Here is a 236932-nt window from a genome sequence, read left to right as displayed (position 1 = left end):
CAAAATTAGTTGTATTCATTTTCCATAGGAATACAGATGCATATGTTTAAACACATTTCATTTGTTCCATTATAATTAAATCAGTAACATCAAAGTAACCATTGTGCTTAGTTATGTTTCAAAAATTTAGCTAAATTACAAACAGCAAAATATTTTCATGAGATGATATATGAGAAGCATTAATCAATAGGTTGAAAATCAGCATTTTAAGTGAATATTAAAATCATAGTTTTACCTATAAGTTTTTCAAGGCAATTTTATAAGGAAATTGTATTAATTATTGTAAGGCTTTCTAATACTTCTGCTTACAAAAATGAAAGCCATCATACAATATTAATTTTAAAATGTGTTTATAGATTATATTAATAAGAAGTTGGTTTGAAGTCTTGTATTCCGAATTGAACACTGCATTTTAGACAGTTGCAGAAAAAAAAACAGGCAAAATATTTTCTTTGTATGTAGTAAGAGTTGGCTTGGGTAATAAATGAAGTGTTTGGAAGGAAATCTTTTGTGGTTTCCTTTGTGTTGTCAGACCAACTGCAAAAATTGTGTGTCAATACTATTTCTTCAATCTGTGCCCCACATAAGGAGGAGCCTCAGCTCTGCCCACATTCATTACCATTTTAATCCAGTCATATTAAACTCATGATAAATTTCCCATATATGCCAGGTTATATGAAGTCTTTTGGCTGGTATTATTTCCTTTATTTAAAGCATCTTTGGGAGTGTTCATTCATTTTTTACAATGCTTTGATAAAGGAAAGTTTTTTGATCCTTAATTGTACCTGCATTTTGGCTAATGAATACCTTTTTAACTGAATATATTTTACTGTCAATGCTTTTGGGTTTCTCTCTTGCCTGGAAGACTCTGTATTCCTTGAAACCAGGAGGATTTGTTCTTCTGCCTCTAGCATCTGGAATATTGCTGTGCATTGTAGATGCTCACTCAATGGTGGTTTGCAAGATAAGGTACCAAATAAAGAGTTGGTTTGTGAACTTTTTTGGTGAAGTATCATAAGAAATCTTATGTGCAGCATGTAGGACTGCTGTGTTTTGTCCCCCAGAGTCATGTGCTAGAGACTTGGTCCCCAGTGTGGCAGTGTTGAGGTAGTGGAAGCCTTCGGAGATGGGGCCTCAAGGGAGGTGATTAGGTCTGAGAATGGATTGCTGCTTTTCTCATGGGAGTATGTTCTCATCTCAGAAGAAATCTCACGAGAACAAGTTGTTATAAGTGAGCCTTACCTTCCCTGAATCCTTCTTCCATATGCTACTTGACATTCTTGAATGCCATTCACCATGCAGCCCTTACCAGAGCTGGCACCTTGCTCTTTAATCTCCAGAACCATGAGCCAAATAGTAATATCTCTGTCTCTCTCTTTCTCTCCCTGTATCTCTCTCTTTTTTTCTTTTTTCTCTTCTTTTTTTTTTTCTTTTCTGTGTGTGTGGTACTGTAGTTGAACACACAGCCCTGTGCGGGCTAAGCAAGTGCTCTACTACTGAACTACATCCCCAGCCTTCCCAACCCTCAATTTTGTTTTGAGACAGGGTCTTATTAAGTTGCCCAGGCTAGCTTCTAATTTGAAATCCTCTTGCCTCAGCCTCCTGAGTCATTAGCCTGGCAAACTCCTTATACAGATTCCGGCTTCATATATTTTGTTAGAGCAACACAAAATGAACTGAGAGAAGGATATTTCTTATTTAGTCAAAATATCTAAGAAACCCTTGAAATTGTATTTTTAAATTATTTTTTAGTTGTAGTTGGATACAATACCTTTATTTTATTTATTTCTATGTGGTGCTGAAGATCGAACTCAGGGCCTTGCATGTGCTAGGTAAGCACACTACCACTGAGCCACAACCCCAGCCCCATGTTGTTTTGTTTATGAATATAATTGAGAGTTTTTGTTTTTTGTTTTGTTTTCAAGAGAAGGTCTGTGCATTTACTCATAGTCTCAAAGGATCTGTGATCCCAAAGGATTAACAATTACTTGGATGGGGATTACCTCATGTTTTTCAGCAATAAAATATCCTCCCACTGAATGTGAATTGGTACAATTGGAAAATTGCTCTCTATCTAAAATTGCACTCCTGGGAATACTTCATAAGAAAATAACCTAAAAAGCAGAGACTTCTGCTCAAAATTTTTGTTTTCCAGAATTATATACACAGTTCCAAAAACTGCAGGCAGATTCTAAATGTTTGACAATAGGGATTTAGTCTAATGCAAAATTATTAAGAAATATTAGGAAGCATCATTAAAAACAGAATGAAAGTTAAGAAAAATGGGATATTTGAATATGTGCATGAAGTTTCACTCCTGGTGTATAATTCAGAGAAACTCTTTTGTAAGTACACCAAAAGCAATATTTAAAAATCTTGGTTGCAGCATGATTTATCAGAGTAAAATAATTGGAAAAAGCACAGATGTCTGTCAGTAGAATAGTTAGACTGCGGTTTATTCATATACTTTGAAAAGAATTTTATGCAGTAGTGGAAAATGTGTGAATTACATTTATATATATATATATTATATATAAATGATATATATAATATCAATGTGGATGAATCCCCAAAACACAATGTTGAACAAGAAAATCAAGTCACAGTGAATATATACAGATAATTTCTTGTATAGAAGGACCAAAAATGGAATATAGAATACTATGTTGTTTAGAAATACGTAAGAAAACTATAAATAAAAACAAGTAATTGATTGATACAAAAGTAAATTTAATTTTGGAAGGGGTGGGAGATGCACAGATGGCTTTGAAGGTCTTGAAAATATTCTGTTTCTTAAGCTGTGTGTGGGTACATGGATTTTCACTGTACAGTCATCCATTGGTATCCATGGAATTGTTTCCAGAACTCCCTGAAAATATCAAAATCTGCAGATGTTCAAGTGTCTAATAAAAATGGGATAGTATTTGCATATAACATGTGTATGCACACATTAGAATATATATATAATGTTTCACAGTGAATTTTTTAATAAGGTACACATGGATGCAATATGTTGAAGAAATATACAAAGAAAATATTTAGAAGGAAACAGCATAACTTGGTGATATCTATGTTAAAGAACAAAGAAACAAAACAAACATTGCATTTCATAGTGGTAAAAAAATAAATTCACCAGGCCCGGTGGCACACGCCTGTAATCCTAGTAGCTCGGGAGGCTGAGGCAGGAGGATTGTGAATCCAAAGCCAGCCTCAGCGAAAAAGCAAGGCACTAAGCAACTCAGTGAAACACTGACTCTAAATAAAATACAAAAAAAGGGCTGGGGATGTGGCTCAGTGGTTGAGTGCCCCTGAATTCAATCCCTGGTACCAAAAAAAAAAAGAAAAAGAAAAAGAAATTCATCAAAAGGATACAATAATCCTATATGTGTATTCAGCTAATAACAGAGCTTCAAAATACATGAAACAAAGTCTGATAATACTAAAAGGAAAAATAGACAAAACTACATTTATAGTTAGAGATTACAATAACTCTCTTAATGTATAGAACAAATATACAGAAAGCCTGTAAAGATACAGGATATTTGAACAACACTATCACCAACTTGATCTAATATATATAGAATGCTCCAACCAATGATATCAGGCTGTACATTCTTTTTGACTGTACATGGAACATTTACCAAGATAGACCATATCTAGGTCATAAAATAAGATGCAACAAACTTAAAAATATTGACTGATCCAAAATATGTTCTCTGATCGTATCAAAATTAAATTAAAATCAGTAACAAATGTGTCAGGAAAATTCTGAAATATTTGAAAACTAAACTTCTAAATGACACATAGATCAAAGAAGAAATGAAGAAAATTTATAAAGTAGTTTGAACAGAATGAAAATAAAACCACAGCATTTCAAATTTGTGGAATGCAGCTAACAGGCACTTAGAGGAAAGTTCATAACATTAAATGGTCTATATTAGGAAAGAGGAAAGATCTCAAGATCCTAAAAAAGTAGAAGAGGAAGAACAAAATAAACTCAAAGGAAGCAGAAAGTATGGAATAAAAAATGAGGAAGAATAAATTAAAACAAAAACAAGAAAGTCAATAGAGCTAAAAGTTAGTTCTTTGAGAAATTCAACGAAATTGATAAACTTCTAGCCAAATGATCAGGCAAATCAAAAGAGGGAGAGAACACGAACACACACACACACACATACACAAATAAAACAACAAAACCCAATGTCATAAAAGAGAGGGGAAAGGGGAAATCACTGTGGATCCTACAGACATTAAAAAGTGATAAATTTGATGACTTAGGTGAAAGGTACAGCTTCTTTAAAAAATACAGTCTACCACCCTCACTCAAAAAGAAATAGATATCCTAAATTGTCCTATATCGACTACAGAAATACCTTGTAGTTTAAAACCTCCCATAAAGAAAATTCCAGGTCCAGAAAGCTTTACTGGTGAATCTAGAAACATTTAAAGAAAAATTCTTACCAATTCTACATAAACTTTCTCAAAAAACTAAAGAGGAAGCAATATTTCCCCACTTGTTCTGTAAGGCTAGCATAAGACTAACAAAGACCACCAGAAAACTAGAGACCAGGGCTGGGGCTGGGGCTCAGTGGTAGAGCGCTCGGCTGGCATGTGTGAGGCACTGGGTTCGATCCTCAGCACTGCATAAAGATGAATAAATAAAATAAAGGTATTGTGTCCACCTACAACCTATATATATATATAAGCATATATATATATAAACTATATATTTCATATATAAAACTAGAGACCAATATCCCTCATGAACATAGGCATAAATATGTGTAAGAAAACATAAGCAAATTCAATAAAACGATATATAAGTGAGTTTAACACTTGAAAATCAATAAATGCCATTTACACTGACTCAAAAACAAAAAGCACATGATGGTCACCTCAACAGATGCAGAGAAAGCATTGGACAGAATCCAACATTCATTCAGGATAAAGGTGATGGTGATGATGATGATGATAATGTCTTGTGATATTGTGATGCAAGAAAAATAACATTTTTGTCTTTATCTGGTTCCTAACCAGAGATCCTTAAAGCCCTTGAAATTTCCAATGTGATAACTTCTGTTTTAAATTTTAGTTTTTGTCTCTGATTCTTGAAATAGCTCCAGAGTGATAAAGGTGAAAGGAACATCTTTTGTTACTATGTCTGCCACACTTGAGTTAATAGATGACTTTTGGAAAACTCCTGAAGAAGGGGATATTGTTTGCCAAAGGAGCCAAATGCACAATTAGGAGGTTGGAATTTTTGACCCCACCTACCAACCTCTGGGGAGAGAAGGGCTGGATATTGTGTTTAATCACCAGTGGCCAGTGACTCAGTCACCCATGCCTATGTAATGGCCTTCATCAAAACTCTAAGTGAAGGGGTTGGAGAGTTTCCAGCCTGATGAACTCATGCAGGTTCTGGGAGGCTGGCAAATCAGAACTGAGTGTGGAAGCTCTGCGCCCCCATACCTTGCCCCATGCATCTCTTCCATTTGGCTCTTCCTGAGTCGTATTCTTTGCAATAAACAGGTAAACATAATTAAACTATTTTTCTGAGTTCTGTAATTCATTCTAGCAAACTATCAGACCACAAGATTGAGTCATGAGAACCCTGAATTTACAGCCAGTCGAGAGCATGGGAGGCTTGGACTTTAGATTGGCATCTGAAATGAGGCCATCCTGTGGGATTGTGTCCTGTACTCGTGGGATCTGACACCACCTTCAGGTGGACAGAATTGGATAAAATTGTAGGACACCCCATTGGGGTCCATAGAGAATTGGAGAATCGTTTAGCATTGGAAAACCCACACATTTGGTGTCAGAAGTGAACTGTGTGAGAGTAGACAGACACAGTTATTCCTCTCTTTCATCTGTGCTCTCAGATTTTCTGTTCAACTGGAGAACCAGTGCTGTCTTCATCTTTGTATTTCCATTGCCAAGCACAGACCCTGGTTCCCACAAAAAGCTCACTATTATGTCAGTAAATGAATAAGTGAATCACTGGTACATATTGCAAAATGTTCGTGTATAATGCAGTGCAAAGGCTGTCAATGAGAGCAAGATGAAGCCCCAAACCAAATAGAGTGTTAATTTTTAAAAACATTTTATATGTATGTATGTATGTATGTATTTATTTAATTTATTTATTTTATGTGGTGCTGAGGATCAAACCCAGGGCCTTGCATGTGTGAGGCAAGTGCTCTACCACTGAGCCACACCCCCAGCTCCCAGAGTGTTACTTTTAAGAAGCACCATGTCACTTGCAAGCAGGGATGTTTACTTCCCTTCTTGGAATGGTGCTAATGAAACTCATTCCCACCAAGTGATTGCAGCCCTTGGCCCGGGGCTGCATTGCACTACCACATGTCATGGCCTTGGCGTGGCCTGGTGGACAAACCTCCTCTGATATGTGGATGTTCTGGCCCCACCCCTTCTTGTCCTTATTTTCAGTAGCTTGCAGAACCAGCAGGCTATGTCTCAGCTTTCTAATTCTCCCATTTTCTAAATGAGCCATTGTTGTCTTTAATCACCATGGCTAAGGGATTATCCAGCCTCATTTTAAGAAGCTATTTTTGCCAAGACATGAAGTTCTTCCAGACAAGGATAAAGACATTAAAGATTGTCTATTAAGATTCTGTTTTAGTTTAAATAATAATTTGGGGGTAATTAAGCAAATTGTATAGACTCCAATGGGCCATTAATCCCCAGAGGAATTGTCTGAGACAGAGAGGTCTGCAAATTCTGGGAAAAAAAATCAGAGTTTGGCAACAGTTGCATTTTGAATTTCCTTGTGCTAAAATGAAAAGATGGCAATGTTGACAGGTACTGTCTTGGGTAGTAACTTCACAGTCGGGTACAGTGGTGCATGCCTGTAGTCCCAGTGACTTGGAAGGCTGAGGCAGGAGGATTGCAAGTTTGAGGCTAGCCTCTGTAACATAGCAAGACCCCTCTCAAAATAAAAAATAAAAAGGGCTGGGAATGTAACTCAGTGGTAAAGCACCAGTATCATTTTTTAAAAAAACTTCATTTATTTTTAACATGTATCTCACTTTTTTGTATTAAAAGACAAAGATCTCCAGGAGCAGTTGGGCATGCCAGGAATCCCAGCAGCTCAGAGGCTGAGGCAGGAGGATCAAAAGTTCAAACCCAGCCTCAGCAACTTAGTGAGGCTCTAAGTGACTTGGCAAGATGCTATCTCTAAATGAAATATTTTTTAAAAAGAAGGGCTGAGAATGTGGCTCAGTGGTTGAGAGCCCTTGGGGTTTAATCCCCAGTACCAAAATAAATAAATAGAGACAGAGACAGAGACAGAGACAGAGAGAGAGAGAGAGAGAGAGAGAGAGAGAGAGAGAGAGAGAGAGAGAGAGAGAGAGATCATTAAATCTTTAAGCATATCAAGGAGGAAATAGAAGTATTCCAGAAAATTCAAATTAAAGAGGCTATGTTAGCAATGGACAACTAACATAGCTATGAGCTTCCCAGCAACCTACAGTGAATATTGGAATGCCAACAGAAAATCTTTTTTTCTGGGTTGTAGAAAATAATAGGTTGTAGCACAAAGAGGATCTGCTTTTGAAGCAAAGAGGTGTGTCTTCCAGATGAAGCCTCACAGCTCTAGCATCTTGGGCAAGTCAATAGGTAGCTCTTAGTCCTGTAAAAGGAGTAATTCTGCTGACCTCCAGGGTCACCGTAAGGTTAGGTGAAGTCTCACATGTGAAGCACCCAGGCACACGCAAGGCCTACCACGAAGGATAGTTCTCTTCTTCTCTCCCTTTAAGAAATCTTCAGTCAAAACTTTACCCCCTGCCTTCCCAAAATCTGGTGCTGTTCTTTCTCTAGTGACTGGAGAATTGGATCAAGTGCCCTGTGGCTTATTTTCCAACTAGAAACCCAATCTATAACCAGTATTGGAATAAGCCCACTCCTAGGTTTTGGGTACATTTGAAATGAAATGAGATGGTTTTTTAGGTTGAATTGATGCTGTTTCTGTTTTGAGCATGTGATCTGGTGCCAGGATGCTGAATGAGGCAACGTGGCATCTCATGGACATTCTGCGGTGCCACCGAGATCCATTAGGAGTTGCTGTGCTTGCTGGGGGGGGGGGGTGGAGCGGCTGGAGAGTGGAGATTGTGAAGTGAGGGAGTCGCAGCCCTGGGAGTCTGCACATTTGGGGTTTAATTCATGCTCTATTATAAGTTTACAGTGAACTTGGGCAGCCCACTGAACCCAACTGGAGCTCAGTTTTTCCATTGGTACATCCAAGACATTTACTGAAATGTTCCCGGTGACGGCCTTTTCCATTCTTGTATTCCATTATGTGGGAAGGAAAGGGGACTAGGGCATAAGTTTGTTAATTCTGGTCAAGATTTTATGAATTCAGTCTTTCACCAACATTTATTGAACCCCTATTACCTGCCAGCACCATAATAGACCCTAGGAGACAGAATTAAAAGTCCCTGCTCTTCAGACACAAAAGGGGACAAACGGTACAATTCCAGTTACCTGAAACTGCAGGAAAAGAAAAACCTTCAATGACAGAAACTAGGTCAATAACTTGCCCAGGTGGAAGGGAGATGGATATAACTGGATCACCAGGAAACTTCTGAGGTGAGAGAAATGCTTTATTCCTATGCTAATGTGGTAGCCACTGTCCTCATGGGGCTATTTAAGCTAACTACATAAAATATTTAAAAATCCTGTTCCTTCATCAAGCAGCCACCTTCCCAGAGTTCAATAGCCATATGTAATTAGTGACTATAAGACACCAAAAATCTAGAATATTTCTGTTAACCAAGTTCCATTGGAGAGCACAGTTGATGGGTGGTGGCTACGTGGGTGTGTATTTTGCCAAAGCTCCTCAGCGGGTAACTTAAACGGAATCCAGTTTATTGTATATAAACTCCATTTCAATAAAATAGACTTGAAATAAGATCCTCATCTCAAGGAACTTACGGGATCATAGGAAAGATGGCCAACCTAATAGCCGATTATGGAGCTGGGATAAGTCTCACACAGAAGATCATCAGTTCAGGGTGTTGTGGGAGTCCAGAGTAAGGCATCTCTCCAACAGGCTTCTTCTTGAACTGTGGTTGGAAGGACCCTGGGAATTAGGCATAGAAGGGGAAGGAATCACAGATGATAAACCACTAGCACAGGGAGTTTCCCTGTGGGAGGGCGGAACAGGCAGCTCTTCTTTGGGAGGGACTCATGGCTTGTCAAGCAGGGCAGATGGGCCTGCACTCCTCATCCTTTGGCTCAAAGTACCCTTACAGTGTTCTGGTGTGCCAGAGAGGGAGGCTCCTGCAAGAGCAAAGCAGCCCTGCCCTCATCCTTCTGAGGAAGTTCCCAGCCTTTCTAGGCCCTGACCTGCCCTCTAATGTGAGTTCATTGCCGTTAAGAGAGAGGTGAACTTTACCATCCTCTCCCAAAAGTCTAAAGGCTGTGTGTGCATCTTTTAAACTGCAAAATGTCCAGAGAATTAATTTATTCGATTATCCTTCTTCGCCTGGAATGATTGCTCTTTTACATATTCAAATGTAGAGCTGGAGAGGGTGCTTGAAAGGCCTCCCTGGCATCTGAGGATAATTTTTTTCAATAGCATTTGGTTCTCTTACAGCTAGACCCAGGGCTTAGATGCCCAGAGATCTGGCCATGGTACTGAGGATCATCAATTTAGGCAGGGAGATCTTGGCTTGGGATGCATCTATGCCATCTGTAAGTTTCAAAAAGCTTAGGAGTACCAGCTTTCAGGAAACAAAACTGAAATCCAAGTTCTTTTCTCTGTAATTAGCTTTCTGTGTGACTTTGAGAAAATCAGTTCCTGTCTCTGACCTTCAATTTCCTTATCCATAAAAGAATGACACAGTTGTCTCAGAACTGTTCTGTGGGCCTCAAAAAGTGAGACTCAAAACAGTGTACTCTGTTGTTGATAGGGTTTCAATGCTGTTTTTGTGGGGCCTGGATCTTACTGGTAAAAGACCTTTCTCTAATCCCTCCATCAGAATGATTCCATCCCTTCTCTGGGTACCCCTAGAATCTTACGTTATTTTCCTTGTATCAACAAAGTACTTAAGGTGTTTTACTTTGCTGTATCATTTGTGTACTTGAGCCGGCTTCTTGAGGGCAGAGATTCCAGCAACTCATGAGAGGGCCTATGGCTAAGAGCATGGGTTCACACTACAGCTCCCCCACCTCGCTGCTTAGACGGTGTCAAGGAGGAAAATCTTCCTCTACCCTCTTAGGCTTAGTACTGAGAGGTATGAATTAAACTAACAAAAGACAGATTAACAGGAGGAAAGATGTACAGTTTTCACTAATAGTTCTGTGTACAGGAGTTCACAGAAGTCAAACAGGTAATTAGATGAGGGAGCTTATATGCTGCTTTTTTTTTTTTTTTTTTAATACTGGGGATTGAACCCAAGGGCTCAACCACTAAGCCACATGGCATATTCCCAGCCATTTTTTAATATTTTATTTGGAGACAGAGTCTTACTAAGTTGCTGAGGCTGGCTTTGAACACATGATCCTCTTGCCTTAATCTTCCAAGCCACTGGGATTACAGGTGTGTATCACTATGCCTGGCTTATGTGATGTTTTAACAAAGGAAATGGAGTTCCGGCTTCAAGGGATGACAAGTCATGGGGCAGTGACTGGGAGTCTACAGGGGAAATGAATGGAGGGGGTGAGAGATTCATAAAGGCAAACATATGCCTTGTTTTTAGACAGAAAAGGGAAGGCAGAGAATTCCTCCTGTATATTGCTGATTCTCAACTGCCTTTAGTTCAACATCATCCTTATGCCAAAGCAATGTATTTTAGGATGGCATGTTTGGATTTCCTCCCATGGCCAGAAGATCCTTCTTGCTGAACCTCAGCTTTGTCAACTATAACACTGGGCATAATCAGTCCTTGTTTCATAAGATGATTGTGAGGATTGAGTGTACTCAGTACCGTGCCTGGCACAGACAGCTCAATACATGGTGGCTGATGTCAGTTATTCATGGAACATCAGAGCTGAGGGGGCCTCAATATTGTAGTCTGAAGCACTCAATATAAAGATAAGAAAACAGGCCCAGAGAGTTGAATTCCAAGTCTAAGGTCTTCTCATGTTGATGTGTACTACCCTTTTTAATCTAATAATCCACATTCTACTCCTTTGATGTGGGGTATTGCTCTTTCCTCTTCCTATCTTTCAGTTATTTTAAATTAACACCTAATAATCTAACATATTTGTGCTATTTTAGTACATGTGTGCCTTATGTACTGATTGCATCAGGGTGATTAGCACTTCCAGCTCCTTAATGCTTTTTTGTTTGGAAACTTGAGCTCTTCTTTTCTACTTGTTCCCAAATATCTTGTAGTTTGCTGTGCACGATAGTCACTCTCCTCTTCCCATCTTTTTAAAAAAATATTTATTTACTTTTAGGTGGAAACAATATCTTCATTTTATTTTTATTTATTTATTTATTTATTTTAAAGAGAGAGAGAATTTATATATACATATATTTAGTTTTCGGTGGTCAAAACATCTTTATTTTTATGTGATGCTGAGGATCGAACCCAGTGCCTCACGCATGCTAGGCGACTGCTCTACCTCTGAGCCACAACCATAGCCTTCCTCTTTCCATCTTGATGCAAAGTCTGGCTTGGGGTTAATTTGACAAACTGGCATTGAGCACCTACTGTGTCCATAGCTTTGGGCTAGATGTTGGGCTCAGAGGCATCAGTGGCTTGGTACACCAACAAGCTTTGAGAAGACAGTGCATATTCATTGGAAATGGCCCCTAACAAGGACTGCTAATGCCAAGGGTTGGTTTAGACAAGTCCTTGAAAGCAAAGGGGCAGGTTGGTGTTCCAGGAAATACTGCTGACCTTGGGACCAGACAGATCTAGGCTTGAATTGTGGCACAGACATGTGCTAGAAGGGCATCGTGGCCAAATTGGGATCATGTAACAAAACACATAATGATAGTAAGGAATTATAACACATAAAATAACACTTATAGCCATGAGTCCATATTTGATGTAAATAAACAATCAAATAAATGAATAAATGGGGGAGAAGCAGCAGCTTTTCCATACAGTAGAATTCCAATTAATAGAGAAAGAATGACGGGGACAAAAATGATCAAATTGGCACATACCACTCCAAAAACTATTTTGAGTTAGAATTGCCCATAGATGTTAAACTCAGTGGATGAAGAATTTCAGAAGGGTTCCGCCCCAGACAAAGGACTTTTAGATGTAAGCTCTTTCCAGCCATTCAGTGACCTTGTTCAAGGAAATAATAATGCCAGCTTTGTGGCTGGATGGCCGCTGTCAAGGAGATGGCTTCAGACAGTCCAAACAGCTGGTAGCAGTAATATTGCCTCCAGGGTTGGCAGCAAGAAAAGCCATAGTGAGACAGACAGGGCAAAGGCCTCTGTCTCTGATCATGAAATACTACTGTGTGTTTCTACTGCAGAAGAAAAAACAACTTCCCACATAGACTTTCCTTTGTGCAATCAATTCTATTTTCAGTTTCCAGGATCACTGGCGGGGTTAGCACATAATCTAGAAGCATGGTATTGCTGAATAGGGCAACGGGTTAATACTTTAAGTATCTCATTAGAAAATGCAACCATGTGAGCTTGACATTATCTGCCTCACTTTATCCATGAGGAAACCTAGGTGCAGCAAGGGTAAGATATCTCCAGGTTACAGGATGAACTGGACTCAGAATCCAGGCACTCAGATGTCCAGTCCGGCAGTCACACCGTCCCCATTAAAACTCACCTCTTAGCCACCCTGAAGCCGTTATTTTAGGAAAAGAGGCCAACACACCACTTAAATATTGTGTTGTCTGGATGTAGACCGAATGTCTTAGTCCCAAATTCTAAGATGGAGTAAAAGAAACAAATGGGAAAGACAGGCTGTGCATTAAGAAAGACACCCAGAGCCATGGTCCAGTTGTCAGGAGCCGCACATCTGGCTCCAATTGACAGTAAATTTACTGTGTAATTAACTTGGGCGAGTTTACTGATTGGGCCTATTTACAGATTGTAGGTGCGAGTCTCAATGGTAACAAAAGATCACTAAATGCGAGCTTGGAGTGGGAGTATGGCTGGCCACTTGGCTTGGGGGATGAGTTGTTTCAAACTGTGTGCAAAGTACGCTTACTTTAGGACCCCGCAGGCAGAAATTTTCTAAAGCGAAGCAGTACCTGATATATCTGAGTTTCAACTCGAGAAGGAAGACTCTTTGGTGTATAGATTCCAAGGTTCTAGAAAAGCAAACATTGGTTAAGAAACTCTGAGCTGCGGTGAGCTATATTCTCAGCTCCCGCTTAAATTAACGGATCAGGACCAGCGTTCACCCTCAACAAAGATGGCGCCGGTCCTGGCCTCAGCCTGGGTGCCCTAAAAAAACATGGCATCCAGCTTCTCCTTCCTTAGTTTTGGACGGCCCAAGCGAAAAAGCTCTGCCCTTAGTTAAGATGGCGCCTGCCCACCTGTCCCTGCCCGGCCTCTGGCCTTGGCAGATTGGCTTCACTGCGCGCGCCTCGTTGACCCCGCCTCATTTCCGTAGGAAGAAGCGACCGGAAAGATGGCGGCGGCTGCGGTTTGAATTCCAGCGGCTCCGCCGGAGTCCCAACAAGAGCTGGGTTAGAGGGGGCGGGGACCTGGGAGCCAGGCGGATCGCGACAAGCCAGCGGAACCAGTGGCGCCTTCGCCACAGATATCAATGCCTCTGTGTCCATGATGGACTCCGTGTTGGAAGAGGACGTCACCCTCCCCGGGACGCTCAGCGGCTGCAGGTGCGGCCGCAACATTGGAGGCCGGGGTCCCCACTGATGGGGGTTCTCCCTAACCGGATTTGGAGTTTGCTATTGAGGGTGTTTGAGAGTGGCCAGGGGCAGTGCACTGGGTGGGCTCCTTCGGGAAGGGTCTCTGAAGAGCCCACCTGCTGATACTGTGGGCTCTGGGTCCCCACCTACACTGCACTAGGCTGATACTTGGGGACATACTTTTGAAGAGGTTGTGGAGGACAAACAGGTAAAGGGTTTTATAAAAGAGTCGGGTGAGAGAGAACCGTTTGGAGTCTGCCATCTGTGGGGGGCTGGATGGAGGACAGGGAGGGGCCTCGAGGGCACTGGTGATTCATTATGAGGCAAGTAGTCATTATGTCTGTCTAGACTTTGTTTATGGGGGACACACAGTGGCTATGCAGACAGAGGTAATGGAGTGTAATGGTTAAGAACCTTGGATGGAGATGGACAGAACTGGAATCCAATCCAGTCCTGTAAACTGACCAGCTGTATGATGGTGGTAAAGTGATTTGACCAGCTTTCCCATCAGTATAATGGGCTAGTGGTGATACCCTCACATTATCATTGGTGTGAGGACTAAAAGAAGTGATACTTGCCTGGAAATTTGCTTGACAAGTGTAGGGCCTGGTACCAGTGCTGAAAAAAGTATACTGTGTTGCCTTATTATTACTACAATAGGTTGAGTAGCCCTTATCTGAAATACTTGGGATCAGAAATGCTAGGAATTTTGTATTTTGTAGTTTTTTTTTTTGGATTTCTGGAATATTTGAAATACATAATTAGATAACTTGAAGATGGGACCCAAATCTAAACATGAAATTTATTGCCAGGCACAGTGGTGCACACCTGTAATCTCAGCAGCTCCGGAGCTAAGGAGAATGGAAAGTTCATAAGCCAGCCTCAGCAATTTAGGGAGGCCCTGAGCAACTTAGCAAGACCCTGTCTCTAAATAAAATACATAAAAAGGTCTGGGGATGTGGCTCAGTAATTAAGTGCCCCTGAGTTCAATCCATAGTGCAAAAAAAAAAAAAAAAAAAACCAAAAAAAAAAAACCCATGAAATTTATTTATGTTTTACATATACAAAGCCTAAAGGTAATTTTGTACAATATTTTATTTTTTTTCTTTTAGTTGAGATGGACACGATACCTTTGTTTGTTTTTATGTAGTGCTGAGGATTGAACCCATCGCCTCACATGTGCTAGGCAAGCGCTCTACCACTGAGCTACAACCACAGCCCTTGTACAGTATTTTTAATGTGCCTTCAGGTTGACTGGGACCCGTGACCTGAGGTCAGGTGTGGCATTTTCACTTTGTGGACTTTCATATGGGTGCTCAAAAAGTTTTGAATTTCGGAGTACTTTGGATTCTGGATTTTCAAATTGGGGATGTTGAACCTATATTATCAATAGTGGTAGAAATCAGGAATGTTGGCTGAGAGTGACCCCCAATGGTCCTGCTGGAGTCTCTTCTTTCTGTAGTAGACTTGATGGAGGCCTAGACTGCTCCAGGCTGGGTTCCTTTGATTGTTCTGGACTCCTGGTAGTAGAGTGGATAGGAAGAAATGGAGGAGAGCCCTGAGAACCTGTAGTGTTTATCCAGTTCTGTAGGACAGGCTGCTGTTTTTAGTCAACAGAGCCTAATTGAAAGGTGACCATGTTATTTGTTATGCAGACCAGGATGCTTTTAAGAGTCAAGTGGGCACAGTTAATACTTATGCCTGGATAGCAAGATAGACATAAACAATTTCCACCTTGGGCAAACCTGGAAAATGGTTACTATGTTTACTTATTTATTTTATTTATTCTTTTTAGTTATACATGACAGTAGAGTTTATTGGGATACTCTGTTGATTGAGAACCTGCTGGATATTAGGCAGAGAGCAAGTCCCTTTGAAGCTCCTGCTAATTGGATCCTGTGAAAGTCCATCCTGTCTCTGTCTTTCCATTTTACCACACTGGCTCTCACCAGATTGTCCTGACTTCCTTCACTCATCTAATAGTCTTTAATACACTCAAAAGCTTTGTTTTTTACTTGTTCACATAAATCTGATCTTTTCATCTCAGAGAGTTCTTTTCATCTCAGTGTTGGTGGGAAACCTTTGGGCTTTGGGACCCAGACTTAATTGGGTTCAATGCCATTTCTTTCACTGACAATCCTGTGACCCTGGGCAAGCCACTCATCTTGTGAGCTGAGTTTTTGCCATCTGTAAAATGTATTCATTTAAAGCTCAGGGTTGGCATAAGAATTAAAATGAGTCTGAAAGGGTTTAACCCATGTTTAACCTACAGTAGAAACTCCGCAGATCTGCAAACATTCCTTTCCTTCCCCTCCTTGCCTTTGCATGACCCAGGTGCTACCTACATACCTGGTAACTGCCATTACCCTCCATGACTCCCTGCCATTTTCAGGGTGAAGCTCTTTAATAGGGCTTCCGGGGTCCTTCATACTCTGGCGCCATCTGCTTCAGTAGCCTCCTCTCTGCCTAATTTCCCAACTCTGCCTCCTCCCTGAGCCCCTTCCCCATGCCTGGCTGCCATGTCGTTTCTTACTGCCAGACCTGGGCACTTGCTGTACCTGCTATCTGGATTACTCTCCCCACTGCCCTTTGCCCTTTGTCCTATTAACACATCATTTTTCAGGTCTCAATTTAGGTGTCATTGTTGGGAAACCCTTGCTGACATTCGCCATTCTCATCAGGGCCATCTGAAACTTTCCATCCACCCTTACCTGTTATTGACCTATCTTAGCCCTTGTTGATCTCACTGAATTTTGTTGACCAGGACTGAGTGTCAAATAGGAATACAACATAAGTTACATAAAATTTTCTAGTAGCTGCATTAAAAAAAAGTGATGAAAAGTTGTTTTTTTTTTTAAATTTCTTTGTGGTGCTGGGGATGGAAATCAGGGCCTTGTTCATGCTTGGCAAGCCCTCAGACATTGAGCAAATTCCCCAGTCAAAATGGGTGAATTTAATAATTTATTTATTTAGCCTAATATTTCCATATATTATCAACTAATTTGTAGTCAGTACTAATGAGATATTTTCCATTCTTTTTCAATCTTACTAAATCTTTGATATCTGGTATGAATTTTGCACTCACTTATAGCCCTTCTGAACTTAGATGAACCACATTTCAAGTGCTTAATGGATCCTTGTGGCTGGTGGCTCCTGTTTTGGACACTGAAGCCACTGGCTGTTAACTTATTTGTTGCCCAGATCAGATGGGGACCCATATGAGAGCAAGGACTGTATTTTGTTCATCTTTGTAACCCCAGTTCCCATCCTAGTACCTGGCATAATAGGGGCTCATGATTTTTGTAAAATCATTGAATAACAAATATCCTCTTGTTACAAGTGGTACCACTGAGGCTCTGAGAGGTGAATAGTCTGGGAACACACACACACACACACACACACACACACACACACACACACACGTACATGATCAAATTAGGACTACTGTCTAAGCTCGCTGACTCTAGAGCTGTCCTGCTTTCCAACTAGTTCTCTGAACTAATTCAAGGTTGAGAGGATTTGGGGAGGATCTATCTAACAGAGCTCCTGGCACTGAACTGGCCCTTGAAGAGTGGCAAAAATATCCTTAAAATATCCTGAGAGAGGCAGAGTTTCCATTTGGTGGTCACATGCAGGAGGATAATCCCTAGGATAAAGTCATACCTTTTTTACTCTAATATACTTTTTGAAGGGCCCTTATGCTTGGTAATTTCCAATTCCCAGTTTTAAAGTCTAAACTGGAGTCCAGTTTGTCCTTAGACTTTTGTTGAATTAGGTCAGTTTACGTCATTCCTTGTAAATCTGTGGGTACCCCAGACTGCTCTAGCTCTGTGAAACTTAGATCCAGATTCTGGCCACAGGGACCTTGCCCAAGCCAAGGCCCTTTATTAAGTCTTGCCTGTTGGTGTGGGAAGAACCTGGGCTTGCTAGTCAGAAGGACTTGTATAAACCCTCGTGTGACTAGATGCATGGCTTTGTGTAAGCCATTTAACTTTTGTGAGCTTCAGTTTCTCCTTGATGACAATACCTATTTTATCGATGGCTGTGTGGATGACGTGGAAGTGCCTGGCACCTACTGGAGAGAGTGAAATATTAGCTAGCTGGGTTGTGCGGATGCCATAGTGTGCTGTTTTCTGGACAGGATCTTGTGTGCCAGTGCCCTGAGCCCTTCCTCTGTGCAGGCTCCAGTCTGCCTTTGCTTAGCTGTGGGCTTCCTGAGGTCTGAGCCCAGGCCCAGAGACCCATTGGCTTCTCCAGCACATGGCCTCTAAGTGCCTGCTGCCTGGTTAGGAGCAGACCAGACTTCTTTAGCTGTAAGCACAGTTTGTGCTTTGGGCAGAGAAACTGGAAGCTAGAAGGGGGAGGTCAGGAAAGAGGATGGTGGATTGCAATTTCTGGTGAGGGCTTGAGGGTGACAGGAGTGCTACTGCATTCTAGGGTAACCCTGGCTGCGGGTTTGAGGACAGCATAGTTCATCTCACTGAATCTTTAGCTCCTAGACTGTGCCTACACTTGGTGGAGGCCCAACACTTATTTGCTGAACAAACCAAGTTTCTTTCCTTTTTTTTTAGAGATGAAGATCATGAATATAGGCCCCATATTTAGTGGTAAAATGATGCTTTGCAATCACTGTGAGAAAATCCACAATTTGGCATTATCTGTTACTGTAAAAAATATGCCTGTATGTTTCTTTTTTTAAAAAAAAAGATTTATCAAGATCTACTTCATGTACCATAAATTTCACCCATTTAAAGTATACTGTTTAGTGGTTTTTAGTGTATTTGCAGAGTTGTACAACCATTACTGCCATCTGATTTTTTATTTTTTGGTACTAGTGATTGAACCTAAGGATACTCTTCCATTGAGCCACATCCTCAGCCCTTTTTATTTTGAGACAGGGTCTCACTAAGTTCCTTAAGGCCTCTCTAAGTTGCTGAGGCTGGCTTTGAACTTATGATCTTCCTGCCGCAGCTTTCTGAGTCACAGGGATTAGAGGCAAGCACCATCGCTGCCCTCCAGTTGAACCTTTTCATCATTCACAAAAGATAGCAATCCCTCCCTCTTCCTCCGCTGCCCTGTTGCAACCACTGTTTGCTTTTTGTCACTTGATTTCCCTGTTCTGGACGTTTCATATAAATGGTAACTCACAATATATGATCTTTAGGACTTGGGGTGTAGCTCAGTAGTAGAGCACTTGCCTAGCATTCCAGGTCCCCTGGGTTCCATCCCCAGCAAAACACACACACACAAACACACACACAGAGCACACACACACACGGAGTCTTTTGTGAGATTCATCCATGTTGTAGCATGTATCAGTACTTCATTTCTTTTTATGGTCAAATAACTTTCCATTGTACCCAGGTACCACACACTGTTTAGTCATTCATGTTCATGAACATTTGGGTTGCTTATTTTTAAAATCTATTATGAATAGCATTGCTATTATGTACAATTTATTCTTCTCTTTCTCCTTCTCTTGCAGTGTTGGGGATTGAACCCAAGGCCTACTACATTCTAGGCAGGAGCTCTACCACTGAGCTACCCCAGCCCTCTTTATTTTAATTTGAGACAGGGTCTGACAAAGTTTTGGAGGCTGGCCTTGAACTTAGCAATCCTCCTGCCTCAGTGTCTGGAGTAGCTGGGATTATGGGGTTGTGCCCCCATGCCTGGCTTTGTCCACAAGTTTTTGTATGGACATATATTTTCATTTCTCTTGGGCATGTGCCCAGGGGGTTTGCTGAGCTTTCTGGGAACTCTGTATCATTTTCAGGCACTGCGTAACTATTCCAAAGTAGCCTCGCTATTTGTCTCTCCCACAAGCAGGGTTTGAAGGTTCTAGTTTTATTCACATCTTCACCAGCACTTGTTATTTTTTTGTCTTTTTATAACCTCCATTGGAGGTGTGACATGCTATCTCATTGTGAAATTGCTTTATATTTCTGTAATGACTAATCATATTAAGTATTTAAAAAAATTTTTAGTTGTAGATGGACACAATACCTTTATTTTATTTCTTTTTAAAATTTTTATGTGGTGTCAGCGATTGAACCCAGTGCCTCGTGCATGCTAGTCAGGTGCTCTACCACTGAGCCACAACCCTGGCCCCCATATTAAATATTTTTTTCATGTGTTTATTAGCCCTTTGTGTTTTCTTTGGTGAAATGTTTAATCAAATCCTTTGTCCGGTTTTAAAATTATGCCTATGTTTTGACCCAGCAGTTCCACTGCCTGCTATCAATCCTAGAGAAACCCTCATACATGTGCACAGTGAGACCTGTATACATACAGCTTGTTTGTAAAAGAAAAATGGAAACAAACTGAGTTACTATCAGTAGGAGATTGGGTAAATACCCATCTTTTCAAAAGTGCCTTTCAGACTGTTTGTGACCCATTGGTAGCTCATGCAATTCAGTTTAGTTGGTTGCAACCAGACCTTTAAAAAGTGAAACAGAATAGAAAGTAGTTCTGGAATTAAGGACTGATCGTGGTCAGTAAAGTTTGAAAAACAGTGCTGTGGAATGCTTTGTGGGAGTTACGAATATTGAAGCACACGCGTTAGTACTGTCATCAGAACATCTTCAGGACACCTTTTATAGAGGAAAAATGTTGCAGAATAGTATGTATAGTTGGTCCGCATTTGTTTTCTCTTTATGCTAGGAAATAAAACCCCATGTCTAGAGAAGGGCCTGGAGGATCTGATGTGCATCTTCTGACACCAGTGGTTACTGCTGAGGGGAAACTGAGGTGGGCGTGAGGAGTGGTCAGGGAGAACTTTAGGTGTAGCTGGAGTTTTGTATTTATGTTTTTCTCTAATTAAGAATGAATCTCATGGGATGAAAAAGGAATTGTTAAAAGGCAAACAAAGGCGCACTTGTTGGTGTGATGTTTCCGAACGTGATGTCCAGTTCCCTCCATGGCTCTCCTGCACTGTCAGTGAAACGCTGGGTCCTGGATTCTTGTGAAGTGAAAGGACGATTGTTGCTGGCAAATAGAAGCCCAGAGGGGAGGAGAGAGGAGGTGCAGCTGCATGGGGGTGGGGGGGCACTCGCTCACTCAGCAAAGTCCAGAATAGCAGTGTGTGCCCTATGCCAAGTACCACAAGCCCTCTGCCTCCATGCATTGGGTCCCCCACCACACCCCAGGAAGGTGTTGGGGACATCAGGTGATGTAGAGGAACAGAGCATGGGATTTGAAGTTGGGCCAGCTTGGGTTTTGTAGCTTTACTTTTCTGGGCCTTTGTTTTCTCATTTTAAACAAAATGGCAGCATTTTAGGAAAGCTCAGCAGGCTGTGATGAGGACTAGGTGGGAGGCTGCCTGCCCTGTCTTGCCCAGGATACCTGCATGGTGAGGGTGCCCGACAGGGTGGGTTTCTTCTGATTGCTTACCTTTGCACGTGAGGAAACTGGCACTCCACCATGTGTCATGTTACTTAGTGGCTTTGGGCAGCCCAGGCAGGGATGTGGCACCAGGAACTGGGTTTTGGCTCACTAATCCTTTGTGATTTTGAGTAGATAAGTTCCTCTACCTTCTGGACTTCATTTGTCCATCTATGAAAGGATGAACTCATGTCTGAGCCCTCTTTTGATGACCTTGTTTAATTTCCAGGGCTCTCCATGAGGCCCCAGCCTTATCCTAAGGCCAAGAGTGAGGGAGTGATCAGAATGGGAAGGTGTAGTTGGAACTGACTGGAGGGTGCAGATGACAGATAGATAGCGTTTTAAGAGCAGGCAGGTAAAATTTGGCAGCTTCAGTGTTTGCCTGTTGGAAGCTGAGACAACTTTGTCTTTGTCTGCCAGGTAGTTTTCAAGTGTGATTGACCTTGGCTTGAGTTACTCATGGGCTGTTCCAGCCAGTGGGAGTTAATGTAATGGTCCTGGCAGAATGAATCCCGGTCAAAGATCTAGGACCAGACTCCAGGGTAAGCCTGGCCAGTAACCTTGTATGTGACTTGTGCTTTTGCGCCACTCTCTATATAAGGTGGTAGTTGAATTTGATTTTAATTTTTGAAATTCAGTGTAGAAAATGGACTTTGACCTTTTGGTGATGCTTATTGGAAGAAATTAAAAAATTAGAAAAAATTAAAAAGGAAGAAAGTATCTCTCATTTCCCTACAAATGATGATTTTCAGTATTTCAGTGTATTTCTTTTGTCTGGGTATGTATTTATGGCCCACCCATTCTAAAAGAGGATTTGGGGTGACATTTGTGTACATTTATGTATTCAGGATTGAGGATTACTCCAAGTTTTTAATTAATCTTTATAGCAGACATATTTTATTTTCCTGATGTTGGATTTGGGTTTTTATGATAGTTTCAATTTTGGGCTCAGTCCTGAACTTAAAGATTGATTCCAACTCCATAGTCTGGTGATCAGGCAAAATTATCAGAGGGCAGAATGCATTTGGATTTATAAGCAGGAAAGAGCAATCTGCTGAGAAGCTGAGCTGAGCCTCTATCAGCTCTGAGTTTTTCAGATTGGGTCAGGGAAGCATTATTAGGCAATAGACATAAAAGGCCTGGATTCTGGACTTGGTTCTCCACAGCCATGTGACTCTGGCTAGGACACTGACATTGTCTGGGCTTCAGAGCCTTTCTTTGAAAAATGCATGAACCCTCAGGGAATTGGGCAGTTCTAATGATGGTAAATATTTCACGAATTATAAATTGTAAAACATTATGTGTTTCAAGATGACAGTGATGTTTTTCTCCTGCTTATGGAGGGTCCACAATATGCCAAGTACATTGCTGGGCACTTTGTATCTTGTTTTGATTGCCCATTACTTTATGAAGTACTGCTTTTCTCCTGTTACAGCTGAAGGGGGCCAGGCTTGGAGAGGTACCTGCAGAGGCTGTGCTACAACCCAGGGCAGTTTCTGTTGTGTCAAATCATACCTCCAGTTATGGTCTAGTTTTCTGTCAGTATCCTTAAATCCTCACTGAACCTATTCATATAACTCAACCAGTAAAACATCTTGGATGAGTGGATTCTGCTTTTTTGTTTGACATTCTTTTGCTTTGGAGCTGGGGGTCCAACCCAGGGCCTTGTATGATATGCAAACTCTACCACTGAGCTGTACTCCAGCCATCCGACATTCTTAAGGCATCTAAGTTGGTGCCTGATTCCCAGAGTTTTAAATTTTGGTTGAAATGGCATTGTTTCAGCCATCTTTTTCACCGCTGCAACCAAAAGACCTGACCAGAACAGTTTTAGAGGAGGAGAAGTTTATTTGGTCCTTGTGATTTGAGAGATCTCTATATATAGTCAGCTGTTTCCAGGAGAGGCAGAGCATCACGGTGGAAGAGAGTGGTGGAGGAAAGCAGCTCAGGACATGGCCACCCGGTGGGGAGAGAGAGGGGTGGGGGGAAGGAGGGAATGCACTCACCTCACCATGGACAAAATATAAACCCCAGAGGCCTGCCCTCAATGACCTACCTTCTCCAGCTACATCCTACCTGCTTACAGTTACCACCCAAATAACCCGTATCAGGGGGTTAATGCACTGATTAGGTTAAGGATCTCATCATTTCAACTTTGAACTTTCTTGAATTGTCTCATACATGAGCTTTTTGGGGACACCTAATATCTAGACCATTGCAGGCATATTTATGATAATAATAATGATAACAAAACAATAGATGTAATTTATTTAGGACCTACTATGTGCTGTGTTTATGTACCTAAATTGACTAATTTTCACAGGTAGACTGTAGCATTCTACTCATAAAATTTATGTAATTACTGTCTACTTGGCACAGTGCCTCTGCATCCAGCACACATTTGGCACATGGAACATTAGATGTGTGAAGGAATGCATGAATGACCCATCTAGCAGGGGTCGGTCACACAGCTCCTGATGTTAGAGCTGGAACTGCGTTCTGAGGCGGGACTCGGCCCCAGTGCCTGAGCTTCATGCCTCCCAGGTAGCTGGGCTGTGTGTCCCTCTCAGCTGTGGCCTGGTGATGTCGTTCATATCTCGGCAGTCTGAACAGTCTCTGTTGTGCGAACCTGGCTCCTCTTTTACCCTGTGTGTTCTTTCCTAGTGACCTTGCTCCTCCTTGCCCAGATGACCTGGATGGCATCAATACCTGTGTTGGATTGGAAAATGGAGGTAAGCACACAAAGCAGTCACTTTTTGACTGAGAACAAGGGAAGCAGACATGGACCAAGTGCCCTGAGGCCCGGGGCTGAACTTCCATCCCTCTGGGTCCTAGAGCCCACCAGGCTTGGTACACAGCCAGTGCTCAGCATTTTACAGTACAGATGTGTTGATCTGCCCTCCACCTCCCTTCATAGACGCTGGGCAAACTCAGGAGTGCATGTCCGAGGCAGTACTTCATGGGTGCAGTTGCCTGCTGTCACACCTGTAGGGATTCAGCTAGGGCTTGCCGAACTGAACAGCTGCATGGAAACTGGACATAGAGCTGGTGGCTAGACCTCACACGCGGTGTCTGTTGTTCTCTAGGCCGAGTGGCTGGAGGCCTGAAGAGTTGCCGTCTGGACTTGTGCGTGCCAAGGCCTTGCAGGCAGCTGCTGGGTTCTGTCGGCCGGCTTCGGCCAATGCTGCTCAGCCCGTCCTTCACATGGCTGCTAGAGCGCACGGGACGTGGCTAAGTCAAGTGGGGTCTTGTGCTGGAGTGGATTATGAGGTGCCTTTGCAATCAGATCTTGCTCAGCATTCTTCAAAATTTCCATTTTTGGCAAGAGTGAAGTCCCTCCTAAGTGGCTGTGTGGTTAGTGCTAGTAATTTGCCTTGTTGAACTATCTTAGAGATATCTTGACTTTGATTTTTTTCTTTCTCTCCTCCAGAGTAATGAGATAGATATGTGCAGCAGGAAGTTTTTAGAGCAGCCAGGATAACAGTCACTATGTCATTTCTGGAGAATTCTGAAACAGATAGGCCATCCTCGGGTTTTCCTTTGGAACCTATTAACTTAAAAATCCCATAAACCTGCTCTTCTTGTCTAGAGGTAGTTAAAAGCAAAAAATTATTATATCCATTCCTTAATTCAGCCAGTGGCCAGCCCCTGCTGTCAAGCCCCAAGCTGTACTTTGTCTGTACATTGGCTTCATGCCAGACTCCGGGGGTGAAGTGCTTGGGATTCAAGCTTGAATGTCATTACCCTCGAGCCCAGGACACTGACAAACAAAAAGTTATGGTAGACATTGAATGATTGGTGTGAAGAGAGATTTATGGGGTCAGAGTCAGGTGAGAGTTTCTGCAGAACCTGACCTAGGAGCTGAGACTTGGAGGGGGTTAGGGAAGGAGAAGGGGAGAAGGGTCAGCTGTCTTTGACACAGGAGATGGAGCATGGCCCATTTGAGGAACAGGAAAACAAACCTGTGTGCCACCAGTTGACCTGGCCCACCCCTCAGCCTCTGTGCCCACCCCTGGGCCTTTGTATGGGCATCTGTCCTTCTTATCTGCCTGCTGTCTCTCTAGGGCTCAGTTCAAAGCTAGTCCCCTTCTGTGGCTCTCCTGTGGCCTGTGTAGTTGTGCTTTCACTTCATTTCATTTATTCCTGTTGGCTACTTTTAAAATGTCCCAAATGAAACCAGTCCTCACCCACTTACATCACCTCCAGCCTGGATTCTCCCTGAGTTACCCTCACAGTCTCCTAAGCCCCTTGCAGTCTGTTCTCAGCCAGGCAGCCAGAGGGAGCTCGTAGAAACCTGAGTCTGCTCATTTCACTCTCTTGCTCACAATCCCCAGGGGTAGCTCCGTCTGTAGAAGAACCCACAGGGCCATGTGCAGCCTGTCCCTGGAACCTCTCCTGTCTCCTCTTCTACTGTACCCTTTGTGTATTGATCTTAGCGGTTGTCTCATGGCTGGTCCTCAGAACCCAGGGGCGCCCTCCATCTCAGGCATCTCCCTGTACCTGGAGTGTTCCTCTCCAGGCCACTGGCTGCTTCCCTTCAAGTCTGCCAGATGTGGCCTTTATCGGTGAGGCCTTCCTCAGATGCAGTGCCCACCCCGCCCCTGGCATTTCCCACCCTCACTCACTTTGTCTCCATGCTTTATTACCTTTTAACATATCAGGCAATTGCCTGATTATTTTGTTTGTTTCCTGTTTTCCTCTGAATAGCAGCTCCATTTGTTGCCTGATGTGGCCACATCCCAAACTGTCCAGCAGAAAGTCGGCTCTCAGCACACCTTTGCTGGGAGAGTGAATCAGTTCATTTTCTGCACACACACTTACTCAACACCTGCAAAGCTCCAGGAGCTGGCTCAGCATGCTCACAGTTTGTTGTCCTCTCTATTCTGCCCCCTTGTGGGAACCCTTGGGTGCAGGATTTTGTCTTCATCATTTCCCCCAGCACATAGGATGGTGCTTGGTGCAGAGCAGGTGTTTGCTAAGTGTTTGTTGAATTAAGTTGTGGAAAAACTTGGGTGCTGGAAAAGTCAGTACTCATCTAAAGCTGGGGTTGACTGTTGGCACCCATTAGCTGACTTAGGAAGAACTCTTATTGGAATGCACCACATTGTTATGAGTTGGTTGTGGCTGTTTTTGTGCTATTGCAGGAATCAAGTAGCTGTGACAGATTTTAGGCTTTGTTTGTAGCCTGCAAACTCTAGAATGGTCATTGTCTGGTGTTTTTAGGAGAAATTGGCCAGCCACTGCTATCAAGTTCGTTAGCCATACTTTGTTCCAGAGTCTGACTTGAGAGGTTGAGGAAGCACGTGTCAGTACAATCTGCTGTTCTCTGTGCCTGCTGTATTTTTTGCGTTCATCCTCCGAAATGCATGGTTACACTGGGGATAGTTTAAGTACCTTGTCAGTGTTGAAATAAAATGGTTTAGAGCTTTCCCTAGACTTGAATCAGTAAATCACAATAGGCAGGAAGCGCCAGCATGGCACATGTGGAAGCTATTCTTGTCTTCTCGGGGCTCTAGGCCTTAAAGGGAATGTTGGGCAGTTTGCATGCCATGACGTTTTCTGTCTATTTTGCCTTTTTCTAGAGCTCCCACAAGTGTCAGAAGAAAAGGTGTCTCCCACCAGAGTACGGAACATGAAGGACTTTGAGAATGTAAGTGGAGATGCCAAATCATTATTCCTGACAGATCAAGCCTGCTGCCGCTGTCCAACCAGACCCAGGAGAGAGCTCCTTTCTGGGGACTGTGTATTCTCTGTGCTACTGTTCCATATGCACACAGTCAGCCTTTCATATGAGGGCCACTTGCAGGTCCAGCTTTGGGTATTTAATGAGGGTGTTCCATATTGCGCAGTTGAGGGTAGCTAGCATTTGTTGAAGGCCTTGTAGTAACATAAGGCACGTTATTTATGGCTCCTAATTAGTCCTTGCTTCAACTCTTCAGGTATTTTGTATTATCTCCACTTTACAAACAAGGAATCTTAAGAGTGGGAAAGACTTGTTTCAGGTCATATGATATGTGAGGGGATACAGAGCTGGAATTGGATTCCATGTTTTTAGTGATTGAAGAACCATTATTCTTTCCAGTGCCTTGCACCCCCCTGGTATTTTGTAGACGTGGTCGCTGTTGAGCGGGCCACGAGCAGCCTGCACACAGCACCAAGGAGTCATTGTGTGCCAGTGTCTTCCAGTGCTGTGTCTTTCATTTGTTAGCCGAGGGATTTTGTTGTCAGGTATCAGGAAAATAAGGTTATTTTCCCAATTCCAATTCTCTTTAACAAGTTACCTGCTCTGTGCTCTCATTTATCATGGGAAGAATTAGACCCTTCTTCATTTGTAACCAAATGAAATCCATACTATGCAAGACACAGGAGATATTTATCAGAGAGAAGACGGAGGACACAGAGAGAAGGACGCGCCACAATTATGTTTCTCTCTCCCAGTTGTCTTTACAGAACAGAGTGGTGCTGTCTCTGAATTTAATTTAGAATACTCATTACTGCTAATAGTTATCTGCAAACCACCAGTGACCAATTGAAGAAATGACTTGTCAGATCTCTAATGGAAACAAGTAATTTCTGAGCTTTGAGTTGTTATAATTTCAGCTGTACAATGCGATCTATGCTGTGGGTCTAGGGCCTCAAATGCATGAGATTTGATTATTCCATATTGTGTATAATTAAAATCTACTCTACTTTTAAGTGATTGTTCCTGTTTTATCATAAGAGTAATAATAGCTACTGTTTATCGAGTTCTTGTTCTGAGCTGGGAACTTAAAGTGTTAAACTATATATATTACTTTACTATTAAAGCAGCTTTGCAAGGAGGTGATTATTTTTGAAGGGCACTGTTAAAGTTTAACAAAATGGTAGAATTTTGGTTGTGCATTTCGTTGCCTGCCTTTTGAATGGGAAGGAATCCTGAATCTAGCTTTCTTTATTACATGGAGGAGAGACTGAGGGCTGGGCATGAGTGTGGCAAAGCCATTCTAGAGGTGTCCATGCTGCCTGGGTCCTACCACAACTTCTGGGGTCAGATTATGTTTGTGCACTTCTGCTCAGTGACCTTGGGTCTGTCACTTAACCTTTAACATGGGCTTGATAGTAGCCCTTACTTCATAAGGCTGTTGGGAGCTTCATGAGGGCAGCATGCGTTCCAGCACCTCCTGCGTTCTTTGTGTGGCTGTTTGTCCTTCTTTTTCTTATTGTTATTATTATACTTGTCACTTTTCTCCACTTTGCCATGTGATGGAAGTTTCACTTGTTCAGACTGCTCTTGACAGTCTATATCCAGTTTTTTTTGAAGGTGAGAAAGAGCCTTCTATGCCAGTATGTTTTAGGATTTATGTTTTTTCTTTATGACTGTGGTCCTTTGGCTGCTGTTAGGTTTTTATGGTATTAATATTTTTTATTGTACATTTTCAAGAGCAAATTCTGCAGCTGAAATTGAAATGACCACACTGTTCTCAGTATCTCCCTTTCAGGTCTTTATTGGTCACTGAAATTTTTCCTTTGGCCTTTGCTTCATTTTCGTAGCTCAGGTCATAGATCTCTGTGTGGTGATAGTCTGAACTTTCTGTGGGGTGCCTATAAAAAGTACTTGTAATATCTAAAGCTAATTTTAGAGTCAGCACATATTAAAGAAGGGACTGAAATACTTTTGTTTTGAAGAGGAATTTCATGACTCCTATCTAGTCTCAGATGACTGATATCTAAACGTGAGCAGTTGCATTTAGCTAGAGTCTAATAAGACCTAGGCCCTCTCATGGTCTTGCTCAGGGTTTATCCATTCAGTAAGAGTTTTCACAAAATATCCCTGTGCCAGGCTGACAACCAGGGTGGGGGAACCTGCAGTGGATTAAGACCAGGTAAGTTTCCCTGCCAAGACACTCGGTGTTAGTTGGAAAGATGGGTAAGAAAATAGTCCATTGGTGAAATGTGGAAGTTCAGGCCCTGAGGGGCATGGGTTGGGTCTGGGCCTGCTGGGGGATTCAGGGACGCTTTCTTGGAGGAGCTGTTGCCTGAGGTGGAGCAGGAGGGACAAGTCAGGACTGGACAGGTGGAGAGGGCTGGGAGAGCATCCCTCTCAGGACGCATGTGTGGTATGAGACAGTGGGGCAGGCATGGTGAGCTTAGGGCACTGCTCATACCCTGGGCCTGTGAAGCAAGCTGGGGTCCCAACCCACAGGCTCTTGAACATTATGCTGCTTTGTTTGATATTAGTCCTGAAGGTGAAAGGGAACCAGTGAAGGATTTTAATTGTGGGGGGAAAGGACCAGAATTGTGCTGTCAAAAGATGACCCACACTGGCGATTGTGAGGAGCAAGTTTTGGAGAGGAGAAGGCTGGTGGCCAGATGATGAGGTGAAAGGCTGCTGTGGTGGTGTGGACCAGAGGGAGGAATGCCAGAGCTCAGGGCGTGGAGTCCAGAGGTGTGGGGTGGGGTCAGGACATCAGCTGGAGGAGCTCGGGCACCATGTCATCCAGCCAGCCCTCAATGGACACATGGAGGCTGGAAGCCCAGAGTGGATGAGACTTATTCAGTCTTTGACCCAGGTCTTCTGGCACAAAAAGTCCTTTCTGGTGTGTTCTCTGTGCTGCCTCAGTACTCACTGACACGTGGGAACCACACACTGCTTCCTGTGGGTCTTTGTTAGCCAAGGATGTGGTCGCTGGGGAAGGCCCTGAGGTGGGAAGTTAGTGAGCCATCTCAGTCTTCTGTGAGACCTGGTCTCATCAGTTCTTTCTAGATGATAATGTGGGGAGCTCCCTGGCTGGAGGAGACCTGGGAAGCGCATTTTGTGAAGGCCTGAGTTTATCTGCTGTGACCTATTCTGGATACTCTTTCTTTCTTTAAAAAAATTTTTTTTGAAGCTGGGCACATGCCTATAATCCCAGCAACTCAGGAGGCTGAGGTATGACGATGGCAAGTTTGAGGCAGCCTTAGCAACTTAATCGAGGGCCTAGGTAACTTAATGAGACCCTGTCTTGAAATAAAAACTAAACAAAATTTAAAAAGGGATTGAATGTAGCTCAATAGCAGAGTAACCCTGGGTTCAATCTGCAATACAAAGAAAGTTTTGTTTTTTTGTGTGTGAATGAGGAAGACCCAGAATTTGGTGTGACATGTCCACATGATTGTCCTTATCAATATATAGAATAGTTTGGTTTTGGCCTTTGACAGGGAGTGACATCATTAACTTTCCATCTCATTACTGATCAAATGCATTATTTAGTGACTGTGTAATATTTCATAAAGGCTTATATTAAAATGGTAGATTGAATCAGTTTACATAATTGCCTACTGTTCGACATTTCAGGTTGTTTCTTGTTTCTCAGAATTACAGGCAAAACTGTGAAGAAGCTTTTTGGTTTGATGCCATCCCATTTATTGATAATTGATTTTACTTCCTGTGCTTTTCTTATTAAGGAAGTCAGTTCTTGTGCTGATATGTTGGAGTGTGGGCCTATGTTTACTTCTAGTATGTGCAGGGTTTCTGGTCTAATACCTAGGTTCTTGTTCCACTCTGAGCTGGGTTTTGTGCAGGCTGAGAAACAGGTTAAATTTCATTCTACTATGTATGGATTTCCAGTTTTCCCAGCACCATTTGTTGAAGAGGCTGTCTTTTCTCTAATATGTTATTGGCACCTTTGTCTTGTGTGAGGTGAGCGTGAAGAGACAGCCAACAGGACGGGAGAAAATCTTCGCCACCTGAAACTCAGAGCATTAATTTCCAGGATGTATAAAGAACTCAAAAAACTTAACACCAAAATAAAACCAAATAACCCAATCAATAAATGGGCAAATGAACTGAACAGATGCTTCATAGAAGAAGAAATATAAATGGTCAGCAAATATATGAAGAAATGTTCAACATCTCTGGCAATTAGAGGAATGCAAATTAAAACTATACTGAGATTCCATCTCATTCCAGTCAGAATGACAATTTTCAAGAATGCAAGTAATAATAAGTGTTGGAGAGGATGTGGGGAAAAAGGTTCACTTATACATTTGGGTGAGACTGCAAGTTGGTGCAGCCACTCTAGAAAGCAGTATGGAGATTTCTCAAAAAGCTTGGAATGGAACAACTATTTGACCCATTATCCCACTCCTTGGTATGTATCCAAAGAAGTTCAAATCAACATACTACAGTGATGCAGCCACATCAATGTTTATAGCTGTTGTAATAGTAAAGCTATGGAATCAACCTAGGATCTGTTCAATAGATGAATGGATAAAGAAAATGTAGTATATATACACAGTGGAGTATTACTCAGCCATAAAGAAGAATGACTTTATGACATTTCCCAGCAAATGGATGGATCTGGAGACTGTCATGCTAAGTGAAGTAAGCCAGTCCCCCCAAACCAGAGGTTCAGTGTTTTCTCTGATAAGTGGAAGCTAATCCACAATAAGGGGGTCGGTGAGAGGGAGAATAGAAGTGCAGTAGACATGGAGAATGGAGGGATGGGGGTGATAAGCAAAGGAAAGACAGTGGAATGAATCTGACATAGTTTTCCCATGTACATATATGAAAACAATACAGTGAATCTTACCACCATGTCCATCCATAAGAATGGGACTCCAACTAGAATAAGGTATATTCCATGCTTGTATAATTATATCAGAATGGATTCTGCTGTCATATATAGCTAAAAAGAAGCAATTTAAAACAAAAACAAAAAAACTGTGATATAGTTTTGTTTATTTTATTTTTTTTTAGGGTAAATTCCTGGAAATGGGATTTGGGGATGTCAGAGGTTTCAAATATAAATCATATGCAACAAACAGTAGAATACTGTTTGTTGCATATGATTTATATTTCAGAGCAGGATTGATTTCAGTGGCCTCCTCTGTAAGGGACAGGGAGACCCTTAGCCAGATGGGGCTGAAACACTTGTCTGTTTCTGTTCCCCACCTTTGTCTCTTTGTCGTTGTCCTTTGCTTGACTTGTCTCATACCCAGCTACCCAGAGGTATCTATGTTCTTGTATTGAGGTTCTTACTTATTTGTTGAAGATTTTTGTTCTTAGTTGAGATAGTTGGTCAACTTGGAGTGTCTTACCTGCTTTGACAAGGAGATTGCATCTTTAAACTTGCTCTGTAATAACTGTATTGTGAGTTTCTTATTATCAGAGAGCACCCCCACCCTTCCCATTTGTGTAGCCCCGAAGCTTTCAGAAGCACCGTGATGGGTAGATGCAACGTAGACTTGACATGATGAGGATTGGTTGGAGGTCTAGTTGATTGGAGGTCTGGCTGGTTGTAGGTCTTCACTGACTTGTGGCCTTGCCTTGGTGGCTTCCAGAACCTCACATCAAGTAGGCCTAATAGAGTCTTTTGTTCAGAGTCACATGAGGATTTCATGAGCTGTGGTATGTACAGTGCCCACCTGGCGTGTCACCTGGCATGTAATGGGCACTCAGTGAGCACGAGCATGTGCTCCAGTCGGAAGGTCAGTCTGTTGTAGCCACTGCCTTCGGGGGCTGCCTCGTCAGTTTTAATTTTCTGTTGGTCTTTTTATGTTCAACTTTGGAATAAAATCCCTAATTTCTTGCCATGACCCCTGAGGTCCTGTCCTCAGTGGTCGGAGCTCCCTGTCTCTCTGAGCTCTGCATGTTCCTCTCTCCCCTGTTACTGCCTGGCCACACCAGCTTGTTCCTGTGTCAGGGCCTTCAGCATGTCCTACTTTCTTGACAGGACACCTCTCTCCCTTTCCTTGAATGTCAGCTCCCAGACCTGCACGTCTCAGCTTTAACGTAACCTGGTTAGAGAGGCTAACCACCACTCCCTGCACTCGGGCTCTCTGTTCTAGCTTGCACTTGGCACCTTTTCTTTTCTACCGTGGATTTTATGATAGTTTATTTTTCTGTCTTTATTCATGTGCTTGCTTAACATGTCTGTCTTTACTGTATGTCTAGTACTCAACCCTGAACCCAACAAGATAGTAGACACTTAACAAACATGGGTTGATTGGATGGGTGCACAAGATAATAAATCTTCAAGTTTTGATTGCTTTATCTGTTAAGTAAGAAAAATAATATTTATTTCACAGGCTTGTGGTGAGGTTTAAATACCCTGCCAGGACAAGGCTAGCCTCTCAGGTCTTCAGTCAATGGTTTCTGCTGTGATTAGCATTAATAAAGTGTCTGGAGACAGCGAAGCTGGAGGGAAACAGTTTGGTAATGAGGGTGAGGCATGCGGAGCCAAGGTCCTAGGAGAGGAAGCAGTAGGGAGGGCCAGGCGAGGTGAGGGTGGGAGACTGGGGTGGGGGGCTTTTTGGAATAAGCCAGGAGAGGAAGAATGGGGGTGAACAGAGCAGTGGAAGACGCTGAGGAACAGGTCTGTAGCTGGCAGTGAGGTCGCAGCCCCTCTGCACACAGAGGGCTTTGTGGATGGAGTCCAGCACTTGGAATAGGTTTGGCCCAGGGCTGGGGTGGCTGTTGGTGGTGACTAGAGGAGTTATAGGTCTGTGTGGGAGCCTGGCCTTTGCTCACTAGATTGAACTCCTGAGTCTCTGTACTTCTGCACGTCTGGCCATGCCCTCCAAAACCCTGGCCAGATGGTGGCCTGGGTAGAGTACATTTTTACAATCTTTTTGAAGGCCATTTGGAAACAGATTTTAATAGTCTTAAAAATAAAATTGCTCTTGAGCTCAGTAATCTATTTTGGGGAAAATTGTCTCCTAAAGAAACAACCTGGTGGAAGGAAAAGATCTGTTCGTGAAGGTGTTTGTTGCCACGCTGGGTATATAACTGTGAAACACTGGGAATGGGGAAACTGTGTTTTACATTTGTCATTGCTGACTTCCTGTAACAAGATTGGTTGAGGGTGTTTCACAGGTGAGGAAGCTGAGGTTGAAAAGATGAATGATTTGCCCATGAGCTTGATTTGACTGAGAAGCTAAAAGAAGTCAAGTTAAACCTTGTCTTTTTGATTGTAAAGCCTGTACAGTTCCTGCTGCAGCACTCAGAGTCCATTAGTTAGTGCTCAGTAGAGAAATGGTTCCGTAACTCTTAATCAATTCACTGGGCTTTTTAGTGCAGTCATTTTAAGTGATTCTTAAGTGTAATTCTGCAACAATATGAAAAATACTTAAGATGTAATCTTTAGTGAAAGCAATGGAATATATGAGTTCACTTATTTTTTATTATATTTTAAAATTTGTTCTAATTATACATGAAAATAGAATGCATTTTGACACTTCATACATAAGTGAGTATGACTTCTCAAACATGATATAGAGATACACAGGTCATATAGTCATGTATGCACATAGGGTAATAATGTCCAATTCATTCTACTATTGCTCCTACTCACAAATTCAGTGATAATTCTACAAAAAGGTATATTCCTGATCAGAGACTGAAAAGCTTATGAAAAGAGTGGATTTCATAAGGCAATTATATGCCAGGCATTGTTTGGGTTCCATTTAAAAAATTTGTTATTGCTGCAGTGTTGTTTGTTAGTAAATAGATATTTGCTTAGTAACAGTGTTCCTGATGATCACCAGGGACAATGTTGGCCTCACAAACTCATTCCAGATTGTCCTCATTTGACTGTGTTGGTAGAACTACCTTACGTGCAGTCTTGTTTACCACAGTTGGATTTGGGACAGCAAGAGTGCATGTTTTTTTTGTTTGTCTAGGTGAGGTCTCACAGTTTCTGTACTTGCAAAGAGAGTGAAAGATTATTGGCAACCCAAAGATCAGCTGAAGTGAGACATGGATTCCTTTTTAAAGCCACACCATGTTTATCGCTTGCTATGTGCTGGGCTGTGCCAGGTGCTTAGCTCATTAGTTGTCAGAACACCCCTGTGAGGTAATTGATTTTATCCTCATTTTATAGAAGAGTTAACAGTGGTTCTAAGATGTTAAATAGTCTTCCCAAGGTCACAGGACTCACAAGTAGCAACACTGGGAGTTGAGTCAGTTTCTGCTGCCCCCAGAACCCTTGCTGCTGGCCCTGCTGTCTAGGGAAAGGTGATCTGGTAGGGGGGGCTTCTGCTTTGGAGCCCAGGCTCTTGCAAGCTGGTGAAGATGATAGCCAGAGTGTTATGTTTTAGATGTGAGGTGTTCCCTAAAAGCTCATGTGTGAGAACATGCAAGGAAGTTTAGAGGTAAAACAATTGGGTTATGAGAGTTTTAACCTACTTAGTACATTAATCCCCTGATAGGGATTACCTGGATGGTAACTCTGGGCAGATGGGGTGTGCCTTTGGGATACATATTTTGTCCTGTTGAGCAGAGCTCTCTGCTCGCCATGTTCTGACCTGCTTTCCTTCACCATACCCTTCCGCCATGATGTTCTGCCTTACCCTGGGCTTTAAGAAATGGAGCCAGGCATCTATGGACTGAGACACCTGAAACCATAAGTCCCCAAATAAACTTTTCCTCCTTTAATTGTTCTTGTCAGACCTTTTGGTCACAGCACTGAAAAATCTGGCTAAAACCCAGAGGTAGGCAGCTTGCTTAGATTTCAGTCGAGGCAGGGCTGGTTGGAGTTGCCCTAATTCTTTTTTTTGGGGGGTACTGGGGATTGAACTCAGGGGCACTCAGCCACTGAGCCACATCCCCAGCCCTATTTGTATTTTATTTAGAGATTAGGGCCTCACTGAGTAGCTCAGTGCCTTGCTTTTTGCTGCTGCTGGCTTTGAACTTGTAATCCTCCTGTCTCAGCTTCCTGAACTGCTGGGATTATAGTTGTGTGCCACGGAACCCTGCCCGATTCTTTTTTATGTCGTGGGTTTGAATTTTTCTTCCCTTTTGGATGGAGCATGAGGCTAAGCTAGGTTTTTGACAGAGTGGGAGTAGGAGGAGTTGGGGACAGAAGTTCGAACGACTGACCAGGAGTCCTGTAAAATTTCTCCCTCTCTCCAGCTTCAGAAAGCAGCATCCTCAACCACGCTGGGATATTCCGTTTCAGATGGCTGCAGCCCACAGTAACCCCTGGGCTCCGAGGCTGGGATTGGCAGACACAGCCCTTGCTTGGGCTGACTTTTGAGCATTATGTTTCTAAGTCATACTTGGTGGGTTTTATATTTTTGGGTGTTTATTCCTACTGTGTGGTAAGTTGTTTTCAATTCTTCCACTTCAAGTTTCTTTTCCTCTCTTAAACTTGTTCTCGTAAAGGGAAAAGTACACATGAGAAAAATATTAATGTGGGTTAAATTCTTATGCTGTGCTAGGTATGCTATTAAACATTCTGGTTCATTTCTTCTAATTCTTATAGTAACTATGAAATAGGCATTTTTATAATTCCATTTTTATGGATGAAAGAACTGAGGTGCACAGTGAACTTGAGTAAGGTCATCTGCATTGTTCATTAATTTATTCACTCACTTATAAATGTTGGTCAAGTGTCTACTGTGTTCCCAATTCTCTGCTAAAAACCTCTGAGAAAACAGCCATGGAAGATTAAGTTCCTGCCCAAGAAGGGATTATATTCATGGAACAAACATGATAATAAATAAGAAACATGTAAGTAAGCTGGGCGTGGTGGTACACACCTGTAGTCCCAGTGGCTTGGGAGGCTGAGGCAGGAGGATTGTGAGTTCAAAGCCAACCTCAGCAAAAGCAAGACACTAAGCAACTCAATGAGACCCTGTCTCTAAAATACCAAATAGGGCTGGGATGTGGCTCAGTGGTCAAGTGCCCGAGTTCAATCCCCGGTACTATCCACTACTCCCAAATGAAACGTGTAAATAAATAAGGTGAATACAGATTGTGAACAGTTCTTGTTAGAAAATAAGAGCTGTGTGTTGCCGAGTGACATGGTGGGGAGAGATGAGCACTGCTTGAGACCAGGTGGTTTGGCAGTGATAGTTGAGCTGAGATGGGAGAGATGAGACCCAGCCACCTGGCTTTTGCTACAGGAAGAACATTGAAGGACAACAAGGGCTTGGCTTTTGAGGACCAGAAAGGAGGCCAGTGAGGCTGGAACACTGTGAACCTGCTGGAGAGGCAGCAGGAGCTAGATCTTGTAGCTCTTTGTGGCTGTGGCAGGGAGTTTGATTCTAACAGTGATGTGAGAAAACAATGGAAGGTTTAAGCAGGACAGTGATATAGACCGACCTGACTCTGAAGCCCATGTGGGTCTCGTGACATATACTTCCATGAGAAATTCTTAGGTGTCTGTCCATCCATCCATTGGCTGTTGTGTTTTTGACTGGAATGTGCAAGATGGCTGTGTCTCCCCATCTCTGAGAGGGGTAGCTAGAAAGGCAGTAACTAAGGTGTAGGCAGAGTGGCCATGTCTGTGATGGGAAAGTAGAGGGTGTGTGGAAGCATTTGGAAGGGTCCCCAGCCCAGCAGAGGAGACTGAGAAGTGATGGTGCGCCTAGCTGATGGCCGGCCACGTGGAAAATGTGCTGCTTGCGTTTCTTTTTATTCATTTGGGCCTTTCTGACATTTGTGTGACCTTCTGAAGGCATATTTGCTTTTCTCTTATGTTTTTTTAAACTTCTTTACCTATAAATAGGACACATATTCCTTCAAGTGTTAAGAAGAATTTTAGCATTATGTACAATGTGGGTATTCTAAGCAACTGCCATAAATATTTTATTGGTAGCTGAGTAATAGAATAAGGTTTCTTTATAGGAAGCATCTGGTGGGATAGGCTTTTTTGTTTGAATGAATGTTTTATGTGCTGTTTCCTTAAAACATTTAAGAGGAGGCTTTAATGAGCCTACCAATTGTTTCTTGTGCTGTTCTTGTTAGCCACAAAATTGAAATCTTAAGCAGTGCTAATGAGAGGGCCAAGGGCAGACTGTTTGAAAATACACCGAATGTAGAATACGCTTATCATTTTCTTTAATCCAGTCCTAAACCATGTTCATTCAAAAATATTATATGCCATTAAAGTTACTTTTTAAAATGCTGAAAAATGCCCAATGAGTGTATATATGTGGAGAGGTACTAGCATCCAGTGTGGCTATTCACATTTTTCTATATTTCATTTTAGTTATCTTTTTAAAGAACTTATATTGAGATATGATTCACATAAAATAAAATCACCAATTTTAAGTGTTCTATGAATTTTGGCAAATGTGTACTAATTACTATCATAATCAAGGTATTTTTTTGTGTGTGTATGTGGACAGTTCTAGGCTCATGTAACCGTCACCACAATCAGAATAAAGACCAGTTCCATACTGCCAAGATGGTCTCTTCTGGTGCTTCTTTGCGGTCAAACCCTCTCTTTGCCCCAAACCTCTTGGCAACTAGTATTCTGTTTTTCCATCCCTATAATTTTGCTTTTCCCAGAATGCCACTTAAATGGAATCACACAGTAGGCATTCTTTTGAGTCTGACTTCTTTGTCTCCACAAGTCTCTGAAACTCCTTCATGTCCTTGTGTGGGACCTGGTAGTTGAGAACTTTCCTATTATCAATGTGCACTATTTGTCCATTGACCCTGTGAAGGACATTTGGGTTCTTACCAGGCTTTCATGATTAATAATAAAGCTGCAGTAAACATCTGGGTGCAGGTTTTTGTGTGACCTCAGGTTTTCCTATTTTTTTTTTTTTTTTTTTTTTTAGGATAAACATCTAGTATTGCTGAGTCACATGGTAATTGTAGGTTTTTGGTAAGAAGCTGCCAAAGGATTTTCTGGCTTGAATGCATTCCTGTGGGCAGAGGAGGTTTCCATTTGTTCTCATTCTCATCAGCATTTGGTCAATTAAAAAAAAATTAGCCATTCTAATAGGTGTGTATTGGCATTTCATTGTTATTTTAATTTGTATTTCCCTAAAAGCTGAGGTGTTTAAAATCTTTTCTTACACCTATTTACCATCTGTATTTCTTCTATTGTCACATTGCTGTTCAGATCTTCAGATACAATGTAGAACAGGAATTTTGGGAGTGGATCTCCTTTCCTTATTATTGACTTTAGGGCAGATAAAAAATTCAGGTTTTTTTTTTATCTTTAGTTAAACATGTATTGTTTTTAGTAGATGTATGGCTTTTTTTTGTAGATGCCTTAGCAGATTAATGAAATTTCCTTTACTTAATAGTTTGATATAATTTCCCCCCCATGAATGGGTTTTATCCCATGCTTTTTCTCATCTATTAATAAGATCATATTATTTTTTATTCTTTATTCTGTTGGTATGGGGATGTTTCAGTCAGATTTTTCGCTGTTGTGACTAAAATATCTGACCAGAACAAGGAGGAAAAGTTTGAGGGCTCATGGTTTCAGAGGTCTTAGTCCATAGAAGGCCGGCTCCATTCCTCAGAGCTCGAGGTGAGATTGAACATCATGGCCAGAGAGAGTGGCAGAGGGAAGCAGAGACTCCCGCTTGCCAGATACAAGTATGTACCCCAAAGCCACAACCCATGCCCCACCTCCTCCAGCCACACCCTACCACTTCAGTTACCTCTCAGTTAATCCCGGTCAGGGGATTAATTCACTGGTTGGCACTCCTACAACCCCTAATCATTTCTCCTCTGAACCTTCTTGCATTATCCCACACATGAGCTTTTGGGGGACACCACGTCTAAACCATAGCAGTAGATTACATGGATTGACATTCAGGTAGCGAATTAGCTTTGCACTGCAGGGATGAAGTCCACTCATAATGCATAAATAAATTTACTCAGATTACCAAAATTTAGTTGAAGATTTTCTGCTTATGTTCATGAAGCCTTTGGTGGACAATTTTCCTGTAATATTTCTTTCTAGTTTTGGTGTTAGAGTAGTGCTGTTTTCATACAAACATGTGGGAAAGATTCCTCATCTTCTGTTTTTTTTTTTTTTTTATACTGGGGATTGAACCCAGAGGTGCTTACCACTGAGATATATCTTCAGCCCTTTTTATTTTTAATTTTTATTTTTAGATAGAGTCTCGCTAAGTTGCTTAGGGTTTCACCAAGTTGCTGAGGCTGGCTTTGAACTTTTTTTTTTTTAAATACTTTTTTCAGTAATAGTTGACACCATACCTTTATTTTATTTATTTATTTTTATGTGCTGAGGATCGAACCTAATGCTTTACACATGCTAGGCGAGCATTCTACCACTGAGCCACATTAGCCCTGGCTTTGAACTTGTGACTCTCCTGCCTCAGCCCCCCATTACAGGCATGCGCCACCATGCCTGGCCCTCATTTTCTGTTTTCTGGAGAAGATTGGGTAGACTTGGTATTGTTTTTTTTCTTTAAAAATTTGATAGAAATTACTACTAAAATCATCTACATCTGCAGTTTTCTTTTTAATAAGATTTTTAAGTACAAAATCAAATTTTAAAATAAATACATCAAAGGCTGGGATTGTGGTTCAGTGGTAGAGCATTTGCCTTGCATGCATGGGGCACTGGCTTTGATCCTCAGGACCACATAAATAAATAAAATAAAGGTATTGTGTTCTACAACTAAAAAAAATACATCAAGTTAGTTTTTATTTGAATTTTGAAAAATTGTGACTTTCAAGAAATTGTTATTTAAGTCGTCTAATTTATGTGCAGAGTTATGTGCAGTATTTCTTTCTTTATGAATTGTCATGGATCTGTGTTGATGGGTCCTCTTTCATCTTTTGTTTTTCCTTTTTGTGGTACTGGGGTTTGAACCCGGGGCCTCATGCATGCTAAGCAAGTGATCTACTACTGAGCAATACTGCAGCCCTCTTTCATTTTTTCAAAAACATTTTTTCTAGTTGTCGATGGACCTTTATTTTATTTATTTATATGTGGTGCTGAGAATCGAACCCAGTGCCTCACACATACTAGGCAAGCGCTCTGCCACTGAGCTACAGCCCCAGCCCTCTTTCATTCTTTATATTAGTAATTTGTATCTTCTTTGGTCTTTGCCAGTCTTGCCAGAGTTATATGAATTTCATTGATCATTTTGAAAGAACCTGCTTTTAAAATTGATTTTTCTCCATTGTTTTTCTGTTTTCCATTTCAGTGATTTCTGAAGTTTATTGTATCTTTCTTTCTGCTCAGTTTGCTTTCTGTTCAGTTTGCTCTTTTCCTGGCATCTCAAGGTAGAAGTTTTGATTGATTTGAGGCCTGCCTTCTTTTCTAAAGCATTTGATAGTATAAATTTCCCCGGAGCATTGATTTAGCTGCATTCTACAAATTTCAATATATTGTTATTTTCATTTTTGTTTAATTCAAAATTTCTCCTAATTTCCCTTGAGGCTTCCTCTTTGATCAATGAATTGTTTAGAAATGTGTCATTTAATGTCCAAGTGTTTGTAGATTGTTCAGTTTTTTTTCTGTTATTGATTTTTAGTTTTTAGTTTAGTCAGAGAACATAGTTTGGTTTCAGTTCTTCTAAATCTGTTGAAGTTTGTTTTGCGATCCAGGATATCTTACAAGTGTTTCGTGCTTGCTTGAGTTACTGGGTAGTATTTTATAAATGTAAGTCAGATCCTGTTGGTGGATTGATGAAAGAGGAGTATTGATACCACCAATTATACTTGAGTTATTGTCCATTTCCTCCTTCAGTTCTATTAGTTTTTACTTTATGAATTTGAAGGCATGGTATTAGGTTTGTGTACATTAGGACCTTAGAGTTTTCATTGTGTAATGTTCCTCTGGGTCCTTGAATAATTCTCTTTGCTTTGTACTCTACAGTTTCTGGTATTAATTGCCATTTGAGCTTTCTTTTATTTGGTGTTCACATGGAATATATTTTTTCCTATTCTTTCATTTATTTATTTATTTTGGGGGGATATTGGAGATTGAACCCGGGGACATGAACCACTGAGCCATATCCCCAGCCCATTTTGGCATTTTATGTAGAGACAGGGTCTCACTGAGTTGCTTGGTGCTTCACTTTTGCTTCTGCGTTGGCCTCCTGAGCCGTTGGGACTACAGGCATGTGCCACCGCACCCAGCTATTCTTTTACTTTAACCTATCTCTATCATTATATTTAAAGTGAGTTTCTTGTGGGTGGCATAAAACTATTTTTAAAATCTGTTCTTACAATCTCTGTATTTTAATTGGTGTGTTTATTCCATTTACATTTAATATGTATGAAAGTGTTTTGATTTAGACCTATTTTTCATTCTTCTGTTTCCCTTTTCAAACCTCTTTTAGATCATTTGAATTATTTTGTATTCCATTTAGACTTATGTAATTGTTTTTGGAACATATCTCTTTGTATAGTTTATTTAAAAAGATTACAAATTTTAAGTTGGTATTTTTGAGATTACTACACACATCTACACATACAAGGAGCTTTACTACTGCTCATCTCCAATATGTATAATATCAACATACACTGAAAACCCTACCTGATCCTTTTACAATGTTGTTTTCAACTGTCATATATAGATATTTTAAAGAGCTAGGTATCCAGATATTACCATTTGTTTTTCTCTTTCTTCCATTTCCAGAGTTCTGCATTCTCTTCTGGTATCATTTCCCTTCAATCTGAAACACTTCCTTTATCATTTCTTTCAGAACAGTCATTGCCAATGCACCTATTTGCTTTCCCTTAATTTGAGAATGTCTTCATTTTACCTTTCTTTCTCAGGATATTTTTGGTGGATATAAAATTCTGCATGGTGATTTCTTTGAGCAGTTTAATATTTCCCCGTGCCCCTGTATTTTTTTAAAAAGTAATTTTAATTTGTTCCTTTTAGTTATAATGACAGTAGAATGTATTTTGGCACATCATACATACATGGAGTACATAGCCCCTGTAGTTTTGATGGAAAGGTCAGCTGTCATTTGAATCATTGTTCCTTCCCCATGTGTAAGATGTCAGTTTCCTCAGGTGTTCGAGAGTTGTTTTTGGTCTTCAATGTTCATCAGTGTGTGAGGAGGGTATGTTTCTTTGAGCTTATCTTGTTTAGTGTTTAGTAAGCTCCTTGAATCTGCATATCTTATGCTTTTTTCAAAATCAGAAAGTTGAAAAGTATCATTTCTTCAAATATTTTTTCTGTACTGCACTCTTTCACCAATTTTTCATCTATTTTTTCAGGCATTGTGGTGAATGTTGGATCTTTGGTCGTTGTCATAGAGGCTGGGCTAATTTATTTCAAGTTTTCTTTTCCCTTTGTTTTCATATTGGAGGGTTCTTGTTGATCTCTTTTCAAGTTCATCTCCATTTTTTTTTAAGCCCATCTACTCAACTTGTTATTTGGTTCTTGTATTTTTTGGTCTAAAAATTTCTGTTTGGCTCTCTTTTATATTTCTTGACTGAGACTTTATATCTTTCTATTCATTTTGAGACTATTCATCCTGTGGCTTGGATCATGGTTTTACCTCTTGGAAATATCCTAGGCCTTTCAAAGATGTTCCCTTTTGATATAGTCAAATGCATTTATCTTCTTTTCACAAAAACCTGAACTCAACTTTATTATCCTTATGTTAGAATGAAGAAACCAAGGCTCAGAGGGGTAGCATGTCTAGGATTCAGTGTGTAACATGTACATTGAACTTAGTATTGTCACAAAGCCCCTGGTCTTTCTGGTTTGGCTGAGAACTGATCTTGAGTAGTGACTTTGTGAATGGGAAGGGGACAACAAACACATGACTTACAGTGTGGGCAGACACTAGGTTAGTAAAACATCAGCTCTCTTTACATAATACAAATAGTCTTTAAAAAGACTGTATTCATTTATTATTACTTCAAAAGTATTTTATTTTTTATTAAGGAATTTAAATTCAAGAGATAAAAAGGGTATAGAGCATACTACCAGATGAATGCCATTGTATCAAGCCAGTAAGCATGCATTCATAGCCCTGAATATAAGCGTGTTTTTAATTATAGTCTCATTCTGTGCAGTAGATCACTAGAGCTTATTCTGACTGAAACTTTGTCCCTTTGATTAACATCTTTCCTTTCCCCACTTATACCCTCCTTCCCCTGCCTTGTATAGTAACCTGCCATATAGAATCTATGCCATGGAATTATTTAACAGTGCATCTTGATAATAATGAATAAGCCAAGTGGTCTCTCACTCTTTTTTTGTGACTTTACAGTATTATGTTAAGTGGATATATTATAATTTACTTAATGATAAACTAGTTGACTTTTAATGATTTAAATTAAAATAAAAATTTTGTTGTTGTTGTCAATGAGACCTTTATTTTATTTATGTGTGGTGCTGAGAATTGAACCCAGTGCCTCACACATGCTAGGCAAGCACTCTACCACTGAGCTACAACCCCAGCCCCATTAATAATTTAAATTAACCATGGACTTTTTGACTTGAAAAACTTTTAAAAGTGAAGTATGACATACATATGGGAACATATACATGTGTGACTAGTTCAATGACTTATCAAAGAAAGACCATATACTGTAATCGTCACCAATGACAAGAAATGGACCATTCAGTACCCAGTGACAAGAAATGGACCATTCAGTACTCTGTGGCTCCTTCCAAATGCCATCCACTTTTTGTCTCTAAAGGTAACCACTACCCTGGACTGACTTTCAGTCCCTGCTTAGCCTGTGCCTCTGTCATTCTCTTTCTTGCAGTGCCACGGAAGGATATCTTTTTCATAAGGCTGAGACTCAAAGGTAAAAAATTAAGCAGAGAAGGAGAATGTGGGGGACGGTGGAAGGACTCGGAGAAGATTTAGCTATTTAAGCATGCAGATATAAACATTTGAGGGAGGTGCTTTTGTGTGTATTCTGTTCTTGGAGTTAGGTTAGCCCTCCCAGCAAATCTTGCAAACCAACCAATCCAAAGAAATCAAATATTTTCTTTTGGCAGTGAGGTTTAGTGACAGATTATAGTCACTGGAGACACCACAGCGTAGGAGTCCCAGTTCTTGGCTGGTGGTGTGGTCTTTGATCATGGGTACAGCAGGGTGTGCTTTCATGGTGTGTTTCAGGACTGAGAGACTCTGGACACCAGATGTGGGCCAGTGCTTTTAGACATGATAGGTTCTCAGGATCAGTCCTCTTCATACGCCCCCCCCCTTCCCCAAGCTTTTATTTTTGACAAATTTCAAAATTTTATGGTAAAGTTGTAAAATGGTACAGCACTCTAGATTCTTCATCCAGATTGAACAGTTAATAATTCTTAGATTTGTGTTCTCCCTTTTGGTCCTCTTTCCCCACTCAAGGGAGAGTTAGTTACGGATATCATGACACTCCCTTTAGTACTTCAGCACGGGTCTCTTAGAATGTTATCCTACAAGATCAGAATGCTGTAACCTGATATCAAGTTGTTATTATCATCTTGTAACATTTTTTGAGATTCAGTTGCATGTAGCACTCATGCTTCTCTAACCTCCATCTAACACCTTTCGCTTCAGATTGTCATCAAGATGTTTGAAGAGTTGAGGTCTGTTGTTTTGCAGAATGTCCTTCAACTTAAATTTGTCTGATTGACTCCTCTTCATTAGATTTGGGTTAATGGTTATAGAGAGGAGCACTTTAGATAGAATTAATTGCTCTCAGTGATTTATTTCAGGAGACACGTGATGTCAGTTTGTCCCATCAATGTGATATTAGATATATTTTCTTGATTAAGCTGATACATGCAAGATTCTAAGTTATAAAGGTACCTTTTCATTTGTAGGTTCTAAGCCATCTGTGGGAGGGTATCTTGGGACTGATATCCTGTTCTCCAGTAATTTTTCGCCTGATGCCTTATATTACCTGAATCAATCATTGCTTTAGAAGTTGCATCATAGTGATTTTCTTTTTCTGTTATTCTTCATTTATTTACTGGATTTCTTTTGTAAAGGAGACTCCCCTTTTCCTTTCTTCCTTCCCCATCTCATTCTATCTTATCATGTGGACTCATGAAATTTTTTTTTTATTTAGTTGTTCTTCATTTCTGTCATTATTCATTTTTATGCTCAAATTTGGCTGGTGGGACCTACTTAATCTTCTGGGTTGATATTACTGTAGCAAAGGTAAATTCTCTGTATTTAACATTTGAATTCATTTTGTAGCCTTAGAAGCTGTGGGGATTAATATAGGACTCATCAGTTAGATGCTCTGCCTTTTGTTTGCCTTAGATAACCTTTCTGTGCTCATTTTCCAGCAAATCACTGAGTTGAAGAAAGAAAACTTTAACCTGAAGCTCCGTATCTATTTCCTTGAGGAGAGGCTGCAACAGGAACTTGATGGCCCCACTGAACACGTCTACAAAACTGTGAGTGGCCCACTTCTGCTGTCTTCCCTGTGTCTGTTCTCACAGTCATTCCAAGCAGATATTTTATTGATTTTGTTCCTAGAGTTGGCATGAATAGATGGAGACGCTAGCATTCGATTTGGATTGATTACAGGGAGCATAAAGATACTAGGCTGACCCTCATGTTAAGCAAATAGGTACATGATTAATTTTAAGGAAGTCTTTTACTCTCTCTTAAAGGTCAGAATTCTGAGCCACTGTCTTTTTATCTCAGTTGCCTTTTTATAATTATTTACTTGGAAGCAGGCAGTGGAATGATAGAATGGCTTTGGATTTAAGTCCTACTGTTACCAATTAACTGGGGTAACTTCAGGCAAGTCACTTTAGCTCTCTGGGCTTGTTTCCAGAGTTGAGTGATAATCCCTGTGTCATAGAGTTGTTTGTGTGGATTAAAAAGGAATGACAGATGGAAAGCTCCGGCACAGGGTCAGTGCTGGATAATTATCAGCATAGTCTTATTGAGGCTTCCTTTGGCCACCCCAAGTTAGGATTGTCAGTTTTTCCTGTGATTTGACTCTTCTGTATTCTCAAACTCTTGCTTAGAACTGTCAGGAAAAAAAAAAAAGTTTATTCCTATTTGAAGTCTTGACCTGGATGTCTTTATCTGAAAATAAACCTTGGCTCTGAGAGTTGAAAAAAGAACTTGGCTTTCTTGAAAAGACAGGAGTATAAACAATATTTCGGTGCCCCCTGTTTTTAGCTTTTTCTAGTAGATTAGCCCTTGGCCTGGGAATTATTCCATCTTTTCTCCTCTGAAGTTTATACCAGTGGAAACTTTTGAAGGAGGAAAAACAACTCTCCTTGAATGTCAGTGGAGGAGCATAAATGGGCTTTTCTTGAAGAGAGCTTGTATTGTCCTTTGCAGGAATTGAAAATCTCCCTTGTCCCTGAAGGCACAGTTTTCTTTCTTCATAGGGGTAGGGGTGCAAAGATGACAAGGCTGTCCCGTTTTCTTGAAGGGGATGGTGATGCAATCAGAATTTGAAAGAAAAAGCAGTAGTTTGAAACCTTTTTTGTGTAAGTATTGTGGCCATGCATCTTGGAACTTCTGGGGTTATTGGAAGCCACACTGTCAGGCACCTGTCCGGCACCATCTTGGGTGTTTGTGCATCTCAGGACAGCCCTGTGCAGTGGAGGTTATCCTCATCTTATAGGGGAGGAAACAGATGCTCAGGGAAGATCAGTAGCTTGGTTGATGTCATTTAGCGAGGTATGAGGCAGATTTTGAGTGCAGGTATGGTTACCTCAGTGTACCATGCTGCTTCACCTGTTTTTTTCCCTGTTGTCTGTGTAGATGGACTGATACAGTTACCTCCCTCCCAGTTAACTGTGTGGATAGGTGCACATGATTCAGAACTCATAAAACAGAAAAGGGACACACTGAAAAGGGCTCCTATATCTACTCAATATGATTGATCAATTGATTGTGTGTGTGTGTGATAAGAACAAGCATGTTCTGCCCGGTTCCTTGTATTTTTCATTTAATTATGTCTTAGATATCTTTGTTTGTTTGTTTGTTTCTTTTTTTTTTTGTAGCAGGGATTAAACTCAGGGGTGCTTAACCACTGAGCCATATCCCCAGCCTTTTATTTATTAAAAAAGATTTTGAGACAGGGTCTCATTAAGTCCTAGGACCTTGATAAGTTGCTGAGGCTGACTTTGAACTTGCAATCCTCCTGCACCAGCCTCCAAAGCCTCTGGGATTATAGGCATGTGTCACTGTGCCCAACACTTAGATTTATCTTTTCTTGGTAGTTTAAGAACTTCTCATTTTTTATAGCCTTATAATAGTCCATTTTATACTTAGAAAATGTTCTGACTTTTGGTTTGGAAATCACTATCACTTATATAAGCTTATAACTTAAGATATTGGCCATGTCGGGTCCCATGTTTAAATCTGCCAGGTTGGGTTCCATTTGGCTCATCACAAAACAGAGCTCTTAGAACATATCAGTCCACTCGGTCTCTGCAGCTCTGTTTTGTGAGAGTTGGGAAGGGCATGCTGCATTTGGAGGGTGTTTCTGTAGTTTCCATAGAGCCACACTTGAGGCACTCAGTGTCCTGGCCTATTGCAAAGGTCACTTTCTTTTAGGAAAAGTTCTGCTTCATAGGTGACATCTTCAGTTCCTGTTGTGCACAGTGAAGAGGGTAATGTTGACTTCCTGTGCCAGCTGAGTCAGTCCTCAGAGCCCCCGGCACGTGGGCTTTGTGCTTTCCACTCGACACTCGAGGGGTCTGAATGGAAAGCACAAAGGAGCATGGCTTTCTCACCCTGACCATGTGCTGGAGAACAGGCACAGACCACATCTCCAGATTTGTGCCTTCTGTGAGCATGAAGGCAGGGCCTGGGGCGGTCTTGTTTGCTCCAGTGTCCTCATTGTTTGTTCTGTCACAGGCCCAGGGCAAGTGCCTGCAACAGGAAGGAGTGAACAAGCGAGTGTCCGCTGACTGTGGTCTCCTCCTGGGGAAGTGTACAGGTGGAATTCGAACCTGTGGGTCCTTCTGGTTCCATGTTCAAGACTTCCATTTTATTAGTACTTTCAACTTGGTGTGCTCATTCCCTCAGAACTGCTTGGCAGAAAGAAGGGATAATATAATATAATCCTCTGTGATTATAAATTTTACTGGAAATAATAATAATGATAGATTATAATTATTAATAACTCTTAATATTATTACTATTATTATTATTATTAGGTACTTGGGATTGAACCCAGGGATGTTTTACCACTGAGCTACATCCCAGTCCTTTTTAAAATTTCCAGACAGGGTCTGAGTTGATGAGGATCTTGCTAGATTTGTGATCCTCCTTCCTCAGCCTTCCCAGTCTTTGGGATTATAGGTGCATGCCACCACATCTGACTGGTTATTTTTAGTTGAAATAATACATGTGTCATGGAGTAGAATATAAAATTGTCACTAATTATTAAAATAAAACAGGAGAGTGAATTTAGAGGAATCTTGGAATGCGAACTCTGTACTCTGAACCCCTGTCTCTGCTGCATGCATTCTTCTCATCATTCTCTCTGGGATACATGAAGGGATAGGTTTGAGAAGCCCGCCATTGCTCCACTATGTCATGTTGTGTTCTGTCTAAGATCCTGTCTGAATCTCACGTGAGTTGTGGTGTGTGAGGATGGTGTGTGTCTCACTTTGTTCCCGTCAATTAAGAGAAAGCTGGTTGGAGAACACTGTCCCTTAGTGTCATCCTGCTCCATTCGGTGTGGCTTTTTTGTGAGTACCCTGAAACCTTATATCTAAGCCACGCAAACCATGATGTGGACTCCCACTTACCCGTTCCCAGGTTTTATTTATTTTGTTTAAGCTGTAGCATGTTCTCACTGCTACAACCACCACATGCATGATTGTAAACAACCAGAAGTAATTGCCTGGAATGGTAAAAGCAAACTGTAAATTTGCTTGGCGGAAGGCAAACAATTTTTAAATCAGCCTCACTTGTATGACATTTATGCCTCGATATTTGAATGCTCTGGCTGTTAGAAGCTTGCAGCATTTACATAATTGTTCCAAGTCTAGAGAAACCCAGGGCTCTCTTTTGAGACCACCAGTGTTTAATAATTCCCTTTTCCCTGTGCCTTGAGGCTAATGAGGGCTTCGAATCTAACATCTGCTGTTAAAGTGTTGCAGGGTCCGTCTGTGTGGGGGGCGGCTCGCCTACCGATGAGATCTCGAGTCTTAATGCTGCTTCTTTTCTTTCCTTATCTCATCTGGAAGAACATCGAGCTCAAGGTGGAAGTAGAAAGTCTGAAGCGGGAGCTGCAGGAGAGAGAGCAGCTGCTCATCAAAGCCTCGTGAGTATGGTCGTGCTGCCCAGCTGGGAGGTCACCTGGGCTTTTCACGGCGGGCGCTAGGCTGGTCAGTAACTGCTTTTCTAAGCCAGTTGTTCTCTGCTTGGCCTCCAAGGACTCCAAGGAAGTTTTGGTTTTATTTAATTACTAATTTTTCAACGAACTAGCCTAGAGAAATGAACAGGTCTTAAGTGCAGCATGGTGAATTTTCACCAAGCAAACACACCTGGGGAACCATCCAGACCAGGAAGGAGAACACTATGGGTTTGAAGCCTCCTTGTGCTTCTCCCCAAGGTAACCACTGTTTTGATCACTCTTGTCATGATTGCTTAGTTTTCCCTGGTTTTCAACTTCATATAATTGGAATTATACAATAATGTATTCTTTTGTGTCTAGCTTCTTTCCTTAGCAATATATTTGTGAGATTCATCTGTTGTTAATTGTGTCAGTGGTTCATTCATTGTAATTGCTGTCAAATTAAAGCGGACACCGTGGCGCACACCTGTAATCCCAGGGAGGCTAAGACAGGAGGATCAAGAGTTCAAAGCCAGCCTCGGGGAGGCTCTGAGCCTCAACTCAGTGAGACCTCTGTCTCTAACTAAAATACAAAAAAGGGCTGGGGATGTGGCTCAGTGGCTGAGTGCCCCTGGGGAAAAAAAAAGGTCAAGGGGTCCTGGTGGGTGAGGCAAGGAAGCAGAAGGTGAGGTAACTATTTAGAAAATCTGTTACAGGCCCTAGGATCCTTATAATGTTTTGTTTGAAAGGGGTTCTGTTACTTAAAAAAAAAAATTGAAATATTTTAGTATTTCCATTAATTAGTTCAATATTCAAATGTTAATGTATTTGTTGAACAACAGCACAGTTTAGAGAACACAGCCTGCAGTCAGCTGCTTCTCCATTCATCCATCAACATTTATTACATAATGACTTGTGTCACACACTGAGGCCCTGAAAAGAGACACTACCTCCTCCCAGAACTCACTGGAGCTGCCGAGTGGTTTATATTCTTGTGAATGAGTGGAGTGTGGAGGGGCAGTGATGGAGGGCATTTTGGGGGAAAGTGGGGCTCGATTTGCCTCCAAGAGTGGAATACGACTTCCCAGGGCTGCCTCGCTGAGGCTGGCTGGAAGCTCACGTGGGCATGCTCCCTTTATCATGGAAGCAGAGCTCCTGCTGGGCGTGGCGGGCTCTTTGGCTTGGGACACAGCTGCTCCATGCCAGGCCAGGGTAGCTCCTCTCACTGCCGTAGTCTGGCAGCTGGGCATTGGTCTGTGTTGGCTTTGAGCAGATGAGAGGTTCCCAGGCCTGGGCTTCTCCTCTGAGCTATGCTAAACTTGCACAGGCAGCATTTTTCTGAATGCGTAAATGAATAAATATAAGCAGATTAAAAGTCTTTGTTATTATTTATTTATTTGTTTATTTTTGGAAGCATGTCATTCTCAGCTGTGAGGCAAATCTACTTTCCTAGGCCTGGAGATCAATAATAGAATTTAGTGTGTTTCCTGTACATTGCAGGCCTGCAGGTCTTGACCAGGCCTTGTTATTAGCTGAGCATGTCCATAGGGAAACACCAGTTGACAAGGTCTCATGTGCACGCTTCAGGGACAGCATGCAGCATGGAGTGCTTGGGGCCTTGCACACAAGTTTGTGTGCATATATTTTCCAATCTTCCCAGGCTGGTGTTCAAGGCTCTTTGCCATCTGACCAGCAGATGCTGTCTCTGTTGGATGGGTCAGCTGTTGTGCTGCACTGGACAAGGTTCCTGAGGTTGCAAAGTGATGATGAAGCTTAGGTTCTAGTGGAGCTGATGGCAGTCAAGTATTTGCAACAGTAAATGCATGAATGCAAATTGGGAAAAGAGCTATACGGAGAAAATAAAGGGAGCAGTGGGGGCTTATAGTTGTGGGAGTAGATATGTATGTACGTAACTGGGAAGGTGAGCCTGTGAGGTGGCATTTGAAATGAAATCTGAGGCGTACGGAGGAATTGGCAGGTGAGTGGATGGAGAAGCGTTGAAGGAGAAGGGAATGCATATATGTCTTAGGAAATGAGAAGTCTAGGACCCTAGTGATTTTGGTTTTTCCCCTAAGATCAAATGAACAAGTGACACAATTAAGAGTTTTGCTCTTGAGAAGGTCACACTCCGTGCTGGAAGTGGGTGGTGGGGAGAGCGAAGGGGAAGCAAGGAGGCCAGCTAGGATGCTGTTCAGTGGGCGAGGTGAGAGCCGCGTGCTGAGTGGTGGTGGTGGGAAGGACACTCGGGCAAGCCCACAGGCCTTGGTGTGAATGAGGAGGAGAGGGCAAGGCTGGTGCCTCCTGGGGTTAAGAGCGTGAGCTCTGCTCGGAAACGTCGCTGGGACTTCACCACTTTAGCCTCCTCTCCACCAGCTCTGCCCTGCTGCGTTGAGGGCTCCACTGGTGCTCCTGTTCTGGCGTTCTCACCTCGCCCTGGTGGGCTCTTCCCCTTTTGCTCCCCCCAGCCCAGTGCCTTCCCACTGCCTTGCCCTTGGAAAGGCTCCAATGTGGATCACCGAGGCTCCTCCAGTCCATGTCAGTCTCTTCAGACTCTGACATGTAATGATAAGTCCATATGCACACCACTTTTGAGGTTAAGAACACTTTTACTCCCCTTGACATCCCATCATTATTCCGAGCAGAGCAAATCTAAAGGAGTACCCTCATTTTATAGAGGAGAGGTTTTGGGTCTGGCAACAGGAAGGGTTCTAAGCCCTAGTCAGAAAGGTCAGAACGAGGGTGAGTTCCCCGACATGGAGCACAGCTCCAGGCTTCAGATTTTGTTTTTTGATTTTCATGCATAGATGGAAGATACCTTTGCCAATATGCTTCCCTCAGCTCTCTTTTCTGCTGTATGATTTTTGGTGGGAGTGGAATATGGGACCTGCTATAGGAAAAGCCCTTGCTTTTCCCTGAAAACTATAATTAGAATGGAAAGAATCCAGAGAGAATGTTGAGGATACAGGTTAATGAGAAGAGAGCTGGGATGTAGCTTCATTGTAGAGTGCCTGCTTAGTGTGCTCACTGGGGAAAAAAAATAATGAGGGTAGTATTTCTAGAAGGTTCTTTCTTATGTTGGATAGAAAGCTGGATTAGAACCATTTCCCTATAGTCTCCTTATCTCCCTGTATCTCCCTATCTACCTGTTAGCCCAGATTCTATAAGAAAAGCAAGGGTAGAAGGGGGGAACTAACAAGAGCTAGATCCTACTTTGTCCTAAATCCTGTTCCTAGCACTTAATGTGCTTTTTTCTTTTGATCTTCATAACAGTTATGTGAGGCAGCCAGTGTTCCCATTTGAGTGAAGAGAAAATCGAGGCTCAGAGGAGAGGGGAAACTTGCCTGAGTTGGTCACTGAGCTGGGTCTGATCTGGCTCCAGAGCCCACTCTGCCTTGCTGTGAAGTAAACATATTTGTTTGCTCATTTTCCATTGTTATATTTATCAGTTACAATAAGGAGGCATTAAAAACAAAAGCAGTCATATTGTTGGGAGTAAATTTTATCTCCGTAGCTTTAAAACACAAACAAAAAATAATAATTCCATTAGCAGAGGAAAATTGTACCATACTGCTGAGTATAAATTTTATTGCTACAGTAACTGTAAAATACAAAGATGATAAATGAAAAGTTGGAACATTTATTATTGGGAATATATTTTATTGGTATAACTAAAACACAAACAAACTGAATAATACCAGTAGTTGTTAAAAATTGTAGTCAGCCTCTTGACAGTGTACATGATTCAGGCTGTAAAATGCCAAGGTTAGATGGGAGCTGGTGGAGGGAGGCTCTGCTCTGGTGGGTGGGGTGAGGGCAGGGGTTAAAGAGGGGAGTGATTTTATAGTGGAGGCTCCATAAAGCCCCAAGGGCTAAGACATTTGTGAGCCACCCGTGGCAGGAACTTGGGGCCAGAAAAACCCTCTGTCTGTGGCACAGGATGGAGGGCACGGGATGGAGCGAGTCTGGCATCCTTTTAGCCCTCTCTCATGCCCCTTGAGGGGCCATAGAAATGATTGTAAGTCACTGTGAGTTTTCCGAGTACTGAAACGAGTTAAGGGAGAGGTTGCCGAGGATACTTAATGGCATTAATCAGGAGGTGGAAATGATGGTCCTGGTTCTGGCTGGGCGGGGGGGCGGTGAGCTATTCCAGCTCAGAGCCCAGAAGAGGGATGGCAGGAGACCTCCTGCAGCAGCTCAGCAGAGGCCTGTGCTGCTCTGGCCTCACAGGCAGCAGCCTCAGTGTGGGGCAGAGCACTCAGATGGAGGAAGAGGCACGCACGTGTCAGCCATTAATTTTAAGAGGTAATCATGTCGTTTTTCACATGAGGAAACTAAGGGGTATCTGGTAATTTACTGAGGCTAGGTAATGTACCCAGAGTCACACTGGCACTAGAATAGAGCGAGACTGTGGAAGCGGATCTGTGTAGCTTCAGAGCCCATGCTCTTTACTTGCAGTTGTTCACACTGAATTCCATTAACATGATATCACAACCCTGGGACCTTCTCCAGCCTTATTGGGGAAAGGAAAAAACAGATATAAATAAGGTCTTTATTTGCAGGCAACTCCTTTTTGAGTCTTGGACAGCAAATTGGCCCTCTTGATTCTGCATTGTTCTTGGTAAAACGGTCACACAGCCTGGATGTGTGAGTGCCTGATCACAGGGTTCTCTGTTGGGGAAATTTTATATACCCCTAAAGTAGGACATGGGAGGCTAGTGGTGAAGACATTTTTTTTCTGTTGCAGTTTTTCTGAGAAACAGCTTTAGGTGGAGCCATTTCCTCTGTTATCCTGCTTTCTGGAAACCTGTAATCATTTAGAGATCCGACACAGTCTGAGTCTGCAGATCCGTGTCTGACGCGTTTTATTGTGAAGTCAGTGGTTGTGGCCCACATCTGCCCGGGCGCTATCCCCACGCTGCTCAATGTGCAGAAAGGATATTCCAGGGGCCACAGTGGTTGCCTTGTATGTTTTGTGTCATCTCCCTCTTTTTTCCCTGAGAGGTAGCCTGAGCTGCAACAGATGGACCTAGCTGTATGTAAGGTGCTGTCCCCTCTTGCTGGTACAGCATGACACTGTGCTTCTTAGCCCTCCAGATGCACTTTTGTTGCATTTGCTCCTTGGCATGTTGGTTGTTAGACCAGCTTTCCTATATCCCTGGTGGACATGACGTGTGCCTGGTCAAGAGCTTCCTGGTGGATATTCAGGCAGTAACTTCATGAGTCTTAAAAGTGTACTTGCCCTTTGACCCACCAGTTCCCTTTCTAGGAATCTACCCTAGGAAATCAATGGATGGTAGACATACAAGGATACTTTTATCATAACACTGCTTGGCATATTAAACAATGGCACTAATGCTTATTGAATGCTTATTTCATACCAGCCACTGATCTCAGATTTTTATGAGTATTATCAAACATGTTAAATCAGAAACAATTTAAATATTTAAAATATAAGCAATTGATTTAATAAATCATGTTATATTTTATACAGTAAGTTGATAGGTAGCTTTTAAAATAATGCTCTAGATTTCTATTTACTGACCCAGAAGAATGTTTATAGTGTATTAAGTAATAAGGTCAGTTCACTGATATGTATTAAATGGTTCTGTTTGTGTACAAAATGTCTGAAAGGCTACCTACTGAAATGTTGACTTAGTTATCCCGAGTGACAACATTATGCATGAGTCTTACTTTTTCTTATCTGTGTTTTGAAATTACATTAAAAAAAGAAAAAAGAATCTTGGCTTAGGGAGGTGAGAGAAATGACTAATAAATATTCCTTGTCTCTGGGGAGCTGCTGAAGTTACCCACAGATTCTCACCCTAATGTGTTTTGCCCTCTGCCTTTTTCTGCAGCAAAGCAGTTGAGAGCTTAGCTGAAGGTGGTGGCTCTGAAATTCAGCGGGTGAAAGAAGATGCTCAGAAGAAGGTGCAGCAGGTGGAAGATCTCCTAACCAAGAGGATACTCCTTCTGGAAGGGGCAAGTCTGCAGACCTGAGGGACTGTGCTTCCCACCGCGGGTTGATGAGTGACGGGCTGGGTACAGTGTTGTTCCTAGACTGTCAAAAGAGTTTCAGCAGGGGGCTGGGGATGTGGCTCAAGTGGTAGCGTGCTCGCCTGGCATGCATGTGGCCCGGGTTCGATCCTCAGCACCACATGCAAACAAAGATGTTGTGTCTGCCGAAAACTAAAAAATAAATATCAAAAATTCTCTCTCTCTCTCTCTCTTTCTGTCTCTCTCTCTTTCTCTCTCTCTCTGTCTCTCACCCTCACCTCTCTCTTTAAAAAAAAAAAAAAAAGAGTTTCAGCAGTCGCTATAGGCACCCTCACCCTTATTGAGCATCTCCTGAGTTTACTCCCCATTTTAGACACTTTATATACAGAATTCATAACCATCATACCCTGAAAACTGGCTGCCATTGTCTTCATTCCTATATGAGACACTGTGGTTCAGAAAGAAATATTAACAGGTCCAAGTTAAATCCTAGATTTAGAGCTGTAACTGCTGGGTTTTGAACCTGTGCTCTTTTGACCACACCACTCTGTTTACTATCTGGTTTGGTCCCTTTATTATAAAGATGAGGAAGCTGAGGCCCAGAGAAGGGGAATGACTTCCTTACCTAAAGCTAGCTGAGCCTGGAACCAGAAATCCTGGCCTTTAGCCATTGCCTGCCTGTTCAGCCCCTGTCCCTCTGGCCTGACCTCATCTAACCATCCTGCCAGTGCCCACTGACTGTCCTTTCTCTATGAGGCCCTGTGTATAGCTTCTCCTTCTACTCATTCTCAGTTATGTGTTTCCTGTGATCATGATGCAAGCCAGGATGTTTCCTGGCTAAAAAATCCTGTTTGTGTCCTGGGTTACAAAGTTTTCCTCCATTTTAACTATTATTAACTAATATGGGTTGAGCGTCCTTATCTGAAATGCTTGGGACCAAAAGTGTTTTGGATATGGGGTTTTCTTTGGATTTTAGAATATTTGCATTTACATAATAAGATATCTTGGAGGTGGAACTCATTCTCAATATGAGAATGAGTTTATATTTATATTTCATATAGTACATATATTTCATATATACTTTAAGTACATAATTTCATACAATATTTTTAGTGTGCTTGTGTTTTGACCATGTCACGTGAGGTCAGATGTGGAATTTTCCACTTGTGACATCATGTTGGTACTCAGAAAGTTTCAGATTTTGGAGCATTTAGAGTTTGGATTTTTTGATTAGGGATTCTCAGACTATTCTAATTATTTAATTCCTGGTCTTTGGAGTAGTTTGATCTCAATTTTTCTACCCATAACTCTGATATCTTTTTAGTGGATGCAAAGAGAAATGGCTCCAAAAAGCACTTCTGGGTGTAAAAAGCAGAGTCTGTATTGAGCAGCTGCAGCTAGCTGCCACTCAGGTTGTGTCATCAGCCCTTACCTTCCCTTGGGCCACACAGGCGTTAGGCTCAGAAGGAGCGAGAAACTATCTAAGCCAAAAGTGGTCGAGTGGGACCTTTAAAAGAAGGATTTTCTGGAGTGTAGTGAAAATATAATTATGATGCTTTGAAGTGACGTGGCTTTTGATTTGGCCTCCTGGTTTCCCCAGTGTGTGCTTCTCCGTGTTTTGGTGTGCCACAACCTATCTTTGTCACCTTGGACAAGGCATTTGCCTTTCCTTTGCCTCTGATTCTGTGAAGAGTGCCGCCTGCTTTGTGGAGTAGAGGGAACCAGCATCTGCGGAGGCTGCTGGTGGGCGAGGCTCTCTCCCAGCGCTGCCTGTGCACACTGACCAATTAATCCTTTCAGTAAACTGAGGAGGCAAATAGTTTTACCACTCTTTTTCTCCTTTCTTTTTAAACAGATGATGAAGGAGGCAGAGTGGCTGAGTCACAGCTCCAGGTCCCGGGTGCACATGTCCGGTGGTCTGGCTGCCAACCCACATTCTAGAATGCTGTTCTGTACAGTTTCGGTTATAACATTTTAGGGTTGCTGAGGATCAACTGTGATATAAATAAAGCTTCTTGCTTAGAGCCTGGCATTTAGTAGGCACTTAGTAAATAGCAGGCTTTATTGTTTGTTGTCTTAGAATATGGGGGATGGTTTTTGCCAGCTTTCACTAGACTGACAGGCAAGCCTCCTGGGGAGACAGGCCTCAGGGGTACTGTGGAGGGAAAGGGCAGGGAGAAGGAAGTCAACATCTCTTGAGCTTCCTGTGATGCAACATGTTTTTAACAGAGGTTCATAGCAGCTCTTTGATGAGATAGTGGTTATTCCTGTTCTATGGATTGGAAAGCTTGGGCTCAGAAAGGTTAAAGGCCTATCTGAAGTCACATAACAAATAAGTAGGAAAGCTGGGTTTTGAACCCAGTTTGAATTGATTTTATCTTTGCAGTATAATCAGAGGCAGGGGGCTTTAATAGTTGGAGATTTAGGCCTGCTCCTAGGTTACTCGTGTGAGCACTGGAACCTTTTCCCCTAACACAGACACTGCATGGGTAATTTATATAATTTTCTTGGTGGATTCTCTGAGCTCTCAAGAAGAACACAGAGTTTTTCACCACCTAAATCACTTTGGAAATCTAGAAAATGTACTTTAGAATTGTGTAGTCATTATCTTAAAAAGAAATGGGGGTGGGGGGGTGGAATGAATCTGTGTGGTGATCATGGTGACTCTTTGGAATTTATGTGTGTTTAGTATTGAGAGGCGCATTTCTCCTTGTTCTCATTGAAGCTGTAAATATTGATCTGATTTTTCAAAACCAAAAGTACAGTTCTTGTAGAGTTGATTCTTTTCCATTGGAAATGCCTATTACTCTTCAGGATACAAGAGGGAAAAATGGCTGGCAAATGTATTTATTACCGATTCTTTCCATGTATAGTACAATTCAGGGAGGGGAAATGTGCCGGAGAAAAAGTCATAAATATTTATATTTTAATCCAATTTCCTTTCAAAATGTTCCCAATTGTATTGAAAAATTGCATCAAATGCATTTAATTTAACTCTAGGATGTGAAAGCCGCCCAAGCAGAACTGGAAAAGGCCTTTGCAGGAACAGAAACAGAGAAGGCTCTTCGGCTGAGTTTGGAAAGCAAGCTTTCAGAGATGAAGAAGATGCACAAGGGGGACTTGGAGATGGTCCTGGTTCTGGAAGAGAAGGACAGGTCTGGCTCTCATCTTGGTGAAATCCTAACGTCTCATTATCTGCGGCGTGGGGAAAGGATTGTTCCTTTCCTTTCCTTCTTTTTCTCCATTCCCTCCTTGTCCCAAAGCTGTGAGTGGCTTACTGGAACATCTCCAAAACAATAAGATAGCAAACTGGGGATGACATTGGGCAGGAAAGAAAAGGAATAGAATGTAACATGAGGCAGAGACAGTAGATAGCTATTCACGTGGGTAAGTTTCACTTAGATACTAAATCTAGCATTCAGTGTTAGCTTTAAGATTCCTGGTAACCAAGGAAAAAAGGAAAAACAATCTTGGTGGACATGAGATTTGCATTCCTCCCTGGGTAAAACAAGCCAGTAGCTCAGAGGAAGCCCAGTTGTACTTGGCACTATCAGAGAAAAATTTCTCTTGTGGTTCTTTCCACGGGAAAATTAAGTGACCATATCCTCATAATAAATACTAGTGAATTTTGTGTGACCTGTTTTCCATCATATCTTTGAATGCTGGCAGGAGGCCCAAATCGGTACAGTATAGGGAGCCAAAAGCAGAACAATGTCAATTAGATACAGAGTCTGCTGGAGTCCAGAGAAACAGTGGACAGTAGGCCTTTTGGCCATCTTTAGTGCTCATCATATTTTACAGCCAAGCTTTTGATAAAAACTCGTTAGGAGAATGTTTACGTTTTATTTGTTACCATGAACCTTACATTTTGATACTCCTGCCCTGTGTTGGTAGTTACTAAATGGAAGGTTGAGTTAGTTAAATGTCAGTGAGACTACTAGCTAACCTGTGACCTATCTGTCAAAAGAGTCAAGCTTGTTTGGAATTTGATGGAAATTGTTCCAAAGTGAATGAACTAAATCCAGGGAATACTGACTAATTCCTTTTATTAAAAAAAAAAAAAAAAAAGTCATTGGTGCCTCCTGCTTTGAAACACCCCCTGCCCCCACAACGTAGTTTAGTTCTTATGTCCAAATGCTGGTGGCTTTTACTTTTCTCTGGGTGCCATCTTTTGAGATTTGTGTCTGCTACTTACTTTCATTTATGGGTTGGAAAAAATCAGATGAGCAAACCTTTTGCGATTTCCTGTGAAAGAGGAGAGCCCGTGGTCTCCATGTTTAGGTGCTCTAGCTTCTGCGTTTGGAGGAGCTAGCATTGTTGAGCATGCTGTGGCCTTTTCTTCACTTTGAAATTAAGTTTTGTGATGAGGAAACTGAGTTCTCTGTGGATCCCAGTGGAGGGAGTAGGGACCATCTCGGCTTACCATTTGAGTCCTGTGTTTTTCTTGATCACATTGCTAGGAAGAGAAACTTCCCTGGAGTGGGGTTTTATCCTAAGAGCATGTAGAAGCCACTGAAGAGTTAGGGATGAGGTGCAGCATGACAGGATCAGGTTTAAATTTAGAGAAGCTACCTTTGGGTCTGGTACAAGACTGGTTCTCAGGCTGATACAGACTTGCAGACAGGAGGTGATGTGATCAGCACGGGGGAGCGGTTGGAGCGAAGGAGAACAGGCCGAGATGGAGAAGGTACGGGGGATGTGATGACCGAATGGATGTGGGCTGGGGGAAAAGGCTGCAGGCTGAGCTGTATCCTCTGGGCCAGGGTGGAGCCCGAGCAGCTGTGGGATGGGAGTGCAGTTTGCTGAGTTGGGGAAGAAGGGGAAAGAAGCCGTGTGTTGGGGGGTGGGGGGGGGAAGATGCTGCTTTCTTTCCGGACCCAGTGGGTTGAGGACTATGAGTGAGTGAGTGGAGCTGAGGAGGTAGGTGGGTCTGTACATGGATCAAGGCCGGATGGAGGATGAGTAGATTCATTCCTTAACCAGCTGCTGAGCATGGCCTGGGGTGCGCATAGGAAACAGAGGAAGCACAGTCCTGTTTATTTGGAGCTCTGGGTGGAAGAGGCAAATTCAGGGCCCTGTGCTCGGTGAGGGGCAGGGAAGGCTCATCAGGGGAGGAATCCTGGAGGTGCTAGCTCAGGGAGTGGTGTGTGCAAAGCCTGTCACACAGCCTGATTGTGGAGTCCCCGATAAGCATTCCCGGTTTGCGTTGCTGCGAAGCATGATTTCTTGTTTTGTTTGCTGGGGGAAGAGGGACTTTGGGAGGATGAGTACTTACTTTTGTCCGGCTGGTGGGTTCTCCGGGAATGTGGGTGGTCATTCAGAGCTTTGGTAAAGGCTTCATCTTCCTGGGGTTCCCGTAGTTCCATCTAGATGGGCACAGAAATCTGGTTTGTCAGACTTGTGAATGTGTTTTTCTCAGAGCTAGAGGTGTCCCGGCTGCACTGCCAGACTGGCAGCCAATTGCCAACTCCAGATTTGTGTTCAGGATTTGACAGTCTTTATGGTGAAACTCTGGGGACACAGATCTGTGTGCTCCCTCTCTGAAATCAGTCCTGCCTACTAGGCTCGTGGGGGTCAAGAGGTTAGCACTGCAGTGGAACAGGGGTCCCTGGTTACATCCTGGTGAGAGGGGTGCCAGATCTGCCAGAGTGACTCTCTGTTGGGCCTAGAGTTGGATCCTGAGGCCTGGCCCCTCACTTGGGTGGGCACTGCCAATATCTTCTGGGCTCCCACCACCCCTTTTCAAAGACACAGGTTGTAGTTTTAGTTACTTTATTTCCTTCAGTCTGGCCTTTGAACTATTCAAATCTTAAAGGCAGTCAACTTTGGGGACCCTGCAAATCGAATATGGCCTGCAGATATATTGTCTTTTCTTTGGTCTACACAGTAGTTTTTAAGTTTGAATTAGTTGCCAATATCTAAAACAGACTTTCATGTAAAAGTCTGGATTTCTAGTTTCTCTTGAAAATCTCCAGATGCTGCCTTGCTGGGTTGAAGCTGCTGTTCCCTGTGGATGAGCCAGTCCTTCAGTTGGCCTCAGACTCCACAAGCTTGCCCCACTTTTTTCACTCCCTATCTGAAACTTGCTTTATGGTAACTGAAAAAAATCAATTTTATTGAGTTATAAATTACATACAATACAAGGCATCCATTTAGAAGTGTATTGTTGGGTGACTTTTTACCTCTCCATTGATGATGTGATGATTCCGAGCTAGACCCCTAGAGGGCAGTCTTACTCCTCCCTCCACATTTTTGGGGGCATCGTGCAGGTGCAGCCTGGTGCCCCATCCCAGTGCATTGCTAGCTGTTCCAGCTGCTGTGTCTCCTTTCTAGCCTTATCTGGGGGACCTGAGTGCTTCAAGAGGGCTGCTCTGCTGTGCTTCCAATCCTTTACTCTTTTACTAAAACTGAGTTGCTTCCTAGGTTTAGCTACAGAAAGCGTCTTCTGAGTTCCTCGGACAAAATGCTAATTGTTGAATGTTGAAAAAGGTAGTAATTGTAACAGCTGTCATTTGTTGAGTTCTGCCACAGGCCACGAGCTGTGAGGATTGTGTTAAATGGCTTAACTGCAGTCCACATGAGTAAGTTATCCCTTTCATAGCCAAGGAAATGCAGGCTCAGAGAGGTCAGATGACTTGCTATGGTTGGGGAGCGGTTGATATGGGTACTTTCGTTCTCAGAAAAGAATGTGTTCATTTCTCCCTGTTGGGGCCACTCAGGTTGTGGATGGCAAAGCTTTCCTTAAGGGGAAAATGCTTAACCAATGTGACCTGGTGGGACAGATGGGAGTGGGTGGGGCAGGGCTGGGAAGGACATTCCAGGAGCAGCTTATACAAAGGGATGGAAGCACACAGTCTGGTTTGGGAGAGAGCTGGAAGTGAGGCTACTACCTAGCGGTGGAGGTAATGGTTTCCTTTGAGATGAGACTGAGGCTGGGATATCTTGTCTAAGAGTTTGGCCTTTAACTTGAAAGTCAGTGTATTTAAGCTTTGCCCTGAGGAGCTGTGGAGGAATCCCCTTGTTTTCTCCACACTCACCAGAGCAGCTTTCCATCAATTGTGTTTGCACAGACTTCTTTTGGAGGCAGGATTTTTTTACCCAGAAAAATATTAATCCACTGCAGTTGGTGGGGGCAGTTGAGGTCTTTGAATAAGGGTGTGATCTGACCAGTGTGGCTGCCCAGAGTTGGATTCACGGGGGCCAGGCTAGAGGCAAGGGGACCTGTTAATGTCATACTGATTCTGGCCTTTGACATCTGATCTGCAAGGTGTGTTTTTATTTATGTTTAGTCACTGGACCTGTCTATTTTGAACATGTCTGGCTCCATTTCCTGCCTCTTCCTGCTCCACTGAGCTAAGAGAACAGCATAGAATTAATATTTAAATTTTGTTCTCTTTTAGACTGATTGAGGAGTTGAAGCTGTCTTTGAAGAGCAGAGAAGCTTTAATTCAGTGCCTTGAAGAGGAGAAATCTCAGACGGCATGTCTTGATGAGAATGTGTCATCTGGAGAGCTCCGAAGACACTCTGCTGCTCTGAGAGAGGAAAAGGAGAGAGATGCTGAGGTGAAGTGTCAGGGCACCAGGGGGCGCTTTGCCAGATCCTACTCCTCTATGGGAGATGGACTGGCCTTCATTCTGTGTGGTTCATACATGGTCAGCTTCCAAATATGAGTCCTGTGAGCGAAGAATCAGCGAAACAGCCTTTGTCAGGACCTGGCATTTTCTCTCCCCTCTCACATGAAGAGTTGGTTAGAAAAACAGTGCCCGCTGGTCTGTCTCATCATGTGTTAATCTGTTGTTGCCTGTTTTCATCATTGGGCTTTCTTAGAGTAGAACAGTGGTGCATTGTGCTTGTCTGTTTAACCTGTGTGGTGAGAGGCAGGCTTGAGGCCAGCTTTGGTTTGAAACTTCAGAGGTAGTGGGGGGACGGAAGTGAGCCCAGCTGGGCCTGGTGGCATGCGAGGGGTTCAGTGGACCACCTCATTCAGTCTTCTCAGCCACCTGGCCAGGAGGAGATCCCCGTCCCCTTTTGAGTTTAGAACCAGACTCAGAGGAGTTGTTATATTTTTCCAGGCTCCAAGAGGTGGGTTGCTGGTAGCTGACCCCAAACCCCTAGACCTCTGCCCTGACTCTAGGTGGCCTCCACAGCTACTGTTTGGAAGAGGGAGGTCAGGGCCAGGAAGTGCAGGCGGGTCTTGATCTAGACCTTCCATTCTTTCTTTCCTTTTTTTTTTTTTTTAAGTTGTAGGTGGACACAATACCTTTATTTTATGTATATCTTTTTATGCTATGCTGAGGATCATACCTCTCGCCTCACATGTGCTAGGCAAGTGGTCTACCACTGAGCTACATCCCCAGCCACTAGAGCTTCCATTCTTGCTGGAGCAAGGGTGGTGGCTGCTGCATGCAGGGGGTTCACAGTGGGGCATGTTCTGGGTGCTTATGAAGGTCTTGGTTCCTTTATTGAGCAGGGCCTTTGTCTCTGCCTTATCAGTGAGTTCTTTAGCCTTGCCAGGAAATGACATTGCCTCCTACTCCTCCTTTTAAGCCTCCTTTGCACTCCACAGGGCAGAGAAAAGGAGAGAACCCTTGACTTAATGAATGCCACAGCAATGGGGAAAAGTAGGTTCATGAGGTGCTCATTCTGTTTGTTTTAGGGAAGCTATTGTGGGTGCCGTCTCTCTGGGTCTAACGAATATCTTTTCTTAGGCTGCACAAATGGAGCATCAGAAGGAGAGAAGTCATTTTGAAGAAAGGATCCAGGTATGTTGATACATTTTATTGAAGATTTCTCCTATTCTTGCTTCTTGTTTTATTCCAAGTGTGATAGACAATTCTGTGTATCATCAGCTGTCAGTTATTGAATGCTCCTGGGTGCCATTAAACTTAAGAATCTTTAGAGGGAGTTTCTCAATCTTTGTGGTAACTGTGTAGACAGTCCTGTTTTACAGATATGGTATCTGAGACCAGGAAGGTGAGGTCACTTGTCCAGGATCACATAGCTGGTTAGACTATGGTGAGGACTCAGACCTGCCAGTCCACGTGCTCTCCCAGTCATGGTAGCCGGATTTGTGTTGTGCCCGCAGCATAGAAAGTGCTTTTATGTCCATTACCTCATTTGACCCTTACAGCAACCCAGGAGGGAGGCAGCAGTGATTATCTTTAGAAATAAACTTAAACTGTAAATGTGTAGTTTAGTCTCCATCAAACCAGATTCTCTGCTAGCTTTTGTAGCATTAAGGAATGAAATTAATGATCTGTTATTTCCCTCCAAATAACCTGGTACAGTTCAAAGACTCTGATGTGACTGTATTCAGATTTTGGAAGGCACTGGAGTCCTTCCCATAGGAATAGCTGTCATCATCTCAGCTGATCTGATCCCCTTCCCTTCACCCAGTCCTGTTGCTGAGAGCAGTAACAGTAACTTGGAGCTTATGCCACTGCGTTCAGCTCGACTTGGAAACATTAATCACAGGTTGACAGGAATAAGATAGAATAACTGCATTTGAGTGTGCTCTTAAAGATATATTTACAGTGCATTTTGGTTGCAACGCATCAGCTTAGTGAATCTTTTTCTAATCTAATTTAGGCACTTCAGAAGGACCTGAGAGAAAAGGAAAGAGAAATTGCTACAGAGAAGAAAAATAGTTTAAAGAGGGATAAAGCCATTCAGGGCCTAACCATGGCATTAAAATCAAAGGAAAAAGAGGTATGTCTGATACACTTGAGGTGAGATTTTTCTTTATTAGTTTCTGTCACTGGCCTGTTCTACCCTGAATTTTTAGCTTTAGGTAAAAAGTTCATAAGAGAGCTGAGATAGTATGAAAAGTGGGGAAAGGATCCTTTATTTCATTGGAAATCCAGTGCACCCAAGAAAAATATGTTAAACATGTAATTTAAATTTCCTAATAGTCACATGAAAAGAAGTATAAAGAAACATGTAAAATTAATTTTAATAATATATATGTCCCAGATATCATTTTAATATAAAATCAATAAAACAAGGTTATAATGAGACATTTAGCTTTTTTCCTCAGAATTTGAAGTTCAGATGTTCATCTCGGTCCATACTTGGCACAACTCATGTGGCTAGTGATTGCCCTAATGGACAGTTATAGTCAAGATCTGATCTTTTGGTGGATAGTAGAAAATTGAGATAAAGGAGTTGATGAGCCTGTGACTAGACCAGTTAAAGAGCCATCTGGTTGGTTGTCTTTGGGATCCAAGGAGATGGCTGATGGCTATATTCTTGTCATTGGAGCTGTCAGTTGTGTCCCAGTGATATGCTAGGCACAAGGCCCCACATGGAGGGGACCCTCAGCTCTGCTTGCAAGTCCAATGTAGAACCAAGAGTGATAGGTGTGATTGAGGGAGGTTCAGGGGCTGGGGTGGCAGAGGGTGGAGCAGATCCTGATCTGAATTTTAAAGAAGGAGAGTGTGGGTGTTAGACGGGAAGGAAAGCAGAGATGGGAGGCCATTTTGGACAGAGGGAAAATGTTGGTCAAGTCATAACAGGATTATAGGCCAGGGTGTGTGTATGGCACCAAAACCAGCCTGGGGCTGCCCGAGCACAGAGTGGAGAACTTGTGTGAAGCTAAAGAAGAAGCTGGACTGCTTGCCAGGGGCAGTCAGAGGAGGGGACTAAACGTATTTTCAGCTGCTCAGGGGGCATGCCACCGGGGGCTCTTGGGTAGGAGGGTGTGGTTCCATTTTCCTTTTAGAGAGGCCTCTGCAATATTTGGAGAGTAAATTACGGAGGGAGAGAATGGAAGCAGAGAGGTCAGGAGCCCTGTTGAGAGTTGTAATTGAAGATTAGAAATAAGGTTGTGGAAATCTAATGTTAGATGTTGGACTTCAGATAAGGGATAGTCAAGGGTGACTTTAGGTGTCTGACTCGCATGTCTAGGGACCTGGGGGTGCCGCCAGTTCAGACCATAGCATAGAAAATGGAGTCTTGTGGTGAGCTGGGGCAGTGGTGGGGCTGATGGGCTGTTTAGAGAGTACTGGCCTGGGAGCCCTGGCTGAGCTGTCCAGGAGGCAGATAGATCTGCAAGTCTATAAAGCGTGGAGAGCATGGTCAACCTGAAGAGCTGACTTGGAGTCACTCCCCTGTCTGCAGGTGGGCTTTAAAATCTGAGAGTTGGCCTGTTTACCCAAGGAGAGAGTAGAATGGGAAAGGAGGCTGAGGGTGAGACTGCGGGGGACTGCAGAATTTCAGGGACAGGGTCAGGAGCGCACAAAGCAGGCAGCAGGAATGGTTGCAGGAGTAGGAGCCTGAGCAGGAAACCGGTCCTGACGAAGCAAAAGGAATGCAGGAGTTTGGTGCAACAGAGGTTTGGCTCCTAATAACAGCAGCCACCATTCTTGTCATGTGTTGGAAGTTCAGGGCCCAGCTGAAGCTGGAGACCTCACTGTGTTGAGGAGCAGTTCTGGGTGCTAGCAAAGTATAGGGTGTGGTCATGGTAGTTCATAGCTGACCCTAGGGTATAGGAGGCGGTCACTAGAAGATGAAATTCTGGGACTAGCCAGGCCAGGTGGTTGGGTGGGTCATCTCTGTGGCCAGTAATAGTAGTAACACCTGGTATGAGCCAAGCACCATTTGAGCACCAGTGCATATTATCTCATTTAACTTTAACAACTCTATAGTTGGGTGAGTGGTGGTAACCTCATCTTATTAAGTACTGGAGGTGGGGTAGCTTTATCAAGAAAAGAGGTTTATTTAACTCACAGTTTTAAAGGCAGCCCCATAGGTTCAGCCTTTCTTGAGGGCCTAATGATGGTTGGTAGGAGCATGGTCAAGAGGAAGAGATCTCCAAACAGGAAGTCATAGCAAAACTAGGAGTCCAGAGTCCCTCCTAAGAGCTGACTTAAGGACCAGTTGATGTAAGGATCTCCCACTGAGCTACACCTCTTAAAGGACTCGCCTCCCAGTGTTGCCACACTGAGGACCAAGTTTCCAACACATGAACCATAGCTGAAGTTGAGAGAATTGGATCTTAAAGAGGTTAATTCATCCAGCTAGTCAGCTAGAAATCCCACTCAAGTATTTTCTGACCACAGAGCCCTTGTATATACAATTGAGCAGGAAGAGCATTTGGGCTGAGCAGAGAGGAGAGCCCAGTTATATATTTGGCTGCCATTCCTTACTTTTTGCTAGGTTGAAGAACTTAACTCTGAAATCAAAGAGCTCAGTGCTACCTTTGCTGAGGCCAAAGAGGCCCTGCAGAAAACACAAGAAGCACAGATCCTGAAATGCCAGGTGAGTGTCACTTTAATTTCAGGGTGTGTTTACCTCCCCCCCACCCCCATGCTAGGCACTGAGTGCTCATGCTCAGTGCTCATGCTCTGCCACTGAACCACACTCCCAGCCTTGGGACTATCTCTTATCCTAACTCTGGATGAGGTCAGGGCTTTGCAGCTGAAGGGAACCTGGATGATTTAAATAAGGAGAGCTGTGGGTGGTCTTTAGTGATAGAATCAGCTCAGTCTGTTTAAGGGAAAATTCTCTGCCAGCTTTGGGAGCTTCTCTAGCCCCCTCCTCAATTTGATAACAGTGATAACTATTCCCAGAGTTGCAGTGCTGAGTTTACTCTGTGCAGTGTATGTGGATTATCTCTTGTAATCTCCCCATCCCTGTGGGGAAGGTAATCATCCTCACCCTCATATTTGTGAGGTTTTTGAAATTCAGCAAGGGTGTGTAGCTTGTTCACTGCCACACAGCTGGCAAACTCTGGGGCCAGGATTTAATGCAGTGATTGTAAATAACAGCAGGCTTTTATTGAACAAATACTTTGTGCCAGGCCCTGCTAGGTGCTCCCCATAGATTATCTCAGTTATCTGTCCAGCAGCTCTGTGAAGTAGGCACTGTTAATATCTTGTTTTACTGCTGAGGAAGTCCAGGTTGACAGATTGAAGTAACTTGCTAGGGTCTTTACACTGGTAAGTGACAGAGCTGGGGTTTGAATCAATCTCATTGCCCAGCTTGAGCTTTTGCCTGCCATCCCAAACTTTCCCTCACCTGGATGCTTCAATCCTACCTCTTCCTTCTGAGTTTTGGTTCCAGAGGTCTTGCTGTTTTTATGGCTGGTCTTTTCTCTTTTGCTGCCCTACCACATTGTACTAGAGGGACTCCTATTTTCCCCTTTGTCTGTCTTTCTCTTCCTGATTTCAGTTTTGTGCTCTTTAATTATTTAAGAATTTTCTTCCCATGTTTTTGGTTTCCCGAAACAGTTTATACCTATGACTCAGGATGTAAGGAATCCGCCAGCCCAGTAAGTCCATGCTGCCCAGGGTCTTCTTCCTGTCCCTGCGTCAGTGCTGCTTGTGGTTGTAAGGTGGAAGTTAGAAGTTAAATCCAGGGCATGTGGATTCCTAATCTTCACATCCCTTCCTTATCTTTTGCAGAGCTTTGGTTCACAATAAGAATAATTGAAGTAATTTGGTTTAAATCATGGTATGCTAGATAAACCTCTGCTTTTGTGAGTCTCAGACTTGCCCTCTCCTACTGTGTTGACAGTACTTGATGAAATGGAGCTGCAATTACATTTCACTCTGTTTTTTCTCCTCTAGCTTAGAAAATAACAAGCTTTAAAAGCTGAATCCTTAGGAAAACCATCCAATTTTCCATTGCTTAAGAAAAAAATATATATGTTGGCAATTGATAGCCAGAGACCCGACATTCTTATAAGATTTGGGGTATTTTACTTATTATGTTGGGCCTTGAAGAAAAGAAAGGAGTCTTATGAATTTAAATGTTTCCCAGAATTATTGCATACATTTATTAATTTAATAACTCTTAGTCCTAGTTGAAAGACTTTCAGAATATTTAAGTCTCGCAGTGCACAGGGCTCAGGGACTGTTGTAACTCCTGGGGTTATGTAAGGTGGGCTGTTTGGAGAACCTTCTTTGAACCTTTATCCAAAAAGATAGTGTGTTTGTGAATGGTAGAGAGTTTGTGGCAGGATTTGAATTCAAATCTGTCTCCAAAGCCTGTTTTTTCCTACTTATCTGTGAATAAATGTACACAGTACACATATATTGGTTTTCTGTTTGAAGTATGTGCATGGTTTTCACAGACGTGTAAAGTGTCTCTTCCATGTATTGGGGCCTTTTGGATATCACACGCTCTGAACTAATTGCAGCAGTAGTAGAAGAGCCAAAGTTCACAGGGCTGGCTTCAAGCCTGACACTGAAGTGACAGCAAGTGATAGTTAAGCTTTGGAGTGGCTGCCCAAGCACAGATGCACAGAGACGTGAATTCTGATCCCAGGTATGACTCTGTGCGAGCTGCAGTGTGGGCTGCCTGGCGTTCTTCCAAACCCAATTAAACAAATTATTTCCAAATTGGAAATGGCATCCCTCTTCTAACTATAAAACTGAAATGCATATTGTAGGAAGTTTATTTTTATTTTTTATTTATTTATTCATTTTTTTGGGTCCTGTGGATTGAACCCAGTTTTTTTTTTTTTTTTTAAACCACTGAGCTACATTTCTAATCCTTTTAATTTTTTATTTTGAGACAGGGTTTCACTAAGTTGTCCAGGCTGGCCTTGAACTTGTGATCCTGCTGCTTTGGCCTCCCAAGTTGCTGGGATTACAGACCTGCATGTTTTTTCTTTTCTTTACCCAACATTCTTGCCACAGTAGTATATATAGATGCACTGTCTTTTTTATTTTGAGACAGTTGAGTCACATGTGGTATAGATGTCTGAATTTTTTACTCAGTTGTCAAAGGTAGCATCACCTCCCAGGTCACACAGCTGAAGCTGGCCTTGAACCCAGGGCTCTAACTCTCTCCCTTTTGAGCTCAACATGTTTCTACACAGTTAGCAAGGGTGGTTTGTTTAAGATTATATTTGGCCTTTAGCTTCTGACCATGTTTAATTGGACCAAATATTTGCCATTGAGCATCATTCAGAAAAAGGTAGAAAGCCCTCCAGAGAAGTAGATCAAAAAGCCATTTAAGGAAAATTCAACGTGGACAGTGTTATGAAATGAATAGAATCAATGCATTTAAATTCTTTAAGCTTAGATATTTAAAGAAGTTTTACCATTCCTATTTATGTGGAAATCCTGTAGAACTTTCATTGCTTGATAATAACTGTTAATATCAAAATTAGGCACATTTAACAAGTGCCTAATTGATGTTCCTGTCTCTAACCTCCACCCCCACCCCCAACTCATTCTCCTTGTTTCTTTCTTTCTTTTCTTTTTTCTTTTTTTTTTTTTTTTTTAGTTCATTGGAATCCTCACTGATCTGGGCAGGGCAGTGCAGTGCTGTGGAAAGAACACGGGCCCTGAGTCATTTGAATCCCAGATCTAGTCACTGTGGTCTGAAGACAGACTAGTCATTTAGTAGTTCTCAACTTGTTATTTAAATGGGCACAGAAATGTGTACTTTTGCAGTTGGTATGAAAAAGAGAGACACCCTATATGTAAAAGTATTTGTTTAGCTCCTTTTGTAAAATCAGTGCTTAATAAAGCACAAAAGGGGAGTTGTAACTGTTGTTCAAGAGGAATTTTAACAATCATTGTATACTTTCTTTTATTGGTTGAGTTTAAACATTTTTTTGTGGGGGTGGGGTATTGGGGATTGAACCCAGGGTTGCTTACCCGTGGAGCCACATCTCCAGCCCTTTTTATTTTTTATTTTGAGACAGACTTTCATTGAGTTGTTAGGCCCTTGCTAATTTGCTGAGGCTGAACTTGAATTTGCATTCCTCCTGCCTACGGAGTTACTGGGATTATAGGAGTGCATTACCATGCCTGGATGTCATAGACATTTAAAAAAATATTTTTGGCCTTTTGACCTAGGTTTCCCACTTTTTATTAATTTCCAAAGAAATAAAACCAGAAGCTTTCGTAAACTTACGTTGCAGTTTGATTGGTGCTCACTCTCATTTCATGTTGCTCTGTGTCAAATAAGCAATTAGGGGAACATAGGCCCGATGACTGGGTTTAGGTGGCCCTCAAACAGCAGAGGTCTGTAGCCCCCAGGTTCACCGTGATTGTAGTCCACTTCCTGAACAACTGGGTTGACACCTCAAAACCTGTGACCTGGAAAGGCCAAGAAGCTGGAGCTATTATTTGAGTCTGAATTGTAGCTTTTGAGAATTCAACTGTCAGCTCCTTTTGAATTCTTAATTTTGCATATTAGTCAAAGTAAAAGAACAGATTTATTAAAAAGTTTTATTTTCTCCTGATTAGAAGATTACATATGCTTCCACTCCTCCCCTGATTAGAAAGAAAAAGAAGAAATCTGGAAATGACCCACTCAATATTGATGTTTTAATGTGTTTCTTAATGACTTTCTTTTATGTATAGATTTTTTTTACATCATTTAAAATTAGGTTTTTTATTTTTTTCGTATAACACTGTAACTTGGATATATTCCCATGTTATTGATTCTTTGTAAATGTGGTTTTCAGATTTCATTGTGTATATTCATCATACTTTATTTTTGCATAGTTAAGTTGTTTCTTTTTTTTACTGTTATAAGTGATAATATAACATTGGTCCACTTTATGCTTTGAATATAGCCCTTGCTGCTCTGCAACTGTGTCTTATTTTTTAAAAGACATGTTTTTTTCTCTTCTCTCCTTGCTCCTACCTCATCTTAGGGAAAACAGGATCAACTTCCTTCCCCATGCTAGGCAGAGGTATCTGTCCCTGAGCACACACCCACCGTAGGAACAAAATCATGCATACTCTGGGGATGGAACCAAAAGATCTCAGAAATGACTGTCTCTCAAATTAACAAGTGAATTACAACTGTGGACAGAGAACATGTGGAATGTAGCCTTTGGATTACCTCTTTAAAAATCCTCTGTTCCCCTTGATGGGCAAAATCTCAGCCTTTGGGACAGGAATCCTCTGTGTTTCTCCTTCCCTAGCAAAGCAATACAATTTCTTTTTCTCAAAATGTGTCCTCATTATTAGATTGGTATTGGGGACAAGGACTGATGAATGACTTTGTAAATACCCCCCTCCCCCATATTTTGGGATCTTCTGAGATTCAATTCAAGGAATGGAATTACTGGGATGAGTGTGAACGTGTTTATGCTATTCAGATGTACTAGATGTATATATCAATCTGTCCATCTAGGGTTATTTACATTTCTCCCAATATGTTTCCTGGCTTCTGGGTGTTACCAAAAGCTTGGTCCTTATCCCTGATGCCAATCCAATAACGAGGACCCAGTTTTGAGAAAAAGAAAAGTTTTATTGCTTTGCCAGCAAAGGAGAAACATAGAGGACTCCTGTCCCAGAGGCTGAGATCCAAAGGCTACATTCCACATGTTCTCTGTCCAGAGTTGTAATTCACTTGTTAATTTGGGAGGCTGTTATTTCTGAGACCTTCTGGTGCCATCCCCAGAGTCTGCATTACTTTGTTCCTGTGTGCTCAAGGACAGATAACTCTGCCTGGGATGGGGAAGGAAGGTAATCTGTTTCCCCTGAGATTAGAGAGGGGGAGAGATTAGGGAGGAGCAGGTAGAGAAGAGAAAGAAATATGACCTTTTAAAAATAAGTCACAGTGGCAGAGCAGCAAGGGCTATGTATATCTCAGAATAAAGTGGACCACTGTTCCATGATTGCATGTCTGGCTATTCAAGAACAACTATGAAGAGTTGTGCCATTCACACAAGCTTGCCAGCCCTGAGTATCCCATTAAAACAGTCTTGCTTGAAATCTGAGAACTTGTTTTAATTTGCTCTCTTTAATTATTGCTGGGTCATGGCTTTTTTTTTTTTTCATGTTTGTGATCATGAATGCAGTTTTTCAGGTGAACAGTGTATTAATGAAATAAAGGTGTTCTTAACAAACTCTTGGACTTTGCTGAAATTATAGCCTTTCAAAGGGACCCTTGGAACTACCATGCTGACCTCTCCTTGTCGTCCTCTGGATTTAAGCCATCTTAACAGCTAGTGCTTAGATCCATCACTACTTTTCAAGTGAAGCTGTGAAGCTGCTGATTTTCTTCCTTTTTAAAATGACATTTTTTTTTTGTCATTATGAAAGTAACATGTTCACTTACCTAAGAACATTTGAAAATATAGAGAAATGAAGAAAAAATAAACTATACCTACTATATCTTCACCCCACTAAAGTTAGTTACTGTTAACATTTTGTGTTTTCTTTTGTTCAAAAATACTTCTTCTACACAAGTATAGGCTTTCTTTCATATCTGATCATAATATAAACATCCTCTGTTAGTCCAAAATCTTCATATTGTTTGTGCTTTGAAACCTGAATATTGTCTATGTTAATCTTTCTCTTTTCCTTTTCCCCCCAAGGCGAAAAAGGAACAGATTTCCTGGTTTGTTTAATGAGGCATGAAAATCAGCTCACCCCCTCCCTTCTTTTCCAGGGCTCTGAAGGCTCCCAGGCTGCTCTGACAGAAAAGGAAGCCCTCTTGGCTGAGCTGCGCTCAGAAAACCTTACTAAGAGTTCGGAGAACCACAGACTGCGGAGGAGCATTAAGAAGGTCACTCAGGAGCTCAGTGACCTGCAGCAGGAGAAGGCGAGACTGGAGAGGGACCTGGAGGAAGCCCGCTGCGAGGGGAGCAGGGGAGCCCGCACCATCCAGGTGAGAGGCAACCGGCCCCTGATGGTGGGTGGTGCATTTGGCCTGCCTTGTGCTGCTGTTTGGGTTGTAGGGAGATATTCAGTGCAGAAAATAGAAAAATGGGAAAAACATACAGAGAATACTTCACTCATCATCATCTCACCTAGAAACCACCAGTCTTAACTAGCTGCTGTTTCAGTCCTTTTAGTTCTCTCTTTGCCTCTCACTATTGGTATCAAGGTGAGAATGCAGTTTGTAGGCCCTTTTTGATTCAGTGTTGGTTCTTTGCATGATTGTTCTTGAGAAACACAGTTTTTGTTTCAGCGTGGTTTTCCATGACTCGGAGGTGCTGCAGTGTGTTGAATAGTCCCTTAGTGTAGAGCTTTTAGGTCGTTTTACTTTTTTTGCCTTGTAACAAATGCTGCAGCAAACATCCTTCTACGTGAGTATTTATGTGAATAATATTTAGCCACTGATTATTTTTGATAAAGGTATAATTACCGGGTCAATCAGTGAATATTTTAAAGACTTTTATAGACTCAAATTGTCCTGGAACAAAGATTGTCCCAGGTTTCTCTGTGTCATCTTTTTAAAAGGCTGCATTCCATTCAGCATTGGGTATTAGCATCTAAAAATTCTCTGTCAATTTGGTAGGCTTATTAAATTTCAATTCTATCAAAATGTAAGTATTCAGCATCTTTTAATTTAATTCCTCCTGAGAGTCACAGCCAGACACCCAGCCTTGGTGCCATCAGGCAGGACAGGGCCTGAGTCGGAGTGATCACTGACACTCAGGTTAATTAAATTACCTGCTCCAGAGCCAGGCAGTCGTTAGAGCACAGGGCTCTAAAGAGAGCGTTGGGTATCACTGGTTGGGGTTGCTTTTGGCAGGGCTGCCAGGATTAGGTGAAATCCTAATGTTAAGACTGAACAGAGAATTGAATTACAAATGTTTGTGTATTTTAATAACCATTAAGAGAGCAGTAATGGAAGTTTAGAGAAATAAGAAAATGTCAGCTACAACTTTACCACCTTAACAAAGCAATGCTGTTTCCAGTTTTCCCCTCCAGTGGGGATGCTCCTGGGCTCTGTCTAATCAGAGACTAAATCCTGTTCTGTGTTTTTGGAGCACTCGCTCTATCATAGGCAACTTCCTTCTGCGAGGCTCCACAGTGATCATGTGCAGCAGTGCATACTCTTTCACTGATGGCTTTCACGTGATGACTTAATGATTTCCTCCTTTGTTGGATATTTCTGCTGTTTAAATAATGCCACAATGACTATCTTTGGGCATAAAATCATTTTTTCTTGAAATCCCTCAGGCAGATTCTGAAGAATGAGATTACTAAGTCATATGGTGCAAATCTTTATATTGGTTAATTATGCAGCCAGATATTAGTACAGAGGACTGGTTCAACTCAGGCTGCCACCAGCAGTAGTAGAGTATACTGGAGTATTGCCTGCCATGAGCAGGCCAGTTTCCGAATTTGTCAGTGTTGTTGAACATCAAATGCATCTGGTTTAGCTGCTGAGGGAGGCCAAGGAAGCTTCTGAAGGTTTTACTTTTCTAAGGAAGATGAAATCTTATACATGACAAAGTGTAAAGCAGTTTGCCATTGAGAGCTAACTCATGTAACTTACTGTATACTTGTGCAGAAGATCCTAGAGGCCTGGAGTAGCCAGGGAGACCTTCTGGGAGGAGATGACACATGAGTTGAGTGACAGGGGTAAGACTGGAGTAGTGTGCCTTATGAATGAGGCAAAGAAAAGCCTGGCCAGAGGTCCTTTCATGGTTCATTCCAATGTTCTTCACTGTTGGATTCTCATTTATTTATTTATTTGGCTTAAAATAGTCCCCTGCCCCTGTCATCATAAAAATGTTTATTTAGTAAAATTTGGATGGTGGGCAGGTGGGGAGATACATGCACACATGTAATTATACACTCATATATATACTATGTGCTTCTTTTTTTAACCTTATTATTTGGTCAGCATTTGAAATCTCTCTATAACATTGTTGGATCCATAATTCACTTATTCATAAAATCCCTGGTGCTTCTAAAAGAATTTTGCTCTGCTGCTGACATAAGATGCACTTCTGCATAACATGTGTACATTTTCATAAGGAGGTTAGAATATTTGGCAAGGACTGGGAGGCCAGGATTGTGCTAGGAAGGGGTTGGGCAAGTACACTCTGAGGGGGGCTCCTTGGAAGCAGCAGGTACCTAGCTGACTGGTTTTGGTGAAAGGGAAATGCATTGTCTTGTGTAGTGAAGTTGCTGTAAGGGCGGATGACTCTGAGAGATGGCTGCTTTTTCTTTTTCTTTTTTTTTAATTTTTATTTTTTTTAGTCATACATGACAATAGAATGCATTTTTATATATAATACATACATGGAATGTACATACATCAATCATATTGTCTATTCTATTCTGCTGCCCTTCCTGTTCTCCCTACTCCTCCCCTCCTCTCCCATCCTTTCTATCCAATCTAATGTGACACACTTTTTTTTCTTTTTCTCATCACAACATCATATATGTATTCTGTATAACAATGAGGTTCTCCTTCCATCTTCTGTGCAACTCTCCTTCTCTCTCTTTTTCCCTCTCACCTCTCTTCCCTATTTAGTGGTAGTCTTCTTCTCATGCTCTTCCTCCCTATTCCATTTTGAGTCACCCCCTTATATCAGAGAAGACATTCGGCATTTGTTTTTTAGGGACTGGCTAACTTCACTTAGCATAATCTGCTCTAATGCCATCATCCATTTGCCTGCAAATGCCATGATTTTATTATTTTTTAGTGCTGAGTAACATTCCATTGTGTATAAATGTCACATTTTTTTAATCCATTCATCTATTGAAGGGCATCTAGGTTGGTTCCACATTCTAGCTATTGTGAATTGTGCTGCTATAAACATTGATGTGGCCGTGTCCCTGTAGTATGCTCTTCTTAGATCTTTTGGGTATAGTCCGAGAAGGGAAATAGCTGGGTCAAATGGTGGTTCCATTCCCAGCTTTCCAAGGAATCTCCATACTGCTTTCCAAATTGGCTGCACCAATTTGTAGTCCCACCAGCAATGTATGAGTGTACCTTTTTCCCGAATCCTCGCCAGCACTTGTTGTTTGACTTCATAATGGCTGGAGATGGCTGCTTTTTCTTGCATTGGTTAACTCCAGGTCCAAGTAGTGGGACCCGTCGCTGCCAGCCCTGCTGGGATCACAGGACGGAGAACTCTCACACTCCACTACCCCTGTCTTCCTGTCAGGATGGCCGGACAGGTGAGGTACTAAGAAGCCCAGAGTGGGTCACGTGCCATTTGCTTTGACAGGAGTGTGTGTGTGTGCACATGTGTACACCTTCATTGGCAGCCTCTCTAGAGCCACATGTTTGGAGGCAGGCGAGCAGGCACCTAGAAAGTAGTACTTTCAACGTAGTACTCGCAACGCCCTGGGCCGGACAAAGCAACAGCTGTGCATGCTGAGTGCTTCCCTCAGGTCTGAACTCCTGGGGCTCAGAGCTTCCTGGCTTCTCAGCAAGTCCTACACATGTGTCTGACAGGATGATTTGAGAGGGTGTTCTTCATTTCACATATGTATATTGCATCCCAATGGTATGTCTGCTTCACTTCCTTTTATAATCTAAGAATTTGGCTGTGTTCATTTCATGAGAATGTTTTGCATCAGATTGTAGGGTGTAGATTCTGGGGAGACTTGTTGGGGTGCCAGTTTTGCTTCCTGGTGAAGGATAGGCACAGGTGGAGCATAACCCTCTAGCCTTGCATATCTCATCAGCTGTTTCTGTTTACTAGGCTCTTTAATTAATTAACCTGAGTGCCTCCCACTTGCCAGCTGCTACTGGTGTTGCTTTTGGTTTGAAACAATGGGACAAAAACCCAGTCCTCTTAGTAGCCTCTCCTTCTTCCCTGGCAAAGCAAAGCGATCATTTATACATTTGGCAGCATTGGATCCATTGAACAGGCCCTCTCCTGGCTGTGGGCACAATTCTACAACAGAGATGGGGACACACTACCCTGGGAGCACAGAGAAAGGAAGTGGCTTATAGGACCAGAGAGGGTTCCTGAGGATTGTAACTTTAGAATTGGTTCTGAAGTTTGAGCTGAAGGTCAACAAGTAGGTGCCGCTAAAGGGGGATTTTGTACTGAAGGCAGAGGAACAGAATATGATTTGTTTGGAGAAGAGGAATTTGGGGCTGTAATGAAGGGCAGTGGCCTCTAGGGCCATGACTGAGGATTACCTGGAGGAAAGTTGGCCTTCAGAGGGCCTGGGATAAAGAGTTTGGGAGCTTGGACCTGACCTCTAGATTGTGGAGACCTGAGGCGGGGAATTAAGCAGAAGATTGACAGGATTAGATTTGCAGTTTAGAAGGACCTGTGGTCTGGATGATTGATGAGGGACAGCTGGGAGATGAGGAAATGAGAAGATAGAACAGCTCTTTCCCGGACTTGTTAGCCTGGTCTGAGAGGCCAGAGCGCCGAGGAGGAGGGCAGGAACCTGGCCCTGAGCAGCCTGCGCAGCTGTGGCTCCTCGCGCTGGGGCACATTCACAGTTCCCCTGTGAGGACTCCCGGGCTTTGGGTCTCATGTGCTGCCTGGAACTTTACCGAGTCCCACAGGCAGGCTGAGGAAAACACTGGTAAGAAGATGTCCAAAGCACAGTGTTGCTCTCAGACCACAGTCAGCCCCGTTTTCAACACTTTCTTTAGTCAAGGAAACTGCTATTCAGTGATGGAAGCGCAGCAGGCAAGATCTCTAGTTGTTGGTCGCACCTTGTAGTTTATAGATGTTCTATTTTCTCATGTGGCCCACAACCTTGTTCATCTGAGCCTCATAACTTCAGTGGGTTGACCATGGTTTATATATGTGACACGGACCCAGGAGTTTGCCTAAGATGTCATGTCATGGCAGTGGCGAGCCACCAGTTAAGAACCCTGTGCTTTTGGAAGAAAGGAATTTTACATATTTAGCAGACCAGCAAATTATGCCCTTAAGAAAACCAACTTGATATATTCTAATTATTTGAAGCCTTGAAAATTGTAATTTGTTCCTTTCTCTGTTTCAGAAACATTTGTGAAGGTTTACAGAAGGTTGTAAAATTCAATGCAATTAAAAATAAAGGACTCAGGGTCAAGGGAAAAACAGCTGCATGGCGAAACAGCAGCATGGAGCAAAAAGGGAACTTAAAGTTCAGCTGGTAGCTCCTGGCAGGGAGAGTAAAAAGGGAAATTCTGTCACAAGGTCGCCAGTGCCTGTAAGAAGACCATGTGAAGATGACTTCGCTGCCACTGGGCCTGAAGGAGGAATCGCCTCTGCGCTCGTGTGAGGAGGACTGTGGTGTGCAGAGCCCTCCGCAGCCCCCATTCCAGCAGACAGCTCTGCACATGGCACCAAGCTTGTGCACATTGAGGTCTCAGTTCCTGGGACTGTATCTAGCTGTTTATTTCCCGTTATTCTCTTTCTTGGACAAGAGCTTCAAAATCAGTTGGAAATACTGCAGGCGGGTTTACAGATGAGGCCTGACTTCAGGTCTGCATAGAGGACCATATTGGGTGGTTCTAGTTTCTGTGAAAGTCCATAAATTCTTTTGGTTGTGATCAAACTATCCTTAGCTCACGCCAAAAGCATTTGTTGCCAGTCTCATTGTGCCAGGTCTTAGGCATTTTGGGGGAGATAGTGCTTTTGCTGGAAGCACAGTTTGGATGAGAGGCAGATGGCTTACTGAGCCTGATCGTGCATGAACAGGAGGAGTTGGGCCAGGGGGTTGGTCGTCATGCCTGCAATTGCAGCAACCCAGTGCCAGTTGGCTCAGTATGGTCCTGAGGGAGATGTGTTCAGTGCAATTCTTTGTAATGGCACAGGCACATCATCAGGCCTTGTGGGTGCACACTTTCGCTTTTACTTTATAATGAGATAGGTTGAAAAGTGAGGCTCTCAGATAGGTCCCTTGTATTGTGCCAGAGGATCCATATTGCTTTAAGGAAATTCAGAAGACCTTTGCAAACAAACAAAACCCCTGTATTCACAATTCATTGTGCTCACGGTGGTGTTGAAGTGTCCTAGCCTCTGTGGCCTGTGATGGCCATGCTGCTGGGATTTTCTCTTCCTATTCTCTCATCTCTAACTTTCACACGTTATTTGGCCCCAGAGACTTAAGACGCTTTCTCCTTTTAGCCCAGCTTGTGTGTGTACCTGAGTGTGTGTGTTTGGTGAAGGGTGAGAGAGAGCTCTTTATTTCAGATTTGCTGTCTCTGGCTCGGGCACTCAGTATTCTATGGTGAGGAGGAGGAGCGAGGCATCATCGTCTTGTCTTTCTGTCTTTCTGCCTTTCTGCACTGCAGCCTGTGTGAGGCCTCGGCTGAGATGGCATCCCCAGACGTCTCGTAATGCTCCCCTCTGTTACAGGGCATGTCAACTGCTGTCCTGTGCCTTAGTACCTGGGCACTTGGCTCCATGGGATGCATTTGCTAGTTGAAGCCCCCAATTTAATTAAAGTTGTACCTGCACCCAGCTGGCTGATCCCATGTGCTTTCATGGAGTAGTTTAATTTCAGGAGGTTCAGCCCGAACTCCTCTAGTTCTCATGCTTCTCATTGTTGGATGGCTCCAAAGGAGATTGGGATGGCATTTAGTACATCTCTTGGAGAACCATAATCAAAACATGGTGGCTTTGGAGACAATGTCTCAGGTGGTTGATTAGGGCCAAGAACACAGAGCTGTGGTGGTGTGATTTTACCAGGCTCAGACTCTCCCCTGTTATTTTTAAAATCAAGTGTGAAGATCTTAAGTTGGCATCCTTGTAGAATTATGTGCAGTTTAAATGAACTGTGTTGGAGGAAGTTCTATCCCTGATAATTCTAGTTTCTTAAAAGAACCTGAACACAGAGACTAGAGTCACACTTGATTTGAGTCCTGGCTCTATCACTCACACACAGTTTGCCTCTCTGAGTCATGGCATCCATTTCTTATCAGAAGAACAGGGATTAGTTGATAGGGTATAGCCCTTAGCATAATACCTGGCACACCATAAATGATCAATAAGTGGAGAGATGAAGCAATGTTAGTAGGTTTCTTTGGAGTAGTGGAAGTCAGTGTGGACTAGGGTTGGAACTGCAGCTTCACTTAGAGGTGCTTAACCTCTATGCCAGCTACTTAACCTCTTAAAATGAACATTTACTTCCCTAAAATATAGTTGATTTTAATCTATCTTAGCTTTAAACAAATGAGGAATAAAATTTAACATATGTGATCCTGGTATAGAGAAGTAGATGCTCAGCTTGGTCAGATTTCTTCTTTGCCGTTTTCCTGCTGTTAATATTGTTGCAGGTGCTGACTTGGGACTTTGAATGACAAACCACTGCCCGAAAGAATCTACTGGACACTGTTGATTAACAAATGTGGTCTGCCCTTTACCAATCAAGTCACCAAGCTAGAGACATTTTCTCCTTGCTCAGCAGTAACCTCTGCACTGAAGAAAGTGCTTGTCTGTTTCTGTCTAGCCCATTGATCCCACCAGGAAGAGGGTCAGAATGTTCTAGGATTGAGAGACTTTGGAGTGTCTTGGTGGCTCATGCATGAGGCTGCTGTGACTTTAAAAGTCTGTCCCCAACAGTTTTCCTGAGGAATTGCCATAATCTCTATGAGGGCACAGACAGGGAGACCTTTTCTTATCACTCCATATTTTCTTGTTTCTGTGCCAGGCTCTGTCCTGGGCACTGGGAGAACTGGACTGAAATCAAATATGCTATTCTCTGAAGGCACCTAGTGGGGAAATGTAATAGAAATGCATGTAGCATGGTAAGTGCTGATAACAGGATGGAGTGAATGCTTTAGGAACTCTGAGATTGGGACTGTGGAGGAGGAAGGCTTCAGGGAGGAGGGGGATTTGAGTGGAGACTCAAGGATAAGGAGCTGTTTTCCCAAGGGACTGGGAGGTGGAAATGCATTCCTGGTAGAGGGAAGGGCTGTGCCAAGGCTTGGGGCATGAATAAGCCTGGCACTTGGGGAAGAGGAGGTGGGGCTGGAGGAGGGGGCCGGAACCTCGGGTGCATCCTGTGGGTGGGCTTTTAGAAAGGTGTGGTGTCTGTCTGGTGCTGACTCCACTGGGCCTGCCCGGTTTGAATTCCTGCTGCTTTGTTTCTTCTTCCCAGGAGTTCTGGGGAGGGCTGCCTTGAGCCCGGCTCCAAACTTCTGTAATCTGCACAAGTGGCCCCAGTTAGATGGGGGTGGTTGCCAGCTCTCCATGGCAGGACTTTCACTCCAGTGGCTTCCATTGTGTGTGTGTGTGTGTTTTCTTTTATTAAAGCATATTAATTCTTTGTTCATATGAACTTTTATGGAGAAAAAACCTGAAAGTGGAGCTGCGCAGGCTGAAGTGGGGGGGAGGCCTGGCATCCTTTGCTCTCCCTTTGTGACTGCTTCCTCCACAGCAATGGGGCTCCTCAGAACGTGGTTGGAACACCAGGTCTTGAACTAATTCTGAAATTCTTCTCACATCACCAAGTACCTATACCTCATTAAGATTTTGGAGAAATTTCCTTTGTATATTTAAAGGTAACCACTGAGCACTTTGACAGGCTTTCTCACAGTGCAACCTGATAAGGTAGAAATTTGATGGATGAGAACCTTCTCCTTCTCCATCTGGCCAGAGATAAAACTGACTAGCTGGCTGGAGAAGGAAGTGTGATGGCCTGACTTTTCATTTCTAATGCAATTCTAAGATTGTAGGGATATTTTATTTTTCAAATAATCCACTTTTTAAAAACCAGACATGCTGTAAGAGAGTCCTGATATGCAAAGGCAGCTCTCAGCTCAGTGTTGGCCCCGAGAGCACCTATGAATCTTCAAGGAAAATCGCCTATTAGTGTAGAAATTCACACCTGTCATTCAGTGACCTTATGCAGATCTTGCTGTGGCAGTTCTTGCTGGAAAGCAGGGTGGGTGTCTCATGAAGGATAGGGGTTTTCAAACTTTTTCTAGTAGCTCTTGTTCATAAGCAAATAAAACAGGTGCATCCAAGGGGCTCTGTAGATTTCTTAGGCATTAAAACAAAATGTGAATTTGTGTCCTCTTCCCCTTGCCAGCTGAATCAATTTCTAGTAGGGGGTTCCCTGGAACATGTAGTTGGGTGATTCTGCTAGCCAGCAACGTTTGGGTATTCCTGATCTTTGGATTTCTTGGGCTCCATTTGAAATACCACTGGAGTGATAAAAAAGAATACATAACAGGTTTCATTTTTATTTTTTAATTTTTATTACATGTGTTAATTGTGCAAATTAATGGGATTCATGGTGATATGTTCATGCTTGTGTATATCATGCATTGATCTACCATTGATCCACTGTGTCTACTCAGCTGCTTTTACTTGTCTCTACCCTCACCTATTCTTTCACATTCTTTAATAATCCTTTTACTTCCAGATTAAGATTTTATTCTTTAGTTTCTACATATGAGAGTTAGCATGTGGTATTTCAAATGACAGGGTTTTATTCTTTATGGCTGAGTAATACTCCATTGTGTACTTGTATAATTTTTTCTTTTTCTTTTTGTCACACATCTGCCTATATTTGAGCAGTAGGTGGGACACTTCTAGCAACAGTAAAAAAAATTAATTTACAAAAGCAGGGATTTAGTGAAGTGGAATTTGGTGGAGGGATTTGGTGGTTACCCTTGGGAGCTCACACGTAGATGCCGACCCAGAGAAGGAGGAAGAGGACTCCATAGCCCATAAAGAGTGAGGCCACCAAGTTGATGGGGGAGCTCTTTGCAGATATCCCATGTGTACTTGGTGGAGGTAACCTCGTAAACGAAGAACCAGGAGATGAAGAACATGCCAGTAGCCAGAAGCACCACAGTCAGATGGGGGAAGACGGCTGGCTTTACTGGGCTGGTGTATCTGTCTGCTCATGGCCTCAAGCTCCATTTTGCCCCGCACACAGTAATCTGCTGCTCTGCCACTGGAAGAACAATATTTTCTTTATCCATGCATTTGTTGACAGGTACCTAGGCTGATTACATACTGGATATTGTGAGTAGCGCAGTGATAAACATGGACGTGCAGGTATCTTTTTTTATGCTGACTTCTTTTCTTTTGGATGCATAGTTAGACATGGGGTATCTAGATCATATGGTTGTTCTCTTTTTAGTTTTTAAAAATTATAAAAATTAGCACATATTAATTACACAAAGTAATGAATGGGTTTCGTTGTGACATTTTTATAATGCGTGTGACCTACTTTGATCACATTCACCCTCCCTGTTGTCTTCTTTGACCCTGCTTCCCTCTCCTCTGACCTCTTTTCCCTTACTCCAGAGCCCCCTTCTACTTTTGTGTCATCTTTTGTGCCCCTCTAGATTCCAGAGATGAAAGAAAGCGTGCAGTGCTTGCTTTGAGTCTGGCTTATTAACATGATGCTCTTCAGTTTCATCCATTTGCCTGCAAGTGATATGGTTTTGTTTTCCATTATGACTGAATAACACTCCATTATGTAATGATACCACACTTTCCTTATCCTTTCATCCATTGATAGCATCTAGTAGGTTTATTATATAACTTGCCTATTGTAGATAGTGCCTTGATAAACATGGATTTGCAAATATCTCTATAGTACACTGATTTCAGTTCCTTCTAGTATATACCCGGGTGTGTGGCTGGATCATATGGTAAATCTATTTTTTAGTTTTCTGAGAAACCTCCATACTGTTTTTTGTGGTGGCTATGCTGATTTACATTCTCAGCAACAGTGTGTAAGTGGTCCTTTTTATTCTCATCCTCACCAGCATTTGCTGGTTTTTTTTGATAACAGCTGTTCTAATTGAGGTGAGATGGAATCTCATTGTAGTTTTAATTTGTTTCCCTGATGGCTAATCATTTTGAACATTTTTTTCATGTTATTTATTGACTATTTGTACTTTTTTTGGGAAGTGTCTATTCAGATCATTTCCCCACTTTTGAAGTTGAATTACTTTTTTGTTGTCCTTTTTTGGAGTTCTTTATATATCCTGGATATTAATCCTCTGTCATTTGAATAGCTGGCAGAGGTTTCCTCCATCCTGTGGGCTGTCTCCTCTCCCGTTTCCTAGCTGTGCAGAGGCTTTCCATTCTGGGGGAATTCTGTTTGTTAGTTTTTGCTTTTGTTTCCTGTGCTTTTGGAGTCCTATCCAGGAAATTGCTGTCTCTGCCAGTATCTTCAACTGTTTCCTCTAGTAGTTTCAGAGTGTTAAATGTTACATTAAGGTCTTTGATCCATTTTAAGTTGAATTTCTTTTTATGCAGCATAAGGGGCTGAGTTTCAGTCTTCTGCATGTGGACTTCCAGTTTTCCCAGCACCATTTGTTGAAGAGGCTATCCTTTTTTCAATGTACATTTGGGCGTCTAAGTAAAAAATCACATGGCTGCAGATGCATGGATTTATTTCTGGGTCCTCTGTTCTGTTCCATTGGTGTGTCTGTTTTTATGCTAATACCATACTGTTTTGTTACTATGGTTCTATAGTATGTCTTGAAATCTGGTACTGTGCCTTTAGCTCTATTTTTTTTTTTTATTTTTTTATTTTTGCTCAAGTTTGTTTTGGCTATTTAGGGGTTTTTTGTGCTTCCATAAATTTTAGGATTTTTTTTCTAGTTCTCTGAAGAATGTCATTTGTATGTTGATGGTATTTGCATTGAAACAGTAGCTTGCTTTGGGAAGTATGGGCATTGATTATATCAGTTTCTCTGGTCCATGAACATGGGAGATCATTTCACTCTACAGTGTCTTCTTCAGTCTCCGTCTTCAGTATTTTGCAGTTTTCCTTGTAGAGGTCTTTTACTTCCTTGGTTAAGTGTACTCCTAAGTATTTTATTATTTTTTTGTGACTCCTGTGAATCGGATTGTTTTTGTGATTTCTTTCTCAGCAAATTCATTATCGGTGTATAGAAAAGCTACTGATTTTTGTGCATTGATTTGTATCCTGTTACTTTGCTAAATTTATCAGTTCTAATGGTCATTTGGTGAAATTTTCAGGTTTTTCTCTGTACAGAATCTCATCGTCTGTATGCCTTTTATTTCTTTCTCTTGCTTAATTTCCCTGGCTAAAATTTCTAATACTATATTGAATAAGAATAGAGAGCACACTTGCCTTGTTCCTGATCCTAGAGGAAGTGCTTTCAGTTTTCTCCCATGTAGTATGGTGTTGGCTGTGGGTCTCTCATATACAGCCTTCATTATGTTGAGGTCTGATCACTCTGTAAGTAATTTATGTGGGGCTTTTATCATGAAGGGATGTTGAATTTTATCAACTGCTTTTTCTGCATCTGTGGAGATGATCATATGATTTATATTGTTTATTTATGGGATATATTGTTTATTGATTTGGGTATGTTGAACCATTCTTGAATCCCTAGAATTAAACCAACTTCATCAAGGCATCTGATCTTTTCGATGTGCTGTTGAATTTGATTTGCTAGTATTTTGTTGAGAATTTTGTGACCCAAGACACCATGGTTTATTCTTTTTATTGTGTCCTTGTCAGATTTTGGTACCAGGACAATGCTGGCCTTGTAAATGAGCTGTTTAAAAGTTTGGCAAAATTCAGCAGTGAAGTCATCTGATCTTGGACTTGTCTTTGTTGAGAGACTTTAATTTTATTTGCTTTCATTATTTGTTTTTGGTTGTTACGGTTTAGGTATTAGGTGTCCTTGAAAAGCTCCTGTGTTAATTCAAGTGTATTCAGAGGTAGAATAATTAGATTGTAACCTAATCAGACCATCCTAGTTTGAGTGGACTGACTGGGTGGTAACCAAAGGCTGGTGGGGCATGGATGGAGGAGGAGTGTCACCGGGGGTGTGCCTTAGAAGGGTGTGTATAAATACAGTTTCCATGTATTTATATAATTTCCAAAACTTCTCTTGCTGTTGATTTCTAGTTTGATTCCATTGTGATAAAAAGGTACATGATATGATTTCAGTTTTTTTAAATTCTTAAGGCTTGTTTTGTACCTTAATTATGGTCTGTTCCAGAGAAAGTTTTTCACACTGATGAAAAGAATGTTTTTTTGCAGCTGTTAGATATTATATTCTGTAAATGTCTGTTAAATCAGCCTTGCTTGGTGTAGTAATCTTGGTTGGCAGTTCTTTTCTTTGAGGACTTGAAATACATCATTCAGTACCTCCTGACCTGTAAGGTTGATGCTGAGAAATCTGTTGTTAGTCTAATTGGGTTGCCCTGGAATGTGCAGATTTAAAAACTGCAGATTTAAAAATTCCTTCTTCATCTTATACTTTTTTTTTTTTTTTTTTTTTGGTACTGACGATTTAACACAGAGGTACTCACTCACTGAGCCACATGCCCAGACCTTTTCTTATATTTTATTGAGAGACGGGGTCTTCCTGAGTGGCTAAGTACTTTGCTAAGTTGATGAGGCTGGCTTTGAAATAGCAATTCTCCTGTGTCAGCCTCCCAGTCTGCTGGGATTACAGGCATGCGCCACCTCGCCTGGCTGTCTTATACTTTTGACAGTTTGACTCTAACATGGTGTTGTGTGAGGATCTTTTCTGGTCATGTCTATGTGAGGTTCTCTAGGCCTCCTGTACCTAGATCCCATGGAATTCCCGAGATAGGGAAGGTTTCTGCTATCATTTCATTGAGTAGGTTTTCTGTGGCCTTAACCATCATTTCTTCCCCTTTGGGTATCCTAATGATGCAGGTGTTTGATTTTTTTTTTTAACGTTGTCCCAAAGATTTTGAATGTTCTCTTTATTCTTTCTTATATATTTTTTTATTTATGTCTGTCTGAATGTGTGATTTTTAAAAGACCTGTTTTCAAGCTTTGATAGTTTTCCTTCTACTTGATGTAGTCTGTTGTTGAGACTTTCAACTGAATTTTTGAGTTCTTCATTTCTAAGATTTCTGATTGGTTCTTTTTCAGAATCTTTATCTCTGCTGAATTTCTCATTCATATCCTGCATTACTTTTCTAAATTCATTTAACTGTTTATCCATGTTCTTGTGGATCTCTTCAAGTTTTTAAGAATCATTCTTTTGGGTTTTTTATCTGACATTTCAGACATTTTGATAACTTTGGAGTCTGTTATTAGAGAGTTCTGATCTTTTGGAGGGTAGATTGGGTTTTAAATTCTTATTCTACCACTTTTTACCTGATATTTAGCTTAAGTGGCTTGAACTGTTTGAACATCAGCACTCTGATTGACAAAATGGGTATGATCAGAATTCCTGCTTCTTAGGGTTGTTGTTGAGTTGAATGAGGTCCTGGGTAACTGTGCCCTGCACTCTTCTGAGTGCTGTAGAGTTTTGTAGATCATAGTGGTGGATGGTATTTTGGGAGGATGTTGGCCAGGGCCAGACTAATCAGGGAGGGCTTTGTGGAAGAGATGGCCACTTGGGCTTGGGTCTTGAAAATGGTATGCCACCAAGTGTAATTGGTGAGAATTTTACGACATTTTTACCAGGTGGAGGGGACTGGGTGGATATAGGCAGAGCCTGGAGAGTGTGTGAATAAGTGGCCAGGGGAGGGGGCTGGTTGTAGATAAGGCTGGAGCCACTGCAGGAGTCTGGAAGGAGCTACCTGCTATGAGGGCTTTGTTCTGCAATTGATTTGGAATCATTAAAGGGTTCTGAGCAGAAGGATGATCAGAGATCTATAAGATTTGGCCGGATAAACCCAGAAACAGGGAGACCAGTGAGGAAGCCGCTGTGGTGTCCCAGGGAGCTGCTGTATGAAGAAGGCAGTGGCATCTGGGTGCAGGGAGAAGAGGGGCTGAGTGAGCGAGGGGAAGGGATGCTCTTGTCTCCTAGTGGCTACAGCTTCTACCCTTCTTCCACTTGGATCCCTCATGAAGAGGAGAGTTACTAATCAGATTATTCAGAGTCCAGGGTATTCACTGGGCTGTCCTTGTTAATGAAGGTGCAGTGTTCATTGTACATTCAGGAAGAACCCAAGTCCTGGATTTGCTTGCTTTCCTCTTCAGGCCTGGGAGGCTGCACCTGGTATGGCAGGCTGACTCCCTCACTCCTCAGTGTTCGTCTGTCTTTATCCACTTGCCTAAGAGGACCGGGCAGCTCCATTAAGCTGCATGCACCCCTCTGGGAACAGTAACAATGACAGCAATACCTTGGATCTTAAATTTCCTAAGAAAGTTCAGCTTTGGATTTGGAATTGTCTGAGTTGTACTTCGACTCCCCTTCTGCTCTTGCTTCTTTGTACAGCCCCTTTGGGAACTCTGGGGTGGAAGGAGGGGTGACAGGTCAGGTTTGAGGCTCTTGGCCATGAAGAGCTCTAAATCCTCACTCTTCATTTCTCCTGTGCTCTCTACCCAGGGTGTGCTGTACCCTGAGGTTTTGGTGACCCATTGGATGATAAGGTGTGTGAGAGAGAGAGAGAGACAAGCGCTGAACCCTGAGGCCATCAGAGGAAACCAGGGAGGGGGGAGAGGGGTGAGACAGCATGGTTTGCTCCGCCTCAGCCTCTGTGCTGGGCACCTGTCCTGCATTCCCCATTTAACTAACCTTCAAAGGAGCCCACATCATTATCATTTCTGGAAAGGACATACTCATAAAAATTTAAGTTCTCTATCTGTGGTCACACAGCTGATTAGCCTAGAGCCACGATGAAAGGCAAGGTCTTTCTGTCTTCACAACCCAGGAATATTGAAGTAGGGTTGGGGAAAAAACCCAAGATTATCAATTTTCAGTTCTGATTGTTTTGCTCAGGCAAGACATGCTGTCTCCATGCCTCCCCAAAACATTTATTATAACTCCATGGGTTGCGGGAACAGGAGCCTGTCGGCGGCTTTGTGTTGCCATGGCAGCCGCTCCTCCTCAAGGCCACCTCTGTGCACACCTCCTCCCTTCCCAGTGGCCTCTCTGCTTTAAGCCTTATCTGACTACTGTTCATAAGAGGTGCAGCATCCTTGGTCCTGCCTCTTTCATTTGGAGGAGGGCCTTAGTGTCAGTCTGGATATTCCATCAGCCCAAGTCCTTGAGAAATTATAAAATTCGCTTGGGATGTTGGAATTGTTGACCTTGAAAGCCAGGTCACACACTGGTTTTATACTTCCTTTGGTCTTCGCAATAGTGCAGTTGGGTGGAAAGAACACAGAATTTGTGGTCACACTGGTTTGGTTTTGAATTTTAGCATTAGAGATTGTTTGTAAAGCTTTGGCAAAATTTTACCATCCCTGTGAGCTTTAGTTTTCTTTCTGTAAAAGCGGCATTAATAATACCACACAGGCTTTCAGAGAGGTTAGAGTGATTTCATGGAAAAAGCCCTGGCTAAAGCTGGGCTGTTGCTGGTGCTTAGAAAATGGTGGTTTCTATTACCAATGATTTAAAAGAAGAGGTGGTTTATACTTAGGGGTGTATTGAATTTACTCAAGGTTGATGATGTTGTGGGTCCTGTCCCCAGAAGTATGTACATGGACAAACTTGTGTAGGATCTCAGGGTTCAGTCAGTGCACCTCAGATTAAGAACCCTTAATCTTGGGGATGACAGAGCTACATGACTTTTGTGGAGTTCTGGAGCAGGTCATTTTCACACTGTCTTCTGTTATGTTTGGAGGGCATGTGGGAGAAATGTGGTACAAGTGTATATATAGAGGAGGGCACTTAGTCTGGAAAATGATGTAAATGGACTTAACTGTGCCTGGCAGTGGTGTACACTCTCTATAGACTATGATACCTGGACATTTTAAAATTAGGAGGACAGCTATACTACAAAGCTTTCATAATCAAAATGTCATGGTACTGGCATAAAAATGGATAGTGTCTTCATTAAATGGTACTGGGACAAATGATACTTACATGAAGAATGACATTAGATCTTTGTCTCACACCACATAAAAAAATCAACTTAAAATAGATTAAAAACTTAAATGCAAGACCTGAAACTGTGAAACTAACTAGTAGAGGAAAACTCAGAGGAAAGGCTCCATAACATTGGTTTGGGCAGTGGCTTTTTGGCTCTTATCCCAAAAGCACTGTAGACAAAAGCAGAAACAGATCAAGGGGACTCAACAAGCTGAAAAGCACATAGCAGGGGACCAGGTAACAGAGTGGACAGATGGCCTGGAGGCTGGGGGAAAGCATCTGAACCCTAAATATACAAGGAATGCCACTCAGTAGCAAGGAAACAACCTGATGAAGAAAGGGGAAGGACTGGAGCAGACTTTTCTCAAATGAAGACATACAAGTAGCCAACTAGTGTATTAATAAAGTGCTCAACATCCTGATCATCACACTGAGACACTCTCACATGGGTTAGAAGGCGATGACTAAGAAGATGAAAGATAACAGTTGTTGTGAGGATTGGAGGAAAGGAACTCTTGTGTGCTGTTGGTAGGAATGTGAATCAGTATGGAGGACAGTTCAGAGGTTCCTCAGAACCAAACATAGGAGTGTCATATGATCCAGTGATCTTGCTTCTGAGTATGTGAGTCTGCACTGGGAAGGGCTGATGTGAGCGCCGGGTGATCCACTTGCATGTTCATCTCAGCGTTATTCACAGTAGTCAAGAGTGTCTTCACCTGATGCATGGATAAGGAAAATGTGGTATACTTTTACAATAGAATAATATTTAGTTACCAAAAAGAATGAAATCCTTTAATTTGTGACAGTATGGATGAAGCTGGAATCTGAGGTGAACCTGCAGGAGTAGAGAGTATCATGGTGGTGACCAAAGACTGTGGCTGGTGGGGAAGGATAGAGGTGTTGACCAAAGGGTCCAGAGTTTCTTAGGAGGAATAAGTTTTCTAGGTCTATTGTACCACATACTAAGCATAATTAATATTTATTAGCATAACTAATTATTACATATTTCAAAGTTGCTGAAAGGACAAATTTTCATTGTCGTTACAAAAAGTACTTGAAGTGATGTATATGCTAATTAGTTGATATAATCATTCCACAATGTATACATATATCAAAACATCACATTTTACTCCCAAATATAATTATTATTTGCCAGACTTAAACAATATAACTAAAATAAAATTTAAAAGAAGGCATGATCTTCGAGGATGGTATGCAGGTTTATTGTGACTTTAAAGAGATATACCTGAAAGGCAATGTTAACATAATATAGATATTCTTCATAGCAGTTTTCATCTGGAATTTTCTAAACTCGAGTGCCAGATGAGATCATTTAAATGGACCAGGATCAAGGTATTGGTGGGTGATGCCAGAGACACAAACCTGTGCCATGGTGTCTGGGTGAACTGAGAGGCTTTGGAATCAGAGAGTGGGGTCAGGCAGGTGCTGTTCCTCATTCATGAAATAGAAACAGGGCTGGGGGGTGACTTGGTGGTAGAGTGCTTGCTGAGCATGTGCGAAGCCCTAGGTTCAATCCCTAGCACTGAAATTTAAAAAAAAAAAATAAGAAAGAAAGAGAAAAAGAGAAATCTCATCTACTTTATTCATTTGCTCATTTGTTTATCTAATAAGTATTTAGTTGGTGGTGTTCTGGGTGCTATGTAAGAGATTACTCCAGATCATCTTAAACAATAACTTTCTTATATTTCACTTTATTGGTCAAGGATTTGAGCAGGGCTTAGCTGTGTGATTTTTCTGCTTTCGGTGGTCAGGTCACTCATGGCGTTCAGCTGGTGAGGGGGCTGGTCCTGAGGGGCCTTGAATCTTTCCTCATGTGTCTGTCGTGTTGTTGGAGATGACTGAAAACTGGGTTGTCAGCCGTGGCACTTGTGTGTGGCTCTTCAACAGAGCAGTGTCAGGGTAGTCGTCATCTTGGAGGACTCACAGGGCTCCAGGAGGCAGGAGTTGGAAGCTACCAGTTTTCTAAGGCCTGGGCCCAGGATCTGGCACAGTGTCACTTCTTCTGTATGCTGGTTGCACCAGTTACTGTGTTGCCAGGATTCAGTATGAGGGAACACAGGCTCCACACCTCTCACACACGCTAGGCAAATATTCTGCCCCTGCTCCAGGCCATTCATTCTTGAGAGATCAAATTTTTGTTAGAGCTGTCCTTGAAAATTTTGTCATCCTTGGCCAGTAAGGACAGTTGATCTGAGGAGAAATGTCAGAAACAGGGTTGGCAATCAAGGAAATGCAAATTCAAATTCTTGAAGAATCATTATACCAATTATATTATCATTTTACCAATTATATTAGCAAACAGTTAAGTTCCTGGCCAGGATGTGGTAAGATAAAAACTTACACTTTGGGGTGGGACTAACACTTTGCAGCGATACTTTAGCCACTGCCTTTTTGGAAGATAGTTTGTTGGTTTGCAGAAAGAATCCTCAAAACATGTTCTGAGAAAACAAATCAAAATTAATTAAAAACTGTAAAAATAAAAACCCCAAGAAAACGTAATAGCACATTGCTGTTTGTTATATGTAAAAGCAAATGGTTGGACATGTGGTGAGTATTCACTAAAGCTAAGAAATCTGAAGGTGACGTGGAGTCTTGCTAAGCAAACCCGCCTCTCTTTCTCTCTGGCTCAAAGGATATCTGAGCCAAGGTGGCAGTACTGGGGTACTTCCGTGGACCTCCCTCATCCCAAAACTTAAAAAAAAACCAAGCAACTTTTTTTGATTTCATGCTCTTAAACTTCCCTTTTTGTTTTCAATTGTGCTTTTTATGTCCTCATTATTTAATTGCTGTGTTTTCTTCGTAGGTCATGGTATAATGTAAAAAATAATAAGAAGAAAAAGTCCAAACCAAAATTAAAATTAATTAAAAATTATGGCTGCAGATGGACAAGGACTGAAAGGAGCATTCACACTTTGAAAATGGCTTATTTTGTTGGTGTGTGATTATATTGAGGGAGAACATTTTAACTCTTTAATTTTAGAATTTGCTTGTGCTTTGGTATTACAGTCAGCTCTCTGTATCTGTGGGTTCTACACCCACGGATTCAACCAATCTTGGATAGAAAATGTTTGGGAAAAAAGTTGTACCTGTATTGAAAACATAGATTAATTTGACATTATTCCCAAAACAACAAAGTCTAACAGCTGTTTACATAGCATGTACATTGTATTAGGTTTGATAGATAGTCCAGAATGATTTGAAGTATTCAGGATGATGTATGGTTATATACAATCACTGTGCTATTTTACATATCAGAGTGTCCACTTTTACTTGAGTGTCCACTTCTGGTATATGTTAGGGGGCCCTGGAACCCCCAGGATAATAATAATAAAAAAAAAACCTTCTCTACTAGAATTGAATTTCTCTTTACTGTTTATAATTTATGATAGGTTCTTGGTCAAGTTGTTTTGCACTAAATATTTAGGGCAATCACATCATTTTTATCCAAGAAAAGTAATTAACATTTAATTTTTAGAATTTATTTATTTAAAAAAATATTTTTTAGATGTTGATGGACCTTTATTTCATTCATTTATTTATATGTGGTATTGAGAATCGAGCCCAGTGTCTCATACATGCTAGGCAAGTGCACTACTGAGAAACTGATGTGACTCCATTTTTGAGAAACCAGCCTGTACCTCAGAGCAAAGCTTGTTCATGGAAGTGGGCGTGGCCCTTGTCCTTGGAAAAACCCACAGAGCACTCCTAGGTACATACCCACCCTGGTGAGTTGTTTGTCTGCAAATAACAGGAGAGATCTGTGCCCAGGTGTCCCTGACTCAGTCAGGCTAGGTGAGGACCCATAGCAACCCCCTAGCAACCACCGATCAGCATGAGACAGGAAAATACCTGGGATGCCAGATGACCCCCCAGTAGTTTATGGTGGTTGATAACATGTTGGGAAACCATGTAGTTAAGCACGAACACCCCTCGTGGCTTAAACCAATCAGTTCAAACGAAACCCCCTCTTGTACTAACCAGTCACCCTTATCCAACTTGTTCCCACCAGTGAATGTGCTAATTATGTTTTAGAGTTGTTTTATGATTTTTCCACAGTGTGTGATGATTTGCTAAGAGATGCTATGATGTATGTGAAGTCCCTGCCTTCCCCAAAGAGTGTATAAAACTGCTGCAAACCCTCGGCTTGGGGCCTCTCAGTGTCACCAGTTGCTGTGTGCGATCGGAGGACCGAGCTAGCTCCCAATAAACACCTCTTTTGCTGCTTACATTATCTTGGTCTCTGGTGGTCTCTTGGGGGTTCTGAACTTGAGTATATCACTACCACTGAGCCACAATCCCAGCCCCAATTTTTAAAATTTAAATTAAAAAAAATTAAATTAGCACTTTATTTTTAAAACATTTTCTTTGTTTCTTCCAAACATTTGATAATCCCTGATTTTGAGATATTACTAGCCATTGATGTTTGTTTGCAAAATGGTGATAATCTCATTTCAGTATTCTATTTTTTGTTTATAGCCGAATACTTCTATTAAGAGATACTTATTTTTCATCGTTTATTTAGTTATCTTTAGGTGAAGTTCCTCCAGGAAAGTCAAATAAGAGTTTTCTGGAATCCACCAGAGGCTCTTGTGTTAGCTTCCTATTGCTGGTGCAGCAGGTTACCATGAACTTGGTGACTTAGCAATAAAGAGTTAAAATCTTAACAGTTCTGAAGTCAAGTCTGAATGAGGTCTCGCTAAGTAAGGCGGGTAGGGCTTAGGCTCTTCCTGAGGGCTGCGGGGCACCCTGACCTCTTGGTCTTGTCCAGGTTCTAGAGACGCCTGGTTTCTAGTCCCACAACCCCTTTTCATCTTCATGGCCAGCAGTGATTGGCGGGGTCTTTTCTGCTTTCTTCTTTCACTTTTAAGGATCCTTGTGGTCCTGTTGCGCCCACCTGGGCAATCCAGGGTAGCATTTCTATTTTAAGGTCAGCTGATATAGAACCTTATTCCATTATCTTTATTTCTTTTGCCATGTGGGAGTTAGGATGTGAACATCTTTGGGAGAAGGGGGCTATTATTCTGTCTATCAGATTTATGGAAGGCCTTTTTAAAAAGCACCATAAATTCATGGATCTTTTTTTTTTTTTTTTACTCTGGAGAATGAACCGAGAGCCTAGTATAAGCTAGGTGCTCTGCCACTGAGCTACACCCTCAGCCCAGACTTTTGGATTTTTGATATATGAATTAATTGTAATTATCTTTTTTAAAATTCTAATTTTTCTATTCTTGGACAATAGAATAAGCTTTTTCTAGTTGGTTCCTGAGTTCCTTGGACGAGAATCCTGTAGTCTTGAGAGTGTGCATAAGAATTACCTGGAGGGCTTGTGAAAACACAGATTGGTGGGCCTTCCTACATCAGAGGTTTTGGCTTAATAGATCTGAAGTGGGATCCTGAAGTGGGGATGTTTGGTTGTCTCGTGATGCTAATTTTGCTGTTTTAGGAACTTAATTTTGAGAACTTCTACTTTAAGGAACTCTGGTAGAGATTACAGTCTGGATACCAGGGAGGACACTGATGCTGGCCTTATTCAGTGGAAGGAAGGAAGTAAAATATAAGTTTACTGAGATTCAAATTTAAATTTAGAGTTACGAGTTTTAGCCTTTAAGTTTGTGTTCATTCTTATGCTTTTTATGAGATTAATAATTACTTATTTAATAAATATATATTCATATATCTAACTTCAGCATACTGCTACCAAGATTATGACTTACAACAAGATGAATGAAATAGATTTTTTGCAGCCCCTTTTGTCTTTAGAGTAAAGTATCCCACTGGGGACCCACAATTTACTCTGCATTTAAGTTATTAAAATAATTCCTGTATGTTTGCTTAGCTAATCAACTCAATACCAAATTAGATTGGTTCTTTTGTTTGCACTGTTTTTAGTTTTAGGGGATTTTTATTTTCTTTTTAACATAATTCTGTAAACATTTAAATGGTTTCAACATCACATATGTAAAATGAGTTCTAGCCTCTATTTCTGCTCTTCTACCTTGTTCTCTCTCTACCGTACAAGCAACTACCATTTAATTTGTTTTATGGTTAAATAAATGGTAGTATGCTGTCCATACTTATTTCTCTTGGGTTCTCCTCTCTCCCCTCACCCCCACTTAATATATTCTGAGGGTTTCTTTAGGGCAGTATATTTGTAGAGAGAGTTCCATTCCTTTTTCTTTATAGCTCAAATGTGCCCCATTGTGAGAACATGCCATAGTTGATTCCTCTATTGTGGACACTTGGGTTTTATAGCCTTTTGCTATTATGAATTGTGCTTCAATATTACAAATAGTACATATTTTAAGGTAGTCACGATTGTACTATAAACTGCTTTTTTTTTCATTTTTAACTCTATAACATGATCATTTCCCATATTATGGTCTTTATAAATAGTTCCATATTATAAATTCTTTGTAAATAGTATTAAGAAACTTTTTTTTCCTTATTATGAAAGTAATACAAGATTACCTAGATTTTAGGAACTCAGAAGAAAAAAGGGTAAAACTGAAAAACACCTCCCTCCCTTCATGTAGGTACACTGTTAATAATTTTTATATGTTCCCTAAGGACCTTGCAGCATTTGTGTAAACATATCGAAAACAGCATCATGTTGTATATACAGTTTGGAATCCTGGTTTGATATTACTCATAATTGTGCTTTTTCTATTCCATACTGTTTTAATTTTCTCATTATTACTTCTCTGTTGTTGGCTCCAGTTTTTTTCTGTTTTTTCAGCATTGTAAATAATATTGTGATAAATATAGGTGCACAAAACTTTTCTAAATTTCAGATATTCTTAAAGTTGGCTTTTGTAAGATTCTGAATGAGCAGGAAATACACATTGGTTAAATACATAAATTAGCTTGTTTTCTTATAGTGATAATTTGGCAAGTCCAGTAGGTAAGAGATTCTTACCTCAAAATTTTTATCAAATAAATTTCATTTTTTTCTTTTTCTCCTGGTAGGACCTGAGAAATGAAGTTGAAAAATTATGCAATGAAGTCAATGAAAGAGAGAAAGCAGTGGAGAATTGCTACAAGAGTCTTTTAAGTGAAAGCAATAACAAATTGCGTGGTCAAGAGCAAGTAATCAGACATCTGATAGAAAGTGCCAGTCAAAAGGACCCGCTGCTTCAGGTACTGTAACTTTTTTTTTCTTTTGTCTTTTAATCTTTTGATTTAGCATGGTTTTAGGAACTGTTTTCTAGAAACTGTTTTCTAGAAACTGTTATGATTATAGTTTTCATTGTTCTGTCTCAGAAAACTTTAGATGTCATTTATGTCATTTGAGCCTCAGCCATGAGGAGAGTAAGAGAAACATGAAGCTCAGAGAGGAGAACAACGTGTCCTGGGTCATCTGATGAGTGGTAGAGCCCTGACCTGTTTTTCTCTAGTGGGTACTTGCTGTTCCTTATTTGGGCCATGCCTCTTCATTACTCTGGACAACTTCTTTAAATGACTCCTTTTGGTCTTGGAATATATTTCTTGGGTAAATATATTTCTTGTAGTGAATTTTTCAGACCCAACTCAAACTTATGGATAACCATGGGGGGTTGAACATGAGTGTTTAATTCTGCTTCCTACTAAAACCTCACTAAAATAACAGTGAGGGAATAAGAAGGTATAAAACCCACAATAACTAACGAGGACAGTGGGAGCAGGTACAATAGCCATTGTGAGTCGGCATGAAAAGTTTGGAGGATAAGTGGGTGGGCAAGTGGGAATCATAGTAGGATTCAGCATTTGTTACTAGGCTATGTACCTTGGGATGAAAAGCCAAGAGAAGCAAGCCGATTTATATCGTGGCCCCAGGAAGGCTTAGTAGGTGCTGGATGCAGTGGTACCTTTGAAATGGGAGATCATGCTGGAATACCAAGCAGTTCTAGGTGACCCTCCTCTTCTCAGCAGCAGCACATGTGTGGACACCTTAAACCAGATAAACTCTGGCCCTGGGCTACCAGATGCAACTGGGAGCAGGAGTGGGTTTTGGGGATCAGAGTGGGAGGGAGTAGAAGTGTACACACAAAGCCCAGAGGTTCCTCTCAGGGGAGAAGTAAAATAAGCTGCTGGCAGCTGACATAACACTGAGGACACCATTGACATGTCCTTTCCACACTCACAGAGCTCTGAGCACTTTTGTCTATGAAAAGTAGGTGGACAGCCTGAGTTCATCAGATAGGTGAAAATGTTTGAGAAGAAAGACAAAAAGGCCCAAACAGAACATAGGTGCACAGAGGAGATGGAAACAAGGCAAAGTTGGCCAGCTTTTAAAAATCCCCCAAATTAACACTATAGCCAAGGTATACAGAGCTCAGTGGTAGAGTGCTTGTCTAGCATGAGTGAGGCTCTGGGTTTGATCCCCAGCACCACAAAACACTACCACCAACAAAAATCAACCCACCAAATTATCCCTATTAAATGATTAGATAAGAAATAAAACTGGGATATGATATAAAAAAAATCTAGAAAAGAAGAATGACCTGTTGGAAATTCAAAGTATGATTGTAGATATAAAACATTTAATAGAAGAGTTAGTTGTATTACTTACGAGTTTCTTATGAAAAAAAATAGAAGAGTTGGAAAAGTTGGAAGATAAGTCTTCTAGAAAATAGAATCACACCGACAAAAACAAGGGCAAAAGGGAGAGAAAAGTTAAGAAAATTAGAGACATGGCTCAAGGGGTCCAAAAATATGGACTAATGGAAGTTCCAGGAGACACAGCAGGGAAAGCTGAGGAGGGAAGATTTCCAAGAAATGGGAGACCATGTCCCAGATTGGAGTCAGGTCTTCTAAATTGCAAGGGCTTGCTCCATTTCTCTCATGGGGAATGAGAGAAAACCTGTACTCCAGGGTAGATCATTGTGAAATTTCAGAACACAGGAATAAAGAGAGGACCTGAAAGGCTTCCAGAGAGAGGAAAATACAGGGCACCTAAGAAGGATGGGCTCAGATGACATCAGAATTCCCAACAGTGCCCGTGGACACTGGAAGACAGAGGAGTACCTCTTTCAGACTTTGAGGAAAATTTATGAGCACTCTGTCCTCAACCATGCTGTCAGCAAGTGTAAGCATGGAAGAAAGGTGTTTTCAGATGTTCAGTTTTGTCTTAAGTTGTCAGCCTCTTGTGTCCTCTTTGCAGAAAGCTCTTGGAGGCTGATTCTGTACAAAGAAGGGAATAACCCAAAAGAAAGAGATGTTGGACCCCAAAAGGAGGAAATCTACTTGGAAAGTTGTGAAGGGGAGTCCTAGGGTCACAGCTGAGCTGCCTATGTGAAGAGCTCAGGTTTGGGCTGTTGAGGGCTAGAGTTTTAGTTGGGCTTCTCCAGAAACTAACAAGGAACTGATCAGTTACCTGATGTGTTTAACTTCATTGAGTGAAAATTCATGTTCTTTTAGAAAGTTTGGAGATAAATTTACATTTAGTATATAATTTAATTTTATGGATTACGTAAACAAATAGAATAAAATAATTATTAATTCCAAGAAAGCAAAGAATTGAACATGAATGGAAATATAATCATGGAGTGCTGTACACTGAGCCATATTTGTGTGGCTATGATAATATAAATGTGGGGTGCATGCCTGTAATCCTAGTGGCTTGGGAGGCTGAGGCTATCTCTAAATAAAAATATAAAAAAGGACTGTGGATGTGGCTTGATGTGAGGCGCCCCTGGGTTCAATCCCTGGTATAGATGATGATGATGATGATGATGATATAACTAAAGATATAATTGAGATGCAGATGATGTAAGAGCTAAATTTTTAAACCTCTATGATAGGAACCTATAGATACAATCAGAACTTAAGAAATCAAGAATGTAAAGGTAAAGAATGTAATCTAGAAATGTGGAAATAAATAGGAGAAGGAGATGAGGAGTTGCAGGTGTTTTTCTTTCCGGGTGTGGGGCTTCAAGACGAGAAGTGGGGAGGTCAGGGATTGCTGTTTTCCAGTTAAGCCTTATAGTGCTGTTTGACTGTGAAACTACATGTGTATAATTGGACTTAAAAAATGAAAGTGGAAAGTGTGATTCAAGCACAGCTGTGTTAAGGCAATTCTAGAAAGTCAGCGCTCATTGTTTGATTCTTCCTAGTACAGTTCAATGGTTTCTTATGAAGACTTGCCTCTGCTTCTTTCTTTGCATTCACCTACTGTCTCTGTTTGGCATGATAAATTAGTTCTGCTAGGGGCTTAGGAGCAAGATATGGTTTCTTCCCTTAATTTCCCGCAGGGAAAGAACAGAGCCCTAGTTTGGAGCCACCAGTCTTTAAATGCTTGATAATAGGTTCTGTGCTTGAACTTGGCCAAAGACCAGAGTAATATCCTATCCAGTTGTTGGATTCAGGTCTCCTGAAGGAGTCAGAGAGAGGAATTTGTTGTGTGTCTTCAAGAAAGAGCCTTTTGTGTGTGGCCAGACTCTACTGCCTTATTTGTAGTTTTTTTTTTTTTTTTTTTTTGTTCCCAAAAGTCAGATCTCCTTGTGGATATGGTCAGCTTAAGTTTTGTCAAAATTTATTATGTTTCAAGATAGACTTGGCTGGATTTTAATATACAAGTCCTCTGTTCACCCAGTACGCTGGCAGGATAGGAAGCAGACCCGGGATCACACCTGAGCGGGGCAGGCCCAGGACTGGGACTGTTTCTCTTGGGACAGAGCCAGGACGTTTTCTTCCACACCCGCTAAAGGGCACTCACTGTGGTGGCAAGCCTGAAGGTTCCTAGCCCTGGTGCCATCCTCAGCTCTGCCTTGCTGCCAGTCTGCTTTTCTCCAAGTTGTAATAAGGTGGAAATGGAGTTGCATTACGGTTTTATAATTGCCTAATATTTTGAAATGATGGAAATTATTTAGGGGACATGTGAGTATCATGACAAAATAAAAAATCTTCCCCTACAGGGTTTAGGACAATCTCTTAATATTTTTTCTTGATGAAAACTTTCTTATGATTTGTTTCATTTCCTTAGAAATTCAATGAAAAAGATTTGGAAGCAGTACAGCAGAACCGGTATTTAATGACTGCCGAGGATCTTGAGTTCAGGAGCGAAGGCTTAATAACAGAAAAGTGCTCTTCTCAGCAGTCACCAGGCAGCAAGCTCATCTTCTCTCAGGTAAGCTTGACTGAAATTGGATGTTCACATGCGAATGTATTCATATTCTCTTCTGAAACGTATTTGATAACTCCTCGGATCTAGCGATCCTCAGATGTCTTCTTGCTGATAATTGAGCTTATGACAGGCAGGACAGGGGGTTCTCTGTCTAGCCACCCTCAGATTAGCATTCTCCAGCTGAGCGTTTGTATTTGCCCTGCACACAAGACCGAGAATTGGCAGCTTGTTAAGAGAGGAGCCTCGCATTTGCTCTATTGGGGTCACCTCAAGAACTGTGTGGTCCCAGACGTCTGGGGGATTCTTCTGGTGAAATGCACGTGAAGAGTGCCCCAGCAGGTGGACCACTCTTATTTAGCCCCAGATTATTTCGGGTCTCATTTTTTTCATCTCCAGTAGCAGCATTTGCTACAGATTCCTGCAGATACCCTCTGTGTGCCTCTCTACCTGGGGGGCTTTTCCATCCCTGTTCACCTGCTAACTCCTGAGGGATCCTGCAAGTGTTGCCCTTCTATCTCCCTCCCTGTGGGCCCTGCTGAGAGAGGAGCCTCCTCTCTCTGGCCCACAGCCCTGTCCAGGCCCTTGCATTGTGGCACGTGCTCCTCATGTAGACCCACCTTTCTGCTTCCCCTCACTTGAACCCCAGTGCAGCACCAGGGCCAGGTACTTTGCGGGTGGCAATTGGCACTCATCCTTGAATCCCAGTACAGCCCAGTGCCCGGCTCTGAAAATGGTAGTTGAGTGAGTGAATCATGCAGTGAGGCAGCCAGACATGGGAAAGCTAAGGAGTTGGCTGTAGCCAATTTTTTTTTTTTTTTTTAAAAACCTACTTCTAATTAAGTTCATGTGTGCAGAAGACAGAAGACTCTTATGCAGATGACTTCTCTGATGAATGACTCTGATTGTGACTTGTGGTTTTGTGAAGGGTGATTCTCAAAATAATTTACAACTGGAACATCAGCCATCAGAACAGACGCAGGCAGTTGGTCTGGAGTGGGGAGATTGAGGCCTGCCTTTTGCCAGGCACCCCCACACCCCCAGGTTCCTGGATCAAGGGCAGGTCCCAGGGCAGTGGGGTGGATGGAGTGGATGGGCCTGGGCTCATTTTCCAACGAGTGTAGCAAGCATTTCAGTATTTTAGCAGCCAGTACCAGCTGGGGCACTATGTGCCAGCTGTGTCAGACCTGGTCTTGGTGTGTCATTGGCTGTACGTTTAGGATGCTTTCTCACTGTGTGTTTGTCCCTTTGCTGCTGTCCTTGAGAGTGTCAGCATGGGGTAGTGGAGTCTTGGGCTGGGCTGGGAATCTGGGGACCTGGATTTCTCTCTGGGCTCTGTCATTCCACATAGGTAGTAACCTTGGGCAAGTCTCATTACTGAGTGTTGGAGTGCTAGTATTTTGTGATTTTAACTTGCATTTAGTTATTGGATCCTGACCAAAATTAGCTGGGCTGTTAAGATGCACATTCACCTGTAATAAGGTGGTCTATTTTGAAACAAAGTCACAGACAATCTAGTTTTTCGGAGGGACATATCTTTACTAAAATGAATTCATTTAATTGTTAAACTTTGCTAATTTGAATCTCATTTTAGTCATGTAAGAAGTGTTGAACAAAATGTTTATAAACTTACTGAATGATTGAGTATTTTCCAACTTAATGTCACTTATTTTGTCATCTATACATTTTGTTTTTTTTTTGTGCTGGATGATATCTGTACCTCAGTAATATCAGATCCAAGTGACTTTTAAATTACTGTGCAAAATACCTAAGAATTTTAGTAAAGATTTTAATTCTGTTCTTCAAGACTAATTGCAAAATGTAAAATGTAGATAAAGAATTATAAATTATCACTTAAGAATTGTATATCTGTAGGTGTCAATTTAAGAAATCCAGCTCTTGCAGCTTTATATTTTTTTTTCTTTCCAAGAGAAGTATGCTTTTCAGATTGTAGTCCTTTCTTTGTAGAAAATGTGGATTTTTTTCCTGCTATGCCCTTGGTTGTTTTGTGTTGACCTAGGAATTATCCTCTGCCCATTTCTACCAAAAGCCTGAAGCTATGATGATGTCTCCATAGACTCTGGGTAGTCTGTTTTCCTTCTAATCGTTGTGTGATCCTGAGAATTAATGCTAGATGATCAGGGAATTGAAGGAGAGAGAATAAAACACACTGACCATATTTGACTTGCTACCACCAGAGATTTATAGCTTGGTTATTAACATGGTTGGGACATCGGTGGTGAATTTTCTGAAGTATTAAAATAAATGTCTTTGTTGCAGGGCTGTGACCTAACTACCAGAAACCATCTATCTACGAGGCCCCTAAATTGCCCTGATTACCAAGAAGTGATCCATTAGGCTTTCTTTACATGTCTGCTGCCTCCTCAGAGTATGGTCTGCACATGACATGTATTTCCTTCAAGTCGTTAAGAAAATGGTGGCAGTACAAAGTGCCCACTTTGGTGTCAGAATGCCAGTGCTGCTACTTACTAGCTCCGTGACTTCGGGCAGGTTGCTTAGTCTTTCTGAGATGCACCTGTGTAATCTGGGAAGTGGGAAATTTCGTGCCTTCCTCTGAGAGTATTAGAAGTAGTGTAAGAGAGGAGGTAAAGATTTTGGGGTTATAAGCTGTGGAAGCTCACATTGAGTAGTTTGAGAAAAACATCAGTGTAAGGGGATCCCAGCTGGGCAGGACTAGAGGCTGTCCCAGACTCCAGGCAGGGGTTGAGCAGCTATAGCTAGGGAGGGTAAGAACAGGGACAGTCCCTTGGACCTTGAGGGCAGAAGTCATGGGCTCTGGAGCTCTGCTTTTGACTTTGACCCTGTGACTCCAGATGTCTGGTGTCTTGGAATTCTTGGAATTTCCTAGTCCTCCAGGGCCCAGGACCTGTCACAATGGAGTGGTGTCTTCCTAGGATTCGCTTCCCAGTTTTTAGGGACATTCTTAGGCAAGGCAGGGGAGTGTGCCATCACTCCAAGGGCTGTGGAGGAAGTGCAGCAGGGTCAGACACAGTAGCTGTGAGATGGCGATAAGCCTTCTCTGTGCAAAGGGCCTGGTGGGGTGGGGCAGCTCCCCTGAGTGGCCTGGCCCTGCCTCTGAGCCGGGGCACTCTGCTGGGTCGTCAGCTCTGCAGAGGGAGCCCAATGACTTCATTCTAATGGGATATGATTCTACGTGGGCAATAGGTGATTGATGAAATGGGACCCAAACGGCTCTGAAGAGTTCATTTATTTAACATGGGTGAGCAATTTGCTTCTAGGAAGACGTTGACTCACCCTGACTTCCATTATGCAAAATACCCACAGGAACCTCTGCTCTTAAGATTCACATCAGTCCCTGTGTTTCTCTCTTACCTTTTTAATCATCAGCTCAGCAAGTATTTGTGATAGCATTTGATTTGTACCAGACACTGTGCCTGGCATGGGACAGTGCTGCTGGCAAGTCATCCTGACAGCGAGCAGGTGATGGCACACCAGCTCTGGGTTGCAGGTGAGCCTGCTGCGTGCCCTTGCAGTTGGAGAGTTTCCTAGTGAGATCGCCGAGAGGCCCTGAGTGTGTCAGTGTGCAGTGGCAATTGATGCACTGTTTCTCCTTAAAGGCAGGAGGGGGATGAGGGCAGGAGCTGAGGAGAGTGGTGGCCTGTGAACCCTGGTGAGGGTTGGGAGTGGCCTCTAGGAAGAAGGGAAGGAGGGAGCTGAGCAGGGCAATTGGGCCCTGCTGGGGCAGTGGCTGGTCCCCCTCTGTGGCTTAGAGCCCAGGTTTCAGATATCGAGTTAAGAGATAAAGTCCAGGGCTTGGATTTTTTCACTGGACACTCCATCCACCAGAAATCCACATTTCCTGATCTTTTTTTCCTAGCCCTTCTTGGTTGTCTTTGAAGTTATATATGTGCACAAACTCCAACTGGACCTATATTAGCTGACTGGACTGGAGCAAGTTAACTCTGTTCCCTGAGAAGCAGTTCCATCATCCAAAAAATGGGAAATGAATGTAGTCCTTTCAGCATTGTGATGAGAGATAAGATCTTTCAAGTATGGAGCACAACACTTGGGGCCTGGGGACTAGTTACAGATGGCATTTATGAAGTGTTGACTGCACGCCTGGTATCATTCTGTGAGGTTCATATAGATTTAATTCATTTGATCTTCTTAACAACCCCATGTGCTTTAAAGAATTATTCCTTCATTTGGATATTGAAGCACAGAGAGGTTGAGAAACTTGTTCAAGGTCACACACTTAATAACCATCACTTCCCCTCTTGTTAGGTGCTCCAGAAGCAGTAGGTTTTCTTATTTTGTCACTATCTTTTCTTTTTCTTTGACTGTCCTTCACGTGGTCTAAGTAAGGGTGGGGCAGTGATGGGTGGGCCAAAGAGCACAGGCCCTGGAGTAAGCCCTGAATCAGGACCCTGACCTTGGGCTGGGCATCCTCTTAGTTTTCTTTCATTGCTGAGAGAGTCCCACATGATGCTGTTGTGTTCAGAAGGCATTGAGGAGCCCCTGGAACTGGTTTATGGCATAGTTTACAGAAGGGGCTGGCATTTCTGTCGGGCCAGTGACTGACTTGTCAGGACCAGCCTGGTGGCTTACCTTGCAGACCGTCAACGGCAGGACCTGCCTTGGCCTTGTCTTGTTGGGCTGGAAGCACAGTGGGGTTCTCCTGGGCCCAGGCTCTCTTTTCTTTGCTCCTCTGCATCCCTTTGGTGGCCTAACTAAAGCCGAGGACTCCCTCCATGAAAACACTATATGCACAAATTATATGCAGAGAGTTATGAAGGGAACCAAATATTCTTAAGTCCAGTTTTCAAAATATCAAAAATTATGCTATGGAAGTGGTACTTTTATTCTTGTGTTAAATAACACGGTCTCGTGGTGAGTGCAGTGACTGCTGCAGTTTGAAGTGGTGATGATAATTTTTTTCAGTGCTGGGAATGGAATCCAAGGCCTCGCACATGTTAAGCAGGCACTCCCCCACCGAGCCACACCCCTGGTCCCAAGAATGAATATTTTGAGGTATCAGTGATACGTACAAAACAAGTGTATTAACTGTATTTTTTTAAAATGATAAAGTTGTAGGAATGACACAAGTACTGTCATTGTTTGGAGCAATAACAGTGTTCCTTAGCTCGTAATTGAATTTCAGCTGAGGTTAATAGAAATGAAGATAGAATTTTTTTTTTTTCCTGATCACATTCTTGCGACCCTTGAATTTTAGTGAGGTGTGATGTACTGTCCTGGCTGGTGTCTCTTGAATTCAGGAGGAAACCTAGGTCAATGTGAGCTACAGATGCTGTGGGCAGCCTGTTTCTCTGTTGACTAAGAGCTCTCGTCAGCACTTGGAGGGCACCCAGCTTGTCCCCAGTGCTGTGGATGCTGTACCCATTAACTTTTTTATTTCAACATTTTTTTCCCCCCATGGTAGTGCGGTCTTGGTGTGTTGTCCATGCTGGCCTCAAACTTGTGATCCTCCTGCCTCGACCTCTAAACAGGTGACTTTATAGGTGTGCAACTCCTATAAAGAAATGTTTTCACATTGATAGAAAAGTCACATGATTAAAGGATTATATTTTTTTCTGAGTCATCTGAGAGAAAGTTGCCCAATGGAGTCCTGTCTGCTGTGGACACTTCAGTGTGCATTTCCTGTAAATAAAGACATTCAGCCCGCCCACGTCAGCCAGGAAGTCAGCGCAGACCCATCCTCTCTTCCAGTCATCAGACTCCACTGTATTTAACACACTGTCTCAGTCGCACCCTTTGCAGCAGGAAGGTGCGTGCGCTTCTGTGTCAATGTCACGCCTTGCATCTCAACCTCGATTCTCTGTCTGTCCTCTGGTTCCTCAGCCTTTCCTCGGCTCTCTGACCTTGATACCCTGGAAGTGTCAGGTCGGCCCTTCAGTTTGGGTGTGCCTGATGTCTCTGTGGTGACTGGGGTGACAGGGGTTCTGGCCGTGTGTCTTTGGCAGGAATGTAACAGTGGCCATGTTGCGCTCTTCTCATGACGTCCTGTCCCATGGTACGCAATTTCCGTTTGTTCCTTTGCTAGCCAGGCTGACTTTGCAAGTTTGGGAAGGTGGTGTCTGCCAGTCGTCTTGACTGGTGGTTGCTCTTTTTTTTTCTTTTATTAATAGATGTTTTGCGTCTGTGTAAATATCCTGATCTCCTAACTGGTTTTAGATTCTTTTTTGTTTCTTAGTTGAATTATTTATTACCACCATGGCGGCCAATGATGATTTTTCTAATCCATTGTTCTTTCTACACATATTAACATTTTATTGTAATGAACAGTCTTCTCCTGTATTCATTCCTGTTAGTGTGGATTTATGAATTCATATTTTATTCAGTGGGTTCTAATCCATTACTGTCATCCTTTATCTTGATGTTCACATTATCCCAGGTTTGATTGGCTGGTGGGAGCCTCTCCTCTTTTATTTTTTTGATACTGGGAATTTGAACCAGGTGTGCTCTATCACTGAGCTACATCCCCCAGTCCTTTTTATTTTTTATTTTGAGGCAGGGTCTAGCTAAGTTGCCGAGCCTACCCTTGAACTTGCCATCCTCCTGCCTCGGCCTCCTGAATCACTGGGATTACAGGTGGGTGCCACTGCGACTAGCTGTGGGGACCTTTTCAAATGGGCCACTGTTTTCTTTTGACAGCATTGCAATACTATTTAAGCAGTTCTTTTCTTGAAACTTCTTTTTGTAAGTTTTATTGAAGTATCATTGACAAATTAGAGTGATATGTTTAAAGGTCTACTCCCAGTGCTACTCAGTTGACCTCTGTACTTGGTACTCTTTAGGCTTGGGTTTGTGAGTTTCTCTTCTTTGAAGCAAGAGCAGGTGCAGCAAGGCATTCTTGTAGTGTTTTGGAAACAATGGTCAGCAGCCCCGAGGAGTCATGGGTTGATCAAGGGTGAATCAGGTGGCTGAGGAGTCTTTCATAACAGCTTCTGGGTGTTTGAAGCACAGCTTTGAGCTTCTAGGTAAGTATATTACTCAGATTCCCGTCACTGTAATAAAGCACCTGAAGTGACTAACTTGTAAAGATAAAAGGCTCAGAGGTCTAGAAGTTCTAGTCAAAGACAGAGCGGAGGCATTGCATTGGGCCTCACTGGGGTAGGTATGTTGGTGGGCCGCGGCAGGGAGTGTATGGAGGAACAAACTGCTCACCTCCTGGCCAGGAAGCCAAAGAGAGAAAGAAGTGGTTAGGGGTGCCACAATTCCCCTCATGGGCACACCCACAATAACCTGAGGACCCCAGACCAGTCACCACTCTCAAAGGTTTCACCACCTCTAAGTAGCACCACCGTGGGCACGAAACCTCTCACACACTGGGCTTTTGGGGTACACTGCAGAAGTGTGCTGTAGCAGGCAGCGAGAGGCAGGCATTCCCCGCTCCTCCTGCAGGTGGTGCTGTGTGACTGTGGCCTGAGCCAGGGCCTGGCCCAGGGCTTCACCTTTGTGTGGTTCAAAAAAATAAATAAAACACACACACACACACACACACACACACACACACACACAACTGGTCACATACGTTTGTATAATATAAGGCTGTCTTCTTAAGATCCTTCCCCTAAAGTCAGATGTCCACCATCATTTCCAGGAAAAGGAACAGTCAGACTATGAAAAGCTGATACAGGTCTTACAGCAGGAGCAGGACATCTATGCCCAGCTGGTGAGGTCTCTGCAGGACTCAGACAGGTAAGGCCTTCTATTTGGACATCACACGCCTGTGAGTGTGGGTGAGCGTGCACACAGTTTTTGGAAAAGCTGATGGACCCTGAGCCAGAGAAGCCGCCCAACATGTGCTTAAGAAGTGTACACAGTAGTCAGGTAGTGATTGTCTCCTTACAACACCTGTTATACCTGTTTTCTATCAAGAATTGTCTGATCTTTGGCAACTAGATTAGATTAAAAATATAGTGTTTTCTCATATTTCTAAATTTTATCACATATTTAGAGAGCACTTCCCTGTGTATTATTATCTTACATGATCTTCACAGCTATACTGTGAGGTAAGTGAAAATGTTCTCCCTATTTTACATGAATCCACTGACGCTAAGAGAGGTTAAGTGGCTTGTCCAAAGTCACACAGGTTTTGTGAGAACTCCGGGACACTAACATGTCTCTGTGTCTTAGAGTGACTTGTGTCTGCAGGATGGCTGAAATGATTTGGTGCCAGTGAAGTGTGGGGAAGAGAGCCAGTTGTGGGCCAGGGGTCTTGGTATAGTCCCGGCTCCCCTGCCCTCTGGTTTGGTGTCCCCAGGCAATTGGCCTGCTCTGGGCCTCTGTTTGCAGGACTGGCCTCAGGGATTTCTTGCATTAAAACCCAGCTCTCTCCCCATGGGAGTGGTTCGTCTGGGACTTGTTTCAGAACAGTATAGAAGCAGAGGAAGTAGGTGGGGATGTCAATGGGCGGAACAAGGTCAGCCCTGGCTCCCTGCTTGTTGGAACACCGTGTGGACAGATGAGGAGGAGCTTATCCCATTACTTTGTCTTTTTGTATGTGTCCAAGGTTTCCCATAAGAAGAAGCTAAGAGCCGTCGCCTCTCTTTCTCATGATGCCCTTTGCTTTTGCCGTGTTGCTGGGCCGTCTCTTCCTACCTCTGCTGTCCTCTGTCCTCTGTGCTCCTGGCCCCACCTTCCTGCTGTGTCTTCCACTCCTCCTTCAGGAGTAGCTTGAGTGTCAGCCTCATCGGGTGTCTGGCTGACCCCCAGTTCTGCTGCCTCTCTGCATCTTCTCTCTTGACTGCCTGCCTGATGCGTGGGCATCTCTGCTGCTCCACCTGCTCTCCTGGTCTGGGAGCTTCCTCAGGACCAGGGGTTCCTCTGCCATCTGCAGCTCCCAGAGCCTGGGAAATGCTCTCTGCAGGAATGTCTGTCCCTAGTTACTAGATAATTTCCAAGTTACTAGATAATTTCCAGATTTTAAGATCTGAAATGAGTTTGAAAAAACCAAACACATACTGATGAAATTTGGGGTATAGGCATCTCTGAAAGTGGACTTTTTCAGGAAATCTCAGCAGCTGGTCTCTTTCACCAGAAGAGGGGTTCAATCATGTGGGGAAACTGCACAAGTTTCACTTGAATTGCGCAGCTTCTCTGGGCGGGAGAGGTGCTGTGGGGAGATGTGCTTGCTCTCAAGCCCTCTCCACAGGAATGGCTCCGAGTTTCACAGGCTCTTTCCTAATGAATAAAAACGTGGATGGGACTGCAGTGGGGCAGGGCAGTGGAGAACCCATGCTCAGAAGGTTTCTGCACATCTTCAGACTTTGTTTAGGGGTAGCCAGATCTGGTCCACATCTAGCCCTGCCACTCAGCTGCTCTGGGCTCTTGGGAGAGTGTTGTGGAGTGGGGGTGTGGCCTGCTTACCTACCTGCACAGCAGCTCACCCATCTGCTTATCTGCCATGTGCCTGCTTGCCTTCTACTTCCCACCCACCCACCTACCCACCCTCTTCCTACCCTCCTTCTGCCCACCTACTTTACAAGGTAGTTTGGATACAAGGGATGATAGTGTATAAATTCCTCATGCTGCCTGACACATAGTAGGTGTTCAGTAAACGTCAACACTTGTTGAGAATAAACACATGGGAAGCTTCCACGTGCCTCAGTACCCCCATGTGCGTCAGCTTAGCATCCAGGGCATTTTGGGATCCTCAGCCCTGGGCATATCCAGGAGGAGCCCCCACATCTAACTCCAGCACTGCTCTCTCTCTCTGGGAACTGGCAGTGGGGTGGTGGCTGCAGACCAGGGTGTACTTGGGGTTTACACAGACAGGGAGGAGGAGGCTCCTTGGTTCTTTCACCATTGCTTTCTATTTTTCAGTGCTCAGATGTGGGCGCTTTAGCTCATGTGACAGAAGTGCTCCTGAAGGCCTGTGGTGAAGGGTGATCAGAGCATGACCCCCTTGGCTTTGTAGCCCAGGCCTCGCTGCCACCATCTTGAGGGCTAGTTCAGCGACACTTCCTGTAACCAAGGGCTCTCAACCTCAGCAGTACTGGGACTTGGGGCTGGATGGCTTTTTTGTCATGAGGGGCTGCCCTGTGCATTTTAGGGTGTTCAGCAGTATCTCCGGCTCTGTCCCCGTGCCAGGAGCACACTCACTCCCTGAGCCTTTTGTGGTACCAAACATGCCACCAGGTATTGCAAACTGTCTCCCAGGGGGAGCAAAATCATTTCCAGATGAGAATCCCTCTTGTAATTCATGAGACTCAGAAGTTTGGGCTCATAAATATCATCTTTTTTGTGGGAATTGTTGGGGTATGCAGGAGGAAGGAAATGGTGTTTGCTGAATATCTAGAATGTATTAGGCACCGTGCCAAGCTCTTTCTCATGTAATAGGACCATCATTTAGTCCTTAAAACAGTTCAAAGGAAAGGTATCGTCCCCGTTTTACAGATGAGGTGTTTGACTGACATGGCCACGGAGGCAAGGTTAAGGTTAGTGGTGGCCTGCTGTTTTGAGCTGGGCTCTCTGATTCCTCCTGCCCGCCACCCCTACCCCGGCCCCCTGCCCCAATCCAGGAGGAAGGTTGCACAGGCTTTTGTTTCTGAGCAAAGCACTTTTTACTTCTCACTTTGAGAAACTTCTGGAGTTGGGAAATGACGGGCTCCAGGGCGGCAGCTGTGTGTTTTTCACTCTGTCAGAGGTGGAAGGGGACCGTGGCAGTTAGCTTTCCCTGGCCCCGATGGCAGGAGCTTTGCTAAAACAGTCTCCCCTTTTTCTCTGGTCAAATGCCTCAGCAGCACAGCCACATCCAAGTGAGTGCTGTGCTGCCCTGGAAGGGCTCCTATCTGCTGTACAAATTGATCATCGGGACCGCCAGTCGGGCCCTTGGCCATTCGTGAAGGGTGCCTTGCAGTGAACCATCTTCAAAGCAGCAAGCGTAGAAGATTGGACAGAATGGTTTACTTTCCTTCCAGTATGTCTTGATTTGTGTGCAGTTTGAGGGATGGAGCTGGAGAACAGTCTCTGAAGGACTAGTGGGGCGTGAGTGTGGCACAGGGATTCAGAACACTGGGGAGAATCAGATGGAAGCTTACGGGCCCTCTCCCTAGAGCAATCTGATAGTCATCAGTTTTGAAGCTTAGTTTCAAGGTGCCGATGAACCCTCTTAGGGAACTGTAGGATGGACGCTGGATGGGAAATGATAATATTTCTCAGTGATTTTATAAAGGAGCTTTCAGACTTGTTAAGGTGTTTTAGGAACCTTAAAAGTGCTTGAGTGCTTTGACCTGCTGGTAGCACTGCTTGGAATCCTTCTTAAGGAAGCAGCCCGGGGGCCAGGCCACACCTAGGTTCAGGCTGTGCAGTTGTCAGCTGGGTTTGAGTATTCAGACCTGTGCCAGTTCTCATCTGTTGAAGTCCAAGGCCTGTGTGTGGATCTACACTGTCCACTGGAATACCCAAGAGCGGTTAGGTCATTTAAATTTAAACTTACTTTAAATGTAATGAAATTACAAACATTCACTTCCTTGGTGCATTAAGCCACATTTCAGATGTTCAATAGGTGCATTCTAGTGGCTACTGTATTAGACCCTGCAGATACAGACTGTTTCTGTCTTCAGGGGAAGTTCTGTGAGCCAGGGCTCTCCAAGATGAGTGCACACTCTGCGAGGTGTGCGTCTGTGTGGCTTCCCCCAGGTTCTGAGCTTCTCATTCACACATATTGTCTACACAGCTCAGCAGTGCTGATCTGGGTGTGAAACGTGACCCTCCCTCTTCCAGAATAAAAATCCATGCGCCCTGTGCAGCGTTGAGTGATTCTGTTGGCCCCTGGATTGGTCATTTTCTCTTACTGTCAACTCCCTCTGTTTTTTCTTCTCTCCTGCTCCTCCCCTTTCCCCCCAGGATGACCTCTTTGATGGGAACACAAAAGAATTCCTTTCTTTCTGAAGCCTGGGTGTAAGAGACACTCAGACCTGGAGAGTCTCCCCTCCATCCAGCCTTCTCAAGGGGTTATTCCAAACAGAGGAACATGCTAGAAAAGCAGATTATTTCCACCTGGTTACATCTATAGCAAAACTTGGAAATGATTCAAGTGTTCTCTAATAGGGAATGAGTTAGACTAAATGGAGGGACATTCACCTGACATAATTTATACAGTCATTAAAAATGATGTTGCAAATAATTTCCACAAATGTGGGGAAATATTTAAGGAAGGAATGCACAATTCAGCATTTATTATATTAATGTTGAAATTTTCATAGAAAAAAGATTGAGGGGAAATATGGTCTGCAGTGTTTTAATTGGTAGTGGGGATCATGATAATTTTTGTTCTTTTTATACTTTTATATTTTAAATTTTCTGTGAACATTTATTTCTGTAAACATATACTTAACTTTTATAACCAGAGAAAACACAAGTAGCATAAAAATCACAGAAGGGCTTGCTGGTCTTTGCTTGTTAAAGCACTACTAGGACTATTTTAAAATTTCTGACGTCTTGTTATGTCAAGTATGGACACCGTGCAGGCAGAGTTGAACAACATTTTTGCCCTGCGGAAGCAACTGGAACGGGATGTGCTTACGTATCGGAATTTGCAAAAGAGCCTGGCGGAGCAGATCAGCGAAATTCGGAGGCGGGAAGGTACACACTCTCTTCTTTGTACTTCCTGTTGTTTTGTCCACCTGGAGAGCCTTGGGTGAATTTAAGAGAGCCCTAGATCTTCATGAGGAGGTGGAGCAGCCGCAGGATTTCCTCTGGAGGTCATTTGTGAGTGATGGTGTTGATGTTGGCTTGCCCAGTCTTCTCTGTCTAGTTTTGGCCTTCCTAGCAGAAGAGCCCAGTAAACTGTATTAACACTACAGAAGATCCATTGCAGGGTGGTGTCCCTACTGCTTCTGCTATTTTCTGCATCATTTGATACTCCCAATTCTAGGTAACCTTGGGGACTTGCAAACCCCTCCCTCTCTCCCTGCCTACCCCCTCATTGACTGGCTCAGTTTTCCGTGGAACCCCTGCAGAGGGTCCCGAACGGCAGACACGAAACATGCTTAGCATTGCAGGGCGGCTTCATTCAGGGAGGGCTACAGGAAGAGAGCTCGTGTGGCCCTGCTGAATTCTCATCATGTGTATCTGGCCTTGTCCTGTGCTAGACTGAAGCCCTGAAGTCTGGATAGTGCTTATTGCTTTCTGTAGCTCTAGCTCAGTGCCTGGCACACATGGTAGGAACTGGTTATGGCCGTGGTGGGTTGACATTTCTTGGACTCCTGCTGTGTACAGGGCACAGGCTTTTACTAGGCTCCACCCTTCTCACCCGATTCTCATATTCACCCCATTAGGCACAAGTGAGGAAGCTGAGCTGGGGGTGGGTTGGATGGATTTGCCTGGATGTGAGCCAGGGTGTCCTGAGGTCTGGCTCTTCCTGTCATTGCCACTGTCATGGTGCTCCAGCACTTAGCCATGTGTATTTTCAAATGAGCTACTGTTTGTACTTGTGGCTTTCTCAGCAAATGTCTTCCCTCTCCTCTGCTTCTGCCTCCTCTGTTAGAATGTGTCCTTTGCTGCAGAGGAAGCCAATGACACATTCTAACCCAGGTGACCAAGGCGCTGTTGTCTTGGCTCCAGCAAGCTGCTGGAGTACTTGGTGTACTCGCTTCCATGAGGGCTCTGGGGCCAGTAAAAATACATCAGGCACTTTTATTTCCCTTGAGTTCTACCCTTGGGGTCACATCTCATTTTCCCATATTCTCACCTAAACAGAATCACGCTCATTTAAACTGAAATCACCATTTGCTTGTGCCATTCAGAATGGTCTCCAGACACAGCACTTGATATGCAGATTATAATTCAGAATTGGCCAACTAAAGCCTATAGCCCCAGATGAAACCATGCACTGAGATGGCAGCCTGTGGAGCAAGGGAAGGTTACTTTTGCTCCAGAGGTGGTGTTGTAAACTCCCATGTGCTTCTGTGCCCTCGCCCACCCGCCACAGAGTGCTTCAGGTGGATGGAGCTGGGATTGGTCCCGGAAGATCTGTTCTGATGTTCTTCGTTTCACCCCCTCCCCCCTTTGTTTTTGGACAGAGGAACCATTTTCATTTTATAGTGATCAAACGTCTTATCTAAGTATTTGCCTTGAAGAAAACAGTCAGTTTCAAGTGGAGCATTTTTCTCAAGAAGAACTTAAGAAAAAGGTATTGACTTAATAACTTTCTTTCCTTTTTTCAATTTGTTGTCTCTGGGTTCCTGATCACAGAGCTGTGATTCTGAAAGTCCCTTTACTCCTGTCATCCAAGGACAGCTCTTAGCCCCTCCACAGAGTGAACTTCCTTCCCTTCGGGCGAAGGTGTACCCAGTTCAAATTGATGTCCTACCATTTGTGAGGGGCTGTAATTATTTGTCCCTAGGCTATGAGCATCTCAACCTTAGTGATCATGTCTTATTTATTTCTAATGTCCCAGGGCCTGCACACAATAGTAGGAGCTAATAGATGGTTTTTGAATGAATATGGTTCCAGTTTGATCAATGCATCTTTTTTTTTTAAGCGGGAAAGGATTTTCAGTTTGTCGATAGGTGGTATGATGAGAGTGGTTTCAGGGTTCTAAGAATCCTGGTTAAGAATAAGCCATGTGAACACAGAGGAGACTGTGATACATTGTGAAATTATCACATACATGGGACAGAGATTCAGTTTCTTTCATGTAATAATTCACATTCTGGCTGAGAGGACAGAAATGGGAACAAATAATTGCAGGACGGAGTGCAGAGGTTGCTGTGTGAGGCAGCTGCTCGAGGCTCAGAGACAGCAGAGGAGAGTTCATTGCTGCTTGCCTGATCGAGGGAAGCTTCCCAACAGAAGTGACATTCCAAGTGGGTTTTGAAGGATAAATAGGAGTGTATCCAGGTGGCAGGTTTTCTCAATGGAGAGAAAGCAGAACATGGAAGGCAGCGATGTAAGCAATAGCAAGGAGAACCATAAGACGGTGTATATTTTGGGGGCTGGGGTTGTAGCTCAGTGGTAGAGCACTTACCTAGCATTTGTGAGGCCCTGGGTTTGATCCTCAGCACACATTAAAAGGTAAAATAAATAAAAGAAAGGTATTGTGTCCATAAAACAACAACAACAAAGAATTTGGGTATTTCTGGAGGAGTGGGGCAAGGAGTCTCGAGTCAGCTCTTTTTTTTTAAATTTTTTTTTTTTTTTTAGTTGTAGATGGACACAATATCTGTATTTTATTTATTTATTTTTATGTGATGCTGAGGATCGAACCCAGTGCCTCATGCGTGTGAGGCAAACGCTCTACCACTGAGCCCCAGCCCCAGCCCTCAACTGTTTTTTTGAAGATGAGGAAAGTGGAGATGGTGGTAGCTGCTGCCCGGCCTGCTGTGCTGTGGCCAGGGCAGCACGTAGTCGCCTGAGCCATGAAGAATGTTGTGCTCTTCCCACCATATCCTCCTGAGGATTGGATCCAAAATTTATTCATGTTCAAATACATCAAATATACCCACCATGTGTAGTGAGGGTGGGTTTTCCACTTTATTTGAAGGCCTAGTGACCACTCCCATTAAGAAGAGTTTGAAAAGTCACAGGGAATTGAAGCTGGCAGGGAGCGAAGGTGGTGGCTGCTCAGTTGCCCCTGCAGCTGACCTGTACTGCAGGAGGAGCCCTGGACCGGGAACCTGAGGGGGTCTTCCTTCTGTCCTGGTTCCCTCTGGGGACAGTTGTTCCTTCCTACCTGGCCTGGCACTGAGGCTGTTCTTTTTCATGCGGTTCCCTAGATACTCCGATGCTGGGACCCTGGGAAGTTAGTGTCTTTGCATCTCTGGTTCCTAGCTGTAAGGTGGGGGTTCACACGCCATCCTGTCCTCTGCCTCAGTATCTTTGAGGGACCGATTGACTAACTTGCAGAAGTATGTTAGCAGCCATACACATTCTTTGTAATGGACGGCTGTCGTTACTGACGCTGCTACATGAAAAGGAAGGTCTGTGCTGGAAAATAAGGCCCTGGCACAGTTGTAGAAACTTCACCTCTGGGGTGTTTTTCCTTCAGAGGCCTCCAATGCAAGGCAGAGATAGCGTTGGCTGTCATTGACTGAGCCGGTGTCAGGGACATGTTAGTGTACCCTGACTATGGTCATGGTGAGTTCTCACAGTAACCTATCCAACAGATGAGGAAACTGAAGCTTAGATCTGGCAGCTTGCTGAGGTTCACTTTGCCTTAAAGCGGTGGCTCCACCTCCCTGCTCTTATCTCTCAGGTCAGCGAACTTATACAGCTGGTGAAGGAGCTCTACACAGACAACCAGCGCCTGAAGAAAACCTTTTTTGATCTCTCCTGTGAGGGTTTCCAGGGAAATGGCAGACTTGAGTCATCAGAACAAAGAGAGGTAAGAAGCAGCATTCTCATTGTCATGTGCTAATTGCAGAAATTTACTAACCCTAAACATTTCTCAAGACTGCCTCTGTTCTGGGGAGGTCTGTAACTGAAACTTTCTTTCTTCTGTGGGTGTTGAGGACCTTGTTAGGTCAGCAGGTGTGTCCACAGGTGTCCTCCAGTTCAGTTCCTGTCTCCAAGGATCGCTATTGGGATGCTTTCGACAATTGTCCCGCTCTGGGATCTGTGCTGCAGATGGCACAGCTGGATGAGTGTTGTGGTCTCGGAGGGATCTAGAGAGTTTCCAAATCACCCAGATAATTTGGGTAGTGTAGATACAGCCTTAGTGAATCCATTCACATTCAAATACATGTGCAATTATATACTTGCCCGGAAAATACACCTGGATGACTTCTGGGTCTCAGTGCTGATCTTTGTGCTGTGTTGTCTCTGGTTTTCTCTGCTCCTAACCTGCGCTGTATAGTGGGAGGACCCTGAAGTCGTGCTGGCAGGGAGGAGGATGTGATTTTCTTCCTCCAGTCCCTGGCTTTTCCCGCTCTCCCCAGGAGGGTAGCTGCATGCACAGAAGACTGGGACTGTTGCCATCAGGTACAAAAGGACCTTTTTGTACTTGGGTCCCTCATGAGCAAAACCACAATCTTCTCGGTTGGGGTTGTCTGGAACTCAGCCTGGAACATCAGGAAAGTGTAGGTCCCACATTCATAGTCAACGTCATTTTTTGGGAAAGATTTGTCAGCCTTAAGTTGTCTCCTTCCACCTTCAAAGTGGGAGCTGCTCACAGGTGTTTATGCTGCGCTCTGGCTATCTGCTTTCTTTGAGACAGGGAATATTATTGATCTTGGCCTCCAGGGCTCAGATAATTTTGAAAACCAAGAGTAACTGCAATCCATTTAGGGAAAACAAGTCTCCTCGTTCACTTCCTCCAAGGCAGCATGCTTAATAAGCAGTTCTTCACCGACTCCATTTGAGTCGTAAATGGCGAGTTTTGTTTGTTCATTTGTCCTTTGAAAAAAATCTGTTAAATGTCCCATTATGTCCTTTGGAGAACAGAGGCTTTTTCCTCTGCCCACTCTAAGATCTTAATACCAGCCGATTCAGATTTGAGTCATTTGTCAGGTTGCACTTCAATTTGATGTTCCCAGTGAATAGCCCTGTCCTTTATAGCAGAGCTCCCATCTCCCCCGGGCAGGGGATAGGAGATGGGCATGGGGAAGATGGTGTGCCTATTATAATCTGGAGCTGAGGGAGCAGAGGGAGGCGGGGAGGGGGACAGCAAGAGGAACCTGCTGTTCTTCTGGAGGCTGTGTGGGACTCCTTCAGGGAGGAGCAAGACAGACATGCATACGAGTTCCACAGTGTTTTCTGAGAGTACTTGTCGGGTGGGGGCTGAGCTCGATCCTGCTCCTTAGGAGCCTGTAAATCAAAAAAGGAAAGGTGGGAACAAGCAAATATATTTTGTGTCTTTAAACTTCAGAAAATACAGAAAAGAAATGACCCCTAATCCTGACACTCTGAGAGGCCTAATTAATTACCATTTTGGAATTGTTCCTTCCATATTTGTGTACACACACGCACTTAGACTCTAATACGGTTTTGTATCTTGTTTCTTCCAATTGCCATCAAGTCATAGCTCTTCTCCCATCTTATGAATGCATTGAAATGTAACTGCCTCACTCTCATTGGACATGTAGATTGTTTCGAGTGATTCACTGTTTTAAATTACATATTGATTGTCTTTGTACACAAATCATTTTCTGTGTTTAGGAGTTTTTTCCTTGGACTATATTCCCAGATATGTAATTTCAGGGTCAAAGGACAGCTATAGCTATACAGTGAGCATTCAAATTATTTTCATATACCCTCTTCCAGCAATTGTTAATTTGAAGAAGGGTAAAAGTGGCTAGATGCATGACAGTTGGTTGGGTTCCTCTCCTGACTCCCCGTTTGGAAACACACCAGCTGGGAGGGGCACACCTTCCCTGCATGCGTGGGTTCATGTAGAAGCCACCAGACAGAGACCAAGAGGGGCCTGTTCATGTTCATGTGTTCACTCTCTACTGAGCTGGCCCCCCTTTTCTTATATACTGATCCTTAATTGATGTAGCATCAGGAGAATTTGGTGGACAGTTGCTGTACAGGAGCAGTTTCAGCAGGTTCAGCCAGGTGGTGAGCGTCCAACACCATGAAGCATGCAGCACCTGGAACGGCCATCTCTAGGTGGCAGGATGGTGTAAGGCACATGTACCAGAACATCACAAGTGATCAGAAAAGCTGGTCACTCCCATTACTTACTTGTGTGGCTATACTGTCATTCTTAGGTGTGGTTAGAGTACTAAAGTTTTTTTGTTTTGTTTTTGTTTTATAGCATGGAGAGAAAACATGGATAAAGGAGCAGAATTTAATTGAGCTCAGGTATTTGTGGGATTGTCATGTTGAACAGAAAATAGACCTCCTGTGACTTTAGAGAGCAGAGATAGTGCTCAGAAGTAGAAGATGGTTGTTAAATATTCCCTTACCAATAATGGGGTACATTTTGGTTGGTTGAAGTGGATTTAATTAAAAGAAAGAACTTTCTAACAATTCACCTGTGTTAGTTATTATGAATTTTAAATGCTTTATAAAGCCCTTGGCACTGCCTGGCACATAGTAGACACTCAAAACACAGCTATTTTTATTTTTTTGTTTTAGTAAGTTAGTGGCAGAGTAGGAATTGGTAGCCATCTCTGTCTCTGTTTGGAGTTGTCTTTAAGTTTAGCAGTCATGTGAATTTCCTGGGGATCTTGTTAAGATGCAGATTCTGGTCCTGTAAGCCTGGCATGGGGCCTGGGAGTCTGCATTTCTGACAAGCTTCTGGATGGTGACTCGCTGTTGCTAAGGAGCACACTGAGTAGCAAGAGCAGACATAATTCTGAAAACCGCTTGGTTCTGGTTCCGTCTCGCTTGGGTCTTTATTCATTCTTTTGTCCTTGCAATGGTGTTTTTTTGAGCACCAGGTATTGATGTGCAAACACGACCCTGTTCCGCCTAGCATGACAGCGAGGAGCAGGGGGCAGTTGGAGCAGTGTGGCCAGAGCTGTGCTGGGGTGAACGCTGAACCAGGGGAGCATGTGGCTGGTGCCTGCAGGGAGCAGGAGGCCAAGGAGGAGCAGTTGCAAAGCCACCAGGAAGGAAGAGCGCAAGGGGCAGGACCAGGCAAGCAGAGTTCCAGACGGTGTTACTTAAGGAGTGAGGCAACAGCGGGCTTCCAGGGAGTCACATGACCTGCGCCCTTTGTCAGGGTGAGAGGGACAGCCAGCTTCAGTGTATGGAGACTGTCCAGGGAGCCCTGGGAGGTGTGGCGGCCCCTTCTGCAGCTGGTGGCTGGGCTGGAGGCAGAGCCCCGCTGCAGTGACGTGGTTCTTTCTGTCATCTTCTGTGTCTTCGAAAACTACTAAGTCACACGTGGCATTTGGGCCATTTATCTTTGTCCCCAACGTTTAGTTTTCTGATCATTGCTGAAAAATGAGTGTTTATTTTTAATTTCGATCAAGTCAAGCAGAGGTGAAGAGAAGTGAAAGTTAGTGTTTATCTCGGCGCCTCGAGTAATGGCGGGTTGTGGTTCTGAAATGCAGAAGGGCTTCAGAGCTGTTGCTGTCTCACCATGGAATGGTGAGTGTTAAGTTCCTTTGCTCAGCTAGATTTAGGGGAACTCTTCTCCTGGCCATAGGCAGCAGGGAGGGCCAGCTCCTCCTTTGTCCCTCACCCCGTGTGGATTTTACCTCCTAATCCAGAAGGTCTTTGAGGAACTTTCCTGGGCAATTTCTGAAGGCAGAAAAGCCACATTCAGGAGGTAAGAAGAACACTTTCTAGAAGCTTGGAGAACGACAGAGAGGACTTTCCACTCTCAATTTCTATGAAATCAACTTTTTAAGATTCTGCATGAGTGAGAGATCATGGAGCACCTGATTTGCTACCTGTATGCCGTTAACATTTCCCACTTGCCCACTTGTTTCCCTTCTTGTCAGTCCCACCTCCACTCAACCCCAGCTGCTGCTCTTATTTTGTCCTGGGTTAATTTTGTCTTGCTGTTGTTTTTATTTTATTGTTTTAAAAAGATGAGAGAGGCTAGCCAGGAGTGGTGATCCATACCAGTAATCCCAGCGGCTTGGGAGGCTGAGGCAGGAGGATTGCCTGTTCAAAATAGCTGTAGCAACTTAGCGAGGCCCTAAGCAACTCAGTGAGACCCTGTCTCTAAATAAAACATAGAAAAGGACTGGGGTGTGGCTCAGTGGTTGAGTGCCCCTGGGTTCAATCTCTCGTACCAAAAAAATAAAAAAGATGAGGCTACTTCCTACTTCTCAACATTTTATTTTAAAAAACTCAGATACAGCAAAATGAAAAGAATATTACAGTGAAGACCTGAGGTTCCCTCTCCTATTATATTATCGTTTCTCACTCATTCACCATCATCCATCTTATCTCTTTTTAAAATCAAATGTATTTTAATTGACACATAAAAATAAAAATTATAGATGTTACTAACGTGATGTTTTGGTACGTGTATACATAGCATAATATTTAAGTCAAGTTGTATGTATCTATTTCCTCAAACATTTAATATTTCTTCATAATGAAAACTTTCATGATCCTTGCTTCTAGTTTTATGATGTTCATTACTGCTATGTCCAGTCAGCCTCTTGCTCCTGTAGAATTGTACCTCAGTACCTACCCGCAAATCTCCTCCTTTCCTCCTCCCCTCTGCTCTCCAAGACTCTGCTAATCACTTTCCACTCTCAATTTCTATGAAATCAACTTTTTAAGATTCTGCATGAGTGAGAGATCATGGAGCACCTGATTTGCTACCTGTATGCCGTTAACATTTCCCACTTGTCCATTATCACTCCATTTTCTTTTTGATAAGTTTTTTTTTTGAAATTGCAAATATCAGTCTAAATACTTCAGCATGCATATATTTAAACTCTAGGTTTAGCTTCATGTTTATAGTTTATTTTTCTTTTAAGATCTTATTTGCAAACAGTGATATACAGACTGCATTTGCTCTGTTTTATAAATGTGTGTACCTGTGACCCAAACCTCATGAAGATCCCTTGTTTCCCTTCTTGTCAGTCCCACCTCCACTCAACCCCAGCTGCTGCTCTTATTTTGTCCTGGGTTAATTTTGTCTTGCTGTGGATTCATTTTGTCTATACTAGACCTTTATATAAATGGAAGCACACATCTTTTGTGTCCGCTTTTCTTCTGGTCAGCATGTTTTGGAGTTTGATCTGTGTTCTTACATGAGTCACCGGTTCTTTTTTATGCTAAGTGGAATTCCATCATATGAATACATGACACATTTGTGTATTTATTCTGCTTTGAATAGACATTGGGTAAAGGTAGTGTGAACATTCACGTACAAGTCTTTGGGTGGACATGCTCCCCCCCCCCCCACTGATTAAACCTGGAAGTAGAATTCCTGGGTTATAGTTTTATAAGGAATTGCCAGTACTTTTTCCGAAGTGGGTTAACATTTTTATGCTCTTGCCAACAAGTTTGATAGTCCTGGTTGGTCTGTATCACTTAGAATGTTTTTATAACAAGGAAAGAAGCCAGTAGAGAGAATGTTCCTCACTCCCCATATCTGTGAACTTTTATGCCTTAACAAGAACCTGGGCTCTGTATAATGCTTCCCAGGATAAACAGATGATTGAATGCTTGGATGTGAGTATGTTGGATGTATTTTGAACCTGAAAGGTTTCTATAAAGTGACTTTCTAAAGTCAGTTTGCTTTGTTTTGTTTTTCTTCTTCCAAAACAAGGTTTTTCCTCAAAAAGGGAAGGTTGAAAGAATTGAAGTTGGACTGGGAGAGTTATGGGTGTAATGGGCTGAGTGTAGAATGCATAAAATAAAATTGTGGAGATAGAACCGTAAGTAGCTCATGTATAGTGTGCCACTAGTGACCCAGTCCTCTCTAGTTTTAACACCTTCAGTGCAGAGCCAGCTACTTCATCCATGAGAGGAGGGTTTGAAGCAGCTTTGATTGACTGGGCTCCTTCCTGGAGTGGCTTCCTCTTCTTTTACTTTGATCTGGTTAATCCTACTGTTCCATAGCTGGGATTTTTGCTCTCCTGGAAAGCTGAGGTCTGACTTTCTGGAGAACTTTGTCCTGTCCTTTCCAGAAGATGCTAACGCAGAAGCTTTGGGTTTTGTACTTTTTTAAAGCATTTGAGGTTTATGTGGTCTTTATAAATATCTGTCCTTCATTTCCACAAGCATAAAGTTATCATCAGGCAAGCTTGGTACTCTCTCCTCATTAGTGATGAGGACTTTTTGTCAGCAGACTGACAGTATTGCTGGGACTGTCCATCTCAGATGTGTGACAGTCTAACAACAGCTTTATGCCCTGTGCTAAATAGGAGACATGATGCATAAGTTGGTACGGCACTTATTGCTTTTTTGCTATTTGATATGTTCAATTCCATCAATAGCCATTTTCCAAAATCTTGTTACTTTTATATAATCCAAAAGTGGATTTAGCAAAGGCAGAAATGGCAGCAGCACAACAGACAGCATATTCAATTTACAGCAGTGCAGACAGACCGTGCGAGGGCAGAGAAAGCCGACAGTGATTTCTTGGGGAATTTGTCCTTAAATTATGCTGATTCTAGGCAGCTGCATGTGATTGACAGAACCAGCACCTCTAACTTTGGCTAATTTTTATTTCTTGGCTTTGGCATTTGTTTCTGCCTTTTTTTGTTTGTTTTTTGCTCTGCATTTTAAAAAACAGACATCACCAGGCTATTTGTGCACATTCATGCTGCACACTTTTTTTGGGTTGCATTTTAAAACCATCCCATGCTTCATGCCATGTAGCTTCTAGCTAGCAAGGAGGACGAGGACACGATCAAAATTGGAGAGGATGACGAGAATAATTTCCAGAATGACCAGCATTTGGAGCAGAGTAAAGAGGTAGGAACATGGCAGTTAACTCCTTCTGCCATCTGCCCCACTCTTGTGCACAAGCCAGGCTTCGGTCTGGAGGGAGTCTAGTGGGTTTTCTGTTCATCCCTCCCATGTAGAGCCCCTACTGTGCTAGTGGGGAGCAGCTCTCTTCTATTTGAAGTTACAACCTGGGTGATGGAGTCCTTTGGGAAGCACCCGGGCTGTTATATAGTTGCAAATAAAAATGAGAGTTTTGGAATGGTAGGGCTTGCGGGGTGGGCCTGGAGAGAAGTTTGGAGAGCTAGCCCAGCCCATTCATTTTACGCACTGGACACTGACCTGTGAGGGGAGGTGCTTTATGAAGGACACAGAGTAACTAAGTGACAGAGTCATGTCTAGATTAAGACGAACTCTTGGATCATTTGATTGCAGTGTAAGGGTCACCAGTGGAGTGGAATGGCCCTCTGCAGTGTCTTGGAACCCAGAATGGTATGATTTGGGCATTAGGAGAATTTGACCCCCATCCACAAAGAATACTCTTCTAGCCACATTGCTCCCCAACATTTGGAGTGGACAGTATTCAAGGTTGAAAGGTTCTTGGAAGCTGAGATGTGGTGAGCAATAGCAGGCTGCAAGTTTGGCCTTTTGGTCAGTGTTCAAGTTTATGGAGTCATGAAAAGGAGAAAATGAACTACAGATAGTTTTGGAGAGCAAAGCAATTAAAATATGGGAGCTTTGGGGGACAGGGATACAGCTCAGTTAGTAGAGTGCTTGCCTCATCTGCACAAGGCCATGGATTCAATCCCTAGCACCACCACCACCAAAAAAAAAAAAAAAAGGATTTTGGGTCAGCCCTTATTTTGAGTCTGTGGTTCCATTGTCTCTGTGACCTTGGCTGGCCTTTGCTTGGCTGAGTTTCCTCAGCAATGAGGACAGTAACACTTCCTTTTAGGATTGTTATGACACTTAAATAGGCATGTAATAAATGACAATAACTGCTATTTTTATTATTGCATTCTAGACTTTTCCTTCTTTGGATTTTGCTTATTTGATAGATTTAATAACTAAAATGGTGGCAAACAAGACCTATAAATAACAGCTCATTTGTGTGGGTCTTGTCTTCCACTTAAAAAAACCTTAATCATTTTTCCAGTGTGAGAGATGGGGGTGATGGCTAGTGTGTATTTCACTAACAGTAATGAAGTCAAGAGGAGTTATTTATAGACCATAGAAGAAATTTACAGCTTTGACGAGGGGAGGAGGAATGCTAATTGTAGCACCTGAGACATGCCTGGAACAGGCTCCAGCTGGACGCCTCCTTGGTGCCACTCTGCTGGGACCCTCCCTGACCACGAAGGTGGTTCTGTAAATGACATCTCCGGGGGAATTAGGAACTCTCCACCTTCCTAATGAGACACTTCAGTACTGTGTTCATGAGTGAGAGTCTGTAAAGAGTAAGCCGGATTTCTGGCATATAATAAGGGACATAACGTCTCAAGAAGACTAATAATAAACATCCACAGTGTTGTTGAGGACACAGGTTCTGTGGAACCTCCTCCTAAGGAGGGGGCCATGGGGCAGGAGGACACTTGTGCAATGTGCACCTGTAGTGAGAGGACTTTTAACCTGACAGGGTTGGGTCGTCTCATCTCATTCTCCAGACCACTTTGGGAGGTAGCACGACGGCCCTCAGTTTGTAGACGAGGAAACTGAGCTGAGGAGAAGGGATGTAAACGGCTCCCTGCGTGTCTGCGTCTCCTCCTCTTCTCCCCTGTCCCGTTCCCCTTCCCTGTGCTCACTTGCGTTCACACCTGTGCTCTCCGTCTCCACGTTTTCTCATCCATGTGCCTCCTTCTCCACATTTCATTGTTTGACTAAATACTTATATTTGCAGATCACTGAGGACTATGCCAAATTAGGCAACAAAAATGGATATTTAAGACACATGGATTCCAATATTTTAGACTACGAAGGAGCCCACAAGCCTGTCTGCCCCAGAGACCAGAGCCAGGAAGCAGGGGAGCTCTTGGGTCTGCTTGCCCCTTTCTTGCACGAGAAGGCTGCATTGTCACTGGAATCCAGGTAGGACGGCCCGGGCCTGGCTTAAGGGGAGAAGGTGCTTGTTCTGCCCAGTGGATCTGGGTGATGGAGCCGGGCAGGGCAACTGAGAGCTCCTGAAGGGGCTGGAGGGATCTTGCCAGTCCTGCAATTAACTAATCAGGCTAGAGGCTGTGAGGGGCCCTCCTGTAAGCCCTTTGTGAAGAGGGAGAGAAGGCTTTCCTTGAGAATGGTTCCTCGGAGTCCCGGAAAGGGCCTCTTGACTGTTGGGAGAGGAATCAGCTCTGTCGAAACCTCCAGTTTCTACAATAGCTTGAAAGATACATTGTAGTTGTAAGTCTTCTGTTCTCTGTTGAACTTGAACTAAAATTCTCTTCTCATTATATCCGCTGGGAGTCATTCCTATGTGAGGAAATACTTCTGATAGTTTTCCTTAAACCAAAAAGGAGAAGCTGGTGTGTTGACACGTTCCATTGACCCCAGCAACTCAGCAGGCTGAGGTAGGAGGATCACAAGTTCTAGGCCAGCCACAGCAACTTAGCAAGAACCTGGCTCCAAATAAAGAGATTTTTTTTGAAAGGCTGAGAATAGAGATCAGTGGTAGAGCACCCTTGTGTTCAATCCCAAGTGTGCTCCCCACCCCCAGCAAACAAACAAACAAACAGAAAGAAACATTCAATACATTTGTACTTTTAAATTTTAAATTAATTCTTTACGAGCCATTTTCCCTATTTCATATTCTTTCTCATTCATCGTGACAGCTGCTTGGGCTTTGGAGCCAGAAAGAGCTGTGCCTTCATTGCTCAGTGCCTCAGTGTCTCCAACTGACTCTTCAGGTAGATTAAGTGAAATGGCTGGCATGTAGAGTGTGTTGAGTGGAAGTTTCTAGTTCTCTTCTGGTACAGCTAGAGAAATGGAATCAGTAACTGCTGCCTGTGGACTTTGGCAAGAGCCAGGCATCCTAGTAGTTCTGATGTCACTGGGGAGCCGAGCTCTACGGACTTCTCTTCAGTGGACAAGAGGGCTGCAGTGTTCTGTTTTGTGCTCGGCAAAGCTGCCCTCCCTACTCACTGCCGTCTTAACATTGCCTAGCGTGAGGCCTCCTGGGGGACATGCCCAGTGGCTATTCTGGTTTATAGGATAGTGAGGTTACCAGAGCTGGTACTTGAGAAATAGAGCATTTTATAAGCACCAGGCTTGGCATCAGAATTAAGAGATACTGCTGTCTCTGAGGACCACAGGAATACTCTTGGGCAGAGGCGGATGGGAAGGGTGCTCCTTGCCCCAGGGGTCAGGAGATCTTCAGCCCCATCCAAAGATCAGGCAAGCACGGGGGCCCCACCCGGTGAGCCGGCACTGTAAGCAGGCTGGCAGCGCCTGCGCTCAGTTACCTGCTCCTTCCCTGGCACCCTTTTAGGTCTGTCTGTTCCGTAGGCTTCCAGGCCCTGGCTGGTCAGTACTGGTGTTAACGGCTTTCTTTGTGCCAGTGCAAATCCACTGCCCCACTCATCGTTACTGCTCACTGTTTTTCACCTCACCAGTGACCCTGACAGTAGAGCTACGGTTCCAAGGGCCCTGCTGACGTCCTGAGCTGCACACACTCTCTGCCAGGCCCCTCATGCCAGCTTTACGTGCTCCTGTCAGTGATCTTTTTATAAAGATAAGAGCTGAAACCTGGGGACTTGATATTTCTCTAGCTAGTTAGTGGCAGAGCCATTAAAGCATTTTCTGGGGAGATACTCAGTATTCTTACTGGTAGGGCAAATACCAGTTTTCTGCCTAGAAATTCCTCCCAATAGGGAGGTGTTTCACTGCACTGGAAAAAACAGTGGGAGTGGGATGGGCCTGGGCCCCTGTCAGCTGCACCATTCAGATCTCGTGCCGTCTCTCCCACCTCAGTTTCTTCATCAGTACTACAGTGTGTTGGGGGCTGGTGCTTCTTTACCCCATGGGCTGAAGGAGTGCTGCTGGCTGCTGCTGCCATTCCCCACCCCGAGACCTAGGTTCACATTGACCTGTTGCATCCCAGCCCTCCTCAAGGGCTCGACTGGCCAGGTACTTGTGTTACACACATTCATAGGACTTGCCATGTTTCATATTTATTCTCACTTGTTCCAGGGTGAGTACTCGGCATGGCACAGTCAGGCTGGTTTGCAGCTTTTCTTCCCTCTTTTCCCACCCTTCCCTGACTGATGACCGTGCTGTTTATGTCATGGAGAAGATAGCAACAGTTCAGTTCAAACCCTTGCTTGCCTCTGGAGGTGCAAACTCTGTCTTCCCTACTGTGGGAGTAGAAGAAGAGTCCCTGCTCCTAGTCACACTACCAGCTCTCCCCTTGTGGTTTAATTCCTGTCCTCTCTGAGTCCTCTCTCTTTTCTGAATCATTCATTGTTTTCCTCTCATTGAACCATTTTCCAGAAGCATAAGACATGCCTTGACATCAGACATTTGGGAAAAGTACTCCCTGTGCCCTGATTTTCATCCATTCTAGTGACTATACCATTTTTTTAAATTTCCGTATTTCATTCAAGCCAAGGTATCTCGAAGAAACGTCTGTGTTCACCACGTGTGTGTTCTTCCTCCATTTGCTGTCTGTCCCATCATAAGTGCTTTCATACCCTCAGTCCACTTATCAAGGTCAGCAATGATTTCCAGACTGTAAGATCTGGGCTCAGAGGTTGCTTGTCCGCAGGAACCAGCCCTCTCCCTGGCCTTCTGTTTTCCTTCTGCCCACGGCGCTTCCTCAGACTCCCGTGTTGGAAAACATCAGTGTGTCCCAGAGCTGCATTCTCAGCCCCTTCTTTTCCCCATCTCTCCTCCTGTTACCCAGAACACGCAGGGCTTCTGCCCTTGGCATCTTCCCCTGCCACAAAACCCAGTCAGTGTTCCCATCCGCTTCTTCCCTGTTCCTCTTCATGTCTGTTAATAGCATTGCTATCTACTTAATTGCTGTAGGCAAGAGTGTAGCTTCCTCCAGCCCCAAATCCATCAGCAAGTCCTCCTAGGTCCATTTTAAGATGAGCTGTATTCCTAGTTCAACCACTTCGTCTCCCCACACCTACCTTTGTCCAAGCTGCTGTCATCTCCTGCTTGGGCTCCCCAGCTGCACACCTCCTTGCCTGTAGCCACTTCTATAGCCACCTCTGCCCCTCCATAGTCCTCCACAGAGCAGCGAGAGCTTTTAGAAACCTAGATCAGATCATGTCTCTTCCGTTCTTAAAACTCTCCAGTGGGTCTCTGTTGCCCCTGGAGGTAGATAGGAGATTCTCAGCTGCCTCTCTGTTCCTCTGCCTTCGTCACTCACTCTAGTTCACTGGGCCCCGGACTCCCAGCTGAACCCTGTTTCCGTTCCACATCCATCCAGGCTTGTTCTCACCAACAGGCCTTATGACAGCTGTTCCCTCTACCTGGAGTGCCCTATGCCTGGTGTGGAGGCCTGGCCGTGTCTTGGCTGGGTGTCAGTTCTGTAGAGTGGCCTTCTCGACCAGTCCATCCAAAGGGCATCCCTGTTTCTCTGCTTTACCTTCAGATTCACTCCTCCTGCCTTCTTCCCTTCTAGTCATGGTACTTTTCATCCCTTCCTGTCTTCCTTAGTTCTGGTGTGTGTGTCAGAGTATGTCTGTCTCGTCCCTAATGACAGGTAAGCTCTGTTTCTCTTTTACCATGTGTAACTGATGCCTTGCGTGTCAGATGAAGAGTACTCAGTAAATGTTTGAATAAACTTTCAGACAATTAAAAGCTTAACATCATAGCAGAAGGTGAGTCTAGAAAACTGGAGACTGTTGGTGCTTCTTGGGAGTCAGAAAGTTCTGTGTTCTAATATTTTGCTACAGGATCCTCAATCTTTGTGAGCCCATTTCTTCACCTATAAAATGTGGTTACTGATAGTTCCTGCCTCAGTCAGGATGAGGATCAGTGTGTTTAAAGGATCTGGAGCATGGCAAGAGCTTAGTGAGGTCGGTGCCTTGTTTTACATCATCTGCATGGCACTTGTGCTCAGGAAGGCAGAGAAGCGTGGGCCTCTGACAGGACCCTTGGACTGAACTGTTCTAGAGGTCCTGATTCCAGTGACAGCTTAATGAATCTGCGGTTCAGATTCCCAGCAAAGTAGTACTTGAAATGTTTTTGTCTAATAGCAGCACTGCTTTCGTATATTGTAACGGCCTCTTTGCACCTTTTACTACCCATTTGTAAAGTCTTTTTTTTGGGGTTTTATTGCGTGTTGTTTGGTGGTGAGTAATGGTCCTCCTTTGGTTAGCTGAATTGCAATTGTCATTATTTCTTATTTGTATTAAAGGAAAGGAAAGGAAAGGAAAATCAGTTTAACATCTCCTGATGCTTGGAGTACCAGAAATATTTTTAAACTCTGGGCTTATTGTAGTTTAAGATGGTTTGTATATCTAGGTTCTTCCTGTTAGAAAAGAGTAATGTGCTATACATTTTAGGTTTCCCCCCCTTGCTTTATTTATTTATTTTTGTTCATTTCAGTGTGCTGTAACTGTTTAATTTGAATTTAGTTAACTTGGCCCCTGATCTAGATCATGGGAATTCAGCTATGAGGAGAGCCTTATCCCTGCCTTCAAGGACCCAGTGAGGAAGATAATGGGTGCCTGTCATTTCTAGTGGGAGTGAAGGTCCAAGGGAGTGAAGACCAGCAAGTATTAAAGGCATTGGTAGGGCCTGGCTTGTCTACGAGTTTTGCTGAAACTGGCAGGATGGAGAAACCAAGGAAGAAGAATAAGAAGTAATATAGTGAAGGCCCATCCTGTTTCCTTCTCTTGCCAGCTGCATGCCCGCACCTTGGAGCCACCTCTCCATTCCCTTCCTCCACAGTTCCCTACCTCAGTCTCATCCCTCCCTCTTCTCTTAGGACTCTCTTGTCTTCCATATTTGCACATTCTTATTTGGAAGTCTTCAGATTGCCATGTGATTTCCATTTTCTTGGGTGTGAATTCTCTCTCAGGGTTGTCTCTTGTAGTGATGGCTTTCCTGTGCAAGCTCAGGTTGCCTGTACAGGCAGCACCCGGCTTTCCTCTTCCTGCGTGTGGGCTTGAGGTGCCTCGGCTTGGTCTTGCAGGGTCTTACTAAGGGCCCTGGGCATTTGCCTGGTTCTCGCTTCATCATGCAAGTTGCATTCCTGGCTCCAATGCTTTCTGCACCATCCTAGCCCCCTTTTCAGGCTTTGCTTCCTCTGTTTCTAATCTCCATTTTTTAAAATCCTGATTTTGAGCCCTGAATTGCATCTTGAAAAATTCTTTTATTCTTTTTTGCTGTTGGTTCTGCAGTCACCCTGGAGTAGAAGGAACTCCTATGTGCTCACTCCACCATTTTGACAGGAAATCTGTCCTTTACCCATCAACTAGTCATCTTTCCAAACACACGTGTGAGCAGCCACCGCACCGCAGGCCTTTCAGAGGCCCCCTTGCTTATCATCTTGTCCATTCCTAGACTGCTCCAGCACCCCCACCCCTGGATGGACTCTCCTGGACTTTAGAAGCCCCCTCCGACATTGTCCCCACACCCTGAGTGGACTTTACAGTGACTTTCCCTTGCTAAACACCTGCCTCTAACACCAATCTAAGTCCCTACTGTGGTTTTGTATGTCAAGGGTCTGTTACAGTGGCTGGAACAAGAAACACAAAGGAGGCTTCTTAAACCGCTGCATGCCGGTGCCATTCCAGGTGTTCTTCAGGATAGCTAAATTTTGGTTTCCTGGAAAGCAGACCCTGGGATATGGACTTGGGTACAACTGATTTGGTTGGGATATGGCACCAGGGAGCTGAAATGAGAGCTCAGGGAGAGTGAGACAGGATTGAAATCCTACCCAGGAAAGGTACATTAGTGATCTGGTGACTGCTGGGCAGTGGGGGCCCATCCTACTGGGCATCTTCCCAAGGGACAGTATGACCTGTGTTGTACCTCTGAAGGATGGAGCCTGGGTCACGGGTTCTCTGCCCCATGGGTTGAGGGTCTCCCAGAGGTGTCAGCCATCCCACACTGCCTTGCTGGCTGGCTCAGAGGTTTCAGAAAGAGCCCCAGAGGGCACTCAAGATGGGACTGCCTATGTCCACAGGAACTGCTCACACAGTTGCCACTGAATCAGAGGTGGGCCAAGGACACTGGCAAGGGGTATGGAAAGCATCTGCCAACCAGACACTACACTGCTTTGTCCTCATAGCTATCCTATGGAGAGACACTCAGTCTTCCTTTCAAAAAACCATGAAGTTAGAATTCGAAACCATTTTATTTTGTGGGTATATGATTCTGGGGATCGAACCTGGGGCCTCACCCATGCTAAGCAAAGTTCTACCACTGAGTTATGCCTCCAGCTCCTGAAGCCATTTTTATCCGCCTTCAAAGGCAAGGTACTTTCTAACCTGTATCTGTACCTGTGTGCATGTCAGTGAAACGTCCCTTCATTAATATCTGTTCCTTGAGTATCTATTTGCACCAAGATGGATCAGGTCACCCATAGACCAGCCAGGCTGGTAAGATTCATCCAAAGCCACATATGCCTTTGGCTGTAAGAATGGAGTCAGGGCTGTGGGGTGGGGCTGGGAACCCTGTATATGGGGAGGGTGGGGCACCTTATGATCCGACCTGGGCCCAGTCTGCTCACTTGCCGTGTACCTCATGTCTTACCCATGAGTTAGATGTTGTCATGTCTGTCTTATTTGGGTGTTGTCATGTTATACGGGATAAATGCTTGGTGTGGTCCCTGGCATATTTGGGGACTCACTGTATTTCATGTAGGCAGAATCTGGGTAGGAGTCAGTGGGGGAAACTTGGGAAGGTGGGTAGGGGCCAAGGTGTAGCAGGAAGCTTATTTCTCCCACTTCCTTTCCTTTGGAGAAACAGGCCAGACCTTCTGAAAATGCTAGGTGACTTGCTTTTGGAACGAATATGCTTGGCAGAGCAGGAAGTTTCTGGAAAACACCTTGATGGTAAAACTGAGAAGACACTTCAGCAAGTGGCCATTCAGCAAAGAGGTGAACTTGAACCTTTCGTCCAAGCCAGCTCATTCTCCAAGCCACATGATGAACAGAAATTGACTTGGGATCAGCTGGCAAAGACAGGCGAAGTGGCCAAGGTGGAGCTCAAGGATGCCTCAGTGCAGACTGTGGCCAAGGAGGATGACCTGCTTGGGTTCCGACGAGGAGGAGAGAAGCCATCTGGCACCATATTGAATGCTGAGCCCCAGCCAGAGACCTGGTGCCAGCCGCCAGGGCACCAGGCCACTCCCCTCTCCGGCCCCTGTGCTAGCCACAAAGTAAGTTTGTGCAAACATTAATTATGATTTACTTTATACAAACAAAAACTTGAAAGATTACTTCCATTTTCCTGTTTTTGTGAAGAGACGATCTGGTATCTCCCCCTGCTTGGGCCGCTCCTGGCCTACACCTGGAGGCCTGGGTCCTCCTTAGTGTTCCCATCTTCCCTCTCTCCCGCCATCCCCACCCCCATCTCTCCTGTACCCCCGCACTATCTCATTTATCTGTATAGCATGGCATTTTGGTGTTTTCCTCAGAAAAATCCCACAGGGAATCACAGGCGCACGTCTGTCCGAGGCGTTCTCTTTCATACCATTTCACATGTCTTCTTAGAGTGGGTGCATGAGAGTCCACTGTGAGGACACTTTCCCCCATGGACATTTCCTTTTATAGGATGCAGTGAAGTTGTAGTACTCCAAATTTGAGTAAGGATGAGAACTGGCTTTTATTTTGAGGACTTTTATAGGAGAGGTGTTGTTCTGAGAGCTTTCTCTATTGAAGCCAGGTTCTGAGTGCCCAGGTGTGGCAGTGCTTAAGGGCTGAGCTGAGGTTTACACTGTGTCTGACTGCACAGCCAAACCCCCTCCCTGGTCAAGCTACTTGGCAGCCATGGTGGCTTGAAATGGTGGGGTCTGGTTTGATGAGCAGGTCTCTAAATGTTGGTTTCCCTTCTACTTAGGGACTCTCCCTGAGCTTCTCTGAAGATTAGTCAGCTATGCCAGATTGTTCAGAATCAGACTTTCTTGGCAATGTTCTATTGGACAGCAGCCCCCGTGGGAGAAGGTTGGGGTTGAGAATCCCTGTAGCATGGAGATGTGTTCTGGTAGAGAGGGAAATAGGTCGGGTTTCTATTAGAGCTCCAGTGTAGACTGCTGTATTCTTACTTCTGACGGATGTTTTGTAGCAGAGAAATCCACTGTACACAGTGCTTCATAGCATCAGAATGGAGAATTAAGTTTATTTTCTGACCACTAAATTACTGCTTTTGTGCATACCAAAGAGAGTTAGATATATCATTAGCAAAATTGCTTTTGATTGTTTTAAATTATGCACCAAAACTGTAATTTCTAGAAAAGGGTTTTCTAAAGATATCAGTAGAGACCAAAAAAAAAAAAAAAAAACAAAAAAAAACCAACCTACTGCCATTATATTAATGGTACTCAAAATGCAAATTTGTGCAATTTGGCTAGAATAGAAATGCTCTTACCTGCCCCAGCTCCTTTGGTTTGTACCTGCATATTAGGAAAATGAGGTAGTTTTTTTTGTTTTGTTGTTTTTCATTTGCTTTCTTTCTATTGTGTGGGAGATGCCATCCTGTGTTCAGGAAAATTGGATAATTAAATGGACTTAATTTCCCCAAATACATTAAATATTTTTTTTTTTAGTTTGAAATTATACTTCTTGCTTTTATTTTCAAAAGGAGGGAAACTGTTTATTTTTGTCATCTGCTATATATACCAGGGATTGTGCCAAATTCTGTTTCATCTTGTTTTATCTACTCACAAGGGCGTGAGTTTGGTATCACGCACATTTTACTTATGAAGAAATGTTGGCATCATAAGGTCCAGAAAACCGTGCAGAGTGACTCAGCGGGCAGGTGGGGTGAGAGGCTGTGAGCTCGTCGGCTCATAGAGGCCGCAGAGCTGCATCACACACCTGCGTTCCTCCTGTCACCATCGTGGCTTCAGGGTATGCATAGAAACGCTAGTGATTTTCTTTGTGACTTTGGTGGCCACAAAATTGATAATCCCATGGCTTAGGCCAAACTCTGTTTTCCTGTTATGAGGAGCATCATGGTAGCCGAGGCCGACCGAGACTGGTGTCCTCCTGGTTGTTCAGTCAGGGCTGAGTGGGTGTGCTTTATGGGCATGCCTCCCTGTGTTTGCATTGAGCTTGGCCACTTACCTGGTTGAGTTTTGGGGTGGGAAGTCACCTGACCTCTCTCAGTGGCTGGAATGGGACAGTGTGACCTAGACCCTGGGGCTGGCCTGGTGGCAGAGTGAGGCAAGGTGTTGCACATGCCTAGGGCTGCACTTTGTACCTGGTAGGAGCCCACAGTGCCTGGGCTCCTGTCCTCTTTCATTCCCAAGTAAGAAGTTCCAGTATGTCATGGCTATTTAGGTGGAAGGTGGGACTGTGTTTGGAGTCCATAAGTAGCACTCTTTGTGGCACTCCTTTAGGCCTGGCATTAGGTTGACTGATGCCATCTTCCAGTCTGAGAGTGGCTTTAGCATTTGTGTACTTGAAGATATCTTTTCTGCTGCCACATGACACACAGATTTGGAACCAAAAATAGAGATTGGTGGAGACAAATGACTGGTATTTTCTGACCATTGTTGTTGAGGCAACAGCCTCCTCCCAAGTGGTCCCCTCACCTCCTCTGTCTTCTTTCCTGGAATGCCAGATGGAAAGCATCTCACTTCCTGAGCGCTGGGGACTGAAGAGCTGATTTGAGCCTGATCATTGTACCTTCTTGTGGTTTGACATTGGACAAACATAGGTGTTTGGTATTTCAGCTGTTCATCTGGAAAATAGGCAGGATGCCTTCTATTCTCCCATGAGCTCTGAGAATGCAGCGCTTACTTGAGGGGCATGGGAGACTGTTTGAAAGCATTTTACACCCCAGAGTGTGCAAGAAGAAGGGCCCCTACTGTTCCTTCTTCCCGAAGGACTTTGGTGATTTCTTCATACCTCAGGTGCCAAATGTTTCCTTTTAAATTTTTGAGTACCTTCTTTTTCACCATTTAAAAAATTTAACAACTTTATTGAGATATAATTCACATATATCATATAATTTATATATCATCCATTTAAAGTGTACATTTCAGGGGCTGAGGTTGTGGCTCATCAGTAGAGCATTCATCTGGCACATGTGAGGCACTGGGTTCGATCTCAGCACCACTTAAAAATAAAATAAAGTCCACCTACAACTAAAAAAAAAAGATTCTAAAAAAAATAAAGTGTACATTTCAGTGGTTTTTTTTTTAAACAAATGAACAGTTTATTAGGAATTAAATAAGGGTATCAATGATTTTTAAGTCTATTCAGAGTTGTATAACTATTACTAATCAATGCTAGATTTTTTGGGGGGAGGGTACAAGAGATTGAACCCAGGGGCACTTGACCACTGAGCCACATCCCCAGCCCTATTTTTTGGTATTTTATTTAGGACAGGATCTCACTAAGTTGAGGCTGGCTTTGAACTTGTAATCCTCCTGCTCAGCCTCCCGAGCCATTGGGATTACGGATGTGCGCCACTGTGCCTGGCTGCATGCTAGATTTTTGTCAACCTGAAAAGAAACCCTGTACTCATTACCAGCCACGCCCAATCCTAGGTAACCACTGACTCTAGGTCCACCTGTTCTAGACATTGCATATGGATGGGATCATGCACTATGTGGCTTCTTCCACTTAGCATAATGTTTCCAGGGTCATTCATGCTGAAGCATGGATCAGTACTTAATTTATTTTTGTTGCCAGGTAGTATTCTAATATATGGTCGTGCCACATTTTATTAATCTATTTATCAGTTGATGCAATCTGAGCTGTTTCTGCTTCCTGGACATTAGGAATGATGTTGCTCTTCATGTACAGATTCTTGTGTGACATATGTTTTCATTTCTCCTGGGTGTCTTCTTAGTGGTAGAATTGATGGGTCACATGGTAACTCCTTCTTTAACTTCTTAAAGAACTGCTGGGCCTTTTTCTGAGCAACCCCATCCATTTTATATTCTTCCTAGCAGTGTGTGAGGGTTCCAGTTTCTGGGTTCTCACCAACACTGGTTATCTTTTTTATTATAACCATCTTAATGGATATGAAGTGATGGTGTTTTATTATGATTTCATTTACGTGTCTCTGATGACTCATGATGTCGAGAATATTTTCATGAGTTTATTAGTTAGCTGTATGACATTTTTGGAGAAATATCTATTGGGTCTTTTGCCCATCTTTTTTTAAAAATTAAATTATTTATTTATTCTAATTATACATGATGGCAGAATGCAATTCATTTCATATTACATATACATTCGTGTCTTCATACATGTATTTAGGGTAACTCATTCCACCATCATTCCAGTCTGAGAGTGGCTTTAGCATTTGTGCACTTGAAGACATATTTTCTGGAATGGTTAACTCATTCCACCATCATTCCTACCCCCTTGCCCTATCTAAAGTTCCTCCATTCCTCCCATCCCCCAGTCCCATCGCCATTATGAATCAGCATCCTCATATCAAAAAAAACATCCTGCCTTTGTTTTTTTGGGATTGGCTTACATTACTTAGCATTATATTTTCCAGCTCTATCCATTTACCTGCAAATGCCATGATTTTATTCTCTTTTAATGCTGAGTAATGTTCCATTATGTATGTATGCCAAAGTTTCCCTGTCCATCATCTACTGAAGGGCATCTGGGTTTGTTCCACTATTTAGCTCTTGTGCTACTATAAACATTGATATGTTTTTCCCATCTTTTAATTGAGCTTTTTTTTTTTTTTTTTTTAACTGAGTTATGTTAGTTCTTCATGTATTTTAGACTCAAATTCCTCTCGCAGCTTTTGGGAATGTTAAAATTCCCCACTTGAAAGATACCTCATTGGGCCTCTGCAGTTATAGTTTGTATGTACAGTCCACAGTGTTGAGAGCCTACCATGAACTAGTTCTTGTGCTGGAAGCTGGGGACCAAGATATGTGCAGCCTGGAGCTTATAGGCCGGTGCAGAAGATAGTGAACATGAAATCATAATGAGACTACTCATTTCCTCCGAGGAGAATTATAGGGGACACTGACTGTATAACAGAGAGGCTCAGCTTGGTCTTGGAAATCAAGGTTCTCTTGAGGAAGGCACGTTGAGCTGAGTGCTGATGAATGATTTTAGGGTAAGTGGAGGAAGTGGGTATGGGCAAGAGTGAGCATTCTAGACAAAGGAGTCATTGTAGGCTACGGCCCTGGGGTGCAAGGGGAATGTGCATTTTGAACAATCGACAGAGGTCAGTGTGGCTGAAGAGTGGGGTAGAGTGGGAGATGGGTAATGATGCAGACTGCAGGTTCTGCAGGATTTGCAGGCTGTGGTATGGACTTGGACCTTTGTCGTAAGAGAACCGAGAAGCAATTACAGTAGTTTTAAGCAGAAGACTAGCAGGCTTGTCTTTTTGCTGCAACATGAAGAGTGGATAGAGAGAGCAAAGGTAAACGCAGGAGACCATTCAGGACACCCAGGCTGTGGCCCAGGAAAGCTAGTGGTGGAAGTGGAGGCTGGGAAGAGTTGAAAGAGTTGAGGGAAACGGAGTTGCTGGAATTTTCTGAACCCCGTGAGTGAAGAAAGTGCATGATGAGAATAAAGAGATGCTTCAAAATGATGCCAGGTGTCTGGATTGTGCAGTAAGTGGACGGTCATGTGATTTACCAAGACAGACAGTAAGACAGTGGCATAGACCTGGGAACACAGTGTAGTGGAAGTGAAGAGTTGAATTTTCAGTTGACCCTGGACAGCTTGTAAGGCATTGCAAATGAAGATGCCCAGGATGAGCAGTTTGGGAGCTCCCAGCTGGAGACTCAGTAGCCCCTGGCATAAGGGGTTGTTCTGGTGGCCCAGCAGTAGGGGGAAGGCAGATTGGCTTACACTAGGAGTGGGCGAGAAAGAGGAAATAGGGTTTAAAAAAAAAAAAAAAAGTTTTCCAGAAGATTGTGTTAGAAAAAGAACTGCCACACGTGGAGCATCTGGGTCATCTGGGAGACAGTGGGCCCTGCCTGAGAGGGTGTTGGGGAAGCTTGACATAGATACCGTTATAGGATCCAGAAGTCTGGGCAGCCAGTTGGAAACTACTTTATAGAATTAGCATGAGGATGTCAACCATGCAACCAAAGGAAGTGCATTTGTCGTGTACTCATTGTTGTGTGTGTGTGTGTGTTTTTTTTTTTTCCCCAGGATACTAAGAAGTCCCGCTTGCCCATCCTCATAAAACCATCCCGGTCATTAGGAAATATGTATCATCTCCCCGCCACCCAGGGGGTGATAGCTCGGCTACAGGGCCAGATCCTAGAGCTGCAGGGGGAGCTGAAGGAGTTTAAAACTCGCAATAAGCAACTGCACCAGAAGTTGATTCTGGCTGAGGCAATGATGGAGGGGAGGCCAATGCCTGACCCGATGCTGCTGAATGGTAAGCACCAGGAGAAGCACCTTCTCCATGAACCAGATGGCCCGGAGAGCTACCTGAAGTGTCCACCTTGTTGTTTAGTATAAATTTCATGATTTGCAGTGACTATTCTTAACTCTTGACAAATATATAATGGAGGAAAACAATACAGAAGATAAATCTATTGCTTTCTTTTTATCCTGGAATCTGGGTAAACAGGATTTGTAGTGCTCTTAGGTCTTGGGTTTCTGCTGCCTTCACTTGGAGTTGTGTGCAGGTGCCCAGTTGTGCTATGTGTTGAAGCTGGGCATCTTGGCCTGGCTCTGTCTTTGGAAGCCATAGGCATACAAAATAGGAAAGTGAATGTCCCCTTTAGAGGATTCTCTGGACTCTCCAGGCCATCTTGGAGCAGATTTGGAACCCTAGTGACCTCGTATCTTTGTCTAGAAGAGACCTACCTCCTCACTCACTTTGAATCTGCTGCCTCTGGTCTCCTGGGTGCCATTGCGGGGCTGGGGAAGAGTCCCTGGGTTAAAAATGTGCCTAATGTTCAGTATCCAGAGACTTGGAGGAAGCACTTTAGGTGCCCTCTGGGAATCTAAGGATGCTGGGAGTCCTCTTGCAGAAGGGTAAGGTCAGCACATAAGTAGCGTTTTACATCACTGCCTCAGGATCTGTGTGAGTCTACGTAAGTACCCAGTGAGGTAGGGAGCGAAGAGAGCATGACACCTCAGAAAGTGAGTAGAGAGAGGTTAGCTGTGTCAGACATTCCTAGTAGGGTGCCTCAGACAAGGATCAAGGGTGGACCTTGGGATTTGACATCAGGGGCTTTAAAGAGCTGTTTCTATGGAATGTGTGGGTCTTGATTGGCCTGGATTACCATGGAGAATGGAGGAGAAATGTTGACACCAAGAACAGACACCTCTGGGAGATTGCACTGTCAAGAGACACAGAGAAATAGGGAAGCCAGGAGCCAAATTATCAGTAAATCTCCAGGGATCTGGTAAACCAGCAGATGACCAAGGATGGCTACAGTAAGGTAAGATTAGCAGCATGGTCTGGCAACATGAGCTTTGAAGTTGGAGTTTTGGGGGGAAGAGACAGAATGATCTGGAAGTGGCAGTGAAAAGCAGAAGTACTTACGTACTTCTAGATCCGTGGTACAGAGATGGGTGAATAATTTACTACAGGGAAGCCTGCAGAAGAAACAGTGTCCTCAGGGACAGCCTGGGCCACTTAGCATAAATGGGTGAGATGAATTTTCAGAGAAAAGATTGATGGTCTTTGCCAAGAAGGGTGTGAGACCAGGGGAAGATCGTGTCCAATCAGGGGATTCTCAGAGATGGGTCGGAGAGGTGTTGGAGGCTTGGATTTCCTGTGGTGCTAATAAAATGAGCACCTGCTGTTTGTTGAGCCCTGCTATGTATAATAAGTACACAAGCCAACTGAATCCTCCCAACAGTGTCTCTTTCTTAAGTGGAGGCAGCAGTTTCAGAGAGAAGTGCCTTGTCTACAGTCCCACAGTTAATAGCTTTCGGAATTGGATGCCAAGCAGCCTGCCTGCATTCAAAGTCTGCATTCTTTCCTCTTTCTTGAAGCCTAGTCTATGATACTTCTGTAGATTTTATAATCTGCAGCCAGAGATGTCTTACATTAGGTTCTCTCTTGGATTTTCCACAGTTGAAGTTTCAAGGAAGGTTGGCTTGGGCAGAATTGTTCTTCCCTCCTTCCTTTCCTACCTTCTGTCAATCCGTTCTTTCACCATCTAGGCATCTGTTCATGCATGCAATGAGTAGTCCTCAGCACCTGCTGTGTCCCCAGCCCCTCACACTAGTAGGAGCTGTGACTCAGATGCAACCTCTGCCTTCTGGGAGCATCCTGTCAAGTTGGGGTGGGGGCAGCTGCAGATAATTAGTACTGTGCAGGGATGTGGGGGCTACAGAAAGGTTTTTTTCCTTTCTTGCTGAGATATTAGGGGTCTCAACCAGATGCTGCTCAGGTTGTTTCCCAAAAGACCCTGGGGCCTCTCTCTGTGAAAAGTGGGCATGAGTTGATGGAATTCATTTTCTCACTCATAGTTTTTTGAGAGCCTGGACTTAAACCATTTCAGACAAGCCGCAGTATATTTATGCTTTTTATGTCCTGTTATGGCAGCTCAATAGATTAATTTTATCTTATAAATTGCATTTTGCCTCCCCAGTGTTTTTATTTTCCCTGTTGTATCTTTGTGTTCTTCTCAGTTGCTTGGCCAAGTTTCAAGTCTGTCGTTTTATTTTTCTTTCTCTTTGCCAGTGCCTGCAGCTCAGCCCCTTGTGGGACCAGCCTACCAGCAGAGCCCAGGAGAACAGATGGGAACCACAGCCATGCCCTCTGCTCACAAAGACAGGGAGGTGGATGACAACCAGCAGACAAGCCTCAGGACGGGTCAGAACTCAGCCCTGTGTGCATTAGGCAGCTACTGGGTGCCAGGCTAGGCCCATAACAACCATCTCAGCGCATTAGCATCGCTCCCGTCTGACACAGGGGACTCTAGCCCACGTCTGTCACCCAGGTGCCAAGCGGGTGGAAGAGCTCATGGTCCATTTGACAGGCCCTGTGTCAGGCAGTGTGTGGGCTCTGGTGGCTGAGCCTGAGCAGACACGCTGCCTGTTTTCAAGGTGCCTCAAAAGCCAGGGCCGGTCAACACAGCAGCCTGTGAGTGTTCAGTGTGGTGCTGCCGTTTGGAGGTGTGCACAGAGTCGGTCAGTGGGAACATGTAGAGTTGTGAGTGAGGTCACTGTCAAGTTCTATGTCCTTTATAAAAAATTAGAAAGTATTACTAGTGTACAGGTAAATACAAAGGATCATAAAGCATATACCTGCCTTCCCATTAACCAGAATGAGCGAATCCTTATTTTTTTCCTTTTAACTTAGATCTTTTTCATTTAACTTAGATCCCCTTTGTTAAAAAACAAATAGTATTATTCTGGATCTCCTTCAATCTGTGAGAAGTAATGACCATGAGGCATAGTAAATCCGTCATAGGATGGCCATGGGAACACCAGTCTCTGGAGAAAGGCCGTGCTGTGGCCCTGGTCCTGTTGGCCAGAAGTCAGGGCAGTGAATGAATGGTCACATGCTCCTGGGTGTCCTGGGCTTTGAGAAGAAAAGTACTTTACCAGGCAATATTACTACTACTTAGTTCAATTGTGGAAAGTTCTAGAACTACAATATTTTTTATTATACAAATGAATGGTTCTGAGGACATCTTTGGCATTCTTGTTAGTGATTATTGAAGCCTTCTTGACACTTTCCCTTTTCCTTTCACTGTGGCCTTCCTGTAGTTTTCTGAATGTGCATCCAGGACTTTGCACCACCATTGTCACTGCTCCTGAGCCACTGCCTGGCTGAAGCTCCCTCCTTAGATCTAAACTTTTGTTTTCATGGGAGCACTCCTGCATCCCCCAGGATTTGAGCACTGTTACCCCCCATATCCCTCCCGGCCACCAGCTGGTGTTGAATTGACTTGCCCAGTAACTGTCCTCAGGAATGGGCCTGGTGGGGCCCTTTCCTGCTGTTTCTTCTTCAGGAGCCCCATTGTACACACTTGGGGTATGAATGATGGATTGCACAGGCATGACTGGCCTTCCCACTGAGGGTACACAGCTATCTCTTTACTCATGCACCCCAATGCAGGAGACCCCTACTGTGGGAGCTCTGTGAAAGAGGCAGCTTTTGGAATGTCATGGGCAGGCAGTCAGGCTTTGACAGAGGTCCCTGCCGCTCACTCGTCATGAACCTTGGGCAAATTCTCAAGCTTCCTAAGCCTGGACTTCCTCTTCTGTACAATGGGGATGGCAGTGGTGCCCCACAGGGTTGTGGTAGATAGGCAGCCTAGGTGAGGTGCTTGGTGCCCAGGCCAGGTCCTGGCACACAGCTATGTGTCCTGAGGCCTTGGTCAACCTGCAGGTTTACATGTACGCCACAGCCTGTAAGCTCCCTGTGCCCCAGGCCTTCTGTGAGGCGATATTAAACTGAGCAGTGGAAGCAGCTCCTTTGGCTCTTCACTGAAGGTCGCCAAGCAGAGAACAGCAAAGCCTCATTGCCATGCTGCTCTGGCTGTGAGACTTGCTGAATGCTAGCCTTGGGGCCAGGAAATCAAATCCTTGCCTCTGCTAAATCACAAATCGCTAGAGATTATGGACTTTGGGGGGTCTTTCTGAAGTCAAAAATATTGAGTGTGAAATGTCTGAAAGTTATGTTTGTTGCATTGTTAGGAAAAAAGTTTACAGTGGAAGTCTCAGTGTGCGTAGAGAGACATTCTTGGGGTGTAGCCAGACATCAGAGCTGACCACAGTATATCACAAAGGGACATTCCTATGGGACTTAAATTTGTCTTTACCTCATGATTTCTTAATGAAAGTTATTAGAACTAACCTTTAGTTCTATGAGCAAATGTTGTTTCTTGCCGTGAACCAAATTCCATTTTAATGAGGTTGTTGTAGTACAGATACATCCTTATCTATTGGGGTGATGCACTGGAACAGAGCCTGGTTGAGAGGTCTGTCCCTCGTGCTCATGTGTGTGCTCTTATACTCTTCAGCCAGAAGTATTTACTGAGTACCTTCTTCATCCTAGGCACTGTGCCAGACAGTGGAGAAACTGATGAATGCTGGTCTCCACCCTCCAGGACCTCATAGACAAGTTATCCTGTCAACTCTGTACAGCAAAAATTGTATAATTCTTTTAGGTCACATGGTAGCTGTTGTCCAAAATGAAAAGGTTTACTTTATAGTATTTGCACTGTGAGCAGAGACGAGTGGACCTACAGCTATAAGGAGCAGATTTTGAACCAGCAGTTGGAACATGCAGCCTCACAAGAACGCATCTGTGATTTTCTGAGAGGTGTCCTGGGTCACCTGCTGCAGACTGCATCGCTGCTCCCCAGTACCTGGGGCCAGCCTTGGCTTGTGTGCCTCCTACCATGGGCCTGGCCTTCTGTCTTTGAGTGGTTCTGGGGATGTTCTTATTGGCTGGTCTCCATGGCTCTGCTCCAGACACCATGTCAGCCTTTTCACAGACATTTCCATAGAATCCTAAAAAGCAAACACACACAACTCTTCACAGTGAATGAACCACTTTGCATTTTAGAGGTGAAGTTACTGAGGCTCAGGGAGGTCAATTAGCCTACAACTGAAGTCATGCAGCTTTTCTAGCAGTGGGCAGAGCCAGTGCTAGAAAACACATCTGTTGGGTTTCAAAGATGAGTTTTTCCTACTGTCTCCAGCTGACTCAAGTGTTCAAACCATTTCTTGAGCTTTCCTGGTTGGCAGGCACATGGTGTAGTATTTAAGGACAGAGGCTGTGGGTGAGGCCTGAGTTTAAACCTCACACAGCCACGTGAGGCATCTCTTTCCTTATTTTCCATATAGGGTAAATTGAGGCTCTGGGATTATAATTTCCTATCCAAGGTGGTGCAGCCAGCAGGTGGCAAGTCTGTGTGTGATTCTCCTGCTCTTTGGCCCCAAAGTTCTGCTTTGTCTCTGTTCTGCAGTCCACTTCTCAAACCAGTTGGGCTGCATCTCTGGTATTTGAGCCAGCTAATAGACAGTGGCTCCTCACTGGTGTGAGTCAGTGAAACAGCTCACACTCAAGGGGACATCAAGGCGTCGCCCGGAAACTCACCAATGCTGAAAGGAGGACTCTTCTGTTATGGATGTATAGAAGTACCACTCTGTGATGTTGCTTCATGAGTCCCTCAGTATTTCCCAGACTGTTAATGAGTTCTACCTGTGCTAGGTACTATATTAAGCACTGAGAAAGTAAGGATGAGAGGACCCAGTCCTGCTGAAGAGAAGCATGCAGACTGGTTATTAATTGCTGTGTAAATGCTGACTGTGGTGCCTGCTTTGGCCCCCAGCTTGTGGTGCTTTGTCATGGTAATAAGTGTAAGATGCATGGAGGGGAATGGCTTTTGCATAGTTAGGAGATGGGGCTTGCAGGGGAGGAAAATGAGAGCTGGCATTGAAGGACAAGTAGGGTTCACTGAGTAGGAGTGGAATGGAGAGCTGAGGGTAGGCTATTCCAGGCAGAGGGCACAGCTTATGTGAAAGTGTTGGAGGCATGAGTCCACACACTGGGCATTGGGAATCATAGTTTCTGGAAAATCTCCTAGCTGGTGTGGGGTGATGATCCTGGAAATGTTGCCTGGAATCAGATCATGGAAGGTCTCAGGTAGGGAGTGGGGATACTGATGAGTTTTGATATATAGTTGGTTTATTATGGTTATGTTCACTCTTTGAACTTTTTTTTCTGAGAAAGAGGTTGCATTGAGAGGTGAAAGGGTATGTTAGTTTTCTATCGCTGTGACTAAACCCTAAGATTAACTGAGAAGAAGGAGAAGTTTATCTTAGCTTCAGGTTTCAGAGGTTTCTGTGAGTAGCTGCTTGGCCCCGTTGCTTTGGGCCTCTGGTGAGGCGAACATCATGGCAGGGAGCAGCAGTAGAGCCAAGCTACTCACCTCCTGTTGTCCAGGAAGCACAGGGGAGGAGCAGTGTTCTGCCCTCAAGGGCCGTCCCCAGTGAAGCCACTTTCTTCTACTGGTTCCCTCTTCTAAAGGTTCCCAATAGAGCTACAGCTGAGTGAACAAGTCCTTCGCAAATGGGCCATTGGGATATATTTAATATCCAAATCAAACAGAAGGAAGGGCCAGGGACAGGTATGGTCGTCAGGAGGCTGTTGCTTTGTCTTGGTTCTGCTGTGGCAATAACTGGGGGGCAGATGTGGATTGCAGCAAAGGAGATGCTGACATACACATATTTGATTTCCAGATCCTGAAATTTGTCTGTCTGATGATGTTCCCATATTACCAGCATGCAAGGAGAATTCTGAAGATTTTCTGGGCCCAGCATCAGTAGCTACTCACTTGAGTTCTAAGAGTCAGCTTTCTGTTAAAGTCAACGTGACTGAGACTGACCAGTCTGAGAACATCAGTACCTCAAATGATGTGGAAAACTTAAAACAGAAAATCTGTGACTTGGAAGCTGAGCTGGCAGGCTACCGGGATTTCATATTTCAGCTTCAAAAACACTCCCAGTGCAGTGAGGCCATTATTACAGTTTTGTGTGGGACAGAAGGGGCCCCAGATGGGTTGAATAAGCCCAAGGGCAGTACTGATGAAGAAGAAATGACCTTTTCCAGTTTGCACCAAGTACGATATGTGAAGCACATGAAAATCCTCCATCCTCTGGCCCCAGAGATGATTGATGGCAGGATGCTAGAGGGCCTCAAGCAGCAGCTGCTGGACCAGGAGGATGAGTTGCAGAAGGAGCAGAATTTGAACTTGGAACTCTTCAGTGAAATCCACAACCTACAGAATAAGTTCAGAGAGATCTCACCCTCGAGGTACACTCCACCTCTGCCTTTTCCTCACTTAAGCCTGCAGTCCATCCATGTTGCCACTAGGCAGGAGCTCGTGAGCTACAGGGAATGGTGCTGTGTGGCAGGTGGTGTGTATGATAGGGAAGGCAGTCAGGCCCGTGGAGAAGTCAAATGTGAGGCCACAAACATGGTGCCCACGCACACTAACATCATTTACAAATGGTGCATCCTTCTGAAGTTGGCAGGGCAAAGTTTGCCCTCGTCAGGTTGGGGCTTGGGAGAGGTTTCATACCAATCGCTGGGTGAATTATAGCGCTGTGGCTGAACTGCAGTGTTTACTCCTGGACTGTATGATTGGCTTTTGCTACTCTGTGGAACTAACACTGACGTCCTAGGCAGGGTGGGAGGAATATAATTATTTTTCATATCTTTACCCTTGAAGGTCATCTTAGAGAAATAAGCCTGTATTGAAAGAGAAGAATTCTTAGGTCATGAAGATAATGCTTTATGAGTATAAATAGATACAGTTTTGCTTCATGAGATATGGCAAAAATGGGATCATTTGTAAAGTTGACCTTCATCCATCATTAATTTGAGACAAACACATTGTTCTGGATTGTCGGGAGGCAGAGTGAGTTTTTCAAGACTTCCCAAGCAGTGAGGTTGAAGGAGGCTTGTATTTTTTTGACTGGCTGATACGTGAGGCCTCTGGTTAGGAACTTCCCTTATTTGATCCGCCAAAGTTCCCTGAGTAAGAGTGCTCTAAACTTGTTTTTATAGATAAGAAACAGCCTCAGATAGGTTGCTGTGACCTGCCTGTGAGTGTCCACAACTGGTCAGAAGCGTTGCCAGGTTTCAGACCTACGTAGTCTAACTCTGGTACCCATGTTCCTCCTCCTCTGTTAAACTGATCCCCATCCTTAATACTGGCATGTCCATTCATGGCCTTGAAAGTGCTGGCATGAAGGAAGGGGAACATGTGAACAGAAGTGTCTGCCAGGCTTCTCTGGAGCCAGGCTGCTGTGGCCACAGTGTATATGGGCCACTTTGTCACCTACTGACACTGTGGGTCCACAGGGGAAAGATGGCGCTGGTGGCCGGGAGCAAGGCAGTGCTGCATGAGAGCTTTGCATTTAGAGATGGTTGGAATCCTACAAGTTCACTACATTTCCAACTTTCGATCTGTTTCCTTTTCTATAAAAGCGAGAGTTCATCAGATAACAAATAACAGTATTTCTCTCAGTGACTGAAAGGTCCTAGACACTCACTGAATGGTGGCTTGGAGCAGGATTATTCCCTGACCTTTTTGTTGACAGGAGAATCCTGGCTTTTCCCCCTACTTCTTAAGGATTTTGGATGGCTTTGCTAACCCTGGTTTCTGAATCTAGCATAGTGTTTTTGAAGAGTATATGGAAACTAATTGTTCTTCAGAGTCCTTGCCAATCTCTACTTTAATTGGGGGCTTTATAAGGTTAAGAATATTGCTGAAAGATCTTAGTTCCAGCATTCATTGGCTGTTTGAACTCAAAGGAGTGACCTTGTACAGTTTCATTTTTTTCCTAACATATATATCCTTGTACAGCTGCAGGCTTTTAAAAATTTTGCTATGTCATTTTTCCAATTAGTGCTAAGGTCACAAAAATTCAATTCTGAAATGGCAAAAGCATTTTCTTTCCCCCTTTTATCAGATACGATTCATTAGTTCAGTCCCAAGCCAGGGAGCTGTCCCTTCAGCGGCAGCAGATTAAGGACAGCCACGGCATCTGTGTCATGTACCATCAACATGTGAACACCATGATCAAGGCGTTCGAGGAGTTGCTGCAGGCCAGCGACGTGGATCACTGTGTGGCCGAGGGCTTCCAGGAGCAGCTGAATCAGTGTGCAGAGCTCCTAGACAGACTGGAAACTCTGTTTCTCAATGGTAAGTGGGCTGAGGGACATGAGTACTACCACATGGAATTGATTTGGGACTTCTTAGGTGGGCACGGAAGGAAGTGACTCCTTACTGTTAGTTACCTCCTGCAGACCTTGACCAGGTGGCAGTGGAACCACACTACTGACCACTTCTCCTCCAGTGGCCACTTCCACATTTCTGCAATCTGCACTGTCCAAGCCAGGGGTCCAATTTCGATGCTTCTGGGGCCACACTGGGGAAGTACATCAGTGAAGCCAGCCAATGGGTGCTGTCCTCAGCCATGGCCATGTGGTTGCTTGTTCTTGCAGATTTTCTAGAGAAGATGAGAATTGGTCTTTCCTTCCCTGTCCTTCATTATTTGTCATCTTTTTTTTTGCTGAAAAATCATGAGTTTTAGACATTGGCAACCAAAAAAAAAAAAAAAAAAAAAAAAAAACAACAAAAGAACAAAAAATCCCTGTTCAAGCAATCAAAATTTTTATCAGTTAAGAAATATATCTAAGGGTCCAATTGGCCAGAAAGGGGTGAAAGGCTGGTCCTTTGCTATTTGCGAGGTATTTTAATAATATTAATGCAATAAACCTCTTTTTTCTTTCTTGAGACCATAAGAAATCCCACATAGCCTCCCCTGGCTATCAGTTGTTAGCATTTTGCTGCATTTGTTTGCTACATTTCCCCCACTTCCCCTACACACACACACACACACATGTTATCATCTTTCTAAACTCTGAAAGGATGTATTGGCTACATATCCCTTCCCCTGTCTATATCAGTGTGTAGTTTTTCAGGTCAAGGACATTCTCCTTCACACCCATGGTACAATTATCAAAGTCAAAAGTAGCACATTATTTAATATACCATTGTATGATATATAGTAGAGATTCAGATTTTTTTTTTTGCTTTTTAATGCCCAGCTTATTACTTTTTTTGCATTACAATCCTTATTACACATATAGAGCACAATTTTTCGTATCTCTGTTTATAAAGTATGTTCACGTCAATTTATACCATTATACAAGTACTTTTTTTGCATTACAATTCTTAATACACATATATACCATAATTTTTCATATCTCTGTTTTTATATAAGGTATGTTGATACCCAATTCAAGTCTTCATACATGTATTTTGTATAATGATGACCATCACATTCCACTTTCTCCTTGCTAATCCCCTTCCCCCCTCCCTTTCCTTCTCACCCCTCTTCCCTATCTAGAATTAATCTAATCCTCCCGTGCTGTCCCTTCCTAACCCACCATGAGTCACTCCCCTTATATCAGAGAAAACATTTGGCATTTTTTTGGGGGGGGATTGGCTGACTTCACTTAGCCTTATCTTCTCTGGTGCCATCCATTTACCTGCAAATGCCATGATTTTGTTCTTTTTTAATGCTGACTAATATTCCATTGTGTATAAATGCCACATTTTTTTTTTATCCATTCATCCACTGAAGGACATCTAGGTTGGCTCCACAGTTTAGCTATTGTGAATTGTGCTGCTATAAACATTGATGTGGCTGTGTCCCTGTAGTATGCTGTTTTTAAATCCTTTGGGTATAGTCTGATAAGAAGAATAGCTGGGTCAAATGGTGGTTCCATACCTAGTTTTCCAAGAAATCTCCATACTGCTTTCCAAATTGGCTGCACCAATTTGCAGTTCCACCAGCAATGTATGAGTGTACCTTTTCCCTGACATCCTCGCCAACACTTGTTGTTGTTTGTCTTCATAATAGCTGCCATTCTGACTGGAGTGAGATTAAATTTTAGAGTAGTTTTGATTTGCATTTCTCTGATTGCTAGAGATGATGAGCATTTTTTCATATATTTGTTGATTGATTGTGTATCCTCTTCTGAGAAGTATCTGTTCAGGTCCTTGGCCCTTTTGTTGATTGGGTTATATGTTTTTTTGGTGCTTAGCTTCTTGAGTTTTTAATATACCCTAGAGATTAGTGCTCTAACTGATGTCTGTCTCATTCCTACCCTGTTCCCCCCTCCCCTCCCCTCCCCTCCCCTCCCCTCCCCTCCCCTCCCCTCCCCTCCCCTCTGCCACTCCAAAGTTCTTTTACTCATACTATGTTCCATGCCACCCAGTGGATTAGCATCCACTTATCAGAGAAAACATACTGCCTTTGGTTTGGGGGGATTGGCTTACTTTACTTAGCATAATATTCTCCAACTCCATCTATTTACCTGCAAATGCCATAATTTTATTTTCTTTTAATGCTGAGTAATATTCCATTGTGTATATATACCACAGTTTCTGTATGCATTCATCTATAGAAGGGCATCTAGGTTGGTTCCACAGTTTGGCAATTGTGAATTGTGCTGCTATAAACATTGATTTTTCTCTATCACTGTAGTATGCTGTTCTTAAATCCTTTGGATATAGACCGAGGAGTGGGATAGTTGGGTCAGATGGTGGTTCCATACCAAGATTTTAAGGAATCTCCATACTACTTTCCAGATTGGTTACACTGGCAATGTATGAGTGTCCAAGCCCTTTTTGTATATTTTATTTAGAGACAGGGTCTTGATGAGTTGCTTAGGCCTCACTAGGTGGCCGGGGCTGGCTTTGAACTTGCTCTCCTCCTGCCTCACCTCCTGAGAACCACTGGCATGAGCCACTGCACCCATCTCAATGTTTTTTGTTTGTTTGTTTGTTTGTTTTTGTTTTTTAATGAAAATTTTTATTCTTGATCCTGATCTAGGTTGTAGTCCCCATGTTACTTTTTTTTCTTCTTTGTTCTAGGGATTGAACCGAGGGCCTTGCACATGCTGGGCAAGCACTGTACTTCTGAGCCACACACCCCAACCCCATGTTACCATTAGTTGACATGGCTCTGTGGTCTCTTTAATCTGGAGTTGTTCCTCACCCTTTCTTTATCTTTTGTGATATTGATGTGCTTGATGGGTTTAGATTGGTCTCTCATTTGGGGATTACCTGCTGTTTCTGTATAATCTGATTTATGGTTGGATTAGAGTACTTATTCAGCTTTGGCAAGAATGCCACATAGACGCAATTTTGTTCTCATGATATCCCAGGAAGAAGGCACAGGATTCACTTCTCCCATTTTCATTGACACCTTCACGAGCCACAGTGGTGTCTGTCTGGTTTCTTCACTGTAAATTATATTTCCCTGTGTAACAGCTAGCTGGTGGGACTGCTTTGTAACTCCTGAAGTAGGTCATTCATGTTTGAACGTTTACGCAGGAGTTTATACCATCCCTGGATTCTTGCTCCAGTCAAATATCACAATGGTTGAGGCAATGTGGTTTTGTTTTTCTCTAACATCAGCATTCCTCTTCCTTTATTATCAGGTAACAGTTAAAAGAAGGATGCATTCTACATTAGTTTCCTTTATTTCTGTATTTGTTACTTGTTAATTATCAATATAGGCTTATAGATTATTTTATTCAGCGGACTTTTCCCCATTCTTTTTTTCACGTTGATGCTCAAATTGTTTCAGATTGTTAAATTGCATATTCCAGAGGTGGACACGTCTCCCTCATTTCAGGAGCCCTTTCTTCCTTTCAGCCACAACAAAGATGATTAGTCTTCTTACACTGTGCCTTTCTCCGAGTCAGTCATTTCTCCAAGTAGGCTTGGTTTCTTTCATTGGGAAGTGCTATTTAAAATCCAAGACTCAGTGCTGAGTGCCTTCATGGCCACTAGAGTGTGTTTCCAGGCCCTCAGGCAGGCAGAACTGGTGTGTGTATGTAAGTATTAAATTCATTTTAAACTCATTGCTTCACAATGTTACCCGAGTCCAGCACACCCGCTGGTTCTTTCTTGTCTTTCCACCTCCTCATTTGCATTTCCCTTCCCCTTCAGTGAGAACCCTGCTCTAGCGGCATCAGTCTCTTTGCTGATTTGCTCATTTCTATGACATATGCAGATGGTTCCAGAATTGCTTCATCCATACAACAAAAGTCTGCTAGAAGAATTCATTTGTTTGTTGTTCTTTTTGTTTTTAGGCTAAGGGCATATAATCATGAGTTGAATTTAAAAGTTACTTGGTTTTATTTTTTCCACAGTATCCTTATGTTATTTATTTGAAATACAGTTATATTCATTTGTTTCTACTTGTATTTAATTTTAGGGTTTTTGTTTTTACCTGTATCTTTCTTAATTTAATTTTCTTATTCATTTATGAAAAATCTGAACATGGTTGAAAAGTCAAAACTTCTTTTCTTCCACATTGCCTTTTTGAAGTCTTTTATTCTTCTTCTTCTTGTTCTTGTTGTTGTTGTTGTTGTTGTTCTTCTTTTTTTTTTTTTTTGGTGAGGCCCTGGATTTTGTCCCCAGGCAAGCTAAGCACATGCTCTCCCACAGAGCCGCAGCCTGAAGTTATTATCTTTGTCCCTCTCTCTTACACCTATTGGTATTACTCTCTGGTCCCCCTGTCTCTCTTAACCCCGTTGGGCTTGGGCTTTCCACCATTCCCGCCTTTCCACAGAAGGGCGCTGGTTAAGTCACCAGCAACTTCTGCTTTGCCAGATTCAGTGGTCATGTCTTCTCTCAGTCTACAGCATTGTTGGCAGGTCCACAGCTCCCTCCTTGGGGAAAGGCTTTGCTTTTGCTCACCTGGCCTCCCGCTCCTCTGCCCTCCGTGGCCCTGGGTCTGGCCAGTCTTCATCCCTTGCTGCAGTTTGCACTGGTGTCCCGTGCCTGCTGCCCCAGCCCATCTCTGTGCCTCCACCCTTGCCCAGCACAGTCCATTTCCACACAGTTGTCAGAGCGACCTTTAACAATGTCAGGCAGACCATGTCCCTTCTCTGCTTAGAAATGAGAGGCTCCTTTGAGTCAGAGGGAAAGTACAGATGTGTCCTCTAAGCTGGGCCCGTACTGCCCGGCTCTGCCCTCTCCTCCCAGCCCAGCCGGCTCTCCCTCCCCACCCGCTGTGGCCTTGCAGCTGCCCCGTCTGCCTGAGAGGTGCCTTCTCCAGGCCTCTGTGGGTTCTCTTCTCTCTGGTGACCCTCAGCAGTTCTTGCCTTTCCCAGTTGTTTTCCTTCTGAGAAGGGCCTCTGACGACTATGTAAACAGCCAGCATCCTGCCCGACTGCTGGCCTTTCTTCTCCCCTGGCCCTGCTTTGTGTCCTCTCTCCTGCTTGCCACCACCTTGCGTATCTGTCGTTGGCCTGGGAGTCTGCTTGTCCTGCTGGGCTCTGGGCCCCCCAGGCGCACGGACCTTGTCCCATGTGTCCGCTGCTATAGCACTAGGACATAAGCAGCCTCGGTGTAGAGGGCACGCAGTGCACGGGCTGGGACCAGAGTGTGCAAGTGAATCCCAGTTTCATAGCCGAGCAGAGCGTGGCCCAGTGGGAGGAACCCCCCTCTGTGAGCATTTATGGAGTGCACGGCAGAGCTGGCGTTTCAGTTGTGCTCCTCTTGGTGTCATGCATGTTATTTGATTGAAACTTCACAGTGACCTTGGAGGGGAGGATGAATCCAGGTTTGCTTACGCTGAACTGAGCTTCAGGAATGTCCTTGCACATCTAGCACGTGGGTCTCGCAGGGAAGAGCGCAGTCCCGGGGGTGGGCTGAGAGCTCTGGCTCCCCACCCGTGGGCTGTGGACCTTCAGCACTTTATGAGAAAATGAATTTCTTCACCTGTGAACCTGGTATGCTGATCCCAATTCACAGTGTTGTGTTAAGGGTTGAATTAAATCATGGACGTGAAGCCACGGCCATCGCTCAGTAGGCAGCTTTCTGGGGCCTAGTGCTTCTGGCATCGTACTCCTGCAGCAGTCTTTTTTCTAGGGGATTTAGCCATAACCAAAGAGTGGCACTCAGAGGCACAGCTCACTTGGAGGAAATCAGGATTTGATTCTGTTCTTCTGTCTTCTTATGTAGACGACACATGGTTCAAGAGGGTCCATGTTTGCTTAGTTCCATTCCAGGATATGAGAAGGGATGGTTTGCCCGTCTGGGTGTCGTCAGTGCTTTTCCCAAAGAGCTGGCAGAGGCTGAGTTTTCTAGTACTAGTTCCCCAGTACCTTTGAGCACAGGGGATAAGAACACTTGGCTTTTCCTAGCTTTATAAAAATGCACCCTCTTTTGGCTGCTTTCAGATAAGCTGGTTTTCATCTTATTAGTGGGGAAATAACTGGGCGACTGACAAAGCTGTGTCTCCCAGGCCCAAGGTGTGTCCCTGTTTCTTTCCTTCCTGAAGCCCTCACCCTGTCCTGGCAGTGCCAAGCCAGAAGAGAGCGCACCTTGGCACTAGCTTACCACCCCGCCCCACCATGGAGCTACCCCTTGCTTTACTTTTCAGTTACTGACTTTGACCGCCCAGGGAAGTCCCACTTCTTGTTTGCTGTGGGTTCTGGAGGCAGGAGCATGCCAGGAGTATCAGACGCCACACATATAAAACTTTATTTTCTTCCCCCAAAGACCTAAAAATTCCAGAAACCTCATTACAGCTTCTTTTGGTAAAGAGGAAAATGTAACATAGAGGCAGGTCTTTTCTTAGATGCCATGTAAGGGTTCTGGTTCCTGAATTATGATGTAGTTTTAGTCCCATGGCTTGGGTTCTTCAAAATTTAATACCAGCTTTTAAAAATCAATACAGAACATTACATGTTTACTGTGGAATAACACATGATTAAACTCTTGTAATTGCATCATTTACACGGTGATGCATGAACACCCTGGAGCTTACATGCCTAGATCTTTTTAACATGTGTGTATTTTTTTATGGAAACACAACTATTTGCAACTTATCACTTTGTTTTCTCTGAAGTTTTAATTAAATAACATGTATGACACCATTAATAATATGAATGTACACTTTAAAGTTTAGTGGCCCCAAGAGCATTCTTGTGTGTAAAGGTACCACAATTAATCCTTCCCCATTAGATGGACATGTAGGTTATTTCCAGTTTGGGTGCTATTATAAAGAACACTGAATTGGAATCTTTGTGCGTGTCCTTGGCATTTCTTTCATAGTGTTTAGATGGTAGAATCTAAGGCGTAGGATGATAGCATGGTTTCTTAATGCTAATCAGGGAGAGAACTGGAATTCCTCTTTAGCTCCATGAAACTAGGACTCCCCTGTAGGAGTCTGGAATTCTGCAAGGTTTGGGGCGGTATGTACCTTTCTCTGGGGTGAGGGTCTGTAGCTTCTAGATGCCCCAAGAGGGCCGGGACACAAAATAGATCAGTGACTGTTGTTGACTCGGCTATGGCTCTCAGCACAGAGGTTTGAGTTCAGACCCCAGCTTCATGTGCCACTTACTCCTTAAGGGTCAGGTTTCCTCTGTGGAGATAGTAGCACCTGTCTTAACAAAGTTGCTTGTAAGGATTAAATGAGATGAGCGAGTTTGGTGTCCTGCTTGGCAAACAGTGGGCACTCAGGAGCTGACCGTGATGACCCAGGCTGTCAGATCAGATGGAGGGTTTTGGCTTTTAATTACCCCTGCAATCTGCTCTCCCCAGAGCCCCTTAGCTTTTTCTTACCTTTATAAAGTAGTTCTTCCTGCCTCAAAGATATAGCTCCACTCCCTCTCCCCTAAATTTCCCCGGCAGCCATGCTGGATTGTGCTTGCCTCCACAGCCACATGCTGCCTTTTATCTCAGTATTGTCATCTAATTGTCTTCTGGGTCCATTGTTCCCACTCAGATGTGAACTCTTCAAGGGCAGGATGGCTCCTCTGTATTCTGGGTCTAACGGGGTACCTGTGTCCAGTTACTAATGAGATGGAAAGGAAGAAATATTTGGGTCACATTGGAGATGCCAGTCTATGGTGTGTGACTGCACCTTCTCTGGCCTATGGGGGCTTCTTCAATGGCAGCTGTGTACAGGATGGATTAATGTGCAGAGGAGACTGGGAGGGGGTGTTAATCTGTCAGTTTGTCTTGCATCATGGTCTTGTTTGGAAATGAAGGGGACAACTGGGTGTTTTTTTTTATTTGTAAAGATGAAGTCCCCCCACTGCCACAGACTGCACAGCTTTTAGATGTAGCAATAGGATTTGCCTGAGAGATGGCAGCAGCATTTTCATGACATGAATCCCAAGCATTTGGAATAGCCTAACAGATGGTTTCCTGTCACCTGTGTGAAGGCAGTTTCCACAAGAAATTCAATGCATCAGTTGTTATGATCTCTCTATGAATCCCACAATAACCATTTGTCATTTAGTTTTAAAGAACCCTGTTGTGATAGGGGAACATGTGGGATTCTATTGTTGTTGAGTTATTGTAAGTTCCCCAAAGAGTCTTTGTTTGAAAAAGAGAGAACCCATGCTGCTGGTGGCATTAGGGTCACCTCCTTCTGTGGCCAAAGGTTTTGTTAGGAATGGAGGAGAGGTCTTTGATGGGTTTATGGTCAGAAGACTCAGGATGCTTAAAGCCTGCCTCAAACCAAGGGTACCCACCCTGAGAGGTCCTGAGGGAGGTGTGCACTGAAGAACACTGATGCGTGTGGAGCGGGGTCTCACCTGGCTGTTTGCCTGGTGGTACATTATAACTCTTAAGCTCTTGGGAAGGCTGGGCTGGGACAGATGGTTCATCCTCGAGGTTGGCTGGGTCAAAGTCTATCATCAGCTGAATGTTGGAAGCAGCCCTAGTGTGGACATGTGATGAAAATGGTGATTGAGATATTCCCTAACATACAGTCGTCCTTGCCCATGAGGGTTGGTTGTGATCTGGGACTTACGGTCAAGGTCTTTGAGTCTGACTGGATCGGCTGTGGCTTTCCCCCTTGAGAGGTCTGCCAGCCTCTCCCTGCCTTGTCAGACATCAAAATATCTTTACACTACTTTGGCTGGGCACTTTGTGATGGTACTAGCTATGAGGCTGCCCCCACCTCCCTTACTTATGAACTGGAAAACTCAGTAATGCTAGAGTGAGAATGGGGTGCCTTGAGAGAGCTGCACATGAGCCCTCCTGGACTCGGCTTCTTGGCTGCACGACAGAGATGCTAAGGCTGTGCTTGAGGGATTGTCAAGAGGCCCAGAGTCATACCCAGTGCCTGGCGCCCGCTCGCACAGGCCCATCTGATTCCTTCCTGGTGGTGCAGTGCCCCTCAGTGCCCTGCTGTGGAGGATGGCTTTCAGGCCTTTATGTGCCACTGGCTCTTGGTGCCCAGGCGGCCAGTCGGCTAGGGTAGAGCGTGAGCTCGGTTGGCCATGCCGGCGCCTGTGAGTTGTAGGTGGGAACCGCGAGCCATGAAGCAAGCAGGCAAGCTCGGGATCTTCTCCCTGTGCTGCGGTGTTGGAGAACTTTTCCTTTTAGGAGTAGTTTTGAAAATTGTATGTGTGGGTGCAGTTTAATTATAGTCTCATTTTTCAAGTGCTGCTGTAGAAGGGTTTGTTTTTTTCTTTAGCCATGCGTCAGTTTCTTCAAAGAGCTCATCCCGGTCTGCAATTTCCAGGGTTCTGAAGTATTTTAAAAATAAAGTTGTTAGCCTCTTTGAAATCTAGGCTCATGCTTCCTTTCAAACAGCAAATGATGACATGCAGGAATAGAGCAGCATGTCTTTCGCCCAACAACATTCTGAGCTTTATTCTGTTTTCTTTTGTCATCCCCTTTCGTCCTCTCCCCGCCGCAGACAGTGGTTTTTTCAGCTCACTCGAGCACTCCTTTGCCCAGTAATCTTAGTTCTGAGAGTCTTTCCTAGGAAATAATTTATATGCAGATAAAGCTGCATGCACAAAGCTGTTTATTTCATTTATTTATTAAAATGAAAATTTGGAGATGACCTAAATGTTGAATAGGGAAGGGGCAAAAACTGCCAGACTATGACGTGTGTGCCTACAGTGGAATATTAGTATGGCCATTAGGGCTGAGGATTCCAAAGCAAATTTAGTAGGAAAAATGCTTATAATAAAGAAAAAAGTGAAAAACTTAAGTCACTACAGCATCATCTCTGCCCAAATGCATGGAAGAAAGAACCAAAGGCAGCCCAGTCACAGGTCTATGGGCGTTCAGGAGGGCAGGGAGCTTTCTTGATTCTATTGTGCATTTCCTATAATGAGCATATGTTCTGTTAGTATCAGAATTTTAGTGAAGGAAAAAGAATTACACCCAGTGATGCTATTGTGATTGCTTTTTGGATTCAGTGCTGTCCCCTGGAACCAGAGCCAGCCTAGTGATAAAGCAGGAGTCTCTTGCCGGCACTGTGCTCTTGCGAATCCCCCTTTCAACATCTGGCTTGTTGTAAAAAGTGTTTAAACCAACAGGACAATGCCCCTGCACATGTGTGAGCAAGAAATTTTTAGGGATCACTTTTTAAAAAAAATGCTTTCCTTCTTTCTTAATGTTATTTCTGCTTCTAGGAAAATCATCTGGAGTGGAGCTGAGTCCCCAGAATGAGCCGATGGAGAGGTGAGTTTAACATTTGTTAAGATGACTTTCTGGGACCTCCGTTTGGGTTTGCCTCTTTTTTTTTAAATATTCTAGCTGCCTTCCATTCTCTAAGTTTTCTGCTTCTTGTAGCTAAGACATAAATACCTATAGAACTGACTATGGCTGAGCAAAGTGAAGAGGCCACTCAGGGTGTCCCGAACCCTCCATTCATTTGTTCCAGGTCACTCCTGGTATTTCTGTCAAGGATTTGAATCAGATGACATATTGCTTCTGTTGGCTCCTGGGGCCTGCAGGATGAAAGTTCCAGACTCCCTAACGGGAATCTGAGCCCTCCTCAAGCTGACTGGTCCTCTCTGCTCCCCTCCACACTGTTCCCTTCTTGTGGTGTACCCCATGCTCTTCCATTGTCTCCCCCACCCCCACCATGGCTGTGCATGAACTGTGCCCCCTGCCTCCCTCCTCATGTAGTGTGAAAGGGGTTGGAGTGAACGTGAACCAGCCCTCCCTGTACCCTCCTCCACCACACTCGGGCCAGTTATTCCTGCTTCCTTTGCAGGAAGGCTCATTCTGAAGACTCTCCTGTTTTGTGTGAATGCCCAAGAGCACCCCAGCCCTGTTCTGATAGTTTTGGTACTTGGCATGTAATTGCATAACAGCACTTGCCTTTCCACTTGGAAAAGACCACTTGGTGTGTCTTACCTTTCCACTCCCAGAGTCCTCAGGATGAGAGAAGAGCTGGGTATTTATACGTGTCAGCTGCTGCCTTAGGTGTTTCACACTTATTACTTTTGACCCTACAAAGTGAACGTTTTTATTCCCGTTTTAGGGTGAGGAGGCTGACAAGTTGCCTGTTTGCCATTGAAAGGCAGAGCTAGGATTTGAACTTGGATCTGTCAGAATTGAACACCTGTGCTCTTATGGTTACTCTACATTGTCTTTGGAAGGCAGTGACAATATGTGAATTGCAGTCCTTTTTAGCTTGCCTCTATGGCTGTAGCAAATGCCAAGGTCTCATCCTCCTGTTACTTGTAAAGGCTCTGAATGCTATTGACACTGGAGGGAACCTTCTTTCACTTTAAATGATGTGGCCCTTTGGACTCCTAGGGGTAAAATAAAGAAATAGAGACAGTCTGGAATGCTGAATTTTAGATTTGATTGTCATCACCAAGGCCATCAGCATCCTTATAGCAAGCACGTAGGAGGTTCACAACTCACTGGAGGACATTTTAATCAGGTCTTCTATGAATATAAAAGATATACTCCTTCTCCTCCTGCAGTAGCGCCAGAGACCCCGCCCAGTTCACCCCACTACTTCCATCCTTAGGATGGCAATCACTTCCCACTGGCAGGACATGGAGAGGGTATGGAAGACACCATCTTAGCTGAGCTCTGCAGGATGAGAGTGAAGGGCCCAGGGTTGTTGGGAGAGTGTCCCTGTCTGAGGGGAGGGAAGCTCGGCCCCTTTGAGCAGGGATCCTGGATCAAGGCCTGAGAGGCAGGCTGGGCCTGTTGGTTCTCAGAGGCTGTGACAACTGTCCCAACACTCTTCTGCAGGAGGCAGGGAGTTGATGAGCAGGGCACGCTGGGGCTAGACATGGCCAGATTCATCAGTTTGGAAGATGACGAGTTTGGAGAGCCTTTTAGCATCCCTCAACCAGTGCTCACCCCTCTCCATTCAGAGGATTTCTTCTTCTCCTTCTGTCCTCTCTTTGTCAGTGGCAGGCTCAGCCCTCACATGGGTCACTCCTAAGCTAATTAAATGGCTGCCCTTGGCCCACTCTGTACTCCTGTGGGCCCGTGGTGAGCCTGAGCATCCATCAGGCTGTCTGGGCAGAGCTGCATCTGGTGTTTACCTGCTAATGAATGCGTTGCAGCTTCGGAGTCCTCTGCTCTTGTCTGAGCTCATGAATAATGAGACTGTGGCCACTGACAAGAAGTAATGGGAAAGTTGGAGAGAAAGGAGCTTAAATCAAGGAGCTTATCTATAATGGAGATTCACAGGAGCTTTTCACAGTGTTCAGGCTGCTTTTCCTTGTGGCTTAGGTGGTCCTCAGGAAGTACTGGTTAATAACCACATGATTGCCAGAACCATGCCATTGGGGCCTGCGTGGGGACCTTGAGGGTTCTGAGATTTTTTAATCCATAATGCTGTTTCATGGTTTTGGGCCAGAATCCCACATTGTCCCCGGGCCTTGGAGCCAGACAGGCCTGGTTCAGATCTGGGAGGTGCCACTTACAAACGGACACAGTGGCTGGTTTATGCTGAGCCACCACCTTTCTGGCTCTATGGAGGACAGCACTAACCCTTCCTCAGAGGGGGCCCGGGAGGCCCAGGCCAGACCCAGGCTGCTTCATCAGAGTGGGCACTTGGGAAGCAGCTGCTGCGGACCCCTTTCCTCTCTTGTAAGCCAGACTTTGGGACAGCTACAATCCCTTCACTTTCCCTTCCTCCTTGGCTTCAGATTCAAGCACATGGAGCCCTTCTTGTTTTTAGAGTGTCATTGCTTAATTTAGTAAGGAAATGAAAGGGCTGACAGAAGTCACACACGGGACAGTTCTGAAGGGAAAGTAACCTCGAGGGTTCTGATGTCACAGCCCTGCTTGGGATCTTAGTGCAGGAAATGGTTTGTCTTTTAATCCCAACCGTTAAGGACTGAGGAACACAACGTGGACTACCAGCGTCTTCTACCCGAATCTCCTGGGCCTTTCTCCTCTCATGTGCTGTCTGATGATGAAATATCCGAGAAGTCCTTCCTCTCCCGAGAACAGAAGCAAGACAGCGTGTCCGGGCAGACTTCAGTCATGGCAGACCATTTTTCTCAAGGTAAGCTAGCTTTATTAAGCCTCGTAAACGTGGCTGTGTTTAAACACTGACCTGCTGTCTCGCCCTAGTGGCTGGAGTGTGGTGACATTTGACTGTTTCTCAGATGAAAGGAGATCCTGTGAGGGCTGGAGCTGGTCATGGAGTGTCATTTATCACCAGAGAAAACCATGGTGGTGAAAGTGTGGGTGACTGGGAAAGGGCGTGTGGTTTTGAGTGAAGACCTGCCCTGGACTTCCCGTTTCCTTGCTCCTGTAATCATGGTGTGGAGAGCCCTGGAGCTGCAGCAGTGCAAGTTCGGTTAGTGCCCAGGGTTCCTGTCACTCCTCTGCACGCAGGCTCACTCTGAAGACTCTCTGCTTTGTGTTGTATGGATGCCCGAGAGCGCCCCAGCCCTGTTCTGATAGTTTTCTACAGTGCAAAGTTGGTGATTCTGTGAATCCACCTGTTTCTCTCTAGTGTGACCCTTGGCCCATTGGCCCAGGCCGTTGGCTTCGTGCATTCAGTCTGCTGTAGCAGAGTACCACAGCCTGAGTGGCTCACAAACAGCAGGAACTTGTTTCTCACAGTTCTTCAGGCTGGAAGTCTGAGATCAAGGTGCTAGCCAGCATGGCTGGGTTCTGGTGAGGGTCCCCTTCCAGGTGGCAGACTTCTCACTGTGTCCTCACATGGAGCCAAGAGAGCTGTCAGGGGTCTCTGTTTGGAGGCATTGATCCCATTCACGAGGGTTCCAGCCTCTTGGTGTCATCCCCTCCCAAGGGCCACACCTCCTAATGCCAGCACTTGAGAGCTGAAGGCTTTAGCAGGTGACCTTGGAGACACAGACATTCAGCCCATAACACTCTTGTTCTACCTCTGACCTTGGGCTGAGTTCAGCCAGCCTCCCTGGGAACCTGCTCTGATCTCCCGTTTGCTTTTTCTGTTCTTATAGTCTCTCTCTTTGGGATAAGAAGTAGGGCTTTGTGTTTGTAATTCAGTTTGCTTCAGAGAGTCCAAGGATTATATAGACTAGACCAGATAGACTGGCCATCAAATTTCCTGCAAAGGGGCAGGAAGAAGATGTTTTAGGCTTTGCAGGGTCAAGGGCCCCGTGGCAGTTGTTCAGCTCTCCTGTCACACATACAAGCAGCCCCTGATGTGAGTGGCAGAGCTGTGTTCCTGTGAAACTGTGTTGATAGAATGGAGATGGGCTAGTATTGGCCACAGGCAGTGGTTTCCAGCCCTTTGGTGGTATAGATTCTAGTTGTCACAGTCTCTGGTCACTCTTCTTCTCTGGGGGTTAGTAACAGTACCACCATGAGTTCTATAGCACAAACCAGACACTGGCACCTTCTTGCTAAAAGCTTTATTGATACTTGGTCACATAGGTCATTATTAAAAAAATTTTTTTTGAAGACATATGTAAACAACAGAACTCTTTTTTTTTTTCATATGCAATTTTACAGGGTGGCCCCATTCAATATGGCAAAGAAACCCAGTGGAGCCTTTGCCCAGTGGTGGCCTCTGAGGCTCCTCTAGGACTTTGAGGGCCCAGAGGAACATGGTATAGATATACCTGGAACATGATCTGTGCAGTCTCAGTGTGTCTCAAAAACCAGCTGAGCTGAAGTCCTCCAGCAGCCGGTTATCTGGACCTCATTTATTGGGATTTCTGCCAGTGTCCCTCTGCTATTTTTTTGTAAGTTTCTGAGTAGTTGATTCCTCCTGGTCATTTCTGGCTATAGGTCCTGCCTTTCCCTAGTTTTTAGGTCAGACTACAGATTGTTTCCCTGGCCTTAGTGTACCTTCTTCTGCACTGTATCAACCCAGTGTGGGACTCAGTCCCTTTCCAAGAACCCCCGGGACCACTAATCTGCCTTTGTGCAAACTTGATTGAGCAGGGAGGAAGCAGAAGGAAGGAGGTTGTTGTCTTGCAACCCAAGTAATGTCGAGTGGCCTATGTGAGGTCCTGCTTCCTTAAAGCCCTCCTGCTGTGGGGCTGGAAGATGCCCTCCTCCTCTTGCCTACCCCCTCTTTCTCCCTTCGCCCTGTCTCCCCTACCTGGTTTTGTTTCCATCGTGGAGCTGTTAGGCCTCTCTTCCTCTGGTGATTCATGCCTGGGCTTTCTGGTGCCCTTTTAGTGGATCACCAGGCAGTTCTTGGATGGAGACAGTGTTCTCTGGAGCTGTGCTCATGTGTCACTGTTGTCCCTCTTGGCCAGCCCTTCTCCAGCCTTTTATTCTCTGCATCTGGTTTTCATTTTGTCATGCTTATAATCTGTGGAGAGAGATCATTTACTATATTTTCTTTTCTCACATTAAATTCTTCCTGACATGCTGTTATATAATGTCATTTTTCATGGCTTTAGAATAGTCCATTGAATGACTGAATTGCAGTTTTCCTTATGTTTCCCTGTTGCTGAATGTTTCAGCCGTTTCCAGAATTTCACAGTTGTGAACAGTGCCGCCGGGAGTATCTGTGAACATGAAGCTTTCCCCTTATTGGGGGCATTTTTTTTTTTAACATTAATTCTCTAAATTGGAACTACCAGGCAAAATGATACATGTAATTATTTATCTATCTATTTTTGGCAGTTGCTTCTTACAGGATTTATGGTTTTAAAGAGGTAGCATTTGTCAGAAGGATTTATTGTAAGAGATGTTTTTCTCCCATTTTGTGAAGGCCAGTGTAGTGTTTCCTTCTACCTTGGCTGCATAATTAATGATGGTGTCCAGTTCAACTGGGAGTGTTTTTTTAAGCCCCAGTGTTGTTTCGACTCCTGGCCAGACTCAGTGGAAGCTGACTTGACTATGGTTACAGAGCACTTACCAGCACAGAGCCAGCAGTGAGACTTGGTAAACCAGCGAAGAAGGTTGCAGTCAAAACCGATAAGGTCCTGGCTGCCTCCAGCCTGTTTGGGCCTTGGAAGAAGATCTGCAGGGCAACTGGGCGGGGACAGGAGGTACAGTGCAGGGTGTGTCAGAGTGCGGTACACATGGAGTCCTTCAGAGCTGGGCTGCCGCGGGAGCTGCAGGCATCCACCAAATTACTTGCCACACTTCTGGCATTAATAGCAGATAGCTGAAGGTCTGGGAATTAAGTCATCTCATAAACATTCAAATTCATGGCAAAATTACTATTTAATTAGGAAAAGATCTGTAACATTGTGCTACTTTTAAATGAAAGCCATTTTGGAGGAATTAAAACTGGGTCATAACATTAGTATAATGTTTTAAAACAAACATTACGAAGACATACTGAGTGTACCCTAATTGATGAATTAAAGACATTAGTTTTGCCTTTGGATACTTAATGTGATTATGTTTTAAACACTGACTCTAGAAACCTATCTCTAGATTGAAACTGGGTTTCCTCCTTTCTTTGTTAAAGTGATGTTTCAGAGGATGAAAACATAATACATGCCCATTTTAGGAAATTCAGGAAACTTAGATTTTTATCTATTATTAAGTATTATCTTAAAACATAGCGTAGAATTTTTAAAAAATCAAAAATCTCTCATCCTACGGTAACTACTTTCAATATTCAGTGTATCACCTTCTTTTGTACATTTGTCTTTTCTGTTTGGGAAGGTTTTATATGGAGCTGTGATCATGTTGAATAGCCAATTTTGTTTGTGTTTTTTAAAATTTTCACATGATAATATGATAATGATAACCCTTTCATAATATAGTATTATACAGTTTTCATAACAATTTTAATAGCTATGTAATACTGAATCATAATGAATATACTACAGTTTATTCAATAATTTTAGGTATTTCAGTTTTTACTGTTGCATGCTGCCAAGATGAATATTTTCATGTGTTCTGGAAAATGCTTGCCAGCATCTCTGGCAATTTCTTGAAATTGAGCCCTAGAAGTAGAATTATTTGGTAAAAGACATTGAAACAAGCTTCTCTGAGGCTAATGATACAAATAGCCCCAAAAGGTCATATGCATTTATACTTGCGCTAACAGGGTATATTCTTGAGATTACCCTTCTTGTAGCCATTCTCAGTGGCATTGTTTTGCTTTATTTTTCAGTCTTAAATTAATAAGTAATAACCAAATAAACACATTTCTTTAAAAAAATTAGTCTCAAAAATATCTGGATTCATTATGAAGGTGGTTTAATCAACTCTCAGGCAATCTAAGCAGGCCTGAAAGTGATCTGTTGGTTTCACCATAAGGAAGATTTTAAATTAATATTTGATATTGAAAAGAATAAAAGGCTACATTAGAGTTAGCATTAAAATTGTATGGAATATAATTTTTTCGTGTGATGTAAAATTGCATCCTATTGGAGGGCCATAGAGAACCATCACAGAGCTGTGTCTGTGGGCCACGGACAATAGCCCAGCTCCCCAAGCCCAGGGCAGGATTGCCAGTTGCTATCTTAACACATCCGATACTATTTGGAATTTCAAGATCCCTGCATAGTCTATAAATTATTCAATTTGTTGGGAGCTTCAGACTTTAAATTAAAAATGCCCTTCCTTCCTCTAGACTTACTAATGGAACATATACAGGAAATTCGAACTTTGAGAAAACGTTTAGAAGAATCTATTAAAACAAATGAGAAACTGCGGAAACAGTTGGAACGGCAAGGGTCTGAGTTTGATCAAGGTAAGGGAGGACCTTCTCACAGGGCAATGCAAACCCTGAGTGCTTCACATTTGCCCAACTGAGCAGTCTGTGGACAGTGATGTCTCCATCGCTGCCCAAACCTGTCACCCCTGTTCTCCTGAATTGTGGTTGGCCCCTCACTGGACTTTGGAAGCTGTAGAGATGTAGATAGGTATGCAAGGGGAGAACAAGGCATATTTTGTCTTTTTGTCAATAACGGATTATAAAAATGTCAGCATTTTAGCAGTCTGGTAAATCTCCCATGCCAATCAAAAAGGTCACCAGTATTCCTGTATAACCATGGTTAGCTCTGAGTGAAATGATCTTCCATGAACACTAAACATATTTTCTTCATAGGTAAGACTTTCACATAGGTCAAAAATTAGCGCTTCCATTCTACCTGTTAACACTGTCCTCTCTGCCCCGCCCCACACTCTTGTTGTTTTTCTTCTGTATCTTTCTAGTGATTTTTAGAATGCAAATACAAATATATATTCTTATTCTCCCTCTCATCCAAAAGTTAACATACTGTGCATCCACTGTTCTGACCCATTTTTCATTGAACAGTGTATGTTGACTTCTGTCCTTATTCTGCAGAGAGAGCCCTCATTCCATGAAGAATGTACCCTTAGCAGCTGGTGTTCTGGGAAAGGCCCGCCTTTGTTTGGGTGGGGGCCGACCTGGGTGGAGATCCTGACTCCTCTCTTTATTGCTTCATGGCTTTGGGCAGCTCACCCACCTCCCCACCTCCCAGCCTCAGTTATTTCACAAAATTGAGTCACTGCAAGATGAGATGAGCAGTGCCCTGAGTAGGCTCTGCTTGTGCCTCATTCACTCAGTGGCTGCTGTCACCATTAGTTTCAGTCTTATTTACTATTTTATTTATTTCATAACATGACCAGTTTAACATTTCAACTGGTCTGGTGAGCATGGACCCTAATGTCATTCCCATTTTTAGAGGTGAGATTACTGACTTCAAGATAGTGCTTGATGGCGGCACTCAGTCCCCCATCCCCTAGTCTACTTATCCTTCCTCAATCACCCACTGTGGCCATCGGTTAAGAAGGACATCTTTTCAAAAGAACTTTGTATGCTCCAGTTCTCAAGGTAAACAGTGGTTCTATTACTTCTCCCTTTCCTTCCCCCCATTCACTCCGCCCCCACACTGCCTCCTCTCCTTCTGGCCCCCAGGGAAATTGATTATGAGTTATTAGTCATATCAAACTCAGGAAAGAAATACACGCCTGGGCCCTTCACATTTACTCTTGGTAATGCCTGAATTAGATTCATTTTGTTTTACATTTTCCCTGGCAAATCCAATTATAGAATTATTTGGGGGCTCAAATGGCCACCAGCTACAATGGAGCAGGCAATTGCTCTAGAGAGTAATTCCCTCTGACGGGAAGGTTTACAAAAATGCACTCATAAAGTATTTACGCTGGTGGAAAGGCATGCTGTTCTCACCATGTTGTCACTGTCTCTGACAAGACAAAGAAATAAAAGGGGCCCCGCCTTCCCCTGCTGTGAAATGTTCATCTTGGGAGGAGGTTTGAGAAAGGCAGGAGTCCTTACAACCTCTAGGTGGAAGTTTCTACATGCTAACATCCGCTGCAGCAGAGCTTCCAGGTGCTGCTTGTTATCCAGGTTTTCTGTAGTGGTGACATTCAGAGGAAGAACTGGCTTCCTGGTCTCAAAGTGCACGCTGCTAGTTCTGGTTTGACTCTCAGATTTAGACTGTTGGGAACTGGTCCATGGCCTGGCTGTTCCTTTGGAAAGCAACTGCCTTGACTTGGGTCACTGTAGACCTGGGTAGTTTTTCCTGCTCATTCATATTACTCTTCAGTCCTGTTTTGGCTCCAGCCTATCATTAATCGTGCTATTACTACAAATGGTAATAGCAGTAACTGTAACAGTACCAGTCACTTTTATTGTGCTAATGAAGACTGAGGGACCTTATGTGACTTGCCTGAGGTCTTGTGGTTATTAAGAAACCAGAGCCATAGTTCAACCCAGGTAGGTGTCTCTGAAACAGCACCAGAGTTCTAGGGGAGAGTGGAGAAAGATGGTGGAGAGAGATGTTTGCGAATTAAAAGGTTGGTCAGTGAAAAATTAGCAGGAAAGGAGGTTGTACTGCAGAGAGGGGCGGGCACATGCTTCTCGGGAGCTCAGTGTCCTTCCTTATGAGGAGAGAGAGCATTAGAGGTCATCACTTGTACACCAGGATGTTTTCCATTGCAGATAGCAAAATATGGGTAAAAACTGGTGTAAATGATGGGGGTTATGTTTCTTGCACAAGAGATCCAGAGGCAAGTGGTTCTGAGGCAGGGGTTATGACTCAGTGACATCAACACTTGGAGATGGTGTCTGTGGTAGCTATGGTGGTTATGAGGTTCCCATTCTCTGTGGATGGTGTCTGAAGCATGGAAGGAAAGAGACTCAGTCTTTACTCTGTCTTCCTTTTGTAATAAGGGGAAGTCTGCCCTGAAGCCTCTGAAGGTCTCATTGGCCAGCAGAGACCCAAGACCATGTCTGGCTGCAGGGTAGCTGGGCAAGCAGGGGCTGGCATTGGGTTACAGCGTAGCAGGTGGACTCAGTATGGAAGCCATGTGGACGAGGTGCCCTGCACACAGTAGGTGCTCTCCCGAGGGAGCACTGTAGTGGTGCAGACAAGGAAGCGCCGGGCATGGGGAGTGTCATCTAAGCTGGATGTAGAAGAAGGGTAGGGGTTCAGCAGTGGATGACAGCATGGTGAAATCTTCACAGTGAGGAGTGGCCTCCCTCACAGTTTGCCTAGCTTTTGACCCTGATCTTTATAGCATACACTCAGAGACTGTGAATTTAGCTAAGAGTTGAAGGTGTCTTTGTCAGGCAAAGAAGGAACCTCATTCTGCAAGGGGAGTGACCATATGGTGTGCCTGGGGCCCAGAAGTGGCCCCGTTTGACTGCATTTAAGGGCCTTAGGCTTCTGAATGGAGAGGGTGCAGTGTGCCAGGAGACTGGGAAGTTTGGACCTTGTGTTTTGATTGTCTTTTGCAGTACTGGGCCATTAGAGGTTTTTGAGCAGAGAATTACAAGAAAGGATTGTATTTAGGATGACCACACCATGGGCAGAGGTTAGGGCGGCCAGGTCAGAGCAAGGCCTGAGGCCTGAAGGGTGGGGACAGGAGAGACACTTGGGTGCTCGGCATCTTGGGAAAGCAGCAGCAGCGTGTCTGGGCTCAGGCCGGGTCTTGTGGTGGTACTGCCCCTGAGGCAGGGCACAGGTAAGAGAGCGGTGAAGGGGGCAGTTCAGCAGGGTGGAGGCCCAGCAGACCCTGGGTGCATGAGTTTGCACTTTGGGAGGTTGAGACTGTCATTCACTCACCCACCCCGGCCCTGGCTCCTGGTGCGTTCATCTCAGGGGTGGTAAGGCCTGGGTCCCCTCCTGCCACCTTTTCAGGCTCACTCTCATTTCCCTTTGGGCTCTGAAATAACTTGGATGCTTCCCAGGGCTGATTTTCACTGCATGTTTTGTTTCCTCAGTATTCAGAACTCCTTTCCAGGAAGTTCTATCCATACTGACTTGGAGATGGTCCCTGAAGTGCTTCTGCTTGTGTTTTAATAGGGGCTACAAACATTTTGGCTTATGGTTCAGAGCTGCACAATTCTCTCACCTCAGAGATTAATTTCCTGAGGAAGCAGAACCAGACGCTCAATGCGATGCTCCTGAAGGGGTCTCAAGGTAAGAAATAGAGGAGCTGCCTGCAGCCAGGGCCCCAAAGCCTCCATGCCAGGCAAAGAATGCAGGTGTTGGAGTTGGAGCAACCTAGGTTGAGTCCTGTGGCCCTGTGACAGCTTTACAGGGTGTCATTGTCACAACAGTCCTGTGAGATATTCCTATCTTGTGGCTGAGAAAAATGTGGTACAGGGAGGTTAGGGGATACCTCATAGGGCTGTTGTGACAATCAAATTGCACAAAGCTCTCAGCACAGTGTCTTTAAGGGTCTCAGCAAACGTTACTGTATTTCCTTGTCACTCATGCCCTCTACACAGCCACCTCTCATTTGTCTTGGTTCCCAGTAGAAGAGAAAAGGGCTGGGAATGGTTTACTCAACCAGAGATTTCCAACAACCAGCAGAGTTTCATCCAGCAGTTCTTAAAAAGACCCTCTTTTAGTTCTTTCTATATGGACCTTAGTTCCTAAGAACCTGCCTTATGCTACATTTTAGTGCTTAAAACAATTTTGGAACGAGATATTAGTATCCATGTTTTCCACAAAAGAAACAAAGGCCTAGGGAATTGCCCTGCCAGTGGTCACACTGGTGGTGGTGGTTGGGGCTGGAACTTGGGCCAGCTTACCTGCTTTCCCCAGAGGATATTGATGTGATTTGGGTTTTAGAAATGAAGTCGGGGCTTTGGAATCATTCATTCTGCAGACATCCCCCAACTCCAGTTCTGAGTCAGGGCCGATTACAGAAATCAGTGAGTCCTGGTCCTTCTCTCAGGCTCTTGTGGTCTAATGGGAGAGACATTCAGATACCCCACAGCAGGCCAGTATGAGGAATGGCCCTGATGAAGCTGGTGCAGGGAGACAGGACCCTGAGAGACTGGTCATCAAGAGCCTAGTCTAGAAGGATGAGGAGGGGTTAGCCAGAGTAGCTCAGGGTAGAGAACCGGGACCTTTGAAATGGAAGGGAGAGAGCAGGTCCAGCCCCGCTCAGAGGTGAGGAGCATACAGGCTGGCCAGGAATGATGGACAGCTGTGCCTGCCTCTGCCACTTACTGGCAGTGTGGCTGCAGGGAAGTCTTAACCTCATTGATCCCCAATTTCCTGCTTGTAAGATGGCAGAACAGTAGTGCCTCCCTCAGAGGTTTGCAGTGAAGGTTAACTATGTTGGTGTGTGCGGGTCTTTACGTGACACCTGTGCAGTATGCCGTGCCATAGCCGTCCCACCATCCCGCTGCTCACCCCTCACCCATATGGGTTCTTTCAACTCCAGCCTGCATACAAAACCCTGTGCTGACCCTTTTCTTCAGCACAGCACATGTGAGGAAGCTGAGACACAGAGACGTAGAGACCCTTGCTCAGGGTCCTGTAGTCAGTAAATGAAGGAGCAACCCTTGAACCCACCACCCTGCCCCCAGCACCCTGCTCTGAGCCTCTTTGTCTCCTGCACCTCTGGAGAGGGTTTTGCGCCTCAGGAGAGTTGAGGCCCTCACAGAGGGTCCGCTCTGCACAGCTCTGCTGGCCTGTTGGGAGGCAGGGAAGGCCGCGCACTTTCCATACCTGCTGCCAGAGTTTGGGGCCCTGCTTCTTTCTTTCTAGTTTCTACACATTTGTGCTCTATGGAAGAAAAGTAACCAGGTTTGCAGGGCCCATTATTTAATAGAAAATTAAACAGGCCCATTTTATGCCAGTGACGTTTAATCTGCAGCCTTGATGTTGACAGATTTATCTGCCCAAAATGCATAAGATAATTGGAACACCAAAATCATAAATGTCAGATTAAATCTCATTCCTTTTTGTATTCTTGGAGTGCTCGAACTGAAGTGCTCTATCTGCGTAATAAGGTTGGAAAAAAACAAATGGTGTCCCTTCTCAGTGGCACTTTTTGGTGTTTGCAGATAAACAGAAAGAGAATGAAAAATTACGAGAGTCCCTCTCCGGGAACGTAGCGAGCCTGGAGCGCCTGCAGCAGGAGCATGCCTCTGTGCGGGGAGAAAACGAGAGGCTGCGGAAGGAAGTCGGCGAGAGGGACAGGCTCAACCAGCAGCTGAGCCAGGAGCTGGACAGGTGGGGCCTGGTTCCCCACCCTGATGGCCCCCGCAGCCTGGCTCTGGGGATGCAGTCCCAGGGTGAGGCACACTAGCCTCTCTCCTAATGTGGAGGGTGGACAGAAGCATGCCATATATCTGGTGGGCGTGAAATATGGGGAATGATCATCTAAAGAAGGAGGGGTGGGGCGGGCTGTTGTTCTCCATCTTTTCATCTCTGTAAAGGTGCCCTTTGGGTGGAGAGCCCCAAGGAGGGTGTGATACTGCAACCCTCTTGGGAAGTTGTTTGGCAGAGGGCACCCGAGGCAAACAGGGAGCCTGTTCATCTGGAGGAGAGGGCGTGGTAGGGGCAGAGGGCATGAGGTGGCCAGAATCACATAAGGCCTCCTAGCTGTAGAAGGACTTTGGTTTTTACTCTGAGTGGCATAGGAAGCCCCTGGGAGATTCCCAGCAGAGGAGTGACATTTTCAAAGGATCCTATTGCTCCCTCTTTTGCAGTTTTCCCCTTAGACTCACATCCCGTGTTTTCAGTTTTTCGTGTTGGCTCCCAGCAGTGCCCTGCTCCTTCAGAGCTCCCATCACCACCTTGGCTGCCCGCGCTGGGTGGTGATGTAGATAATCCACTGTCTTTGCCAGCAGGCGATCTTGGTGTAGGTCCTAGCTCCACTCTGAGCTGTGCACCCCTGGGTAGGGGACACAACCTTTTGAACTTAGCTTCCTCTTGTTTCTGAATCGAGGATTACAGAGCACATTCCTTCCAGGGTGTCTGTGAAGACTACAGGAAAGAGGGTAAAGGGCTGGACACGGGGCCCTTGGGAAACAGATCTGCAGTGCAGTTCTTAAACCATGCTCTTTTTGTCCTCACTCTTGTGGCCAAGTGGCGTGGGGGATGAGTAAGCCACCTTGGAGTGCAGTTAACCTCTCCTCCCCATGGTGGGCATTGCAGGGCACAGAAGGAGGTGAAGTGGAGGCAGCAGCTGCTCTCACAGAACCACAAGTTGCTCCAGTCTCTCCGCGTGGAGCTGAAGGTGTATGTGAGGCTGGATGAGGAGCACCAGAGGCTACGGCAAGGTACTGGGCCCTGGGGACCAGGCTCTTTATGACCCAGAGCTGTGAGCTCACGGGCACAGCCTGTGGCAGGAGCAGCAGGCCGGGGCTCTGGCTCCATGCCCTTTCTCCAAATGCTGTCATCAGACTCTGCGTGACCCTGGGGTAAACGTGGTTTATTTGAAGCCAGCTCTTTGGCCTACTTCTCTTAAATAGGAGCAGGAAACATGGAAGGACATAGGCTCAGGCATCTGCCAGCTCAGTTCTAGAGTGTCACTCCCTCGACCTGGCTGTGTGTCCTACAGCAGGTCATCTCACCCTTTGGGCCTATTCCTGCCTTGGGAAATATGTCTGTTAAAATCCACCGTGTGGAGTTGTAAAAGTTGAACAGATCATGTGTTAAAGCGCTCTAACATACTCCCCGACGCTTAAGAAATAACGCTTAAGAAATAACTTTCATTACAGGTTTCCTGCTAGTGTGTGTTTCTTTTTGCCCATTCATTCAGCAAACAGTTACAGTGCCTACCATGTGCTGGACCTTGTTGGCCCTGGTCTTGTCTGTATTTCAAGAGAGATACCAGATCAGAGTGACTCAAGTATAAGGTCTAATGTTTCAGAATCAATTTTGAGGTGTAGTGGGATTTTTTTAAACTAATTTTCCAGATGGTTTCTCCCTATTGAAAGTTTATCTAGAAAAGGGTCATCTCACAGCTTTCATTTCTTCTCAAGTTGCTTCTCTTATTCTTGCTGTTGTGCCTTTTTAATATACTGTGGCTCTTAAAATCATCCCCTTTCATTCTATAATTCCAGCCCAAATAGATTTTATTACTACTAGACATAATTTCAGGGTTTGGTGTGCAATTTGCTAGGCTTTTATGGCCAGAAGTGAAAATTAATTTCCAGCTCTTATTTAGCCTGTGGAATAGCAGCAATTAAGTCAGCCAATATTTTTGTTTTTAAAGTCGAGTTGTTATTTTAAATTGTACCTAGTTCTCAGTAAGGGGGAGGTCGATGGTGGTGTGCGGATTGAAAATGCCATTGAGTTCCTTTGATGGCTGACCCTTTATTTGTGGAAGATGTCAAGACTTCCCTCTGCACATGTCCACAGAGACTGGAGCAGAGGCACCAGAAGGCTGGAAGGGGCAGGAGCTTCTCAGTGACCTGCACGACCTCCTGACGGAGATCCAGGCTCTGCGGGCACAGTTGGAAGGGGGCATCAAAACCAATAGCACCTTACAGAGCAAGCTGGAGGAGCAGCTGGCACAGGGGGAGAAGAAGGCCCAGGAAGGAGACCTCAGTCTGGCTGTCCAAGCCCCGGGTGTGCCCGATTGGACCCTACAGCTAGACAAACACGGTATGGCATCTGCACATCTGTGTATTATGTGTGAACTTCTGAGTGATGCCCCTGCCCATGGAGATGTCCTTCCATGGACAGTAGATTCACTGCACCCTCGGAGCCAGCCGCCTGACTGCTAATTAACTGTTACCTCTGGCACAATGGCATATTCTGGGTGTCTTGGTTCTCTGGAAGTGGAGCTTGGGCTTCCAGCCACCCTGATGGCCTCCAGTCTTGTTCCCTTGTATCTATTTCGTCCTGCCCATGCCACTCAGAGGCTGAGAAACCTCTTTAGTCCTCTTGTTACCCTTCTAAGAGATCCCAGCCTCTTACTCTGACTTGCAGTGCCCTCTAGGTCTGGGAAGCCTCCTGGTAGGGAACACCTGGGCCTGTTTTGCGTTTGCTGGTGGCCTGTCAGCCTTGGAGAGTTTGTGAGGGGAGCAGAGAGAGGACCAGACAGACATTCCTGCCCCAGCCCAGCCGAACCCAGGACAAACCAGCAAGTGGTCGACTCAGTGCCCCTGACCAGGCAATCCCTTTTACTGTGTAGACAAAGGAATTGGAGCTGAGAGTGACATGGCATTATTCATTTCAGCTCTCAGTCCAGAGCTGTTCCTGACCCCACCCAACCTCCAGCCTCAGGTGCCTGGAGATTGTCATTCTGATGCCCATAAGGTGACTGGGCGTGTTCAGTGGAGCGAGGAATATTGACATGCTTTATAGACAAGGATTGTGCAAAAGTTTATCATCACTTGGATTGAGAATCAAGTCTATTGCCTTTAATTTTGAAAGTTCAGATGTCTTTAAGGAGAACCCAGTCAGCTTTAGCACCGTCATTGATTGGTTCATTGATTTCTTCTTGATAAGGATCTTAAAACTTTAACCAAAAAGATGATGTAACAATATAAGGAAAAAAGGTTGGGAAAAGAATTCTTTGCATATTTTTCTTCATTTGTTAATCAGAAACAGGCTTGAGTTTATATTGTTCAAATTGTTTTTTGTACCATTTTTCTGTTTGGGGGCTTTTTTGTACATTTTGTTTTTTAGCAGAGCTGGGGATGGAACCCAGGGCTGTGGTCTTGGATTAAAGTGATTCTTCCCAGGGGCTGACTTCGTGGAGCTGTCCTCCTGGCTTCCTGGGCCTGGAAACCATAGTGCACCCTTGGCAGGAATGGAGGAAGCATGGATGGGGAATCCTGAGACCTAGACACCAACCTTGCTGGGTTATGCTGCCCTGTGGCCTCCCTGTCCCTGAAGTCTGAATTACAGTGCCAGCCTGCCTGTTAGGCTTTTGAGAGTTTAACAGCTTTCTGGATGTAAAAGTGCATTCCAAGTTATAAAGTGTTGCTCGGATCGTCTTAAGCACCTGTTGATTTTGCCTTCTTATGGTGTTTGAGTGTGTCACCCCCATATTCTGCAGGCTGTTCCCTCTCTCTCAGGTTACTGCAGCAGCCTTCAAGCTTGCTCCTCCAGGACCAAACTGAGATCTCAGCCAGGCACTGCCCAGCCTGATGCCCCTGAGTAGGTCCCACAGCCCTCCTGGTTCTGGCCTTGCACCCTCCTGTGTCTTCCCGGCATTAAGGCCTTGGCCACAGGACCTGCTTATTTCTCCCCGAATGATAATTCACATCCTTGTGAGCTTGCACCTGCCTGCTCCCCCCTCTGCCTGGCATTTTTTCCCTCCTTCCCAGGGATCAGTCACAGCGGTCTTGAAACATAACACAGGTGTCAGCCTTTGGGAAGCCATGCTGGGGTCAGCACCGTCCCCCAGCGCCCACAGCCCTGTGCTTCCCTCCTCCATCCTGAGGACACCGAGACAAAACTGCCTGTTTCTTGTCTGACAAGAGTGTTTTCCCAGGAAGGGGCTGGGCCCAGTCACTCTTTCTCTGTTGTCTTGACCAGGTCCAGTAGGACTGATGTCCAGGGAGAATTTGAATGAATGCTGTGTTTCTGAACAAATGTGTTTGGATGAGACACTGTACTCTCAGTCACTTCTTTCTCAACCATGGAAGGCAGTGAAACAGTTTATTTCCTTCTCTTGTTTTGCATGTTACAGATGATAACAAATGTCCCCTGGCAAGCAGTAATTCCTCTGACCTTGAGTCCACCCGGGCTGTGATGCCAAAGTCAGGTACAAAATTGAAGTCTGAGTAACTGAAGCAGCATGGGGTGTGGCAGTGGTATTTTTAAAATGAATCAAAGGCGGGGTCCCAACTAGGTGTTTGGCAGGGGTTTGGGGATCAGCATGTAAGCTCTGAACACAGGGTGCTACCAAGTAGATTGATGTTCCACTTCTCATTTTGCAGCTTCAGAGACTCCTCCACTCTCTGGAAATGACATAGACTCCTTCTCCTGCATCAGTGGCAGCTCTGTAACCAGCACCCCTTGCCTGCCCCGCATGGCTGCTCGCCTGTGGGCCAGCAGGAGTGGCCGCCACATCCTGGGCCTGATCGAGGACTATGATGCGTTGTGTGAGCAGATCCACCAGGGACAGAGGCTCCTTGCTGAGATGGACATGCAAACCCAAGAGGCTTCCAGCCCCATGGGTCAAGAGCTGAGGACAAAGGTAATCTGGCTGCTAGAGTAGGGGAAGGGAGGTGCTCACTGGAGCAGTGAGTGGGAAGGACTGACTGAGGGTGCTTGGAGACAAGTGCACAGTTGTCCTCAGTAGGGCTCTAAAAAGAGGGACCGGAAGGTGTCGGCCAAGAAAGGTCAGAGTCAGGTCCTGTGTGGGAAACTGTTGGTGGCTGCGGGAGGACATCTGGTTGAGGTTTGTACCCTGCGTTATTGTGGCTACTTCATAGGGATCTGCTGCTCTGTGCCCATGTCGGCCTGTCTGTCGAGTCTCATCCAGTCTTCTGTCCCTGTGTGTCCAGCTGTTCATCTAGCCAGTCTCCCTCCCTGTGTCCAGCCACCCAGTGTGCTCAGGTTCTGAGGATCCTGTGGAGAAGATGGAGGGCCTCATCCTCTTGAGGCAGACCCCACTTTACTGCACTTACCATACCATGCTAGCTCACCCCACACCTCCCCAGCTCACACCTCTCTGTCTCCCAGTGTCATACCACATTACGCCATATCACAACATGCCATCCCCCAGTGTCACACTACACCATGCCACATCATCTCCCAGTGTCACACCACACCACACTATATCACACTACGTCCCCAGTGTCATACCACACCACATCACACCACGCTGTCCTCCAGTGTCACACCACACCATGCCACATCATCCCCCGGTGTCATGCCACACCACACTATATCACACTTGTCCCCCAGTGTCATACCATACCACACCATGTCACACCACACTATCCCCTGGTGTCACGCCACACCATACTGTACTATACCATACTATGGCACACCATACCCCAGTATCGTGCCACATAGCATACTATGCCATACCACGTCATACTGCACCATACCACACGCCACACCACGTCATACTGCGCTATACCACACACCATACCACATCATACCGTGCCACACCACACACCACACCACGCCACACTGTGCCATACCACACCACATCATACTGTGTCACACCACACGCCATACCACGTCATACTGCGCCACACCACACCATAATTTCTACAACTGCCTTGTGATGAGCTTGCCAGTTTGAGAAACCCTACATCCAACCCAGGATGGTTGGCGGCTCCATCTCTTCCCCCATAGCTTTCTGTATGACATTTTATTTCCTCACCACAACCCTGGGAAGCAGTGATGTCATGTCCACTTTAGAGATGCTGAGAAGTAGCTTGGAGTGGTTCACATCTGAACTCAGCTCCCTGTCCTTCAGGGTACTCGCTTCCCATGTTGTAGGACATATTAGTCACCAGACTTACCTGTGCAGAAGCTGCCACTTCTGTCTGGGCAGAGGCTCTGAGGAGCTCTGGTCGCGGGCTAACTTCTGCCTGCCTGCCCAACGGCATGTTCCCTCTCCTGCCATGTGCCCTACTCTGAGTAGGCTAGGCTTATGTGCCATCCCCACCTGCTTTCCACAACCTGTCTCCAGTCCAGGTTCCCTCCATCCTGGAACCTCCTCAGACTCTTTTACCTCCCTCTTCCCGCGCCCCATCCCGCTGGACTCCTCCCCGACTTATTGCCTTTTGTCCAGACCCAGCTGTTGGGCTTGTGCTTCCTCACTCGCTTCCTCCGAGGCTTGGGGACAGGTACACCCCCATCCGCAAGCTGGACCAGACCCCAAGCTTGGGTCACATTCCTGATCTCTCTTCCTGGGTCTTTACTGGAGATGCCTGAGCCCCCTGCTTCCCCATACCTGATTTGACTTTTTAATTTTGTTGTATTATAAAAATCAATTTTGCCTTTTATGTTCCACTAGACAGATGAACTCTTAGAGAACAGGGAGAGGGGCTGCTTTATTCTGCTTTATTTGTCCATCACCTGACACAAGACCGATGTGCTTGCTGAATATTTGTTGAATAAATTAATAGATATTAATAAGATGCTTTTTCTTTTCTGATTGAAATTTTTATTGCACAAAAGCTAGAAATTATAGAAAAGCATAAAAACATTTATTAATACATTACCCCTGAAGGTCAGCACTTACAATTTTGATGTGTACTTTAAAGACATTCAAAAGTTTATCAAACCTACACATAACTGTGAGTTGCACATGTTTCACTAACAAGAGGTTGATGCTTTTTCCATCTCATTCGGTTTTTCCTCACCCTTGACTTTTATTGGCGGCCATATCAGCTCATGTGTGGCTGGACCTTCACTTATTTTCACTTGCACTGTTTGTTGGACATATAATTGTGACTGGCAAGCATCCTCATTCAGAAACAGTTTTTATTATTTTAAATTGTATTTTTGATTAGGTACGAAATGAAGTTACTAGTTCAAAACGTGTGCACTTTTTAGGGCTCTTAATAACCATTGCTGCATTGCTTCCCAAAAGATCACATCTGTTTGAGTACCCATCTCACCACCCACACTTGTCTTCTTTGAGTATTTTTATTTATAATGATTTTTTTTGTTAATTTGATAACTAAAAAAGTATACATGGTTTTATTTTTATATTCATTTCTTATAAAGACATGCTGTATCTTCTTTTCTTTTTTGTGTTTTTCCATTTCTGCGTCACATTTTTGTTTTCTCATGCCCTTGACTCTCCCATGTGAGTTTCCTTCTGCTGACAGTGAGGGTGAGAGACTTTAAAAGTCCCCAGCACTGTTCCCAGACAAGTGCAGCCGATGCTAAACCATCCCTGTTGCTGCACTTGCTGTCGGTGTCGTTTGCTCTGGAGCATCTCCGGGGGCTGCAGCATACGTGACATTTTATTTCCTCCTCACCACAACCCGGTGAAGCCCTGCAGCCTGGAGATTTATGCTGCCTGTCAGAGCTTGCTGTTCATGATCTCAGGACCACACGTAACGCTCTCTCATCCCTGACCCCGTGTAGGGTCTGCACTTGGTGCCCCTGAGCAAGTTTGTCTCCAGCGTGAGCACGGCCAGGCTGATCCTAGAAGAGGCCTCGAGGTTGCTGAAGCTCCTTTGGAGAGTCTCACTCCCCACAGATGGCCAGTGTACCCTTCACTGTGGGCAGGTAGGTGGTGACATTCTTCAGAGGTTCAAGGATGCCCCTGGGCCTGTGTCTCAGTCCCTTCCTTAGCCCAGCTCAGGAGCAGCCCCAGTGGCTCTCATTTGGTGTGGGGAAGTGTCAAAGGGAGGAAAGGCACCAGGTTGGTTAGGTTTTTGCTGTATCTGGGCTGCTGACTGACCTCCAGCACCCGAGAGTTCAGCCTGCAGCGGCTGCCCACGTCCAGCACATGAGTGTTGAGTGGGATCCTGTCTACACTCCATATACGAGGAACTGGGGCCCAGGCATTGAATGCTTCATCAGGGTTACAGAGCTGGTTTGAAACATATGGACCTGAACCTGGAGCAATTCTTTCATTTTGTAGGCATTGAGTTCTGACTTGTTCTCACGGGCCTTCGGGTTCTCTCTTCATAGTCCCTTTCACATTATATGTCTTTGCCTGCACCCTCCACTCCCATTAATGGCTTTCCTTGTTATGAGTAGGCCTTTTTCAAATCTGCCTAACTGCTAGGGAGCAGTGGATCCATGCCAGCAGCCAGGCAGGTGGAGCCCTACCTGTTTCCATCTGTGGACTGCATGTGTATTGTGACAGGGTGAGCAGCCAGCCTGGCTCCCAGGGAACCTTCCTGGGAAAGCCACATGCAGGTAAAGGAGGTTGGGACTCCCAGCCAGGTGGTCTGATGCTGCTTCCCCCTTTTGCCTCTCCTGTGAATGTGCTACAGGCCAGCAGGGAGGCAGAAAGGAAATTTGATTTTCTCTCTGAGTTCCACCCCACTGGCAGCTCTTAGATGGGTTTATTGTGGTTCTGGAGCAGCCCGTGAGCAGCCCTCTTCCTCAAGGTTCCATGAGGAACCTGTCCGGAGGCTTCCTTGTTAGGCTTCCTGTGGGGAGTGTGGGCGTGCTGAGCTCAGGGAAGCTCATAAACACTCACTGTTCCATAAAGTCATTTTTGCCCACTTCAGCCCATGGGGTGTGGGGTGGAAGGCAAGTGTCAGGGGGATGGTGGGACCCACTGGTCCTAGCCCACAGCCTTTTCTTACTCTGACTGCCTGGATGTCCCTTGCTGCCTGCCGACTCCCACCTTCTCCTCTTAGCTTAAATGTTACTCCTAGGTGAGAGAGGGCTCCCAGTCACTCAGTCATACCGTCTTCCTCTGTTTCTTCATAGCTTTTGACACAAAAGATAATTACTTGGTTTGTTTTAATGTCTGCCTTCCTCTGCTTTCCTTCAGGGGAACATATGTTTTGTTCATGATTTTGAATAAATGTATGATTGAATGATTTTTCCCATATAACCAAACTATTACCTGTGCCTTATGAATTTTGAAAGCAAACATGTCTGAACCAAACAGTTGACCCACAATGCAGTGGTTTTGTCTTTAGCACATAAAAGTAGTGACTTTTTGTTAAATAGACAGAATGCAGTTCTTACATATATAAGACACACACGTTATAAATGCACACAAAATTGTAGCCGTGTCGATTTTCTCCCACTTCTAGATCAGTCCAGCGACTGGTTTGTCCTTCGTTTCTCAGATAACTGATTATATCCACTCTAGTGTCACAGAATTTCAGAGTAGGACAAGGACTTAGAGGTGCTCCATTGTGGCTGCTGGTTGCTAGTGTACACAGACCCCTGTGTGGTGTTAAATTGCCTCTCACCACTATTCTGTCACTGCCTATGTTTGACACGGTGCCTTTTGCCTGGTGTGAAGCGTGTGTGTAAAGCAGACTTCCACATCTTCAGCAGCCTGGTGGCTTTTGCTCCCTGCTATTTTCTCTGAGAATCATTGATTTGCCTTTTGCATTTACCGTACCGTCCCATTCAGTCCTGTGGACTGCTCTGAAAAGCATGCATCCCAGGCATGAGTTGACCTAGGAAAGTTGTTGGAGTGATATAAATACATAGGCTCATGCTTATGAGTTTTTTAAATGAAGAAAAAGCAATAACAGGCTATGTGTTGGCATTTTGGCAGAGATTGGAAGGGCAGAGATAAAGTAGATTTCTCTGAATAGAGCTTATTTTATACTGTTGACTTCCAAACTATATCAATAGTTAACATAATTATAAATAAAATTTGTCGAAATGGAGAAAATAGAAATTTCTAAAAATTAATGGTATGGAATCAGTTAACCTCACTACGGATAGCACTGGAGGCATGGTCACACAAAGAACATTTCAGTGACAGAAACAGTGAGTTGACCATACATTCCTAGCAGGAATATTTTACAGGCAAGAAAAACTGCCTAAAAGTTTTTTTAAGATATATACGGTTTTCAGTGGTCAGTAATAGTATTGGTATTAATATTCTGAAACGAATGTATTTCTATTGTAAAACAACTCTTAAGTATCATTAGGAACTAAGATTTTTACTATGAATTAAAAAATTAAAATCAAAGAAATAAAGACCCTGTAATTGTAAATTTAAATTGTAAGCATCAATATGAACTCATGATGTTTTTCTGTTAAAAAAAATTTACTAACTCACTCTGTGTAAAAGGCTGAAGAAGTAAAATCTGACCAAGTGCCAGCGAGCACCCACAATTTCCAAACTATGATGTCTAAATGCCTTTCCTCCAAAAGGATCTTGGGCTCCTTGGAAAAATGACTCTAGGTCTGGGCAGGAAATACATTAGGAGCTCAGAACCTATTTTATCCTAGTAAGAAAGGACAAGATATAGGGAAGAAACCTGAAGATTTACAATAGCTCTCAAAAGTGTAGGCCCTGAACCTGCAACATCAGCATCACCTGGAAATTTATCAGAAATGCAGATTCTTGGGCCTCACCCAGACCAACTGAATCAGCCACACTGGGAGTGGCCTCGATAGTTTATTTCACCAGCCCTTTAGGAGCCTTGAGAAACCCTGGATTAAAAACTTAAGAAACAACAAATTCAAAATATGGATGTTACTTGGATCCTGAATCAAACCAATTATTAAAAAGTACAATTATGAAGCAATCAGGGAAATGTGTCTATTAACTCCATATTTGGAGATACCTATTGAATATCTGTTATTTGAAACTACCAGAAGTAGTTCTTTTTTTGGATTTTTTTTCCCAGATTTTGAAGTATTTGCAAAGAATTTTTGAGTTGAGCATCCCTAATCTAAAGATCAGAATGCTCAAAATGGGGCCGGGGTTGTGGCTCATTGGTAGAATGCTTGCGTAGGCACTGGGTTTGATCCTCAACACCACATAAAAATAAATTAATAAAATAAAGGCATTGTGTCCAACTACAACTAAAGAAATATTTTAAAAATGCTCAAAATGCATTGGCTCAAAGAGTTCTGGACTTTGGAGCATTTTGAATTTTGGATTTTGATTTTAGGGATGTTCAACCTGTACTAAAGAATTATGTTCATTGTTTAGGTGAGCTAATGATATTATGGTGTTTTAAAATCTTTTTTCCCTATATATATATATTATAGATGATATGATTAGTTTCTAGGATTAGTTTTAAATTAATTTTAGAGAGAGAAGGAGCTTGGGTATAGGTGAAATAAGTTTGGCCTTGAATTGATAATTGCTAAACTGGACAGGTTCCTGTGGGGAGGGTCATTATCCAATTTCTTCTACTTGCATAAACATTTGAGATGTTCCTCATAAAAAGGAAAGCAAACAAACAAAAACTCTTCCCAGAAGCAAGGCTTCGAGACACTGATGGAGGATTTTGTGCTCCTGGGAGGGGAGGGGCTTCCATCTCTGCTCTGCGATGCTCACTGAATTGTTCTGTTGATATTGTCAAGAGTGTTCTTACCTGCATAAGAATTTCCTAATTCCTCTGTTATGGATAAATAGATACTACATTATGCTCTGAAATGTTCAGTATCCTGAAATTTTTAAAATTTTATTCATGTATATTGCATTCTGAAAAATTTCTTTAAAATGTTACTGTTTTTCAGTAAAGTTGTCAGTTATTAACTAAAAAGAATGAAAGGAAAGAAAAAAGAAAATAAAACAAGAATTGTTCTGTTGAGTGACTGTTGGTACTGGGCACTGCTCATATACATCTTATTTTACCCCTTTACCACGACCTTGGGGAATTAGGTTTTTTGTTTTTTATTTTAAATTTCTAAATTGAGGTATAAGAATCAGATGTTCTTATTTTTTTAGTTTATTTTAAAATGTTTTTATTTTTAATTGATTCATAGTAATTGCACATTTATGGGGTAAGTGTGGCATTTCAGTACACATGTGTCATGAATAATGGTCAGATCAGGGTCATTGGCATATCCACCTCAGACATTTATCATTTCTTTGTGAGCATTCAAAATCCACTCCACTATCTGGAGTTAGGGTTTTTTTTTTGGTTATTGTTATTGTTTTGTTTTTGGTATTGGGGATTGAACCCAGGGGCAATTGACTACTGAGCCACATATCCCCAGCCCTTATCTAGAGACAGGGTCTCACTAAGTTACACAGAGCCTGGTTAAGTTGCTGAGGCTGGCTTTGAACTTTTGATCCTCCTGCCTCAGCCTCCCAAGTTGCTGCATCTATAGGCATGTGCCACCGTGCTTGGCTTGGAGTTAGGTCATCTTGTTTGCATTTTCCAGAAGTAGGAGCTGAAACTCCAAGGAGTTAAATGATTTGCTTCAGCATCACACAGCTAGGAAGTGGCAGAGCTGTGTTTTGGAGCTCTCGCTGTTTTTTCTAAAGTATCTTAATGCTGTAAAAATGAAGGATTAAATCCAGTGGCACAGCAGATGTAAATTATTACAATCTGTGGTTTTAAGTGCTGGACAGGATGTGTACAGGGTGTTAGGAGAGTGCCAATGAAAGGTGAGCCTTCCAGTTGGCAGGCACGTCACAGCACCTGCTCTGCATCAGGCAAAGGTGATTGAGGAAAGAAGGAGCTGGTAATTGACAGGGAATGCAGGCCTGTGACGACCAGTTGCTACAGTCCCCTGAATGTGGACAGTTATGGGGAGCCTCAGCTCCTGGTGCAGAAGGGGCATCAGGTGAAGCGTCCTGCAGGAAGGGACAGCTGAGCTGTCTATAGAAAGAGAAATGGGTTAGCCAGGCCAGGAGTTAAGTGGCCATTCCCGGCTTCCATGGACTCCTCTGAGTCTCATCCTGCAGTGTGATGGGTGGGTCAGGGGTGGTTATTCCAGTGTCACAGGTGTGGAGTTAAGGCTCTGACTGCAGGACAGTTTGTCCTAGGATGGAGCTATGACCACAGCCCAAGTCTCTGTGGGCCCTGGATAGCAGGAGAGAATTGTGCAGACCTGATGTCTGGGTTAGGGTCTGTTCTGGATTCACTGAAGACCCTCTAGTTGACATGATTGGCTAATCTTAAAAGTGGTTAAAGTAGGGAATCAAAAAGTGAAACATACCTTAAACATTTTAAACAGATAAATGTACTTTCTTTCACCATTCTTTTGATGGAGGGCCAGGGCCTTTTCTTTGACAATGGGGCTGCTGTTTGGAGTTCCACATGTCCTTACTTTCATAAGCCACATCCATAATGTATGTCTGTCACTTCCAATTTCTGTTTCTTTAAGATGAAGAGAAAACTTAGATACTTGTGAAGCAATCTGAATTTAGAATTCTTCTAGACTGTGTTCCTCCCACATCTTGTATAGTTGTTTCACCCACACCTAATTTGCCAGAATGTGTTTTTCAGTGGCTCGCCTTTCTCTGGTCTTTCTGAAGCATATGCTAGTTTTCATAGTCGGTTCTCTCCATCCAGACACAGGCTTCACGGGTTCACTTAATATTTAATTAGATTCTGTAACTCTGTTACAACTACCATAAATAAGTTTGGGAATAAACTAAAGGGACTCTTCATAAGCTGACAACTCAACATCTCCCCTTGGAGCAGAGGTTTTTGAGTGCAGCCAGGGAGAAGCAGGTGCCAGGCTTTCTTGCCACGAGGAAGGGAGCTGGTTAAAGTGTCTCAGTCCCCCTCTGAGCACTGGGGACCCAGTGTGGCCTCCCACCTCTACTCTACTCTGAAAATTCAAAGTAGGTCCTCCTAATGGATCACACTCACTAAGTAATAGTTTTGTATTATTTTTTTTCAAGATTTAAACACAAAACTTAAAAATCAGCAAAATAGTTTTTATTAAACAACAACAACAAAATTTGAAATCACACCTCCTGGAGACACTCTTAGCATCTTGTGGCCTTTGACCTCCAGCTCTGTGGCTGTGGAAATGGGTTCAGATTTGTGGAACGAGTGCTGTGGAGGCAGAGGGCAGCCTCTGTTGTTCTGGGCCCTTTTTCTCTCTCATTACAATCTTTTATATATATTGATATTTACATCTACAAATAGAGCTCTACAACCTCATTTTAATAGCTGCAGAATGACTTCTTTCTGTGTAAGTACCACAGTTTATTTTAGATCCATATTAAACAAGTTGGGTTGCTTTTTTTTTTTTTTTTTTTTCTGCTACCACTAACAATGCTGAAGTGGACATCCATGGACAACCAGCAACTTTCTTGTGCTTGTACGGTTGTTGTTTTGGAGGTAAATGCTGTAGTGTAGACTTGCTGGTTCAGAGATGGCCATGCACTTATAGTAGATCTTGCCAGGTGTTACTGAAAGGCCTTGCCAATTTGCAGTTTTCCAGTGGTCATAAGACTGCTTTCTCTCATCTGGATTTTATCCAGTTTTGCCAATCTGATGGACAGAGAAAGCCTTCTAGTTTTTATTTAAATATCTCTGTTAGTGACCTTGAGCATCTTTTTATCTGATTTTGCAATTGTTCCTATGTGATTTGACATTTTATAGTCTTATTTCATTTTTCTAATTCCTTTTCTCTTTAGATTGGAGAAATGAAAGCAGAGATCACTAAACTACAGAACAAATTGTTTGAACAAGAAAAGAAGTTGCAGAACAGCATGAGGCTTTTGCAGCAGAGCAAGCACCAGGAAAAAGTCATCTTTGACCAGTGTGAGTGAGCAGTGTGGGTAGCCGCTATGCTTGACCACTTCCTGCCCCTCGGGGTGACATCCTGCCCTGGCTTAGCCACACTGGAACCCAGACCAGTGGTGATGAGGCCCCCTGGTTCGGGTGTCTTTTTACGCTGCATTCTTCCTGACCTGCCCAGGCTCGTCTGTTCACTTTCCATGTCTTGGTGGCAGGGATGGTCCTCTCACTGGGGAGATGGGTGTATGGCGCGTGCGGTATGGGAGCACGGAGATGGCAGTGGGGTGGGTGTCACTGCCTAGGAGGTGAGCATCCTGAATAAAATGATCCTTGAGCCAAATCTAAAGGGAGTGAATGTCATCAGGTAGGACAGGGGGGTGACATTCCAGGCTAGGAATAGCGGGGATAAAGGCAAGAAACCAGAAGTGTTTCCATTGGTTGCCTATGACAGGTCGAGGTAGGAGGGGCCTGGGGACTGGGCCTTGTGTTGTGACAGGCTTGGGGAGGCTGGCATGTACAGCAGAGGGTCGGCCCGCCATGCCTGTCAGTGAAGAGGCTTGGTGCTCTACCAGAGAGCAGGACATAACAGCAAGGACGCGGGATCAGAGTGGGTCATGGACTTGAGGAACCCTTCTTCAGGCAGGTGCGGAGCCCCAGGATCAGAGAGCCAGTCAGTCTCAGCTCTGGCCTAGCCACTCACCTGGTCCCTGGTTTAAACCTTCAGCACCGCTTAAGGCAGCTCCCATCAGCACCTCCTGGTGACCCTACCACGGCTGGGCCCACGCTGCCTGCATGTTGGTTTGCTTGTTTTGGGAGACTCTATCTGGAGCTCCTTCCTCTCCAAGGTTCCCCCCAGCCTTGGACACTCTGTTAGCAAAGTCCCGTTTTCTCGAGGTCTTCCTGGGAGGCATAGAACATAGATTGTTGCCAAGTGGCAGTTTTCCTGACACTCCCTCGCCCGAAACCTTCTGGAAGTGGACGCGGTGAGATGGGCAGAGCGAACTACAGTGCAACAAGCTCACTTATGAGCAGGCACAGCCCCGGGGACAGATACTTCTGCTGGCGAGGAGCTCAGGGTAACTGGGAGTGGGGGGCTACACAGCTTAGCTGTGGGAGCACTGCTGAGTGCCTCGGGAGCCTGGCCAGGTTCTGGTTCAAGACTGACTGGGCCTTGAGGGATGGACAGCTGAGACAGCAACGGGGCAGGAACAGGATTTTGGTGACGGCCTTGTGGCCTTGTGCCACAGCCCAGGAGGCAGGAGAGTAGAGTGTTCTGGAACATGCTCAGGACACACCAGGGCCTTTGAGGAGCCTTGTGGGATAAGCTGAAGGTGCAGCAGAGACTGATAGCATCCACTGAGTGTCAGCAGCTCCCATGGCCGAGCATGGAGGGCCATGCAGCAGGAGAGAGCTCTGCTGTGACAGTCCCTCAGGTGGGCAGTGGGGAGGCCTCTTGGGGCAAGGCAAGGCTGTCGAGAAGTGGGGAGGTTGGGAAGCTAGTGAGGGGTCGGTCCAGCAGGGTGGTGGGTGTCATGAGGTTTTGGCTAGGGTGTTCATGTCACTCCCAGGGCAGACAGTGCCAGTCATGGCCATGTCAAGGTAGCCATGGGACATTGGGTCAGACTTCTGGGCAGCAGGGGGCTGAAATGATGCTCTGTGTGGCCCCCGAGGCTGGGAAGCAGAACTCTGCCCCGGCATCCTCTTCCTCTGCAGCCTGGCTGGGATATCGGCAGAGCACAAGGAGGTTTCAGAAGCAGGCATGAGGTTCACATGAGTCTAGTGACCACAGCAGACAGTGCCACACCCTGTGTCCTGGGTCAGCGAGCAAGGCATTGTGAATGGGCACAGTGCAAAGCTCTGACTTCAGTTTCCTTATCCCCAGGGGAGACAGTAATTCCAAAGGACTCACATTGGCCACACACATAGGCCTGGGTTCTAATCATGCTGCATAGAAAGTACCTCTGTCTCTCATCTGTAGAGGAATGTGAAGCTCCTGATATGAACTGTCCTTAGCACAGTGCGGGGACAGAGCTGCTTCCCTCTCTCAGTTAGTCCAGATGATCTAAGGTACAGAGGTCATTCAGAGCAAGCCTGAGAACATCTCACAGCATCTCCCATCTGACGAGCTGTCGCCGTCTCTGCGTTTTGTTCCAGCCAGTGGGCAGCTGCAGCTGGCCGGGCTGTGCCTCCTCCTGCCCGGGCTCGGCAGCTTGTCCTGACCAGTCAGGCCCTTGGGAATTCCTCAACACTGCCAGCCTCACGGGCCTGCTTCTGGCACTGAAGTGACTAAATGAAGGCTGGTAGCATTCCCTCTTCCTTGCCCACACAGTGACAGGAACAAGCAAGGGCTAGGGCTTGTCCCTGCCTGTGTCCTTCCAGGCTCTATAGGGGAAAGTAGGGAAAGGGTGACCTGGTGAGACTTAGGACTCTGCTGTTCACTGGGCACGTGACCTGGAAACACCAGCCTCAGGCCCTCATTTGCCAAGTGAGGACAGTGATCCGGGCTTGTGAGGTGAGCCTAGTTGGCCAGGTGGGGCACCCTCAGGTGGGTATCTTCCTTGCCAGCCTCCCCTGAAGTGGAGGAGCCCTGGCCTGACTCATGTGACCCTAGGGTGTGAGCCTCTTCTTTGTGCTGGGACAAGGCTTGATTTGGGACACATTCTTTACCACTCTGTCCCTCAGTCTTTTCGTCACAGTGGGGATTTCTGTACCTGGGAACGTGGGCGGTGCTGTTCAGATGTAAGGGCTACATCAAAACTTAAGTGAGGTAACCCTTAGCTCATATGGTGAGTTTTGTTCTCTTGGTATGTTCAGTACTCTTTCAAGATTATTTTTAACCTTAATATCATGATACTTAATCTTTTCTGGGTCACAGGCCCCTTGGTGAATTTTGAGAAAGCTGTGGTCTCTTTCTCAGAAAAATGCACACATTCATACCCACATATAGACCCGCACGTCACATCCAGGATGTAGGACTCTCCAAAGCACACCCATGGCCCCAGGTTATGAACTTCTGCTTGCAGACTTCAGTAGGGAGTGGAGGTACAGAGAAGCAGTGGCCACTTCTGAAGTTCATTTTGTTCAGTTAAAGCCCACACGGCCTGTCCCTTTCCCTGATGGTGCAGATTGCAAATAGATTCTATTACCCCAGGTAGAATTTTTTTGTGAAGCATAAAAAATATTTTCTCTAGGTCTCCACAGATTACCTGCTGTGAACACGCCACTGGGAAGCTGGGACATGGTGCTGGTTTCAGTCTGTTTTAGCTGTTGGCCAAAGGCCCGGATCTAGGGCTTGTGCCTGTGCCACTGGGCACGGGGCTGATTCCCTGACCCTCACCAAGCCTGTTTAGAATAGGTTCCTGGTAAGCTCAGAATCCGCTCAGCAGTGCCATCCTTGCTGTCGCTAGAGTTTGTGTTGGACAAGAAAAGATGGAGGAGGAGGTGGTGCTCCTTCAGCTGCTCTCCTGAGAGGTGGACACTCCCGCTCTCTGGAGTTCCAGTTCTGCAGGCCTGCTCAGTACACAGCTCTGGTGTCAGTGGGCAGCATCCTCTGAGATCACCCACCAGCCTGCTCCCGTCCAGGCAGAATACAGCTTCCCCAGGGAGACCATGGGGGCTATTCTGCCATCTGAAAGGTGGGGGCAGCCCAGGGTTCTCCCCCCAGGCTTAGGAACTTGGCAGTGAGAAACCCCACCTCTGCTTAACTTCCCTCAGCACTTGATATAGGTCTCCACACATGGGTTTGCTCCCCCTCTGCTTCTCAGAGGGCTCAGGACACCATGAATGCCTGGACCTGCCCTGCACCACGGACCTCCCTGGCCCACAGAGAAGAGCCATCAGGTTGCCTGGGTTACCAGGTGGCCTTGCAGAGCCTTGGTATTGCCCCTAACAATGGCTTGGCATGCTCCACCTGGTGCATCCCTGTGAGACTGGCTTTGTGGGGACTGAAAGAGGTGTCAGTGGTCCACCCATTCTGATGTGTCATTTATGCTGGGCCCCAAGAGGGGACAGGTGGACCCTTCATGCTCCTCTCTGTTCTGGATTCTTCAGGGTGGTTCATGTGTCAGAGCCTTCAAGTTGGGCTTCTCCTCCCTGAACTGGGCTTTTTCACTGTCCTCCCGACATCTGGTCTCTGATCATCTTGTTCTTTGCTTTCTCCCCAGTGCTTGTAACCCACAAGGTTCTTCGGAAGGCCAGAGGAAACCTAGAGGTAACTTCATTCCTTTGTCTGTTTTTTTTTTTTTTTTTTACTGAAAGCCACATAGTGGGTGGGGATGGGTACAGGACCAGAAATGATCTCTTTTGAAAAATGAATTTGGAAGTGGAACCAAGGGACATGTCCTCCATATAGAGTTGTATTTTTCTGCCAACAAAGAATGACAAGTTTCATGCCTATCTTCAGTATTTGCTCTGGTTTTTAGATTTGTTTGCTATTTTTTACCAGGGAAAAAAGCAGCAGCCAGTGACTGGCACATAGTAGGACTTTGTTAAATCTTTCTGGAATGAATGAATGAATACAGTATGATCTCATTGTCACTTTGTTCTGTTAATATTTGCTGGTCAAACTAATAAGTCTTAGAAAGCAGTTTCAGGATCACATCTTGCTTTTAACTCGGTCAGGGATCTTACTTCCGAAACCCTCCCCTCGACCTAAAACCCTCCTTTTTTTTCCCCTCCCTTTCTCTAGCTGAGGCCCGGGGGTGCCCATCCAGGAACAGCCAGTCCCAACAGACCTGGCTCCTGAGGACTTGAAGCTAATAAAGCTTGTGGCCCCAAGATCACGCGTCTCTGTTCCAGCTGAGGCTTCTGGTGGCTGAGGGAGAAAGGGGAGAAATGGCTGCCTGGCCCAAGGAAGTCTCTTTCCCTCCGTGTTCTCCATCCACAAGTGGCTCGTGGTTGTGGCCACAGAGGTTCAGGTGCTCTGCGGTGAGGCGTGGAAAGGCCTTGAGCTCTGGGAGGCTGCGTGGGTCTGGGGCAGGGATGGCGCTGGTGTGTTGCTGGGCTCCACGTTTGTCCTGGGTGACCTTGGCTCTCACTGGCTCTGCAGTTTGAAGAATCTCCTTAAATGGTTCATTGCATTCCAAGCGGATGATTCAGTCACTTTGTGTGGAGCCTCATAGCCTGGGTCCCAAACTCCCCCGTGGGACAGGCCAGGTCTCAGGAGTCACTTGAGCCTCAGGTCTCGCCCTGAGCCTGCTGCTGAGCCCTCGCAGGTTTCCAGAGAGGAGGACTCCATGCAGCGTGGCCTTGGGCTGTGCCTGCACCCTACAGGTGCTCGGCCTCTCACAGTCGCCTGGAGAACAGCCTCTCAGTGGTGCTGTTGTGACTTAGGAAGGAGCAGGGTAAGGCTGGGACTTGGCATTTGCACTGTCCCGATGATGACAGTGACCTGTCCACCCAGTGTCCTCATTGGTGCCTGGGGGTACTTGCTTGCTGCAGCCCTGTTATTAACCCTGCGTATCCTTAACCTTTGCCCTGAACGTCACAGTGTCCCTGAGAAGTAAACAAAGCAGGGCTGAAGCTGGCCCAGGGACCTCCTGGAGACGGGGCAGACTTGGCCCCCAGCTGTGCTTTGACATGATTCTTTTGGCCTTGCTCTAACTGTCTCACAGTCCTGTGCCCATGGTCAGGTGTCACAAAGTGCCCAACTGGGCAGATGGGCCTCTTGTGGGAGCCTAGGCAGGGAGCACTGGGAACCCTGACTCAGTGTCCCTCACTACCTCTGCTTCTGCCATGTTCTGTGCATTTGAGTGACCTTTGGGATGACCCTGCATTTTGCTTTCCTTCTGAAGTCACTCATGCAGACCTTCTGCCTCTAGCTGTGACCTCCCCTGCACCCAGCTCCTGGCTGCCTCATCCCCCTCTTGTACTGACCTCTTAGTGTTGTTCCCTATCTCTGGTCCTCTGCCTCTTCTCCTGTCCCTAGGCTCCTCTCTAGTCTTCAATTCCTTTTCCATCTAGTTTGTTGGTCTTGCACCCCACACCCAGATTTCTTCTCTGCCCTGCAGCAGCTGAGGTGCTGAGAAAACAGGGCATCTGAATCAGGATGCTCCCTCACCCGATAGCCATTGGTGTCTTCCTGCCACCTTCTGGTCCAAGCCCAGGTCCCTGACAGGATTCATGGGGGCCCGTGTCTGACCCCTCCTGGTGCCCCTGGCTCCTGTCATTCCACTTCCTTGCATTCTGGTCGGGTCCAGGTGAACTGAACCATCTCCAGCTCACTGGTGGGGCCTTGCTGCCCTGCCCTGCCCTACCCAGCCCAACCAGGGTGCTCACTCTTTGAAGTGCCCCTCTCACCCTTTCTCTTTCCAGCTAGCTTTGAGTCTTTGAGTCTTTCAGAAATCTTGTCCCCCATTGAGCCTCTCCCAATCCTTGATGCTCTGTGCTGCATCTCTCTCTGCTCCTGCTGCCCCCAGAGTCATCACTCCCTGTTTGGGGACCTCCCTGAGCTCCTGGAGAGCGTCTTGGCAGGCCTGGTACATAGAGCCGAGCAGATGGGACCAGTTCCTGGGAGAGACCTGATCCGAGGAACCCGTCATCAGGTTGCTGGGAGACAGTACTAACTCCTGCGCAGCCAAGGGCAGCTTCAGGCACCCCACAGTCCCTCCCTGGAGCCCCCAGAGCCATGTGGAGGATGTGATGGTGGTCAGGGTCACCCTGTCTTCACAGATCAGCCAAGAGCCTTAGCTTATGGTTAATGGAGCCAGGACTTGATCCCTCTTGATCCCTCCTGTCCTTCCAGACCCCAGACTGGCTTCTCTGCAACCACACACCTGCCCAGATGCAGAGATGCTCAGTTGGAGGCAGAGGAATCAGAAGCCAGGTGAGCCCAGGAGGGGGCCTTACCCCAGGCACCCTGGACAGGTAGTTGGGAAGGTCCCTTCCCGCTAGGATTCCTCCTCTGCACAGCCACCCCTCGTTTTCTCATTTGCCTGGGTGTGAAAACTCAGATTTAGGCATAATGTCAAAAAAAGGAGTTCCTTTTCCAAGAAATCATACCATGGTCTTTCCAAGCAGAAGCTTGCTCAACAGGAGGCCTGGGTCCAGGCCCCAGCCTCCACACCTGTCAGATGGGGCTTACCCTTCTGCCCAGTCCTGATGGCAGAGTTGATGAGAGCCTCAAAAATTTAGAAATAGCTGAAAAGTAACATTCCTGTCAAAAATCAGTGGCTCTTCAGTGTCTCTTCTGTGGCTGGTCCCAAGCAAGTTTTTTTTTTTTTAATATTTAGTTGATTTTATTCTTTAAATATATGACAGTGGAGTGCATCACAATTCTTATTACACATATAGAGCACAATTTTTCATATCTTTGTTTGTATATAAAGTATGTTCACACCAATTTGTCTTCATACATGTACTTTGGATAATGATATCTATCACATTCCACCATCATTGCTAACCCCCTGTTCCCTCCCTTCCCCTCCCACCCATCTGCCCTATCTAGAGTTTGTCTATTCCTCCCATGCTCCCCCTCCCTACCCCATTATGGGTCAGTCACCTTGTATCAGAGAAAATATTCGGCATTTGGTTTTTTTTTTTGGAATTGGCTAACTTCACTTAGCATTATTTTCTCCAACGCCATCCATTTACCTGCAAATGCCATGATTTTATTCTCTTTTATTGCTGAGTAATATTCCATTGTGTATATATGTCACATTTTTTTTAATCCATCTATCTACTAATGGGTATCTAGGTTGGTTCCACAGTTTAGCTTATTGTGGATTATGAAAAAATGTTCATCATCTCTAGCAATTAGAGAAATGCAAATTAAAACTACTCTAAGATACCATCTCACTCTAGTCAGAATGGCAGTTATTATGAAGACAAATAACAATAAGTGTTGGCGAGGATGCAGGGAAAAAGGCACACTCATACATTGCTGGTGGGACTGTAAACTGGTGCAGCCAATATGGAAAGCAGTATGGAGATTCCTTGGAAAACTGGGAATGGAACCACCATTTGACCCAGCTATCCCTCTCCTCGGTCTATACCCAAAGGACTTAAAAACATCATACTACAGGGACACACTCAAGCAAGTTTTTAAAGTTTTATTTGAAGTTCCTGTGTCAGGTGTGCACAGATGCAGTGTGTATGTGAGTGGTCAGAAGTGGGGATGCATTGGAGTGGTTAGCCCAGGCTAGGCTTGATGTCAGACCAGGATTTGCCCATGGGGGAACAGAACCACCTTCCCTGGTTTGTGCACAGTCTGTGGACCCTGAGGTTGGTCATTGGCAAGGGCATGAACTGGGGGTACTCTGAAAAAGGAACCTCTGGTACATCCAAGCCTGTGTGGCTGCAAGTCCCAGGGTGCCTGGGAGAAGGCCCGCAGAGCAGGCCTGTGAGAGCCAAGCGACCCTTCTCTTCAGGCCACCACAGGTTATCAGGACACGGAAATCCAAACAAACGTGTTTTTATGCCTTAGCTTAAAGAAAGTCCCAGCCTTGTCCTAGGGAAGGCCCACCTTTCTCTAGGAGGTAGAGGAGCAGATGGTTTGTTTGAGCTGGATTAGGGCCAAGAACAAACTCTGCAGATAGGGGCAATTTGGACCTTGGGAAAAGCTCTGTTGTCCCTGGTGAGTTAATTTCACCAGCAGCTGAATTCAGGAGGCTCCTAAGCAGCAATCAGAAAATGCATCAATTTCACGTCCTCTGTGAAATTAATTACCACGTGTGCAGCGCACCTGAGACAAACAGCTGCAGGGGCTAAATATAGTGAGGAGAGGAGAGGCCACGCCTCCGCTCAACCTGCCTTGGGAAGGGTGCTTTGACCTCACTTCTGAAGCCCACCTGCCTGCTTCGCTGCTGTGAGGCACAGGTAAGTTCCTGGACCCCCAGGCGGTGGCAGCCTGGATAGCAGGAGCCACCTCCTCCTGCCCTCCATTTATTTAGTCTGCACCCTCCACCCATTTCACAGAAACGGAAACAGTCACTCAGAACCTGTTCTCTGAATTTTCCTGCCCTGCTTACAGACAGAGGGTATCCTCACGTGCCCTTTCCCACTCAGTGTCTCTGGATGACCAGAGCAGGGACCCAGAGCCCCACAGTTGAATTCCTCCACACAGTAGTCTGGGAACTACTTGTAAATGGCCTGTGGGTGGAGAAGGAGTGATCTTGTTAATACAAGTTCTCAGCATCACCTGGGCCGGAAACCTGCCTGGGGGATCCTGGCCCTGCCAAATGGCCTCTGCGATCTTGGCCATATTTTATGTCTAACTCAAAAATCCAATTATCAAGATTACTCATCCCGTCTCCTGAGGAGGCCAGGCTCTGCCTCAGGCCCAGGCTGTTTACCTCTGGCCGCAGTGGGGCCTTCCCAGGTAGCTTCGCTGCTTGCCGGGGACTGGCTGTAGGCAGATCCGGAGACTCAGGGGTCTTGTCCTAGGCCTAGGGAGGTGCCTGAAAAGACTAAGCCTCAGTTTCCTCATCTGCAAGGTCAGGAGATGGGGAAAGCTAAAGAGACAGAATGGCCCCAGGTGAGGCCCAAACGTCAGCCCAGGCCTGGGGGTTTGTTCCTGAGGGTCCTGCATTCAGCCAGTACCATCTCCTCCCTTACCCTCTGCGTCCTGTCTGACATCAGTGCCACTTCAACTCCCAAAGCCATTGCTTCATCCAGGTGGCCATCAGTTCCCACCTGGACCACTTACTGCAATAGTAGGACTTCCCCACTTGCACCCCTACCCTCTCCAGATGTCCCCCAGGCCACAGCTAGAGCAGATATGCAGTGCAGAGCCCCCACTTACTCGGAGCCAAGTGTGGAACGCTTCCTCACCTGGAGTGGTGCAGGCCCTCAGGCCCAGCTGTTGCCCTCTGCTTCCCCCCCCCCCCAGGCACAGGGCGGCTGCATGCTGCCCCTGCCCGGCACCTCCCTGGCATCTCTCACCCTGGCCTTCTCGAGCTGGTGGCTCCTAGTTATGTTCCAGAGCCCAGTCCTTAGTTTGGGTCCAACTAAGTCAGAAGGGGCAGTGATGCTGATGTTCGGTGCCTGCTGAATCTGCCTCACTGGCGTTTGGCTACCATGTGACTTTGAATTATGCATTTGAGGAGGATTTGGGCCAGTTACGCCTCTTCCTGTCACTAGCCTGAAGTTCCAGAAGGCCCCAGACCTGGTGTGACTAGCTCACCCCCCCAGACCTGGTGCCAGGCCCAGGGCCAGCAAATATGCTCACTCACCTGTGTTCTTAGCCTCTCCCACCCCCAGAAGAGCTGGAGCTGGTGGGCAAGAGACAAATAATGGTGCTAAGGGGGACACTTGTCCTGGGGTCCCATGAGCAGGTAGTATTGGGAATATTACCACATGGTCCTCCTGCTGGCTCTGTGGGGATGCTACTGCCTTTTTCAGATGAAAGAAGCACAGAGCCTCCTACCTGCCCAACGTCACAGGGCCAGAGGCTGGGAGCTGCATTCCAGCGGAGCCTGCGGGTGCCCCCTGCCCGCCTTTCGAGGGCTGAGCTGCACAGATGTACCGGTCGCACTTTCAGATCGTCTACTTTGGCATCTGCCTGCTCAGAGGCTTCTGCCAGGGACCCAAAGCCCAGCCCTGGCTTGGCCCATCTCTGCCCTTCTTGGGCCTCAGTTGCCATCCTCAATAGAAGGCAGAGTTGGAGTGGCCTCTAACTCACCATCTTCAGCCTCTCTGTCCTCAGTTTCCCTGTCCATTGACAGTGTCCATGTTGACCCAAAGGCAGCCCTGGGCATGGCAGGCCCCTCCCCTGGATCACTGTTGCCGGCTGCGGTGGTCCCCAGCACCTTCCCTTAAGATCTGTCACCAGCATCCTGTTAGCTGGCATTCACACTAGAGCTTAATTACATGTTTGCAGGCTTGGTAAGACACTATTTGTGTTAATGCCACTTTCTCCTCAACAGAACAATGTGTGGACCCAGTTCAGTTGGGGCAGTGGATGACAGGGCTGGCAGGCACAAGGAAGCAGAAGAACAAGGTCATCCCAGACTCCTCGTCCTCAGCTGAAATGACAGTGGGGTCAGAGGCCAAAGACATAGGTGACCAGGCCACAGAGCTCTCTGGGGTGGGGCCAATGGCTGGGAGCCCAGCTAGAACCCGTATGTGAGAGAAGCCTGAGGGGGTGGGGGTACTCAGCATAGGAAGGAATTTGAAGACCTCAGTGTCAAGTTCATTTCCAGCACCTACCTTCTCCCAAGTGCCAGGTCCAGTGTGGGCCCTGAGGCTCCCCATTGGGTGTCAGGGAGGCAGGCCCGCAGTTAATTGGCTCCATCATGATAAATGATCACCAGGGCCCTCAGGCACCCAGAAAAGGGACTCCTAACTGGCCTTGGAGGTGACAGGGAAGGTGCCCTATGGTGACCCTAGGTGAGTGGAAAAGGCCACCTGGGGAGAGCAGGTGAAGAGGAGGGGGTGCTAGGTCGAGGAAAGAGCTGAGAAAGGCCCGCGCTCACTGCTGTGGATCTGGCTGGGGTTTAGAATCCACTCGGTCATCCTGGCAGGACCTCAGGTGCCACTGTGGGCAAGAGGGCTTCATCCAGGAGCAGCAGGGAAGAGACTAAAAATGTGGTATTTAGGCAAGGGGGCTGGGTGGGTGCTGTGAGGGTCAGGCCCACCCGTCCTCACCTGGGCAGGACTGGAAATGAGGCTGCTCTGGGTTCAAGACACCTCGGAGGACATGGGCCTGTTTACCCCCTGGGATGGGGCCGAGGATCAGGATGGGGTCGGCTGCTGGCTTCTGGCTCAGCAGTGGTGTGACTGGATTCACAGGGAGAGAGCAGTAGAGATGATGATCAAGCGGTGGGCAGAACAGAAGGCGGCAGGTGGAAGAGGCCCTCCAGAGGACGGGGCCGTCTGTGCAAAGGCTGCAGGGGGGCCGCGATGGTGAGCTGCGGCCGCCCGCCAGGTCAACCTGAGGTTGGGGCAAAGAGTCGGCATTCATCCGTCTTTTGGGAGGTCGTGGGAAGCCAGCGGCACATGTGTCTGGGAGGTGGAACAAGGCCAAGGAGGAGGCAGAAGAGGCTGGCTGAGGCCTGTCCAGCTGGGTGAAGGACTCATGGTCCCCAGGGCAGCTGAGCTGGTGGCCATGAGCCTACTGGTGTCTCAGTGGCTGCAGGGAGGCTGCCAGCCAGAGGACGCAGCCTCGACTCCCACAGCAATGGGAACAGCAGCCTGGACATGACTTGCTCAGGACTCCTGCTAAGATACGGCCTCTGCGCCCTGCCCTCGAGTGACGTCCGGAGACACAGGGTATCTAAGCAGCTCCAGGACGGCTGCTGCTCTGCCCTCTGGGAGTGCTCCGAGTGCCCCCAGACCCCACTTCCTCACCGTTAAGACGGGATCAGGGCTGTGTAGCCGCACTGCCCTTCTCCTACCCAGACCTCCTTCCCTTCATGTCCTTCTACTCCAGGAAGCCTCCCTCCTCCCCAGGAGCCCATGCTCGCCGCTCCCTGCCTCTCACCAGCCCGGGGAGTCCTTTCCTTCCTTACCTTCTCTCCCCTCAGTCCTCTCTCCCCCACTCCTCTTGCTCACAGCCACTTGCCTGCTTCCAGGTATGGGGGCCCTCTGATTTCCCTGCCCTGTCCCCACCTGGTCTCTGCACAGCCAGGAAATGCTCCGGCACCCCAAACCCGACCCTCTCACTCCCCTGTGTGTGAATCCTCCCAGACCAGTCCCGTTCCTCCCACATCCTGGCCTGTGGTGTCTGCTGGCCTTCCCTGCCCATCCATCTGGGCTTGTTTTTGTTGGTGTCCCCCTGCCTCATCCATGTGGTGCTGGACCTTGTCATTTTCATAGGCCCCCAAAGTCACCTTCTGCATCTCTGGCCTTCGCACATGTGTCTCCTGGTCTGAAATGCTCACCTCGCACATCCTCATCCTGTTACCCACTATCCTAAAGACTCACCCTGGCATCATCTCTGAGCCTGCATTCTCCAAAGCTCAGTTTATCCCCATATAAGATGGGTCTGAGCCAGGCATGGTGGCGCATGCCTGCAGTCCCAGCGGCCAAGAGGCTGAGACAGGACGATCGAGAGTTCAAAGCCAGCCTCAGCAAAAGCAAGGTCCTAAGCAACTCCATGAGACCCTGACTCTGAATAAAATACAAAATAGGCCTGCGGATGCGGCTCTGTGGGTGGTCCTTGAATTCAATTTCCGGGATTCCCCCCATCCCCACAAAAAAAGGGGGCATGATCCCACTTTCCGCTTGTTACTGGAGATAGACTTGGGGTTTCAGTCAACTGCAGGCAGCTAAGTTAGAAGGAAAAGTTTATTTGGGCTGATTGTTTTGGAGCTTTATCCCACAGTCAGCCTAGCCCGTTGCTCTGGGTCCAGGTGAGGCAGAACATCATGGCGGAAGATCGCTGCTCCACTCACGGTGGCCAGGAAGCAGAGAGGGTAGGGGGCTGCAGAGAACATGCCCCCTTCCAGGGCATCCCCCAGTGATCCACCTCCTCCAGCCACGCCCCACCTGCCTGCAGTCACCACCCGGTGGGTCCATTCAAACTAGGATGGGCGAGTTGGGTTACAGCTCTCAGTTATTTCTCCTCAGAATGTTCCTGCATTAACACAGGAACTCTGGGACAACCCCTCAGCCAAACCACAATAAGAGAAGTCCAAATAAGAGAAGTGGATCGTCTATCTATGACCTGTCAGACTACTCTGGGAACCTTGTGACCATTTCTGGTGACTTGGCTTTAGGGTGATGTCAACAAAGTAGATTATGTCATTAAACTTATTTTCCATTCATTAAACATATGCCAGCAATTATACATATATTGTCACATTTAATCCTGTTAAAGTGTTATGACCTCTGTAAAATGATGTGGCAGGCAGAACCATGGACCCAGGATGTCCATGCTTGGATCTCCAGGACCTGTGATTATGGCACTTCACTTGGCAAAATGGAATTGACACAGGTGATGACAGTTACAGATGGGAGATATTCCTCAACCCCCGTGGGAACATTCTAATCACAGAGTTCCTTTAAAAAGGAGACCTTTCCCAGTTGTGGTCAGAGAATGGTGAGCTTTCAGGTTGGAGCAGGGAGCCAGGAGCTGGGGACACAGGTGACCTTGGGAAGCTGGGAAAGAAAGACTGAAAAACAGATGATCCCCTGGAGACCCCAGAAAAGAGCACAGTCCTGCTGACGCCTTGATTTTCACCCAGGAGACCCAGGTCAGACTTGTGCTGTAGAGCTCTGGAAGTAAACTTGTGTCATCTTAAGCCACTAAGCTGTGGTGACTTGTTATGACAGCAGTGTGCCTTAAATAGTCACTATGAGCATGAATTTTATGATCCCATGAATTTATAAATGGTGTGTCCTGTGCTTGTAGAAGTATAACTTCTTAATGACAGGAGACCATTGAATAGACAGCGTGGGGGACAGTGAACTTCCTGTCCCTGGAGGCATGGTTGACCTCACCAAGGTCACCTAGATGGGCAGGTACTTGGGCAAGGGACCTCAAGAGCCTCCAGAGATTATAACCAGAAGCCATGTGCCCAGGGCTGGAGGAGCCTGTGGTTCTCCCTGCCATGTGGGAGGCCTCTGTCACCACCCGCAGCGTCCGCCCCTCGGGAGCGTTATTATATATGGTAACGGGACTCCATTACTTCAGAATGCTTTGGTGTAATGCATTGAAGGAATTATTGAAATGTGTAATTACAGTGTGCATTGTAATATAAAACAAGTCCATTATATTCATTTGATGGAACTGTGCTCCATAATGTCTGTTCTAATATAAAAGATTCCGCCATTAGAGTGTTATATTGTGTGATGATAATTGTCCTCCAGACCTCGTCTCCCGTCTCCACCAGCTTGGTTCCACGCTTTCTCATGGAGTTTCTGCTGCCATGAGACAGGAATACCGAGTGTCCCAGGTGGGAAGGCTCCTTGGGGTCACTCTCCAGCCTCCCATTAGACAGACAGAGAAGGGATGAGGCCAGTTGCCCAGGGCCAGAGTTGGCCATGGCAGCACCTCCTGAGTGCTAGCCAGCTTCTGGCCCAGTGGTTCCCAAACATCTTTGGGAATTGGAACCCTTTGTTGAACAAGAATCTCAAGGCAGACCAAGGAGTCAACTCTGGGGGAAGCCAAGATGGGCTTAGTGGTCCTGACCACTCAGGGGCCTCCATTCCTTCTGAGTCCCCTTCACAAATCATGAGGGCTCCCAATGACATCCTCTGAAAACCAGTGGCCCAATGCCCTCTTTGTCCAGTTGGGAAGATGGAGGCTGAGCGGGGCAAACGCCCGCCCTAGATCGCCCCAAGATGTGGGCAGAGCTGGATGACCTCCACCTTCTGTCGGCTTGCCCCCTCCTCTGGATTAGTGTGGAAGCTGGTTCACCTGGCTGCTAGAACCACGGGGACTTGTCAATCACAGGATTGGAGGACCCTGGAGGTCGAGGGGTGGCGAGTCTGGGTGGAGAGGTGCAGGAACCCCTGGGGTTGCTACCACGGGAGAGTCGGGAACCTCTTCCTCTTGGGTCTGGGCCCTCTCCGTCTCCCTTCTCTGCCCTGAGTCAGAACTAGGAAGCAGGCACGGTCCTGGTGGCAAATAGCCTGTCATGGTTCCAGCTGTGATAAGGTGTAAGGAATGCAGAACCAGCTTCTTGTGCTTAAAAGGAGCAGATGGCTCTGGAGGGGACCCGAGCTGGCGGGAGGTGAGGGAGTGAGCAGAGCTAGTAGTAGGGTGTAGTATCCTGGGCTGGGGTGTGTGCTGGCTCCCCAAGTGTGGAGAACACCAAGTGTCCCAAGTAGCGGTGATGAGGGGTCCAGGGGGTGGGTCCCATGGGTGGGAGCAGGCAGCGTGCTTGCAGGAGGCAGCACGGGCCTAGGGGCCTGCCAGGCTTAGGCCTGACTCTGTGTGAGCGCCTTGGCAGGCTGCAGCAGAGGAGGGTGTCCTCTGGGCAGGTGGTTGTAGCGCCTGCCTCCCTGCTCCAGCCTCCCTGCCCCCCTGAACCCCTGTTTTCCCCACATGACCAGGGTACAGCCAGCCAGGGAGAATGTTGGGGGAAAGAGGTGGCTCTTTGGTGCCCTGCCTGTAGCACATTGGATAACAAAATTGTCCTTTATGTGTGTCCTCATTGTCATTGTCAGCTTCATTCTAGATGTTCACTCTGAAATCTCTCTCCTAGCCCTGAATGATCTCCTCCATTTTATTCCTGGAGAAACTGCTCAGAAAGGTGTGAAAAATTGCCTGAGGTCACACAACAGGACTCAACACCAGGTATTTGTCCTTGCTTCACACTGAAAGGGCGATCCCTGCCACAGTCACCCTCTGCTGTTTGAATTCTGGCAGTGAGAACATAAGTCCATCCCCAGGCAAGCCCTGTTCTGTACTGTGATCTGGGCACAATCACTTTCATGTTGTCTTCTGGGAGTTCTTTTCCCATTGGAGCTGCCAATGGAATCTCTTCTACTTTTTAGGAAACTTAGGATAGAGAATGGTGCCCTTCCGAGGGACGCGTGGTGGGAGCATGCATTTGCTGAGCTTCCAACAAAGGAGCAAGTCATCCTACGACCTCCTTTGCCAGGATCTGTGCAGTAGCATGTTGGGAACCCAGAAAGGAACAATGCTGTCCTGGCAGTCTGGCTGTCTGCCTTGCCATTGGGTTCTCAAGTCGCCCTGCTTGGGTTGGGGTCTCATGGTCTCTCCACCTTCTCCCAGCAGGCTGGGGGGTGCATAATGTCAGATCTAAACCTGGGCTGGGTTAGGGACAGTTCCTCTTTCCACACTGAAGCTTTCGTCCATCTCATATCCCCAAAGCCCTCTCGGCCTTTGATTAACTCATGCAAATAAATGTCCAGGTTCATGGGAGAGAGGCATTGGCCAAGTTCCGCTCACAGTCTTGGCTTGCACAACATTCTTCTGCAGCTGGGTTAAATTCTCCCATTTTGCAGAAGAAGAAATAAAACTCAGTAAGCTTAATGCATTTGCTCCGACATGTGCCAATAAATCCAGGAGCTGGCAGTGGGCTGGGTCTGTTTCCACTAGGCCCTGTCACCTTGCTAACGGTTTGCTGAACTGTGGAAGGGAGGCGTGGAGTATTATTGGGCTGCCTGAGTTAGAACCCCCGGAATGGCAATTTAGAGCATGTTATTCAAATCTAGCAGACGCCTGTTCTACACTAACCATCATCAAAGGCCACTGTGAACAGGAGCCTGCATCTTCCTTTGTGCATTTGAAAAAATTCCATCTAAAGCCATCACGGCATGCAGTGACCGTGGAGGAGTCAGTAGGAATTAAATCAGAAGCCAGGAATGGGAAGAAGGGAGAGGAAGGTCATCTTTTGAAATGACAAAGAGGTGCTGTTTTCTCAGTCGGGTAGGCGAGGCTTCCACTGGGCTGCGAATTTTAATTCCAATCTCTGCAGCTGCTAATGTGCTTGTCGCTTGGAGAATAGACACTAATTGACACGCAACTAAATAAATAACGTGTAACATGAAAGCAAACACAAGCTTTAAAGGAGGGGAAAAAAAGAGCAGAAAGGAAGAAATTTAAAATGTGGGGGGTGGAACAGTGTTTTCCGCACTCCAGTAAAATGACATCAAAAGACTTTTCAAAATATTTGTTTTGTGGGGAAGATACAGTTTGGAATCATCTGGGCTTCTGTCCCTGCGTCACTGTGCTACAGATCAGAGGCAGCAGGAGAAGAGGGGAGCAGATTCTTCAAAAGGGACTGAAGATCTGTAAGCAAGACCTGCGGGATGATGTATCAGCCTCCTTCTCTCACAGGGGGACAGGCTGGCCTGGAGAGGGACGGTGAGGCACCCAAAGTCATTTGTCAGGTCCCTGGGAGATGAAGCCTATGTTCTGCAGTTAAGACAGGGTCATACTGCAGTGGGATGGGCCCCTGGTGTCCTCATGAGAAGGGAGAGGCAGGGGAGATGAACACCATGTGACAATGCAGGTGACAGGGAGAAGATGGCCATGTGACAATGGAGGCAGAGATGGTGGTGATGCAGTGGCAAGCCTAGGAGGGCCAAGGACCGCTGCTGCCACCAGGAGCCAGGAGGGCATGGGAGGATTTTACCCAGAATCCCCCATGGAGCGGGTCCTGCTGATACCTTGGTTTCAGACTTTCCCCTTCAGAATTGTGAAAGAAGAGATTTCTGTTGTTCTAAGCCTCCCCGATTGTGGCACCTTGTTACCAGATCCAGTCTCTCTTCATGCTCTGCACTCCGCCAGCCCAAAGTGGTCATAAGTCCCATGTCCCAGCCTGAGACATTGCTTCCGAGAATGTCCCGGACTTATTCCAGCCAATTACTCTCTGATCACCAGATAGCCATGAAATGTCATTTGTGTTTGCCAATTTTAATTATTTATGGAGTCCTTGCTACCTAGACTATAAGCATCTTCTCAAATTTCAATTCGATTTGTCCAACAAATGCTTCTCAAGCTTCCGAAGCAAATGGGTCTCCCCAGCCGCTCCCCCTCCCACCATCTCCTCCCCTTGTCTCTCCCCCAGGACCTGCCCCCCTGGCCTCTTTGCTTGTCTGGAGAGCTCCCTCTGCTTGAAATGTCCTTCCCCCACATATCCATGTCACCTTGCTGATGTCACCTCACAGTCAGGCCTACACTGATCCCCCAGATACAGTCGCTGCCCCCTCCCTTGCATGCTGATTCCTCCTGGCTGACTTCGTGCCTTGCCATTTTTGTGTGTGTGATGCTCATCATTTCTCATCTGTTTTCCCTCCATAGACTGAACTCCAGGGTAGGGACTTCCCCTGTCCTGTTCACCTGGAATGGTGTCTGGCACCATTGGTTGATGAATGACGCTCCCCCTGTGCAGAGCCTGGAGCTGGGCCCTGGGGAGACCCATGCATGGACCTTAAATAGCTCACAGTATCATCGGGGACCATGAGCTGACAGCTCCAGCTCAGGAGCTAGGAGCAACAGTGGTCTCCAGAGAGGGGGCGAGTGTCACTTTTTCTGGGGTGGCCAGAATCACCTTCCAGAGGGAACGTGGTCTGAGATGAGGAGGCACCTGGTGGTAGGAAGGCCTGGTGAAGGGCCTCATGCAGAAAGTGTAGTGGCCAGAATAAACTTGGGACATCTGGTCCTGGCCATGTGCCAGTGCTGCTGTGAGCTGTATGTAGGACACGCTGGGAGGGCGAACAGCCAGGGCCACAGTGGAACCTGAGTTCAAAGGTGCCGGACACCAGCTGTGGCTTCCTCCCAGGGAGAGGAGGACAGAGTACTGAGCAAGACATGTCCTTGCTGGGTTTCAGAATGCACCTTTGTGCCCTTCTCTCACCTTGCTCCGTGTTGCTTGATTGGAGACAGCCCTGGACACGTCTGGGGGTGCTCCTCTTCTCCTTCCAGCTGTGCAAGCCCACCTACGTCACTCAGGGTCCTTGGGTGGTGAGTAACAGAAACCCATTCAAGCAAGTATGGTCCACGATGGAATTTGAGGGTCTTGTGTAGCCAACAGGGAGGGCAAGTATCCTGAGAAGGAGCCAGACCTCTCTGTCTCTGGCTGACTTCCTCTCTCCTAAGGCGGCTGGGCGTTGGCGGGACACAGCTGACACACAGCCTCTTATCCAGAGGGGACAGGCTCTATCCCTACAGCTGTGGTGGGTAGATCCCAGGAAGACACTGTGTGACCCAAACTGAGGGCTGAGTCCACCCTGCAAGCTCCTGGGACCAAGGGCAGGGGCCAGAGGTCAGCATCTCTTATTTGGACTCCTGGCTAGGGGCAGGTGTGGGCGCTGGGCCAAGAGGCAAGGGAAGAGAGGCACCTACCAGAAGGGAGGAGGGCACAGGGTAGGTCTGAGGTTCAGCACCCGGGTCTAAGTCAAAGGCCTTCAAGTCACAATTTATAACAAGCCCTATCTGGGTACCAGGGCACAGTAAGCGAGTGGTTAGATCCCGGTCAGAGTCTGGGTTCGGAGTCCTCTTTCATGTCCTAGGAATTTCCTCTCAGTGAGCCTCAGTTTCCTCACCTGTCAAGTGGGCAGGACAGACTTTGCTTCCAAAGGGTCTTTTGTGAGATCAGTAAGATGATCCATGGTACTTGATCAGCCCTGGACGGCTCTGTATTTGAGGTCCGATCCTCTGCATCACCTGCTCTGTGCACCCTGGGACAGCTGACATCAAGCCTGAGCCTGCACGGGCCTCCTGGGGAGTGGGCAGGTGTGAAGCTCATTGCTTAGTGGGTGACCGAGGCCCTGGGGAGGGAGCAGCTCCCCCCAGGCCTGCAGGGCCAGTCTGCCAGGTCTGACGCAGCCTCTTGAAGTGTGAGCAGAGGTGACAAATTGGCATCGAGGTGGTTGCCTGGAATAAAATGAAATTGCTTATCAGAGAAATAATGCTGAAAGTAAAATAAATTAGACTTCGCACTGACGTCGTAATTTTAAAAATTAATTAAGAATAAAAAGAAGATGCATCTCGAAGGAAGAGAGAAGTCTAATTTCGACAGACAGTAATTAATTCCTTCGTTCAGGGATTCATTAACGAGTCCAAAGGACAAATTGCTCCTTTGCAGGCCTGAATCCCCTAGGGCTCGGGCAAGGCTCTGTTGGGCCCCGTGGTAGAGGAGACACTTCTGGGGATCAGGGTTTAGAGCCCCCAGGCCAACGTCTAGTTGTAGGGCTCTGACTTCTAGAGTGGGTGGTCCTCATGGGGTGAGGGCTCCCGCCCCAGCCCTGCCTTGGTAAGGCCATGCACCCTTGGGACTGAGTCCCCACAGTGTGCTGTGGACAGAGCTGAGGGCCTCTCTGGACTCAGAGTCAGCCAGAGGAGGAGCCCTTCCTTACAACAGGCTGTGTGCTGTGCTGTGGCTGGGGAAGAAGGGGGCTCTGGGGTGCACGCCAGAGGTCACTCTGAGGCGTGTTCCAGGACTGTTGGGCAGTAAAGGGGGAGGGGCCGTCCAGCCTCTGGGAGCTGCTAGCCAGTGGCTGTCTGCGGGAGAGTGGGTGGAAGAGATGTGAGGGCCAGGGCAGAGCATGGCCAGGGAGGAGCTGAGGGAGGCTCCAGTGGCCCTGGGGGCCAGGCACCGGAGCTTGGACTTCGTCCTGAGGCCACAGGACTCATGGAAGGGTCTCAGGCAGGAGTGTTTGCATTTTAGAGAGAGACCTCAGTGTCTGGAACTGGCCCTCAGATGCACTTTTTTGGACAGAGTATGGACCTCCTGGGGTTCCTTTCCCTCCAGGGTGGGAACCTTATTTCTTTGTTTTTTTAAAAACTTATTTCACTTTTAAACTGATACATAAAACATACAAAATACTTTTTAACAGTACCATGTGATACATGTTGATACCATGTGATTAATAACTGGTAATGTTGTCTAAATCAGGCTGAACAGTGTCTGTTCCTCAAACCTCTATCATTTCTTTGGGTGAAAACATTCATAATCCTTTTGGAACTTTCAGACATTCACAGGATCTCATTGTTTCCTGCAGTCACCTGCAGGGCAGCAGCACACCACAGTGTCTGTCTCCTCTCCAGCTATATCTAGAGTCTGTTGATCAACCTTCCCCAGCCTCCAGCCCCCAGCCCCAAGCCTGGGCACATGAATTCTTCTTAAAATCAATGTCTACATTTGAAAACAATCCTACACTTACAGAAAAGTTGAGATAGGATACAAAGAACTTTTTATTCCTGAACTATTTGAGAATAAATAATGCCCCTTCTGAATCCCCATCCCTCCCGACTCAGTCCAAATATGGACATTCTCTTATATAAAACACTTGCAACTATATCTGTCACTTATTGCTGTGGAACAATTACCCCCAAAGAGGACAGCTTAAAACAACCATTTGTTGTCTCAAAGATCTGCCTGTTGTCCCAGGTCTCCATCCAGGAGACACAGCCCACTGTCAGCCAGCGATCAGTCATCTGGACTTGGCTGGGGCAAAGGGCTCCACCTGCAGGCTCGCTCAGTGGTCAGTGGGAGGCCAAAGTTCCTGATGGGCTGCTGGACCTAGGGCCACTGTGCACCACCATGACAGGAAAACCCTCCGTGGGAGCTCACAGTATGGCCACTGGCTTCCATCAGAGTGGTATAGCTAAGAGAAAGAGGCAGTCTTTTAGAAACCTGATCTTGGGAGTGCTGCTCCATCTCTTCTCCCATCTTCTTCTGTCCACTCTAGGGAATGGACACAGGGGGTGACAGTCATGGAGGGCCATCTGGGAGGCTGCTTACTTCAACAGCCATCACATCTCAATCAGGAAATCCCCAGAGACATGGCTGCATCTAACCTTCAGATCCCACTCGACATTCTCCAAGTGTCGTAAAGCTCTTCAGGGCAACAGGACCCAGGCCCCGAGGTGGGGGTGGTGGCATTGTGCTTTATGTCTCTGTCCTCCTTCAGCCTGGAACAGTTCCTTGGTCTTTCTCAACTTTCATGACCTTGCTGGTCTCAGGTACCTTCCAGCTGTCCCTCATGTGAGGTTTGTCTGGTGACTCCTCATGTCTAGATCCGTGAGATGCGTCTTGGGAATATTGTCCCAGGAGGCATGCCACCTTGGTCTCAGAGCGCCCTCTCAGGTCCCTGAGGTTCAGTAGTCCCTTACTAGGGATGTTGGTTTTGCTTTCTTGATCTCAGGGACATCTAAGTTGTGGTCACTGTGAAACCCCTTATCGTACCTTTGTAATGAAGCATTGGTTTGGGGGAGGAGGTGCTTTGGAATAATGTAAACATCTCATTCCTCATCCAGTTTTCAATTAATTCCATTATATATTTAGACCATTGTAGACTCTCAGCCTACTGGTTCATTTGGTGGACTGCAACCTGCTTCACCATCCCTCACCCTGATGCTCACACTGCCCTGGGGTGGCCAGTGGGAGCCCTTTCATGTCCTAGGCAAGCGCTGTACCATGGAGCCACAACCCCAGCCCTGCGGGAGCTCCTTCAGCTGGAGGCTGGGTCTCCTCACTTCTACCATCTCACAAGAGCCCTGCAGCTGCCTGTGACCGTGATTCCCATTGTTTGAGGAATGGAGATGTTCTCTTCTCCTCGGCTACTGTCCTCAGGCTGCCCCTTTGCCAAGATGCCTCCTGCTCCCGGTGAAAAGGAAGAGCTAAGAAGAGGAAGAGTGAGTCCCTGAGCTCAGCCTCACCTCACGAAGCCTGGGGAGAGGGCTCCTTCCCTGTGGTGTGTCCTTGCCGAGAGAGTGATCTTGGAGGGACTGAAGCTCAGCCACCAGACCCACCAGGACTTTGGAGATCATCTGCTCATGGCCCCTGCTCCTGACAGCCCAAAGAGGGGAAAGCACTTGCCCCTCATCACATCTCATGTGTGGGGCAGAGGTGCATCTAGACCCTGGGTCCCCCTTTCCCAGCTCAGAACCTGGAATAATAGGAGCCAGAGGTTACCTTGCAGGATGAGGGCAGAGATCACAGGAAAAGTCGTGAATGAGGAGCAACACCATCCTTTCTGCAGAAAGGATGGGCTGCTGGCTCCAGACCCCTCTGGCTGGTCCTCCTTGGCCCCCACCCGCCCCTGGTGTCTTCTGTAGCAGAGAGGAAGATAGGAGAGGGACTCAGGCAGGGTCAGGAGGAAACTCCTGCTCTGTAGGCCAGGCTGTGAGACCTGATTCTGAGACTTTTAAAATTGCAAGTTACATTCTGGGGCTGAGGGGCTTGGAGGGAGGGACTTATTTGCATAAGGAGCCCAGAACCTTCTAGAAAGACATTGCTGAGACCATAGCCTCTGCTGCCAGAGACACAAAACTGAAGAGATGGGTCAGGGAGAACTGGAGGGGCCTGCAGTGGGGGGTCAGGAGCAAGGAAGGGCAGGGAGATGTGGAAAACAGCATTGCTTTGGGAAAGGGGACCATCCAGTGTGTGAGAGGTCTTGGTACTCTTGGGCTGGTCCCCCTGCCATCTTGGATGTGTTGCTGCCAACCACGGTGCTGTAAGAATAATCACCTCTTATGACAATGCACGCAAAGGTCAAAGTCTTCTACTGAACAGATGAAAAAAATTTAGGCTGAGTGATCAGTCGTGAAAAACTGCAAGTACCTAAAATATTCAGTAATGGGGGCTTGATTAACTAGATTTTGGTACTCTGGAGTATGCTGCTGGCCAAAAAAGAAATCTTAAAGAACTGTTAATGAAATGGAGATATACTCACAGTCTAACACGAAATGGAGAAAGCAGGACCCCATATGTGATCCGATTCAGCACTGTTAGTGAAACAGTGGTAAATTGTCCACGAAAAGTTATCAGGGTTTAAATCCGGATTGTAGAACTGTGGGCAACTTTTATTTCCTTCTTTATCTTTCTGTTTCCTGCAGTAAACAATGTTACTTACAATAAAAATATTATAAGAAACAATATTACTTTTAGAGTGAGGGGAAAAAACCCATAAAAGTTTACAAAAGGAACCCAACACCACATAATTCATAAGTGACACTATCTGAATGGAGAGTGGTTTCCATTCCTCTTACTATATCCAGAAATATGGGTCTGCCGACTCCTCTCCTCTCTCAGAAATTACCTATGTGGCTGTGTGCAGTTGGCATTTATAAATGCATCACAGAGTTAAAGAAGAACTGGCCAGGAGAGGGAGGTACCCAGTAGGACAGGAGAAAAGGACTAATTACATGCAACTGCCCCTGAGTGGTGGGTCGCTGTTTTCTCTCTAGTTGTTGGAAGGGGCTGCAGTGAACCACCCCACCCTATCATCCTCACCACCTACTTTTTGGGGTGCTGGGAAGAATTTAGGGCACCATCTGTGGCCAGAAAACAGATCAGTTTAACTGGCCAAGCCAGGAATTCAGCTGGTCACCTCAGAACATAAAACCTGGTATGGTTTGTAAGGCACCTGTTCTTTCGCCATTTCACCATCTCAATAAAACACGAGATAGACATTATCTCCATCTGGGCAACTAGAAAACTAAGGCCAAAAAGGTAAAGAATTTCATCTAGGTTGCATAGCTGGGGTCGGATTTAGATGTTTGACTGTTCCAATGTCAAGTTCTGGCCACACCCTTATAGTCATGAGACCCGCTGAGGGTGACGTTTTCATCACTGAAAACAATCTAGGGCCCAGTCCTGAGAGGTCAATGTCTTTATATGGGCTCTTATTCTAACTCCTTTCAATGCCGGTGAGCTCCGCTTCCTTCAGGGAGGTTCTCTGGTTAGTGCCACACATTATGAGCACGTTAGTAGCATATGAGTCACATGACTTCCCCAGGCATTTTTGAAAGTAAAAACAAAAAGGCTTCACTAGGCAAGATCACAGAAATCTGGAAGGTGATGCAAGCTTCAGGCACCTCCAGGGACTCAATAAGGTGTTAACTCTGTTTCTTTTGCACACAGACATCTTCCAGTAGCATGAAGATGGACACAGAAAGATCTAGAGTCACATTCTCCCCGCTTTGTATCTTTATCAACAGCACCAAGTGTAAAGTCTCAAGGAAGGTTCTGATTGGCCAGGCTAGGTCACGTGACCATTTCTGTGACCAGAAGTGTCCTTCGGCCCCACCTTTAACCACACAAATGTGCATCCCCAAAGAAAGGGGGGTTGTAGCACCAGAACAAAAGGTTGGCCACAACAATTGAAGTTTTCAAGACTACAGTTGTGTTTCTCAACTTAAGTCCTTTGCCAGTATCTGTGGCCTCCCTGTTAACAGAGTAGAGAACAGGCCACTCACTCCCTCAGCTCTCCTGTCTATTTGTGAATCTTAGTTATAGATTTTCTTCTTAGTTCTTGTGCTGATTGCCTCTGTAAGTTTTAATGACATGCTAAGTCTCTATTTCTTGATTTATTTCTTTTGGATTGTAAGAATTGATCTCTGCTATGAAAAACAAAAAAATAAGCAAACTTACATTTTCTTCTGTGTCTCTTGTCCACTCCCAATTCTTGTTAAATAATTATTCTTATATTGTCAAATTTCATAACATTTATATTCATTGTGTTGCCATAATGGTCTTCCATGATTTCTCTATAGATTGGTTCTAAAACTTAAAACCCAATGAAAATATCATTTATACACTTTAGATCACGAGGCTATTCATTGAAGAACCTCGAAAGGTGATTAGGTCCAGGGAGGAAAATGTCTTAAAACTTCACTGCTCAGAGGGGATGTTCTAAACACCAGGGCCAGTGGATTCTCTAATAATCAGGTTTTCACTTTCCTTGATCCTAACTTCTTCTTCAGTGCCATTGTAGTGTGTACTATTTTAATGATTTTAAGCATACAATTCAGTGACAGTAAGTATGTCCATAATGTTGTGCATCCATCTCCACTGACTAGCTCCAACATTTTTCATTTCCCTGAAAGGAAGCCCTGGGCCTTTGAGGTGCCACTCCTCACACCTACCTTCCTCCAGCCCCTGAAAACTAGTAATCAGCTTTCTGTCTCTGTGAATTTGCTTATTATGGACATTTAATGTAAGTGGCAGCATATAATATGTGGCCTATTGTGTTTGGCTTCTTTCCTGTGCCAGATGTTCTCAAGGTTCATTCATGTGGTAGTATATATCAGTTCCTTATTCCATGTTTATGACTGAATAGTATTCCATTGCATCAACATGCCATATTTTATTTATCGGTGACAGATATTTGTTTTTCCCCCACTTATTGTGAATAGTGTCGCTATAAACATTAGTGTTCAAGTGTCTGTTTGAGTCCTTGCTTTCTATTCTTTTGGATATATGCCTAGGAGTGAAATTGCTGGCTCTTAGAATAATTCTATGTTTAATTTACTGATGAACCTCCAAACTGTTTCCCACAGTGGCTGTGCTAGTTGATATTTCCACCAGCCGCATATGTGGTTTCCAATTTCTCCTCCCCTATTCTCTCTGCCACCTATTTTCCATTTTTAAAATTATAGCTATCCTCATTGATGTGAAGTGGTTGCTCTGATTTTGAGTTGCATTTCCCTAATGGCTAATGACGCTGGGCATCTTTTCATGTGCTTGTTGGTCATTGTGCGTCTTCTTTGGAGAAGTGTCTATTCAAGTCCTTTGCCCAATGTTTAAGTGGGTTGTCTTTTGGTTGTTGAAAATATTTTTAAAATTACCATTTTGTTGTAGAAACTTGTCTTTTGGTTGTTGAAAATATTTTTTAAATTACCATTTTGTTGTAGAAACTCCTCTGTATGCATGTTTTGAAATTTGGGTACAGAAGTGAGAAGTAGTCCGTATTCTTGAGAATTAAAGTACCCTACTTTTGCTCCTTCCCCTGGTTTGATAGTTTAGCCTGGGATGAAACCATTTCCCTCTGGATCTCAGAGACTGTGGTAGGCTGCAGAAATCCATCCAGGTCCTAATACCTGGAACCTTTGTGTGTTTGCTTATATGGCAAAAGGGACTTTGAAGATGTGATTAAGGATCTTGAGATGGGAAGATGGCCCCTAAATAGGACCACAAGTGTTCTTATGAGAGAGAGTGAGAGGGAGATTTGTCTACAGGAGGAGAAGGCAATGTGACTCTTCAGCAAGATGCCAGCCTTGAAGGTCAAGGAGGAGGTCATGAGCCAAGACATGTAAGGAATGCTGCTCTGGATGCTGGGAAAGCTGGGCCAACATTCACCCCTAGGGCCTCTGGATGCAGTCATGGGACACCTTAATGTCCCCCTGATGAAACTGACTTCAAATTCCTCAAGTCCAAATTGTAAGAGAATAAATCTGTGTTGTTTTATGTCTTTGAGTTTGGGGCAATTTGTTACAGCAGCTGTAGGAGGCTAATACAAAGCCTTGCTCCCTGCCGGCATCCTGAACCAGCCTCTTGACAAATCACCCAATGACCTCTCTTTCCCTGAGGCTGTTGTCTGGAGCTTTGCTCAGCCTTCCTGCAAGCCTGCCGTGACCTCTGCAGCCTCAGGCTGTGGCTTGCTCTGCTTTTCTCCTGTTAATCTGTTGGTGCATTTTTTTAAAAAAACAAACTTTGAACATTTGTAAACAGATGCAAACATCTACACCTGTGGAGTGAACTCCCACAGGGCCGTGATTCAGACTCAACTGCTGTCGGCCTTCTCTATCTGCTCCACTTTCCCTGTTGTTAAATCAGTGTCCCCCTCAAATTAGCGATTCTCCGTATTTAATGTGCTAAGCCATCACCTGGGGATGGTGGTAAGTCGCAGATGGCGACTCAATAGTTCTGAGAGTAGCTGTGCCTGACCCTGGAGCCACGTGCTCTCATTGTCCCCTCCTCACGGCAAGGCCTGGGCGGACCACCCTTTATTTGGCCTCTGCATCAATAGGTAAGGGGGGGGCTCAGAAAGCCAGCTGCCTCCATCCCGAGGGGGCTGGAAACTGTCCTGGGGAGTGGCTGTGCAAATCCACACTGCCAAGGGACAGGTCATGGCTCCCTCTCCCTCCCTGTAGGGTTGGAGCATTCAGTCAGGTCTTGTCCGGGATTCAGTGGCCAGTCCACAAAGCTGGGCCAGACCTGGGGCAGGTGCAGAAGACAGACCTGTCCCCTGCCCTTGGAGGGCTTCCTCTGGGGCTCTCTTAATTTGCTCAGGTGGCAACACCCAAGCATGATAAAGTGGGTGGCTCAAACAGCAGACATTCAGACACTTCTCACCGAGGCTGGGGAAGCCAGATCAAGGTGCTGGCTCATTAGGTTCCTGGTGAGGACCCTCTTCCTGTCCTACAGAGGGCTGCCATCTTGCTGTTTCTTCACAGGGTAAAGAAAGAAAGATGATAGGAGGTAGGTAGGAAGGTAGGTAGATAAAAATAGACAAGGAGGGTCTCGGGCCTCTTCCTCTTCTTATAAGTATACTAATGCTATCTCCCACGACCTCAGAGAAACCCAAAGACCCTGTGTCCAAACCCCGTGGCCATGGGGACTAGGGTATCAACACAGGAACTTGAGAGGGACTCAAACATCAGTCCACAGTAGAGACAAACAGAAATTTCAAATTTCTCTGGTTGAGTGGGTAGCCAGACCTCCTGACGGTGGACAGGATCAGGTTAAGGGCATTCTGGGGACCGTGGTTTGGATGACAGCAATAGTTTTAAGAGCGTCAAGAGCCAGGTAAATATTCTTTCTAGAAAAGCTACACTAGAGGAAGGCCTGTGGGTCACTGGGAGTGGCCTGGGAGCTGCCTCCTCAGGAGCTCTCTGGAAGACAGAGAGTCAGAGAGCATCTGTGACCAGGTGGCAGGTGTAGCTGGGCCTCTGTGTACTCTGCATGGTGCTTGGGACATAAAGTTTAGTTCATATTTGAAAAATACATCAGTGCTGTTATGTTCTTCTTTGAAGAATGGTTTGAGATCTGTGGAAAAGTACCATCAAGTGAATGAGAATATTATTCAGGATGTAGAAGACGGCTAGACCGTTGAGAAGAGTTTTCTCTGGATGCAAAAGAAAATTCCAGAATCATGGGTGGACCCTCACTGGAATGCCAGAAGATGGTGGCTTCTATGAAAGTGGAACAGAAAGCCATGAGGAGAGAAGAGCAGAGATGAGCAGATACTTTGATAAAAGTATGGATGAGGGGTGGATGAGGTCAGGAAGATTTGCAAGGCGTCTAAAGACAGTGGAACCATGACGGATCCCCTGGAAGATTTGGGGGGAGGATCAGCTCTACGTGAAATCAAATCAGTGATGTCTGAAGACAGTCTTCAAAACTCCCTGAGAAGGCAGAATAAAAAGATAAAGATGGGGAAACATAGAACCTGCCACATTGTCGAGGAAAGAGACGTTAAAGATAGGTCGTGCAGGGCAAGAGCATCCTCCTTCCGGATGCAGACACCCTCCCTTGGGTAAATCCTGGACAGTGTGTTGAATTACAAGGAGAAAAAGTAAACAATAAATAACTTGCAAGGATCCAGGCAGGAAAGGGAAAACATCATCTAATAGGTGACCCAGCAAGGAGCAAGTTGGGATGGCCTCAGACTTCCTTCAAAGTCACAGACCAGTGTGTTCCCAGCTGGTTTTCTAGTCTTCCAAAGAAACATGGAAAGATAGCAGAATTTCCTCCTCTGTAAAATGGGACAATAACAGCCATTCCTTGTAGGAAGAGAATGAAGGGAAATACCCAGGTGAAACCTTAGGACGGTGCCTGGCATACATGAACCCTCGAAGGTGCCCTCAGCTGGGCCATGTTGAGGGAGAGGCATTTTGGACATTCAAGTGGAGATGCCCAGGGGGGTCTGCAGCCAAGAGGGAGATCTGGGCTGAAGGTGGTGACCCCCGCTGAGAGGACAGAGGGCCTGCCGGGGGGTGCTGGGGAGAGGAGGGTAATGAGGAGCACAGCCATCGGGCAGGTAGAGGGGGACTGTGGTGTCGGAAGCCCCATCTAATTAGGGCTCTGCTCTTGGCTGTGGTGACCACCTGGCCATCTGCAGTCAAGTTCTGCTTGACCCATGACAGATCGATCCTTGCAGATGTGCTTTTATCAGCGTTAAAGAGCCAGCCCCAGGATCCTGCCCCAAATCGTGGGGGCACCAAATTGCCCACTGCAGAAGGAACTCCCTTGGCACATCCCCTGCCCGGGATGCTCACCTCCTGGGAAGGCCCTGGATCTTTACTCAGGACCCAGCCCATTGATTGCCAATAACTCTTAGGCGCTCAGTATTTAGGGCTCTTGTCAATAAGATATCTCCTCCCTCCTTGCAGGTCGGGGAAGACTAATTGAGACTAAGACATTGAGCGTTTGAAGATTGTATGATTTGGGAAATGCACAAATTTGATTTCACCTGTCCAGACTCAATTCTGTTCTAATCAGAGAGATGGAAAACTCCAGTGTGATAAAGGTGGGGAAAATGACTTTGTTCCTTGGCCATTTAAATGTCTCCTGCTGTGGCTCAGGAGAGTCACGGACTTGCCTCGTGGGCTGTTGGATGGGGGTGGGTTTGGTGGAGCTTCACCTCGACTCATCGATACCTTCTTTTCCTGTAGCACCCAGGCCAGGCCTTTGGGAACATGGTGGTGAAGGGCGTCCTGGGAGGAATGCACCCTCTGCCTGGCCCTGAGCTGGGCCAGCTGTGCATCCTCCGACCCCTCTGGATCCAGGAGGGAAGCTGGTCACCTGGTGATGCGAGGAGCTTGGGCTGTCCCCAGTGGCCCAGCCCGTCCTCCATGACCTCCTTCTCTTTGCTTCCATGGCTCCCTCTGCTGGAGGGCCCTTCCTCCCTGCTCCACGGGGCACCTCTTACTCATCCTTCAAAGCCAGCCCTCAGGGTCCCTCTGGAGGCCACGCCAGCCCAGGACAGCAGGTCACTGTGCTCTCTCGCTGCTGTCTTCCTGTTCTTCCCTCCAAGCGCCCACAAGTTACCTTTGAACTCCAGCCACCTTTGTCCCCTCTAGCTCAGTCTTAGGAGGAAACTGAGTCAGAAGCCGTCCTACAACCTCAATGGAGCAGTGGCCCAGGCCGGTCCTCAGGCCAGCCCCTCCGTGTTACGTACGCATGGCCCTCCTGGAGATGTATGCCCAGCCCATGGGGACCTTGGGACATCTGTAGAACATGCTGGTGGGCATAAAGGCCTTGCTCTCGGAGAGGGGTGCGTTCCTATCTTGATGTCCACAGGGAGAGGAGCAGGCAGCCAGGGCCATGGTGGTCTGGTCTCCTGGATGGTGTGGTGACAGCCCTGCCTATGGATTCAGGGGGAGAGCTTTGGTGCTGTGGCTCCAGGGATTTCCTTTCTCTCTGGGTCTCTGTTTCCTTATCTGCAAAATGGGGATAAGAGCGTCCTTCCTTATACGATTGTCGGAGGATTTGATGAAACGTCCATGTGAGCCCTTAGAACGGTGTGCAGTCCTGGGGGTCAGCCTTTGGTCTGTGGTCTGGACATCTTTGTGGAGGAGGATAGAAACGTGAGGATCACCCTCCAGGGAGGAGTCTGTGAAATTTTAGACAGCAGCAGTGGATGCTCTGGGAGGGCAGGAGGCCGAGGTGCCTCACCATTCTCTGTTTGGGAGGAGGGAAGCTGCTTAGCATTCTGAGACAGAGGCGACCCTCAAGCGGCGCCACTCTCTGCCAAGCACCTGGGAAGCCCTCTCTTATTTAATCTCCACAAGGACCTTAGGCTATTGCATTGGGCTGTAGCCTCTTTTTATAGATTGGAAAGCTCCAGAAACGAGGTCATCCGCAAGGGGACCGGAATGTGACGTCTGCCATGAGCACTGAGAATCCTGCCCCTCACTCTCCAGGGGAGGCTTATGGTGCTGGTGCAGGGTCTCCTTCCCACCCCGCCTGGGGGCCCAGGAACCTGACTCAGAGGTGACAGCAGCCCTGTGGCCACTGGCGAGTGATTTACCTCCCTGGGCACCAGGTGACTGGCCCTGGGATCAGTAGTCACAGAGACATCTCTCGCCGTCTTCTGAAATTTAATGACCTATGAATGATAACAGATAATTTGCAGATTTAACATAATCAGAGCTGGCCAATTTTCATTCAATTATTTGTTAATAAATACTCGGATCCCCGGCTGGAGTTTTATGCTGCCAAATTGGAAATGAAAGGCCACGAGCCTGCATAGAGTAGAATACCTGCTTCATTTCTAGCTGAATATTTATAAAGAACTTCATTTTGGCAGGACCCGGAAACACCCAAGGTTTACTTGGTGTTCATCTGCATTGTGAATATTTAAAAATAGTAATTATCTACAAAAGGTCAAATATTTGCTTTATCTATATAATTCAATTTCCCAAAGGCCTTTGGGATTCAAACGAACGCCCTTGTAATATCTTCATTGAAAAAGAAGATTAATTATGCTTACATGGAACCTAATTTGGCTTATCAGACCTTTAATGTGGCTGCGATCGTGAGTGCATTTAAATTTAGGATTACGCGGGTGATCCCGGGCCCTTATTTGGGAGACTTTTAATATTTGTCATTATTTTTATGCATATCATTTTTCCCGCCTGCTCTGGAAAATTAAAATGTCCGTTCTGAAAGAAATAAACATTATGTATTGACATTAGTAATTATGTTTTGGTATTTAAAGATGCATAAAAACTGCACACAGGGCTTCAAATATAAATTTGCAGTTAATGCCCTCAGACGGAAGCCTGAGCTCTTCCACCGACTCACTAAATTGAGGGAAAGCTCTCTCTGGGGGTGCCGTCCTGCAGAGTGAGCACCAGGACTTTCAGGGATTCTCCAGGATGCTTGGAATTTTGAGCAGCCCCTGGAACTCTGGACTTAGGTTCAGGAGGCCTGGGGTTTCTCTTTATCACAAAAGTGCTATGTGATCAGGACCCATGAGAAACCCTTCTGAGCCTGGTTTCCTATGAACATAATCATTTGTTTAGGTTCTTTTTCAGTGGATGGTCTGGTCCATTCCTCAGTGAAGGGGCCACATCTCAGTTAGTCTGATCCCTAATAAAGGCAGTGGGGTCTCACAATCTCAAAGGGATTGTGAGTCAGAGGTTGATTTTGTATGAGTTAGCTATTGCTGCATAACAAAAAATACCAAAACTGGGTGGTTTAATAAGAACTATTTATTATTTTATTACTTAATGTGTATTATTAACTATGTTTTTTAATTTATGGGTCATCTAGGCTAGTCTGTAGATCTAGGCTGGATTGACTAATGAACTTGGCTGGGTTTATTTGTGGATCTTAGGTCAGCTGGCAGGTGGGCGGGGGCTGGCTGGTCTCAGATGGCCCTGGATGGGTTGTCTCAGGAGTCTTGCTTTCTCCAGCACACTACCTGGGTTTCTCATGGCTGAACAGGGATTTGAAGGAGGAAGCCCAACCTCCTCCTGGTCTCCCGCTCCTATCAGGCTCCTGGGGATTTGTTAAGGTTCTATTTTATTTTTTCATAACAGCTTTATTAAGATGAAGTCCACATGGCATACAGTTCACCCACTCAGAGTGGACAGGTCATGGCACAACTGCCAACGTGCAAATGCTTTCTCTAACTCCTGCTCGCCTCTGGTTTGCTGCTATCCCATTGGCTAAAGGAAATGTTGTGGATTCACCCAGAGTCAGAATAGGAGGGGCAGGGACGCGTGGGGACCTCCAATGCCATCGACCAGCTGCAGTCCTTACTGTGGCCCTGCCACTTCCTGGCTACCCAGAGAGAGGCTTCCACCTCCCGCTGCCTTCATCCGTCAGATCCGGCAGAGCTGTGGTGCGGTTTAAAGGAGACAGATGTGACTGAGGTGTTGGGGAGCAGGTACATGGTAGCTGTCTGGAGATGCTTACCCAAGGGTGCAAAGATGGATGTCCAAAGAGGGGCATTTCAGGTGTGTTTATAAGAGTGAAAAATCAGAAACCACGTAAATGCCTGTCAGAAGGGGCCTGGTTAATGAATCGTGGCGTGTCTGGGTGACGGAACACTCCTTAGCCTCTTAGGCCAGTGGATCAATATTCGGGCACAGAAGGTTGTCCACGACAGATTGTTGAGAAGGAGAAAAACAAGCAGGTTTTAGCTCGACCTGTGATGTGCAGCGCCCTTTGTGTGTGAGTGCATGTGCGTGCACGTGGGCATGTGTGAACATTCTGATGAAGACCCATTATGCACTGAGCACTTCACCTCCTTAAGCGATCAAGCCTGAAAGACAGGTAGACCCACCCCATTCCAGATGAGAAAACTGAGGTTCAGAGTGGCAAAGTAACTTGGCCCAGCTGAGAGCTGCTCCCAGGTGGACCAGCGGCACACAACCTGATTACCTGACCCCACGGATCACAAGGAGAGCCTGCGTCATGCTCGTTGGCAAAGAAGAGGCTCTCCACACTCCAGAAGATCTAGAAAGGCTTTTGTTTCAATGCAGACTGCTGGGCCTCTGTCCGTATCCAACGCGCCATTCCTCTCTGGGGGTGGGGGCCCGGAGTCTGTCCTCAGGGATTCTGGGGCAGTCGGTCTGGTAGACAGGAACTGCTACCCTAAGTCCTCTCATCTTGTTTAGTGGTTTGTTTGATCTTCACAGCACCTAGCAAAATAATCAAAATGTAGGTCATAGCCATCATCCTCATTTTACAGATGGGGAAACTGAGGCTGAGGGAGGAGGTCACTTGTTCAGGGTCCTGGAGCTAGGGGAGTGGGTGGGAAGCCTGTCCTACTCTAGGCAGATCATTCCAGCCACCAAAGTGAGGAAGCCTCTTGGGATGGTGGCAGAGATGCTTGGGGCCACCCAGTAACTGGCTGCCAACTGCCCTCTGCCCTGGGCCTCCAGCGGGTGGAGGCTAATCGTGGAACCCTGCAGCTTTCTCTGCCAGGAACTTGGCTCCTGATGCCAGCGTGGAGCAGAGGGTGGCATTGCTGGCCATGCTCACTCTCCAGGGCGGGACCTCTACATGGTCCCAAAGACCCAGCCCAATAAATCAGCCTTGAGAAACGGGCCCTTACTAGGCTGCTTCTTCCTCCTGCTCTTGCAGCTGCGGGGACTGGGCTTCCTCTTCAGCGACTTTCAGGAACCCATGCACAGCATGGTCATCAGAGCGCTTGGAGCATGGAGGGCCGAGGAGGAGGGGCCAGCGCAGCTCCCTGGCCTTCTTCCGCCTTCAGTGCTGGGGGAGCAGAGTGCCCGGCAGACGGGGCCGCTGACCAGGCTCCCAGAGGCCCTGCAGGCCTGGGGACACCTCTGCCTTACGGTGGAGACCCAGACGCGGCCTTCGGCTTTGTCCCCCAGCACGAGGCTCCCTGTGCCACACACTTCCTAGTGGCCCCCTGCTCCTGTCAGGCTCCTGGGCATTTGTGAAGGTTTTGTTTTATTTTTGTACAACAGCTTTTTTCAGATAAAGTCCCCATGCTGTACAGTTCACCCACTCAGAGTGGACAGGTCAGTGGCAGGGTGGGCTTCAGAGCCGAGCAACCCTCACCCGTGGATGGTGAGCATTTCCCCCTCCCCAGAAGAAAACCTGGTACCCTGGAGCTGTCCCTCTACCAACCCCAGTCACCCCAGCCCTGGGACACCCCTAATCTGCTTTCTATCACTGTGGAGTTGTGTATCCTGGACATTTCATAGAAACAAAGCAGACAACCTGTGGCCTTGGTGGAAGGGCGAGTCCTTTAGCATATTTCCAAGGTGGCCACGTTGTAGCGCGAATCAGTGCTTCATTCCTGTCTATGGTGAGATCATATTCCACTCTTGATACATACACCACCATTTATTTTATGATTTTTTTGGTTCCCCCAAAGAGTTAACAATTGCTTGCAAAACACATTGATATTGCCAGGTAGGAAACAAAAGAGACCATCTCTAAGAATTGATTTTGTAACAAGCGTACCACACAGATTGGAAAAATGATCGTACCAGGAATTCCACGGCCGCTTGCTTTATAATTACCAAAAAATGAAAAAGAGTCTAAATGCAGAGAAATAAGGATCTGGCTGAATCCATTATGGTAATCCATATTCTAGAATACTGTGCAGTCATGTGGACTTATATTCATGGGCATGAAGAGCCCTCCATGATATATAGTCGAGTCAATTATGTGATCTCATTTTTATAAAATTATCCTTTCATTTTTATCCCCATCTGGAGGGATGTTCACCAAAATGTTTGCATGGAAAAATTTTTCCCTGAGGGATGAAATTTCAAGTGGTATGTGTGTGCTTTTGCTCTGGGGGAGGGGGAGAGTAAGAAGTTGGGGGTAGGAGCAAACAAGTATAGCAAAATAAGATGTACCCAAGGGAGTATACCCAAGAATGTATATGAGGAGGTCGTCTGCACGTGTGTAGAAGGAACTTCCACATTGTTTCCTCTCAGGGGGGATGGGGAAACTAATAGGACTGGATGATCAAATTTGTGCTCGACACTGAGCTCCCCAGCAGCCAAAGCAAAACAGGAAAAGGGCACCTACAACTTGTAGAGGAGCCATAGCTATTCCCGAAAGAGGCCGAGAGCTGCTCCTTCTGGGAAGCTGCTCCTCCCAGCCGTGAAGAATAACATCCTTCACAATATCCTGTTGGTGCACTCAAAAGCAAGGTGTCAGGGCTCTTCCTAAACAATGACCATGGTGGCCTCCCTTGGGAGGCAGTGAAGTGAGCCTGTAAGTGGAGAGAGAAGGCATCCCCGGGCCCTGGCACATGGACACCTGCAGGGCTCTCCTGCCAGCCTGCATGCTCTTCTCTCGCTCCACTCAGAGTTGTCTTGAGGTCTCACTTCGATGTCACCTCCTCCACGAAGCCCTCCTTGATCTCCAAGTCTGGTGCAGCCCTCCACCCAGCCCCGCCGACCTGACCTGCAACCTCACGGTCTGTCTCCTTTCTGAGCTGAGGGCTTTTTCAGAGATCACAGAGTCCCTAACAGAGTTGGACCTCAGGAGTCCAGGCCTGCCTCTGCTGTCCCCTGGCCCTGATGGCTTAGTCATTCGAGGAGAGTGTGTGAAAGGAACCCTCTATGTCAGGTGACACAGGCGGGGTACAAACCAGTCCATGGCCTCTGAGCGAGGCTGGGCCAGGCCCTGACCTCCCCTCTCCACCGGAGGAATCGGGGCTCCCAGAAGGGAGGTAACAGACACACCTGGGAGGGGCAGGGCTGTGCTGCCCAGGTTCTTCCCCCTCTGCCTAGGCCGCCAGGGTGACTAGGGACACCTGCGGGCGGAGGTGGCTTCCTGCAGTGCTCATGAGAAGGGTGAGACTGTGGGTGTGGAAGTGACCGGCAGGCCTTCAGGCAGAGGGACGGCAGTGGCGTGGCAGGGCGTGGGCACAGCTCCAGGGGAGGAGGCGGGGGGGGGGGGTTGCGGGCAGCCCCCCCGGGGAAGGGAGCTCACCCCAGGATGGGGCTTCCCCGGGCGCCCCCAGGTAGCCAGCACGAGCCTTTGGGGGTGAAAGATCTGCCCCAAAGGAGGTGACACTGGGGGCCCGGAGGCCATTAAGAAGGCAGCAGCAACGTCCAGGCAAGAGACGGTGGTGGTTCTCGGGTGAGTGACAGCAGGCTGGAACCCAGGGCAAGCCCTGACCCTTTGTCCTTCTCTGACCTTGGCGGGGGTTCTGTGGGAAGCAGGCAGAGTCTCCCAGGGGTTTCTGCTTCAGAGATGGCGGCCGGGCGGACGGCCCTCCAGGGGGGTCAGCAGGCTGTCAGGAGGGATGGGGCGAGGGTCTTGAGGCGGGAGCTGCAGTGCCGCCTGCGACTTCCACCGGGGGTCAGTGCAACCTCAGAGTTCCTCCCAGGTCCTGGGCAGCCCTGAGCAGGAATGGGGGCCAGCTGGTTCTGTCTGGAACACCTGGTGGGGAGGGAGCCGGCCAGGTGGGCTGGGGATTCAGAGTCTCTGGAGAAGACTCTGAATTTTTGGTCTTAGTTTAAGAATTTCAGAAGAACTTACTGAGAAAGACCCAGAAACTGACTCATGTCTGAAACAGGAGCGGAGATATTTTCTCCTTCCAAAGCTCCCGATGGGCCCAGAGTTGCCCTTGCCACAGACCCGCCTCTGCCTGCTTTCACCTGGGCAGGTGGATTCCACCTACAGGGAAATCCTCTGCAAATGACAGACACCAAGGCCAGAGGAGGTCACAAGGCCACCTAGACACCCAACGAGCCTGCACATTTCACCACTTTCTGCTTGGTTGTGGAGACTCGGAGCCCAGAGAGGGTGGTCTGATCTGCTCAAGGTCTTGTAGCCATTGAGAGGTGAAGCCAGGTTGGAGTGTCAGCCGGCTACCCCCAAGTGGCTCTCCAAGTTCAGTGATGAGGCCACCATCAGAAAAATAATAATAATGCTGGGACTTTCATAGCTAGTTGTCCCGTCCAGAGCAGTTCCCCTCCCTCTCCCAGCTGACTGGAAGCTCCCAAGGTTGGGCTCTGCTTTCTCCATTTCACAGATGAGCAGACTGAGGCCAAGAAGCTGAGAGGCTCCCCTCCTATAGGTGGCGTTAGTGTTCCCGACCTCTAGTGTGGAGTTCTGCAGCACATTTCGATGGTCCCCAACGCCTGGGGCGTGTGTTTGAGATATAGGCACCTGAGCACCGTCTCTGAGATTCTAATCCACTGGGTTTGGGCTAGGATCTGGGGAATCTACTTCCCAAAGCAACTCCCCGAGGAGTTCTGAGGCAGCTCATTGGCAGATCAGGCTTGGAGTTGACCACGGCCAGCCCAGTGCTTCTGAGACTTTACCGGTATACTTGATACCTGGGCATCATATTCAAGTGCCCATTTTGATTTGCACTGTTCTTTCTTTTAAAATTTTTTGTAGTTGTAGATGGACAGAATGCCTTTATTTTATTTATTTCTATGTGGTGCTGAGGATGGAGCCTGGTGCCTCACGCGTGCTAGGCAAGTGCTCTACCTCTGAGCTACAGCCCCAGCCCCCGCCCCCTGTCCTGTATTTCTAATGAGCTTCCAGGTGATGCTGATGCTAAAGGATTGTGGACTCATCTCTGGGAATCTCTGTTCTTATCCCCAGGGGCACGTAGTAGGAGTAGGTCGTTGCAAAGCAAGCAGACATACACTCTGTGGGCCCCTCCTAGAAGGGAGGCTAATTTATGGTGTCAATCACTTTGTGAAATTTCCTCTGACCCCCAAATCTAACCAACCCCCCTCCTTTGAATTCCCTGCATCAGAGATGGGGGTTCCTAAAAGCAGAGGAAAGGAAAGGCAGAACTCTGAGCAGACCCCAGTGCTTACAGGAATCCCTCTGTGCTACTGATGGCAAAGTCTCTCCTGAACGTCCCCAGAGTTCAGTGAGGGACAGGAACTGTTGAATGCTTTGGGAAATGTAGGAGTGTCTCCCTGCTCAGAGACACCCTTTCCCCACCTTTCCAATATTGTTTCTAACCCCTGCCTGGATCTTGTGTTATGTTGATAGTTCCCTAAGTATTTTTAATTAGATTTTCCATGCAAAAAAAGTTTCCAAAGTTAATTAAAAGTTGCCTCACTGTAATTGTATAAAAGCAGCTTTTGCTCCTGAAAATTAAATTATTATAATTAAACTCTATCCATTTAAAGATTTCAGGGGGATGTTTATTATTCATTTATTATGAAGAGACCTTGGAAGGGATGTTGCTCCCACAGCCAGGAATTGTCCAGCTGGTGCTGGGTGGTGGACTCGACTCTCCCCTGCCTCTGATGATTTTGTCTCAGGGGAGGAGAGATGAGGTCCTGTGTGAGCTTGGTGGTCATGCGAAGTGCTGGCTCTGAGCCTGTCCACACAGCCTGGCTGCTGTTTTATGCCATCAAATATCATTACTCACATAGATCTGCCGCTCCTCCCTGCTGTGCCCTATTTTCACTGGACTTGGTCACATGATTTCTTCTGGCCAATGAAATACAAGAAGTGATGCATTCCACTTAAGAGCATGAACTGTAGGAGTCTGTGCTTTGCCATGATCTTCTGCCTTGTCTCTGCTGTTATGACTGACAGTGTCCCAGACAAACAGGCTACTCTACCAGCCTGGGTCCTGGAAGAAAGACAATGTGAGCAGAGATGCATCTAATCAACAATGGACATGTAGTGTAGGAAAACAAACCCCCCTCATTTTTGTTACTGCAGCCAAACCTAGCCTTTTCCTGACTAGCACTCTATTTATAGGCGATGCAGAGTTTTTTCCTTTTTGTTGTTGGAAGATGGAGAAATTTTTTTGAAGTTTTATCTGAAGCAGGACAATTGATAAACTATGTTGCCAATCTGACTTGCGGGGCCTTCAACAGTAACCTTCGTGTATCTTTTTAGCCACACTTCCTCTCTCTTGCTGTACAGTCTGTGGCCCTCCCTACACTTTTATTTGGTCTAAACCAGAGATTCTTGAACTCAAGAGCTCTCAGACTTTCATAAACATGTCTCTAGATCTCAGCATTAGCAATTTAATGCTGTCTCTTGCTCTGCATTGTGTGGATAACTTAATAAGGCCAAGCAGGTCAGAGGTCATCATGGGCCCTGGGACCACGTGGCCATTCAGGTGATACATGAGGTGTATTTTTTTGGTGGGGGGGGGGTCCCAGGGATTGAACTCAGGGGTACTGAACCACTGAGCCGCATCCCCAGTCCTTTTTTGTGTTAGAGACGGGGCCTCACTGAGTTGCTTAGCACCTCATGTTGCTGAATCTGTCTTGGAACTGGTGATCCTCCTGCCTCAGCCTCCCGAGGTGCTGGGATTACAGGTGTCTGCTAGTGTGTCTGGCTAGGTGATGTATTTTAAAAAACTGTTCAGAAAATTAAAATTGCTATCAAAATATCATTTAAAGCTTTATTAGGCAAATGAATTATTGAAAAGATTAAATTAAAATATCATTGTAAGAGGTGATAGACCCTGGGAATTCTTGGGATCTCTGCCTTTGGAAAGTGGGTGTGAACCACGTCCTATGTGTTGACCATCCCCAACTTTTCCCACTTTGGTTGGGAGTCGATACTATTCTCTTTTTCGACAGAGCCTCTTTAGATGTTCATTTGTCCAAATCCTATTATTCCTTCTAAGTCGACCCTACTCCTGAAGTCCTCCTTTACTATCCTAACAGGAGTGTCTCCGATCTCCTACGACACTTGATTTGCTTGTCTCTGATGGCATTGTTCTGACTTCTCTGATGCTTATCATACGTGTGGGCTGGACGTGTGGCTGGACATCCTTCAGTGTAAGTAGACTTTGCCTCAGAAACCAACGGCCCCCAGTCCTCAGTGGTCACCACCACGTGCCTTATTTCTCTCTCACACCCCATAACCGTCACAGATCAGCTCAGCTCTGTCCCAGGCCATTGGATCTGGCTAAAGAAGATGTTGCTATCTGGGCCCCTATTGGTGTCACAGCAGGAGAGGAGCTGTATAGTGGGCTTCCCATTGTCCTTCATGGCTTCCGCTTGACAAGGCACGTGCTGCTCTTGCTCACATTTCATTCACAGCAGGTGGTGACAGCAGTGCCCAAGATAACCCTCCTTCAGGGAGGGGCCGTGAATATTTTGAGAGATAATCCACCTACCAGGATCTTCCCTCTTGGCCACAGACTTTCACATTCGTACCTTTTGAATCCACTTCTTCCCTGAAGAAGAGTCATGAGTCCATTCCGATCACAGCACCCCCCCCCCAGGTCTGGGTCATGAGTAGCCTCTGTATCTCAGTGTGGATCCTTTTGATCTGGTGGCCCTGGGCTGAAACTCCACCTCTGTTCTTCACACCTCTAATACACAGTGCTGGGTCAGGGACAGGAAAACCTCAGTGAATGAAAAGGGAGGCCCTCAGCAGGGACTGGTCCTGCAGAGTCTTCTGTCTTGCTGGACCGAGGACAGGAGGGCTCCTTACCTTGAGGATAGGGACTATTCCTTGGCAGGGGCTCTGGCTCTGCCCCTGGCCACAGGTCCCCACCTGGGTTCCTTTGGGCTTTGTTCTCTCTGGCTTTCTGCTGTCCGTGGGCCAGGGGCCCGGGGAGAGTCTCTTCCCTTTTTGTGGTTCTCTCTGAGTACTTTTGAGAAAGGCATGGGAGATCATCTTTGTATGCCTGCTTCTTGCCCTTGGAGGGTTGTCTGCTTATGCATTAATTTACACTTTAAACATCAGTATCTTTTAGTATAAATTGGTGGCTCTATTTGTACTCAGGAGTTTAACCAGCCCCATACACTGTTAGCTATAGCTACAGCCCATTTTAGACAAACCTCTCTCCTGTCTTAATTGCAGGTACCTGAAGAGTTTGGGACTTTGTAGAAGATCCATATTCTTTTTTTAAAAAAATATATTATTATTTTAAGCAGGAAGCACTGTTGTGTATCTTTATTTATTTATGTGTGGTGCCAGGGCTTGAACCCAGGGCTTCATGCATGCCAGGCAGACACTCTACCACGGAGCCACATCCCCAGCCAAAGATCCAAATTCTTAATCTCATTTCTGTAACCATTTTGTTCAGCGGGAAGGAATTACTGGACGCCATGTTAGTCCGTTTAGAGATTTTCCTAGAGATTCTCTGTGATGATCACAGGCTCCGTGGTCTTGACCACTTGACTCAGTTTTAACCAGTCTTTGCCACACAGAGGACTTCCATTATCACCTGGAAATGCAAGGCACTTGCATCTTCCGCTTGAAAATGCTAGAATTTCTAGACTCTATTTTCTTTCTTTTCTGCTTTTAATCTGGCTAAATATTTTCTGAGCTCATCTCTTTACTGAACCAATTTGCCCAGTGTAACTAATAGCATCTAAAGAATGCTACTAACACTGCATTTCCCAAACTATTCACCTAAATCCACAAGCTCAATTGGAATATTTTATGCCTTCCAATTTACTGTAGAAAACAGTTTTGCCAAATGTTCCACCACCTTGTGTCACTGATACTTCTTTCCAGTCCCCAGTGAGTTTTTCCTGCTGCCCCTGCTTAGCTCGGAAGCTGATGCCATATATTCTTAGTGGCTTCCCCCCCCCCCCACCGTGCCACTTCTGGTACCAATTTCTGTATCAGTCGGGAGAGGCTGTGTTATGCTTGAGTAAACAAATAATCCCCAAATCTCAGTGTCTTATAATAAAGGTTACTTTATTGGTGGTGCTTTCTGTTTATCACAGGCCAGCTGAGGCTCTATCTCATGCTAATTTTAAAGCCTTTCCACCTAAGACGTTGCCAGGCGTGGGGAAAAGGGGAAAGATAGTTAGGAGAACCACATAGTAACTTTTAAAGCTTCTTCTCCAAAGAGAGATTTTGGTTATAATTTATTGGAAAAGCGAGTCAATAGGTTCAAGCTCTGTCTTGCAAGCAGGATGGGTGACCATGTTGAACAATAACACCACTTACCACACATTGCCTTTTGCACTAGACTGGAACCTTCTGGAGAACAGAACCCAAGAGTCAGTTCATCATCACAGTATCAGCACCGGAGACAGGTGATGATGAACAGGCAGGTGGGCAGTAAGCCCATATTGGATGAATTCACCTTGGGAGGATCAAAGTTACATGGGCCCATTGCTCTCGGGACCATGCTGTTGCCAACCTTCCAAAGCAAGGCCTAGTTGTCTCGTCTGTCACACTGGTCGTGCATGGTGGAGTTGGCACTATGTCCCAAGTCTTTTTATTCTCAGGCCAAAGCCCGAGTGTCAGAGTCCCGGTACCTGCAGTGTGAGCAGAGCACAGGCTCTGGGGGTAGAAATACTCTCTGGAGAGCTCCCATTATCCTTTCTTCCCTTGGAGAAATATTCCTTCCTTTGCAATTAGCTAAACCATGGTGTTTTACGGCCCTGGCAGGGGGTGATGAGCTGGATTGTTCAATGGACCACAAGTTCCTCCCCAGAGGTCTCTGGGTTTTAGGGGAAAAGTAATTCTTCTTTAGGGCTACTGAGTGCTGGAGTTGTTTGCTTGAGACTGCAGATGAGTAGGAAATGAGGTCTCTGCACCACTACCACCAAGTTCAAAGGTTTCCTTCCCCTCAACGCTTTTTTTTTTTTTTTAAATGATTTCATTTGACAAGCTCATATTGAGGGCTGGTTATGTGTGAGGCACTGAATGAAATTCTTTATATGTATCCTGTTATTTAACCCTCAAACAACCTTGTGGTAAGTGTGCTTATTATGTCCATGTTACAGATGGGGAAACGAAGGCCCAGTGAGGTGAACTGAGACAGGAAGAGGTAGATTGGGCCTTGAACACAAAGACTCTTCTCCCGGCTTTTCCTCTCTGTGACCTTGGCAAAGTCATTCCCTTCTCAGAGTTTGTTTCCTATCCTGTAAATTGGGACTGAGGATCCCTGTCCTTGGTGGGCAGTGGACAGAAGCAAACTTCAGTGGGTTGGCCTAACAGCCCCTCTGAATGTCATCACCTAGTGGGACAGCACCTTTGTCCTGGGCTTTGCCTGGGGGGATCTGGATTTGGAGAACAAAAGCCTCCTTTGGAGCTGTAGCTGACAAATCTCCTTGTCATTTTTTATGTTAACATCGGCCTTTCCTGCCATCAAAGTTCATTCCTTTGACTGTGCACTTGAGTGACAGGCACCTGGAGTGTTCCAGGCAGGGGACTGGGCCACAGTGACATTATCAGCCATTATATAATTTCTTGGTGTTTGTTAGAAGCTAGATCTCTCACCAACCTAGAAGGTGTGGGGCACAAAGGTGGGGGTACTCTCCAAGGTGCTGAACCTCTTAGCGTAGACCTGCGAGGATCTCATCCAGATAAGAAGATTTTCCACCAAAAAAGAAAGACCAGAGGAGGGACAGGACTCCTATTCCATTCACTTGGCTGGATTCGGTGGACTTTTCACCGTCTAGCCCTTTGCTCATTATTCTGGAGTCTATGGAATGGGCTCTCGGTCATCGTTTCATTTCAACCTTCCAAGAACTCCAGAAACACATTATTTATATTTACGGAAGGAGGAAACCGGAGCTTGGAAAGGTTAAGTGACATGTCCAAGATCACAGAGAAAAGTCAATGCTTTTCTACAATGACCTCACATCAAACTCATCCTGAAATCCCCTAATATCCTTTGTCTATGATCTCAGTGATTGGCATCTCCTTCAATCTGCCACCCCAGATGTCTTTATCTCACCTTTAATTAGACCCAGGTTCTACCATCTCTCCATACATAATATGTTGCCATTCATTCCTCTCTACCCACCACTCCCCTTTCTCCAGCCAGAGTCTCCTCTTCCCTGTCCCCTACTTCCCCGGGATGAGTTTGATGTGAGGTCATTGTAGAAAAGCATTGACTCCCCACCTCTAGATGGCACCGTCTCCAGAGTGACAGCAGGAATGATCTGAGCAGAGGGTCCCTACCCCTGCAGGGAGTCCCGGGAGGGTGAGCATCTGTTCTTCTTCATCCCTGGCTAAGGAGAACTTGGGGTTCTCTTTCGGGCTCAACCTGCTAGGTGATGCTGATATATGGCCACGTGGTTTACTGACCCACAGGACTCGTGCATGCTAGAGCTGTGGGGAGAAACAACAGATCGACCGCACTTGAGAGGTGAATCTTTCCTTAGGCTGGAGAACAATTGGGCCACAAGATGTGGTTACTCTTTCTCTGTAGGTCACTTTTGTCGGTGATAGAGCCCCAGCCCCCAAACTGCTCTTCAGAACTCTTCTTAGGATGGCGGTAGGTGGACCACATGTGGTTCCCTTATGGGGAGCAGAATATGACCCTCCCACACATATCCCCCAAACCCATGAAGGTGTAATGCCACATGGCAAAGAGGAGTTCCAGTTCCAGGGGGAGCTCATGCTGCTGATCAGATGGCCTCAGAGCAGGGAGATTCTCCTGGACTGTCTGGAGGGGCCAGTGTGGCCCAGGGTCCTTACCAGTGGGGAAGAGGAGGAAGGAGGCAGAGGAGAAGTCGGAGTCAAGGACACTGGGTGATGCTTTGCTGCTGACTTGGCAGGCGGAAGGGATCATGGGCCAAGGAACGCAGCTGGTTTCTAGAAGGGGGAGAAGACAAGGCGAAGGATCGACCTCAGAATCTTCCTTTCTTTGCAGGAAAGGGGCCCTGAAACACCTTGATTTTGGTTTATTGAGACCCACTTCAGACGTCCGACCTCTAGAACTGTGCAATGCTTCTCTGTACTGTTTTAACCCATTAAAGTCTTGGTAACTTGTTATAGTGGCAAAAGGAAAAGAGTACACCCCGTGTTTACTGTTTTTAAAATTCTATGTGTCTTTCCCCTCTTATAACGTCATTGCTAAAGCGTAGGTTTTCCATTTTCAGGGCACTAGGGAATGGGATATTAGCAGGTGGCTTTGATAGACATTTTTGTCCCTCCAGGTGGGCTCCCTCTCTGCAGGCCCAGAAGCCGCACCCCTGGCCACTGTGAGTGGCTCACGTTCTAGGTGTTGCCCGCGCTCGGTGTATTTTTAACCGTAGCAACGTAGCATCAAGTCCTCTAAATTTAAACTTTCTCAACACTTGCTGTCCCCTGGGGCGGACAGTCTGTTTCTGCTGCATTCTGGGGTCCCCAGAGGATCAAGACAGAAGGTCTGACCAGAATTATTAAAAGGGCCTGTGGGCTGGGGGTGGAGCTCAGGACACAGAGCTTGCCTCACTCGCTCCTGTTAGAGACCCTGGGTTTTGTGTTTCTGGCAAAACACAAAAACAAACAAGGATACAAAAGCCCCTAAATGGTCTGTGTGCTTGGAGGGAGGATAGAATTCCTTCCTGAGTCCTCCAATTCTAAACTCCAGCTCCTTCTGTGCTAAGTAAGCGCTGCCACAGGGAGGATCCTCACCAAGTCACACTCCATGCGTGGGGCAGGCAGAGGTGGCACTTTGCCCTGAGGATGAAGTTCAGGGCCGTCCACTCTCAACATCCCAGGTAGAGTCTCCAAATGCCCCGAGAAGATGACAGCCGGAGCCTGAACACAGGCAGATAGAGAGGTTTGTTTAAAATCCTCTCTCTGGAGACTCACTGCTCTTTTGCTTTTTAGAGAGTTGATTAAAAACAAAAATCCTTAATGCTGTAACAGGACAGAAATTGATAGTCTATAGTCACTAATGTTATTTATATTCCATGAACATATTGCAAAGCACAAGCTGCTCAACAATGAAATAAATAAAAGATCCCCAAACATTTTCCAGTCAGCCCACAGATACCTATTTTGGCTGTTTTAGGTCTCCCCTTCCTCTCTGTTCACAAATTTTATTTTGAATCATGGTCAAATATATATATATATCATAAAAAAATGCCAGTTAAAACATTTTTAGTGTATGGTGGCATTAATTACATTCACAATGTTGTACAAACACTACCATTCTCTTTTTTTCTGAGATGTCTTTATTGTCCTAAATAGAAACTGTGTCATTAAGCAATCACTCCTCTTTTCCCCACCTCTCAGCCTTCTGGTAATTTCTAATCTGCTTTCTGTCTCTATAAATTCACTTATTCTGCCTCTTTCAGGTAACTGGAATCATATAGTATTTTCTTATTGCCTGAATAATATTTCATTTTATCCACATAGCATTATATGTCATTCCTTTCTATGGCTGAATAATATTTCATCACACACACACACACACACACACACACACACACACACACACACACCCATGTGCACCCACACATGCATTTTATTTACCCATATATCTGTTGATGGACACTTGAGGTGTTTATACCTTTTGGTCATTGTGAATGGTGCTGAAATGGACACCCATCTATGAGTATCTATTTGGATCTCTATTTTCAGTTCTTCTGAGTGTACACCTAGGAGTAGAACTACTGGGTGATATGGAAATCTTATGTTTACCACCCATCAAACTGTTTTCCATAGTGGTGGTGCCATGTTACATTCCCACCAGCAATGTACATGGTGGAAATCCACTCTCTTAGTCTGCTTCTTTCTCTGTTTCTATTTTGACTTTGATTAGCACCATTGGTAGCT

General features: G+C 45.1%; 1 protein-coding gene and 1 pseudogene across 7 annotated transcripts; one reads left to right on the top strand and one right to left on the bottom strand.

The window, feature by feature from the left end:
• The first annotated feature begins 13555 nt into the window (after positions 1-13555).
• Cdk5rap2 (CDK5 regulatory subunit associated protein 2) lies at positions 13556-193703 on the top strand. Of its 7 annotated transcripts, none has more exons than XM_021723475.3 (38): positions 13556-13794; positions 23869-23936; positions 26787-26854; positions 46152-46262; positions 50037-50113; positions 55981-56104; positions 59120-59274; positions 63520-63682; positions 64829-64882; positions 65709-65828; positions 68277-68378; positions 74487-74705; positions 98487-98657; positions 102481-102624; positions 110222-110319; positions 115079-115209; positions 116649-116758; positions 118823-118951; positions 125812-125907; positions 127775-127962; positions 134797-135208; positions 141138-141369; positions 143638-143769; positions 148155-148728; positions 150393-150625; positions 160897-160945; positions 163579-163751; positions 168234-168353; positions 171958-172074; positions 173958-174126; positions 175054-175178; positions 176263-176508; positions 178547-178621; positions 178797-179056; positions 181918-182061; positions 188825-188951; positions 193091-193137; positions 193615-193703. In XM_021723475.3, exons 1-38 carry the CDS (start codon positions 13736-13738, stop codon positions 193669-193671), a joined length of 5679 nt encoding a protein of 1892 aa, XP_021579150.2. In that variant the 5' UTR covers positions 13556-13735; the 3' UTR covers positions 193672-193703. The 7 variants fall into 7 exon arrangements, with proteins under 7 accessions (XP_021579150.2, XP_021579152.2, XP_077904207.1 ...); XM_021723474.3 differs by having other exon boundaries at positions 13568-13794; positions 134791-135208; XM_021723477.3 differs by lacking the exon at positions 68277-68378 and having other exon boundaries at positions 134791-135208.
• On the bottom strand, positions 84359-84619 carry LOC101956246 (dolichyl-diphosphooligosaccharide--protein glycosyltransferase subunit TMEM258 pseudogene; annotated as a pseudogene).
• Positions 193704-236932: the final 43229 nt, after the last annotated feature.

The sequence above is a fragment of the Ictidomys tridecemlineatus genome, chromosome 4, assembly GCF_052094955.1.
Source record: "Ictidomys tridecemlineatus isolate mIctTri1 chromosome 4, mIctTri1.hap1, whole genome shotgun sequence".
Classification (NCBI taxonomy): Eukaryota; Metazoa; Chordata; class Mammalia; order Rodentia; family Sciuridae; genus Ictidomys; species Ictidomys tridecemlineatus.
This window is presented reverse-complemented; position numbering and strand designations above follow the sequence as displayed.

Coding starts and splice junctions, on each gene's coding strand:
- Cdk5rap2 (XM_021723474.3), top strand. CDS start 13,736: ATGATGGACTCCGTGTTGGAAGAGGACGTCACCCTCCCCGGGACGCTC. Junction 118,952..125,811: donor AGTCATCAGAACAAAGAGAG/GTAAGAAGCAGC, acceptor CATGCCATGTAG/CTTCTAGCTAGCAAGGAGGA. Junction 179,057..181,917: donor GTCAAGAGCTGAGGACAAAG/GTAATCTGGCTG, acceptor GACCCCGTGTAG/GGTCTGCACTTGGTGCCCCT.